At 33.5% G+C, this 225,980-nt stretch overlaps 7 protein-coding genes across 20 annotated transcripts; 2 read left to right on the plus strand and 5 right to left on the minus strand.

Moving 5' to 3' along the window:
- Positions 1-15,543: 15,543 nt before the first annotated feature.
- Positions 15,544-35,919, minus strand: LOC136417708 (uncharacterized). Of its 6 annotated transcripts, XR_010752835.1 has the most exons (8): positions 35,761-35,919; positions 35,306-35,442; positions 28,870-29,006; positions 22,550-22,683; positions 20,075-20,240; positions 19,846-20,006; positions 19,588-19,793; positions 15,544-16,380 (listed from the first exon to the last, which is right to left on the minus strand). XR_010752835.1 is itself a non-coding variant. In XM_066403526.1 (4 exons), exons 2-4 carry the CDS (start codon positions 26,143-26,145, stop codon positions 16,367-16,369), a joined length of 342 nt encoding a protein of 113 aa, XP_066259623.1. In that variant the 5' UTR covers positions 26,146-26,155; positions 26,208-26,245; the 3' UTR covers positions 15,544-16,366. The 6 variants fall into 6 exon arrangements, 1 of the variants encoding a protein (XP_066259623.1); XR_010752836.1 differs by lacking the exon at positions 28,870-29,006; XR_010752833.1 differs by lacking the exons at positions 28,870-29,006; positions 35,306-35,442; positions 35,761-35,919 and adding exons at positions 25,952-26,155; positions 26,208-26,245.
- A 6,928-nt stretch (positions 35,920-42,847) lies between these two features.
- Positions 42,848-44,075, plus strand: LOC136417711 (uncharacterized). Of its 2 annotated transcripts, XM_066403535.1 has the most exons (3): positions 42,848-43,038; positions 43,095-43,118; positions 43,176-44,075. In XM_066403535.1, exons 1-3 carry the CDS (start codon positions 42,918-42,920, stop codon positions 44,003-44,005), a joined length of 975 nt encoding a protein of 324 aa, XP_066259632.1. In that variant the 5' UTR covers positions 42,848-42,917; the 3' UTR covers positions 44,006-44,075. The 2 variants fall into 2 exon arrangements, with proteins under 2 accessions (XP_066259632.1, XP_066259631.1); XM_066403534.1 differs by having other exon boundaries at positions 43,095-44,075.
- Positions 44,076-46,695: 2,620 nt separating this feature from the next.
- Dbp73D (putative ATP-dependent RNA helicase Dbp73D) lies at positions 46,696-50,098 on the minus strand. The gene is made up of 8 exons (XM_066403483.1): positions 49,961-50,098; positions 49,485-49,905; positions 48,911-49,101; positions 48,041-48,309; positions 47,791-47,985; positions 47,265-47,739; positions 46,987-47,206; positions 46,696-46,930 (listed from the first exon to the last, which is right to left on the minus strand). Exons 1-8 carry the CDS (start codon positions 49,981-49,983, stop codon positions 46,733-46,735), a joined length of 1,992 nt encoding a protein of 663 aa, XP_066259580.1. The 5' UTR covers positions 49,984-50,098; the 3' UTR covers positions 46,696-46,732.
- Positions 50,099-50,620: 522 nt separating this feature from the next.
- On the plus strand, positions 50,621-57,552 carry Ibf2 (Insulator binding factor 2). 2 transcript variants are annotated; one of them, XM_066403486.1, is made up of 13 exons: positions 50,621-50,863; positions 50,933-51,364; positions 51,962-52,116; positions 52,346-52,478; positions 52,976-53,145; positions 53,576-53,681; positions 54,040-54,218; positions 54,396-54,540; positions 55,208-55,395; positions 56,145-56,301; positions 56,421-56,611; positions 56,832-57,015; positions 57,225-57,552. In XM_066403486.1, the coding sequence occupies exons 2-13, from the start codon at positions 50,957-50,959 to the stop codon at positions 57,309-57,311; spliced, it is 2,103 nt and encodes a 700-aa protein (XP_066259583.1). In that variant the 5' UTR covers positions 50,621-50,863; positions 50,933-50,956; the 3' UTR covers positions 57,312-57,552. The 2 variants fall into 2 exon arrangements, with proteins under 2 accessions (XP_066259583.1, XP_066259582.1); XM_066403485.1 differs by having other exon boundaries at positions 50,621-51,364.
- A 648-nt stretch (positions 57,553-58,200) lies between these two features.
- Positions 58,201-59,440, minus strand: l(2)efl (lethal (2) essential for life). Of its 2 annotated transcripts, XM_066403536.1 has the most exons (4): positions 59,246-59,440; positions 59,074-59,188; positions 58,870-58,950; positions 58,201-58,686 (listed from the first exon to the last, which is right to left on the minus strand). In XM_066403536.1, exons 1-4 carry the CDS (start codon positions 59,374-59,376, stop codon positions 58,354-58,356), a joined length of 660 nt encoding a protein of 219 aa, XP_066259633.1. In that variant the 5' UTR covers positions 59,377-59,440; the 3' UTR covers positions 58,201-58,353. The 2 variants fall into 2 exon arrangements, with proteins under 2 accessions (XP_066259633.1, XP_066259634.1); XM_066403537.1 differs by lacking the exon at positions 58,870-58,950.
- A 1,942-nt stretch (positions 59,441-61,382) lies between these two features.
- Positions 61,383-207,366, minus strand: Pde8 (phosphodiesterase 8). 6 transcript variants are annotated; one of them, XM_066403529.1, is made up of 19 exons: positions 207,173-207,366; positions 191,520-191,738; positions 186,334-186,384; positions 141,946-142,022; positions 133,150-133,209; positions 128,153-128,340; positions 92,887-92,946; positions 90,816-90,873; positions 88,708-88,875; positions 82,235-82,458; positions 73,253-73,442; positions 70,647-70,829; positions 70,500-70,589; positions 70,202-70,450; positions 63,742-63,958; positions 63,291-63,463; positions 62,950-63,232; positions 62,727-62,897; positions 61,383-62,667 (listed from the first exon to the last, which is right to left on the minus strand). In XM_066403529.1, exons 2-18 carry the CDS (start codon positions 191,686-191,688, stop codon positions 62,740-62,742), a joined length of 2,598 nt encoding a protein of 865 aa, XP_066259626.1. In that variant the 5' UTR covers positions 191,689-191,738; positions 207,173-207,366; the 3' UTR covers positions 61,383-62,667; positions 62,727-62,739. The 6 variants fall into 6 exon arrangements, with proteins under 6 accessions (XP_066259626.1, XP_066259630.1, XP_066259627.1 ...); XM_066403533.1 differs by lacking the exons at positions 186,334-186,384; positions 191,520-191,738; positions 207,173-207,366 and adding exons at positions 163,153-163,342; positions 175,820-176,089; XM_066403530.1 differs by lacking the exons at positions 186,334-186,384; positions 191,520-191,738; positions 207,173-207,366 and adding exons at positions 163,153-163,342; positions 175,654-176,089.
- Positions 207,367-211,534: 4,168 nt separating this feature from the next.
- Positions 211,535-217,374, minus strand: LOC136417594 (uncharacterized). Its single transcript, XM_066403353.1, has 7 exons — positions 217,335-217,374; positions 217,040-217,137; positions 216,755-216,964; positions 215,839-216,033; positions 215,550-215,780; positions 215,143-215,351; positions 211,535-214,489 (listed from the first exon to the last, which is right to left on the minus strand). The coding sequence occupies exons 1-7, from the start codon at positions 217,372-217,374 to the stop codon at positions 214,453-214,455; spliced, it is 1,020 nt and encodes a 339-aa protein (XP_066259450.1). The 3' UTR covers positions 211,535-214,452.
- Positions 217,375-225,980: the final 8,606 nt, after the last annotated feature.

Here is a 225,980-nt window from a genome sequence, read left to right on the forward strand (position 1 = left end):
AACTAACCTGAACTAACCTGAACTAACCTGAACTAACCTGAACTAACCTGAACTAACCTGAACTAACCTGAACTAACCTGAACTAACCTGAACTAACCTGAACTAACCTGAACTAACCTGAACTAACCTGAACTAACCTGAACTAACCTGAACTAACCTGAACTAACCTGAACTAACCTGAACTAACCTGAACTAACCTGAACTAACCTGAACTAACCTGAACTAACCTGAACTAACCTGAACTAACCTGAACTAACCTGAACTAACCTGAACTAACCTGAACTAACCTGAACTAACCTGAACTAACCTGAACTAACCTGAACTAACCTGAACTAACCTGAACTAACCTGAACTAACCTGAACTAACCTGAACTAACCTGAACTAACCTGAACTAACCTGAACTAACCTGAACTAACCTGAACTAACCTGAACTAACCTGAACTAACCTGAACTAACCTGAACTAACCTGAACTAACCTGAACTAACCTGAACTAACCTGAACTAACCTGAACTAACCTGAACTAACCTGAACTAACCTGAACTAACCTGAACTAACCTGAACTAACCTGAACTAACCTGAACTAACCTGAACTAACCTGAACTAACCTGAACTAACCTGAACTAACCTGAACTAACCTGAACTAACCTGAACTAACCTGAACTAACCTGAACTAACCTGAACTAACCTGAACTAACCTGAACTAACCTGAACTAACCTGAACTAACCTGAACTAACCTGAACTAACCTGAACTAACCTGAACTAACCTGAACTAACCTGAACTAACCTGAACTAACCTGAACTAACCTGAACTAACCTGAACTAACCTGAACTAACCTGAACTAACCTGAACTAACCTGAACTAACCTGAACTAACCTGAACTAACCTGAACTAACCTGAACTAACCTGAACTAACCTGAACTAACCTGAACTAACCTGAACTAACCTGAACTAACCTGAACTAACCTGAACTAACCTGAACTAACCTGAACTAACCTGAACTAACCTGAACTAACCTGAACTAACCTGAACTAACCTGAACTAACCTGAACTAACCTGAACTAACCTGAACTAACCTGAACTAACCTGAACTAACCTGAACTAACCTGAACTAACCTGAACTAACCTGAACTAACCTGAACTAACCTGAACTAACCTGAACTAACCTGAACTAACCTGAACTAACCTGAACTAACCTGAACTAACCTGAACTAACCTGAACTAACCTGAACTAACCTGAACTAACCTGAACTAACCTGAACTAACCTGAACTAACCTGAACTAACCTGAACTAACCTGAACTAACCTGAACTAACCTGAACTAACCTGAACTAACCTGAACTAACCTGAACTAACCTGAACTAACCTGAACTAACCTGAACTAACCTGAACTAACCTGAACTAACCTGAACTAACCTGAACTAACCTGAACTAACCTGAACTAACCTGAACTAACCTGAACTAACCTGAACTAACCTGAACTAACCTGAACTAACCTGAACTAACCTGAACTAACCTGAACTAACCTGAACTAACCTGAACTAACCTGAACTAACCTGAACTAACCTGAACTAACCTGAACTAACCTGAACTAACCTGAACTAACCTGAACTAACCTGAACTAACCTGAACTAACCTGAACTAACCTGAACTAACCTGAACTAACCTGAACTAACCTGAACTAACCTGAACTAACCTGAACTAACCTGAACTAACCTGAACTAACCTGAACTAACCTGAACTAACCTGAACTAACCTGAACTAACCTGAACTAACCTGAACTAACCTGAACTAACCTGAACTAACCTGAACTAACCTGAACTAACCTGAACTAACCTGAACTAACCTGAACTAACCTGAACTAACCTGAACTAACCTGAACTAACCTGAACTAACCTGAACTAACCTGAACTAACCTGAACTAACCTGAACTAACCTGAACTAACCTGAACTAACCTGAACTAACCTGAACTAACCTGAACTAACCTGAACTAACCTGAACTAACCTGAACTAACCTGAACTAACCTGAACTAACCTGAACTAACCTGAACTAACCTGAACTAACCTGAACTAACCTGAACTAACCTGAACTAACCTGAACTAACCTGAACTAACCTGAACTAACCTGAACTAACCTGAACTAACCTGAACTAACCTGAACTAACCTGAACTAACCTGAACTAACCTGAACTAACCTGAACTAACCTGAACTAACCTGAACTAACCTGAACTAACCTGAACTAACCTGAACTAACCTGAACTAACCTGAACTAACCTGAACTAACCTGAACTAACCTGAACTAACCTGAACTAACCTGAACTAACCTGAACTAACCTGAACTAACCTGAACTAACCTGAACTAACCTGAACTAACCTGAACTAACCTGAACTAACCTGAACTAACCTGAACTAACCTGAACTAACCTGAACTAACCTGAACTAACCTGAACTAACCTGAACTAACCTGAACTAACCTGAACTAACCTGAACTAACCTGAACTAACCTGAACTAACCTGAACTAACCTGAACTAACCTGAACTAACCTGAACTAACCTGAACTAACCTGAACTAACCTGAACTAACCTGAACTAACCTGAACTAACCTGAACTAACCTGAACTAACCTGAACTAACCTGAACTAACCTGAACTAACCTGAACTAACCTGAACTAACCTGAACTAACCTGAACTAACCTGAACTAACCTGAACTAACCTGAACTAACCTGAACTAACCTGAACTAACCTGAACTAACCTGAACTAACCTGAACTAACCTGAACTAACCTGAACTAACCTGAACTAACCTGAACTAACCTGAACTAACCTGAACTAACCTGAACTAACCTGAACTAACCTGAACTAACCTGAACTAACCTGAACTAACCTGAACTAACCTGAACTAACCTGAACTAACCTGAACTAACCTGAACTAACCTGAACTAACCTGAACTAACCTGAACTAACCTGAACTAACCTGAACTAACCTGAACTAACCTGAACTAACCTGAACTAACCTGAACTAACCTGAACTAACCTGAACTAACCTGAACTAACCTGAACTAACCTGAACTAACCTGAACTAACCTGAACTAACCTGAACTAACCTGAACTAACCTGAACTAACCTGAACTAACCTGAACTAACCTGAACTAACCTGAACTAACCTGAACTAACCTGAACTAACCTGAACTAACCTGAACTAACCTGAACTAACCTGAACTAACCTGAACTAACCTGAACTAACCTGAACTAACCTGAACTAACCTGAACTAACCTGAACTAACCTGAACTAACCTGAACTAACCTGAACTAACCTGAACTAACCTGAACTAACCTGAACTAACCTGAACTAACCTGAACTAACCTGAACTAACCTGAACTAACCTGAACTAACCTGAACTAACCTGAACTAACCTGAACTAACCTGAACTAACCTGAACTAACCTGAACTAACCTGAACTAACCTGAACTAACCTGAACTAACCTGAACTAACCTGAACTAACCTGAACTAACCTGAACTAACCTGAACTAACCTGAACTAACCTGAACTAACCTGAACTAACCTGAACTAACCTGAACTAACCTGAACTAACCTGAACTAACCTGAACTAACCTGAACTAACCTGAACTAACCTGAACTAACCTGAACTAACCTGAACTAACCTGAACTAACCTGAACTAACCTGAACTAACCTGAACTAACCTGAACTAACCTGAACTAACCTGAACTAACCTGAACTAACCTGAACTAACCTGAACTAACCTGAACTAACCTGAACTAACCTGAACTAACCTGAACTAACCTGAACTAACCTGAACTAACCTGAACTAACCTGAACTAACCTGAACTAACCTGAACTAACCTGAACTAACCTGAACTAACCTGAACTAACCTGAACTAACCTGAACTAACCTGAACTAACCTGAACTAACCTGAACTAACCTGAACTAACCTGAACTAACCTGAACTAACCTGAACTAACCTGAACTAACCTGAACTAACCTGAACTAACCTGAACTAACCTGAACTAACCTGAACTAACCTGAACTAACCTGAACTAACCTGAACTAACCTGAACTAACCTGAACTAACCTGAACTAACCTGAACTAACCTGAACTAACCTGAACTAACCTGAACTAACCTGAACTAACCTGAACTAACCTGAACTAACCTGAACTAACCTGAACTAACCTGAACTAACCTGAACTAACCTGAACTAACCTGAACTAACCTGAACTAACCTGAACTAACCTGAACTAACCTGAACTAACCTGAACTAACCTGAACTAACCTGAACTAACCTGAACTAACCTGAACTAACCTGAACTAACCTGAACTAACCTGAACTAACCTGAACTAACCTGAACTAACCTGAACTAACCTGAACTAACCTGAACTAACCTGAACTAACCTGAACTAACCTGAACTAACCTGAACTAACCTGAACTAACCTGAACTAACCTGAACTAACCTGAACTAACCTGAACTAACCTGAACTAACCTGAACTAACCTGAACTAACCTGAACTAACCTGAACTAACCTGAACTAACCTGAACTAACCTGAACTAACCTGAACTAACCTGAACTAACCTGAACTAACCTGAACTAACCTGAACTAACCTGAACTAACCTGAACTAACCTGAACTAACCTGAACTAACCTGAACTAACCTGAACTAACCTGAACTAACCTGAACTAACCTGAACTAACCTGAACTAACCTGAACTAACCTGAACTAACCTGAACTAACCTGAACTAACCTGAACTAACCTGAACTAACCTGAACTAACCTGAACTAACCTGAACTAACCTGAACTAACCTGAACTAACCTGAACTAACCTGAACTAACCTGAACTAACCTGAACTAACCTGAACTAACCTGAACTAACCTGAACTAACCTGAACTAACCTGAACTAACCTGAACTAACCTGAACTAACCTGAACTAACCTGAACTAACCTGAACTAACCTGAACTAACCTGAACTAACCTGAACTAACCTGAACTAACCTGAACTAACCTGAACTAACCTGAACTAACCTGAACTAACCTGAACTAACCTGAACTAACCTGAACTAACCTGAACTAACCTGAACTAACCTGAACTAACCTGAACTAACCTGAACTAACCTGAACTAACCTGAACTAACCTGAACTAACCTGAACTAACCTGAACTAACCTGAACTAACCTGAACTAACCTGAACTAACCTGAACTAACCTGAACTAACCTGAACTAACCTGAACTAACCTGAACTAACCTGAACTAACCTGAACTAACCTGAACTAACCTGAACTAACCTGAACTAACCTGAACTAACCTGAACTAACCTGAACTAACCTGAACTAACCTGAACTAACCTGAACTAACCTGAACTAACCTGAACTAACCTGAACTAACCTGAACTAACCTGAACTAACCTGAACTAACCTGAACTAACCTGAACTAATCCTTTATATGATACCGAAATATGTTGTTAAAAACACTAGAAAACCACTCTGAAATTCCTAGAAAACCCGAGAAGTATCTCTGAAATCAGTAACAAACCCGAGAGAATTCTACAAAATATCCTAATTCTTTATGAAATACTCTCAAGTTGTATCAAAAACACTACAAAACCACCGTGAAATTTACAGAAAACCCGAGAAATAGTCTGAAACTACTCTGAAATTACTAGAAAACTACTTTGAAAGTATGAGAAAACCCGAGAAGTATCTCTGAAATCAGTAACAAACCCGAGAGAATTCTACAAAATATCCTAATTCTTTATGAAATACTCTCAAGTTGTATCAGAAACACTAGAAAACTACTTTGAAAGTATGAGAAAACCCGAGAAGTATCTCTAGAATCAGTAACAAACCCGAGAGAATACTACAAAATATCCTAATTCTTTATAAAAATACTCTATGATGTTGTTAAAAACACTAGAAAACTACTCTGAAATTACTAGAAAACTCGAAAAGTGTCTTAAGTATCCTAACAAACCCGAGAGAATCGTATAAAGTAAAGAAACACCGAAAAGTATCTAAATTTACGAAGTTTATACTCGGTTAGTTCAGATCTCCTTTGTCCTTTTCAGAAAAAAAGAAAAGTAGGAAACCATGAAAATATAAGCAAATCCTACAAAATATCCTAATTCTTTATGAAATACTCTCAAGTTGTATCAGAAACACTAGAAAACTACTTTGAAAGTATGAGAAAACCCGAGAAGTATCTCTAGAATCAGTAACAAACCCGAGAGAATTCTACAAAAAATATCCTAATTCTTTATGAAACACTCTCAAGTTGTATCTAAAACACTAGAAAACTACTCTGAAATTACTAGAAAACTCGAAAAGTGTCTTAAGTATCCTAACAAACCCGAGAGAATCGTATAAAGTAAAGAAACACCGAAAAGTATCTAAATTTACGAAGTTTATACTAGGTTAGTTCAGATCTCCTTTGTCATTCTTTTAAAAAACAAGAAAAAGTGAAAAGTATCTCAATATCCTAACACACCCGAGAGAAGCATAGAATAGTACAAGAAATATACGAAGAAACAGAAAAGTTGTTTGTACCCGGTTAGTTCAGATCTCCTTTGTCATTTTCAGAAACAAGAAAAGTAGGAAATTATGAAAATATAAGCAAACTCGAGAAAATCTACAAAATCCTAGAAAAGTACAAAGAAACACAAAAGTGTCTAAATCCGAAATAATCTCAATATCCTAACACACCCGAGAGAAGCATAGAAAAGTACAAGAAATATACGAAGAAACAGAAAAGTTGTTTGTACTCGGTTAGTTCAGATCTCCCTTGTTCTATAAGAAACGCTAGAAAAGGGAAAAGTGAAAAGTGTGTCTTAATATCCTAGCAAACCCGAGAGAAGCATAGAAAAGTACGAAAATATCCTAATCCTTCTAAAATAATTCAAAATGTCAAAATTCTAGAAGAATACGAGAAACGTACAAAAGCATCTAAATTTACGAAGTTTGTACTCGGTTAGTTCGGATCTCCTTTGTCTTATAAGAAATAATAATCTCAAATAGTAACAAACCCGAGAAGTTAGTAGAAAATAAGAAATAAGCCCTACGAATCATACTTAAATATCCTAAGCCACTCGAAATTATCTCTCAAAATCAGTCATAGAAGAATATAAGAAACACCGAAAAGTACAAAGTTACTAAAAAAGTATATACTCGGTTAGTTCAGATCTCTCTTGTTCTATAAGAAACACTAAGAAAGAGTGAAAAGTATCTAAATTCACGAAGTTTAGTTCATAGGAAACCGTGAAAATATAAGCAAATCCTACAAAATATCCTAATCCTTTATGAAATACCTAAATATGTTGTGAAAACACTAGAAAAAATAAGAAATAGTCTCTCCTAATCTAAGCAAACCCGAGAGACTTACTAGAAAAGGGAAAAAAGTCTCCACGGATCGTAAGAATCTAAGAAACACCGTAAAGTATCTCGATTCGTCAAGAAAGTGTTATAAGAATCCTAGCTAACTTGAGAGATATACTAGAAGACGTAAAAAAAAGTACAAAGACGCATAAAAATATCCTAATTCGTAATAATCCGACACCGAAGTTCTAAGAAACACTAGAAATACCCAAATCCTACTCGAAATATATAAAATCCGAGAGACGCCAGAAAAAGTAAAAAAAAAGTCTACGAATCCTAGCTAACACAGGAAAATCATACGAAGAAAGAAAGAGTGTTTATAATCGGTTAGTACCGGTTAGTTTTGTTCTTTAAGAAAAAATGTCAAAAACAGTTAAGTATCTAATTATCCTAGCAAGTCCTAGAAAAGTACGAGGAAACACAAAAGTATCCTAATCCTTCAAGAAATACTAAATTATGTTGTTAAAAATCACTAGAAAACTCGACAAGTCTCTCAAAATCAGTACAAACCCGAGAGAAGCGAGAAGCATAGAAAAGTACAAGAAATCTACAAAAAATCAAGTGTCTATACTCGGTTAGTTTAGGTCTCCTTTGTCATTCTTTTAAGAAACTAAGAAAAAGTGAAAAGTATCTCAATATCCTAGCAAACCCGAGAAAATCACATAAAAATCTAAGAAACACCGAAAAGTATCTAAATATCCGCATTCTTTGTAAATCATAAGAATGTCTCGTGAAACGCACTAGAAATAATCAAATCCTACTCTCCATATATATATATATATATATGAGCAAACTGGAGAAGTTACTAAAAGTCATAAAAAATTGTCCCTACGAATCGTAGAATTATACAAAGAAACACCGAAAAGTACGAAGAAATACTTAAATATCCCAATCCTTCCGAATCCGACAGAAAGTTACGTCAAAAATAATCTAGAAACGGTAGAAGACTACGAATTCCATAAAAGTAAAAAAAAAAAAAAACACAAAAGTGTCTGTCTTAATCCGAAATGATCTCTAAATATCCTAGCTAACGCGAAGTCATATAAAAGCACAAAGAATGTACGAAGTATCCTAAATCCTTTTTCTAGTTTATACTCGGTTAGTTCAGATTTCTCTTTAGTCTTTAAGAAACATAAAAAAAAAAAAATCCTATAAGAATACAAGAAACATACAAAAGTGTCTAAATCTACGAAGTTACAGAAAAGTTGTTTTTACTCGATTAGTTCAGATCTCTCTTTAGTCTTTAAGAAAACACAAGAAATGTAAAAGTCTCCACGAATCGTTACAAATCCAAGAAAAGCACAAAAATGTCTAAAAGTACAGTTACTCAAAGAAATATCTCAAATTACAAAAAAGTGTTTGTACTCGGTTAGTTCGGATCTCCTTTGTCATTTTTTAAAAAACACTAGGAAAGTGAAAAGTATCTCAATATCCTAGCAAATCCGATCGAAAGTTCCGTAAAGTACACTAGAAATCCTAGAAAACTACTCTAATTATATGAGGAAACACGAAAAGTATCAGTACAATCCTGACAAGTTACTGGAAAAAGTGAATAAAGTATCCAAGTCAGTTAGTGTCGTCCTTTAAGAAAATACGAGAAATGTCGAAAATAATGTGTGATCGTGTAAAATCCACAAGATAATAATAAGTATAAGTTTCTGTAAAATAATAGAAAACACGAAAGTATCTCAAATCACACAAAAGAGTTCTTTCTTTTGTTTATAATCGGTTAGTTTAGGTCTCCTTTGTCATATTTAAGAAACACAAACAATGTCCGAGTATCTAAATATCCTAATCCTGTATAATCCGACTCTGAAGTTATAAGAAACGCTCGAAAGAGTCATAATTTACTAAAATACAAGAAAAGACAAAAAGTATCTAATCCTAGAAATTCCTAAAAGTACGAAGAAAAGCGTCTAAAATTACAAAAGTGCAAGTTTCTGGAAATTCCTAGAAATATAATTAAGTATCCAAATTTACGAAGATACCGTAAAAAGTCGTTTATACTCGGTTAGTTCAGATTTCCCTTGTTCTATAAAAAGCACAAGAAATCTAGAAATATCTAAGAATCCTAGGAAACACAAGAAATGTGAAAAAGTATGCAAATATCCCATAATACAAGAAACTTCACAGTGTCTAATTTTAAATAAAGACGAAAAAGTATGTTTTAGTCGGTTAGGTTTGCTAGTCTTATAAATGCACAAAGAATCAAAAATAGTGTTTATCGTCGGTTAGTATAGATCTCGCGTGTTCTATAAGAAATCCAAATATCCTAGCTGACACGTAAAATGCAATAAAAGCACAAAGCATCTAAATTACTAAGAATCCGAGAAATCACGTAAAAGTACAAAGTCACGAAGAAGCACAGAAAAGTGTTCTTTTGTTTACAGTTGGTTAGTTTAAATCTCTTCTAGTCTTTAAGAAACACAAGAAATGTCAAAGAGTATGCAAATATCCTATAATATCCAAGAAATATCTAATTATCCCATAAAAGTACAAATATACTAAAGTATCTTAATCCTTCTAAAATCCAAAGAAAGTCTTGTCTTGTAAAGTTACTCTAGAAATTCAAAATATTCGAAGAATCACAGCAAATCCATCAAGTCCCATAAGAGCACAAATGTAGTTACTCGAAAAAGTATCCTAAATCACGAAGAAGCACTGAAAATGTTTAAAATTACTAATCACAGAAAATATCAAAAGTACAATTACTCCAAAAGTTGTTTATTCTCGGTTAGTTCGGGTTTCTTTTGTTCTTTGAAGAATCGCAAGAAATCTCGTAAAGTGTCATAATTTACTAAAATACAAGAAAAGACAATAAGAATCCCAATTCACTAAGAAACACAGAAAAGTATAGAAGTAGTCGGAAGCTGTGAAATCCCCAAGGAATTCAAAAAGTTCTCTTTTTTATTTTAGTTCCAGTTAGTTAGGATTTCTTTTGTTCTATAAGAAATCACACGAAATGTCGAAAAGTATCTAATTCTAGAAATCCTTAAAAAATATCAAAAGTTACAAAAGTGCAAGTTCCTGTAAATTCCTAGAAATATAAGAAAGCGTCTAAATATCCTAGCAAATCCGAAAATCATCTCGATTACTAAGAATCACGAAAATATGAAATTCTCTACAAAAGACGAAAAGGATCTAAATTTACGAAGAATCGTAGAAATTCTACAAGTACCGTAAAATCCCTAAAAGTCTCAAAAATTACTAAGTTTTTAAAAGTACGAAGAATCATAGGAAATGTCTAAAGTGCTATAAAATTCCTAAATCTATAAGAAGTGTGAAGAATCCTAGAAAAGTGTTGTTTTAGTTAATTAGTTCGGGTTTCCTTTGTCTCTTCAAAATTACTCAAAAGACATAGAAAGTCTCAAAAGCATCTAAAATTGCAAAAAGTGGAAATCATAGAATATATCTGAAAAGTACCGTGAAAAGCACAGTTATCCGAAAAGTCGTTTATAATCACAAAAGTCTAAAAAGTTCAAGTTCCTATCAAAATCATACAAAATGCAAAAAGAGTCTAATTCTAGAAATCCTTAAAAAGTACAAAGTTCCCATGAATCCTACAAAATCCATATAAAGTTCAAATCTCTGTAAAATGTCCAAATCATAGTAAATTCCTAAAATCACAGAAAAGTATTCTTTTGTTACAAGTCCGGTTAGTTTCGTTTCTTTTAAAAATACGCGAAAATCGAAAAAAGTGTCTTATCCTAGCTAAATCGACAAAGTGTGAAAAATGTTAGAATCTATGAAAAGTACAAGAAATGACAAAGTTACTGTGAATTCCTAAGAAATGTCTAAAAGTGCAGTTCTCTTTAAGAATCCTAGAAAAGTGTTAAAGTTAATAAAATTATGAAGAATCGTCTAAATACTGAAAAATCCCTAAATATTCCAATACTTCCAAATTTATCAGAAGTGTGAAGAATCCTAGAAAATCATCAAGTTACTCGAAAAGTGTTGTTAGTTATGTTTCCCTTCTTTTCTTTTAAAACTTCCAAATTCGTCTCTTCTCCCTTCTTCTCAAGAATAGTCGATTCCTATGTTCTTATAAAATCACGCGGAAATAAAATAAGCAAATCCTAGCTAACCTGAGAATTCCTTCAAATTGTACAAAAAGTGTGTTCCTGTAAATTCCTAGTCGTACTGTTTCAGTCAGTTAATTCAATTTCCTTTGAGAATCCTAGAAAATCATCGAGTTACGAAGAAATAATCTAATCCTAGCTAACCCGAGAAAATATCCTTTAATCCATCCATCCCTTAAATTGTACAAAAAGTATGTTTCTGTAAATTGTTTACTTCGAGTCAATTTTGTCTCTTCTAAGAAATATCATCAATCCCTTAAAATTACAAAGAAATAAATTAAATAATCAAATCCTGTACGTATCTGTTAATTCCTAGAAAATATTCAGTTACAAGTTACTATGAAATTCCCTAAAAGTGTTGTTTTAGTCGATTAATCATATCTCGTTTCAAATCAAGTCATCACGAAGAGATACTGAAAAATAGCAAAGTTACTATAAATTCCTAAAATGCTAGAAATAGTTCGAATCTATCTTCTATTAAAATTTGTTGTTTTAGTTTGTGAGTTCAGTTTTCTATGTTTTCATTAAATTATGCAAGTTCCTATAATTACTTTGTTTTAATCAGTTGATTCACACTCTTCAAAAATAGCTGTTATCTTCTAAAGTTGTATAATCGGTTAGTTAGGGTTTATTGTGTTTCTTTTTCAGAATCCTAGAAAGCTCAAGTTTTTGTAAATTCCTTCGAAATGATATTTTAATCATCTAGTTCCAAATTATGCAGTTTCTTCAGAAGTCCTAGAAATCACACAAATGTTCAAGTATCTGTATATTCCTTCGAAGGAATGTTTTAATCAATTAGTTCCAGTTTCTCCAATAATCCTAGAAGTCACACAATTGCCCAAGTTTCTTGTTAATTCCTAAGAGCACTAAAAGTTACTGTTTTAGATAGTTAGTTCAAATCTCCTTGTTTTCTTTCTATTTCAATAAGTCCGATTCAATCATCAATACTAGTACTTATTTCCACCATCTCATATCTTCCTTATATTCCAGTAATATCACACTATCCTATATCAATCTAATCCATTCATAATATCTTCTGTACGTTTCGATACTTCCCCCCTTTCCATCAAATCCAAAGAAATACACTGATATCCATCCTTCCTTTCTAATCAATACTTCTCTCTAGCTACTTCCAAATAGTACCTACATTTCTTATAATATCCATAGTTCGTTCATCTTTCCCTATGTTCTCATAAGTTAGATTAGTTATCCCCATCGCCTAATATCTCTCTCAAATTCAATACTAGTATCTCTATTCTCCTCATTCCCCACGCTGTAATATCTACAGTCTTCTTATAATATAGTCATCGGACCTATAATCCTTCTCGATAATCATCAATATATCCTTCTAATCTAGTAAAATATCAATGTTCTCATAGTTCTCTTAATAATCCATCATCTAGCCATCAATACACACTCTTATCTCTCTCTCATTTATCTAATACTTCACCATCCTCTATAAATCTCACAGTTCTTTTAATAATCCATCCGCTTCCTATCTCCCCGAATGCCTAAATCATCCGTCTCTCAGAAGTTCCCTATCCGTCAGGAATATAATCTCATAATAATATCCCATCAGTGTCTCTTCTCTACAGTTCTTATAAATTCCTTATCTAGTTCCCTTCTTCCTAAAATATCTCTCATAGCTATCCTCTCAATGCTCAGTAAATCATCTAGTCCCATCTAAATAGTCTTCTCACAAAGTTAATCATAGTAGCTCTCCTTTAAATCCTGCATAAATAGCTCCCTTTCGATCATAATTCAGTTACTTCCTTCCTTCATCCCCATCTCCTATCCCTACAATAATAGTTCCTTCAGTATCTCTCTCTCTCACAGCTTCTAATATCTCTTAATCCATCCCTTTCCTAGTTCTCTTCACTCTCTCATCTCCCCAAATATCAGTTCTCCCCTTCTCTCTAATCCCTACAATCCCCCGCTTGCGAGTTCCCTTGGAAATATCTCCGAATCCTTCCACTACATCCCAGTTCTCTAGTAATATCAATACTTCCTTCCCTAAAAGACACATCCCTTCTTTCCAATCTCTCCCCTTCACCCTTTCCATCTCATCTTTTTCCGTGCCTTCTCTTATCCCCGCTATAGCACTATAATCCCCTTCTCACTAGTCCCCTATTCATCATCCCTTCTAATAATATCTACACACTCCTGTCCCTCATCCCTAGTCCCCCCAGCTCACTTCTTAATCCCTTCCTTTCTCAATCTCTAGTTAGCTTACTCCTATCCATCATCCTGTGCTCCCCCCGTTGGAATACTCCGCTCCCTCATCGTTCGTCCCCCATTGTATCAATACTCTCTTCCCACACCAATAATAGCAATACTTCTTTCCCCCAATGTTCTAGTACTCCTGTCCCTCATCGTTCGTCCCCCATTGTATCAATACTTTCTTCCCTCACTGTAATATCAATACTTCTTTCCCTAATGTTCAAGAATTCCTATCCTTCATCCCTTCCCCGTGAAAGTTCTAATACTCCTTTCCCACATCCCCCTTCTCCAGAGTTCACAAATTCCCATCCTTCATCCCTTTCCCTTCCCAATTCAAATACTCCTTTCCCTCATCCCTATAGTCCCCCTTTCCCCTCTCGCACCTTCTTAGCTCCCTTCCTAGTCCCCCAGTTCTCATCCCATTCCCCCATCCTTTCCTCGTTCCTTTTCCATCCCCTTCATAATCCCACCTTCCTTCCAAAAGCCTTCAATCCCCCTCTCTCTCTTATCCTCCCTTTTCCTTCTAAAATACTCACCTTCTAGCCTTCCTTCCCTTTCCTTTAAAGCCCCCCTTCCTTCATCCCTCATAAAAGCCCCCATTCCCCCTCCTCCTTAAAATCTATATCCTCTCTAGTCCCCCTTTTCTGCTGCAGCATCGTCGTCGTCTTCTCCTCCTATCCTGCCAATCCTCTCTGCTCCTTTCTAATACTCACCTTATCTCTCATCCCTTTCTAGTCCCCCCTTTATCCTCCTTCTTAATCCCTTCTTTTCATCCTCTATTCCTTCCATCCCCTCTTAGTACACTCCTATCCTTCATCCTTATTCCGTATACTCCCATCCCTCATCCCTTTTTTTATAATGTTTCCATACTCCTCTCCCTCATCCCTTTTTTTTTAATGTTCCCGTACTCCTGTCCCTCATCCTTTTTTTATAGTATCCAAATACTCCTGTCCCTTATCCCTCATCCCCCTTTATAAGTAAAACCCCCAATTTCCCTCCATAATGTCCCTTAATCCCCCATCTTCTTCTATTCCCTTTTTTTCTAAAATCCTCAGTTCCCCCTCCCAAATCTCATCTTCCCTAAGAATGTCCCTTTTTTTTTAAAATACTTTCCAAATCATCTAATCTCTTTCCCCGCAGTATCAGACAGACAAATAAGTAATACATCATCTAGGAAATAAAGAAATCTCAATAGTTCTATCTAAATAATTACAAATTAATACTAACACCCGTGAAAATCTAAAAAATTCAAAATCACACTGGAAATGTCCCCCTAAATCTACTACACACTTTAAGTCAAACAATAATCTCCCCTTTACTTCAAAATTCAAAGTTATTCAATTTCTCAAAAGACAGTCAAATCAGAAAAATACAAATTACTTTAGTTTCTCTGTCTTCCCTACATCCCCAAATTTCCACAGTGCATCCTGACCCTCACAATACAATTTAATAATCAATATATACCACCCTCTAATGTGTCACTTTTTTTTAAATATCTAAACTATCCTCTAGTTATAAATAAATAAGAGTACATGTCTTTATTCACACTTTACTCATCTCTCAATATAATGCAGACCATGTATCTCTTCTTCATTCATAGAAAAACCAATAATAATAAATCAGTAAATACTAAATATACAAAGTACAAGCTCTAAATCAGTCATAATACTGCGGGGAATGTTTCCAAAAATATAGACAATACCTATAAAAAGTTACTACATTTCCACAAAATAAGACAATCCTCTCCCCAATCCCAAAAGACCACTTTCCTATTCGTCGGATAACAGGTTTAGAAATAATCTCACACAAAATCCTTCAATTCTGCTTTTATTATTTGCAGTCAGAAGAAACACCCTTCTTTTAGTTCTAAAAGCTTCTTCAAAAATAATAATAATAATAAATAATATACAGTTACCAAATATACCACCACTCCAATGTATCACCTCGACAAGTACTCTTTCGAGTCATCAAAAGTAATACAAAAAGAGTCACAAATTTAATAAATATAATATCCAGTTAGTAGAATACAAACAGAAATGTTATCAAAAATCAGTTAAATAATACATATACCATAGAAAATTAGTTGTTTCAATTTTAAATTTCATCTTTTATCAAAAATAACACTTTTCATAATCATAAAATCGAAAACACACTCATTTCCTATCTAGGAACGAAAAGTTTCCTTGCACTTTTACTAAATTCATATGTTTCTCTCAAAAATTCATTAAGAAACTAGTACTCTTCAATGTACTTTCAAATCTTTCCATTTATTTATCCCTTAACCCCTTTTACAATTCAAAAGAATCCACCATTTCTACTTACACGAGCCATGAGCAATGCTAAAGAACCACACAATATCACAAACTGTACTGCTCGAGTACCAATTACACATCTACTCGACTCTCAAATTTAGAGGAAAAAGTACAATTCACTTTTCGTTCCTCACAAAATACTCTTCTTCTCAAATCCCTCGACCTATCACTACTTCTTACTTTTATCACTTACCTACCATTGGTCCTTCCATTTCTCCCTTTTCCTTTCTCAGTTGCTCTATGCATTTCATCTGTTTTCTCACAAAATTAATTAAGGAGCTTCAAACCTCCAATGCTTTCTTGAAGACATTGTCCCCTCGACTTCTCTTGTGGCACCCATCACAAAATGCAAGTGTTCCGAGTACTTCATCCTTCGAAATCTGAAACAATGACAATTCATTGCACCTAGTCCCATGAGACACCACATAATAATCTTTCGAATCCATCCCTCCTCAGTCATAATACCTACTTTCATAGCTCGGAATGTGCAAATTCTCAAACTATGCAAATCTAAAATACAAATAATCCTCAAATATTTCCAAAAGAACCATTACTTGTTCCACAAATACCTTCATCCCCACACCCTGACAAAGTACGATGGGGTTATGTCCCAGGTGATGGAGCCATGACTCGTATAACCTCAGTTCATCTTCGAGAATGTTATGTGGAATCCTTCGACCTATTCCAATTTACACCAGTGGGTTACTTCTTGTCCCCAGTTTTCAAAAATTACTTCCGAGACAATCGACACACGTAATCAAAGCCCCAAGGAACGAATTGGGGCAGTGTGCAATTATCACCCCACACAAGTTCTCGACAATGTCTTCAAAAGTATCAAAGTTCTGGTAAACTTCAACTTTCAAATGAGTGGACCGCGTTTTCCACAATTATTATCAATGTTTTAAACAATTACACTTCTTTTCTTAAAAAATTGCCTAAATTTTCAATCGAAATCTTCAAACTTAAAAATAGTAATAAATAAATTAATATAACCTCACTCTACTCTGTCATTCCAAATCGCATGATCGAATTGCGACTTACTTCTCATCTTCTATTTCTCTCGTGTAAATTACCACGGCTGACTGCTAATGCTAACCTAAAATTCGTCAATCGAAACCCGCCAAGAATTATACACGTACAGTAAATGTACAGTGTTGGGGAAATAACTTTGCTACTTTTCTACTTCCTATTTTAATCGTGGTTAGTTCCGGTTAGCCGTTCTAATTTTCTAATTCTAAATAATAATTCCTCAATTTACAAACGTTTCTCTTTCCTGTTCAAAAGAACTCTTCGTTCCAAATAATGTTCTCGATCGTCGGTTAAATTTGACAAAGTTATTTCCCTATACCCTGTACAATTCAAGTAGAACCTACGTCCTAATAGTCTATTTCACACAAGACTAAAGCACTAATAAATTTCTAAAATAATACAAGTTATATCTCACCCACACAGTACGTGAACTACACAAAGAATCTACTACTATAGGAAACGCAGTATAAAATACTAATCAATCATAAAATGTAGTACAAATTTGGAAAAGTAAACGAGCAAACGAGCAAACGAGCAATTCCCTACCTCTCTTTTTCTTAACTTTCCCAGTTCTAATAAATCCTTTAGAACCGTAAAAGTACCTACTAGTAGTGCCAGTTAAGTGTTACCTCAATAATTTGCACACGTGGCCCACTTGTGTGCAAATTATGTGAGGCATCCTAAAAAGGCCCCTTCAGCCTACCCTCCTCTTCCCTCTTATTCTCTATTAATATTACATTCACAAAAATTATCCTATATACATAATATCTTAATTTAAAAATCGTTCAAATTCATCTTCCTTTCAATGCTTTCTTAAGAAGACCTTATTCGCTATATCGTTTAAATTCATCCTATCACTTTGTCCGCTATATTCAAACCCTCCTCAAAATAAACCCATCCTGTTATCCACCTTTTCTCTTATCTCTTCTCTTCTCTTCTCCAATGAATACTGCACCACAGTGCTCCAATCTCTACTTCTCACTTGACTTGTCCACTGCTGGAAATGCTTTTTTCTTCCAAGTCTTTTTCCAGTTTTCCTCATCTTTCAGAATAAATCTTATCTCCGTTCACCAGTTCCGGCCCTTGCTAAGCCTCTTTCAAATTTTCCCCTTCGCTAAATCTCCCAAGTTCGTCTTCCTTAATTCCGGTTACATCCTTTCTAAGACCTCACAATTTCGGTGAATAAATTTCGTTCACCATTTTGTCCAAGGATCCCCAAGTTATCCTTAAAAACAGACTTTTTCCAAATATCCTCCGGGAAAAATTCCTCAAATGGCTTTTCTAGGCCCTAAAGTTCCTCTACAATTTTAGGAAGCTCCTAGCTGACACATATCTAATGACTACATACTAACACTAATGAAATATAATAATGCAACTTCCCTTATTCTATCCCTCCAAACGTGTTTCTCACAAGTTACCTAATACCCTTATAAATATCACTAATTTTAATATACATATTACATATTCATTTGTTCCTTCTAAAAGCTCTAATTACTTCCCTCTGAAATACATGTACTTTCTTACTCTTATCCTTAAAATTCACAAGAAATAATCTTTACTTTCTTATTAACTATAAATACATAAATGACCTACTGGCAAATTCTACTTTTGTAATATACATTCCTTCCTATTTTCTTACATATGCTCAAGTTATCTTTCCATATAATAAATAAAGTCCTATTCTTATGTTTAAATCCCTCCTCTTCTTTCGCACCCACCATTTACTTCTAATTCCTATCTTTTCCAATTTCTCTCAAGTTTTACATTCTATCTGCATGTTTCTGTTACATTTTTCCACCTACATTCCCTCCCTCAAAAGAAAAATTGCCTAAAAAGTCCTTTCCTATGTCCCTACTTACTTAAACTTACTATGAATACCCCTAATATCTTAACAGAATTACTTCACCTAGCATATGCATCGACAATTTCAAATACATAATTCCTGTACCTTCACAAAAATCATCAGTACCTTTACACTATGTTTTCCTATCTGATATAAATATTCAAATCATCTAAACAATTACAAATCATGTACCTAGTTTTTCCTATAAAAAATAATACATCCATTTACTTTCTATTCTAAAGTACTACATCTTTATCCCTAACACTTAAATAATAATCACAATGTAATTCACAATTCTTACAATATCTACTAATTTAAAAATAATATGCTTTCCCTATGTGTATCTAAATAAAATCTAATCCTCAATTATTTCAAATAATACTTATAATGGTGAATCTTTCACCTTACATTTCCAAATACCAATCAAACACCCTACCTACTGTACGAACTTATAAAATCACCCTTTACAGTAATATGGTGCCCCAATTAAATACTCTACTTTCTCAAATTACAATTCCACAAGTCAATCCATTAGTTATGGTACAATTTTTCACACATTTCCTTTTAAATTAATCAAATATCTTTCTGATACATCACTAGACACTAGAAAATTCTTAATTAACTTTCAAAATTAAACTCACAAATTACTTATTAACTACAAGCAAATTCCTATTCTTCTTAACATAAGAAAGCAATCTCGTAATAATCCACTTACTTGCAATCCTCCAAATCTCACAATCTCCTTCCTTGTGAAAAAATACTTTGGCCCTTATCTTTTTCCCTTTCCTGGGCCCCAGTCAGCTTCTTCGATCATTTTCACTTTTGCTGTTCTCGTAATTTCCTACTTCTCTCTTGCCAAAGTTCCATGTATCCATCTGGTGAGCTTCCTCTTTCCTTCCCTTATAAATCTTATTCTTTTTGCTAAGAGGAAATAAATAAACCACTGTCCTTCGATAAAACTACAAAGTACTACCTTGCTATCTTTTTGCCCTTAACTTAAGTTCTTTTGAATCCGACTACTCCGGTGAAAAATCTATCCTTCCTATCCTTGAATTTGGGCAAAAATCCAACTTTCGATACAAGTTTTTGGTAAAGTTCCTTGTCTATATCTCTGGCCCCTCCGTCATTGGTGATCTGTCGAGGAAATCCACTATGATCTTAATGGTTCCATCATTTTATGTCAAAACTGTGGGGCAACCCACCTTCTTTCTTCCTAATTTGTAGGTTAAACGTTCGATCCTTCCTGCTGGGTTTTCTGTTGAAGAACCTCACTACTAATCTGGTGCTCGTAAACCTAACCTAAAAGGTATTTGCTCCAGACCCTTTCTTTCTGTGTTCTGTTTTTCCGTGAGCCCCTCCGTTTGCTTCCTGTAAATGTTTGCTTTTAGGTCTTTAATTTACCTCTTTCTTTGTAATATTTCCCCATCCACGTTTCCATTTCGAATTCCACTGTTCCAGTAAATATTATCCAAAATTCCGGTATTTCTTTACTTTTTCTTACGCTGTAAATTTGTGGATCCCAATCTTCTCATCTCGAATCCCGTAGATCATCGATTCTTTTTTTTTTTAATAAATTAACGTCCAAAATTTTCAATCTTTATTTACTTTTTCGGAATACTCGTGACGATCCGAGAGGTTATCCCGTTCTCGTCTTTTACCGTTTTAACTTCCTTTCCGAACCCTTAAAAGATGGAGCCACGCGAAAAACCCACCGCTTCCAAAGAAACGAGCGTATAGACATTCGCGATTTTCACGATTCCCTTCGTCTTCATCTACTCGGGATTCGAGACCAGTTAACGGCAACGACGCATGTCGCCGCCATCTTATCGGAAAGTGCCGGGAACTAAGGCATCTTTCATGCTGGCCCCATGAAAGATTCCCGCGTTCCCCCGCTTTCTAGGGGATGGCTCCGATGTGTTCTCGACGGTGTCGTTCTGCCGAATCCGAAAAACGAGGGTGAAGACCCCCAAAGAGGGGTCGGTCCAAAGTGGCCGACTCCTCGCCAGGTTACCTGGAGGCCAATCGCCTCCACGTAACTTTGCGTCGCGTCTGTCACTTTGCCGGGCCCTCTTTGGGCCCGGTGTCGTACAGTGTTGCCGGCTTGTGCAAGAAATCCTAAAATTTTAAGAAATTCTAACCCGGATCAAAATCCCCAGTTCCCTCTGCCAACAGTTCCCAATTCCCCCTTTTCTCTCAAAATAAAAAATCATTTTTCAAACCTTCCCCAAATTCACGGTGAAATAGCACATTCGATCATATCTCAATTAGACAAAACCACCCCAGAGGTGTTTCGGGCAGTAAATGTGTTTAAAAACCACTAATAAATCGATCATGTATCAATTATTACCGTTCCTTCATCGGTATCCTTTACTACACGTGTTTCTGTTTCGAAATTTTCATAATAATTGTCAAAAGATCTATTTAAATCGAGTAAATACAAATATTCATGACCCAATAGTAATAATTGATACATCTTCGGTTTATTAGGTGTTTTTTTAACACGTTTACTGCCCGAAACACCTCGAGGATGGTTTTTCCTATTTAAAATATGATGATAAATAATTTCCCTGAGCAATTAATTTGTTAAATGTGCTATTTAACCGTGAAATTCAAAGATCAAATGAAAATTAAATCGTTCATTTTCGTTTTGGGAGAAAAGGGAGGAACTGGCAACGTCGCAAAAAAAACCGCGAATCCTCATCTAGGTTAGAATTCCTTCAATTTTAGAACTTGCAATAATAAAAACACATCCATGCAATACTAAGCTAAATACTGTGGCCCACTTTTTTGTAACAAAACTTTAAGCGTACTTAGGTAATTTTAATTTAAGAAGGTTATAAATAAAAATAACCTCATTGTTCTAAAATTTTCCACACCCGAAATCTTCAAAACAAAACGTTTACGAGCCTATGTTGGTTTGAAATGTTCTTCCCAGTAATTATTCTATGTACTCTTAAAGTCCTGCTACAAAAAAGCAAAAGAACAAATCCAGATAAAAGCTGTATCATAAATCACAAAAACCTTAAGCAATCTTACCTGCAAAAATTATAACTGCATGCAAGCAAATTCGAGTGAAAGCTTCGATAAATATCAAACTTTAAAAACAATTCACTTTATTCTTATTCCACAAATAATAAAGGCCCTTTGGAATAATTAACATCTTAATAAACAATTTTTCTTTGATACCTTTAATAAGGAAACATCTTTTTCCCAAAACATTTAGTAACGAAGCTTCTTTACTGTTTAGACATCATTTTTCCCAAAAACCTTTCTTAACGAAACTTCTTTACTGTTTAAACATTAATTTTCCTAAAACATTTAGTAACGAAGCTTCTTTACGGTTTAAATATCATTTCTCCCCAAAACTTTTAATAAAAAGACAAAACATTCTTTAAAAAATTAGGTATCACTTCACCTATTTAAAATCTTAGTGGTTGTTTCCACCTCTGCTAAAAAGTACTTGCAATTTAATAGAAAACCCCAAAAGAAACTCCTTTTGAAAATAAAATCCACTTATTTTTGTATATTTACACTTTTCCTATAACCCCAGAAATATCAGAGGTGGTTCGTTTTCATATTAACACCCTGTTAAAATACTCTTTCCAATTCTTATCAATATTATTTTCGTCAACTGCTTAACCCTCAAATCTGGCACCATAAGAATTTTAAATTCCTACCTTTTTCTGTCGCCTTCGGGAACACTTCCTTTACTGGACACCTTGCACTTTCCCAGATCACACCATTTTTATCGCTGCATTCGAGGTAGACACACATACACACAATTTCACATCCTTTGGCTGCAGTTCTTGTCCTGGAAGGAAAAGAGAGGCTACTATAGCACATACTTTCCTCGAAGAATTTAATATTCAATATCCTTAAACACGAGAACTTTGAAATCTTTACATTTCATCTTGGCAAATCACACTACATGACCTCAGAATATAAGACTCAAAACAATTTGATCTTTATCAAAAAGCTGCTTTACTTGTTAGACAAATTCCTTCATCCACAGCTTGAATAACCTTACTTTGTCTTCGAGAATGTAGTCATTCCTTTAATAAGTTCCTGTACCGAGCATATTTACCCACCTGACACCCCTGGGTGAGTTGCTTCTTGTTCCCAGTTTTATAAAATAACACTTTTACACCGTAAGCACACCTAATCAAAGTCTCAAAGGACGAATTTGAGCAGTGTGCAGTTATCACCCCACCGGTTCTCCGCGATGTCTTCGAAAGTATCGGAGTTCTGGTAAATTTGTACGTTCAAGTGAATGGACGACATTTTCTACAATTATTGTTCATTTGTCGAACGATTAGACTAATTTTGTTAAAAATTAGTCATACGCCTTAACTTCTTCGAAATACAAAGTAAATATGGCGACGTAACCTCTCTCCGCTCTGTCAAAAAGTTCTTTTTGACAGAAAATGGTCGAGCTACGCGATGCGTTCCTCGCGACCTACTTTTCGTCTTCCGTTTCTCTCGTGCAAACTTCGAACGTCAATTTTCGGTGCAGATGTCGGTTCTGATGGTTCCCTCGGTACGATAACTTCCGAAAATGCGCGGGAATCATCCCGTCCTCTTTCTTTTCGTTACTTCCTCGTCTCCTTGCTTATAAAAGCAATGTTGCAATTTAATATTAATTTCGTCGTCCTTCACAAGTAACTAACGATGACACCCACTTATCCTAATTGTACGGAGTGTTAGGGAAATAACTTTCCTACTTTGATTTCTCCTTTTCTAAAGAAGTATCCAAATGAAACAAACTAAAAGACACATTGCCAATTCTTCAAATGTGTCTCTCTTTTTCCAAAGAAATCAAAATAGTTACGTTTACGAATCTTCTTCCTCTTTCCTATTCCGAAGTTATTTCCCCGACACGATGTATAATTAAAATAAAATGATAGTCTCTCTAACGAAAGACTACAGCACTCGTGAAAAATTCTTCAATTTAAAGATAATGTGTAAAACGCACAAATATAAAATACTTTTCCGTGTTTCTTCAAAAGCAAATATATAAAAAAAGAATAGAAACACAAACTAGCAAATTCGCCACCTGTTTTTGTCTCTACCGTCGCAACTTTCCCAGTTCTAATAAACCCTTTAGAACCGTGAAAATACCTGCTAGTGCCAGTTTAATGTTACCCCAATAATTTGCACACTTGGCCCACTTGTGTGCAAATTATGTGGAGCATCCTATTATCTCTTTTACCTTAGTTTACAATTACAAAAGTTAAAAACTAATAAATATCCTACTTATCCCTAAATAGTTTTCTAATTTAGAAATAATTAAGACAATTTCTTTAAAAATCCTTAAAATCTCTAATGTTCTATAATCCATCTTCCTTTTAATGTCTTCTTAAGAAGACCTCTTTCCCCTTATCGTTCAAATTCATCCTATCACTTTCCCCACTCTCCTCGAAATAAACCAATCTTGTTAGTTGTCTTTTCTCTCGTGTCTTATACAATGACTACTGCACCTTCGTACTCCAATCTCTACTTCTCGCTTCACTTGCCTAATGCTTTTTTCCTCCAAGTCTTTTTCCAGTTCTCCTCTTTCAGGAAAAAATCTTATCTCCACTGACCATTTCCCTTCCTTCCTGAACTTCTTACAAATTTTTAAAAGCACCGAATCCCTAAATCCTCTAAATTAATCATCCCAAGTTCCAGTTAGACCCCTTTTAGGACTCCACAATCTCGGTTTTTTCCCATAGTCAATTTTCCTGACTCCACAATTTCAGTCAATACATCCCGTTCACCATTTTGTCCAAGACTCCCCAAGTTATCCTGAAAAAACAGTGTTTTTCCAAAGATCTTCCAGGAAAAATTGCCCAAATAGCTTTTCTAGCTCCTGCAAAAGCTCTTCTGGAATTTTAAGAAGCTCCCAGTTCACAATCACTACTTACTAATACTAATAAAATATAATAAAGTAATAACTTCCCTTATTCTATCATTCCAAATAGGTTTTCCATAAATTATCTCTAATTTTAATGTACGTGTTCATTTGTTCCTTCTAAAAGCTCCTCTTATTTACCTCTAAAATATACATAAGTTCTTCCTCACCTCTACTGTTACAATTCAAAAGTAATAATCTTTACTTTCTTATGAACTATAAATACATAAATGACCTACTGGCAAATTCTACTTTTCTAATATACATTCTTTCTCATTCATTCCCATTTTTCTTACAAATGCTCGTATTATCCTTCCATATAATAAATAAAGTCCTATTCTTATGTTTAAATCCCTACTCTTCTTTCGCATCCAGCCTACACACCTAATTGCTATCCTATCCAGTTTCTTTGAAGTTTTACGTTCTGTATGCATGTTTCTCGTACATTTTTCCACTCCCTCAAAAGAAAAATACCCTAAGAAATCCAGTACTATATCCCTACCTTTACTTACTATGAATACCTAATATTTTAATACAATTACTTCACTTAGCATATACATCTACAATTTCAAATTTACAATTCGAGTTTATACACATAATTTCTATATCCCCACTAAAATTATTAGTACCTTACCACTATCCTTTCCTATCTTATATAAATATTCAAATCATCTAAAAAATTAAATATCAACACTTACAAAAATGTACCTAGTTTTTTCCTATAAAAAATAATATATCCAGTTTACTTTCTATCCTTAACACTTAAATAATAATCATAATGTAATTCACAATTCCTACAATATTTACTAATTTAAAAATAATATACTTTCACTATGTGTATACAAATAAATTCTAATTTTCAATTTATAATAACACCTGTTATCTCACCTTTTAAACAAATTATGTCAAATAATACTTATAATGGTGAATTTTCCAAATATCCATGAAGCACCCTACCTCCTGTACTGACATACAAATTCAAAATAAAATTACCCTTTACGGTAGTACGGTGCTCTAATTAAACACTCTATTTTTCCAAATATTCAATTCCAAAATAATCCATAAGTTGTGGGACAATTTTTCACACAATTCCTTTTAAATTAATCAAATTTCCTTCTGATGCATCAAAATAACTGGGAAATTCCTATTCCTCTTAAGACAAAAAGCAATCTCCTAATAATCCACTTACTTGCAATCCTCCAAATCTCGTATTTCTCCTTCCTTGTGAAAAAATACTTTGGCTGCCTTTCTTTTTCCCTTTACTCGGCCCCAGTCAGCTTTTTCGATCATTTTCACTTTTGCTCTTCTTGTAATTTCCAATTTTTGTCTTTCAAATTTCCATGTATCCAAGTAACGACTCTCTTTCCTTCCCTTATAAATCATATCCTTTTCGCTAAGAAGAAATAAATAAAGCACTATTCTTCGATAAAGCTACAAAGTACTACCTTGGTATCTTTTTGCTCTTAATCTATATTCTTTTTGGTCCTGCACTCAAAAATGTGCCTTTCCTATCGATGAATATGGACAATAATCCAACTTTCCTTACAAATTTTGGATAAACTTAAGTGTGTCTACCTCTGGCTCCTTGGTCATTGTTGATCTGTCGAGGAAATCCTCTATAATCTTAATGGTGTATCTTATTTATATCAAATCTGTGGAGCAACCCACCTTCTTTCTTCCTAAGATCTAGGATAAACTTTCGATCTAACCTCTTAGGTTTTCCTTTGAGGACCCTCACTACTAATCTCCTGCTCGTAAACCTAACCAAAAAGGTACTTGTTCCAGACCATTTCTTTCTGTGTTCTGTTTTTAATAACTCCCTCTGTTTGCTTTCTGGAAATGTATGCTTTTAGGTCCTTAATTTACCTTTTTGTTGTAATATTTTCCCATCCACGGTACCATTTCCAATTCCGTTGTTAGAGTAAATATTATCCAAAAATCCAGTATTTCTTTACTTTTTCTCACTCTGGAAATTTCTGAATCCCAATCTTCTGATCTTGAATCCCGCAGATAATCAATTTTCTTATTATTTAATAATTAACGTCCAAAATTTTACATCTTTATTTACTTTTTCGGAATACTCGTGACGATCTGAGAGGTTATCCCATTCTCGTCTTTTACCGTTTTAACTACCTTTCCGAACCCTTAAAAGATGGCGCCACGCGAAAAACCCACCGCTTCCAAAGAAACAAGCGTATAGACATTCGCGATTTTCACGACCCCCTTCGTCTTCTTCTACTCGGGATTCGAGACCAGTTAACGGCAGCGGCGCATGTCGCCGCCATCTTTTCGGAGAGCGCCGGGAACAAAGGCCTTATTCATGCTGGCCCCATGAATAATTCCCGCGTTCCCCCGCTCTCTAAGGGGATGACTCCGATATGTCGACGTTGTCGTTCTGCCGAATCCGAAAAACGAGGTTGAAGACCCCCAAAGAGGGGTCGGCCAAACTGGCCGACTCCTCGCCAAGTTACCTGGAGGCCAATCGCCTCCACGTAACTTTGCGTCGCGTCCGTCACTTTGTCCGGGCCCTCTTTGGGCCCGGTGCCGTACAGTGTTGCCGGCTTGTGCAAGAAATCCTAAAATTTTAAGAAATTCTAACCCGGATCAAAATCCCCAGTTCTCTGCAAAAATATCCCCCATTCCCCCCTTTCTCTCAAAAATTATCATTTTCACACCTTCCCCAAATTCACGGTATAGCACATTCAACAAATTCCCTGTTCCGGAAATTCATTCATCATCATATCTCAAATAGACAAAACCACCCCAGGTGTTTCGGGCAGTAAATGTGTTAAAAAACCACTAATAAATCAATCATGTATCAATTATTACCGTTCCTTCATCGGTATCCTTTACTACACGTGTTTTTGTTTCCAAATTTTCATAATAATTATAAAAACAACCATTTAAATCGAATAAATGCAAATACTCATGACCTAATAGTAATAATTGATACATCTTCGGTTTCTTAGGTGTTTTTTAACACGTTTACTGCCCGAAACACCTCGGGGATGGTTTTTCCTATTTAAAATAGGATGATAATTAATTTCCCTGAGCAATCAATTTGTTAAATGTGTTATTTAACCGTGAAATTCAAAGATCAAATGAAAATTAAATAATCCATTTTCGTTTTCGGAGAAAAGGGAGGAACTGGCAACGTTGCAAAAAAAACCGCGAATCTTTATCTAGGTTAGAATTCCTTCAATTTTAGGACTTGCAATAATAAAACACACCATGAAATACTAAATACGGTGGCCCACTTTTTTGTAACAAAACGTTAATAGTACATAGGTAATTTTAATTTATGAACGTTATGAAAATAACCTCATTGTTCTAAAATTTTACACACTCGATATCTTCAAAACCAAACGTTTACGAGCCTATGTTGGTGTGAAATGTTCTTCCAAGTAATTATTCTATGTACTCTTAAAGCCCTACTACAAAAAAGCAAAAGAACAAATCGAGGTAAAAGCTGTATCATAAATCACAAAAACCTTAAGCAAACTTACCTGCAAAAATTATAACTGCATGCAAGAAAATTCAAGTGAAAGCTTCGATAAATATCAAAGTTTAAAAACAATTCACTTTATTCTTATTCGACAAATAATAAAGACCCTTTGGAATAATTAACTTCTTAATAAACAATTTTTCTTTGATACCTTTAATAAGGAAACATCCTTTTTCCCAAAACATTTAGTAACGAAACTTCTTTACGGCTTAAACTTCAATTTTCCCAAAACCTTTCCAGAAAACCAAAAAAATTTTAAAAAAACCTTTCAAATAAGGTATCACTCAATCTTGCTACCTATTTACAATTTCCAATTTTATTCTTACTGGTTCTTTCCCTTCGTACTAGAAAGTACTTGCAATTTAATAAAAAAAACTCCAAAAGAATGTCCCCCTTCAAAATAAAATCCCCTTATTTTTGTATATTTACACTTTTTCTATAATCCCAGAAATATCAAATGTGATTCGTTCTCAAATTAACTCACTGTTTTAATACTCTTTCGATTCGTTTTGAATATAAATTGTTTCTTTGATAACAATTATATTCTTCCTTTGCATAGTAACACCCTCAAATCTAGCACCATAAAAATTGTAAATTCCTACCTTTTTCTGTCGCCGTCAGCTATACTTCCACCAGCAAACAGCTTCCACTTTCGGAGATGGCACAATCATTTCACTGCATTTGGGACGAACACAGACACACACACACTATTTCACATCCTTTGGCTGCAGTTCTTGTCCTGAAAAAAAAGAGAGGCAGCTATAGTACATACGTTTCCCCGAAAAATATAATATTCAATATTCTTAGTTAAACACCAGAACGTTGGAATCTTTGCATCTCATCTTTGCAACTCACATTAAATAATTTCATAGTACAAGTACCGGTTGACTCAAAACAATCACATCTTTATCAAAAAGCTGCTTTACATTTTAGACAAATTACCACACGATTATGTTCAACATAATATAACCACAGCTCTTATAACCTTAGTTTACCTTCCAGAATTCAATCGATCGTTTAATAAGTTCGTGCACTAAGCATATCTACCCACCTTGGCCCCCGCACATCACACCTCTGGGTTGCTTCTTGTTCCCAGTTTTATAAAATAACACTTTTACCCCGTAAGTACACGTAATCAAAGTCTCAAAGCACGAATTTGGGCAGTGACCAATTATCACCACAAAAATTTCGACACTGTCTTCAAAAGTATCAAAGTTCTGGTAAACTTGTACGTTCAAGTGAATGGACGACATTTTCGACAATTATTGTTCATTTTTTAAACAATTCGACCTCTTTTCTTAAAAAATTGCTTAAATGTTTAATCGAAATCTTCAAAGTTAAAAGTGGTAATAAATAAAGCAATATAACCTCACTCTGCCCTGTCGTTCAAATTCGTACGATCCCGCTGCGACCTACTTTTCATCTTCTATTTCTCTCGTGTAAAATTCCACAGCTGACTCTACTAATGATTCAACTTCGAATGGCCATTTTAAATGACTCAGTTTAATAGTTCCCTTCTTTACGACGACGTCCAAAAATTAAATCTCCTCAAATATCACGGTAATTTCCCTATTTGCTTTACTTTCTCATTAAATACAAAAGCAACGTTACGTTTCTAGCTTCGTCAATCCCAACTCGCCGAGGATTACACGCACCCGCCGTAAATATACAGTGTTAGGGAAATAACTTTGCTACCTTCGTACTTCCCATTCTAATCCTGGTTAGTTCGGGTTAGCCATTCTAATTTTCTAATTCTAAATAAAAATTCGTCAATTTACAAACGTTTCTCTTTCCTGTTCAAAAAAACTTTACGTTTCAAATAATGTTCTCGATCTTCGGTTAAATTTAACAAAGTTATTTCCCTATACCCTGTACAATTAAAATAGAACCTACGTCCTAACAGTCTATTTCACACAAGACTAAAGCACTAATAAAATTCTGAAATAATACAATTCATATCCCATCCACACAGTATGTAGACTACGTAAAGAGCCTACTCCTGCAAGAAACACAGTATAAAATATTAATCAATCATAAAATGTAGTAAAAACACGAAAAAGCAGACTAGCAAATTCCCAGTTCTAATAAATCCTTTAGAACCGTGATAGTACCTGTTGGTGCCAGTTTAATGTTACTCCAATAATTTGTACACGTGGCCCACTTGTGTGTAAATTATGTGGAGCATCCTATTATCTTAAAAAGGCTACGTCAACCTACCCTCCTCTGTCCCTCTTATTATCTCTTTTGCGTTAGTTTACAATTACAAAAGTTAAAAACTAATAAATATCCTACTTATACGTAAACAACACTATAAAAAATTATCATACATAATGTTAATTTAGAAACAATTAAAATAATTTCTTTAAAAATCTTTCAAATCTATGATGTTCTATAATCCATCTTCCTTTTAATATTTTCTTAAGAAAACCTCATTTGCCATATCGTCCAAATTCATCCCTTTATTTTACACACGATTCCACTTGTTCAAACCCTTCTCAAAATAAACCAATCTTGTTTTCCACCTTCTCTCTTATATCTTCTCCAATGAATACTGTACCCCCGTGCAATCTCTACTTCTCACTTGACTTGTCCAATGCTTTTTCTTCCAAGTCTTTTTTCAGCCCTTCCTGAGCTGCTTAGAAATTTCCAAAAACACCAAATCGCTAAACCTTCCAAATTCGTCGTCCCTAATTCCACTTAGACCTCACAATTTCGGTTTTTTCCTGTAATTACTTTTCCTAACTTCACGGTTCCAGTGAATAAATCTCGTTCACCATTTTGTACAAGAATCCCCAAGTTATCCTGAAAAAACGGTGTTTTTCCAAAGATCTTCCGAGAAAAATCGCCCGAATGGCTTTTCTAAGCCCTAAAGTTCCTCTACAATTTTAGGAAGCTCCTAGTTGGCAATGACTACATACGAACACTAATAAAATGTAATAATGTAACTTTCCTTATTCTATCCTTCCAAACAAGTTTTCCATAAGTTACCTAATACCTTTATTAATATCGTTAATTTTAATATGCTTGCTCATTTGTTCCTTCTGAAAGCTCTTCTTACTTCCCTCTGAAATAATTGTTCTTTCTTAGTCTTATCCTTGAAATCCAGGAGAAATAATCTTTGCTGTTAACAAATAATCTACTAACAAATTTCTCTCTTCTTTTATGCAGCTATTTGCATTCCCTCCCGTTCTTCTTACATGTCTTTATATTATCCCTCCATATAACAAATAAAGTCCTATTTTTGTGTTTAAATCTCTCATCTTCTTTCGCATCCACCGTTTACTCCTAATTGCTATCCTACCCAGTGTTTCTTTAAAGTTTTACATTCTATATGCATGTTTCTCGTACATTTTTCCACCTACCTCCCCTCCGTATCTTTTACCTCCCTCAAAAGAAAAATACCCTGAGAAATCCTGTACTATATCCCTACCTTTACTTACTATGAATACCTAATATTTTCACAGAATTACTTCACATAACATATACATCTACAATTTTATTTTATGCACATAATTCCTATATTGTGACAAAAATCATTAGTACCTTTACACTATTTCTTCTTACCTTATATAAATATTAAAATCTTCTAAAAAATTAAATATCAATACTTACAGAAATCTATCTAATTTTTCTCCTTAAAAAATAATATACACAGTTAATTTTCTATCTTAAATTACTACATCCTCCTTACCTATAACACTTAAATAATAATCACAATTTAATTTCCTACAATATCTACTAATGTAACAATATATTTTCACCATTTCTACATAAATCAATTTTAATCTTCAATGTGTAATACCTTCTGTTGTCTCTTACCTTTTAAATAAATTATTTCCAATAAGACAAATAATACTTATAATGGTGAATTTTCCAAATATCCATAAAACACCCTACCTACTATACTCACATACAAATTCAAAATAAAATTACCCTTTCCGGTAGTACGGTGCTCCAATTAAATACTCTATTTTCTCAAATATTCAATTCCAAAATAATCCATAAGTTATGGTACAATTTTTCACACAATTCCTTTTAAATTAATCAAATGTCCTTCTGATGCATCAAAATAACTAAGAAATTCCTATTCCTCTTAAGACAAAAAGCTTTCTCCTAATAATCCACTTACTTGCAATCCTCCAAATCTCGATATCTCCTTCCTGATGAAAAAATACTTTGGCTGCCTTTCTTTTTCCCTTTACTCGGCCCCAGTCAGCTTGTTCGATCATTTTCACTTTTGCTGTTCTTGTAATTTCCAATTTTTGTCTTTCAAATTTCCATGTATCCAAGTAACCACCCTCTTTCCTTCCCTTATAAATCATATCCTTTTCGCTAAGAAGAAATAAATAAAGCACTATTCTTCGATAAAGCTACAAAGTACTACCTTGGTGTCTTTTTGCTCTTAACCTAGATTCTTTTCGGTCCTCCACTCAAAAATGTGTCTTTCCTATCGATGAATATGAGCAATAATCCAACTTTCCTTACAAATTTTGGATAAAGTTAAGTGTGTCTACCTCTGGACCCTTGGTCATTGTTGATCTGTCGAGGAAATCCTCTATAATCTTAATGGTTTAATCTTATTTATATCAAATCTGAGGAGCAACCGACCTTCTTTCTTCCTAATGTGTAGGTTAGACGTTCGGTCCATCCTTTTAGGTTTTCTCTTGAAAATCCTCACTACTAATCTCGTACTCGTAAACCTAACCAAAAAGGTACTTGTTCCAGACCCACTCTTTCTGTGTTCCCTTTTTTAATACGTCCCTCCGTTTGCTTCCTGGAAATATATGCTTTTAGATCCTTAATTTACCTCTTTGTTGTAATATTTCTCCATCCACGGTACCATTTCAAATTCCACTGTTAGAGTAAATTTTATGGAAAAATCCAGTATTTCTTTACTTTCTTCTTACTTTGTAAATTTGTGGATCGCAATCTTCTAATCTTGAATCCCGTAGATAATCAATTCTTTTATTTTTTAATAATTAACTTCCAAAATTTTCCATCTTCATTTACTTTTTCCAGACACTCTTGACGATCCGAGAGGTTATCCCATTCTCGTCTTTTACCGTTTTAACTACCTTTCCGAACCCTTAAAAGATGGAGCCACGCGAAAAACCCACCGCTTCCAAAGAAACAAGTGTATAGACATTCGCGCTTTTGCCGATTCCCACCGTCTTCATCTACTCGGGATTCGAGACCAGTTAACGGCAGCGGCGCATGTCGCCGCCATCTTTTCGGAAAGCGCCGGGAACAAAGGCCTTATTCATGCTGGCCCCATGAATAATTCCCGCGTTCCCCCGCTCTCTAAGGGGATGACTCCGATATGTCGACGTTGTCGTTCTGCCGAATCCGAAAAACGAGGTTGAAGACCCCCAAAGAGGGGTCGGCCAAACTGGCCGACTCCTCGCCAAGTTACCTGGAGGCCAATCGCCTCCACGTAACTTTGCGTCGCGTCCGTCACTTTGTCCGGGCCCTCTTTGGGCCCGGTGCCGTACAGTGTTGCCGGCTTGTGCAAAAAATCCTAAAGTTTTAAGAAATTCTAACCCGGATGAAAATCCCCAGTTTTCTCTGCAAAAATATCCCCCATTCCCCCCCTTTCTCTCAAAAATTATCATTTTCACACCTTCCCCAAACCGGGAATTCATTCATCATCATATCTCAATTAGACAAAATCACCCCCGAGTTGTTTCGGGCAGTAAATGTGTTAAAAAACCACTAATAAATCAATCATGTATCAATTATTACTATTCCTTCCTCGGTATCCTTTACTACACGTGTTTTTGTTTCCAAATTTTCATAATAATTATTAAAACAACCATTTAAATCGAGTAAATGCAAATACTCATGACCTAATAGTAATAATTGATACATCATCGGTTTCTTAGGTGTTTTTTAACACATTTACTGCCCGAAACACCTCTGGGATGGTTTTTCCTATTTAAAATATGATGATAAATAATTTCCCTGAACAATTAATTTGTTAATGTGCTATTTCACCGTGAAATTCAAAGATCAAATGAAAATTAAATCATTCATTTTCGTTTTGGGAGAAAAGGGAGGAACTGGCAACGTCGCAAAAAAAACCGCGAATCTTCATCTAGGTTAGAATTCCTTCAATTTTAGAACTTGCAATAATAAAACACAACATGAAATACTAAATACAGTGGCCCACTTTTTTGTAACAAAACGTTAATAGTACATAGGTAATTTTAATTTAAGAACGTTATGAAAATAACCTCATTGTTCTAAAATTTTCCACATCCAATATCTTCAAAACCAAACGTTTACGAGCCTATGTTGGTATGAAATGTTCTTCCAAGTAATTATTCTATGCACTCTTAAAGTCCTGCTACAAAAAAGCAAAAGAACAAATCGAGGTAAAAGCTGTATGATAAATCACAAAAACCTTAAGCAAACTTACCTGCAAAAATTACAACTACTTGCAAACAAATTCAAGTAAAAGCTTCCATAAATATCAAAGTTTAAAAACAATTCACTTTATCATTATTTAACAAATAATAAACACCCTTTGGAATAATTAACCGCTTAATAAACAATTTTTCTTCCGTACCCTTAATAACGAAACATGATTTTTCCCAAAACCTTTTATAAGAAAACTTCTTTACAGTTTAGACATCATTTTTCCCAAAAACCTTTCTTAACGAAACTTCTTTACAGCTTAAACTTCAATTTTCCCAAAACCTTTCAATAAAACGAAAAAAAATAAATAAAAAAATTAGATATCACTCAACCTATTTAAAATCTTAGTGATTGTTCCCATCCCTACTAGAAAGTATTTGCAATTTAATACCAAACCCCAAAAGAAAGTCCCCCTTGGAAATAAAATCCTCTTATTTTTGTATATTAACACTTTTTCTATAATCCCAGAAATATCAAGTGGTTCGTTTCCAAATTAATACACTGTTGTAATACTCGTTCAATTCTTTTCGATATAAATTCCTTCTTTGATAACAATTATTTTCTTTCGTTGCATAGTAACTTTCCTTCAAATCTAACACCATAAAAATTTTAAATTCCTACCTTTTTCTGTCGCCATCAGCAATACTTCCACCAGCAAACAGTTTCCACTTTCTGAGATGACACAATCATTTCACTGCATTCCGAGTGGACACACACACGCACACACAATTTCACATCCTTTTGCTGCGGTTCTTGTCCTGAAAAGAAAAGAGAGGCAACTATAGTACATACGTTTTACACGAAGAATATAATATTCAATAGCATTAGTTAAACACAAGAATATTGGGATCTCACCAATCTTGCAACTCAACACTAGACAACCTCAAATTACAAGTACAAGTTGAATCATAACAGTATGATCTTTATCAAAAAGCTGCTTTAAGGCGGTACCCAAAATAAGTTTTCCTTGCGTTAGAAAAAAGTCAAATTTATCTAATCTGCGAATACTACAATAGTTATTGAAAGTTGACAATTACTAAAAACTCCTTTGACAATTAGTTTCTTCTCTTTCTTACCTCTTAATTTCTAATTCCACGGATATTCTATGGATCGACTAAGATGACACCACTTTTATTGTTGTGCTTTTCAATTTTAAATTCCACATTTTCTTTTCAAACGCACGCTTTTAAGTTAATTTGTTAATTTCCACATTTCGATATAAATAAACAAACGAAAAACTCTTACAGTACAATTATAAAAAAATGTCATTATTGTCATGCACGATGTGCAGAAAATTACCACAAACAAGAAATCTACAAGATTACACGAAGAAGAAATCTGCAAAACCACACAAAGAAGAAACTTGCAATGCAGACTCCCAGATGGCGCCACACATAAAAATCTCTTCTCTCGCATCCACCATTTAATCCTAATTGGTTCTGCTATGAATACCCATTGTCTTAACGCAATTATTTCACATAACATATGCATTAAGCAATTCCAAATTTACAATTCTATTTTATACGCATAACTCCTGTATCGTGATAAAAATCATTAGTACCTTTGCACTATGTGTTCTTATCTTATATACATATTAAAATCATCTAAAAAATTAAATATGAATACCTACCGAATCTCCTTAAAAATAATATATAGTCTATTTTCTATCTTAAATTACTACATATTCCTGATCCATAACACTCAAATAATAATTACGATAAAACGTTAATATTTCATAGGTAAATTTATTTTAAGAAAGTATGAAAAATAATTAAAATTTCTTCTAAAGTTTTCCACACCCGATATCTTTAAAACAAAACGTTTATGAACCTATATTGGTATGAAACGTTCTTAAAAGTAATTATTCTATTCATTTTTAAAGTCTTACTACAAAAAAGTAAAAAAACAAATTAAATGTGACATCTATATAATAATTCAAAACAAGCCTTAAGTGAACTTACCTGGAAAAATTATAACTACATGTAAAGAAATTCAAGTAAAAGCTTCTATAAATATCAAACTTTAAAAACAATTCACTTTATTCTTATTTAACAATTATCATTTTTCCCAAAAAACCTTTCAAATTAGGTATCACTCAACTTTGCTACTCATTTTAAATCTTAGTGGTTTTTTTCACCCCTACTAAAAAGTACTTCCAATTTAATTAAAAAATCCCAAAGAAAAACATCCCCCTTGAAAATAAAATCCTCTTATTTTTGTATATTAACACATTTTCTATAATCCCAGAAATATCAAAAGTGGTTCGTTTCCAAATTAATACACTGTTGTAATACTCGTTCAATTCATTTTCGATATAAATTACTTCTTTGATAACAATTATTTTCTTTCGTTGCATAGTAACTCTCATTCAAATCTAGCACCATAAAAATTTTAAATTCCTACCTTTTTTTGTCCCGTCAGCAATACTTCTACTAACAGAGAGCTCCCACTTTTCAAGATGACACAATCTTTGTCGCGGAATTCAGGGTGGACACACACACAATTTCATATCCTTTGGCTGAAGTTCTTGTCCTAAAAAGAAAATACAGTCGGCTATAGTACATACATTTCCACGAACAATGTAATATTCAATATCGTTAATTAAACACAAGAACATTGGAATCTAACCAATCTTGCAACTCACTCTAGATAACCTCGAACTATAAGTACAAGTTGAGTCAAAATAATATAATCTTTATGAAAAAACTTTTTTATAAAGGTACCAAAAATAAGTTTTCATTACATTAGAAAAAAAGAGAAATTTATTTAATCTATAAATTATACAATAGTTATTGAAAGTGGAGAATTACTAAAAACTCCTTTGACAATGAGTTTGTTTCTTTCTTACCTCCTAATTTCTAATTCTACAGATATTCTGTCGATCGACTGAGATGACACCACTTTTGTATTTTGCTTTTCAATTTTAAATTCCACATTTTCATTTAACGCACGCTTTTAAGTTAATTTCTACATTTCATTTAATATAAATAAAAAAACAAAAAACTCTCAGGATACAATTACTGAAAAATGTCATTATTGTCATGCACGATGTACAGAAAATTACCACAAACAAGAAATCTACAAGTACACACGAAGAAGAAATCTGCAAAGAGACACCAAAAAGAATTCTGTAAAATCGCACAAAGAAGAAACTTGCAACCCAGGTTCCCAGATGACGCCACACATAAAAAATCTCTCTTCTTTCGCATCCACCATTTAATCCTAATTGGTCCTGCTATGAATACCCAATGTCTTGACACGATTATTTCACATAACGTACGCATCAAACAATTCCAAATTTACAATTCTATTTTATACACTTAACTCTTGTATCGTGATAAAAATCATTATTACCTTAGCACTATGTGTTCTTATCTTATATACATATTAAAATCATCTAAAAAATTAAATATTAATACCTACCGAATCTCCTTAAAAATAATATATAGTTCATTTTCTATCTTAAATTACTACATATTCCTGATCCATAACACTTAAATAATAATTACGACAAAACGTTAATAGTTCTTAGGTAAATTTATTTTAAGAAAGTTAAGAAAAATAATTAAAATTTCTTCTAACATTTTCCACACCCGATATCTTTAAAACAAAAGGTTTATGAACCTATATTAATATGAAACGTTCTTAAAAGTAATTATTCTATTCACTTTTAAAGTCTTACTACAAAAAAGTAAAAAAATAAATTAAACGTGACTTCTATATAATAATTCACGACAAGCCTTAAGTGAACTTACCTGGAAAAATTATAACTACATGTAAAGAAATTCAAGTAAAAGCTTCTATAAATATCAAACTTTAAAAACAATTCGCTTTATTCTTATTTAACAATTATCATTTTTCCCAAAAAACCTTTCAAATTAGGTATCACTCAACCTTGCTACTACTCATTTAAAATTCCCAATTTAAATCTTAGTGGTTTTTTCCACCCCTGCTAAAAAGTACTTCCAATTTAATTTAAAAAACCCAAAAAAACATCCCTCTTGAAAATAAAATCCATTTATTTTTGTATATTAACACATTTTCTATCATCCCAGAAATATCAAAAGTGGTTCTTTTCAAATTAACTCACTGTTGTAATATTCATTCCATTAATTTTGAATATAAATTATTTCTTTGATAAGGATTATTTTCATCAATTGCATGGTGACTCTCATTCACATCTAACACTATAAAAATTTTAAATTCCTACCTTTTTCTGTCGCTGTCAAGAATACTTCCACTAGCAGGCAACTTGCACTTTCCTAGATATGGTACGATCTTTTTCGCTGCATTCATGGTGGAACCACGATTTCATATCTTTGGCTGCAGTTCTTGTCCTGAAAAGAAGAGACAGGCAGCTATAGTACGTATCTTTCTACGAAGAATGTAATATTCAAAATATTATTAATGAAACACAAAAGTATTGGAATCCCACTAATCTTGCAACTCACACGAGATAACCTCCAATGACAAGTACAACTTGAGGCAAAACAATGATCTTTATGAAAAAACTTCTTTAGAACGGTACCAAAATTAAGTTTTGATTGCATTAGAAAAAAGGGATATTTATTAATAGTTTGTATGGTCTGTAAGTATTAGAATAGGTATTGAAAATGGAGAATTATTGAAAACTCCTTCGGCAATGGGTTTCTTTTCTTTCTTACCTCCTAGTTCCTAATTCCACAGATATTCTATCGATCGACTAAGATGACACCACTTTTGTTTTTTGCTTTTCAAGTTTAAATTCCACATTTTCCGTTCAAACGCACACTTTTAAGTTAATTTTCACATTTCAATTAATATGAACAAACGAAAAACTCTCACAGCATAATTACTGAAAAATGTCATTATTGTTATGCATGATGAACAGAAAATTCCTATAAACAAGAAATCTACAAATGCACACGAAACAGAAATCTGTAAAAGCACACAAAAAAGAAATCTACAAGTATACACAAAGAACAAATTAATAACCCACGCTCCCAGATGGCGCCACGCCTAAAAATTCTTTCGCATCCACCATTTAATCCAAATTGATCCCGCTATGAATACCTTATGTCTTGACACAATTATTTTACATAACATATGCTCCAACAATTCCAAATTTACAATTCTATGTTATACACATTACTCCTGTATCGTCACAAAAATCGTTAGTACCTGTACATTATGTATTCTTATATATGTCGGAATAGCGTTTGATGCGTTTTCCATTTTATAGGAAAGATATCTCTTTAAAAGTCAAAGAATGAAAAGACAGACTAGCGAATTCACTACCCCACGACCGCTCTTCTGCTCGTCAATGTATTAACTGCCTGTTCTTTGTCCCTGTTGTCTTAACTTTCCCAGTTCTGGTGAGTCCTTCAGAACCGTGGGAAAAGTACCTGCTAGTCCCTATTACAAAGGAACCAATAGTTTAGTGTCACCCAAATAATTAGCACACATGGCCACTTAAGAGCGTCGTGGTATTAATGACCTCGCTCGACAATGCTTCTTCTTAAGAAGGCTGTCAGCCTGCCCTACATCTTATTGTCTCTTCTAATATTACACTTACAGAACTAAAAAAACTAATAAATCTCCGACATATACATATTAAATCATCTAAAAACTTAAATATCAATACGTACAGAAATGTATCTAATTTTTCCCCTTAAAAAATAATATATCACCGGTATCTTTAAAACGATGCGTTTATGGGCCTATATTATTTTATAATTGTTCTATCCACTGTTAAAGTTCTACTACAAGAAAGTAAAAGAACAAATGAACGTGAAATCTGTTTAATAATTCATGTTAAACCTTAACTGAACGTACTTGGAAGAATTACAGCTGCGTGTAAGGAAATTTAAGCAAAGGTTTCTATAAATATTAAAGTTTAAAAGCGATTAACTTTATCCTTATTTAACAAATAATAAACGCTATTTAAAATAATTAAGATCTTAATAAAGAATTTTTTTCCAATACAATTGATAATAAAGCTTGTTTATACTTTGGACGTGATTTTTTTAAAATCTCTCAATGAGAAAAAAAGATATTTTTGGAAAGGTAAATAAAACACCTTTCAAGTGGGGTATAATTCAAACTCCATTAGTGGATGCATGCAATTTATTAAAGAACCCTAAAAGAATATTCCCCTTGAAAATAAAATCGACGTGTTTTGGTATATTTACGTATTTTCTGTAATCGCTAAAGGTTCGTTTTCAAATTGATATACTGTATTGTAATAGTGGTTCAATTCATTTTATATATAAATTGTTTATTCGATAACAAGTTTCTTCAATTGCATAACTTTAACGGAAGTCTAGCACTGTAAAAATTCAAATTTTTACCTTTTTACATCAGTTTCAGGAATGCCTCCACTATCGAGGCTGATAGAATCTTTTTCGCCGCGTTCTGATTGGAACGACAATTTCATATCTTTTGGCTGCAGTTTTTGTGCTAAAAAGAAGACAGGCAGCTATAGTACGTACCATTCCACGAAGAATGTAATATTTGATATCATTAATTATACACAAGAGTATTGGAATCTCACCAATCTTGCAACACACACTAGACAACCTCAAATTACAAGTACAAGTTGAATCAAAACAATATGATCTTTATGAAAAAACTTCTTTACAACGGTACCAAAAATAAGTTTTGATAGCATTAGAAAAAAGGGATATTTATTAATAGTTTGTATGGTCTGTAAGTATTAGAATAGGTATTGGAAATGGAGAATTATTGAAAACTCCTTCGGCAATGGGTTTCTTTTCCTTCTTACCTCCTAGTTCCTAATTCCACAGATATTCTATCGATCGACTAAGATGACACCAATTTTATTTTTTGCTTTTCAATTTTAAATTCCACATTTTCATTTAAAAGGCACGCTTTTAATTTAATTTGTTAATTCCCACATTTCAATATTAATAAACAAACGAAAAACTCTCACAGTCCGATTACTGAAAAATGTCATTATTGCCATTCACGATGTACAGAAAATTGACACAAAGAAGACATTTGCGAGTGCTTAGCACCCAAGTTCCCAGATGGCGCCACATGTAAAAAAAATTTAATAATACATGGAAAATTTTTATTGTTCCATTCAGTGATAGGACATACAGTGGTACAAAAAAAGCCACCAACGACCTTTTAACGTTCAAACGTTAGCTTTAAAATTGCATAAAAACAACGAATATTTTTATTCATTTCGATGGAATAAGCGAATGGACACTGTTTAAAATATTATGCGATAAATGTATTATTTAGTATTTTTATTTTTAATCGCAGTTTTCAAAAAACACCAAATCCCAAGAAATTAATTTTATTACAACAAAATCTCCGTACGATTTAAAATTGCTAGCCAATACTTAATAAAAAGAATGAATAATTTAATAAATCGTTATTTTATTTGTGCCCTCCCACAAATAAGACAAATAAAATTATTAGTAGTTTCAGACAAAACCCCTTGATATTACTTACGTGAGCAGAATGATAAGAAACTAAAGAAGAACCCAGCAAATATATTTCTTGTTTCAAAAATAAATTCATCGAAAAAGAAATCGAAAGCTTTTTTGGAATTTAGATTTTTATGTGTCATGTTCATTATTAACATACATTATGTGAGCATCCCAGTAATTTATGTTAAGGTCATTAATTAATATGTATCATTGATAAAGACCAATATCACTCTTTTCTACCTGTTTAAGTCATATTTGCATCGCAATTGTTATATTTTCCGAAATTGAAGCTCAAATTGATAGAATTGGCTGAATTAGCAAAATTTCGCCTTATTTTTATGATTCCAAGCAAATCTCCATTATCTGGTAGCTTAAGAGCGTGTTACAATTAAATTATTTGTTTTCAACCGTTAAAGCTTATTTTGGTAATCTGAATCGATTTAAGTAAATTTTGTGGTGGTCTTATTGATACTGATGAATATCACTCTCTGAAAATTTATTTAAATTGCTCCCATTCTTCTCTCATTAAAGAAACAGATTATATTTGCTTATTATTTATTTGCTACAAATCCTATAAATCTCATTAAATGATTTTACAGAGCGAAATCTTATTGCTAACAGGCACGTAAACATGTGTATGTAACTCCCCATAATTAGCCAAAACTAACAGCATTTGAACACTAAACTTAATCCCATTCACCATGCTGATAAGAAATTTCTGAATATAAAATTGCTAGAACTCGCTTAGATTAACATCTTTGTTTCTTAAAGATCGCACTAGAGCTGAATTTAAAATGAGTGAGAAAGTTTCGATTATTGTTAACGCCCACAGCAGGCCTCCTGGAATGGTACTGATGGAGGAAAAAATTAGAAAACCCGAGCAAAGGAGAAACCAGTACATTGGAGGAATTGCCGGTAAGGCCTCCCAATAATGAATTTTCATACACTTATCCCATTTTGACGTTTTACAGCGTCACTTAATGGCTTCTGTGCAGGTACAGTACTAGCCTGGACCTCCCCAGCAATGCAACACATCCTACAACCTCCTTTAGGTAACAACACCACCATCCCCAATCAATCACTACCTTCACCAAGCTTCACGATCTCTACTCTTGAAGAAGCAGCAGTGGGAGCCACTCTCATGTTCGGAGCCACCCTGGCTGCAATACCCTCAGGAAAATGCGCCGATCTTTTTGGCAGAAAAATCGCTCTTCTCCTCATTGGACTTCTATATTTGAGCAATTACATCTTAATAGCTTGCGCTACAAATCTGTTGGTGTTACTAATCGCACGATTGTTTGCCGGAGTGGCCTTAGGGAGTAGCTGTGTGGTGGCTCCCATGTATATCGCAGAGATCACTGAAGAATCTCTTAGAGGCACCCTGGGCTCTTCATTCAGCCTCATGCTAACTCTAGGCATTCTGTACACCAACGTTATAGGAGTCGTTACTGAGTGGTTAGGACTGGCCATTGCTTTGGCTCTGACAAGTGGAGCTGCAGCATTATCCATCTTGTTCCTCCCCGAGACGCCTCTGTACCTGATAGCAGAAGAACGATTCGGCAAAGCTAGAAAATCGTTGATGTTTTATCGAGGAGATGAAGATCAAGTTTCTGAAAAGCTTACTGAACTGCAGAAGCATTTGCGCGAGCATCAAATGGGATCCTCAATTTGGGATTTATTTACCAAGAAGTGTTACAGAAAACCTTTGATCGCAATCTTGGGGGTGTTTATTTATCAGCAGTTTTGCGGTATAAACGCGGTTGTTTTCAATTTAATGCCCATATTTAGTGCCGCCAACATCAGTCCATGGGTTGCAGCCGTTGTCCCCAACCTACTGACCATTTTCGTGGGAGCATCAAAATCGAAGATTTTAAAAGTTTGAACTGCTGTAGAATTTTTATTTCTACAAGTATTTTCAAAACTGTTGGTGCAAATTCTGCGTTAGGATCTTGACAAACGAATATAAATAATTTTATTTCAAAGATTGGGAGAAAACTCTCAAAAAATCTACCTTTGTACGGTTATGTCTGGTCTCACCAAAATATTACTGAATTGTGAATAACTCGAAGATTACAAATTTTCGGATAATGCATGTCGGAGATTTATTAGTCTTTAAAATTTGTAAACGTAACATTAGGATAGACAATAAGATGACGGACAGGCTGACAGGGCCATCTGAAGACAAAGCACTGTCGAACGAGGTCACTATTGCCACGGCGCGCTTAAGTGGCCATGTGTGTTAATTATTTGGGTGACACTAAACTATTGGTTCCTTTGTAATAGGGACTAGCAGGTACTTTTCCCACGGTTCTGAAGGACTCACCAGAACTGGGAAAGTTAAGACAACAGGGACAAAGAACAGGCAGTTAATAGATTGACGAGCAGAAGAGCGGTCGTGGGGTAGTGAATTCACTAGTCTGTCTTTTCATTCTTTGACTTTTAAAGAGATACCTTTCCTTCAAAATTGAAAACGCATCAAACGCTATTCCGACATATATATATATATCTATAGAATATGACAATGACCAATATATATATATGATATATATATATCCTCACAAAAAATAATCCACAACATAAACCTTTTGTTAAGCGAATAAATTTAGAATTTTACATCTTCTCCCAAGTTTGCAAGAACATTTTCAGGTTGAAAAATCTCAAATAAATTAATTCGGCTAATAATTGTATGAAAACATTATATTAACATTGAATTTTATAAATTGCAAAAATCGATATGAGCATATACAGGATGTTAGTGAAATAACTTTCGTAAATTTAACCAGTCATTAAGAACATCATTTTGAACAAAAAAGTTCCTTACAATAGAGGTCGTAAATATCATTTCTCCGGAAAATCAAAAAAACATTTTCTGAGAATTGGCAACGTCGCATCGTATTTATTTCATTTTCACACCTACTTAAGTAGCCGTAGTACCTAAGTAGCCATGAAGTGGGTTGGCTTTTTTACACGTTTTTTTTGGGTCTAATAGATTTTACAGTACATAATTAATAAAATGTACAAAATTCATGAAATTTAAAAATTATATGATTCTTATTTTATTATTTTGAAAAGCCATTTACCTTGAAGTTATTGATATCATTGTTCGGGTTAGGGGGTTCGTTCCTCGATTGGCGCGAGTACCACCCTCGTGAATATTTTACAGGATCTCGTGACTCGCGGACAATGAACTCGGGAGTACTTTACAATTCATTTATTGCACTATTGAACAATACACGAAGTAATGCACTTAACTAACTTAATAATTCACGCCCGGAGTGGATATTACAAGTCGGAAAGGGGTGCGCGAGGTAGCTGAGGATCTCACAGTCTCTTGGTCGTGATGTTGTTGCACTGAGAGGTGATAGATGAGAGAGAGATTTCTACATTTTTTGGGTCTTAAATAATAGAGCTAAGGGCCGGTACTCATAGACGTACCCCTAACTTAGAAGCAATTGTCGGCATCCCGGCTACTCATCGTGTTAACGCGCAACGTCCAGATGAATAGCCGACTGGGCCTTCGTTGGCCAGGCCGGCGGAAATTCTTTCCGGCGGAAGGTCAGCTCTAATGACATTTAGCCAATGATTACTCTGAGTAATTACCTACAAAGTTAGCTTAATTTGTAAAATAACTTTAAAAACTTTATTATACTAAGACAAATATACAAATTCACTCAAAGTCTACAAAATAGATTCTAGCATTTTAATTAAGGTCGACAATAAGTTCATTGAGAATGTGTTCAACTCTAAGTTCCTTGGAGTTTACTTGGATTGAAGCTCATCTGGTCTCACATCGTGGACTATGTCTTTTTGGAAGGTTTGCTCTAATGCATACCTGATCTGTACTGTGAAAAACAAGGTCTAAATTAAGGTTCTGAGATTGGTAGCTTTGGTCTGTTTCAGCCGGTAATGAGATACGGCATTATATACGGAGACTGCATCTGCATCGAATCGTATTGCATTGGTCCAGAAATGCGTGTCTTCATGTTTGATAGATGCAGCTTATCCTGACTATTATGCTCCCTATTTCCTAGCCTTGGACATTTTAACATTCTCTTGTTTGTATATACTTATACTCGTTGCTAGCATATGCACACAGCAACAAGAGTAAGTGACGCTGATGCACCGATTTCCACGAATACAAAGCACGTCACACAGCGATCCCAAATTAACGTACTTACGCCTTGGCATTCGATAAAAAGATTGTCAATATTTGGGACTTAAAATGTATAACGCCGCCTTACACTCTTGTAAATGGTGTAAGAAAACCGACACTATTAAAATATTGAAGAACAAGATTCGCTGATCATCGCTGATCAAAAAATGTTATTACAAGCCCGAGTACTTTTAAATAGTATATATAATTAGTGTTTTGTAAAATTTTAAACTTTATACTATTTTGTTTTGACCACTTGTTTCATGCTCAGTACTTTTTGTTAAGAATGGTCTACTAACTTGCTCATGTATTAAATATCATGTATGTAAAGTATACTGTATGCATGTCGAAAAGCAAAATATACGTTACTTATACAAACTGGGTAAAAAAATTCTCAATATTTATGTATCTGACTTCAATAACAATTTATTATTTCAAACTCATATAATCTGATCATTATGTAGAATTTATGTTGCTACCTTTGCCTTGCTTCAAACGATTTTGCCTCTTCTTCAATTTAAGTTTCAGACTTTTTGCCGACTTAACCTTCTTTAAATCTACAGTCTCCTCCTTCCCAACTGCCTCTTTTAATTTTTCCAACGATTCCTTGTACCGTTCTCCTAAAGGTTCTAAATCCTCGTCAGAAATCTTAATCTACAAACCATCCCAACCATTTTACATTAGTACAAAACTCAGATATTTAAACGTACTTCCTCTACATTGTACTTTTTAGCCTGTTTGAGCAAACTTTTAAATTTCGGTAATTGAGAACTGTGTAAAAATGTAACTGCAAGTCCCTTTTCGCCAGCACGAGCAGTTCTACCCGCTCTATGAATATAGGATTTGAGATATTTGGGAGCCGAGTAGGAAATCACGCATTGGACACCGGGTAAATCAATACCTCTAGCCAGGGAATCAGTGGAAATCAACCTGAAATTACCACAAATTCAACTTACAACCGTTTCTTTTCTCTGAAAAAGTAACATACATATCAAGTTTACCCTCTGAAAACTGATTGATCAGTTCTACTCTGTGTTTCGTCTGTAAATGAGATGATATTTCCTGGACATTAAGCTTATTTTTGAACATTGCTTTCAGCAGTATAGTTAGTCGATGTGCACTCTCTACTGAATGTGTAAACACTAACGTTTTCTTCAGCTTTTCTTGTTTGATAAACTTGTATAAAACCAAAGGTTTCAAGTCAGCAGAGGCTTCAATGTATCTCTCTGTTAATTCGTTAGGGGTCGTGTACTTTCCAATAAATTTATCTGAAGCAATATCAGTATTTGAAGGGACTGAAGAGGATTCTTCAGAAGTTTCCACTATAGAAGTGAAGAGTTTTGGTTGAAATAATGATAATTGTTGAAGCTTTTCTGGATCTTGAGACAAAGTGGCCGAGAAAAGTAGTTTTTGCGGAGGCCGGCGCTTTTGCAAATTAAACTGATTTAGTACTTTGAAGGAACCTGTAAAATTTTCTCTAATTATTTTTTCCTATACAAAAATTTATTTAATACCCTCAGGAAAAATGTGTTTTTCCAAATGATACAACCAGTCATTTTGTACAGTATCAAGCACCCTATCTGCTTCATCAATGATTAAGAACTCCAAAGACTTTAAATCAAGTCCTTGAGTTTGTTTTAAATGATCAACCAATCTACCAGCAGTACAAACCAAAATATCAACTTTTGTTAAGTACCCAAATGCTTCATCTGCAATATGACACAAAACTAATAAATTACTCTTATAAGGAAATCCTAAACTCACTCTTATATATGAGTTGCGATTGCTCAACTTCAAAACTAGTCTGCCCAGTTAAAAGGCAAACATCAATTTTTGTTCCTTCAGAATAAGTTTTAAAAGCTGCAAAAACTTGTCTAGCTAAGTCCTGGGTAGGTAAAATGACTAGGGCCCTGATTTTTTTCACATGATACTTTTTAAGTGACTGTATAACTGGTAGAACAAAAGCTAGAGTTTTGCCACTGCCTGTTGGTGCTGAGACACATATGTCTCTGGGGAATATCACATCGGAGTGCCTAAAATTTAAATTGTAATTTCAATAAAGTTGTTTAAAAAAAATTGGTATTACAACGAAAAAATTGCTCAAATCTACTTACAAAACTAAATAATTCTGAGGATTAATTGAAACTACAAAAATTACTTGAAAATCCAAACAATTCTGAGGGATCTTTGAAAAAGCCCATGGAAATAATTCTCAAGAAATCTGTAGAGTAGCTGAACTTAAGAAATCTGATAAAAGTTCCTACCCCCAAAAAAATCCTAATACACAAGAAAATTACATGGATATCCAGATAATGTAGGATACAGTTACTTCAGTGTATTAGTCCAGAAGAATCTCAAGAAATCTAATACAAATAGAAAACTCTTATCTCTGTATAACTCTAAAAGAGACATTAAGAGTTCTATCTGTTTTCTTCTATCTCTTACAGTTATCAATATTTTCTATGTATATAACATCAAAACTTGCTCATATTGTACATTTTATTTTTAATATATTTATAATTATTCTAATTTATCAATGGCTACTATTGGAGGTTTCATGAAATTTTCAATTTTTGCTAAAATTTGTCCCTTACATTACAACTCATGCATATATCATTTTTTATAATAACTTACTGATTGCTTTCTATTAGCCAAGGAATGACTTCTCTCTGCACAGGGAAAAAGTTTAGTACTCCATTTGATTGCAATAAATCCCTTAATTTTTGATCTAATATTGTCATATCTGATACTTTTGATTCTAGTTTTTGTAAGTTTACGGAAATCACAGTTGGATTTGTTAGCCATCTTGGTAACACCCGTTTTACCTAAAATATCAAAAACAAAACAATCTAAAAGAATATAAATTGAAAAAACAAAGACAGTAATATTTAGAAACATACATATATATATATATATATATATATATACCCATATTTACTTATGAGTATATATATATATATATATACCCATATTTACTTATGAGTATAAGCAGTTTCTTACAAATTTAAAACCATCTAACTGGTCCTTCAAATTTTGCAATGACAAACATTCAACTTTGCTGTTATTCTTATGATCAGTGACCTTTGGCCTCATTAATTGAGACCCATCTCTGCATTAGCATGTTAGGTACTGAGCTATTTACCTAACTTTAGTTCTCAGCTTAGTTTAATCCATTTAAACTGTGGCCTTGATTGTGGCTTAAACTTACCTTAGTTTTCTTGGCAAAATTGTCAACTCCCAATATAGTAAACCCCTTAATATCTCTTTCATCCACTTTCCTCTTTCTTGTCTTTTTACTTGGACTGACAGGTTCCCCAATATTTGAACCTTCATGTTTTAATAACTCATTGGGTAGCTCATGAGAATCAGAAACTATTTTTTCATCTAAGAATTCTTCAATATCATTAGCCGGCACAGGCACAACGCTTCCTTTCTTCTGATTCAATTCTCTTTTTAACTTTCTCGCTTTCCTTGTTCTTTCAATGGCATCTTTTATTTTTTGATCTTTATCCTTCTGTTTCTTTCGAATTTGTCGATTTTTTTCAATTCTTTTTAGTGTTTGATTTAGTTTCTCTTCCTCAAACTCGATTTGAGGTGCATTTACTGAGGAACTTTCGTCCCCGACGTGTCTAAAAGTAAAAACCGTCTCAAATTTTAACAAAATCAAATTAATGCTAAGTTTACCTATTGATAACGAATAGGTCCATGTAATTATTAAAGCAAACTGAATAATTATAGATAATTAGAGTTTAAAAGTAGCGTATTTTAGCAATTTCAGAGGAAAAAGGAAAATATCTTTAAAATTTCGAATGTTCAGTTCAAAACAAAACATATTTTGTTAGGTTAGAAACAAACAAGGAAAAGACATGTCCGTAATGAATGTGTGTAATAACCTGAATGATACAAAGATGGCAGAAGATGTCAACATGGTGCTGGATAAATCTATAAATTATTGTGGACTTTTATATTTCACTTTTACTTTTCCTTCTAAAATGAGTTTCCATTTTGACGAAATGAAAGAAGAAGGACAAATAGACTTAAAGATCAAACCAAAAACAAAAATTGTTTAAATTGAAAATAAATTAATAAGATTACCTATGTGATAAATATCATATTCTGAACAGTTTCTTGCGGAAAAACAAAATATTTCGGTTGAATTTTTATCTACCTCAAGTAATGGATTAACATATTTTAAATTCAAAATAACATTCATTATTACGTCATAAATTTAACTATTTATTGTTTATTTTTAAATATAATCTAAGTTACTGATGATGTCACGTCAATATCAGTTAACATAATCATATCCAAAATCAAAATTGAATGTCAAACTGTCAAACATAAGTCAAATGCAAAAAATCCAAACCAAACAAAAGTTTATGTTCAATTTAAATTTCTCATTTTCGGAGTAATTGAAATTAGAAATTAAACTTAGAATCGTGAAACGCTATGGTAACTACTTGTCTGATATTACTACAAATTAAAATTGGTTGACTAGAGTTACACCGCACTTGGTCCTTCTGGGGCCCCGTGATTTGTATGTTTGCACCCCAATTTTAATGTCCAATCAGATCCCAGCACCATTTGGTATGTATACTTATATTTTGCTTAATTGCCCTAATTTTATATTGACCTTAATATTGCTGTTCAAAATAGGTAAGTATTGAGTTCAGACCAAGTATGGAAATTCACCACACGGAAAAGGAATCAAATAAGATGCCACATGGCAAAGAAAGTCAAAGTGAAACTGAAGAAACTAATGACACTTTACAACAATCAACAACAGTATCGGTATGCATAAAGCAAGCACCTGCACGACCTGAAACAGGGTCTAAACGGGTTAAACAAGAAATAAAGCAGGAGCAAGACAGCGGTGATTTTTATTTAAACAAATGTTCTGAAGAATCTCTAGTAGCTAATTTTAAACCTAATGTGATGGATTGGGCCTATCCAGAATCTTACATCAATCAGTCAGTAGGTGAAGAGTCTCAGGTAGAAGAAACCCCATCTGAGACTATGATTGAATTTGATAATCTTCAGGAAGGATGTTTGGAACATAATTACACTTTCATCAAAAACATTCCTAAGGTAAGTGATAAAAAATTTATGTATAGTAGTTTTTAAGTGGTTTATAAGTGTATGTAGCAATGTTAAAATATCTTAACACGAGCAAGGAATATTTTACTCAGGTTTGGAAAAAGTCATCCACAACTTTTTAAAAAACGTCAAAATGTTTGACTTTTTATTACATAATTGTAGATTCTGGCAATTAAATAAAACAATTTTATACTGAATTAGAAGACTATGCTGTACATGATTCTTAAGAGTAAAATGTTTAGGAGAAGCCTAAACCATAAAATATCTGATGGAGATTTATGTGAAAATTAGTATGTATTCTAGATCAACCTAATTATGCCTAATCCATGGATTGATTGAATATTAAAGGGTTTATACTTTTTTTCTGAGATACTAAAGAGACCTAAATAAGATACCCAAGATATATTAACTTTTTTGTTTTTGGTTTATTTCTCTAAATGGTGCTTAGATTATCGATAGGGCAAAAGGACTGAGTTTTTAAAATTGAATCATGGGTCAAGTGACACCTTAAATTAAAGATGTTTTAATAAATTTTCAAATTAAATATTTACTTGAGGTGGATTTGGTTTCATTGTGGGTTGTTTTTAGTTGCAGCAAGGAAGACCTGTAAATCCGGCTTTCAAGGACTTGGGATTTTCATTAATTAGAAAAGTAATTGATAACAAAAGAAAATATTTTGCACAATGTTCGGAATGCTTGAAATTCTTGGCAAATACTAGTGCTCAGCGCCTGCAACAACATAGGTAAGATTAAGATATTAGAATAAAATACAAAATTAAAGCATCAGAATAAAATATTGTATAAACCTTCAATTTGTAAAGAAACTAGGAAATTCACAACAATATTTTCTTCTAAAGATTAATATCTAACAAAGGAATTATGGAAAATGAAGGGAATGCTAACTTGCTTGTCAAGTTTCTTCAATTCAGTTAATTTAAATCCTTACTATTCATTGGATAAAATAACTTTTAGAAATTCTTGTGAGGTAACAAACAAGCGCAATGTAAAACATATGATGGCAGTATTAGCAAAAACTGTTAAAACATCTGACTCAACTGTTAAATCTGATGAAGATGCTTTAGATGGAGGATCATCATCAGATGAGGTAGGTCCACTTTTATGTTTTATTTCTTGATTTTTTACTTTATAACTTATATTTGATAGTTTTATTATTAAAATATTAAGTATAATCTGCTAGAATCTCAAAATGCATAATGGAAATTTGTTGCTTATATTTTAAATTAGTAATATCTTCAAAAATAAGAAAATATTAGAATGGGGGAAACATATTTAGACAGATGTATCCTTGGCCTATCTTATAAGGGAGGAACTTTACAGAAAAAGCATGGTCATTTTGTCAACCCTGTAGCAGTTTTCTTGTCTAATATATGGAATTTTAAATACCTTTGAATGATAGTGTAGGATGTTCATGTTTCTATATTACCTAATTCAAATACATTATTTTCCGTGATAGTTAATTACAAATATAATTTGTAAATTTTCATTATGCGGTTTGAAGTTACATTAGTTTAGATGGATTTCATTGACCATTTAAATAATCCAGAATAAAACAATATAAATTTACTTGATTTTGATTTTTAGAGTGAATATAGAATTGTCACGTCCTATTACCCTCCACGTAAAGCATTAAAAAATTTGGGGTTTTCTTTGGTTCAAAAAATAGCAGGCAGTAATGTGACATATTATGCATTATGTTCAAATTGCAGAGTAGTGTTACCAGGGATTTCAACAAATCGATTAAGGCAACACAGGTATGAGACATGGAAGAATTATTATGTTGGTTTTCAATATTTTGTTGTTGTAATTTCAAAATCACTGACATATATGGTTTATTTAGTGGTGCATTCTACATATGAAATTTTCTAATTATGAACTACATCATTTCTTTTATTATTGATTTTCTGTAAAAGAGCATTTTGAATAATTTTTATTTTAAATATATGTTTGTATAATGTTTTATACAAGGTATCCAAAATTCGTGAGAGTCGCTGTATGTAATCAATGATGAGAACTGAAAACTATGAAAAAAACTGTAACTGTAAACTTTGAAAGTTTTATGAACTTAAATCAAATGTATATTTCAGGAAGACATATTTTTGAGAAAAATGATTACCTTTTCTGATAATCAAAAAATTCTCAAATAAGTAGTTTCTCTCTAGCTAAGACTATATTATATTTTAGGAGGACGTGCCAAATTAATGTTCCTCGAAAATCAAAAAATGAAATTTTAGTTGATACACCACCTCTTAAGATGGAAAGTTTAAGTTCAAACTTGGAAGTGGAGAAGGTGAGTACCTTATAACACTTTGATTTATTATTTCCAGTTTAAATAGTGTGAAGTAAATAGGTAAGTATAAGGAAATATTTATTTTCGGATAAATCTTTATCAAGTTTGTTTCCCTATGAAAAAATGAATGAATAGCGCAGTAATTTGTGAAGCATTACTGAGTATATTTTCAGTATCGGTGAAGGCTAAAATCATCGGTAAAATGTCAGTTCTTCACTATTTTTCAATTAAAATTAGGGTGTTTTGGCCTACACCTGCTGATTTAACACTTGTTGCTTTATCCACATAACGACTCCTTGTTTTTTTATTAATTTTTCATAAATGTTCTATTAATTCGAAGGATTTTATGTATTCACAGAAGAAAGGTGACAAGAGTAGTCCAAAAGTCCGAGGAAGACCGCTAAGTAAAGCATTTGAGCGTTATTCTTTTGCTTTAGTTAAAAAACAAATTGATCACAAAACCAAATATTTTGCAAAATGTTTATACTGCAAGCTGTTGTTAGCAAATACATGCGGAGATAGATTGAAGAAACACAGGTAAGGCAAAACGCTGTCAGATGGGGTAGGTTTAAAAGGTGATTGATAGAATTCATTCAATGTCAGTTTGTTTATAGTTTTTTTACCTTTTTTCCTCATTGTGCTTTTTTGTACCATATATATTTTTTATTAATTTATTCGTTTTAAAATATACTATTTATATTACTAATATTATAGATTGAGATGTAGAATAAAGAATACCCAAAATGAAAATTCAGAGAAAGAAGACAGTTCGTTAAATACTATTAGTAAAGAAAAAACTCCTGCTACTGAGATAGCATTTGAAATTGAATACCTGAAAGATGGGCCAGGACCTGGCGAAGTAAGTGTACATTTTTGTGCTGAGTTTAAAGAAAATTATTTCCATTTAGTACTTGAGAAAACTAATGTTATATTTTTTATTATCAATTCCAAAACATAAGTAAAACAGTAATTGCAACCAGGACGCAAATTTTCACGGGTTCTTTCTAAAATAGGTGAACAATCGTTTTCCTACGAGCGTAAAGTATTTTTACCGCACGTATTTACGAGGATAAAATAACATTTTACTAATATTTAATTATGCTTAAAGAAAGTAATTAAGTTAACACATATTCGTTGTAAAAAAATATTGTATATAGCAAGTGCAAAAGTATTTATTGCAGTCGATTGCTAAATAACTGCAATTAAATGCGGTAAACTATGTTTCTACACTTGTTAGGCAAATAATTATTTTCATAGCTAGTTTTTTTCTATGTAATTAGAAAATGTGTGACGCTTTTGTGAAAACATTCCAAATTTGTCCACCCCGTACTGGAAAAGAACTAGATTTTCTCTAAAAAAATGTTCAGTGCCGTAAAAAAGCTTTCCAACTTTCAATGTCAAAAATACAAATTTTGTTTCTCTCATATAATGTGTAAAAATCCCTTCTTAATAAGAAATTTAAAAGAGCATTAAACTTGAATTTTCAAGAAGATTAATAGTTTTAGTTTAATTTATTTTTTTAATAGTTTTTCTGTATATCGCAAACCGAACGCGGCTGTACGACACCCGGAAGAAAACAAAATACGATAATGAGAGAGCTGGGATTCACTCTAGTTAAAAAAGTAATAGGGGATAAGCGTAAATATTACGCCATATGTTCCAATTGTAATGTTCCATTAGCGAATACTGCAGGAGATCGCCTAAAAAAACATAGGTAAGAGTTTGAATAGGTTATCGATCAACTTAATCTAAGTAAAAATCTTATAGACGTAAAGAAAATTAGAACCCATTATTTTCTACAAATAGGTGGGACATGAAATTTTCACATTGACATTTATTGCCTATCTCTTCTTGACAGGTTCAAAAAGGAAACTATCTGGAAAAAAGTGAAGATTTTATGACCTGTCATTTTGCAAATGAAAAGTAAATCGGGCATACTTCTTTGGTTACCCCTTATTATAAAAGGTGTGCCAAAGAAAAGCATCTACTTTGTTTGTTTGTTGTTGATTGTTTTTAAGAAAACATCAAAACATAGGAATTTTGATATGATAAAATCATTTTTAAACATTATTCCCTTATTGTGAGACTTAATCCTTTTAAATTTGTAGACTGGATAGGAAGTTATTGTGTATTAAAAGAAATGAAATGAAAAACTTTTCAATAACTACTTACTCATTTTTACAACATTTTCCAAACTTTTACGACGTCCCTCAATTTAATCGGCAGCTTTAATATTTCTGTATTAAAAAATTAATTAATTAAATTTAATTTCGTAAAATTAAACAATCAACAGTCGACAGAGCGATGTGGTTAAAACTATGTTAATAAGCAATTAATAATTTCAACTTTTATTAACTATCATAAAGTTAAAATATCTCGCTTATTAATCGCGATCATTAATAATATACTTTAGCATATCATTATTAAATATCCTATATAAGAAAGAGTGCCAACAAATTTTAGAAATTCATGTTTACAAAATAACGATACAAAAACGTTAAAGTGCGAGAATGAAGGAGGTTGTCTCAAAGTAGAGTATGGACCTGGAGGTACCAAAAAAGTTGTAGGAGAATCTTCATACAAGATTGAAATTTTTCCTGAAGGAGCGATTTCTGATGAAGTAAGTAGAATATCAAATTTTTTAATAAATTAGTTTATACGTTTTTACCTCAAAAACTAAGTAATTTGTCTTTCCAAATTATGAAAAATAATATACTAATACTAATTTTTATATTCAAGATCGCTTCCATTTTGCAAAGTCAGTGTAAGATAAAAGCAGAACCAGGAAGGCCTCAAACCAAAGCATTTAGAGACTACGGGTTCACGTTATTGAGAAGGGAGTTAAATGGGACCAGGAAATATTACGCGCAGTGTTGGAATTGCAAATCTGAGCTAAAAAATACTGCGTCCGACAGATTGAAAAGGCATAGGTAGTGTAATAAATCTAAACAATTTCCAAGTAGCTATTTACTCTATGGAAATTTGAAAATTCAGTATAACTGATGAGCAATATTCGGCCTCTATTTTAAAGTTTCCATAGAAATAATATTTCTCTAAGGCCTTCCTTAATGAATAATGGAATAAAAATCTATCCCTTAATAATTTAAGAAGTCAATGTTCGACTTCTAATGAACAGAAAATAAATTTTAGGCAAATTTGTGGAACTGAAAACCTTGCCCAGTTCAGCTATGATGATGAATCTCGTGTTCAATCACTTTATAGTTCTGGACAGACATTGCAGCCATTTTTCGATCCATTGTCGATTTTCGAACAAGCCGAAAATCAAAATAAAATTGAAATTGAAAATTTGGATGAAGATCCAGTGTTAAATGAGGTAACTATATGACTTTTCTTGGAATTTAGTTAAAATTCCGAAGTAACATTTTAAAAGATTCTTGAGATGATTAACTTGAGCCAGATAAATCACGGGGAATTATATGTTAACATAATTACCAAAAATATTTACCTTCAAAGAAATAATAAATTTTACATTTACGATCCCAAAATTAAATGAATCATTCTGACCCAATTTCTATTTCGCAGAATGAACAGCTGTTACTAGCAATGGACGACAGACAAAATTCTCACAAGTTTCCAGTAATAAACGGTAAAACTGAAGATCTCAGGTAGAGTTTGCTGTGTTTGAAGATGTCATTCACTCGTTCAAAGTAAAAATAATATAACTCTGTAGGAATGGTTTTTTTGTAACTTTGGCGTACTATTAAGTACTTAATTGAAGTATGCTAGCACTTATATTAAATTAGTACTGAGTGAAAAATTACTATTTTGACTTTGCTGTTAGTTAAATTTTTAACGAAAACTTGGATTAATAGTGTTTGCATGTTTAAGTTTTAATAAATAATGAAATATTGTTGATTTTCTCTTATCTTTATCTAATTTAAACAAATAGGAAGCTATAAATACAGGGAAATAGTTTGAGATTTTTTTTAATACATCAAACATACCGTTATCCAACAAAAAGACGCAAAAGAAAATGAAAATTGACGAATACGTCAATTAATTTTTAATAGTTCTTTACCTTTAGAAATAATAAATCAATTCTGGGCCTGTTCGGCTATCTCAATCCTGAAATAGAATTCCAGTGGGAAATTTTTTTTGTTCACTCTCCCATTTTTTATTCTTTCCTTGATATGTTTTTTACCCTACACTTCCATAATATACGGCTTATTCTTTGTTGATCTTGATTTGAAAAAAATAGGAATAATAGATTTTACTTAAATGGCTCAACACGTACATGTGCGTGAGGTGTTGCCAAATTTGGAATACATTCCGTAATTAATGGAAATATTTTGTACCAGTCGTACGTTTGAATCAAGGTGACTTCTAAAAATATTGGTAATTATTTTTAACTTGTGCATGAATGGGGTGGTACGGATCCAAACAGCTTCTTACTCGAATAAGGCGAACCCGAAGACGCCAAAATACTCGATGCAATTGTATAATTATGAAAGCGCGTCCTGCTTTCTAGGCCAATACTTTGATTGTCACATGAAACAAATTTTTAAAAACAAAAAGCTTTATTAAATATTTTAAAAATCGTTAATTATAATATAGATTGTGAGAAATAGGTAACAATTGTTAATAATAAATATATTATTAATAAATAGTAAATTAATCTTAGGGTCATAAAACATAAATGGTTACAAAAACACTAATTAGTGGGATGCTCCACCTTAGGCTCAGACGAAGAAGTCACAGTAGACTTAGCGGGGCCTGTTTGTTGAATGGGAACCACCCTGTCAGTATTTTTAACAGTTTCTCCCTTTTTGGGGGCAGTAACGGTCAAGATCCCATCAGAAGACAAAGATGAAATCACTCCCTCAATGTCATGTTCGGTGGGCAACACGTACCTTCTGACAAAATGCCTAGAGATATAACCGTGTTCGTCTTGTTTCTCTTCGTGTTTTCCTTCAACGATAATGCTGTTGCCACTGGTTTTCACTGTAATTTCAGCGGGGGAGAATTGCTGGACATCCAGGATTACCTGAAATAACTTGAAATTGCAGACAAATACTCTTTGGGATAGAAAATTGCTCGTTAGTGAAAAGCGTGGATCATTACCTATAAAGGAGCTTGTACTGATTTTGATGCTACAAAGATATTTTGATTTTAAATTTTAGTACTTTTAAAAAGAAAAAACGCAAACTTTCAAAACAGGAGAGATTACCTCGAAATTATATTTTGATCGACGTATGCTTGTGTTGGCCCTAGGTCCTTGGTTAGTTTGTACTTCTGTAATTTCGGCTTTCTAGAGTTTTACAAACGAAAATATCGTTGTAGTTTCAAAATATTCTGACTACTTTAAGCAAACACAAACAAAAGCGAGTGATTGTTAATATTACATAAAACGCCTTTATAGCCGGAACTTTACCTGGAATTTGTCCTTATCTTGCTGAATGGTCGATCCAGACTCTTGCCTTTGAAGAACATTGGAAGTAGTCCAGGGTCTCACATAGTTTCTGTTCAAATAGCTTCTGGGGAATGTTCTGATGAATTTAAACTATATTAGAAAATTACATATATGTGAAGTACGATTTTCCTACCTGAACGAATTTAGCAAATCATCGCGTTTTAGTCCAACACCGAAATGCTGATCCAAAAGACGAGATGGACGAAGGCTGAACCAGTCTTCATCGTCCCACCAGTCCCGGTACGAAAGGGGTATTACGGACATCTGCGGGTTTTAGTAAAGCTTTAAGCACCTGCAACTGCTACTAGGTATGAAACTGCACTAAACACTAAACAAACGGAGTTTTACATTTTAATGTAAATATATTGCTAAGTTATTTAAAACTTTGGCAAGCATGGCTTTGTTTTCTGTTAAAAATCGTCTCTGTTTATATGTTTTTATCTAAAAATATGCCTGCATACCAACGAAAATAGTTGTATCTAAGCGAATAAAGCAAAAAATTTATCGTGGATCATGAACTTTATTATTAGATAGAAGCAAACCTGTCGAAAATTATTTTGCAAGGATGTATCAACGTTTAGAAACAATTTTAGGGGAAATATTACTTAAATGATCGTTTAAATTATTAACCAGAAAGGGATGAAACGAGTAGTGTTACTTACAGTTCAAACGAGTATGTTTTTAAATCTCTGCAGTTTTCAAGACAACTTCTGAAACTAAACTCTGCTTTCAGCCTAAACAAAAATATATACCTACCTCTGAAATTCTATGAATCAGAAGGTTTCATCATCCAAGACTCAACACACACGTTCAAAATGCTTTCGTTATTTTAAAATAGACAATTTCAGCAATCTTTGGCTTTCCTTCCAGTCTTGTAGTTAAAAACGATCAGTAAGGAAAATAAGGATGAAATCTAATATAAAAAATTTTAAATGGTGTTAGACTTCTATCGCTCTAAAAGGCATTTTGGTTGTTAATTATTATTTTTTAATGTAAAAGACGTTATTTTCCACTTGGATACAAAATCAAAGACGTTATAATGAAGCTGCTGCTAGTATCTAATACGGAGACATGAAACGCTTCTTAATGGTGTCACTCGAGTATTTCCAAAATTTGAAAATGTGCCAACAAATCGTTTAATCATCTAGATATGTTTGTTTGACCATAGTCGTATAATCTTCTAAAATAGATCGAAAAGGTGGTAAATTCTTGGAATTGAACATACTTCGTGTATAACGTAGCCATTTTCATATTTTTGATAAATTTAAAATGATGATTAGATTTAATATGACTTAATATGGACATAAGAAATTTGAATTAAAATTACTCCCGCGAAACGGCAGCTATTACTCAAGTAGTTATATCATGGATGTACCTAAATAATTAATCGTAGTGTCCATCCAAATGAAAAATTTGAAGGGAATACCTTTTCGCCAATATAAGAGTAACTGTAAAATCACTTTCTGTAGTAGTGGAGTTCTCTAAGAAAGATCAGGTAAGTAGTACCACTAATAAGTAGGAAGTCAAGACCAGAGAGAACTCAGAACATCGAAGCACACAGAACTGTTGGTTAACTTGTTCGAGGAATGAAGACTCAGCATGGCTACGAAGAAAGCAGCAATAGTTATGCGGACGGGCAGAACAGAAATTAGAAGCCTAAGTAATTGACGACCACGAGCTTGTTACGTAAGAAGAGCTAAAATTCCCCGGAGTTTGGTTTAGCAGGGACGTGAGTTTTGTGAAACATACAGGGTGGCCCAACGAAAACTTTGCACTTTGATTTTCAGTATTTAAAATGAAAATATGTAAAAACGCTGAAACCCATCGATTTTTAATTCTGGGACATTTTTTTTATCATATGTTCATCATTTAAATTTGTTGTTTCCAAATCGGTGGATTGATAAAGCAGGTCCAATAGTTTGGCCTCCACGTTCCTCAGATTGCACCCCACTAGACTTTTTTGTGGATATATCTAAAAACCTCAATTTACGATGCAGGGTGCCTTTGTCCAAGTTCCCTGTTAACGTTTCATTGATGCCTTCCACTGTGTAAGGACCCTTAAATGGTTTTCGATCAGATATAAGTAATGGAACTAATAATTAATTCAAAGTTTTATTATAAGTAAATCAAAGCATAAGATTTGCCGCTTAATATTAATAATTTTTTATAATGTTCGTTATTTTCCATGCAAACCTACCATGGGGTAATACAAATTAATTTAAATAATTTATATTTTTAACAGCCACTAAGGAAGAATGAAACACCTAAAATATAAAAACATTTTTTTAATCTCAGGAAGAATAAAACAATTAAACATCGACACTCTATACAAATAAAAAACACATCTTATACAAGGTGTATCTTAAGTAATGGCACACAGAGCAAAGATATATTCCCCGTGTTAAAATGGTGCGATTTTGTACTGTTTATTCGTGCAATGAATTTATGAGAGGTGAGGCTCGAAATTTTATTTTGGGTAACTGCCAAAAATCGGAAAAATTCGTGAAAAAATTATAACCCGTGGATTTTTAACACGAGAATTAAGCCAATCTGGTTCTTACATGGAGAGGGCATCATCTACGTTTCGCGGATTAGATTTAGACCCCTGTAATTTTTTTGTCGGTTAGTAGATTCTAGTTTTTGTTAAATATTTGTTTTTTCAAGTTTTTCACGTTAAAAATATAATTTCCTAAATTTGTGAAATATTTCCATTTAAAAATATCACTATATTACGAAATAAATTATAAAAGGTTATTTGAAAATTACCGCACTCTTCAAGGGTGTTGAAAAATGTTTTTTGATCTTCGTGCGTTTATTTATTAAATCATAAAAGCAGAAGAGAAATGAATTAATATTCGAACACTAGCTCTTTTATTAGATTATACAAAATAGAAATAGTTAGAAAAAATACCCATATTGTTATTAATTGGAAATTATTAGATGGAAATGTTGCGCAGATGGAATGTCCTGGCGGTTTTTCTAGCACTTTTCCAAATAAAAAACTTGAAATAATATAGATATTTAATAAAACTGGATTTTACGGACCGACAGAAACTTATAAAAAATAAATAAACATAATACTTGAATTTTCTGTATTAAAAAAAATCTGGGCTACCAGTTTCGTTAATTGTTGCCGGTTTATTGGAAAAGTTAAAAGGCAAAAACTGAAATAACATTTAAATATTTCTAATAAGGTAAATGTAGCCCAAACGCACTACTTTTACATGGAGCATGCCATTGCTCTGCATAGCGTTACTTAAGACTCGCCCTATACAACAGCGAAAGATTTGTAAGTAGGGTATATTCATCAAAGAATATATTATGATAAATAGACATACATAGATGCACGGCCAGCATGCACAATCCAAAATCGTATTATATTATTTTATTAAAAATAGATATATAAATAGATGTACATTCAATGTTTATACAAGAAAAAAAGAGGAAGAGGGGTTCATGTAGGAGGATATGCGCTAGCAAGTAATCAGGTATTGTAATAGTTCGAAGTCCTTTGAGTAAGAATATATCTTAAGTCACTGATGTCGACGCTGTGACCTAGAATATGTTCAATCTTCAGCACTTATTGATTAGAATGAAAAAGGAACAGAACTTACGGGAATACTTATGCTAGTCAGACTTAATACTGGTAGGAATGGAAGGTGATAACACTGTAGCCTGCAACTTCTGGATATCGTTTAAGGTAGTGTAACCTTGATCGTCGAATTCCTTCCATCTTATGTAGTTTTGGCGCATGTAAGTCAGCAGCTCCGGCATGTCTATGAAAGCTACAAGACAAAGTAAACACAATTTTTCTTACATAACGAGATATTTGCTGACCATTCCAAGCTTCAAACATGTCATTGATAATATAGTCCACAAATCCAATCTGGGATTTTGGAATGGAGCAGGATTGCCTATCGAACATTGGCATCACAACTGGAAGTCCGCGAGTTTTTTCATCATCAGTTTGCTGAAAATATTCCTCAGCTATCCTCCTCGCCCATTCCACGCACAGCCGAAGAGGCCGAGTGGGATTCGAAACGTCGGCGCATTTGATCATCATCCTCTTTACCAAAGTAGTGTTTTCTGGGTTCAAAATCGGGGCATAGTCGTCTGTTAGCTGTAGAAAAAGAAATTTGTCCATACTGATTGCAATAAAACTTGGAATATGATCATACCTCTCCACACTCAGAACTGACCGAAGACCGAGTACAAAAGACATTGACGAATTTGGCTAAATGCTCGAAATGTTTGGTCATTTCAGTGGCCAAAATCATATCTATAACGTTATGTCTGGCCAGTTTATACGTGTCTCTGTCTAAATTTTTGAAAATGTTCACTCGCTCATCACCTAAAATATGCATAGAAATTAATTATCTGACGTATATACAGGGTCATTCAACGAAAACTTGACCCCCTTTATCTTGAAAAATACGAATTTTTCGGAAAATTCTCAAAATAGGTCAAAACAGTTTTTGAGGGGAACGACTTTTATATAAAAATTCGTTCTCCTCGAAAACTGTTTTGACGTATTTGGTGAATTTTCCGAAAAGTCCTTATTTTTCAAGATTAAGGGGAGTCAAGTTTTCGTTGGATGACCCTGTACATTGCATTTAAAAAGGATTTTACCTAGAGTGAGTTTAAAAGTCATAGCAGCGTGATGCGACTCCAGAACGGTGACATCATTGTACAAAATAGCCAATGGGTTGTTCGAGTTGGACAGGAAGGCGCTTGACTTTCCTGGATGATCCAGATCATGCGCTGCAGCTGCTATTAGGCTGGTGGCTTCATCTAGGGGTTCCATGATGGATTTCATTCGTTCTTTTTCCAGGAAACCAGCTGTGGCCTAAAAAGAAATCGAAAAAATTGTTAGTGAACAACACTCACAAGTGGAAATTTTTATTGCCAAGTCATATTTTCTTTTGTAATTGACGAGGCAAAGTTGTTTTCGCTATTTAGATTGATTTCATTTCCTTCAAAACAGAAGTAATCCCATAACCAATCAGGGGGCAAGTTGTCTCGAATGTTGTATATTTCTAGATTCCCCACCTCATGAATGGCCAGAAATCATGAGACCTAAGACGAACTTGAGAAATTCCATTTGTTCTCATTGTTCTGTGTCGATGTATCGACAGACTGTTCAGGACAGGAGCACCAGCTCTTAAGATTCCACCCTGGATCCGGAGGATCACAGACATAAATCGCAACGGTTTCGACAATTAGTCTGGTTCAGATTTAACTTATTCGGGTGAATCGGAACACTGGTAGAAGGGAGGGTTCTTGTCTCTTCAATAGCCACGAAGATTACATGGACAAGCAACGACGATGCACTATTAGAGAAGTATGAGTGGCACAAGCGATTGACCACACTAGTCGTTATCGAGTAGTGCCGTGGATAAGCGACAAAGTAGAAGTATGTCTTGAGAAGGATATGGAGCATCAGAAGATAAAAAAAGGAATGTAGGACACGCAGGAGCAAAAAAGGACAGTATTAAGGGGCCCATTTCTGGCAAATTACAAGGAAGAAATGAATAGACACGATGTCTTTGTGCTTGGATACTTCACAGAAAAAAGAAATATTTTACGCTAATTGATTGACTGCGATATGAAAAACTTCTCTCTAATTGCAGAACACATAGAAGATAGACATTTTTGGATGCGCTAATTTCTTTACAAGCTTTTCCTGTTTTTTATTCTGGTCTTCTCTTTTAAATAAAAGAAAGATGAAGAGATAGACGCCAAAGATAAGACATATTTGGATAAATACTTACTTAAACATTTCAAGTACGTGTGAGTATCTTACGCAGAGAGCACTGGGTTCCAGAAAAATAAGTCTTCGACAAAAAATCAAGATGATTAAGAAAGGGTGAGGTAAAATTGACTCTTACAAAAGTGAAGGTGAAAAATAGACTGAAATCAGGAAAATGTATAAAATTTTAATTCAAGCCCGTCTTAATAAGGTTTGATTAAATTAAATTTGAAAAATAATGATGTGACCTTGAAATTACTGTACATCATTTGACCAAAAACTCCTAAACCAAAAATAAGGTGTTTTAGGCAAATTTATTTATCAAAGTAATATCGTATTTTAAAAATAATTGCTAATCACTTTTATCGATATTCACGAATTTTGAAACTAAGAGTTATTATATAAATTGAAGTGTTTTGATGTGAGCGGGATCTTTTTTTAATGTGTGGAAATATTAAAAATGGCGTGTGGTTAGTAAATAAAAGTTTGTATTTTTGTTGCTCCCTGTACAAATGAATAATTTTTTTCTGTTTCATTAGCTGAGTTCATTTTGAACCTTTTTGCCTCTTGTAAAATTTTTGCTAAGCATATAGTTTCTCTACAAAAAAGTTATTTGCGATATCTTGCAATTTATCACTGTTGTAAAAACAATGTTAGAAAAATTGTTTTTTGCTTCCTACGCAAAAATAAAACAAATATTTTGCATATCTGACATGCCAATAATATTTACTATGGTTGTTGTTGATCGGAGTTGAGTTTATTATAAATTGACTAATTTTTGGTCTTTTTAAAATGCAACATTATTCTATCGGGGAGAAGGTTAACATGCTTCTTCTATATGGCGTTTGTGAGGGAAATGAATGTATGAGTGTCAGAGTCTACCGTAACAAAAATCCATTCTCAGAAATCCGAACTATCACAAGTATTGAAAGGCACCTTAGAGAAACAGGTAATTTTAATCCAAATAATATTAATCGAAGATACCAACGCCAAAGATACCAAAAATTGAGAAGGAAAAAATATGGTGCCATCACAATTGAGTGGTAAAATGTACTAAAGAAACCCATTCCTAATCGACTTTTTAACAATTTCCAATATAAAAACAAATACTGAGAAAGCCTTCAGAAAGGTCATCGAAAAGTAGAATTATGTTTTTATATTTATTGTAAATATTGAAATAATTAATCATATAAGCTAGAAATGTGGTATTAATAAAAATTATAAATTCTGGATAATTTGGTGAAGGAAAAGTTTTCCTGCAGTATCTTCACTTAATGCTGATGGCTATTGCTTATTAGATTACAATTATTATACAACTCCCAAGAGCTTAATAAGTAACAAAAAAAGATGAGTAGATAAAAGATGTTAGGAAAAGAATGTGTCTTATTAAAATAAGAAAAACTAGAATAAATCGGGCATTTTATTTACCTTGTTTGTAAACAAGCCTATTAAACAATAAACAAAAAAAATCATATGTATTAATAATAGGATTTATCTTTAATTCACACGAGAAGAGGTATCCTTTTTATTCACTTTTTAAATTTGGAACACCAATATCTTGGAAACGCACGAGGCAATTGTCTTCAAAAAATGTATCATTTCGATGCGCTCTATAACCCTACGCAAACCATTTAACTGCCTAACTTAAACACTATATTTTGATTATATGATTTAATTGGTTTCCTACATAGGTCAGATACCAATAAAAATTACAAATGCTGGACAATTAGATGAAAGAAAAGATGCCACTGCAGATTCACGACACAATGCTTACGGCTATTGTTCATGAGATAATAAAATTAATAAGCTCGCGTATATTATTCAGCCCTGGAAGTTAAGTTTTTAACAGACCCAAACAAAATGTTCAGATTGATAATAGCTTTATCTTCATTATATACATGTGTATATTAATTATGTACATGAGGTATTTAATTTTGTATGAAATTCTAAATTAGTGTTATCCTCCAAGAACCTCAGGCTTTTTTCGATAAAGTTCTCTTTGCAATAGGAATGTATCTTTTATTTCATCGGAGTATGTTTAGTGCTGAGCATGTGTAATGAAAGTGCTGCCTTGGATGCGCAACTTTTCTTTCATTTTACTAAATCGGGAAACATCGCATGTTACTTCCTGTCGGATTTCGTTTTCAAAATCAAAAACCAAAAAAGAAATGAGCTGTGCTTTTACAAAATACAGGTGGTACCAATATCACTTCATAGATGATTGACTTGAATGTTAGCGCGGCAATGAGAGAGATATATGTAATGTGCGCTTCACTAATAATCGAAAAAATCATTTTTTTGCTTTAAAGATTTGTGAGGTACGCCGTGAGTAGATCCATGACTTAGTGAGCGAAATTGGGTGATATCTAACTGTTATTTTGTAAGTGAACGTAGTTGTTGCTGATGTGATTCTGGCTCACGCTTTTGGTACTCGGGGGTGAGTTCTGATTGTTGTTTCTTCTAGTTTACAGTTAAGTTTTGTCAGGTTAATGAGAGTAATAAGTATTTTAGTTTAAATGCGAAATTATTTGCAATTTTCGCTCTTCTGGAAAGTAGTTAGGACCATCTTTGGACGTGCCCGAAAAATGATATCGTAACTTGAGCTGTTTCGAAGATTTTTAAAACTTCTCAGAAATTAATACTGTTTTATTTGTGGTTCAGGTCTCAACTGTTTACGTCTCTGCTTCATGTCGGAATTAATTCGAAATTCTGGCCGTTTTGAAGATGTTTTTACTAATTTATATTCAATTTTTTTCAGGAATTAATATTGATTTTTTGTGTGTTTTGTTGGATTTGTTGAACCGGTTGTAGTACCAAATCGGTTAAATGGAAATAACTATTTACTCCTCTTTTAAAAAACTTTACCTGATGTAGGATCGCGCCCCTTGTAGATAGGTGTTACTGTTAAACGGGATACATATTAGATAGTAGGAATTAACTGTAAGATTGTTATACCCCTGGGGTACGACTCTGGTGGGCATTAGTTGGGGCATGGGAACTTCCCATGCCATGCCTTGTCGGTATTGGAAATCCCCGCAATAAACCGGGTCGGCATTGGAACTGCTTGTAATATACTTTGTCGGCATTTGAATTGCCCTTGATAAGTTTCGTTGGTCCTATAGTGGCAGTTCCAATTCCCAGCTTAAGATGTAACGGTTTAATGCGGCGGGTGGTATAGACGGCACCCTAGCCAGGGTACGCCCATGGTTTATCGCCATGGGTTTTAGTATTTAAGATTTTGCAGGGCATATACAAGCCCTCTTTTCTTCTGGGTTCGGTTGTCGTTGGTAACTCAGAAGTCGCGTCCGCGCTCGCTAAACTCACAAGTTACTTTATACTTTTTTTTGTTTACTTTACATTAATAAACGCATACTTATAGTCCTTTCCTATCTGTGATTTTATTATAAGATATAAATACCATCCTATATCTACAGTAGTATCAAAACCCGATACTACACTGATTTATTTGTGGGTCTTTCATTACAACTTCTTGACGAAATGTGGTTTATAAACTGCGGGACGCCACACAATTTAGTGTAAACGTTCGTAGATTTTTAAATGAATCGTATCCAATAGATGGATCGGAAAAGGCAACGATGCACCCGTAAATTGGCCAGTAAGATCACACGATTTAACGCCTCTAGACTTTTTCCTGTGGGGAATTCTTAAATCAAAAGTATACGTTTCCCCCTTCGCTTCGGAAACTGAGTTACTGCAAAGAATTTTCAACACTGCAGATTATTTTTAAAATAAGCTCCATGCTCAAAGTACAGATTAATTTTTTAAAATGAATTTATTTGTGTATTCAGGAAAAGGGTCAACATTTTGAACATTTGTTATAAGAATTAAACTAAGTTGGTAGTTATTTAGAATTAAATTTTTTCTCATGTTTTCGTTCCGACTAAATAACAGTAATGAATTGCAAGGTATCGTAAATAATGTTTTTGTAGAGAAACTTTATGCCTAGCGAAAATTTTACAAGAGACAAAAAAGTTTCAAAATAAAGTCAGCTTGCGGCAGAGAAAAAATTAAAGTCATTCGTATAGGAAGCAACAAAAATACAAAACTTTTATATACGAACTTTTGTGGTTACTTAACATAGAGACGCGTGCGGTAAAACTTTTAACTGAACGTGTGCGTGTACAGACTGTACAGTCCCCTAATATTTTATTGAATTTACAGCAGTCAATAAATTTAATATGTGTTCATGCGTTCGTAGGAAAAATATTACACCAAATATGTGGGAAAGTGTTTTACTGCATTCGATTTTTCACGACGAAAATTGCTACTCTTCATAGAAATCGCCAGTGGGTAGATGCTTGTAAAAATTAGCTCGTCGTAATAATTATTCCCGGATATAGATTTATTAAATATTTTCACTCATCAGTTTTTTTCGCAGTTTTAAGTACAGGAAGTAAAATGAGCCATTAGGAATTTTACTAAAGGTCATAATTATCAGTTTATGGCTGGGAAATTTTTAGACCCAGAATATTATAGCCCAAACTTTACCTCCCCAAATGAGGGTATTATAACCCAAAGTTTTTAAAAAGCGAATCGGTTTCAAATTGTAAAGTCACTAGAAAGGGTTTCGACGCACTTATAACATTGAACCTTTGCTTTCAATATCCGATCAACTTGCTTAGAACAAATCAATGACTAAATTGATTTTACTCAAAAACGCCGCATCAGCGAAAAATTAGCCCATTTGTCCCTTGTGCTGTCTTGATGTTATGTTTTCGAAGCAATAATCAAATTTTGAATATGGCAAAAGTTTCATATGACCCATCATCTCTTGCACCTATTCATCTCTTTAAAATTGTGCTTCCAGTGAGCATTTTGACTTGATTGTAGCCGGTAAATCGTGGAACATATTTGAATACTCCAACTCCTTCTACTAATTAAAATAAATCGTCTTCATTAAAATCCGTTACTACCGAACCAGCGTTCATCCTACCTAAATAATTTGAAAACATGAATTTTGGAGAGTAATGGGAATTATTCAATTTTCCAATTAGACATTCAAATTTGCGACTCCTAAACTACACAATAATGAGTTTAGCTCCAGCGAATCTAAGGGGTAATTTGAAATTTTAATTATGCACTATAACAGGGCGCTCGCAAGCTGAGCAAACAAAGCTTCTTTTTCGTTTAAATTCAACAAAAAGAACGAAAGCGCCTCGTTAATGCATTTCCATTACGTGATTAACTAGATACCATTTAACTGACTTCACTTGTTAACCCTTGGGTAACTCTTCTAGGCAATGAGGATTTGAATAATCCACTTTAATAAAGACAAATTCCGACAAAGAAGTTTGTTTTTTCGACTTTTTTACAGCTTACTTGCAATACATCTGCCGCATGTGTGGAGTTATGGTACCAGTTCTCTGGATGGTAATTGGCTTCTATGACAGTCAACCAATTGCTCAAAGTCTTCTCGTCACAGTTGAGGGCAGAGCACACGTCGAAATGATGGAACAAGTTCATGCCTAAATGCTGAAGAGGTCTTTTCCTAGTGAGGTCTTCCAGTTTAAATATGTCAAAGTCCCAGGTTAGGGAGGTTTCTAAAAGGTCTCTGATTGCGACTGGGGCCTAAAACTCTTCCATCAAACAAGAATTATGTGGAAACATCGTGTAAAACCTTGATTAGTCCAGCTCTACTGGGCCGGAATACTGAAGAGTCGTTGCTGCTCCTTCTTGAGGAGGCTGTTATGGTGGGTTGGGGTACTTTCTGCAAGTCCTATTCATTAGAATCATTTTGTTCAAAAGTAGTTCTACAGGGCCTCACCGAGAGTAAAGCTGTGATGAGATCCGACACAACTGGTTCGTCCACCTTAAACTTATAGTCTTCTTTCACTTGCGATACATACAATTCTGAACCCTTCAGGATGTCTTCAACTTTATCCACCAGCTGCACTAGCTGGGGATTTGATCCTACGTTTTCCCTTATTTGATCTATTAGTCCCACCACCTAAAAATTATATTTTCCAGGTAAATTAAATAGTCGGCATATATAAAAGTAATTGCTATTGTCAAAAAAAAAATTATCAGCTAAAGACCTCCTGTGTGATGGGTTGGCGGAATATGTTGCACACTTCCAGAGATCATTTATGGTACGATATTAATCGGCCTCCGAGTGTGGGAGTCCCGTTTCGAGCCTACCCACCCAACCACCCCTCTCGCTTTCACCCTGGATCTCGCCCGAAACTGCCGGAAAGCATTAGTTCGGGAGGGGGGTGAATTTCACTTCTGTCCTTCCTCAGTCGATTACTCTTCGCCCTATGTCACCCTTTCCTATGGTCTTTTCCTGATTTTCCTTTTGGTTAAGTACGTCCCTTATCTATTTATCTACCGTCTCCCAGTTGTTTCTGCTCTCCAACATCATATCTAAGACGCTTGCGAGCGTCAGGACTATTTTTATCGTATTTTAAGGGACGCAAAGGGCTGAGAAAGCGGTAGAGATACTTTAGGCTCTAACGGACAGCTCAACGACATGGTTCTCTGAGTTGATTCTAGCACTAAATGGTACTAGAAACCGACTTCTAGCCTCAAATTGCGACATTAAAACAAAATCTCTAGCATTAATAGTAGACGATCGCACAACTACATCAAAAAACTACATAAAAAGACTAAATTTTTGCGATCGTCGATATACAAGTCCGTTTGTGGACCATGTTTAGAATACGAACACATACTAAAGTAAGGAAAAAAACTAAAAAATACATAAAACTAACGGAACAGATTGTACTAAGACTGATTACAAAGATAAGGCACTTGGAAAACCTGCTACACAATCCATTCAACCAATTATTATGAAAACGCATACACATGATAAGAATAGCTGGCAAAATTAATACAAAATATTCAGGGGAAATGAAAGGACATTCATCACAACTGGTCCATCCTGAAACCTTTTTGCCTTACAAGACAAATAAGACAATCCCTCTTCCTTTTTTCCTTCAACCACTCTATTAGAACATTTCCAAATGTATTATTTTTCTTATCCTCCTCTTTATATTTTATGAGTGATTGTTTATGTATAGATGTTAAGTGTTTTCATCACAAGGGCAGAAAAAACAAACGGTTGATAGCTTTTTTCGTGGGAAACAAACATTATACAGGGCGCTTCAGATTGGACAGCAACATTTGGGATATGTATGCTCTAGTACAAAATAAGTAAAAAAAGTTCATATAGGCACGTGCTCGATCTAGATCGATACATGAGTTATAGGGTGTTAAAAGTAAAGAAAAAAAGAGGTTTTTATTTTATTGTGGTTGATCTACTGCAGAGAGAGCTTCCAAATTTTATATGCGTATTAGGTAATAGGTGCTGTTTAATGGGAGAATAAATTGCCTCCAATTACCATATAGAGTATTTTCCTAAGTCTTGATAAATAAGATTCTTTAGAAAAATTTGCTGGTACGCCACTGGTGAATTTTAAAATTTTTCTTCAGTTCTTCAATTTATTACTTAAATTTGATCTCTTTTGATTTTTAGGCGAATTTTGTTCAGTTTCTTCATAAATAAATTAATTTCTAAATTCAGTCAAATCCACGGACACTAGGGTTTTCGAAACCTCGCAATTTCATGATTCTTTTTATACCATTTTTTAGAAGCTGAATGGACTTCACAGTATTATACGGTTACTCAATCTTTCATGTTTGACAAATTACAAATTAGTTTGACCAAATACTGTAAAATCCGGTTAGCTTTTAAAAAATGGTGTAAAAAGGATCAAAGAACAATGGAACTTCCAGATTCGGAAAAAAAATCCGAAAACCCTGAGGTTAATTGATTTGATTGAATCTATAAATTAATTAATTTATGAGCAAACTGAACAGAACTCGACTAAAAATTTGGCGAGATAAAATTTAAGTAATAGATTGAAGAATTAGAAAAAATATTAAAATTTATCAGCGCCGTACGAGCAATTTTTTTAAAAAGGATTTTGTGAACCAAAATCTCAGAAAATACGCTACCATGTATAGTAATTGGAGGCAATCACCTCCTGTATTAAGCAGCACCCATGTTATTACCTAAAATGCAATTAAAATTTGGCAGTTCTATTTGCAGTAGATTAAGCATAATAAAATAAAAACTAAATTTTTTCTTAAGTTTTAACACCTCGTAACTCCGCTACCGATCGAGATTGGACTCTTGCTCATATGAACTTTTTTCTTTAAGTTGTACCAGAGAACCTCAAATAGTACCGGGCAATTCTGAAACACCCTGTGCACTAAAATACAACACTTTGCTCCAATTTAATCGACTTCGCATGTTTTATGGTGACCGAGATTCCCAAGATTGAGCCCCAGAAACATACACCTTGTTCATAGAATAGGCGGGGGGTAAAGTTAATAAAGTATTGACATGCACATAAATCGTATCTTTACCTTTGTGATGGGAGCTTCCAAAGGTAAAGCATTCAATTTGGCCAGAGACGTTCGTCTTAGGTAATCGCTGCCTATACTTCTTACATCGGTGGACCCCCTTCGGATGGAATGGATACTACCCCTTGACTGTGACAGATTATTTGGATCTATCGAGTTTGTGTCGAAAACCAAGATAAAGTGGGTGGGCATCCTGCAAAACATAGATCATTATTATTTTTGCCAAAGAAGGTAGCTTACCTATGGAGGAAGGTGTGTATACAATAGTAATGTCGATAAAACAGAAAAAGATGAAATATTCAAGGGGTATAGGGAAGCGGGAAGTAACCTAGATTTATTTATGATAGCTTAAAGTTAGAAATAGGGTCATTTGTTCTGACTTCAAAGTAAGATTGAAGACACAAAAACTCCACTGAAAATTTTCTCTCTTCATGTTATATTTTATTTTCTTCGGGAGCGCGGGGGGGAATAAGACCTAACACACCAATAGGGGTTCTTGGAGCGGTGGAATTGCACACTTTTCCGAGTTAAAACTAACTGAGAATAATACTTACCCTTTAATAAGGGCTAATTAAACCTGTCTCATTTTGTAACTTCTTTTCGGTGTAAGTGATTACTCTATGAGGAATTTGTCAGTGTCCAGTGTCTTTTTATATGTCCGAGGTTCAAACATAGGTAAACAAGTGTTATCCATGTTTACTGAATAAAAGGCCACAAATTGGTTTTTATTAAGTAAAATAAATGCACTTTCTTTGATTGTACACTTGATTGATAATGATTTCTTGGTAACGATGCATTATGTGACCTTGAATTGAAATTGAATGAAATTCTCTATTTTTAACGTAGCTTTAATGCTCCTTAATTTTCTTTTTTTGAATATTTAAATATATCGCCCATACAAAACTTTTCATATTCGCAAGAAATTTTAAATAACATTTTTTGTATTAATTTTCATTTTGTGACTTTTTCTGTGTAAGTTTTGAACGCAAAGTGTTTTTATGACAAAACTGTGTTAATTTTGAATTTATTTCCTAGTCCTTTTATTTGGTATCTACAGGCCTCTACATATAATTACTGTTTATTTATTTTTATTTATTTCATTTTTTACATTATTTATTTTTCCATGGTCAACTACGTGCGGAGTAAAAATTTACTGGAATGAATCGCTAGTTTCACATAAAACTTAATTATTTTGAAAATTGTTTGAAATAGGCGTAGATAACCCTGACGCAGTTCGATAAAAAATCATATTCTCTACTTGACATTGCTTAAAGTCATAGGGTGGGCCATTAAAAAAAATAAAATTTTACAACTTCAAAAATGTGAAAATTACGAGATTAATTTTGAACACCCTGTATAATACTAAGTCAAATAAATAGCAGAAGTGTAAACTTAAGATTGTGTATTAACTTTCTGCAAATATGGAGATTATGTTTTTAGTAACTTATTTAAATTTGAGATTGGCCATTATGGACGCATGATTTTAATTCAAGATCAAATATCTCAAAAACGGTAAGAACTAAGTATAGGACATTATACGGAAAATGCGTCTCAAATATTACGTACAATTTAAATGTTGAATAATATACTGGGGGTTCCATTTGAAATAAGCAAGTTGGCGGCTATTTCCGGTTCAACCGGAAGTGACAGGAAGTGAAATTTTTTTTTTTTTTAATTGTACTCGTCGAAATGAACTTAACTCCAAATTTTCAAATTCGTATCACTTTTAGATCCTAATGAACTTTTAATGAATGGGTCGGCTGAACAGCTCTGTATACGTACCTCTGCTATGTGTGGCATCGACAGATTTGTAGCGGGTGTATTTTTATTTTGTCTCATTATAACCTGTTCAAAATTGAGATAATAAACATGTTGACGTTGGAAATAAGTCGTTCTCTTAAATTTCCTTCTTCCTATTTACCAGCAATTAACAGCTAACTTTTGAAACACTTCTGCCACTTTCTAAACCCCTCTTTAAAGCTTAAGGGACCCGGGGAACTAATTTCGACTAAATTGCCCATAAACTTCATAATTAAATCGAACTTTCTGTGAAAAAAAGTTATTCCTTCGTTATAAATTAGACAGGCCTTCGGCTATCTGTCGGTTGAGAAAGGAATGTAACCGGGGGAAAATTGAAAAGGAAGGTAGGCCCTAATCTGAGGTAAGGATTTTAAATTGCAAACTTGCTACGCTTCGGGGAATTTTTGATTAAAACTGAGAGATATCAAATAACGCTGGGCGAAGGTGCGTGTAGCCAACACCGAAATTCAAAGTATGCGTATTTAGAGCCGTGGTATATTAAAAATGAAATTCGAGGAAATTTTATGAGCCCGATCTCTAGGGGTTTCATGAAATAGGGATTTTTGTCAACGCAGAACGAAAGGCGCGAAGTTTTATTAAGAACCGAAATGAGTGGCGTTAAGTTTATTATGTAGTAAGGCAAAAGATTGGAGTTATTTCACTTTGAGTTTGCTTGGAGGCCTTGATATTATTTTGCTTAATGGAGATAAAATTTCGAGGTCTTTATAGTAATCCATCTCAGACCCTCGAGGCATAAAAAGTAAACAAAGTAATTGTTCTTAATGGGAAAATCACGTCTCGACTCTTAAAAATTTCCCACTTGCCTCTTCAGGCCGTGATGGTGGGGATTAGTAGTAGCCGTTCGTCGTTATGGAGATGGTAATATTCTTGGAAAAAACGAATTTTGCCCGATTTTTCCAGGGGTGACTAAGGAGGCTAGAGCTACGCCGATGGACAAAATTATTATTAAATAAATTTTTGAAAATATAAATTTTTTCCCAAGTAGGCTCGTAAATGACGCATTTTCTCAAAGAATCAAGTAACCCTGTACACTTTCAATTGTTTTTACTCCATTTTGACATTTGTTGATACACTTGTTTCGCGCCATTTGCAATTTTGCGTCATTATTGTTAATAAGAGTCGTATTGTTTTGGATTTGATTTTGTGTGTACGCATTGAAATGCCTCCAACAAGAAATTTAAGTGAATATGATGCAGTCAAAATGGCCACCTTGATGGAAGAAGGGCATACCCAATGTGAGCTTGCCTGAAGGTTGGCTGTTCGTCATACCACCATTGGTCGATATCTCCAGCGGTTTAGGGAAACAAGTTGCCACACTAGACGACTAAGGCAAGGCCGACCAAGGTCCGCAAACCAAATGGACGATCGTTTTACACGCATCACGCCGCTTTAAGAAATCGATTTCTCACTGGAAATGAGATAAAAAATTAACTTCAAAATGCCCGAAATGTTACGATTTCTTCAAAAACTGTAAAAAGAAGGCTCATGAATCCGGATTGAGCGCAAAGCCCCTCGCAAGGGACCCTCTCTTAACCACAGCCCACAAGCAAGCTGGGCTTAACTTTGCTTGAGAACACGTTGATTGGAACTTGGATGACTAGAAGAGAGATTTGTTTACTAATGAAATCGGAGTGGGTCTAAAATTTTCTGATGGACGCACTTTTATTTGGAGAAAACCAGGAGGGAACCAAGCGTGCATGGTTCCTCAAGTGGCTATCCATGGTGGAGTAATAATGTTTTGAGGTGGCACTTCTTTGAAGGCCCATATGATCCTTGTAGTGATCCGAGGAAGAGCGTTATTCTCTCAAAGGTACATACAAGATATTTTAAAAGAACATGTTATAGCTTTTGCATCTCACATTCGCGACAATTTTTTGTTTATGGACGATAATGCCAGACGGCACCGAGCCCTGATCGTGCGCGACTATCTAAACGAGGTTCCCATTCAACATTTGGTATGGCCGGTGCGTAGTGCTGATTTGAACGTGATTGAACAAGTTTGGGATCATCTCAAACAAAGTATTCGACGACGAGATCCTGCTCTCGACAACTTGGCTGAGTTGTAAAACGCGGTTCTTCAAGAATGGAATAACATGCCCCAAGAATTCATCGCAAAACTTTTTAATGGCATTCCAAGACGTTTGAGAGAAGTTGTTCGAGCTAGAGGCGGGAATACGCGATATTTAAACCGTTAAAAACGAGAAATTCAATTTATTTTCGAGTTTTGTTATTCGTAAATTTTTAACAAAAAATCTGAAAAACTAAAAAAAACTGAATTAATCTGACGTTACCTAAGTTAGCATAGGGGGGGGGGGAAGTGATTTAATTCCATTATTTCGTTTTTCAATAAATAACATTAATTTTTGTTAGATAAGTTTTATTAAAATTCCTTTGAAATTTAGAGATGATGCACTAATTTTGTCCATCTCTATTTTTGCTACAGGACAACTAGTGTTAACTGATAATAAGGGTCTGGAAAAATGGTCAGAATTTTGGATTTTTTTATTGAGATAATCCTAGAAGAAGCAAACCACAGGTTATGCTATTACATAGACGTTTGCAACTTGCTAAAAGCGAACGAGGAAAATTTAGCAAAGAAAAATTGTGGGCACTGCTGAGAAAAAGGAGGGAGCTACATACTCCAACAAATATTTAGAGGCTCATTTCGTCTGTGTTAAGTTTTGTGATAAAAATCTCATACATATATTGTTTTAAAACTAATTTCTCGCTCACTTATTAAGGGTAGAAATTGCTTAATAAACCTATTACTATTAGGCGTGACTTCTTTGCACTACCTAGCCTTTTAATCTTAAAGATATGTTAAAGACATGTTAAAGATATGAATCTCATTCAGTGTGGCTCGAAATTATTCCTTAATGAGGGAACGAGAACCGTATTTAAATTGTTAATGAGTAGAGTAGTATGTGAGAAATTTTAGAATTTCTGAATTCCCAACTTGAAGAGCTTGCCGCAAATGAGTGTGAAATTTGTGAGTCAACGAAATTCAGTAAGGGAGATCCAAACTATCCCACAAGCTGTAAGCTCGATCCTCGCCCACATATTAAGGGACCTCTTTGAGCCTCACTGATTAAATTTCACCTTAGGTTTAACTAAAGCTTTATCTGAAAGCCGTTTCAAAATCTTAGTTGTTGCGGGATTTGGTTTACTTTTACTCAATGTGTCTGTTAACTTTCGATCAGCTAATGTATGGAGATAAAACAATAATAATATCATTATAGTATAATACATATGGCTTCAAAAGTTTTGCATCACCTTGATTCTTGAATATTTTATTATGTGGTGCAAAAACGTATAAAATATTTCTTTATTTATAAATTTTTATTGAAAATCAATTAGTTTGGACCATAATTGCTTCGTAATTAAATTTTAAACAAGGAAAAAATTTTTTACATTAAAAAAGAAATTCATAACGTGTCTTTCCTTCCATGGCATCAATACAAGTTTTAAAACGTCGCTGCATGCTTTGAACAAGGATAGCTATAAGATATTGAGGAATATGCTGCCATTTTTCTGCAACAGCAATAATAAGCTCGTAGATAGTTTCTTCGAAGTTCACAGCTCTGGAAAGCATATAGCAAGCATGTTCTATAGGGTTCGTGTCAGACCACAAAGCAGGCCAATGTAAACGGTTGATTCTTTCACTTTCAAGGTAGTCATTTACTGCCTTAGTACGGGCATTATCGTCCATAAAGACAAATTTCTTACCAACAGCTCCACGTCATAGTTTAATACATGAATTCAGAATGTCGCTGACGTATCTATCGCCAGTAATTGTCCCTTGAATATGAACTAGTCGATGTCCCGATCTAGCTCTATAACAGCTCAAAACATGGCACTTCCTCTCTTAAAAGGAGGCATGGGATGAGCGTAGGTAAGTTGAGTAACTCTTGTTAGCTCTCTCCAAACTCGAATTTGGACTCTATCATTGCCCAGACCAGTTTTGGTCTCATCAGAAAAAAGAACAAAATTCCAAAATCCTTCGGGTAAGAGTATATGCTGTTCATGCCAGTGCAATCGATGAATTCTGGGTTGATATTGTAGCCGAGGAACTCTTATTGGTTGACAACATGGCAAACCAGACTGAAAGATTCATCTTCTTAGCGTTGAACAAGAAATAGCAACGCCAAGTTGCTATTTTCCGAAGCTTTGATATTGCCAGAGCAGGATTTCGCCGAGTTGGCAAGCGTATATCACGGTTCTGCCTTTAGTTAGTAACATGCCTTTGGCCACTTCTGGGTCTATCTTGCACAGAGATGGTCTCTAAAAAGCGATTCTATGTACGAGACGTCACTTAGCAAATAGACGTCACTTTGAGAAACGTCTATTTGCTCTGCTGCGAACTTCTGCGAATGCCCTTCTTCCAGTAAAGCCACTATGCTTGCACGATCAATTTGAAGTATCCCTTGGCAATTTAAGGATTTCCTTTGAACCCTAAAATAACACTCGCCCATACCATCAAAATAAACCTCGAATTCTTTATTTAAGAAAAAAAAATTGTAAAAATTTGTCGATACAAAAATAATACTTTGATTAATTACAAACCATAAATGTGAAGGTAATAGAAAAATTATTGTTGAAAATTATTTTAAAATAAAAAAATAAGGCGACGCAAAACTTTCGAAACTATGTGTTTATTCTAGTTCAAGGCCATACCAAAACTAAAAATTAAAATTATGCATTTTCCATAACAAACGGTTTTTATCCGTAAAATTTATTATTGAAGTTTTAGGGTTGACTGTAACGCCAAAAAAGGTCCGTATTTGAAAAAAAGTGAGTTGGTACCGAAGCTATAAAGTTTACATCAAACTTTTTAGATCGAACCAATATACACCGACATCAATTTTATAAAATATTCTTGATTCAAAAATTTTATCCATTTTTACCACAAAAACAAAAAAAAAACATATGTAATATAAAATACTAATAAGATACCAAAAATGGTAATTTTTTTTTATTTAACCACATTCGCAGCTCCTGCTATTTCAATAATAGAATTAGGGAACTTCCTCCAAAGCTCCTACAGTTGTCAAGATATTTACATAAAATAATTCTAAATGTCTAATGGTGCGTGAGAATTCAGGAAACATCCCTAAATTTTCACTGACACTAATCTCTGGCTTTAGGGTTGGCTTTGAACCCAATCCTCACTCACTTATTAACATTTACTTACGAATCTCGCTGAATGAAATTTGCTTTTGAATTAAATTAAAACGTCTTGAGTGCGAGATGAATAGGGAATAAACGTAAAGGGTTGTTGCACACTTTTTTTTTTAGTGCCAAATTATTAAACGCCCCTTCAATGTTTATTTATAGAATAGTTTACTTAGACTTCTCAATCGAAGTTTTTGTCAGTTATTCCATAAATTTTAAATGGAAGGGCCCGTCAAATCTTTACTCAGACTATGCCCGAATGTTGTTTGTAAATTTTTCCTTCAGTATATCTTAAGTTTGTGACAAAATTATTCCAACCAAGGTGGTTGCCAGATTCGTCTCTTCTGCGTTTACTACTTTGAGACTGCTTTCGTATGTTACAAATTTGCGACAGCTTACTGACTTCACGTTGATTTTCCAGTAAAATGTTAAAAAGAAGTTAAAAAAAAAACCGAATTCAGACTTCGATTCTCTAAAGTTTGTGATAATTTTCACATTCTCCAGCGTACAGAACTAGCTTCTTCTGAGCTTGTGATAATGGTTCATCGAGATTTCACCCTGATTTTCTGTACCTTAAATTTGTGACAATTTTTTAACTTTAAAAATGATTTTTGTTTTTTTGATAATTTGTGACATTTCCAATAAAAATTAAAGGATTCAAATTTTGAATCTTCAGAGTCTGTGATAATTTTTACGCCATTCTCCCGGACACAGAAATAGTTCCTTCGCTCATGATAATGTCTCGCTTAGATCAATATTTTGACGATGATATCGTTTGCACTAAGTTAGCGACATTTTTCTATAAGACATTAAATAATTCAGGTGTCGACTGTTCAAAGTTTGTAAACATTTTTATCTCATACATTTGAATATGAATTAGTCTCTTTCAAGCTTTTAATAATGTTTCACCAAGATTAACACTTTCACGCTGATTGCGAATGCTCTAAGTTTGAACTAATTTTTAATGGACACAGCCACTTTTAGGCTTTGTCTCTGTTAAGCTTGAAATATTTTCGAGCAAAAAGTAATGAATTAGGTACCTTTATTAAGTCTATGAGCTTGTAAAGTTTGGAATAATTTTCGAGATTGAAGTGACTTCAGTTTGCCAAAGATCCACTTTGTAGTTGACTTAAGAAAGTAAGTTGAAGTGTTCGGTACAGTGCACTAATTTAGGCACTATATTGGACCTGTATAGTTATCCAGAACTGAAGCTCTGTAGCCTTTAAAATGTTGTGTGGCCGACCTTGTCGTTCAGAATATCCAAAATTGCAAATGTGACTCTGAATTTCAGGAACTAAAAAACAGATTCCCCAGATATCAGAGTTCAATATTTAAAAATGGCAAAAAGTTAGCTAATCTTTCTCTGGAAATTACTCCAGAAAAATTCGGAAAATGCTGTATTTCGGTCTAATCGAATGGTTTTGTTTTATATTAAACCAGGGTACTTCAGTAAAGGTGTTGGAACCATGGAAGTGCAATTTGAGATAGATATCTTTATTTTAAAACTGCCTTCACCACCGGCAAAATAAATATCAGTGCGACCCCATATCGCAGAAACTGCCAGAGATCTGCAGCCCTGTTTTTGCAGACTTAGTGATCTCATCGAGACAATTGATTTGAAGCACTTTTTCAAGTAATTTCTACTTAGATTTATGAAAAGTCGCCTCTTAAACTTTGAAGTGTGGCGAAAAGTAGGTGCAGGGGGTGTGTCACTTAAGGCAGGTAAATTGAGTTGTCTGCTTTATAGTTGAATATTTATAAAAAGGGAAATAATGGGTGCCTTGGCAATTTAATTTTTTTCAAAATTAATATTATACGTGAGTGGCTGATGTTGAATTTTCAAATATTTATTGATCTTAAAAAACGGTTTAAATTCCATGGACCTTAATATTTAATGGCAAAATTCAATCAGCGCAGCAGAAAGAAATATCAACTTCAAACCCTATTTCAAAAATGCGATTTCCACAAAGGAACATAAATTCATTTTCTTACCTGCCAGCACAACAGAAAGGGACAGCCCTACAGGCGCTAACTATTGTTTCCTGGGTCGACTTTCGCTTTAGTGTCATGGGACCGCTCCATTCTCGGGCCCTCAGCAGGGACGAGCCCATCGTGTTTATCTGCACAGTATCGTATACCAGCTGCTCCTGCAAAGTTTTCCCCAAAGTGTCTTCTTGCCTCAGTCCCAACTGCCTCTCGCATGCTGCGTTCATATACTGTTAAAAAAACGATATATAAATAGAATTCCTTGTATTTGCGACAGGTTGTCATCATGAAATGTCCAGAGGGACTCCAACAAAAATATTAGCTGATTTATAAGAGATGTACGAAAGAGCTAGATCTGTCGGCAAAGGGGTTGGCGAGTTGGAAGTAACTGTCTACAGGCCTGCTTTGGGGATTTACAATATCAACAAAAAAAAACCGTTGAAAACTTCGATATGCAAATTAACTAAATGCATAAAAAATATTTTCTTCATAAATTTTCGAAATCAAAAGCGTTAGTCAAAGGGTTGACTATCCACTTGTTCCTGAGGTTTTTGCTACACCTCTGAAGATCTCGATTTTAAGCAACATTTTAAGCAGTAAAAAAACTCAATTTAGCATAAATCGAGTCGTCGCTTAAGGGGTGAATAAAGTAAAGATAATACACTTTACATTTACTTCTGATGAAAACTTTAAGATTTTATAAAAAAAATCGTGCCTTGTGGATACGCCGTTAAAAATCTCGATTTTTACACTGAAAACTTGTTAAACACTATGAAAAGTTAAAATTTCGATTTTACATGAATACCTAAAACCAGAGGAATCGCTAAGCGTGTTGCTAAATGAGTAAAATAACGAACTTAAGATTTTTCTATTCAACATTTAGTTTTTATTATATCAAGATGCATCTCCGGAGAACTAAGATTCAAGCGAAAAAATTAGTAACTTCCAGAAGTTAGAAATAATTGTTATCTTTTTTAAATATCAAAAATCAAAGGTATTGTTAATAGGTTGGTAAATTAATCGACTCAGACATTGACTCAAATCTAGAACTAGTTCTGAGGTTTTCGATTTTTAAAACATTTTTCTTTTGTTGATGTATCACTGAAGAATCCAATTTTAAGTTGAACTTTGAACACTTTGTTAAGCTGAAATCTCAATTTGAATTCAAATCAAAAATCAGAGACGAGGGTGTGATATTTCAAATAACGCCCTTTAGAATTCTTGTTCCCAGGTTTTCCGATATATTTTGTATACTACTGAGTTTCGATTTTTAGTTAAGAGCTTATTAAATAGTTTGAAAAGTTAGACTTTTAATTTTGTTTGAACTCAAAAACCGGAGACGTTGCAACAGAGCTTGATAAAAACTGAAGCAAGACCCTTTAAGCTTCTTGTTCCGAATTTCACAATTTCATTTAAATTATTGACTTCATTATACGCCACTGGCAATCTTTCAATTTTAGTTTAGATCTTACATTAGCTTGATTTCAAATCAAACACCAGAGGCATCCTACCAGAGGGTTGGTAAAAAGAATGAACAACGCCTGTTACACTTCTTGTTCTTTGACTTTATGATTTTGTTGTATGTAGCCTGAAGCCTAAATAATAATAAGTTCGGAACTTATCTAAAATTGATTTAATATCAAAAAGATTAATATCACAAACCAGAGCCGTTTCAGAGCAACACCCTTTAGACCCCTTGACAACTTCATTCAGTTTAATTTCAAATTAGAAGCTAGGGAAGTAGCTACAGTGATTTGTAAATCTTAAATTAATATTTCTTAGATTTCTTTCTCAAGGCTTGAACTGAGGACACATTAAAGATTTTCATTTAAAATCACAAACCAGATACGTCGCTTTAGAGGCAAAAACTTGAAATCACACCCTCTAGATTTGTTCCAGTTTCATGATTTTTTTAAATTAGTGGTTTTACGATACACCACTGAAGATCGTAATTTTTAGTTAAGAATTTATTAATTTTTTATTGATAAATTGCAATCTCAATTTCATTTAATAAAAAGAAGTAAAATCTGAAATAGCGTCCTTATAATTACTGGTTTCTGAATTTCACATCTTTTTTAATTCCCACTTGACTGTATGATACGCTACTGAGGAGCTTCCTTTAAATGAAAAGTCGTTTAATCTCCTCAAAAAGTCAGTGACTCAATAATTGGAATTACGAATAGATCATTATCTTCATAATAAAAAATTAGAGGTGCCGTTAAAGGAATTTTAAATATTAGAAATGACGCTCTTTAAATTTGAGTCTGATTTAGCGAATTAACTAAAAATGTTTTTCCATTACTACCTTTAAAAGGCACAATTTTTGGGCGCATTTAAGGACTATGGAATACATTTTCTCGCTTTTTTTTCTGAAAGCAGTCAGTACGACGTTAATAATAACTCGCATGGCTCATTATTCACCTAGCGAGCTAATCGGCCAATGTCGTCATCATCGTCATTGATGTTTTATTTATACCTGCCAAGCAAATGAATTTCAAAGGAAACGCCACCGTTGATGTTATGAATTAAAATGCGTTGATTTTTTGTGTCTCGAATTTACTTTATACTTAATTGAGACAAGTTTGTTGTAATTTTATAAAAAGTAGCTAAATCCAGTAGTGAAAAATATGGTATATACTGCGGTTGTGATGTACTTGTAATCCTCACGTCTTCGATCCCTTATCTTCAGCTTACGCTTCGGGACTTAAACTTGATATTCGGGCTCTAACAATATACTTCACTAATAAAGCAAATTTCATCACCTTCATGTCTCTTTTAAAGCACAGATCTATCCTTAAACTATCTGCACTAATTGGCGGATGCGCACTCGCAATCTCCAATAACCGCCAGGGGCAGCTGAAAACTAGTTTTGTGCTGTGTCTATTAAATTTCGTTTTAGTAGAAATATATATTGGTCGGTTGTAAAAACGTATTATAAAGGATTTAAGTAACATACTATACATATGCAGTATATGTAACACAAGCAAAGCTTATCTCGTAAATGTTAACACCAGATACAGGTTATCGACTTTTATGAGAGTTATTAAAGTTTATCTGGGGGCCAAATTAACGGCAGCAGAAAATCGTTCAGCCCAGAAGTAAATGCTTGGAAATAACCGATAAAAGGAAATGCATTCGGTAGTAAATCGGTTAATTTGCTGATGAAGCTGTTGGGTTGGTTTTATTTCTTTTAGGGAAAGTTCGAACGATCGAACATATGCTCTACACGAACGAAACAGTTTTCTTATTCAGTCAATAAACACGAGTTTACAGATAGCTTACTCAAAGACATTTCTTAGTATAAGTATCTACATCCACATTTCATTGGTATTTCATGAACGTCATAGGGAAGTTTCCTTATAATTTATAGCAGATAAGTTGAAGAAATATTAACTTTGTTGCTCTTAAATACTTTATTGACCTATAAACTTGCAGAGTGCCCGGGCATTAATAACCGTAACTACACCTGACGCACCCTCGTCTAGGGAAAATGTCGGGAAACTTTAGATATCGGCTGAATAAAATATACAAATGGGGCATATCTTCCTAGAAACTAAAGATATTATTGCTTAGAAGGATTGTACCATACGCTATTTGTATACAGGGTGTTTCAGAACTGGGGTGGGATCAAATTTCTAGGGATTGTTGCGCTGATAAGACATCCGAGTACAAGAGCCCGAGTCTGCAAGTGTCTCCTTAACGCGCTATGGTTGATTAATGTTTTAAGACGGTTATGTGCAAAAATGTGCTTTATCGAGTTTTAGTGCGTGTTAAGGACTTTAGGTTACTGTTTTTGGTGTAGTTTGCTTAGTTAATTTTTTCGTACTTTCATCCCTTAAGTTACGCCCATGTATGTTAATAATTATTTCGAGGATTCCATCTGGGTGCCAGACAACTGTATTCATCAGGACATATCGAAGGGCTCTTTATAACTGGGAAATATGCTTCTTGTCAAAAGAAGCTTTCTAAATTGGACTATTGCCAATAAAAGTTACTTGTATAGGTATTCACCCAATGGCTGCGATTTATGACATCAGGCACGGCCATGGCCCGTAAGGGCTCTTGGTAGGGGCGCGCCCTTGGTTGGAGCTTCCCAGGTTTAATACTTAAGGGATGAGCGAAATAGTTGTGCTCTCTTTGACCAGTGGTCGCTCTAGACATGTGACCGTAAACATAGTTCGTAACTTGCCCAGCTAAGCAAACTCCCTCTTCATACTTAGATCAACATTTTTGTCATTATTAAAATAAGTGAAAATTAATACAGTCCACTTTTGCAAAGCAAATTGTTGTTTTCGTGGTTTCGTTTATCGAAGGAACCTTAACAGTACGTTTTATTTCAATTTTTTTGTGCAAAATAACATTACAGAAATTGTTGAAAATGTCGTTCTTGAACTTCGTTGCACCTGTGTAAACGATGTACATGATCGTACAACAATTAGATACAAAGAATGGAAAAATATGTTTGAAAACCCTGATCCCACATCAATCTAAGATATTGTGAATCTTATATTTAAAATAAGAAATGATTTATTTAAAATTTGCAGTGTACGCTACTGAATGATATGATTAACGAAGTTTCACGTTCACATACAAGAACGAAGAGAAAAACGTTAGAAATCTAATATCTTATGTTCATCTAAGTCAAAGTAAATATGACAACTCCTTACCCACATCAATTTAGGCCAATCTATTTCAGTTTTAAATATATTTTTATTGAAGATTTCGCTCCATGTTCTCCAAGGTCTTTCTTTCATCGGCTATCCATGGTTCGTCCTTAACTGAGTTCATTCCAGTGCTTAATCAATCACACTTCCGAAATTGGTGAATGTCACAACAAATTGGTGTGGTAACCACATTAATTCAAAATATAAAAGGGCGTTCGGTAAAGATGCTTTACCGCACATTGTGATTGTTAATTGGTTACCGCACACGTGCTGTAATGTACTATTTACCGCACAGTTGTAGTTAAACTTTCTATATAAAAGTACAGAATCGAGCGAAACTAAATAGGGGCTATGTAATGCACAATCATCTATCTGAACTATATATTTAGCATGCTACCATAAGCTCCACGCAAATATTTCAATTATAGACAGGGAAGGTACTGTCAGTTCTCATAAATTTAAAAGCATTTAAAAGAAGCAAAATCACCCATTGCGTTAATGGTCCATTAGCCTATCATTGTCTACCAGTTTAATAATTAACGCTTGGATTTCCAACTGGTCGCAAATACATTAAATCCTCATTGGAAACTTTTTCCATGTCCAATGAGGAATATTCCCAGCATTTCAATCAGCTTATGGTGTCCCATTAAACGGAAATTTTCCAAAACTGTCATATTGTCAAGGCCCATTTCACTCAGAAATAAAATGTGTGCGAGTCGGTTGCACGCTTTGTGCATTTAATTTAATAGGGAAAATTAGATCAGTCATATTCAAATATAAATTGCATTTTAATAAATTTACAATGCTGTTGTGAACTCATATAAATCGAAATTTAATTTAATTACCCACGTGAAATTTCTAACAGTTATTTAATAATTACTTTCCGGTTTTACCGTCCCGCGAAATTAAAACTTGGGATGAAGGTAATAATATAGCTTGATAAACTGTAAATTGCAACTTCGAAGAAAGGGTATTGTTAATACAACAAATATGCAAGGAAGCGGGATAAATTCCCTGTTGGGTTATTAATTCTCTAGAGCTAGATGGTTAAGGTAAATTACAAAGGCTCCATGCAGAGACTAACCGCAATGTTACCCAAGTTAAGGTATACAGTGTTAAATTGAATTTTAAATAGCACACAAATAAAGCTGATAATTCCCTTCAATTTTCCCATGTTATAGCTCACTTAGATACCTGCAAAATATGCTTCCAAATAATCGATTTAGTATAGACGATTTATAGAGGGAACAAAATTCTTGAGCAGTTTGTTTACAAGCCATAAATTACTCGCCGAATTTAACGCTTTCGTACTGTGTCGGCTCGTTGGGGGATTTGCATTCTGCGTAATATACAAGGTGTCGCTGAATAAGTGTCCGATATTTCACAGGGTAATTTCTCAAACAGTTCTAAGATGGAAAGTTCTCGTGAACATGTGCCCTAGCTCTTCCAGTTTTCAAGATACTGAGTATCAAATTTGAAAAAATGAATCACATATTTTTTTATATCTTTCGATCTCTTCCAGCTAATTTTCGCACCCGGGGGATTTTTCGGACGAGAATAACAAAATTACCAACGATTTAGTTCTGAGAGCGCCTATTAAATAGCCGCAACTTTTTTGTGCTACACTGTACGTCGCTTTCAAGTAGATACACGTTTATGAGAACTTTCCACCTTAAAACTACTTGAAAAATCACCCTATGAAATATCGATCACTCATTCCGTAACACTCTGTAAGCAATAAGCATTTGCAAGGAGACAGGAATTGATGTTAAGGAAATGAACTAAGTATGGTTAACTTTTCGGCATACAACTTACCTGAAATTTATAAGTATCATCGGTGACAATGACTAAATCACGGCATTTGTCCAGCGCTGTATACAAAGCCTGGCAAGCGGCATGCTGGGCCATAGTCCTAATTTCGCAATTTTTGATAAGAATCAGCTCATTTACGCATGCCAACACATTGGTGGTCTCTATAAGACACTAAAAAAGTATCCATAAATTTTCTTATCAAATTAAAGCCACAAAATACGAGTTACTTTATCAATAAATAAGAGCTAAGAACTTCTATGTGTGTATCACGAAAACATGAAAGTGAGAAATTTATGTGGTTTCATTCCAAATGAGATAGTTTCTTTGGAAAGTTTCCAGTCAAGGTAACAGTACGGTGAAATAATGAGTTGGCCTCTTTTTCATGGAAGAAAGTTCTTTGAAGTTATATGAAAGCACAAACTTCAAAAGAAGTTGAGCTTTGAAGGTGCATCTGATTGCAGGGTGTGTAGTTCACGTTGCAAGTTTATTATAGATTTCAGTGGGTGACCGAGATATAATGAGTTTGTTTAGCAGCAATCAGAGGTGTTTTAAGAGCTGAGGGTACTCCTAATTAACACTAAAATTGAAGTTTTGATAATGTTTAACTGAAGACTTTCAGTCTGAATTGTCAAGAAGTAATGGTGTAGATATTGGGCTCCAATTCAAAGAAAATTTACGTATGAACTCACTTTTCTAAGAATTTTTTTTATTTCCATTTTGATAGAGAAATGTTCCAGGATGTTGTAATTTTTCTCAATGTGCGATTGTCTTTTTATGTGGAAAAATCGTGAAATTGATTAGTTAAGAAGCAGTGGTGTACTTGTCTTAGACTCGAGAAAGTTATAATAATTCACAGTTTAAAACCGAATGTTTTTATTTTGAGAAACAAATTTTACGCCACTGTAATTATACTGATAATTATACTTATCTTCCTAATTTATGGACAATTTGATATATTAAGAAATATTGGTGTACTGGACCCAGCCCCAAAGAGGCTACGAACTCATGTTTCAAAACAGAAAATTTCTTCTGTAACCTGCGGTTCTGACTTATAAGCGGTCAAACATGACGTGCTCACTTTTATATAAACACTTATACCTTTTGTTATAAAAATGATATCGAGCTCTGCTTTGTATCATTCTATTGAGAAATATTTTCTCTATAAAATGGTAAAAAATTGAATGAGACAGCTGGACGCACGTAAAAACGGAACCAAAAAAACTAAAATTTTTCAAAAAAACAAACTAAAAGTAATATTTTTTCTGAATACTGACAAATCGATGGCGAATTGAAAAAAGAACATTTTGCTTTTTTTTGTTGTTCTAACTCATCTGGATCAAAAGTTATCATTAAAAAACGAAAAATTGGCTAACTTTTGAAGGCAGTTTTCACCCTTTAAACCTTGAAAATGGCACGTAAAATATACATCACTATTCTTAGATAAGTTTAAACTACTTCTCTTCAAAATTTCATTAAAACCGGGTGCGGAGGGGGGAGAGGGGTATACTTGGGTCCCTTTTCTTGTTAGTCCCAAAGAGGCTACAAACTCACATTTCAAAAAGGAACATTGTCAAAAATGTCAGAATTAGGAACGACTATACGTTATAGTATATATATTTCGTTTAATACTGAATCAGATTTTCCTAAGTTATGTGGACAAAACTGTCAAACAGTGGAGTATTGGAACCAGTCCTAAAGAGGCTTGAAGAATTGATATTTCATTAGACAAAGTTTTCTAACCTGGGAGGGAAGTACGCTACGTGACTATAATTTTATTTAACATAGTCATAATATTCCCCCTTTATGCGGAAAAATGTTTAAGCATAAAGAGAGAGAAAAAAAAGAGAGAGAAAGTAGTGTTACATATGGATGTTACATTACATTCCGCATTCTGTTACTAAAAATATTTGCGGAATGCATAAAAATCGGAATTCTGGGAATGGTAAGTGTCACACATAATTCTCGTTCGCTGGTGCAATCAATTATCTTGTCGAACCATTTCGATTGGAACATCTTGTTCGATACAAAATATTATGTGAGTTAACAATTATAACAAAATTTGGGTTTTTAGATCACATTGTGTATACAATTATTTTATTTATTATACGTACCCTATTAAATCCGGATTCCAATAGAGAAGCTATTGTGACTTCGTCCTTTTCGAATGAACTGAAAAAAAAAAAAATCACTTAGAATTATTAAATAGGCGCTTTCGAACGTTTGAATCCAAAGGAAGAGAAAATAAGGGAGATAGTTTTCAAAGCTACAACTCAGATTTCTCAATAATATGTAAATTGAATATTCATTAACAATACCATCCGGAACACTTGCCTACAAGAATATTGCATTTCATATATCGACCATAATTTCTTTTGACATTATATAGCGCTTGAAAAAAGTATTGCAACACATATTTTATAAACCTGATATTAAAAAAAATACTTAAAAACGTATAATTTTATTTGAAAAAAGATGTTTACAAAAGACATAATTTTCGATCATCAAATTTTTCACCCCTATTAACTTATTAGCTTCAAAGGGAAAGATACCCATACAGTATATCAAATGAAAGATAATTCAATAAGTGATACAACAGTATACTCAGAACTAAAATTCCATTTACAGTTAGAAAAAAAATATCTAACTTCATTTAAATTCTAAAACGTAAATAATCTAAATTTTGTGATCTATTTTTGTAAACGGAACTTTCTAAATGACCCCATAAAAAATCGAAAGGCGTAAAATCTGGAGAGCATGGTGGCCATTCTATTGCGCCTCTTCTACCTATTCATCCCCTAGGGAAAATCTCATTAAGATACTCTCTCACAGCCGTAGCACAATGTGGTGGTGCATCATCCTGTTGGAACCAAATATCATTAGCCATTTGTCGCCCATTTTGTCGAGGAAAAATTGCGGTGATTGATGGAACTATTTCGTTTTGCAATAAATACATATATGATGCATTGTTTAAGTTCCCCTCTATGAAAAATGGACCTATGAACTAGTGGTCGATTATACCCATCCATAAATTAAGTTTTTGCGGAAGTTTTATATATAGAGTCTGCATCCAACGAGGATTGTGTATATACGAGTAGTGATAATTACGTCGTTGAATAGGTCCATTTAAGCCAAACGTTACTTCATTCGAAAATAAAATTCTAGAAAAGAACTTGTTTTCCTGAACGCCTTTTTCTTGCAACAATTCACAAAATTCCATCTTGCGATCAAAATCTTCAGACGTTAACTCTTGGGAAAAGAAAAGTTTGTGTCGATAAAATTGTTCTCGTAAAATATTCCTTACTCATTTTGCAGATACATCAAATTCATCAGCAAATTTACTGGTAGACTGTATGAAATTTTCATCGATAGATAAAAGAATGTCTGGTGCTTTATCGCCACCAGTTGCTGTTCGAGGTCTTCCACATTTTGGAGCAGCTTTCAGCCTTCCAGTTTGTTGGAATTTTTCATTAAACCGACAAACTACACTTCTATCAATAGCTCGGTCTGGATATTTTTCATTGAATATGAGACACACCTCTTCGTAAGTTATTTTGCGATCTCCATACCTCACAAAGATTAAAATTTCTATTTTTTGCTTCTCAGATAAACGATCCATTATTTAAATATTATGACTGTGGTAGATGCCTAACAACTGAATTCAACTACTAATGAATTATATGAAAACCAAAATGTTTTGTATCTAAAAAAAATATTTACATGGAAGACGATTTGCAATTTCTACGTCTTAGGGTCATTTTCCCCTCTCTATCAAAATGATATAAGAAGGGATTGTCTATTTAGAAAGCATAGATTAAAACTTTTAATCTTTTTAAGATATAAATTTCGTTATATTTTTTAAAAAGAAACCGCAGATACAATTTTAGTTTTAAGTATACCGTTGTGTCCCTTATTGAGTTACCTTTCATTTGATATACTACAATAGGTACCTTTACGTTTGAAAATGAAAAGTTAGTAGGGGTAGCTGGGTAGGGGTGCACAATTTTAACATAGAAAATGCATTAAATGCCATTTTTTTAATAAAATTTTAAGTGTTTAAGCATTTTTTTTAAATATCGGGTTTATGAAAGTTATAAACGTGTTGCAATACTTTTCACACGCATTGTATAATATTCTAATTATTTTTAAGTAGTTTCTTAAATAGTCTTTTGTTAGAAACGATACCTTCTCTTTACTATGGCTATGATGACTGTATGTTGACTTCCCTTGGTATTCCTTATTGATCTGAAACAGAAAATAAGTCATTAATATGCTACCAAAATAGTTATTCTGAGTTTATCAGAACTGAAAAATATTATTAAAGGAATGCTACAAGAAGAACACGAAATTTGAAAAAGAGGCAGAGACCCTGGATAAGAATAACGCAATTATTTCCCTTGTCTTATAGAATAACTCAGATATCAGGAAAACCCAAACATTTGGACCAGCATTACAGTTCAGTAAATTCACTAAATTCATGAAAACATTAAAAAAAAAATAAAATAACGAAATGAACAGTGGCATTTAATTTAAAGTTTTCACCAAAAATTTTGATTTTATTTGTTTTAGGTGTGCATTTTATTAAGTATTTTATGTATTTCATAATGTATAAAAATAAGGATACATAACCACCTATTTATTTATATTTTCTGTTACTAATTATTATTACCTTGATTATGATACATTTATTTAACATTCCAATTTACCTTTGAAAATACAAAAGCCTGCGTTTCAGAATGAGGTAAATTGTCGGTAAGGCGTAAACGGAAAAATACGACAAAAATGGCAAATAGCTGACTTCTGTTGCAAGTTTGAAAATATTATTACGATCCGATCTATAAAGAGATGGGCAAACATTGAAATTAATCCTTGGGATATAGGACATATGCAAAACTTTCCGAACATAGAATACCGGATTTATTTAACAACAAATGAATCATTTTGCTGTAAACAGACGAGGAGTCAGAAATTAATAATACTAAGGAAACATCAATCCACACATCAAATTGTCCAAGAAAGTACCTTAATAAAGTTAGATTTATGACCGATTGATAAACAGTGATTGAACCTTTACGTTCACGCAAACAAAAGAACAAAAAAACAGAAATTTATATGTGTTAAAATTGCTTCAGCTCGTACGTTTTAAACCCAACAGAAAGTTTGCTTTCCTTACATATTTTATTAATAATAATCGTGTTTATTGCAAAACCTAAGTACGTGAAAGTTTGTTCGGATAAACAAATAAGTATCAGTGGCAAAAATATGCGCTCCATGAACCACAAGTACCACTCCATTCAGCCATTTTCCCACCATACATTTAAAGTGCCTAACCTGATAGCGATCAATCGAATAATGTTTTCGACTTAAACATTAATTAAACTTTATATATATAAACCTTATTTAGAATAATTAATTTTGGAAGTACCTACTTATGTATGTATCAATTTCTCGATTCAACACCGAAGAATCTGAGTGGTATGAGAAACGAAATCTGTAAGTCATCAGATCCAACGTACTTCTTATGTGGATTTGAATCTCCGTATTAAACACAACTATTTCCAGCCACAAAACTGGAGTTTTATTCTTGTACGACTACTATTGCTGACTGAAAATGTTTCTAGATATAAAGGACAATTTTCCAATAACAATACGGTTTTACTAGTAAGACTATAACATTAACTTTTATGGGTCCATTTGCAGGAACGACTGACCTAAAGCGAGGACCGATTAAATACGTTCGTGGATGTGTTGTTTTTGAATATTGTTATTTTATGGAACCTAATTTGAGTTTAAGTCATACCATTATATACGTACATTTCGACATAACGTTATTTTTACTTTTTTGGGCTTTTTGGCCTAGAATCGACGCATGGAGTTCTGGACAATACTGCGTCATGAGCTCTTTTGAAAAGACGAAACAGTGTATGGAATAGTGAGTTAGTTTATTATAAATATTCTGTATTTTTTCCCGAAGTTATTTTTTATGAATATCTACTTCTACTTTCAGTCTGTGCCTTGTTTTGTTCATCCTTTCGAACCATAATAATTTTTTAAAATATAATTCTCTGATCTGTGTTCTTTTCATTGTCTTATTACTCCTCTTATTTCTTTTTATTATTCCTCTTTATTATTCCTCGTGGTAAAATTTCCCAGCTTTAGTGATTGATTACGATCGTTCTATCCATTTCTTCATAGTTAGTATATTTCGGAGGAGTCCCACTTTACAATCCAATATTGCCCGGATTTGCCGTCTGAGTGATTGTGCCGCTAAGATCATTGATATCTACTTTGATTATATTGAGTTTTATTGTGTAAATACTTCAATATCTGCCAATTCTCTATTTTATCATTGTGGTATTTATAGTCTCCACTTTTCTTGATACCGACTGGTACAATGATATCCAACGTCACAAGGATAGGACACCAATATTACAGAATATTTGAAGCATTAATAAGTGTTTAAAGTACAAGTTTATTAATGACGATAATAAATAATCGCCGGAGCGTAACGAGCGCATCATTAAAGCTGAGATTATTAATCTCTCATTAATATACGTGTTAGTAACAATACTTTTTTACAGACAAAAACTAAAGAGTACTGTAAAACATTGCTACTTTAAATTTGAAAATTACTTCACTTACCCTAAGTAAACTTGCATTTTACCGCCAGATGAAAAACTCCTATGTGAGAAATTTAAATCTGCAGAAGTGACATGGTCCTGACGATGGTTTTTAATTAATATTTTCGAAACGTTTCGAAATAAATTCATTAAATTTTGTACTTTATTACAACAATTTGTGCTATTTCTGAGTTTCTATAAAGAAATTTCCGTATTTTCCGGGTAATGCAAAAGGTACATTTAAAAAGCACCTTAACTTTTTTTGTACTTAACTTTATTGATGATTTTATAGTAAAAATATTAAATTCGAAAATATTTACATAAAAAAGGTACACTTATTCAAAGTCAAACTCTCTAAAAGTTTTCGAAAAAATTCAGACTTTACAAATGGACGGATACTATGTTTCATTAAATAAATATTAGATTTGAAACCCTTTTTTTATTCATTTTATTTTATTTTCATTCATCATTATCATTTTCACCATTGAACTTTATTAATAAATACATTCATTTATTAATAATGTATATGTTATATATGGAAATGGTAACATTTTTTTTGTTTCGTTTTAATTTGGGTTTTAAATCTGATATTTATTAAATAAAACATAGTATTCACCAATTTGTTAAACCTCAATTTTCTCGAAAACTATTGAAGATTTCGACTTTCAACAAGAGTACCTTTTTTATGTAAAAATCTTCGAGTCTAATAGTTTTCCTATAAAATTGTCAATAACGCTAAGTACAAAAAAGTTTAGGTATTTTTTAAGCACTACCCCTCTGTATTGCCCTCCGTTGGAGAAATGTGACACTTTCTTCAAAGACACTCAGAAAGAAGACAAAAAGTTATACTAAAACACAAAAATTTTATTAATTTATCTCGAAATGTTTCGAAAATATTAATAAAAAACATCCTCAGGAATTTTACACCCTGTATATCGAAAACGAAGTACTTTTCAATATATGTTTATATGATGTTTTCCTCACATTTCGGGACCTAGAATATGTGGTTGAATTTATGGCACTATGTTCAGAGACACTTTGTATAGTCCCATTATTCTTCTGTGAACTGTCCTATGTCGATAGTAAATGTTTCATTAAAGTGACTTTTCAAGGTATGGCATATATAATCTATTAATGATAGCAGACAAAGGGAAATTCTTGATATTTAAAATCATATTAGAATCCGTAGGAATGGGCTGTTCTAGATTTAAAAACATGCAAATTTCTCTACATTTAAAGAACACAGCCACGGTCTTAAGAGGTTTACCATGATGATAATTAATTTCATTTGCATGACATTTTTAGACTCAAAATTGTGCCAGTTTCGAGCACCTATTTGTCTTATCTCTCTGAAGAATTTAACAATTGGAATCTCTTCTCTTTGAATGTAATTTTCTCTTCTAAAAATCTATTTAAATTCATTTCTTCGCATCTCCCTTAGATACAAGTCTGACAAATATTATAAAGTTCAAGCATGAAAAATGTACAAATTTCGTTACTCAATAAGTGGGTATTTCCCTAAACGATTTTACAATAAGATTCTCATTTCATTAACTTTTAAATTTTTAAAAAGTTTAAAGTACAATTTCTTTATTTCTGAATACCCTCAAATTCTAGTGTGATAAGGATGATAATGATTTGAAGCTTTACAACGTTGCAAACTTTCTTCTGACTGGGTTAAAAAACATGAACAAGTTGACAATTCCTGTACTTCAAATTGTTTGAAAAACTAAAAATTTGCAACTTTATTTCTACTTTCCTGAACACCTTCAAATTTAATGCTAATGCACTGGCCTATACGGAGCCTCAGCAACGTGTAACTTTTATCTAACTCCTTGGACAATTTTGCAATAAGAATATTTTCCTTTGAATAAAAATGTTTAGAAAATCTGGAAATTTTAAATCTCAATTTCATACTTTCCAGATTTTCTTAGACTCACGCCTTATGTACGTATATTTCAAGTCTGAAGAACGTGTGAATTTCCCAGTTCAGATAAGGTACTTCTGATTATCTAAATAATTTGGCTCTCAGAATCAGAAATCAGAAATACGAAAATGTTCCAAAAATTTTGAAATTTGATACCTTTGTTATTTTTTCCTCTTGAAATCTGAATTACTAATTCTGAATCTATCCAATTTGGAAAATGATTAAGTAATAAGGCAATAACTACGTCTACGTCTGCCAGGTATACCAAAAATTTCACGTGAGTGGTAAATTTCTACAAGAAATTCACTGGACTTAGAGGTTAGTTTATTAATCTACTTTGTAAAATAATTGACTCGATAACTTGCTTTTGGCTATAGATGTCAACAAGCTTATCTTAAAAGAATAGTCATGTTAAGGATTTAACTGTAAAAATAAGTAATTAAATTTTAAAGCTGCTTATCTACCATAGGAATAATGAGAAACTTTTTGATGTGATATGCTGCTGTTGGTTTAAAAATTTAGGAGCCTGAGGCAGCACAAAGAAACTTTGTGTTTCTACCAAAGTAACTAAAATTGGCAATATTCCAGTTAAATTTATCGTTAATTTGTGTGCAGAGGCAAATAGTATTTGCAAAAGAAATTCGCATGATCGCACTAAGTACGATAGACTTAAGAAACATAAACAGAGGAACAGTAGTGACGGCTCTCCATCGCAGCAACAATAAGTTGCAATTTTTATTTTTTCCTTAAATTCCAGTTTATTCTTTGATGTTTACTGCTTCGAATGGAAAGACGCAACACAAAGGAACATTTTCTTTTTGTTGCAGTAAGAACGACCATATTTAAACCTGAAGGAACGATTTATTAAACTTGGAACAGAAACATAAAAGTTCCACTAAGTCGCTTTGGTGCGTAAGTACTTTATGGCATCAGCCTCTGTTTATTATTAGAGGTTGGCATGGGTGTGGAAACCCTTGGAGAAAATTATCTGAACTGAAAGGCCAGTTTGTGGATCTAATTATTTTAAAATAATTGAGCTGTATAACGTCTCTTTCTCCTTTTTAAACTTCAGAAATTACCCAGAGGTTACCCAGGGGTAACTTTATAGATCTAATTTGGATAATAATTGAGTTGTAAGATACGTCGTATTGGCTGGGGGTGACTAATTTAGTTTTGAAGATATCTCCTTCTGTAAAGATCGTTCTTAATTTAAGATTCTATTTTGAGAGCTGTATAACAAGTTCTTAATTTTAGTCAATACACCAGATTTCTTCGGAGTTTAAAGCTACTCTGAAACCAGTAATGTAGACTAACTAAAGAGGCTGTGACGAATCTAAGGAATACTGAATGTTTTTTCTTGGTATAGCAGATTGCCTATTTTATACAGCGTGTCAATTTGAAACCAAATCACCCTTGATATTTAGGTCTTTATAGAAAATATGTAATTATGCAAAAACACGTCGATTTTATTTTCAAGGGGCGTCTTCAAGGGGGACATTCTTTAAGTCAGTTTTCTATTAAATTGCATGCACCCTCTAGTGGGGGTGGGAATAACCACTAAAATCTTAAATAGGAAGGGGGGTTGAGTTCTACCTCATTTGAAAGGTCTTTCAATTACCTTTCCAAATGGTCCCGTTTTTTTTTTCATTGGGAGGTTTCCAAAAAATTACGTCCAAATCGTAAACAAGCTTAGGTATCAATTGTAATGTAGAAAAATTGCTTATTAATGTTTTGTGTTCAAAATGCTATCCATTATTTTCTAAATAGTAATAAAATCAATTTTCCAACTCTAATAATCACAAAAACTTCTGCGCGAATTTCTCTACGCAGCTGTAATTCTTCTCTTCAATCCTTCCAAATCTTGAGGCTCAGTTTTATAAATAACAAATGATTATTTTTGTTTTTATTTGTATTTGTAAATACATTTACTTAAATATTCTACTTGTAGAAATAACAGTAAGAATAAGACTGTTTGATTAAAAAAGGACGATGAAATTCTTAAGTTTTTTGTTAAGTTATTATTTATTATTTTAAATTTTATTTAGCAGGTTAACGGCTGCTAATAGCTATTTACAAGGAGATCTATTCATTTTCAACAAGATGGAGTTCCACCATACTATTTTCTTCCCGTTACACAGTGGTTCCACGATAGTTTTTCTGTCAAATTGATTGGTCGAAGAGGACCAATTAAGTGGCCACCGCGGTTGCCCGATTTAACACCCCTGGATATTTTTCTCTGAGGGCATTTTAAACCTGTTGTTTATAAAACCCAGCTTCAACATTTGGAAGAATTAAAGAGAAGAATTACAGCTGCGTTTTGGGCAATTCAAGTAGAAGTTTTTGTGAATGTTAGAGTGGAGTTTGAAAACAGACTCAATTACTGTTTAAAAAATAATGGACAGGATATTGAACACAAAACATTAATAAACAATTCTTCTAGCATACAGTTGATACATAAGCTTGTTTACGGTTTGGATATGATTTTTTGAAAACCTCTCAATGGCAAAAAACAGATACATTTGGAAAAGCAATTGAAAGACTTTTTAAATCAGGTATAACTCAACCTTCTTTCCCATTTAAGATTTTAGTGGTTCTTTCCATTCCCCACTAGAGGGTGCATGCAATTTAATAGAAAATCGACTTAAAGAATGTCTTCCTTGAAAATAAAATCGGCGGGTTTTTGCTTATTTACATATTTTCTATAAGAATGCGTATCGTGGGTGGATTGTTTCCAAATTGACAAGCTGTATATCATGAATCTCGAAGGAACTCGAATTTGATAACCTGCGACATTTAACAGCGTTTTACATTAGTATTGTATTGAGAAATATTTCTATTCATAAATCCTTATGTTGGAAATCCAGACGGTAACTGTCTTTTTTCACTTGAAGAATAGTTTCCTTTGAGAAGTCAATTTCAGGGATAACAGAAGAAACGTTCCCGATTAAAAAATAGTCTTTCTACCAACACTTTGTGATATTGCCTTTTACTGACGGACTTTTGATGCTGACGCTGCTAAATACAATCAATCCTCGACAACACATACTACATCATCAGTAGTTGTTTGCCCTAAAACAAATTTATCTCCTTGAAGCACAAGAAGAAAAATACAAACTTTTTCACTCGTTTCGTGTCCACTCGAAACGAAATAAACCGGAAAAGCAAAAACGGATGGACAAGAAGGACGCTCTATTAGCAACAAGTGCCTCCAAAAGCAGGTCGATATACCCTCCGTTCCTATTTATCTCTTGTTCGGAGACTAAATGAATTATTTATAAAGGAATGACGTTCTTTAACCTTGTTTGGCGTCACTCAGTTCCCCTGAATTGGCCTATTCTCGGAGAGAGATTTTATTTTGATTTTCCTGGATATGATGAATTGGGGTCAGGTAGGCGTCGTAAAAATATCCAGAGAAAAGCTCATTCTTTAGTTGAGGGAGTTTAGAGCGATGTACTTTATTTTCCTAAGCTCTTCTGTCAGGTTTTAACAATTCGTCCTTTATTAGATACACAAAACAATTAAATCCGCTCATGCATCAAAGTGACGATTTTTAATTAAAATGTAAGTCCTTGGAAGAGCTCGAAACCAACTTGCATTGCAAGACTGCTAAGACAAACAAACAGACCTCAATGCAAATTTCCTGCTTTGCATTCGAGCCTTTGTTCTTTATAGTCAGCTTTAATAGCAGCAATTCACCCTTTTGATTCGACAAAAAGAAATTTTGAACACTCTTAGCTTCCAACTTTAAAACACCATTTCACGTTGATTTTAAAAGCACACATCGCACGCAAAGTAGTACTGCGAATTAGCATTTTAATCGAGTTTGTTACTTGGGTTGGCCAATATACATCGAAGTCCGGTCTAACACCGTTCTGTCCAGATTTTCCTTATCCAGAAGCGAGCTTATGAGCTGGCTTGAGTGCAGGATATGTTGCCAGGGTAAATTAAATACATGAGAGATATATAAGGATTGAAGGGGCTTTTAAGGCTGCGCGTGCTTGGGGCTATTAGTTTTCCTTAACATTGTCTTTTGAGGAGAGTTATATCTAGCTTCGTTTGGACAAGCGGCTTATTAAATTATTGTTTGTCGCTATAAATCATCGAAGTTATGACGAGTTTTATGTTGGATCTGAGAAAAGTGGTTCTCAGCAATTTCACATGATGTAAATATTAGTAGATTATGTCCACTTTGCGGGGGAAGGGGCGTGTTTCACTATTAAGATTTTGTTAGCAGTATTTTTGGACTCTGAGCTAACCTGAACTAACCAAACGTGGAAACCCTTCATCCTACACATTGAAAACTTCAGAACTTAAATTTAGAATTAATTCGTGTGGGGTAACCACCTAGTTCAATAACCTGGCGGGGCTCAAAGTTTTTTTCAATTATACTTTTACGTCACAACGGATAACAATAATTTTAATTTAGCGCAATAAAAATATCATCTAAATAGCGCCCTTAAAAATGTTGAGAATAAAGAACGGAGAATAATTTCAGACAAGCCAGACAAGCCTCCTTTCATTCATAAGGTCTCGCAAAGAGGTTACTGGGACCGTTAAATTGTAGCACTGTGTAATTGCCCAGAAACTGCCTGTAATCCAGGAGTTTCAGACCAAAGATATTCTCGCACAGTGGTTTCTGGAATAGCCAGAAGAAAACGTTTGATAACAGAAGATTTTGGAATACAGAATTATTTCCTTCTTTATCATTATTAAATCACCGAAATCGAGTTACTGGAAACGTTGAAAATAATGAGCACCCTGCGGAATTTTCTGTTGGGAGCCAGAAAATGCCCGATAACAGAGACAATTTCCCACTGATAATTAACGATTTTAGGGCTAATTTATGAGTAGAGTCGTTGGATTAAAATATAGTATACCTACTGAGTGTCGTATTATGGACACCGACAGGGCGTTCCAGCAAGAACTCGACACCCTGAATAATTTGTTTATTATGCAATTCGTGAACGTTCGGTAGGACAGGTTGATTATAGTTCAAAGGGACCCAGTTTAACGTACACGATAATCACTCACTTTCAGCCCTCCCCCCTGCAAAGCTACCCCCTTAAAAACTTAATTAAGAAGTAGGGCCAAGTGATGCATTGATTGAAAGAATATTCAATAGCCTAAATAACGATGATCATCATTATTTATTTTAATGACTCTATCTATCAAAGGGACCTTATTTATTATGTGAGGTGAAAGGTAAAAAAAAGATTTATTTGTTGTGAAACTGTGTTTGTATGCAGTCGAAAGTGTATTAGTATTTTTTTGCTAATGACTACTTCTGATATTTTATTTTCGTCACTTCCAATTTTATTCGTGCCGAATCTCATACACGAATAAATTTTTCAAAATGGTTTTTTCACTTCCAGAAAAAATTGAATTTGTTGAAATTTACTATGAAAATGTAGTATCAGGTTTGATACTGGTGTAGATATAAGACAGTGTTTATACCTTATGAAAGAAATCACAGGTCGGGATAAAGGATTAAAAATATGAGTTTATTAACACAAAGTGAAATAAAGCGGAGGACAATGAATTCGCGAGCGCGGACACAGCTTCTGAGTTACCAGCGACTGACCGAACCAAGAAGAATGGCAGAATCCTGAAGACGACGAAGGGGAAGACTCCGAAGCTGTCAATGCTGTAAGACGCAAAAATGCAGGTAATAGACACAACAACGCATGTGTCCGGAATCCTGTGATTGGCTGCCGAAGAAGTAATAACGACGAAGACGACGATGATGGAACCGATGAAGAACGTACCCGTCATACACCAATATCAAACACGGTACTACGAAAATGATGGTTCAGCAAGATTTGCAGCGCGAATATTTAATACCACCTAGAAAGAAATGTAGTATGACTCATAGTTAATAAGAAATTTATGAAATCCCGATCTGTGGGTAATAAATAATTTCAGCGTCAGAGACCAATTAGGAGCGATATGATAGAAGTGGCGGTGTTGGGGCAATTTTTGATGGATAATACTCACTCAGTAAGAAAGGTAGCAGAAAGCAATGGAATATTGAGGAGTAGTGCCCATTATATCATAGGAAGTCATAAGTTTTTTCCGTATAAAATCTAATTAATTCAGAAATTAAACGAGGATGATCTTGATCGTTGTTTTCAATTTTGTGAAAAATTTAATGAACAGTTATCTTCTTCACTTATTTTAAAATATATGTTTTTCCGATGAATAGACATTTTTCTTAAATAGATAACTCAGAGGCACAACTGCAGATATTGGAACGATAACAATCCACATTTAGTAAAGGAAGCACAGCTGTAGTGTCCGGTTAAAATAAATGTTTGGGCTGAAATCCTAGGCAATCACATTGTTGGACCGATTTTTATTAATGAAACTTTAAATGGAGAAGGTTACAACTTTTACAAGAAACTATTTATCCTGTTATAACTGAAATCCTTGAAGGAGATGAAAACATTCTGAATGGTGAATTAGTATTTCAGCAAAACGGAGCTCCGTCTTATTTGCATGTAGAACATCGCAACTTTTTATATACCACTTTTCCCAGTCGCTAGATTGGTAGAAAAGCTCCTATTGAATGGCCACTCTCCTGACCTCATTCTCCTAGATTTTTTTTCACTTGAAATTTAAGGTTTATAGGACCAAATCTGAACCTATCGAAGCTTTACGTGAACGAATTGTGTTAGAATGTCACGTTCTTGTCGTCCATGTGTTTTTAAATGTTAGGGAAGAATTTCAAAATAGACTGTATTATTGGCAAGAAGTTAATGAAGGTTATTTTGAATAATGCTTAAAATAAAATAAGTTTTGTATTTTAATTTCACCTCTTAGTATTGTAAATAGTAAAAAAGGCCGCTTTGGCAAATAGAATCATCAAAATAAAAAATTATGATTATTTAGGCTATTTGATACCCTTCCAAACAATGTATCACTTGGCCCTATTTCTCATTTAAGTTTTTAGGGGGGTGGCTCTGCAGGGAGGTGGGGTAAACATGTAACACAGTAGCTATCATGTGATACGTTAAAATGGGTCCCTCTCGAAGCTATAATCAACGCATCCTACCGAATTTTCGTAAATTTCATAATAAATAAGTTATTCGGGGTGTCTAGTTTTTGCTGGGACACCCCGTGTATATGTAATATATACTATCCCTGTATGTCAGTTAATTTAAGATTTAATATACAACTTTTCGTCGTTTAATATAACCATTCACAGCACAAATTTAAGCAAATGACAAAAGTCTCAAATCTTTTTCTCTCTAGAATTTAAGTAGATAATAAAAATTTATTTTTAAAATGATCGAAAACGTTGAAACGTGAAAATTTCCTTCCTGCCGCTAAGACCTAAAACTCAATATTTTTTAAGTCTATGACCTCCTTCTTACATTTATAAGAATTTGCCCTTACAGGAGTAAATTAAAGTTTGATGTAGAAACTTCTCAACTCAAAGGGCTTAAAGGACTACACAGTGATGTATTATGGGGCTTTAACAAGTGATAAAATCTTCAAAACGTTGAATAAAAAGACTGCAGGTGTCCTGGTTGTAATTATTTTTAAAGTCCCTGCAATTTGTTTCTAAATTCATACGCTTTAAGATGTTAAATTGAAGTATAATGTAGGAACTTTTTAACCCTCATATGGACCACTACATTTTAACTTACTATAGACCTTTTATAAGTGAGAAAACCCTCAAAATGTCGGACAATAAGTATGTAATTGTCGTTTGTAATTTTAATTATTTGTACATCCTCTTCCCTACGTTTCTGTTCTGACTTCAATGTAGAAATATTTCAAATCTTAAATTGTTCACCACTTATACAGGGTGGCGCACCGAAAACGAAATAGCCATTTTCAGGTATTCGAATATATATTTTCGAAAAATTCTCAGAGACGTAAACTTTATATTCAAGAGGGACACATTATAAACGTTTACTCTCTCCTTTCACATCAACCCCCTAACCGGGGTGAGTTAAACCCCTAAAATCATAAATGAAAAATAGGGTCGAGTAGTACCTTGTTTTAAAGGTCAATTGAAAGTCGATACTCGTCGTGGTTCTAAATTATTTTCAATTCTTGTTCCTGCATTCCTAAATTTGTATGAGTAAAGGTGTTAAATTAAAATTTAATGTCGAAAGCATTCGACCGTTAAATTCTCTCATTCACAAAGGTACACAATAGGGAAGCAGTGCTAAGGTTATAAACAATCAGGCTAAAACGGCTGTAGTTATCACGATTCTTATTACTTTCAGAATGGTCCTCTACGCTTCTTTATCTTTATCAATCAAGAATTAAAGTTAAACTTTAACATAGAAATCTTTGCCGTCTCAAATTGCAAACAACATCATTTCCTATTATAAACGTTTTTGTAGTCACTGAATGTTCAAAATTTTGAAAAAAAGGCTGTATGGAGCTATTATCGATCTGCTTACCATAGATCTGGGAACAAGATATGATTCCTGCTTTTTCATTCGGAAATTAAAAAAAAATTAAAATCCATTTACGGTGATATAATGATAACCTCAAAACATGGCCATTCGCACAACATTAAAGGTACTGAAATGTTTCAATTTACCATAATTCCTCATTCTACAGGATTCTCTTAATTCCTTTTTAAATCTCTTTAGGATTTGTAAGATTTCTGCAAGGTTTCTTTAAGTTGTTTCAAGTTAAACGACTTCCTCAAAATCCTCGAGTGTATCCGAAGCATTTCTTTTTCTTCGAGCTTCCTTAACAATATTTTTCTAAATTATTTGCCATTTTCACCAATAAAAGTCTCTGGAAAATCCTCCCCGATATTTTTTCTAATCCTCGTAGAAAAGCTGCGTATAGGAAATTGGGAAGAACGCGAATTAAAAACTACCCTGAGAATTTGATACGTAACCTGGAACTCACATTACTTTAAACGGTAATCATAGAAAGTTTCCAATGCGCATAGAGGAGTTACGAAATTCGTTACCTAACTCGTTAATAATACGCATTCTGAAGAGATTAGCTAATCTAAGTTCTGTATTTTTAACATTTTCATTAATTAAGACGTGTAATTTTATTTAAAAAAAGCATTTAATGTATTATTTTCGATGTCCAAAATTTTCACCCCTACCCAGATACCCATTGCAGTATGTTAAACGAAAGGTAATTCAATAAGGGATACAACGGTTCATTCAGAACTAAAAGCGGATCTACAGTTTCCTTGAAAAGTAAAATTGTTAGATACAAAATAAAGTAACTCACTGTTACAACAAAACAAAATTGAAATTCCCACAATAAATGCTAAAATTGGGCTCCAGTAACATTTTCAGTCGTTTCTCGAACTCGTTTATGCAATTATCCAGTGTTGCTTCTGTTATTAATTCCAATTCTATTTCAATTCTGAAACGTAAATCATCTAAATTTTGTGAACTATTTTTGTAAACGGAACCTTTTAAGTGACCCCACAAAAAATATCGAGAAGCGTATGATCTGGAGGTTGTGGAGGCCATTCTATTGTGCCTCTTCCATCCATTCACCTCCTAGGGAAAATCTCATCAAGATTCCCTTTCATAGCCATAGAGCAATGTAGCAGTGCACGATCTTGTTGAAACCAAATATTATTGGCTACTTGTTCCTCATTTTCTCCTGGAAAAATTGCGGCGCTTGACGGAACATTTCGTTTTGCAATAAGTCAAAGTATGATGTGTTTAAATTTCCCTTTATAAAAAAGGGACCGATGAACTGGTGGCCGATTATACCTATCCATAAATTGAGTTTTTGTGGATGTTGTGTATGCAGAGTCTGCATCTAATGAGGTTTATCTGTAGACGAGTAGCGATAATTATGTCGATGAATAGATCCGTTTAAGCCAAACGTTACGTCATCCAAAAATAAAATTTTAGAAAAGAAACTACTTATATATATGCCTTTTTCTTGCAACAATTCACAAAATTACATCTTGCGATCAAAATCTTCAGACGTTAACTCTTGGGTAAAGAAAATTTTGTGTCGATAAAATTGGTTTCGTAAAAGATTGCTAACTGATTTTGCAGATACATCAAATTCAACGGCAAGTTTGCTGGTAGACTGTATGAAATTTTCGTCGATAGATAAAATAATGTCTGGTGCTTTATCGCCACCAGTTGCTGTTCGAGGTCTTCCACATTTTGGAGCAGCTTTCAGCCTTCCAGTTTGTTGGAATTTTTCATTAAACCGACAAACTACACTTCTATCAATAGGTCGGTCTGGATATTTCTCATTGAATATGAGATACACCTCTTCGTAAGTTATATTGCGATTTCCATACTCCAAAAAAATTAAAATTTCAATTTTTTGCTTTTCAGATAAACGATCCATTTTTCAAAAATATTCTGAATGTGGTAGGCGCCTAACAACTGAATTCAACTACTAATAAGTTCTATAAAAGCCAAAATGATTTGTATCTAAAAAATTATTTACATTGAAGACAATTTGCAATTTCTACGTCTTAGGGTCATTTTTTCACTCTCTTTCAAAGTGAAATAAGAACGGATGTCTATCTAGAAAGCAGAGATTAAAACTTTTAATCTTTTTAGGATATAAATTTTGTTTTATTTTTTTTTTAAGAAATCGTAGATACAATTTTAGTTTTGAGTATACCGTTGTGTCCCTTATTGAGTTACCTTTCATTTGATATACTACAATGGGTACCTTTCCGTTTGAAAATAAAAAGTTAGTAGAGGTAGCTGTGTAGGGGTAAAAAATTTGAACAGGGAACTAAATGCCTTTTTCAAATAAAATTGTACGTGTTTAAGTATTTTTTTAATGTCGTGTTTATGAAAGTTATAAACGAATTGCTATACTTTTACAAGCGTTGTATAATCCTGTCCGTTTTTGCGAAAAAGCGTAATCAAGGATAGATACATATGTACATATCTCGTAAATCGACAGTTCTTGTATGTATATTTCACAGCGCACATTGGGAAAGCAGAGATATGAATAGGACATGTTCTGCTTGTTTTAGTTTTGAAATTGATGCACGACTGTAAGTTGCATTCGTGCAAACTTACCAAAAAAAAATTCATGATAATAAATAATTAAAAAAACATTTTTTTTCCTTTCCATTTATTATATTACCCTTACTGATTGCATCATCGGAAATTTCTACAGTAATTTCCCATTGACTGGTCGGTGTAACAATAAGATACCAGTGTTGCACTGTTGAAATATAAAATTCAACAGACAAATTAAACTCTCCCGAAAATAGCAAAGTTTACAAATTTAGTACGTGTCTGATAACATGTAGATTCTCAAATTTTCAAAGAAAGGATATATAATATGTCGGTAACGCGAGTTTTTTTATTTTATACGATTAATTTGAATTGAGGCAAATTGCAAGAGTGGTCAACAATGATTAAGTAAACTTTAGATAACTTTTTGAGACAAAAAGAATTTTAAAAACCACTAAAAACCCGGTGGTGATTTTCGGTTTTCCACGAATATTTCACAATTATCTTACTTTTCTTACAATTTAACAATATTTCCAACATCACGGGAATCTCGAAGATTGGCTTATGAAGCTTCAAGAATGGGACCTACTACATTACATATTCGACCTAGCTGCCAGAAAAAAAAATTAAAGTCCTACCCTGCTTTTGTATGGCTGCACTACTCGAGATAAGGGCAAAAGAATGGTGATATGTTTGAAACCCTTTCAATTTCTCTAGTTTTTTCTGAATCATTAAAAAACGATCCCATGAGTGAGAAGCCAAAATCGCGAAGTTCCGCCCAAAAGTGTGATGGATATCTCCGATCCTCTCATATTTTGTGGCATTACACGTTACATTGAAATGTAATTTTGTTCCCATATTAAAGAATAATTTCCCTACTCTTGGAAAATATTTCAACGACCAGGTCTACTGCTGCAACCACTGTGCCTCAGGAAGAATGGCAGGACCATAGATTTTCAAACCCTTCATATGCCTTTACTGTTTCTGAATTTTCATTAACGTAATAGCAAAATAGCACTTAACATCTGCTAGTGTAAATCAAATGCTTACAGCTTACAAATGCTGTAAGATCGATGCCTCTAGTCAAACCCTATCCTTAATTAGTCCCAACCCTAATTTCAGCGTCCTGGTGGAATAAATCAGCCTTGAGGAATCGTCACAGGAAGACCGAACAAGTAAACAGTATAAAACTCCTGTGGGTAAGATTTCTCTCCACATGTCTGCCGGATGATAACACAATTTGTTTCGGCATAAAAGAACACAAAGTGAACAGGAGCAACGGAATTGCACGTGGGATTTCTTTCAGCAAATCGATCTTATTGCAAGAAAATTCTCTTGTCACAGTTAAATTAAATCATTCCTTGGAGGATTCGATCGTTTTCTGTAAGTAACATATTCGGAGGTGTTTGCTTTCAACTGAAACTAAATAAAAAGAAAACAGAGACCATTAGGGCAAATTAGCTCAACAAAGGGAATCGAATTTGAGTCGAAATACTTATAACGAAATGTAATAATAATCCTCAGTTCAGAGTTGAAAATCTATGGGCATTTATTTAAACTAAGGTAGAGCTAATTAGAGTCTTTGTTAAAGTTACTAAAGGGCTTTTGTTGCGGATAAGACTCTGTTGTCTCCTCGCTTTAATAAAACGAAAATGAGCTTCGTATTGTTTGCCTCTGAAGGGATTTTACCTTTCTGAGAATTATGTCCGATGCAATTCACTTTTCAGCGAAAATGCGCGTTTTTATATTTCCGTCGTTTTGTTGAAAATTCAATTTAGAAGAACAAACACAGCTTTGGTTGATCAAACTTAGTTAGACCGCTGCTTGATGTTTGTCTTCCCAGGAGTCTGACACAGTAACCAAGTTGGCTAAAAATCTAATTGAAACTGCATTTGGCCGGAAGAGTTGAAGACAGAACAAAAGTTTGCTCTATCCTTTATTTGCTTTAAGTTACTTCTCAGTTTATCTCAAAAGCTGAGGTCTCTTTGATGCAAATTTTATTTATTTCCTGTAATTTAGTAGTCGACAAGAGTCTCTATATTAGTTGAGATTTGTCGTTAACTGATCCAAAATAAGTATTTCTGTTTTTTAAATAAATTTGCTATTCAAGGTGAAAGATAATAAAAATAGAAAGAAAAATAATTCATCTACAGGGTGTCCCAGAAAATTTGGGCAATCTCTTGGATCCAAGATGAATGCATCAAAATAATATGACAAGTTCCTATAAAATTTGTTCTACAGACCCCCGGAGATAGAAGATCCTAAAAGATGTCTCTGGAAATCAGTTTTTCTTGAATAAATTTTAAAGTACTTAGTGTAATTGAATTATTGTGGACGTTAGATGAGGTTCCTTAAAATTGTGCCATTTAAACACCTATACCATGTTTAGTTTGCCGATAACGAGCCAGCTTTAACACAAAAATGATCATTTTTCTGCACCTTTTATCAATAACGGCAGGAAAATAACTTTTTTAGATAGCTTCTGCCTTAGCCTAACAAAAAGGTATCGTTGCTCGTTATCGCAAAAATAAACAGTTTTCCAGAAAACACGATTTTTACCGAATATGGTTTGTATGCTAGCGTCAATTAATAATTTACATTACTTTAAATTTTGCAATAATTTTATTAGACAATAGGGAAAACTTGTTGGAAATAATTGTTTTTCATTGTGAGGACATAAAAAACGAATTTGGAGCATTGTAGAGAGTTCAACAACCTTCAATTCTTAGACCCAGGGAATGCATATGATTAGAAGAAGTTCAGATTGAACCAACATACAAAATTATTTAATGAAAACCATATTTGGTAAAAAAAATTTTTCTCTCAAAAACGATTCATTTTTGCAATAACAAGCAAGAATACATCTTTTTTAGTCTAAGGTAGAGACTATCTAAAAAAGTTATTTTGATGCTTTTATTAATACGAGGCGTAGAAAAATTATAATTTTTGTGTCAACTTGATTCGTTCCTGGCAAACTGAACTAGTGAAATGTGTTTGGTACAATTTTAAAGAATCTCATCTAACATCCATCATACTAGAAAATGATTTAATTACACTAAGCACTTTAAAACTTATTCAAGAAAAATTGATTTCGAGAGGCGTCCTTTAGGAGTTTTTTTTATCTCCGAAAGGGGATTTTTATTTGTGGAGTTTTATGAAAAACATGGTGTAAACCCAGGAAATGTGCATTGAAGCAGTCATGGAAACAACTAAATATATTGAAGTCAGTATAATTCCAATTTTTGAAGGAAAGTTCTAATTGTAAGGGTAACAAATAAAAAATTTGCAGATTTTTATGTTTGGATGTGAAAAGAATGGACTGTAATTTGCTCAAAAGCCACGTACAGTTTATTTATTTTCTTCTTTAAAAAGTTGATTCTCAGACTTCCATACCTGACGTTAAAGAAGAAAGCGATACTGCTGGGGGTAATTGAGAATCAACAACTGAGAGTCTGCACTGTAAGGTAGGATTATTATTGCACAAGAAGTAATAAGTGTTTCTATATCGGCTATTGTTCACCAGTTCTAACTTGAAGAAAGAAGGTCTGTGGGTTTCTCTTGTAATAACTCATTGACACACTTGTTAAGCAAGGAAAATGCAAATTCCAAAGATAACTGGGACGGAAGGATTAGGTATCCCTTCTGTGGATAAATTATAACGGTGGTAAATTAGTCATGCGATAAGGAATAGACAATATGGAACCGTTGCTTTTGAAAACTATGGAATCGAAAGAATCCAAACATGGAACCCTCATAATGACATTTTCTGGTTTTTACTGTTGTAGACGTATTGTAAAAGTGTTAATAATACAATCGGATGGGGAGATGAGCATACACGTTTACATATTCTTTAAGTTATATATATTCAAATATTGTCTGTTTTTGCCACATTTATCTACTTAGGCAAAAATTCACGATAAAATGAATAAAATTTCAAGGGAAAAGCCACTGGAAACGATTTAAGGTTAGACGATTGAACCTTTTTCCATTCATAATATTTACATTGGTGGTTAGGCTAATGTTATTGACAGTAAAATTAGATTTAACGTTTATTGTGAGTTTTTCGAAGCGAATTTATGATATAATTTACATAAGTCTTTCATTTCAAAACAAATCACGTCTAAACATCTTTTCATTATATGGAAAGTTTGATTTGAGAAACAAGTCCATTGAGATATTGGGGGGGAAGTTCCAAAAAGCTCTTAGATAATTTTATCACTCACCCTCTCTCTTTTAGCTAACTTCAGTTTGAAATATCAAATGGCTCCCCGCTTCGAGTGATATATGATTGCAAAAGGCATAAAATTCCCTATGCAGTCCAAAAGATAGGGTCAAAAAACTAGTTAAAGCTGCAGCTTTTACAAATTGCAGAGAAAATTGTATGTCAATAAAACGAATTATTTTTAATGCAATTTGTTAAAATGGTCAGATATCTTGACAAATGTTCAAATTTTTCCTGTTATTTGGGACAGTAATAAAATTAATTTTCAAATTCCTGTCAAACTTTACAAAAAGTTTCCTTGGATATGATGAATTTTCATAATACTGTAGCTTTTTGATCGTTACTGCTTTCAGGAGGTGTCTTATAAATCGTAGATCTCAAATATCCAGAAAGGAAAAGTTGAGAGGTGTCAGATCCGGCAACTTTGATGGTCATTTTATAACTTCTCATCTACCAATGTATGTACCGGGCAATAGATGATTGTTGACGATATACAGGGAAGATTATACGATTTGTATGGTCTTCTCTCTATGTATGAGCACCGTATTTTACTCCCATTTCTTTAAAAAGTATCCAAATCCAAAGATAAACTTCCGAAAAAAACCAAATCAAAATACGACATAAAAACTAATATGTACAAGGTATTTGTTATTCTTTTTTCCGACTGACTGAACTTCCAAGGTTGGTTGAATTAGAATAATATTGCCGATTGTGAAGCACCTTTAGGAAACCCTTACATTGTCGCATATCGAGTTGCTAAAAAAAGAGAGAAAATTGCTAAATATTTCAAGCTGTTTTGCTTTGTGAACTATTTTCCTAAATACCTCACAAACCACTCAAGTTTGTGAAAATTTCTTAAATGAACGCCACAACGACATATTTTTTCTAATTTAACTAACCATGTAACTTTAGCCACAACAGCAATAGTAAATGCACTTGACCAGTAGAGTGAAAAATATTGCTGTTAATATAAACAAAAACGATAGTAAACTTAATAAATATTTCCGTACGGACCTAAAAGACAGATTTTGTGATAAATATTACTTTAAAAAAAAAAAAGTCATAAACATAGGTTCCCAAATCCTTCGTAATTGAGATACATACATAACTAAGATACCTAGTGATGTGTACAGTGATAGTTTGGATATAGTATTAAAAAAATTAAATGAGTGCCTACTATACTTAAGGGAATATAATTCACTGCTCGCAAGAGAATACATGATATAACCTTTAAATGTATTGTCACATGAAGTACTGTTCAAATTCTGGGAGCTGCAGAGAAAAATTGAGATTGATTTTCAAATATTTACTCCCTGTATTTGGTTAAGAAAAGATTGGTGGACCTATGTTTACAGCGAATTTGTTATGTACTTTTAGATATAGAATTTGATTAAAAATCTCTGGAATAATATATTTCTCAATCATACATAATTCCTAATTGTTGGGCAGAACTTAACTTTTACCCTGAGCCAATCAACGAATACCTATGGGAAGCGAGTTCTTTCGGGGGAATTTCACTGGTGGAGGAATTACTTAAAACTTCAACTGTAGCTTTTATAGAATATCCCTGGAAACCAATGTATCTGCCAATATACTTTCCGATTTTTCTTAGTGCCAATAGGTCAAAGTTCTGGTCACTTTGTCGAAGAAATATTCTTCGTGGAAACGTTGAAATAAAGACAGAGGGTTGGTTAGTATCAGGGTTTGCCTAGAAATGATTTTCTATGTAAAACTGCCAGTAAATTGATCCCTTAAAAGGGTAAAACTGTTCCTGCTAGCATTATTTATAGCTCTATTGAAAGCCTGCTGATGGAAATATCCCCACTAAGGCACTAATTCTTGTAGTTGCGCCCTTCAACTATTGAGGTGTCAAAGGGAAAAGGGAGGGGAAGAGGTTTTACAGAGTGTTGTGATATATTATGGTAACTTTGCCATAACATAACAAAAGGATTGTTAATTAAATAGGGCACTTATTTTTTGTGAAAATTTAAGTTTAAGTATGGAATATTTAGTGTTTATGCATAAATAAGTGCAATAAAAGTGAAGTAAGTAATAAAATTGCAAAATGGAAATTTGCAAGTAAGTTTGTTTTGCAGTCATTCTTCTGGTTGGAATTGACTATGAGAAAGAATATAGAATTGAGCATAAGCAGGCATAAAATAATGCAAATAATTGGAAACATTAATAAAAAGTTAGATTTCACTTTGAAATGTGAGTCAATAAACATTAAATAACTTAAAACATGAAGGTAATACAAGAAGCTAATATTTTCTTCCTGAACCAATCAATAAAGATTCGTGAGACCTGTTTTCCTAAGAGGGTCCTCAGATACAATTTTCTGGGAAAGCTATAACACATAATCTCATTTTGTGCTTTTTTACACAAAAAATAGTGCCTTTTTTACACAAAAATAGTGCCATTTTTACACAAAAAATAGTGCCCTTTTTAGGCCAATTGGAGAGATTTGCAAATTTTCTAATACTTGTGTGTGTGATAAAAAATTTATACAGGGCGGTCCTCAAGGGTGTTCCGATATTTAAGGAGCTGATTCTCTAGATTGTTCTAAGACAAAAATGTTATATAAACGTATGTTTTAAATTGAGTCATTTCCAAGACATAGAGTGTTAAGTATTAAGGATTTTTTTTTCGTATTTTAAAAATATAATAATCATGAAAGCAACACGAAATTGTAAGAATGACAATCGAATACGTCATAGTTCATTTATTTTGCATGGGCAACTTTATCTCTTTAACAAATTATCTCTTATTTTCAGCATAGATTTTCAACGGGGCATATTTTTTTCCCTAAAACAACTTATCGTATCAAAAAAACAAAAGAGTCGGTTTTGGTGTACTTTGAATCGGTTATTTAAAAAAATATATCCAATTTGAAAAATGCCAATGGCGTACCCCCTATTTCTCTATAAGAATTAACATGATAACCCCTATGCACGTCTATAGGTACAGCATTTTTCTTTAAATACAAGAGAAATGTTCTGTTTGGGCTATTGTGTAAGTACACCGAGTTTCCATAAAATATCTTCCGCCATTTTTAAAATACGAAAAAAAATATTTTATTTTTGTTAACATTTAACACCCTGTATCTCGATAACGACTCTTTTTAGGACATACATGTAACATTTTCATCTTCGAACAATCCAGAGAATCAGCTCCTTAGATATCGGAACACTTTTAGGAACCACCCTGTATAATTCAGAGAAAAAATTTCATGGTGCTTTTGTTATACATATACATAATATGTCAAATATAAAGAAAAATATTGGTTTCTGAATACTGAAAATGACACTTTCTTCTGATATATGAATTTTACATTTTTTTTCCTTTAAACCGTAGCTTCACATCTCACCATTTAAACTCTATGGCCAATACTACAATAATCACACACTCACCAGGTTGCACAGCTAGATCTTTTGAAAAAATTGTACAGACGTGAAATAAATTTACTTCCAGAGAATTGACTTATCAACATCCTTATTTGGCAGTTATTAATACCCACCCGAACGCATCTTGACACCTTTGTCGATTTCTTTTCCAAACTCCATTAACTATTCAAACAATACTTGTACCATGAAGAAATATCACCCCATTTTCGATGCAAACGGATCATAAAGCCTACCTGGCGCATATCCAGATTCATTGTCAGCTCTGCACATAGCTATACAAATTTGCTCAATAGCTGAAGCTTATACCCAGGCGCCTGTTGACAATTTAACAATGGGGGCTCTGCCAGTTTCATGGAGTATGTTATTCCAGGGAATTTCGCACCGCTTTAGGATGGAACAAAGTGGATTTCAACCCTAATGAATTTATTATTATTTGGGTTTGCAGGGTTGTTTAAAGTTTCAATCCCTACGAATTAGTGTAGGTCTGTTTAAAGTTCTTGATTTGTTATTGTTTGCAAGTGTGGCAGTTATCTCGAAACTGAAATAGAGAGATGGATTTTTTAGACGATCTGTTTGGGCTCAATTCGAAAGAGAACTTTCAAGATAATCAAGATTTAGGGAATTTCTTTATTGTCTTCGTTAGAGCTACGGAAAAGTCAGCAGTCGGAAAAAAAGGGATCTCATTATTATCATGACGGTATTTACTGTTAATGCCTTCTGTAGAAGGTCATGTAAAAACCACTTTCAAGGAATATACATTTAATGATATAGGAGGATGGATACCTCTTTATTAGGTAGGAGAAACACTCTCACATAGTCCATTAATAATGCATGGGTTAAAAAACTATTGAATACAATTGAGAGATATATCCTGAGTAAACTTGGAAAGTTAGCTGAAGCCAAATTCTATGCAACATTTAAAACCCTTTTTTACACAATGTAAATAGTTAATACTCACAAAAACCAAAAGCGACATTTTCATCCTCTAGAGCCCTTCCATTATAATGCACTTTCCTCCGTTCGGTATACGTCAGTATCAGATATTTACAAAAGGGTTTCCAGGCGATAGCAAGAAGATGTACTTTTCACCACAGAGCAGGACTACAATAATAGCTATAAATTTAAGCTCAATATTACCCAACGTTTTAGTATTAGCATGAATTTCTCTTTAAGCTGGCTTATTGTGAAATATGCTCGATGAGCTCAACTCTGCATATAAAGATTAAATTTTCGGCGCTAACGTATTTTTTACGTTATATTGTTGTGGTTTTTTGTTGAAAGTTTTTAGTGAATCTTGGATAAAACCTCAGATTAACTAAATTAGGACTAAAAAGCATTAACGCAGTTAAGAAGTTTTAACATTATTACTCAATACCTTTCTGGTTCGAATAGTTGCTTTTGTAACCTTTATTACTCTCCAATCTTTTACACTTTCCATATCATAGTAGTATTGGTTAGATTTCTACTCTTCAGAATATTAATCTCTTCTGCTATTTTGTGGTCAAACATGCTAGTTAACGTGATATGTGAAAGTGTTTACCTGCATAGACTTATACTTTCTAATTACTCAAATTACTCATTTCACTTCAGCTTCATTTTTTCTCCTCCATTTTTTGCATTATGCGATTTGCTATTCTTTTGATTTAATGTACCTTTGTCGTTCATGGGTCATTTTGTGTGTGTAATATTAACTAATTTGTTTGAGATTTAGTTTATTATTTCCTCATCATCGATCACATCATGTTATCACGTTATCAGGTTTCCAAAGTTATTACTCAAATTACAAATACATGACAAAGTAATCAATCAGAACAAAGTAATGAGAAATGGGTCGGAACGTTTCACTAATTTATTTTTCGTCCTCTGGGCGCTACCAAAACCTACAAAAGTTAATAGCAAGAGGTCCCACAACAGGGAATTTTGCATAACGTAACGGCGGTTATACAAAATGAAATTCCGGCATTGTTTTGATCCATTTTCCATTCTAAACCTTACCAAATTTAACTAAATTATCGCTAACATATAACAATTTTAATAAGGTAGTACACACACGTAATACCAAAACTTTGCCAAACGATAGAATAATGCTAAAGCAGTTTTTCATAATACTTTTATCAGCAACGTTATTACTTTTTTAAATGTGAAACCTTCTATCTTTAATTTTTTTTCGTTTTTTCTTGCTAGCTGCTCCAGTTTTTGAGATATTTAGTTCAAAGTTCAAAAGCTTTTTCATTTTTGATATATTTTATAGGCTATTTTACATTGTAAATAACTTTTTAATTACACGGCGCTTTCCGCCGAATTACTTTAAGTTGGTAACACCCTGTATTTCAAAAACAAAGTTTATAAGAAAATAATATGGTGTGAAAAACTGGCATTATTTTAACAAAATCTTTCGTTTGGTGAAGTCTTTGGTATTGTACAGTGAACCACTTTGTATAGTATAAGTTGGTTCGAAAAATGCTTTTTTCTTATACAGGGTGTCATATACATACATTCATAGAGTTCGATGTCGCACGGGTATAATACTTTTACCGCACTCTGGAACACATGTGATCAGATTACATAGGACTAGATACGCGACCCAAAATAACCTGAACTAACCTAAAGCCGTGCAAGAAGGAAGTGTTTACGCAGACGATTAAACGTCCAATAAAAGTATTGTTGGCTATTCAAGTGGGTTATACCTCTTATTAGGGTCGGCAAAATTAATTATTCAAAATTTACGAAATGGCCGCCTTAATCGTTCTATTCGCCCCGAATTGGAATGGGAGTGCCCTCAAGGCCAAAAAATGAGAAAACGGTCTAACAGTAACTCTAAAAAAGGTAATTCTACGTGCCTTCGGGACCCAAGCAGTCGTAGAGATAAAAAAATGGCACTAGACCCATAAAATTGGTCTTTTTAACTGTTACGTTGGAAACATTTTATAAATGGATAAAAAAGTACTTAGCATGAAATATATTCTTAAAACTTTTCTACAAAAAATATTCTAAAAGAAAAACAAATTATTAGCTGCACAAAGAAATTACTTTAAACCCTAAACGCCATTTTGGCAAAATTTGAAGAGCATTCGAGGTGAAAGGAAAGAAAAAGTTGTGCCACCCAACGACTGGTATTTCTGCTTATTGGTTTCACTAGGCATTTGTGTATACAAAGTAGGTACACACATATAACGAAAAATATATATATATTCAAAAAAAACACCTTTGCCATTTTATGGGTCGACCTAAATGTCTTCATTTGCTGGATATGTTTGGTCCAAATTAGGCGCGTGTACGTGGTTGGGTCGATTTAACCCTTTCGATACGATAACCGTGAATTACGTAGATCGTGGACTGGATTGATCGATTATGAAGGACCACCCTGAGTTCGCAGTCTCAGAGACACTGTTTTCGCGTATAAGAGAAACTAAACCTTCTTAACTTAACAAAGGTTTATTGGTAACATTAACAACTATACAATATCGAGAGATACGTTATTTAAAGAATGTTGACGAGAAGAATCTAGCGCGCACGAGTCCGTGAGTAGCGAGAAAAGAGAGCCTCTTCAGTTTCGCACCCTCCTTAAGTACTGATACGAAGGTGTAACACCCATAGACGTACTCCCGATAAGGCCCCATTAGCGGCTTTTAGGCTACCTTGTCGCGTTAAAGCGTAGCACTTAGAGGCATGGTCGCTGGGCTTTTATTGGAGCCCAGCCATTGCATTCGTTTGGCGGTACATTTAATTTAGATTCGCAATTTTAGTCCGACAAAGAATAGCTGGAAATCCCAATCATAAAATAACTTCCCTCAGCCGAAGATGGGTGTTAAGCGCTGGGAATTCCAACAGTATTACCCAATGGCTGGGGTTGTCCATGGGCGTAACATCAGTTTCTTAAACTCACTTTGAACATTTAAACTAATAAATAACATAACTATAATCCATGATATAACAATACGTCGCAAGTCCTAACAGGATATGCACTCAGAAATTCCACGGTAGAGTTGACGCGGACAGCTGCTCTAGTTAACCAGCCATGGAAAGTTTCAAACGAGGAGCTGTTTACGCTGATAATGGACAATGAATAGGTAATGTTAGAACATCGCAACACGTCACTTCTACAATATTCCACTATCGTTCAAGTATCACAAGAAAGAGGATGTTGAGCAACCCCTCACGGAACCTAAGTCCTTACCATTTAACGGACCTTGATTGCACATCATGAAATATACACACATTACCTTTTACTTAATTCATAATTTATTTCCATGGTGCAGTAGCTGGCGATGATGTTTTTTGGGCAGAGTGGTACCATCGAAATAGAAATTCCCACTTTCCAACTTGTTATTGTCAATTTGGATTTGAATGTTGGGGTGACATTGTCAATCTTTGCAATATTGAATCAAGGCCAATTAAATTTAACATTTAAAGTAGCCACTCCGGAGGGAATGAGCATTTTAGAATGTTAATTGATGAAATGTGATAAAAAGATAGGATTCAACAGGAACTGACACATATAGTTTCAGTACCACTTTTTGTGAAAATTTTCATATATTAAATTTATGTTCTGTATTTCCAGATAATTGTTGTTGCCCGTCCAGTTTGTTAACTGAGTTAGGAAGTAATGGGATTCGCTTTCACTAAGTAACTGTATAGTTGTGAAATGAAACCGGTTTAGTCATTTATTAAAAAGTAAAACAAATAATTTGTCGCAACATTAAAGACATTTTTGGATTCGCTCTTCAATTTCCTACAAATTACTCTATCTAAGAAATTTGTTCAAGCCTCTTGTCTATGTCTTCTTGGACATCCTGTATACACCATAATCGTTACATAAACAAGACTTTTACGACCTCTTCCATCTAACCGTAATTCCATTTACATATCACGTTGAAGGTTCCAGTTTTCTGCTCGGCTGGATAAACTGTGGCATTACGCCTATGGACCGATGACCTATCCAGAATCCATTAAATGGGTACATTATGTGGTGTTTTAGTGAGTGGGTTTAGTGCACAGAGCAGCTTATGTTAAAGACTGGGGGTGAAGGAGTGCGGGACGTTTCGTAATGGAGTATGTGTTGTAGCGGAATAGTAATTACAGGAACGCCTAAAACAGTCCATTTTAATGTTTCAGTTTCTAGATTACCTTCATGTAATTTTCAGAATATTTTATAAGCAAATGGAATTAACAGTAATTGAAATCAGATGACTAATGGCCGAAAGAATAAAAAGACATTTTTTTAAAAGTTGGCTGAAAACGAAAAAGACGGCCACGAGAAAAAAATCTGTTTACCTTTTGTGTTTCTGTGAATGGAACGAAGTATTTTGATTATTCAGTAAAAATAAGAACTGCAAAAAATAGCCAGAATTGTAAACACATTTCGAAGAAGTATCTTGTTGACCTCCAAATTGGTCAACTTTCCCCTAATTCAATCTCCCGAGCATATTTTCCATTTGCGAAATCTCCATGCTGCAAGTTACTATCTTGGACACATTGCATGTTATTTAGATCATTAAAAAAATGTTTAAATCGCACTCAAGCTTCTGGCAGTCGAAAAAATCGACATATTTTTTCAATAACGCTTTTAATGGACGAGTTTAAAAAAGTCAAATAAGCGCCTTCAACCAATATCAGAAATCACTGTGAGTGTTCTTAGTGTATTAGAATCATTCGGTTGAATTTCATTCGTTAAATTTCTGCTCCTAAGTTTCCTACTTTATCGATTTACAGTTTTTGCATTTTCTTAAGTACATGGCCTTGAGTGGGTTTCCACGTCTGCCACTATTACTTAACATTCAAATCGTGCAATACCTTATCTTCTATCTCACCAATCTGTCAGAAATCCTGAACGGCTTAGTAAAATTTTTTCTATTCTTAGTAAGATTTTTGGAATTTGAGGATTACTACAGGTCATCGTCACTACCACCCATAAAATCAGATACCTTCACCAATTGTTCTGCTAAGCTCCCGATAAGGTTACAAGTGAGATTTATCCTTCAAACCGTATCTCGAGCACATTTCTATTTATTCAGTATTAATTTATAATCCTTTATACAGCCACTTAAATAGATAGTAATTTTAACTAATGCTAATATGGTATTGGGACGATAAGGTTTCTATTTCCATTTCGTCATATCAGCATGATCAGACGATGCTTTATTTAAGCACTTAAAAGGTTTTCTGAATAATGCGTGAAAAGACGAATTCTCCAATGTTCCTCAATCAGTCATTCAGGTTAATTAAACAAATAATTCAGTCATCTCTGTGTAATTAAATTCCGATTGCTTCCGCAGAAACTGTTAATTGGCAGTTTCTTTCACCACACGGAGGTAATTGAATCCAAAACTGTCTGCAATTAGTGATTGTGTCTTAAATTCCAGTATTTCCATTTCGGTTAAGTTTAGCAACAGGTCACTAAATGCGTTAATTATCGACAATGTTGCCGTTAAGCTTACTTGGTAAACCGACAACGTTGTATCAACGAAATGATCTTATGGATGAAAGAAATAACGTGATTTGAAAACTCGAAGAGCAATCTCTTGATTAGACGTTGCTAGCTGGAAAGTTTTTACGACCCAAAGGGAAATTGCGGTGAGAACTAATCAAATAATTCCACTTAAGATAATTCAAAAAATTTACTACAGGATAGGGTGGTAGAGATGTTAAACAATTGCAACAAATTAAAAGAATCTTAAGAATGCTAAAGTTTCTATCTAAAATGCATCGACAAATGTGTTTCAAAATACTGAATACACAGGGTACTTCAAATTCGACCCTCTCCATTAGGATCTCGGAAACTAGAGGAGATACGAAGAAGTTTAAACAGGGGCAAAATTGTGTAATTTAGGGCTTGGCCAAAAGGCATTTTCAAAATTTGAATTGTCCGAGCACTTCCGAAGATATTCGAAAAAAACTAAAAATTGGAGATTTCGTTTTTATTTATTTTTAGCGTTGTTTGACAAGGAAGTCCAAAGGCACAAGCACATTTCCATTGCCACTTTTTCTCAGCTACACGATGACGCTTTCAGATTTGCCATCCGAGGTAACATTTATTTTTATTTAAATATTAGGGCATTTAAAATAGCAAATTATAGGAAGTTATATATCGATGAAATCAGAATGAAACGCACTATTTTTCTGTTGAAAAATCCAGCAGCATGGCGCCCATAAAAAAAGTTGATGTTGGTAGACCAAAGACGAAACGTCGAATGGCAAATCAGAAAACGTCTCGATTTTTATTGGTATTAATAAGTGTACTCAAGACGTATTCTCGTGGTAAACGTGGATCTCAAAATGCAGATTTATTCTGAATGAGTCTATTGGATCATTTATAATTAAATCCGGCCTGTGCTCCATGGAATCACGATACGCCAATACCTTGACATAAACATACATAAGCAGCACGACTTGGCATATAACCTACGGCATAACTTATCGCAAAAGTCGATGAATCTGAACAGCTCCTTTGAAGAAATACGTCTTTGGAATTGCGTATGTCAGAAAAATGAAATATTACAACAATCCAGTTTGTGTAAGCTTATTGAATTTTTATTCAAAAGAATAACGTAAGCTATTTTTCAATGCATTTGTTCTACGGATTCTCGAGGTATCGGTGCTCAAAGTATGAAAAGTTGTAACAAGAACTTCCCATTTTGGTAAAGTTCAGCAATATTTTGAAATATTTGAGTTCATCATTGATATCAACTTAGTTGACTTCTAGACTATTAGCCTCGGATAACTTATTCGAGATCATTGATCCAGCTTGGAAATGAATTTTTGTAAGGAACCTTTATTTTAAAGAACTTTTCAAATCAACAACATAGGTAAGGAATAGCATCTCAGAAACTACAAGAGATATGAAAATCCATCAGTTCGCGGGTCCTCATAATTATATTGTTCTAGGAATATATTTCTTAATTTAGAATTACTAGTTAATTTGAATTATTCGTTTTTAAGCTCACAAAATTGGTTGTGTGCATTGACATGGTGTTAATATCAGTGTAATTGCAGTATCAGCGAATCAAAAAAATTGAAAAAGTCCACGTCCTAACTCGACCAAACTCACAATAACTTACTTCTTTTACCTCTTTCAGCGCCTAAATTAATTTATAACAGGGTTGGAAAAAGATTTTTTTATAAATATTTAAACAAAACATCTGTTTAATTTTTAATATATTTTCTTTTATTTTAAACACGTTTAAAACATGTCGTAAAAACATATTTTAAACGTTAAAGAAAATTTTTAAACATAAAACCTGCATTTGTAGCGATATACGCAACACATGTAACGCACGTATCCTGGCGTGATTGTTGTGGTTATATGCTAATCTATCGGCGTGTCCCAGCTGCACACAGTTAATTTGCTGGTATAGGCGTAGAGAAATTAAATTAATAAATGCCAATATGTCAATTTAAGGACCTATAAATTGGCATATGGTTATGGGCGACCCATCAACGCAGTCTGGCAACCGTGACAAAAGAACGAATCGGGTACTCCCCGATCTCGGGCTCCGGAATATGCCGCAAGCTTCAAAACACCTACGAAGTACACCACTCATCGTCATCGTTTTACCATGAACAGTTAATTAAATGAAAATATTATGACCTTGTGCTATTAAACGTTTAGACGACTCCCGTATTTTTCATCAGCTACTGCAATTCTATTTTCGGAGAAAAGTCGAGAAATGTCAGGTCAGGAAAATATATTTATTTTACTTATCTGAATACTTGACAAGTACATTACCGGGCAATTTTAAACAGTGAAATAATATTTTACTTGTCCACGCATTCGTCTGATAAGTTACTGGTCAATTTCACTCTATATGTTAAAAGTGTCAACTGTCATTATGATTTCTGTCACATGTGTTGCTTACTCTGTCATTATTGAAGTTGACGGCCAAAATCAAAACTTTTCAGACAAATTCAATATGACTTGGTCAAATATTTGTACGGTAATTTACTAATCGGGCAATCGTCGTCTTACTCCTGTTCTTGTTAATATTGGAATAAATCTTTCTTGAAAAGCAAAGCGTTTTTTAATATTCAGTTTTAAACTACGTTTAAAACCATTTTAAATCACCTTAAAAATTACTATGAAGACCTGTTTAAAATCAAATAGTTTAAAACACAACCCCGATTTCTACCATATTTCAGATAAAGCTTGAAATATCAAAGATAGAGATTTAGTTTATGACATCATTATCGATTTTCTGATGAAAAAATTGTTGGAAATTACCATAAACCTCATAGATATATCCTTTTCTCTTGAAATACACGACTGAAAATGTGTTTAGCGAGGTTCCCCAAGCTGCCAGGCCTCACCTACAACTCTCCGTGAAATCTATGAGTGTTTGGCTCGTCCTGCAAAACACTACTTTCCGGTATTCGAACGTACATATGTATATGTATGTACATACAAGGTGTCAATTTAAAAAATTCCCATCCTTATTACCTCGAAACAGGATAGATTTTTTAAAAATCGCCAGAACTCATTAATTTTGTTATAAAGGGGAACAATTTTTATGTAGAATTAATTACGCGTCTCTCAACCCTCTACCCCCCAGAGCCACCCTCTCAAATATCTTAAACGGTAAAGGGGGTTAAGTGATATATCATTTTAAAGGATTTTTCATTCTCTACATTTTGACATCTTATTTGTTACATATGACTGTTGAATTATGTTACTTAACCCCCTTTAGAGTTTAAGATATTTAAGAGGGTGTCTCTTTGAGGGGGGAGTAGAAGGTTGAAACAGGCGCAATGAGTTCTACATAAAAATTGTTTCCTCTAGATAAAAAAAACCGACGTCTTCCGACGATTTTTTAAAAATGTATCCCTTTTCGATATAATAGGAGTGGAAAGTTTTCAAATTGACACCCTGTATATGAGTGCCAAGCGCTACCTTTTATGTTGATATTCTGAGGTAACTAAATCATAAGTAGTGTCGGTTGTCCATGAATATCAATAAAAAGTGTCAAATAGATACTGGCAAATCTATTAAATAAATGCTAAATTTACTCCAAAGCCATGAATTCCACAATTGAAGATGCTGCAGAAGAAACCACCGCAGCATTTTTAACGAAAAAGCAAAAATTAATATACAAGAAACGATATACGGACATCAAAAAATGGTGCGAAGACTAAAAAGTAAGCGAAAATAAGACAAATAGCGTGTTCCTGGCATATTTTCTTAAAGAATCGAAGTAACTGCAGGCTGGTTTAATTCGGAAAGATGCGAAAGGATTTTTGTTTTTCTAACTTTTTATTTGATTATACGAGTGAATGATTACGCCAGAAAGAGTAAAAAAATTACTCTCATTGGAGTAAATGATCCACTTTAAACCCACCTTAGAAGGGGAATGGTGCTACTTTAGTGTTCTAAATGTAAAAAATGTATTTAATTTGCTGTTTGCAAAGCGTTCTAGTTTCGAGTGAGCAGATCCGATTTCTAAGCTTAAAAAAATATTTATGAAAAACCAGAATATCCATTAATTCTACATATTTTTTACCGTCGAAACTTATCATGATCTTTAGAAAATCTTTAAAGCTAAGAAAAAGCGAATAACGACGAGTTTAAGGCTTTTTTTAAACAAAATGTTATATTTTTTATTTTACATTCGAAAAGAACTCTTTTTTGTACAGTCTGACGATATAAATTCTGACTTTCCTTATTATTTGCTTGATTGTTACCACTGGTTGAATAAAATTGCAATTGAAATTGCTCGTTTGAAGCATCACGATCATATTCCGCCTAAACATCACAGACTTGAAAAGGCATTATCAGTGCTGCTTCCAGAAGAATAGTAGTTACATCGAACATTTTAATTTCTGGTAGTTAAATTTCATTTAGTTGTTATACATCCTTGTTGAATAAGATTACATAATTAAAAACTGGCTTTAACAAAGGTGCTTGAAGCATGAAACAAAGAGGGTTTTCATTGCGAAATTTATGTAAAAAGATTCGCCTTTTCCAAATATTAAAAAAAAATGACATTTCATTAAACAAACAAATTGTTATCGATATTTTAACTTTGGCCGTTAATACAAAGGATGGCTTTTCGTAAAATGTTTATTCAGCCTTCGAAATGGGCTCTGTTCATTCGCAAGTGAAATTGCTTTGTGCCTACACATTTTTTAAAGTCGATAAATGTTCGTTTTTTGACATATAAAGTATGACTTTTTAATTGAATGTCTTCATCCAAAGGAACATATCCAAACAAACCTTTATCTTTCTTTCTAATATAACATCCTTTCTTGTTCTATCGCTGAGGTTAGCAGTCATTGGTCTTTAATTTTTGATATTGGATATTATCCTTTTGATAACTATAACTATTACATATTCGACCTAGCTCCTCAACTTTATTTTGGTTTTTGTATCGCAACGCAGTCTTCAAGCCACAAGCAGATATTTGATTTACCAATTTTGCCTTCTCCCAAATGATCAATTTTCTTTTAATTCTCGTATACTTCAATTTTATGCAAGTTGACTCCAGAGCCGACCAATTCCTTCAGGTTTAGATGTGCAAGATGAAGTTCAGAATGTTCTTCTTGCAGATCTGCGTTCTCAATCTTCCTTTTCATCATACGCCGCAATAGACAGCGTTTCTCATTGCATATTACACATCCGAAATCTGTAGCCTTCTTCGTTTGATGCCATAGAATACTTTAACCTCCTTATTCGTCCCACTAAGCGCTTTGTTGTTGCTAGATGGAGCATGCAACGGCATTACAGCCCCATCTCAATCTGATTCTTATTTTATTTTCATTGGGATCCAAAAGTTCTTGCACTATAATTTCTCGTTTAGTATGGGAATCGTATCAAACATTATCCTGCAGGGAAACCAGAAGAGAAAAGGAAGGAGGAGGAAGCCATGGAGAGAAACACTTAATGATAAAAAAGGCGAAGACCTTTAATTTTCTCAGTATGGCAACACTCAGTAGAAGAGCACTTTACACCTGACGGTTTTCTGCCAATTTACAATACAGAGGAATTTCATGCACAAGGAAAAAATCAAACAGGTTATGAATGCGTTTTACGTAGACTTCTGCACTGTCCTATCATCTGGTCAGTATCCCTTGACAAACCGAAATAAGCGGTAGAAAAACGTGTCTTTGACCACTCACTACTATCACAGCTCTACTTAAATCCCCTCGACTGCTTAACAGAGAAAACGTCATCAAGAGACTAGACTAAAATATCTGATGAAGCCAAATCGTTCAAACTTTTGCGTCACGTTCTCATATCACACTTAAATACCCTTTAAATTTTTTTAATATGTATTTTCTCATAGATATCTACACGGAATTACCGGTTCTTGACTTTGGAATAACTTGTTTGACAAATTACTTACCGACAAAGCAGATCGTTATCGAAGCATTTTACTCTTGCATCCACGAGGACTAAATCGTGGGACTTTGCCTGATACTCATCCAGGGCTCCTATATCATTATTGCTGGATGTTATTTCGAAACCGAGCTTGTCCGCTGCCTTTGAGATTGTATCACATACGGGGTCTGGATGAGCAAATACTAATAATAACTGCAAAGAAACGGAATTCTATTAATCTGAATACATAGTAGTACATAGTGAGTACAATGAATATCGAAGCGATTTCTCTTTAGCCATGATGAGATAAAATGCCTTTGCTTCGAAAAATGAAGGTATTTTTCATTTAACTCGGTTTAATTGAAAGCATTATTTGAAACAAGAATTTCTAATCGACGTTCTGGTGTTGAAGTGTAAATTAACAACAAAGTGTGCTTTTAATTCCCAAATACATGTCTTCCATTTTTCAGCAATTTGAAATATTTTGGATCTGATGTAGGTAAGTAGTAAAAAATTGTACGGTTTGAAATACCTTCGAAGACGAGATAAAGTATAACAACGGGAAGGTAGCAAACTGTGTATACTTCAGAATTTAATAAAAAGTTAAGTTTAATTTTATTTCATTAAGGGATAATGGTAAAAACCACATACAGAGTGGTCATTATCTACCTTGTTGTGTGGGCTAAGGTTTTTTTAAAATAATTATATGTAAAAGTTTATTAAATCACAAGATGCTTTGCAATTTTGACATCTAAAAAAAGTTTTAAATTACTGAAGTATCCCAAACAAAGTGAAAATAGTCAATTATCTCAACGCTAAATATCTCGTAAACTATTTACTCTAGAAAAGCACTATACATTTTTATTGATAGATTTTTTCCATAAAATACCTACGATGCAGTTCTTAAAACATTTTTTTCGTTTTTCTTTTCGGATATACATACAGGGCGATTCTGAGTTTAATGAGGGAAATTTACTAGGCTATAGAAGTGGAAAAAAGAAAAAGAAAAATCAATTTTAATACGTCACACTTCCAAAATTAGTTTTTTTTTGTCAATAGCTCCTACAATTTTTAAATATACAGGGTATTTCAAATTCGACCCTCACCATTGGGATCTCGGAAACTAGAGGAGATACGAAAAAGTTTAAATGGGGGCAAAGTTGCGCAATCTAGTGCTTGATCGAATACCGTTTTCAAAATTTTAATTTTCCGAGTACTTCCGAAGATATCCGAGAAAAACTAAAAATTGGAGAATCCATTTTTATTTTTTTTTAGCGTTACTTGACAAGAAAGGTTAAATCCGTAAGCACATTTTCATTGTCACTTTTTCTCAGCTACACAATGACATATTCAAATTTGCGATCCGACGTTTCGTCTTTCGGCTACCATCATCAACTTTATTTTTTCTTATGGGCCCCATATTGGATTTTTCGACAAAAAAATAGTGCGTTTCATTCTGAATTCATTGTTATAGAATTTCTTATAATTTACTTTTTTAAAAGCCGAAATATTTAAATAAAAAGAAATATTACATAGTTGGCCTTGACTCCATCGAAAGACTTTCTTTTGTTCGCGTTATATGACAGAACTTCTCAAACGAATTTAGAGCGTGTGCAGATTTCCAATGAAAATGAGTTTCCGAAGTGAAGAAAAACGAGATATGTTAAGACTTTATTACAAATTTGATAGGAACAGTACGAAAACAGCTCAAATGTATTTTGAGTTATATCCGGAAAGACAACAGCCGCATAGAACATTATTTAAAACTTTGGACGAACATTTAGCTGAGTTTGGTGCTTTTGAAAAATCTAGGATGAAGTATGGAAGCAGAATGAAAGAAGATACTAGAAATAACCTACTGGCAGAGACAAAACTAAATTATTATTAAATGATACAACAAGTGTTCAGATTGACGACCTTCCTCCTGCATACATAAACGAACACGTCTATTTAAATTAGTGACAGCCCTAATAATATTTCTCCTTCTGATTACTCTACATTGTGTAATGATGTTTTCTCTAAGTTCTTCTATTGCGTTATAATCTCGATTCTCATATATTCTATTTTTCAAAGTGCCCCACAAAAAAGTCGTCAATTTGAGCACTTGTTGTAACATTTAATAATAATTTAGTTTTGTCTCTGCCAGTAGGTTATTTCTAGTATCTTCTTTCATTCTGCTTCCATACTTCATCTTAGGTTTTTCAAAAGCACCAAACTCAGCTAAATGTTCGTCCAAAGTTTTAAATAATGTTCTATGCGGCTGTTGTTTTTCCGGATATAACTCAAAATACATTTGAGCTGTTTTCGTACTGTTCCTATCAAATTTGTAATAAAGTCTTAACATATCTCGTTTTTCTTCACTTCGGAAACTCATTTTCATTGGAAATCTGCACACGCTCTAAATTCGTTTGAGAAGTTCTGTCATATAACGCGAACAAAAGAAAGTCTTTCGATGGAGTCAAGGCCAACTATGTAATACTTCTTTTTATTTAAATATTTCGGCTTTTAAAAAAGTAAATTATAAGAAGTTCTATATCAATGAATTCAGAATGAAACGCACTATTTTTTTGTCGAAAAATCCAATATGGCGCCCATAAGAAAAAATAAAGTTGATGATGGTAGCCGAAAGACGAAACGTCGGATCGCAAATTTGAATATGTCATTGTGTAGCTGAGAAAAAGTGACAATGAAAATGTGCTTACGGATTTAACCTTTCTTGTCAAATAACGCTAAAAAAAAAAAATGGATTCTCCAATTTTTAGTTTTTCTCGGATATCTCCGGAAGTACTCGGAAAATTAAAATTTTGAAAACGGTATTCGATCAAGCACTAGATTGCGCAACTTTGCCCCCATTTAAACTTTTTCGTATCTCCTCTAGTTTCCGAGATCCCAATGGTGAGGGTCGAATTTCAAATACCCTGTATAGGTGAAATTTTAAAAGTATGCATCATTAGACTGTAAATCGTTTTTCTTACAATCTTCAGGAGGATCATTATTTTATGTTCAGGCACTACTTTTACTTCCTAAATTTCTTCGAGATAAGCTCCTAATCCAAGATAACCTTAAATCTAAAATTCTTGTTCAACTTGTTTGGCAGCTGCATTTTTTCCACGTAAATGACAAAGCTGGCAATTTTTTAATTGATGAGACTTTTTTAAATTAGTGCAAAATTGTTCTTTCAGTCTTATTTGCTCAAATAGCTCAAAATCGATTGCACATATGGAAAAAACGCCTGTGACAGTAAATTTTCTAAATTGAAAAAAGAATTCCAATTTTATAACGTGAAATGAATGTTTAGGCTAATAAAAAGGATGTCTGATTCAAATTTCCCAATTTCAAAAACTCTAATAATGCAAATTAGTTGGAGTTAGTTTAGGTTATTCAAACGTTAATATTTCAGCAAAATATTTAACGAACTGTAGGATCTACAAATGCAAAAAAGAGAAAATGAATTGAATACAAAATTTAACACTTTATATTCGATAACGAAGCTTTAATGAAAAAATTAGGTTAAAACTGTGTTCCCTATTTAGTTTTCCCAATTTTACTGGCAATGAAGTTTTACCGATTGAAATCTGAATTATCATACACATATACCACAAAGTTACCATTTTTTTATACTTGCTGAAAAATTGCTTTCTTCCTCTCATATGATGTGCAACTTTGTATGTTTGATAAATAATTTTTCTCCCATAAATTTAATAAAAAGACGAATTTTTTTACTATAGCGAATGTGATTCACTCAAGACGGGTGTAGAAACACATGCGAATTTAATTCAATGTGTTTACAAACAACGTATTATTGTTGAACAACCATAGTAATATCATTTAAGTAACCATTAGGAAATGCATAGCTTTGTGTAACGAGTGAGATCCTACAATATCACAGGAGTTTTACAAAATAGCATTTCCTGAAGAGTTTCATATATGATTTTTTCTCATTTTGGGATAGCATGAAAAGATAACAAGAAAGTGGTATAAAATTCTCCTATTCATTAACTGAAATTGCGGAATGAAGGCTCTCATTATGTAACTAATTACGAAATGAAATTAAGGGTGCTAACTTTCATAAAGAAGTCCTTCGCAATCTGGGCAAAAATACCTATCAATTTCTGTAGTAATAAAAAGTATATTGTGGAACACTTTCGAAAATCACTTTGAAAAGTGTTGTTTTCGACATAGTTGTTGAATATTGAGATTCAGGTTTTTTCCACATCTGGTCAGGTGCTTTTCTTGACATGATATTTGGCGTCCCTAAGGTGTTAGGAGAAAAGAGACCCCACAGACCGTTTCTGGTCGTAAATGTAGTAATTTTAAAATATTTTAAAATCTCCCAATACCAAAAACTAACGCTTTGGAGTTTTAAAAACAGGATACCCCGGATACCAAATGATGCGTTCGTTTAGCCCAAAAATGTACATTTTCTATAACTTTAATCATTGGCTGTTGTGCCATTGAAAATTCAAATATTATAATAAGAAAATAAACATATGTCTAAAGCTTAAACCAAATTCTAAGCTTGGTACTGCTGTATATGTTCACATCTACATGGTGTTACAAAATTTCTTGACAAAAAACAGTAAATTATGAAAATAAAAGTAGGGAAATATTGAAATTTAGTAATTGTTACCCCTAGTATTCATAAAAATACCTTCTTTATGAAAAAGCATTAACAAGTGCATTTAAAGGACTAATAATACCACGGGTTGGGTCACGGTCCGATCACGGTCTGGTCAAGATCAGGTCAACTCTTCAAAACATTCACTTCTTATGGTTTATTCACATTAACAGGACGATCAAGTGACGGTCCCAACAATAGGATATTTGACCTGACCTTGATCGACCAGTGACCTGATTTGATAATACGAACCGCCCTTAACTTTTTGAGGGATCATTATCGGTGCAAAAATTAATTTAAACGAACAAAGCAATTTAGAAAGAAATTCATAAAATATTAGAATATTTCTTGGTGGTGCATTAATTCTTTGGAATATGAAGAAAGGAGTATGCAGAAATTCTCACCTTTAAATGATGCTTAGGTGTAGGTGATATCAGTCCATATTTCGCTTCATTTGGCCCTCGCTGAAATAACAAAAAAAAAAAACGTTTTAAGCAAATTTCATCTACATCTCGTCTTCTAGATATTATTAAATTCTCTTGCCGTTGGAATTTTAACTTGTATCTTCCCCTTTCGCTTGGTTCTATCGTAAAATTTATTCGAATCAGGAACGATGTTTGTACTTTTTTTCTGAGATATGTTCATGAAAACCGGATTTATTCATTTTTAGGAATTGTCACGATCCGCTCTAGGAGTTAGAACGTCATTAAAAATATAAAATATTACAAAAATAATTAGGAAAAGTTTCTTGCGACTTACTGCTTTGTCGTGTGGTACTTTAAATTGACCTTGACAAGAGGATATTTCCAGTAGATGCCAGTAATGAGTATTTTCAGGAATTTGAAATATACAGTTTCGAATTAACGAAATCCAATTTATTGACGATAAATTATTATAGATTGGAATTAAATGCCTTGGAAATTCCTCCTGTTCACAATAAACTTTAATCCTGAAACCGGAACAAAGATGAGTATACGAGTTACATCCTCTCTGATTAAAGATATCGATAGTTTTAAATTAAAGTCGATATTGAGCGGAAGCAAAGCCATTACACATTAGAAACTCATCGTTGTAGCACAATAAAAGTTACCTACTTAATATCTAAGAAATTTTATTTTACCCTAATGGATAACCTTAGTGCGAAATGAATAGGTCACCGCCCATGCAAAAACCGATAGCGATTTTGCTTATCTGATATTTTTTAAAACGAATTGACTTCTCAGAAAATGTAAGTAGAGTAGGACAGTGGTTCAGAATTAACATCCACAATGACAAATTTATTCTACTCAGTACCTATTATGGCTCTAAAAACTATGTCCCACTCTATATCCATAGATAAACCACGCTTCATACGGTTTTCAGCAGTCACCAATGGAAGCCTGTAAATGCTTCAATAATGTAACTATTCGATCCGCAATGGGAAATACAGAGAAAAACACAAGTAATGGGATTCTGTGTTATCCTGAATCAATCAAGTCCAAAAAGCTATGCATATCAATACTGGTGTTATTGGCAATATTCCTCCTGCCCCTTGCGGACAGATTATGACTGGCAATAATCTGGCACCACGTTCTCATATTGATTTCTACAGAGATGAATTAATGAGCCTCAGCGAACAATTCTCATTAAGAGAAACTTTTACCTTCGCCGCTTTCAATATGGAAGAAGAAACTGATGATTGAAGTCTGCGCGAGGACACTGAACTACTGGGATCAGTCTCAAATTGTATAGTACGTCTCTGATACCGCGCTTCGCGGGCCTCCCCAATAACATCCCCATTTTTGGCCCGTTTCCTCTCGTCACTTTTCTTCGAACACGACCCCCAGAAACACAACCAACTCCCCCCTGTATGCTCGTCCTGCTCATACAGGGGTGTAGAAACGCCGAAGTTATCATTAGCAACCGTTACCGGATAGCCGCAATTGTCGCAAATAATCGACATTTTACCGAATGCTAGACATTCTAAGTGAATGTTTCAACGCAAACTACATATTTTATTGTCCAATAAAAAAAATATAGATTTTCCCGCTTATCGGGATTGATAACAAGAGAGGTAATGATTAAATACGTAGCGGGTTTCGATAAAATTTTGTAAACATCTGATACTACACACTTTTCAGGTTACAGGATGTGTGTGAAATTGGGAGATAATTCTACAGCGTAACAAGCCGGGGATTAGGTCTTGTTGATGAATAATAAAGTGGTTTGAGATGACAGTGTCTTCGTTGTTAACCGAAGGCGAAACAGCGTTTGGCAATGGCCCCCCCCGTTGTTCGACCGTGAACCGAAAATGGGATTAAAAATTGACATGTTTTTTACTCAATTATCAAAAGCCGCGGGGAGTCATTCGGAAGAGAAATGTTGGGCTTTCTCATGACTTTCGCATGAAGTCGATCCGACGAGGGGGGCCGGAGCAACGGCGTAGAAAAGTCGAACGTATAAAATTTGCTCCGTTGGCCTCCAAGAGAGGTTGCAATTATCCATTATTGTATCCATGCCTCGGGGGCCCACACAAACCTGTTGTCGAGGATTAAAATCGGTCCAACAAGGAAATTGCGAGAAGTTCCCGAAGCTTGGGCAATTTTTGCGCTTGCACGGCTCGCTTCTGGTCAGAAAAGGCCCTGTATTTGAGACCTTTCGACCGTGTTGCATATGGCATGGGAAAGGATACATCCCGGGATCTTGTCTTGTGCTAGAAGCGACCCCGCAGGTGGTGGCTCAAAATGGTGAATAATGAAAATCTACAAGGTGAGAAAATCTCTGAACTTTGAATATGAGGCCGCATCGTGGCTTTCCCCTTGGAGATGCTGCAATGCGTCCGGCTCCACGAAAATATTTGGAATTTTCTCTATCGATTACCTATTTCATCTAAAATTTTATTACCGCAGTTCGTCTAAAATGCATAGAAAATACTTTAAATTCCAATCGAATAATCCAACTCTACATTTATCCAAATAGCGTAGAGATTTATAGCGCTAATGTCAATTCACTGCAATGCCTAGAATGATCACTTTAAGTAGTCCATGAAATATTGAAATTTGCCCGTTTTCTAAGGCCCATGCACGACACTTCGTGGACATTTCAAAAAGATCGAAGAAGAAAAAGGAAGTCAAAATTGTGACACCGACAAATTTGACTTGATAGAAAAAATATTAATTTTTGAAGGTATTTTTCATAGTGTTTGAATTAAAATTAATTCTAGAAAAAGTCTAACGCATAATTTCAAATTTTATGGATTATACTAAAATTAGCTGTCTTGTGGGACGTGAATTGTTGCGAGTGGCAGCTGGAAATATTTTCCAGTTGAAAAGCTCACCAGAAAGGTATTATATTAAAAAACGTTCAATTTAGAGTTCCGCCTGCTGTTTAATATATGTACATCAATCAATTATAGCTATTTGCTTTACAAAGCGAAAACGTAGCTAATTTACTGCCGTAGCGAGATGCATACGAGTACAAGCTACAGCAGGAATTTTCCCGAAGTAAAACACATAATTTTTTTCCTATCGACAAAGAAAGTGAATTAGTGAAACACTACTGCGTCAAGCTTAAAAATGTTAAATTTAATGCCTAGGCAGAAAAGCGTTATTTTACCGCCTAGGCAGTAAAAATGACACTCTACAGCCTGTTTTGTGTCCAGAAAAGGTTATTTTTTTCTTATGAATCTGAAAAAAAATATATTTTTTAATGAGTGTTCAAAGTAGCAATATCTGCAACTGAGACACAAGTTGATAATGTTCTCGAATACGAAAATAATTTCCGACGACTAGATCATTATACTTTTCCTGCGGCCAAGCATGATGCAAACAGTGGAAAAAATATTAAATTACAATATTATTGTTATTATATTACCAACCTCAGTCTCATACGTTGTGTTTTTGAATTAAAAAGTTACGTAACAAGCAAAATTTGCTGCACGTCTCATGTTGCATTTTTTATGCCTCATACCGTAACCTACGTTAAGGCAGTTTGTGAGTCTAAAACGAAGGGTGCGATTGTCGGTATAAGAATATTTAATTAGTAAAAAATCTAGTTAAATCATTACAATAAGTCCCTTCTAAATCAAAATTTTCAAATTCAGATACCTCCCACTCCCTTTTGGAAAACTTAACGAAAATTTAGAAATTTTAGAAGAACTCATCGCAAACTCATCTGGACGTTAAATTTTTGGCTCGTAATTTAAGGATAAAATTATTATTGCACACTGTCCCAAAGTACCTATACTTTCAAGATGGTAAATTTTCATTAGAAAGTTAATTTAAAATTTCAGAGAGTCTTTTAAGAAATGAAATATTCCGATCTTGTGAATAGTGTGTCAGGGTTAAGGACTTACCATCCTTGTAAAATCTTTATTTCTTGTCCGATTTTGACATTTTTTTTTTGTTAATTGTATATTCAAAATGCACATTTGTCTAATAGGTACGATGACTCTTCATCCATAATCATGGCTAACTGTGTGCATTTTTATGCGATTGAATTTCAAAAAGTACTATTAGGGCTTTTTTAAGATAAAAATGAAGACAGATTCTCAATTAGAAGGACCTTAAACCCGCCTGTATTGATTTTCATTTTTCTGCTCTACAGAGTTTTGGAGAAAATGAATAAAACATGTTTTTTACCTAAACAAGTTTTAAAATCTGTAAAAAATTTATTTTAACAATAAAACTGATTTGCGATTGTTCAAGGAAAAATGTATTACTAGTATTAAAGAACTTTGAACAGTTTAAATACTAAAAACTCACCTTTTTGCAATATATTAATATTACAATTTAATATAGAATTAACAAAATACTAACTGAGACAAAATAGTTTTTTGGGTTAAATATTAGTATTTTCAACTAACACACCCCCAAATTCTCACACATTTTTCAATACGTCGACGATTATTTGTTAATACGTCATTTAGTTGATGTCGAGTTATGCTCCAACAAGCTTCTCTAACACGTACACAAAGCTGTTCGCGGGTTTGGGGTCCTGTGGCATAAACTTTATTTTTTACTGCTCCCTAATGGAAAAAGTCCATGGGCCTAATATCTGCAGATCGCGGCGGCCAAGAGGACTATTTCATCCGGTTCACCGTTTGGGCAAATAGTAAAATTTCAAGATATATCTATTTTGAGATTATACTATGCCTTTACGTAAATTTTGGTTGATGGCTTTAAGTCTTAAGTATTCTAAACTGCCTGTCCCATATCCGCCACTGCTCGTGATTGCCATACCGGCAATAAGAGATACTTGTATGCCTGCAACTTTTGCACCTCGCAGCAGAACACTGCAACTATCCAATAACAAAAATATTTCTAACAATTCAAACGAAGCACATTACTGTTGTACCAACTAATACTTTTAACCCTCAATGGAAACTTCTGCTCGGCATCAACCCTTCCTAGCCAAGAAAGTTTCATTAAATTAAACTCGAAGAAAACTAGGAATTAAATCCTCTATACGTCTTAACTCGCAATCACTTATAAACTTATCGAGTATTTTCTAACAACTGAACCTCCTTGAGATTAACCAAAATCTTCCGGAAATATTGAGTGTAGTTAGCTTCCAAATCTGTCTGTTACGTTATTAATTATTGTGACACTTTCAATCGCACTCAATCGTTAAATGAAAATTGTTGCGAAGTTGCTTTGTTCTGCACGAATCGGTTCAAAATGGAATGTAAGTTCTTGGCTACTACCTTGAAGTTCATAACGTGTGCAGTTAATCAATAAGGAACATTTTAGTTGTTATTACCTCAGGTCAAGCAATTTCCTACATTGATTCAATAATTTGAATTGCTGAGAGTTAATAATTCGTTAGTTCGTTAGTAATTCGTCATAAATTCGCGTTGGGAATTCAATTTAATTTCTAATTCTAAACCAAATATGATCAGATATGATTATAAAGTGGAAATCTGAATATTCTCAGTATTTGAATAATATTATCATAAACGTAAATAACCTCTGGGGGGGTTGAGAACTCAAAGTGAGACGAATAAGCCGTGCTTGTTGGTTAAAGTTCTGAAATTGCTCCTTTAACTTCATGATAATTTAGTCGGTGGACTGATTTTCCGAAGAAGCATTTTGATGTCTTCCACTTGTGAAAGAATAAATTAGGGTTGTATTGCTCATGCCTGATTTGGATCAAACTCTAATTACATTTGCAGCTGGAAATATAGAATCCAGTGGATTTATTTCGTCCTTTTAAAGCGAATATTGTTCATATGCTCTCCGGAAAGCTTTTCCTAAACGGGGACATTATTTCATTTAAAATTATTAACTTGCGAGAGTACTTCTGCTTCCTACCTACATTTCCAGTTTATTCAATAGATGTTCGTTGGCAATGTAATTTAATCAAAATTGAAAACATTTCGTGTTCAAAATGTGTATTTGCAGTGGGTATAATCCAAAAAACATCAATTCGAGCTCGCATTAACCAGTGCAACAAATATTAACGTTATTTAGCTATAATTAATTAGCAAATAATTCAAACGTATCAATTTTTCTAATCAAAACTATAGCAAATGTTGATTTTCGCCACAACTAATATTCTCTCGCCATAGATTTGTATGTAGAGCGTTTCCGCTGAAGGTTCTCTAAAATCTTGACCCACCTTGTGATGGGGTATTGGATCTAAAAATTATCGTTATGGTCCCTGCTTTCCCTATTCCTTGATATTTTTCCAATATACAGGATGAGTCGTAGCGGGACCAACACAGAGCAAGTCTGTGTAGGGGACCTCAAGATATGAAGATTTATTGATTTTTTTTCTATACCTACTTCATATCATTAAAAATCTTTTCGTAAACAGACAACTACACACATCGTCAAAAGTCTTGGACCCCCTGTAGAAACAAGGTTTATAATTTATTTGGTTGTATTTTATAATGGACAAAGATTTGTTATTTTGCAAGCAAAAAATAATAATAAACATGAAGATAAAGATGTTGTTGGGCATTTGGATTTTTATTTGCAAATATAGTTAGCACGTAGTTGTGTAATAATTAGGGGACCTAAGACTTTTGACGATGTGTGCATTGACACCACCCTCTCCTTCCCCCTTTCCATCAAATAAGGGCTTCCTCGAGGATCGCCACTTTCACCGCTGTTTTACAATATATACTGTCACGACATATACAACCACGATCTACAAGAAAAGGATGAAATAGACAAAAAAGCATACTTATTATAATTCCTTGAAGATATAGTACTAATTGGACACGACAAAAATAGAGAAAAAGCAGTAGAAAAACTCCAGACGCTAACAGGCGATGGCATAGTTCTACAGATGGAGGTTTACACATAATGCAACCAAAAATCAACTCTTACTATCAAACCACCAGATTAGAACTAACTCGCCAACAATAACTGTAGATGGATACGTAACTAAGCCTAAAGACTACATCAAATACCTGGGAGTAACAATAGACAAAAAACTTTAATTCTACAAATAGCTACAAAACACCAAGATAGAAGCTACGAAAAGGGCAAAACATTTTAGATCACTAACGTACAAAACCAAAGGCATCAGCATCAAAACAGCAACAGGAATTTACAAATCCATTCGTAGAGCATTGCTAGACCATGGATATCTACTGAGGATAAATTGAAAAACTAAGGAACATATACAGACAACGGAATAGATCATTTTAAGACTGATTACAAAGGTAAAATACCCGGGAAACTCACTGTACAACCTTTCCAACGAACTTTTATACGAATGCACAAAAATGACACGAATAATTGAAAGACTGCTACAAATGGAGACAAAGTGGAAAAATAACCATCATAACTGGAACATAGTAAACCCACTTTGCCTGACAAGGCAAACAAGGCAATCCCACTTCTTCATCCCCCCATCCAACCTACGGGAGCATTTTGAGCAAACTTAGAGTTATTTCAACCTACGTTTCAATTACTTTTATGTAACCTTTGAGTAAAACAACATACCATTAAATAAACTATTGTAACAATGGCAGAAAGACCAAACGGTCGATAGCTTGTTCCTTAGGGAACAAAGATTGTTTATATATATACAGGGTATTTCCTAACTACATATAGAAAATTTGAGCACGCAATCTTAGATGCATTTCAAGTGGAAAATTTCTAATAAACAAATATCCGCAAATATTTCGTTTTCAAAATACAGGATATTAAAATGCAGTAAAAAAAAACATTTTTCTTGAATATTTCCATTATGGCTGAAATTGGATTTTTTTTCTTAATATAAATATTATTTTTTACTGATGTTGTGTGTGTGTGTAGCAACTAATTTATAATCAGTACAAGGTCTACTTAAGATGATGTATTATAAGTAATGATGCTCATTTTCAACAGTTCTTATAACATGCAATTAAGTTTTTTTTATTTTGAAATAAATGAACCTTCCACTGATCGATTATTAATAAAGCGTTCTTGCATTTTTTTTTTTCGGTTCTGTTTGGAACAAAGAACATAAAAATCGGTCTTAACTAACGGCAAACACAGCGTCGCACATTTCGCGTGTAAGTAAAATAATAAAGATGTCCCAAGTGTACGGCACTGTCGCGTGAAAAAAATCTGAGAAAATGTAAATATGGGGCTGTAAACATGCTAAAATTAAAAAATTTAAACCATATTGGAAATATAAAAAAAAAAACATTTTTTTGGAATATTTTAACTTTCTGTATTTTGAAAACGAAGCATTTGCGAATATTTGTTTATTATACATTTTCCACTAGAAACTCATCCAGGATTACGCCATTAAATCTTCTACATGTAATTAGGAAACATCCTGTATACTATATTTTCCTTATTTTCATAGAAAAAATATTTTCGCAAATATCTTGAAAAGGACTAGGGATGAGAGTTACATGCTGAATTACCTGAAATTTTTTTCATTTTTAACTCGTATCTCGTGAATGAAGTATTTGAGCACATATATACGTTAATATGAACTAGTTATACTTGTAGACGTAGAATGTCCTGTTAAAAAATGGTCATCTTAATTTTGAGTGAACCTCGTATAAACAATCAACAATTTAACAAATTATTCCTTCGTAAGTACTTTTGAACACAATCGAGAAGAACAATGAATACATTATTTGATAATATTCACTATATATTTTCAAATTTTTGAACTTTATTTCATGAAATTGAACTATTCAAGATCATTGAATTACGATTACCTACTGAGTTAAACAGTCATATATCTCAATAAATCACTGTAATACTTACGTTTATATCCAAAGGTTCTTCCTCAGGAGTCAGAGCCAATGAACTTTTTCTATGATGCAACACCCCTCGGCCGACTTCTAAAAAGAAGAATAAAACTCATTGAACTCGGCATACTTCTAACAATTTTAACGTTATGTTATAGTCCATAAAATAAAAATAAATGTCCAGAATCACAAAACCTCAATGGATTACAAATATCGACATAGAGCCTTGATGCCAATTTTAAGAAAATATGGCTTTTATTGGCAGTAAAAATTTATGACACTTTCACGTGAAGTTGGCTATTATTATTAATGTTATCTACATGAAAAGCTCTACTGGTATAGATGGGCATTTTTAACTCCTTAAGGTAAAATTATTTACGCTCTGATAAATTTTCCAGGAACGGATTTTTCATAGAAACGATGAGATTGATGAGGAAACGCATTGGTCAGTTTATTATTTTTCATATAACTTACGTTCCTGATAAAATCTATGACATCACGCTTTTACATCTCTACATAACATGATATACAGAATGACAAAGAGAGGTAAACACCCAGTGTTTGTATTTTTATTTCAATAACATTTTACATGTAAATGTGTTTTGTGTCCAACAATTGATAATATTTTCAGCCTTATCTGCACAGTAATCTGTCCTTAAGTTTTTTGCGTATTGTTCCGTGTTGTAAAGATTTTGTCTCTACATTCGTAGCTTGACCCTTGATTGTTGAAAAACTTGTTGCTACGCGTTCTTTAAAGGCGACTGCTATGCCTCGAATACGTAAATTTTGGTACATCACTCAGCTTAGGGACTTTGAGAGAGGGCGGATTGTAGGATCACGAAAAGCAGGTCCTTCCATTAGAGAAATTGCCAGAAGAACCAACAGATCCATACGTGCCATTTTGAGATGTTATCAGGCATGGACGGAAGAAGGTCGTCAACACAGAGCTAGGAGCACAAGACGTCCTAGGGGAACAACCGAGCGCCAAGACCGCCGCCTTAGACTTTTGGCTCTTATCGACCGTTTTAGTACCACTCGAAGGATTGCCCATCAATGGTTTGAAGAACACGGATTCGTACAATATATGGTCGGATACAGAGTTTTGGGCTGTTTTCTTTTCGCCCCCATTGGGTGTTGCCTTTCACTCCCGAGCATCGACGAAACCGCCTGCAGTGATGCAAAGAGAGACAATAATGGAATCAGGAATGGAACAGCGTTGCTTTTAGTGATTAATCCCGTTTTTGCTTATGGATGCATAATGGTCGTGCAAAGGTAAGAAGGCGACGTGACGAAAGGCTTGATCCACAATTCGACATGGAGAGGCGTGTTCATCATACCGTAGAAGTAATGGTATAGAGTGCCATTGCATATGGAAGTAGATCACCTCCAGTCTTCATTAGAGGTAACATGACAGCCCTTCGTTATATTCAGGAAATAGTGGAACCATATGTCTTACCATACGTTGCAACCATTCAAAACGGTATTTTCCAACAAGACAATGTCAGACCACATGTGGCTAGAGTGGCGCGAAACTTCATGAACCAACACCATGTTACCATTTTACCATGGCCATCAAGATCACCTGATTTATCTCCTATCGAACAAGTGCGAGACATGGTAGATCGCAGTTTGTTGAATTTAGAGCATCCTCAGTCATTAGGCATGAAGTAGAAGTAGTCTGGAATAAGATTCCGCAAGGTGTTATAGACCACCTCGTAAGAACAATGCCCAGGCATCTAAGCGAGTGAATAACAGAGGGTCTTCGACACATTATTGAATAGTTTCTTGTGGTGGTCAACCAATTTGTTATCAATTGTAGGATTCAAAACACATTAGCATGCAAAATATTATTGAAATAAAAATACAAACACTGGGTGTTTACCTTTCTTTGCCATTCGGTATATAAAACAACTTCCTGTTTAAGTAAAAGGGTTTCTGATTTGAGGATTAATAGAAGCAAAGTTACGCAATCTGGGTCGTTAGGAGGATTTTAAGCTGGTATATTTTCCGGATTCAAATTAACTTTCCGAGCAAGCAGATTAAAAGTACATAACAAAAAATTCTGACGAGTCTGCTCCAACATGTTTTCAAAACTCTATAAAATTCCCATTTATTTCAGAAATTTCAATCATATTATCAATAGCCCTCCGAGATACGATATTTAAAGTTCACATAGTCCGTTTTCAATTTCCCAGAATTTAATAAAGCCCTTAATCGAGACGTATTCTCGATACACCTAGAGGACCGAAAATGCGGCTTACAGATTAATGCACCGACTTCCAGATTGATTTCTGATGCATATTTCTACTTCGTTCCAATATTTACAAATAACAATTTTGAATATAAAAACAGAAATGGACGCGGCTATAGTCAAGCAAAACCAGCAGAAGCCAACTCGAGTTTCTCCCCGCAATCGGATATTGCGCCTCCGAAAAAAATTCCAAACTTGAACTCAATTATCACCTTGTGTCCCTTAATCCGTCCGCCCGCTTTTAGAAAATAAGGGTCTGAAAGGAAATTAAGGGCAAAGGGTCCCGGAAAACATACTTTATAGAAGCAGAACTCTAAACAGTGTTTGAAATGCCTAGAATCGACTTAATACACTCACAAATGGACTTTGGGAAAATGGGAACAGGAAGACGTCTCTTTGATGTCGTAGAGGTGGATTTGAGGGATTTGTTGGGTTATGATTAATTGAGTTGTAAAAGTTTATACTGAGAAGGAAACGTGTGATTTACAGTTAAAATGTTTTATAAATAAATATAGGAAATAAATACAGGAAATAAGAGCAGTCCTCATTAAGCCTGTTATTTGTGATGTTCTCTTCGTTATTTGTGTTTCATATTTCTGGTAATACACTATCGAAAGCAAATTGGTATAAAAACCTGAACAGAGATCCTTTTTCCCTCTCCTATTTTTTCATAAATGTTCATTTCGAGTTCATAAATTTAATTCCTATTTGAATAAATAATAATAATAATTGCTATATATACTCCGAGTATTAAATGTAAATAGGCGGATAAAATTGCTAAAACGCTAAATAAACATGTTATATACAAAATATGTAGGTCATTCACTCATTTGAGTTCCCCAATGATAATTTTATGATTAATCTATTTTCTCCATTCTGGCGAACGAGTTTAAACACAAGTGAAAATGGAAATTGTGAAGGAGCATTTGCCATGCTAAAAATTAATTAAAATCTCTGAGGAGATTAGATCAGTAGCCGAATTCTTAAAATCCCGATTCGATTTCAATTGTCGTTTTATCACAAAGTTGATGAAACGACATTATTAAGTGCCTTATTAATTAAGTTTTAGCGACGTTCGGCAAAGACACTTCAAGGTCTTTGCAGATAAAAAAGATATTTCCAAAGATTTCTAAACCTATTTTCGAATTTTTATTTAAAAATATAATCAAGATTTCAAAAGTCAGGTGCAGATTTGGTAAATCAAACTCGAGTAATAACTAACTCGAAAATTGAGATACTCTGAAATACCAGATTTCTCTTCATTTGAGGATTAAATATCATTAAACCAAATTTTAACGATGTCTGAACATATTTTCGATCAAAAACGGATGGACACAGATTTAAAAACATGGAGAGCGTCTTTTTGGGAGCTGCAACGCGAATTCCAGCAACTATTTAGACACCAAGGATCAGAAAATTACAAGTAGTTGCTATAAAAGCTGCTCTGAAAAAGTCCATTTATCATCATATCACTATAAAAGAGGCTTCATTAGGTACACTAATGTGCTTAATTAAGTCGGATGTTACCACAATTATTCGAATTTGCAGATAGTGACACGACAGACACTGCAAGAGAGGAATTGAGAACGGCAGGACCTAAAATAAAATGTTGAGCGAATAGATATTGGAATTCCTTGTTCGGATTTGACCTCAAAGAAGTGAGACTTACGCTAAAATCGGTGATTGCAATCCGAGCGAGAAGGACTTTCCTGTGATTAACTTTGAAGCACGGAAAAGTGACTTTTGGAGAAGTCGAAGAAATGGTGGAATGCTGTTAAAAATGAAATTTCGATTAAATACATCGACGACATCTAAATCTCATTTAAAAAATAACAATTCTAAATGAAAATCTCCTAAGTGCTAATAAAGAAATGACAAGGTCGGCACTAAATATTTCATACTTAAAAGGGATTTGAACGAGACCTCAACGAGCCTGTGACTACTATTCCGCCGGGCTCTGTAAGCGGAAATACTCAGTATAGTATGAACATTGTACATATGGCTGACTCTTGATTATAGCATACTATACGTAGTGTCCACTTTCAGAAAGTGTCAATTTGTGACACTATCGAGTTTTATATTTTTGGAATGGGGAAAATTAGGGGAATCAGAGTAGTTAAAAATATACAGGGCGCCCCATTAAAAAAAACATAAGTTTGGTCTATGTCTCGAAAACTGTGAATTGTAAATAAAATCTGAGTACGCCACTGGATTCTACGTAAAAATCTTTATCTGACACCGTTTTTGCGTTTTCAATAACTTAAGGTATAGTCAAACTATAGAGGGGGTCCCAAAATACAATATTTTCAAAAACGCCCTGTAGTGTAAAAAGTAAAATAGTTGGATCTGTTCTGTCAACGTTACCATTAGTTTCACTAAAAAGTGATACAGGTTCGCGAAAACTGCATCTCTCTATCTTTGCTAATAACCCAGACATTCCACGATTACCACGAAAATGGGACACCCTGTACAGTGCCAGTGCCTTTACATGCCCGAATCAAAGGATGTATGTATATACATACAGTGTCAATTTGAAAACAATCCACCCTCGATATTTCGGTCCTTATAGAAAATATGTAAATATGCAAAAATACGTCGATTTTATTTTCAAAGAGCGTCTTCAAGGGGGACATTCTTTAAGTCGGTTTTCTATTAAATTGCATGCACCCTCTAGCAGGGATGGAAATAACCACTAAAATCTTAAATAGGAAGGGCGGTTGAGTTCTACTTCATTTGAAAAGTCTTTCAATTACCTATCCAAATATGTCTTTTTTTATTGAGAGATCTTCGAAAAATCATGTCCAAACCGTAAACAATGTTAGGTATTAACTGCATTGTAGAAAAATTGTTTATTAAAATTTCAAATGTTCACAACGCTGTCTAGTATTTTCTAAAGAATAATAAAGTATGTTTTCAAGCTCCACTCTAACATTCCCAAAAACTTCTATTTGAATTTCCCTGCACGCAATTGTAATTCTCTTCAATTCTCCCAAATCTTGCGGCTGGATTTTCTAAACAACAAATGATTATTTTGGATTTAATTTGTTTATTTGTAAACGCATTTATTTAAATATCCAACTTGTAGAAAAAACAGTAAGAACCTTGATTGAAAAAGGACGATGCAATTTTTAAGTTTTTTATTAAATTATTATTTATTATTGTAAATTTTATATCGCAAGTTAAAGGCTGGTAATAGTATTTTATTAGAAGAACTTCACTTTCAACAAGATGGAGCTCCACCACACTATTTTCTTCCTGTTAGACAGTGGTTACATAATAGGTTTCCTGGCAAATGTATTGATTAAAGAGGACTAATTGGATGGACACCGCAATCACCTGATTTACCCCCTTTGGATTTATTTCTCAGGCGGAATCTTCTATCTGTTGTTTATAAAAACTAGCCGCAAGATTTTGAAGGATTGGAGAGAAAAATTACAGCTGCGTGTAGCGAAATTAAAATAAAAGTTTTTGTGAATATTAGAATGGAGTTTGAAAACAGACTTTATTACTAGTTAGAAAATAAGGGAAAGCATTTCAAACACTTAAAACAGTAATAAACAATTTTTCTACAATACCGTTGATGCTTAAGCTTGTTTACAGTAAAGACATAATTTTTCGAAGACCTTTTGATGAAAAAAAAGGTACATTTGGAAAGATAATTGAAAGACCTTTCAAATGAGGTAGAACTCTACCCTCCTTCCCATTGAAGATTTTAACGGTTGTTTCTACCCCTACTAAGGGATGCATGCAGTTTAAAAATGTCCCCCTTGAAAATAAAATCGACGTGTTTTAGTGTATTTACATATTTTCTATAAGGACCGAAATATCGAAGGCGGTTCATTTTCAAATTGACACGCTGTACCTAATTTGCGGTTGTGATGGAAAACATTCAATTTTTGTCTTTATCGAATGTGTTTATTAGTAAACACCGAACTGACATAGAACCAAAACAAAAATATTTTTAGTCCATTGTCCTAGAAAGCGCCTTTGTCGAGTCCTAAATTAGTTTTTTTAGTCTGCCTGTCCCTATTAGTGACGTTGCGTAGAAAAGAAAGGAAAAAATAAACAATATAGTTTTGCCATCGTTAAATATCTCATTTAACCCTGTGTCTACTTCAACTACATTTCTTTAAGAGGAATACTCTACATTCGCGTACTGAAAAAACGTTTAGCATAATTAACTTCACAATTTCCGAAACAGGCACAATTAGGCCTTTACAACCTGAAATGAAATTGACAATGAAATTAACGAAAGCCAGATCCCTTTAATTAAGCACAATACCCCCCCCCCCCCCCCCCCCACACACACTGGAGAAAAATTTGCATGAAATTAAGAGCTTTCCCTATTCCCTTAAGAGCATAAAAGAATTTTCACGAATGCACGAGTGAATAGATATGCCAGTACATAAATCATTGGCATCAACATATTTGCCAAAACCAGGCACGTATCACTCCAAGGCTCCATAATTTTATTTACGCTCTTTCCGCAAAATGCTCTTTGTTGATATAACCTAATTTTATTTAGTGGGAATATCCATAAGATTCGTCAAATTTCCAGCCCCTTCTGGAGCAGAACATAAAGTCTATATGCGAGTTGTATCGATCTGGCACGCACCGTCACATGGAATGAAGATGTGCAACAGATTACGTTACCTGTGTTTTATGCATTGTATGTGAAGTTCATTGTATTTAATCCAGGTAATTGAATTCATGAAGGCATTGAAATGGCTTGGACGCAACCAATTCTAAGCATTTCTCATCTAATACATTTTTTATTAAAAATTAGTGTTGGAATTGCATCAAAGAGATGAACCAGAAATACGTTACCTACTTTCCCTTCCTTTTACTAGACTAAAAATTCTTCTTCTTTTATATCCCTATGAGCGTTAGTTAATGAATAAAATGCAATTACTCCAAAATCCTGGAGGATTTTTTGATATCCTCTTTGAGTGCTGTTTAACGAGATATGAAAGTGTTAATTAACCCCAAAGCTGGCAGCATTTAAGCAACATTATAGAAAAGTCTAGAGTACAGGAATTTCTAATCTCTAATATTAGCTTAAAGCCCACTAAATCACATCAGATTTACTACAATCTCAGGTGTTCTTCTCTTAACTTCATAATAAATCCCCAGTTTACATAGATTTGTATGGAACAATATAGAATGTCGAGATAAGGGCACGAGTTAATCCGTTGTAGCCGTATGTTACCACGACAAATAGGATCCTCTTGAGGACAGTAAGACATTGATAGATGTAGAATTGCTTGCGGAAATTGTTTTATGAAACGTTCTGCGATTTTTACGCGATGTGGGGAATTTCAGAGGAAGTTTTAATCACGGTAACTTACTCTCACGGACGTTTACCCATTATTGTCTTGATGAATTCCTTCACCGCCAGCTGATTGCCCATACTGGACCTCGACAAACACTAAGAACGTCATTGGGTATGCAAGACCCAACATTGGATTTTTTTAGCCCAGTGGTGCTTGAATAATTGAAGTCACCCTTAATTTTTATGAAATACCCATCATATCGATAACAGTTATGAAGCTGTGAAAAAATCACATAAGTCGAATATGTCACATAAAATACATAATTGAATAACTGAATAAGAGACCCAAAAGTAATTCAAACGAAGATGATTTATTTAGAGAAAGAACAAAAATCATTTTTTGTTTTGTATTTTTTTTGGAAATATAGAGGGAGAGGGGAATTGAGTTGGATTACTAAGACCCTTGTTAAAATTGCGCTAACAATCAGGTTCACAAGCAAAAAAAATTGCTATAAAAACGAAAATTCACACCAAACTAACCTGAACGAAAGTGTGTGAAATGTTAGTATGTAAAATATGTAAAAGTCTCCGAAAATTCCTCGCCTCAATCGCTGAGAAAAGACAATTTTGGGAGAACATGAGTCACGTCATCAATTTACAAATTCATTTGAGTCAAATGATTACTGTTTGATTATTGTGCCTAATTTAACCTTTGACCTCCTGTTCAAGCATCAGCAAGCAATTATAGATGTAACCAAGTGTACGAGGCATCGGTTACCACAAATCAGTTTTCATTAAGTAACTTTTTTAATTTGTTTTTTCTCAATCGTAAATTTTACACTACGTTCATTCGAATTCGAGAAAGTTATTCAAACGATTATTATTATGCTTGTTTACTGTAAAAAAAATTTCATGAATATATCTCGACCAAATCGAAGCTTTAAAATTATGATTACAAACGTGATTAGATTCAAAATTTTCCATGAAAAAATAATTACGTATGGGAGACAATTGGGATCCCATTACCGTCCCAGACTTTTGCTGATAATAATCCTTTTGATATTGAAAACAAGTCGTTCTCACACAAACCGTTAGTAACTCTATGAGAGTGTTTATGTTTAATTTAGAACATTCTAAAAGATTGACGTCATTTTCAAGTTTATTTTTGACGATTCAAAGTGTTTTATGAACTGGATCATTTGGGAATAAACTAGACACGTCAAAAGTTTTCAATGTGTGATTTGGATCTAAATTTATATTATACAATTATTATCGGTTGAAATAAATATTTAGCTTTATGGAAATATATTGATGATGTTTTTTCAATATACGAGCCTGATAACTATCATTTGGATAACTTTCTTAATAATTTAAACTCTAAAGAACCGAATGTAACATTTAGGATTGAAAAACAACAAAATAAAAACTTCATTTCTTAGATTTTTTAGTCAACAAAGATTTACAAAAATTCGGAACAAGTGTTTACCGGAAATCAACCCCCATAGACCCTTACTTGAATTATAACTCCAATCATCCAATCATGGTAAAAAGAGAGATTGTAAAATGTCTATGCGATCGGGCAAAACTAAACAAAAACTTAAAAGAACAAAATTTGAATGTCGAAAAAATAGATATAAAATTGTTTTTGTGTGAAAACAGTTATTGTAATAATTTTATGGACAAATATTTTCACACTTTCTTACAAATTATAACGAGGAAAAATCAAAATTGGCCTGTTACAAGCCTTTTTATACCGTAAATAGTAGATAAATCAAACCAAATCAAACAATTAGGAAATAAACTAAATGTTAGAATAACATTTAAGAACGATATCACAATACGTTCAAAATTTACAAAAACAAAACAAGAAAATGGAAATGAACACACAAAAAAGTTATATATAACTTTTTTTTGCAAATGTGACAAATTTTGTATTGGTGAAACATTTAAACCATTAAAAACGAGAATTAAAAAACACAAAAACTACATTATATGTGGAAAATTTCATAGGTCAAACATATGCTAGCATGCCTTTGATAATGGTCACAGAATTAAATGAAGCGTCGTTACCAAGAAACCATTATTAAGGCAGCATAAAATGAAAAAAGGCATATACTTTATTTCATCGAACTTATGGACACTTGTTTATCTATCCTTATATAAGAGGTCAATTTCAGATGCGTGAAAAAGACCACTAAAAAAATTTTAATACAACACTAATAAATATCGCATAGAGTAACTATTAACACAAGTTAAGAAAAGTGTTGGTTCAAGCCCCTAGGAAACGGTGAATATTATACTTAATAAGTTTTAACTGAAAATAGTGACAAATAATCTATTCGAACAACTATTGTTTTGTTAGAGATTGTTTCCTAAAAGTAAAATAAAAAAAATTATTAGCCTTAAACGTATAAAACACTTTTACAAGAATAATTACGCTAATGAAAAATTTCTCAGTAATAACTTTAATAAATAAACTTTAATTTTCATTTATTACATATTTATTCACAAAATTCTCTGCTTCCATTGTAACCGTGAATATTTCTGCATTTTCTGTTTATCCCTAAATATCCACCCAGCAACGCTTAATGCTGGACAAACTTTCTGCATAAATTGGACTATTTTCCCGTTTTCCACTTACAAAATTATGTTTATTTAGAACCACATACTGAGCATAGTACTACTGTAATAAAAAATAAGGTGAATTTTTTATTTAAACTTCGCAGGTACTATAAAATCATAAAATTCATTTTTTTGTAGATTGGTAGCACTGTCTGTGACATCTACGAAGTGTCATGTCAATATATTTAATTGCTGCAGAGCTATACGTGTTTTTGTAGACATACAGAACTAAGTTTTTCGATTTTTACTATACCTGATTTTGTTGAGCAGAGAATTTGCATTATCTTTTTTTGCAGAATGACTATTCTATCGCGGAAACTTTAGGAGGATATTACGAAAGGCCTTTGGTGATACGACTACGTCGCAAAAAATGTTTGTAAGTGGTATGAAGCTTTTAAAGAAGGCTGAGAAGGAGTTCAAGACAAACAGCACCCCCAGACGACCACCAACATCTACTAAAGCCACGTCAAGAAAATCAAAGATTTGGTACTCCAAAGTTGTCAATTGACAATTAGAGACCTTGCTGATGTTACGAACATTTCATTTAAATCAATCCCTTCCATTTTAAAAGGTTTTGTGCCTCAAACGCAGCTAATGTCAATGAGCCAAATCGTTAACATGGAATTTTATTTGAGCGTTATGCTTCGTTTACGTGAAGCTATTCGCCTCAAAAGGTCAAAATTATAGGCAGACAATTCCTTGTTTTTGCACCATGATAATATACCGTCTCACATTGCATTGGTTTTTCGAGAACATTTTGCCAAAAACTCAACCCATATCGTTCCGTGACCACCGTATTGGCCCGATTTAGCACTGTTAGACTAACCTGAACTAGCCTGTCTGTTCAAGAAACTCAAAAGACCGCTCCAGGAACATCTTTTCGACTCGACTGAGGAGATAAAAGCCGAAACGAAGAAAGTATTGACAGTTATCCCGGAAAAAGACTCTTTGACTATTTCGAGGATTGGAAAAACGATGGCATAAGTGTATTGTGTCGGATGAGGAGCATTTGAAGGCGATGAAATTTATTTGAAAACATAAAGAAAGATTTTACATTTTATAAATAAATTCACCCTAATTTTTTTATCGCAGTAATGTGTTCAGTCCGGCTCATTTATTGGAATAAAGTTAATAAATACAATTTGTTGATTATTGTTTACTGTTGAGACCAATCGATGTAATTTCTTTAATGGACTTCGAAACACGGTAATCGATCTGAAAGTATCTATAAATAATGGACTTTTTTAACTTAAAGAAATAAACGTTTTTCTCTTTAAAATTCCTTCAATCACTATTATTTAATTTTAATCATACCGAAATAACCACTGTATTTCCAGAAGGATAACGTTCTTAATAATATTTAAACAACAGGCATATGCTCGCTGTTGTTCCATTAGTTGAGACACTTTAAATACCAATCAATTTTTGCGATGTTTTCATAACATTTAATAATTCAACCTTTATACTTTTAAGCCTCTAAAGCGGCAAGAATTTAGTGAAATTCTTTCCCATCCATAACTTTTAAATCAATAAAAACTTGTTTGTGTGAAGTTAAAGCGATTTTTCTCATACATACGTATATTGTATAAATCCACTTTAACCAGATCTTTAACAGTAAGTAATGCTGTTCAGAAATTTCCTAAGCATTGGAATCTGTAGTATCTAGAGATATCTGCAGCTTCGTTACGCATTCGTCAGACCCGGTGAGTCTGACATGGGATTCTGTAAGAACAAACGTCACCATCCAGTACGATTTATCACGATAATGCTAATTTTGGAGAACATTAATTTCTTGCTCGGCAAGCAGATGCCTCCTCATCAATATGTGGATCGCTCAAACTTTCCCCAATTTCGGAGATGAGTTCTGGATATCCACGACAGCTAGAGTCCTCGTGGTGAATTGGCATTGAGAACAAGATTTTTATCGTATTTAGCTACTGGCGATTTTTGCAGGATTTTTTTTTAACGAGGAAACGAGGTCGGATGTTCTGGTAACTGGACAGTCTGGAATCCACCGAAATGTCTACCCATTAAAAATCTCGGGATTCCTGTTGACTCAACCTGCAACGGCCCGGGACTGTCCCTGAGGGATACAAGCGAAGAGGCGTGTGTGATTTTGATTAGCTGGTAGCCCTCTTGTGCCTAATTGTTAGTTTCCTTTCTGTTTTGCTCCTATGAATTCTTTTTTTCCTGAAACTTCCATTTGGATTGTTTTATTTCTCTCCTTGTGTTTTGTGCCGTTATGTCATGAAAAATCAGATCTTTCATCTTTTTGGGCGGTTCGTTTCATCCGCCCTTTTGCCTTGACCATTGCGAAGATGGCTTCACTGCGGCGGTTTTGACTTGCTCTCTAGCATTCCGTTAATTAGAGATTCCAGAGTCAAGGCCTCTACGTAAGCGATCAGCTCGCCTTGTTGTTCCTGAAAAATCGAGCACTGAAAAGCGTCATGTTCTGCGGTGTCGGAGGCTCCGCAGTCAATGCAATTCGGGCCTGAGGCGTTTTTCCTATCCGGTACGAGAAGTTTCTAAAACTTTCATAACTGCTGAGAGCCTGTGTTAGGGCGTACTTTTTTGCAGGATCATAAATAATCCTCTGTCAGTATTCAAAGTGATACAATATGAGTTTGAAACTATGAAAAATGTAATTAACTTAAAATCATCTAACATGAATATTATTGAGGTTCTCTGTTAAATTGGAAAATTTCGCGTTTTGGGAAACATTCAAAATAGTAAATTAAATTCGTTAGAACTCAACCAAATTCTGAATCTCAAGATTCAGCTTATTACCTTTTTTCATGAGTTTTCTGAAATAGTAGAACCATTTCCGGATATTTCACCGCACAACTTTAACTGATATTTTCAGGATTTTCGTTCAGGAATATCAAATTTTCAAATGGAGAGGAATTCATTTATAATTTTAAAGTATTAATTCAGGTTATTTCTTAACTATTTTCCTTGATTTTCCTTCCCTCCTTCTCGACTTACTTCCATGAATTTTGTCTAATCTCTAATACGGCGAAATACCGTTCTATTAACATTGAGGAATATTTAAATTTGATATAAATGATCTGAAATAAACGAAAATGATAAATTTTGTAATATTAGCCCTCACTGTGCACCTGTGTTGAGTTGAGAAATTACGAGGTTTCCGTTCCACACTGGGGTTATATAGGGTGGGATGGGGTGGCATACATATATCTCTCCCGGGTAGCTGTAAGTGCATGTACAATTGCCACATAAATTTAAATTTTCTTCTTAACTTCTGGAAATCAATTAATTATTTAATCGCTACATGCTATAGATGAATGGCATTAGGTTTTGTTGAGTTTTACCTTCAACTTCCTTTCTGAATAGTTTCAAAGTTGACTCCTTCGACATCTTCCTCCGAGAAAGACGTCTATAAGAGCGTCATTCTTTGGATGATTTAAAAATTTCCGTAATTCAATCAAAAGGAATTTGTACAGGGTGTTTCCTAAGTATGGTACATAACTTCAGGAGCGTATTCTGCAGCTAAAATAAAGGTAATTTTGTTATATAAACTATATCCCAAAAATGCTTCGTTGCGGAAATACAGGGTGTGAAAGTTTCTTTAAAAAATTACAATTTTTTAAATATTTCCGAAACTACTTGAGACATTTTAATGAAATTTTGCAGGGTTTGAGAGTTAGCAACGGTGCGTATTTTACGCTAAAAACAGTAGCTGTTGTGTAACCAGTGGCGTGCGGGCAGAATAATTGCTGAATATTTTAAAGAAAAAATCTGGTACGCCACTGTTCTTTTCCAATATTTTGTTCCTTTTTTTAATTATATGTTTGATTTGGAAGAAAAAAGGTTTCTTGACTTTTTTTCGTAGGACGCACCGTTTTCGAGTAAATAAATAAAAAACATTGTAGCTAAATTTTTTCATTCTTTTTTATTATTCTTAAGAGAAGAAATACTTGTATGAAGATATGAATTTTTTTGTTGTGTACTCGCTTGTTTGGTAGCGAAATTGTCGACATTTTACTAGTCACCAACACCGTTTATTTATCTGTGCGTGAGACATTAAAATTTGAAAATGAACAATTTTCACACCCTGTATTTCCGCAACGAAGCATTTTTGGGATATAGTTTATATAACAAAATTACCTATATTTTAGCCCCCGAAGTTATATACCGTACTTAGGAAACACCCTGTATATACTACAAGTTTAAAGTCTAAATAAATATAAATAAAGGTAGGGTCAAATTGGCGAGAGGAATTGAATGTTCAAGTAGAAATAAAAAGAGGGTGTTGGACAACTCGGCAACGCGTGTTTCTACTTATTGGCTTCATCCGGTATAGGCGCGTATAAAATAAATACAGTAGACTCGCGATAGTGCGAACCAGAGAAAACCGTGCTTGTTCACGTTAACGATTTATTTACGTTATCGAAAGTTGTATGTAAAAGGTAATAATCATTTGTAAATATTAACATAAACATAAAGAACTTATTAAACCAAACAATACAGTGAAACACAACAGTGAAAATAAAAATACTAACACAAGAAAATTTACTTTTTGTTAAAAAAATCAGTAATTTTTTCTTGTTTCTGAGGATTTTTTATTTTTTGGACGATGGCGTTGTGCCTCAATTTTTTTTATAACAAGTAGATCGATAAAGTCAACGTCACTCTTTTCTGCCCACTGAGTGACTACATTTAAAGCCCTTATGCACTATCCAATTAAATTTTATTGCCCAGCACAGGGTTTTGTTCCGCCTCTCCATTACTTGGACATTTTTCAATATCGTCATGTGTAAATTCATTATCGCATTCATTCCACTCCAACACATTACATTCTTCAAATTCTCCCTTTATATAAAAATCAATTTTAGAACCAGGAGGAGCTATCTGTGGTGCCACTGTCCGTAAAAGTTCAAAAGCTTTGGATACTGAATTTTCGTTATCCCATTGGCGTTCTAATATTGCGAGTGGGATATTTTCGACTTTATCATCAGATAAGTTTGAAAGAACTCCATTTAAAATATTCTTCTAACACGTTTTAACAGTTTCTGGATTAACGTGATTCCAAGCTGCCATTAAGTTGAGAACTGCGTTTTTAACAGTCAACTTCTTTAAAGCGTCGTCAACATTCATGTGTTTTTCTGTTACAGTAGAGTGAAGACTGTTCCTGTAGTATAATTTCGTTGATCCAATAACGTTTTGGTCCATTGGTTCCATAAAAGATGTGACGTTAAGGGGAAGATACAATGCTTGAATGAACCCATCGTGGTTTTTTAATTCATTTTTGAGTGGATGAAATGACACGTTACTCAGTAAAAGTAGAGCTTTTCTAGGGAGAACTTTATCCCTTAGAAACAGCTTAATCTATAAGTACATATGTGAGTAATTTTATGTAATCAAAATGAATTGGAAATGGTATCTAAAACGGAAATAGTTAAACTACATCTGAGATAAAAACGAACAGTTAAACCAATATTTGAAAGTGGTAGCAGTCATCCAAGCCCATATTGAATGCTCATAATCGACAGAACAATTGGAATTTTTAATTGATCTAGGTTTGCCAGCTTTACCAATAACCAATGGTTTGGTTGGACCAATTTCATAGGTCCGAATAACATTACAGCATGCCAAAAACATTATTCGCTGCTTTTCGGTTTTTCTTCCAGCAGCAGTTTTTTCTGCCCCCCAAGACAAATGTGTTGTCCGGTAACAACTTCCAATGGAGCCCTGTTTCATCAACATTGTAAAGCTGCCCTACTAAAATGTCAAGCTCTTCTATTTTACTCTTTATTTTACTTTTAAATGGATCTACGTCTGTCTAAGTTCTCATCGAGAAAATAATTTTTCCAACGAAATTTCTAAAAAATGAATTCCAAAACGCTTTTTAAAACGATGTAACCATCCATCACTAGCTATAAATAATTCGTTATTCTCCCTGATTTGGGAATGAATTAACTTTGCTTTTTGCTTAATCATTTCACGACTCATAATAAAATGTTTCTTTCGCCGGCCAAGAAGCCACTTATACGATTTTTTTCCATTCTTGGGAAATCAGAACTTCTTAATGTTCTCCTTTTACCGGGTCCGAAATAGGTGTCTCTTGCTGATATAAAAATCATCTCTTTTTTCTGTTTCATCTTAGAACTTGTAGATTTAGCAGCACCATATTTTTTTGCCAAATATGTAATCGTTTGCCTGTAATTTAATTCTTGAATTACAAGGAATTTCTCATGAGGAGTAAGACACTTTGGTTTTTTAGACGACATTTTTACGTACAAATAACAAATAACTTTCACTGATAACGAACCGCCCTCAGAGGCTCAATGAACGAAATAAAGAGAAAACGTTTCTTTTTACACAGAAAATCCATATTTCTCTGTCGAGTATTTCCCCGACATTTTATCGGGAATATACTCAACGGCAAAATATTGATTTTCTAAGGTAAGGGCAGTTGTTTCCATAACTGAACATGCATTTATTCATATTATACGGCGGTCTATACAAGTTTTTACGTTACTCACGTTACGCGGATTTTCTGCTACGCATAGTTGACACTATCGCGAGCTACTGTACAGGGTGTCCCACCGGGAATCGCTATTAGACGTTTTGCAAAGGCTATGAATGGCAAAGTTACCAAAGTTTAGTGAGTTGGTAAGAGTCCTCATCTAAAATATTTTCAATGACGTCACACTTCCGGTTGTCCCGGAAGTCGACACTTGCTTATTTAAAATGGAACACTATATATACAGGGTGTAATATAAGTAGGGGTTTTCTTTTTAACACGACATGGACCTCAAAAAACTAAGCAATATTTTTATATAACGTTTTTTCGAAATCTCAAAATCAACCGAAATATGCGCCTATGAAAGTTTTAATAAGTACTATATCTTTAGCTACTACTCACTTCGGGACTGGCTGCAAAAGTTGTTCGAAATTGTTTCCATTGATTTCATTTGCACAAATTGTCGCTCGTCTGATTCACGATACTGTGCATGCTGTTAGAAGAGATGATTTTCTTCTAATTATTTCTCCAACAATTCTCAATTTTTCTAGTACTGGTAGCTGGATCGTTTTGAAAGATATCCAAAACACTCTCCTCAATGGGTACCATTTTAGGTAGCCTAGGTCTTCCAGCATGTCCACCATACATTGCCGTTAGGTTTCCTGCTTCACGAGCTCTTCCGACAAAATAAACACTCCCCATATATCAACAACATATCCACCAATTCATGATGCGAGTAATTATGGGCCATTGTCAATTTAATAGTATCAACAGTGATAGTTTATTAAAATAACACCTGGAGCTAAACTTCACGACTAATTTTTAAGCGGCATGGGTAAATTGCATAAAAACAGTAAACATTCAATGTTTTTTGCGTTTTTACAATAGCTGATAATTTGTTGTGAGACATTTTATTTCCTTTACATTAAATTTACTATTTTATGCAGGAATGGATTTAGATTTTATACAAAAATTTATTAAAACTCATCTGCGCATATTTCGTTTTTTTTGTTGAAATGTCGAAAAAACGTTATATAAAAATATTGCTTAGTTTTTTGAGGTCTATGTCGTGTTAAAAGGAAAACCCCTACTTATGTTACACCCTCTATTATTACATTTTTGGATTTTACACAATTTTAATACAAATTTATTAAAACGTTGGCTTTCTTAGAATGAATAGTTTTCAAGTATATGTAATTGAATGTTGAAACTGACAAATGCAGATATCTGCAGAACTGCAAGTTGGTGACAAACAAAAAGATATTTTGTAACCCTTTCTTGTCACAATACTCTAGAAGGTCCAGATTTTAATATGCTGCCAAGCTTTGTCTGCTATTTTCTATAGGGTGTCCACAAAAATAGAGCCAACCTGGACTTCAACAAATGATCAAAACGTAAAAAAAGAACGTTGAAAATGAAATTACGTCGAAAAACAAAAAATAACCTATATTCACATTTAATTATCTATAGCAAAGTTGTATAGTTTTTGCGTAATTTCGTTTTATAAATCGATGCAGGAATAATACATCCCTAAATCTAAACTGTGAATATGAATGCGAATACTTTTTAATAAATTTGAATACCTTTTTTTTAAGTGTGCTCGACTTATGTCACGTAACAATAGCATTTTGCTGGTATTTCTCTTTTCTATAGATGTCTATCATATTCGCATTATACCTATTTTTTCACTCAGTTTTAACAATTAAAATTGAACATAACATCAAAAAATGCAATAATATATAAGGTGTTCCGTTTTAAATAAACAAGTATCGACGTCCGGTACAACCGGAAGTGTGACATCATTAAAAGCATTTTAAATGAGGTCGCCCTAAGACTCTTACCAAACCACTAAATTTTCGTAACTTCGCTATTCATAATCTTCCTCAAATGTCTAATGGCGGTTGCCGATGGGACACCCTGTACACACATAAAAAAAAACTATGCATTTCCTAACTGATTATAGTGATCATTAAAAAGAAAACGTCAAGTACGCGTTGAAAAATCTGGGACTTGTCTTGGATAAATTCATCTGTTAAGCTATTGTCAATCACATGTTCGATGGTAAATCGCAAATGGCTTAATCAACGTCCTGCATTTACGACGCACCGCATGCTGCTAATTTTTTGTGATGATTTTTAATTATTATTATTCTCTCTCTATTAACTCTATTGTCTCTGGTGATTATCTCTCTGAAATAACAATGTAATGTTATACGCAGTGCATTTTCAAGTTTCTCAATTACCACCATAAACCCAAATGTATACACGATGCAAAAAGAACGAAATGCTAATATCTATTGCGTGATTTTTAAAGCATGCCTGAAGGGGTTTGTGCACGGCTAGATCCATTAATTTCCATTAACGCTGTGTATTCGCTCTTTAATTCTGTCCCCTCATTTGAGGCGATGTTTTTCCATTAGAGAGCCTTGCGCGAGCTTGACTCGATTTACCTTCTAAAATAGGATTTCAAGGCAAAAATGTTCTCCACTATGCTTTATTGAGAATATGCAAAAGGTCAAAGGATGATGTTCCTTATTCTATGCAAAGATCTCTTGTGCCTCTTACGAATACGGGACGGATTGATGTGTTTAACAGAGCGATAAAATAAGTCGTTCCTTATTTGGATGCAAGGCCGACACTGCATAGAAGAACTGTAACAACATAAATGGTATCGAGAGATTGCTTCAAGTGCCTACCTGATTTAATTACAAAATTTATTTATTTTTTTCTCATTGCTTATACAAACACCACATACTTCTTGCCGATAGCTTTCGTTTTCCGATCGCCTTGAATCGTGACGTGTAAACGTTCTCGAAAACTTCATTACAGACCATGTTCATTAATTCTTCAAATTTTCTTTACTTTTTTTTTCCTTTCCTACATTTTCGATAAATTTTCTGGATTTTCCATATATGTCATCCATTTGTATAACATTTTCGTTTTTTCCGATCTTAACATATTTTTTTAATTCCACAGTAGCACAGATTGCTCGATATTATCTCTTATTTTTCAACACTTTCTGGTATTCTCTTCCACTTCCACTCTTCTTCCCAAAAATGCAGTTTTGTAGTAAACTGCATTTTTCGGCTTACTTACACAAACATTTTTAACACACAAAATATTACAATACACAAACACAGGATTAAATTAACATGTATTAGGTTGTTCGGAAAGTAATTTCGTTTTTTCCCGACAGAGGATTTAATGGTATTTTTTTGCACTTAACCTCACACTTAAGCCATATAATTTTTATATGCTTTGAGAGCTCATATAACAAGGCTTGTGTGTGAAACATTTCAATTAATTCTACGCAGTAGTTTTTGGTTGGTGCCCTTTTAAATATGGAGAGCGATAAGCAGCATTTTCGACATATCCTACTGTTTTACTACAGAAAGGGTAAAAATGCTGTTCAAGCCAGAAAGAAATTGACCGATGTGTATGGAGAAGGTGTGTTGACAGTACGCCAGTGTCAGAACTGGTTCTCTAAATTTCGATCTGGCAATTTTGATGTCGAAGATGCACCACGTTCGGGAAGGCCGGTTGAAGCTGATAAAGACGCCATAAAGGCATTAGTTGATGCGAACCGTCGAATAACAACACGTGAGATCGGATTGAAGTTAAATTTATCGAATTCAACAGTTTATGACCACTTGAAAGGCCTGGGATTATCCTCGAAGCTCGATATATGGGTTCCCCATGTTCTCACAGAGAGAAATCTGTGTCGCCGCATTGACGTCTGCGATTCGCTTCTCAAACGTGACAAAAATGATCCGTTTTTGAAGCGCATCATTACTGGGGACGAAAAATGGGTTGTATACAACAACGTCAAACGCAAGAGGTCATGGAGCAAAAAAGATGAATCGACTCAAACCATTTCCAAAGCCGATATTCACCAAAAAAAGGTGATGCTGTCTGTTTGGTGGGATTTTAAAGGAATCGTTTTTTTTGAGCTTTTACCGGATAACACAACGATTAATTCGGAAGTCTACTGCCAGCAGCTGGACAAACTGAAGGATGCACTTCAACAGAAAAGACCCGAACTAATCAACAGAAAAGGTGTAGTGTTTCACCAAGACAACGCGAGACCTCACACAAGTTTGGTCACTCGCCAAAAGCTTTTACAGCTTGAATGGGACACAATGCCACACCCACCATATTCTCCAGACCTGGCACCATCGGATTATTATTTGTTCCGGTCACTCCAAAATTTTTTAGACGGTAAAACTTTCATCTCAAATGATGAGGTCAAAAACCACCTCGATCAGTTTTTTGCCAGCAAAGACAAAAAATTTTATGAGCGTGGAATTATGCTACTACCAGAAAGATGGCAAAAGGTGTTGGACCAGAACGGCCAATATATAATTTAATAAAGCATTTGTTTATTATACGAAAACTGTCATTCATTTTCACATAAAAAAACGAAATTACTTTCCGAACAACCTGATAGGATGATAATCAGTATGAGACAACCCCCCTTCTTTTCTACCCCCAATTTCTCTGCGGGGTAGTCCTCCCGTCCATTGTCTTGTCGAGATATTTATTTTCACATTTCCATTTTTTTGACCCCCTGATTACTACACTACATAACTTACCATTATATACAGCCTCCACTGCAGCTACCTCTAACTCCCCCAACTCTTCCTCCTCCTCAACAATCTCGTTGTCAATCAAGGAGTCCATCATCATTTCATCTCTGTTTTCGCACCTCTTCCCGTTTTCAATAATCATTATTCATTTAGTCTTTCATGTCTGAAGGTATGATAATGTTCACCACCTACGCACCTATTTAACAACTTGTTGACAAAATAACTATAAACACTACGCCTGGTTCGTTAAGTTTAAACCGCTTAACTAGAGCTTGCAATCATAACATCTATTTTGCAGGTTGTAATTTGAATGATTGAATGAATTAATGTACCGCAGTGAATTAAGACTGGTTTGATTTCAATTTAGTTTAGCTATTTTGGCTTTTGATTCTTGATCGAGGAAAAATATGTTTTTTTGCTAGTGACGTGGATGGTTTACTGAGAAATGCATTTTGAGCACGATTGAATCAGCTGGTATTCAAAGAAATACACATCGAACGTTGTATCAACTGATTAACTAAATATTTGAGTAAACGCAAATCGCACCTTACCTAGAGAACGACTTCTATCAGCGTCAGGAATTCTAAGAGTATTTTAAACGTAATTATTTGAGAATTTGTTTTTGAGATTTGTAATTTTTTCTTAATTTATTTTCTTGTAGGTCTATTATTGACCGTTCTCTTTCTTTTACGATAAAACATTGACATTAAACTTAATTGGAAAACACTTTCTCACACTTCCAATAGCGGTAATCTCTTATTCCTTGAACTGTCACGTAAGTGTCGAAATTGTTTTGTATTGAGTTAACATATTGAATGACAATTAAATGAATAAATAATAGGAATTCTTTGTCACTTACTTGCATAAGATCTGTGATATAATGCTTTGACGTTCATTTCGAACTACGCAAATTAATTAAAATAATACAGTCACGGACAAAACTCAGACAAAAATCAATTCAATATTTCCGACTATTTTTGCTTCGTGATATTTTAAAGCGACATTTGCGCCATTAGCAGTCGTAGATTATCAGATAACATTGAAAATGCCCATTAAACACCAACTTTTTTTGTTTAAGATCAAAGAATCGTACATAAAGCAAAAAAGCCAAAAATCGCAAAATCACAGTTTCGTAACAAAAAACGTTTAAAAATTAGTAGCTCCGCTACCTTTGATGTCAGCTTCCATTCCCCAACGCGTTCCTGTTATTAAATTTTTAAATCCTTCATAAGGAATGCTTCCCCACTCTTCCAGTAAACAGCATCGCAATTCCTTTAATAAATGTGATTGCCGTACTCTCAACCGTCTTCCAACCACATATAGTCTATTGGATTCATGTCAGGACTTCTTGCGGGCCTATCTATAGTTTCAATTTGATCTTCATGCAGATACTCTTGAAGAACTCCAGCGACATGAGGTCATAAATGAGGCGAAAGGAATCATAAGAGGTTCCAGGATGTACCTAGTAATATACCTGGCAGCAATTAGAGAACATCGATCACCGGTAGTTTCGTAGGGGCATTTAGATTGATGCCACCTTAAATCATCACGGAACCTCCACCAAAATTTATTCTTGATGAAAAATTGCAGACTGCAAAACCGTTCGCCTGGTTTCCTCCATACCATTTTACGTGCATCTAGAAATCTTAAGTAAAACCTAGATTAATCCGAGAATAATACGCGCGTCCAATCGGCATTAGTCTGATTTAGATGTTCTTGAGTAAATCTTAATCTCTGAACACGGTGTTCTCAGGGCAGCAGTAGTCCAGCAGCTGGGGGGTGAAATGCCAATCCATACTCATTAAGCGTTCTTCTTACTGCATGCTCAGAAACTTGAACGTTTCTGAAGTTTTGTAAAAAAAATGAAATTAGGACTAGTAGAGTGCCAATCTGGAAAAGCTTGTAACCATAAAAACGGTCATCTCTTGAAAAAATTGAGCTCGGACGTTCTTGTCCTGTCTTACGGGCATAACTGCCAGTCTCTTGGTAGCGATCCACCACTCTTGACACCACTGATTGCGAACGCTGTAGTCTATTTGCACTTCCTCTTTGGTTAAACCCTTCTTCTATCAAAGCTGTCTCTTTAATTGCTTCCTCATCACTTAACTGTCTTCTCTGCCCCATGATACAGTAATAAAATGTTTGTGAAAACTGCCACAATACCCGGCTACTAGGAGAAGTAAAGCCCATATTTTTTTAAATAAAAGAATTCGTTATTACTCGAAATGCAAATAAACAGCAATATGTTTTCGTGTTAAAATATTTTTTTTATTTCATTTTAAAAACGAAAACAATGTTTAACAATTATTTTTAATTTTCTCGATCATTGTTGCAAACAACAATATGACTTTTTTCGGTTTCCAATATCGCAGAGGAAAAAATGGAAGTATCAAAGTGATCCTTTAAATTTGTCCACGAGTGTACATTAGGACCAAATTTAGAAGTAGACTCTTTATTGTACTCTAAATATAGACCTCCATGTCGAGTTACCGCAATTTATCGTCTTGGTATTGATTGTTTAATGAATTAGAATTATTTTTTAAAATCCATATAATTATATTAATGTGAAAGAGAGTGGATCACTTTAATAACTCAAATTAATAAGGCTGGTTCAATTTATTAATGAAATGCTAAATTTATAAATTTAACCGTTTACACTGTTGCTAGTAGATATACGCGGTTCGGTATAATACGAAGTATGGTTGGTTGTAACTTAAAAAAAAAAAACTTTAAAGATACGTGCTTACAAATTTTCGTCTTGGTATTACTGTCAGTATTAAGAACCTACAAGGATTACTGACAAAATAAAATAATCCTAAAAATTATATGGAAAATTATGAGGCTCAAGTGGTATGATGCGTCCCAAACGGTCATTTAAATTTAAAGAAAATGAAAAAAAAGACAAAGCTTTTTATATAAAAATTATACCGTAGGAATACTAGAAATGGATCAGAAGATATATTATATGATCCCAAAGAAAATCAGTAAAACTTAACATTTAAGAACTAATTTGCAGGCTGCTCTGCGAGAATTCCAATTTTGCAGAAACCGTTGAGACGAATACGCCCTTCTAGACAATGAGCCCTTCTAGGCAATGAGTCAGAAATTATATGATAACGAAAGAAAAAAAGGAAAATTGGACATCTCCAAGTTGAACATTTGCAGATTGCTTTGTAGGGACGTTAAAGGAGTGTATAGGAGAAGTAGAAAGAGAAGATGTCACAACACATTTCTATATGAACAACCTGAAAGACACTGAGGTATAAAGCGCACCCATTTGAACGATTGCTTACTTTACCACCTTTTCGGCATGTGAAGGTTGCCAAATTATCATTTTCAGCACAGCGATATCCACTTCAATTACATTGAGGATTGATCGAATTTTAGCTGCCTCACCGGTTAAAAATACATAATTTATTATACCAGGTATATTATAACATCCGCAGACATATTTGGTAAAATATACACATAACAGCGATTACGTCACAATAAAATTGATTGATGAGAAATATCGGGGGCCGGTTTTGAACAGGTGTCCGATGATGCCGGTCCATATATCATGATTTATTTAATAAAGGTTGTCTTTGGCAATATTATGAAGTAGAGCCCCTAGACCATCACGTGACACTATTATACCAAGAAAATTTAATTCTCTACATCCCTTTCATTCCGTTGCCATAGATGGTATTGGTAAAGAAAGTATTTAAAAAAACTGAATGCTCGGGTAAAGGTAGTGAAGAATGCATTAGACATACTCGAAGGCATTTTTCCCATAGCAGGTGTTGTTCATTTAAGGCAGATTCACATATAAATCACTAAAGGTTTTTCCGATTGAAAAAAGACGACAAATATGGACAGCTACAGGTCAGCAAACAGCTTTTTCCACCGAACTTTTCCCATCGATCTTTCAACGTTTTTGTGACTGCCAAAGAAAGACATTCTATTTTTCTGTCCTGAGTTTCCATCATAAGAATGATGAGTATGCAGCCTACGCATTTATCTACGATTACGGTTTATTTACAGTGATAAGCTCATGTTTATTGCAGAATAATCGTTTTGTTGTTTCGTTTTGCATTTTCAAGTCGTTTGGTGCGGGATAAATGGTATTAGAGATTTTTTTACTATCACACATGAACATTGTGGAGTCTTGGATCTTAAATACGAGCAAATGCACTAAGATTAATTACAAATCCGCCACATAATCCATCCAACCGTTTATTATACGAACGCACACACATGACAAGAATAACTCAAACATTGCCACAAATTCAGGTAAAATACAACGGCAATTCTAACAACTGGACCATTCCAAACCCTTTATCTTACAAGACCAACAAGACAATCCCGCTTCCTTTTTTCTTAAATCCCTTAACTAACCCAAATCTTTTTTCTTTTTATTCTATGAATAATACATAACATATAAACCTAACTGCTTTTCGAAAATTTCAGAAAAAATAGTTCCAGCTTTTACGCAGAATATTTTTCCACGCGTGTAGTTTTTGAGGCAAAGTATTGAATTTCAACTTGAGATTGAGGGGCTCTAAGGAATCCTGAAGGATTTCGTTAGATTCATTCAGATTCTTAAATTATGGAAATTTTAGAGCTTCTTTTATCTACAGATTTTCGACAAGCTTACGAGAATCCTTGGAATGTTGTCGGTTCATTTGGAAAAAAATTGAGAATTCCCAAAGGTTTTTAGATATTCTTTTTCGTATCAATTTATTGTAGATCAAAATTTGAAGAATTATTATAATTTTCAGGAAATCGTTAAAATTTTTAAGGCGCATGTAGAGATATTTTAGCCCTTTTTAAAAAAAGTTCGGAATTTTTTAGATACCTGAGTGGGCTTAATAGATGGTTAATATAGATTTCTTTTAGCTCGGGATACGTTGGAAACTGCGATTCAAGGGACACTCATTTTAGAATCAACATACATATAAGGTTTATCTTAATTTACTTATGTCCAAAAGTTTAATAACCAAAATACAATCTTAAAGTTTAAAATTATTTTTATAGTTTTAATATAATTCTTAGAAAAAAACTATGATCCAATTTTAGTTCTGAGGATATCGTCGTATCCCTTATTGAATTACTTTTCATTTAATATGCTACAATAGACACCTTTCCATTTGGAAATAAAAAGTTAGCAAGGGTAGCTGGATAGGAATGAAAAATTTGAACATTTAAAATGATGCATTAAATGCCTTTTAAAAAATAAAATTATGCATGTTCAAACATTTTAAAAAAATATCAGATTTATAAAAGTTATAAACGTGTTGCAATTCTTTTTACAAGCGCTATATATAAATAATTTAAATGAAAGAATTTGTCCTTGTTATTTTCGAAATATGTATATGTATTTGCTATTTATTTATTCGGAGCAATGTTCAATTTGTCATTTTTAAAATGCAGACAAGAGACCCTTAACAAAATGTAATGCTTTTAAACGCCATTCTTAATAAGAAGGTGCATTTAAGAATGATGAATTGAAGGTACACTGAATAATTAAAATGTAAATAAGCACGTATCTCGAAAATGTATTGTCGGAGTAACAATGATGAACTATGAGGTACTCTCCTACCTAGAACGGTTGGGAGAGCAATTTTTTTTCCTCACTATATTCATACCGTTTAGCCTAAGAAAATTATAAGCTTCAAAACTAAAGAAAAATCCCGCCCACTAACTACTTTTGTTGTTAATCTACGTGGTTTGAATAATATTCGAATTCCTTAACCGAAAAACTCAACTAAGTCTGAAGTACTATATTTCGGTTATTATCGATTTTTGGACATAGGCAAATTAGACTAGTTCTTAATATTTCACAACTATTTTATTTATATTCTCTAAGGAATTCTCAGAATCTAAAACGAATTTCTTTCTTTGATAATTTTTTCGCTTTTTCAAATTTCAAATTATCCAAATCCATTGTTCTATATCTCTAATTTTGTCAAATAAAGTGTGAAATAAGTTTTTTAATGGAGACTGGCGACTAAATTGGTTTAGTTTCATAATTAGTTACATAACTGAAGCATGTGCCGTCATTTAACGAATGAAACCATCTTCAACATTAGTCTAGAACTACTAGGACCCAGATTGAATATGCTCAAGTTTATGTCAAGTTCTTGTTATTTCCTAATCTTTCAGCAAAATTAGAAAAAATAATTTTCTTAGGAAATGTATTTTTATGTAGCTCATCTCATATTGTGGAACCTTGTTTCGCTCCTCCTACAAAATCTCACTCGCTACATAAAATTATGCATTTAAAAGTTAAATTGAAACGTACAATAATGTTATCAACATATTCAACCAATAAATGTTATGAAAACCTTCAAAATCAATTACTCGAAAAAAATATAACCAATGGATGTTTTAAGACAAGGATTTTTTACGAATTTTCGCGGATCGTGAAAACTAAAATAGAAATTACCAACCACAAAAATTCTTCACAACCTACAAAAGTGGTCTCCGAACACCCTGTAAGTTTCATTTAACGATACTCGTAAAGCTACTTTTATATTATCTATTTTCTTATATAAGATATTAAACAATTTGCACAACTCGTCAAATTTTCTGTATTTTACTGTAAATTTTTCCGCAATTTGACGAAAAACTTAAACAAAAATTTCACAAGAAGTAGACAAGAAAGAAACAAATAGAAGGTACCCTATTTGGAAAATTTTTACAATTCATATATTCGTTTTAAAAAAATATCGCTATGGATTTCTAATTCCTTCAAAATTCAGTAAACTTACTCAAAACATCTGTGAAAAAACCTAAACTCGGATTCTTAATGTTAACCTGGCACGACCAAAATTGTTACTTCATAATTGCACCAAAATTATTTAACTCTTCTTGCGCATGGATCTGGGCAGAAAGAACACTAAAAGATTATATAAATTAATATTTTAGTCATTAAGCTATTGAAATATTAATTTTATACTATTTATTTACATCAGCGCACAGGGTCAAGTCATGGACAAACAACAAAAAATTAATGTTATGTTATTTGACCAGAGCATGACTTGAGCGATAATATGAATTGTCATTAATAGGGGAGGTTTAGTTTCAATCAATCAAGAGATCAATGATTATCTTGTCAATAGAAAATAGAAAAGATGAGTTTGCTTTAAGGCAACATGTGGCAGATCCAGAAAAAAGGAGATGCTCCGAATAACCGATGACGAATCTCGAACATTTCGTCCTCAATTATGGGGAAGATAGGAGAAATTTAGAGCTTTTGAACTGATATAAAATCAATGGCATTTTCTTTCAAGAACAGTCAACCAAATAACAATTTTACAGTTTAACACTTCTTGATATAGAGGAATAAAGCTCCTACAATTATTTGGGACTATAGTCTGCAAGATTCAAGACGCAATGATCTCTAGGATTCAGAATATTCCAGTCTGCCATTCCTTAATGCTGGAGGAATTATCTGATTGGACCTTAATAGCCTGGGGAATCAAAGAACAAAAGCCGAAACTTCTTGCCAACTTTGAAGTTAATTCCGGTCCAAAACTTCAGGTTGCTTTTTGCTTTATTGGGCATCAAATTTGGCCAAATGTGTTCCTTTCTCTTTTACGACAGCACGAGCAAATTGTATTAAAACGTCTTAAGAATTTTCACACTTTCTGCTTTTCTTTCTATGTCTTTCTAACTTATTGATCCGTATAATGTTTTATTGTTTATGATTGGACTAAATGTTTAATTTCCTAAAATGTACAATGATTAGGGGTGAAACTAGCATTGTTTTTACAGTTCTGCCCTCCCTTTCTAGAAAAAGAGACCTAATCCATGGAGGAAATTGCATCACCATGACACATGACATACTTTTGACGACAAAGTGACGTCATAGAAGTACTAACGTATCCATTCCGTTCGAAAAATGGGACCAATTTTAATTGAATAGATCATTTCATTGCTACGTGCCTTTCTTTCACGTCATTGATCCAGATTGATCTTTTTTGCATTATACGCTTTTTTATTCATTTCAGTGCTTTCAAGATCTATATGTCCTGATGTGAATTTCACCTTTCGAGTTCTCAATTTGTTTAATTTTAAGTCGGTACCATTTCTCTTCAGCTGTTGCATATTGGTGCCTATCTTCATCATTTGGACCCGAGCAGAGTGTTCTCACCAAAGCTATTGAAGATTTCAATTAAGCACTTGGTTTTATAATACAATATAAACACTTTTATGTATGGGAATGAAAATCTGTTATAAAATTCTCCACATTAGTTAAAATAGATAAAATAAAGCGGCAAATGATCTTTCTGATGAGAGCCACATTGAATTTGAAAATGTTTCAACCAATTTCGTTTTTAAGTTTTCAACAATGAATAGTGCGATTTTAAGCATTATTCGTTCTTTCATGAAAAAGTAAAGCATCTTTGAAGTTTGCTATGAAGACTATGCAAAAAAACTAGGAAGTTGAAATGTGATGTATGGATTGCTTTAGACATCTCTATCCTGGATTCCCTGTATATTTTCAAGGTTATACGTCGCTCACATAAATGACAATTTAAATAACATTTCTGCATATTCAGAAAGGATTTAATGAAATATTTGGAGCATCAACCTTAGACAATAACGGGAATTTAGGTCGTAAACGTTTATCTGAATAATGATCATAGCACGACGTACACAATACGTAATCAGCAGCCATTGTTTGTTGTTACTGCTGCCACTGATAGGTAAAGCTTAGTTTGATTAATTATATTTTTCCAAACACCGCAAGTTTAGTTGTAAGAATTTGCATATGAATATTCCAAAACGTCTTTTGTTTAATCGTGGCACAATATGCGGTTAAAGCGGGAATCAAAATTGGTTCGATTAGTGAGGAAGAAGATGAGTTGAAACACTGAAAATCAAAAGAAATTCTTGCTGGGCAGATGACCCAGCAAGAATTTTTGCCCATTTTTAACGTAAGCACACGTCACTTTTTTATAGTGTCATCGAAATGTTTAGCGCACACGCGCCGTAAAACGTTATTTTCAACTCGCAAATGCACGCGGTAAAACCAATTTACCGCACGCCCGTAGGAAAAATAAATGGGGGCCTCACCAAAAAACATCTATCACCCTGGAGATTATCAGCATCAGCTGGGTCCCTTGCTGGAACGTAATACCGGTGCACGTACTTTATATTAAGGATAAAGGAAATTCTGTTATTTCTAAATCGTGCAATATGCATTTCGACCATTGGCGTTAGGTTGCGTCTCAGCCTAATCAATAGATCTTGGTTTCCTATATTATGAATTCTCACGCATAACTTAATTGTTACCAAAAATTGGTATTAGTTTCTGAAATCTGATTCATTCCCAATTCGACTTAAAATTTTCTTCGAACAACTTAATCATCAACAATTAAATTGAAAATATTAATTTAGATCATAAAAATTTAATAAAACAGAGCCAAAACACAAAATTGCAGAGATATTAAGAGTTATTGCAATAAGAACATTCAAAGCTGCTTGCAAGATGAATTCTACCTTTTCTTCTTTGAATTTCCACAGACGACGGAAAGTTCACGTTTCACCTCGTTGTAAGAGCATTATATTCGAATCCCCAAATTTGCATCTCTTGAAATACTCATTACATAGCAGAGAATAGAAGATTTCTCGACTCAAACACGTCCGTTCCTTGTCAGCCCCGGACTCACTTTACATTTTTAATGAAAATTGCAAGCTTCCTGATTCATGTTTCAGGACAATTTATTATCCCAACTTTAAATGTATAGTAAGTATTTTCCTTTCGTGTAATGCAGCAACTAATGAAATTTCGTTGCAACATGCACGAGATTTCACAGTTTGCCAAATTGAGGTGGGCTTGCTTTAAGATTTATATTCGTAGGAAATTGCGAAAATTGTTCGTAATTTATAGTTTATTATAAGTTTAGCTCCTAATAGATTTGACGGATAGAACTCACATTTGCCAAACTTTTGTATATGTTTACTGCAAATTTACACTTCTTCCACCTTCAATTATAAACGTGAAACACCGCTAGTATACACACTACTGTAATATCTAGAAGCAAATTTCAAAAAAGACTAGAAATTAAAAAAATGTATCTGCTATGGAAATGGTATGGTTTTTACCGAGCTTTACAAGTGTAAAGTACATACAAGGACAGGCGATTTAAATTCATGGCATTTTAATATCCTCTTCGACGTTCTTATCTTTGTCGCTTTCTGTGCCTTGTTTGGACCATTGCGCCTTTTCTCACATAAGTTTAAGACAAATTAGCATTTTCCAATTAGAGTTTACACTTTTTAACACTTCTCGGTTATTTTTTGTTGGGACCAAACAATATTAATTAGCACACTCTTTTTGAAAATGAGTAAATAATTATCTGTATGTTTGAGAAAACTGCCGTAATTGAAGTGACAAAAAACTAAATCATAAACATTGACTTTGAAATTGCATTAAATTAAATTTCTCAGGATTGGCCTTGGAAGAAAATAAGTTGACCTAAATCAGAGTTCCGGTAAAACGTTCCTGTAAATACCTCTGATGTGTCTTTTTTTAGAAAAGGTATAAATAATTTGTAGGCAAACCCTTTAGATAGTACTTATTATTTAATACATATTTCATAATTCAAGATAAAAACACGCAACTACTACTTTATTATGACAGATCAATAAGGATCAACTTTATCAGTGTTATTGATGTCACTTTAAGCACCATACTAGCAGTAAAATAGTGCGTTAATCTCTGCTTTATAATCTAACTCCACTGATCTTCTAGGTACATAAATAATGTATGAAATCATTGAATTTTCAACGGCAAAGCAATTAACTAGTAATTACAAAAGAATTAAAATTCCTACCTCAAAAAATGGCGGGACTTACTACGTAATTATTCTTCTCTTTACTTTAGAATTCTAAGCGAGAAAGCTAATTAATCAAATTCAGAATATTTTCAATTAATTATCTAAGTTTATCAACTGTACTCCGTATTACTCGGAAGTTTAGGGATTTCAGACATAATTATCTTCATGATTAGTACGTACTCATTGGGGTGTTGTAGCTAAAATAAAAACTCCTGTGCCTGCTTGGTTTCTGAGAAAAATTTTCTAAAGAACACCGAAAATTAGTAAGTTGGAGATCGATTGAAAACGTTTTTCGCCGAGGTCAAATTTTTGAATAAAGGATTGACAACGACTTAATTTCATGATTTGGGACAAGCCACCAAATTTAATAGATCCAATACACCAACCTTATGAACTCTCAATTCCCCTTTTTTCTAATGTATTCAAAACAGAGTTATTATTATTATTATCATAACAACAATATTATGGTCTTAAAAATCATCTAAACCCAGTTACAACCGAAAAAAGTGGTGAAAATCACATTTAAAAAATATTCTTAGATATTAATGGAGACTGAAATGGAAGGACATGAAACTCCTCAAAATACAGTGTTAAGCAAAATAAAATCCCAATTATTCCGCACAATTAATAGGAACAATATAAGTGCAATGAAAATTTCGATAATTATTGTTAGGAAGTTTGCACGAATGCAAGTTAAATTAAAGAAAACCACGAGTGCATTTTTCAGTTTAAGTTGTAAATTTGTCAAAAATTATGAATTTATTTTCGATGTTCTTTTGAAAATAACATTTAATGAATCACATCCTGGAGTACGGCCGCAAGATTGAAATATTTCATTTTTTGCAGCATTGTTAGGACGACAAGGAAAATAATCGCGATAATTACACTATCGCAAATCTCCTCTGTAATTTGCCAGTGATTGATTCAACGTAATAGCCACCCAGTATTGCACCGAATCGTTATCATTCATAAAGTATCACTCAAACTGCTCAGTGTCATTCAATTTTATCAAGCTTTAAATTCACTTCGTTCAAAACATGCCAACACTGATATTCCATCATTCTATAGTTTAATACATATTACATTTGCACTTCATGTATGTGGGTAACTAGTTCGGACCAACTGGCCAGCATTACCTGAAACCTAAGTATGACCAAATAGAGCAATTATTTATATTGAGATCAAAGTTCATAATATGGAGCAACTGCGAAATCGACATGAATATCTATATCATTTATTTTCAGTATTTTTATCTAATAGTCGATCTATCTGATGATGTCAAAGTTAACGCGGGATTTATCCAGTTCTCGTTATTGCAATTCAAATTCTAGGGTCAGCTATTAATAATATTGCTGCCGGAGATACTGAAAATTACTAATAATCAATTATGATGTGGATGGCTGGATAAAAGTTTTTTGCAATAATAATGATAGTTGGCAATTATTAGAAACTCATATGCATGACGTGTACTTTATTATCTAAGCAAATTGTGGCTGTTGGAGACTATACTGTTACAAATTGACGTCATTGGGTAGTAACGATGACCGTTGGTCAGTTAGAACTCAATGTGCATGGCGTAAATCCATGAAGCGCATCATTGAAACATTAAACAGGCTGAACGTAACAAACCAGGACTGAAGTGTAAATATTTATCCTAATCGATGCTAGTGGTCAATACCCCCAGGAAACACTCCTTAGCTCTAATTCCTCGGGCAATTGGTGAACTTTACTGGGTACCACTTAAAAACTGAACATGTGTATGTACCGAATTCCAAACCGAAATATAACAATTCGAATAATATTCAAACCAAATTCCCGAAACACGACCACATACACACTCGTACCTTACTCGACGATATAGGATAAACAAAAGTTGGCATTCTGGGCTGCATTGTCTGTTGAGATAGTAAATAAATCGTTATTAAGGCTTGACGTGCGAACGTGTGTGTGTTTAGTCAAAACAAATACTTTAGGTATATATTATAACTAGATTAGATACAGTTTCTGAACTGACACAGACAGCTGTGTGACGTCAGTCCTGCGCGATTCTTTTAACACCGCCAGCAGTGATACCGTCAGAACTAGTGATTTTCTGCAGGCAGTACCGAGTACTGACTGATGAAGATCTTGATTGGATCGCAGGCCGGTGTTAAGGTATAGCGTGCAGGAGTGGTGTTTATGGAGCAGTTGGGCAATACAGTGTTGTTATTGACGAGGCATTGTTTTTATATTGGGAGTAATTGTAGATTTAAACCGGTTATCAGATTGGGCAAAGAATATTATCTGACAAACATATGAGCAATTCAATATAAAAGCGATTTGAAATTACCCTTCGTTATCTTTGAATCTATTTGAATATTAAATTGTTTGCCTTTTTAGAAACAAAATGGACAATCTGCCTCACACGTGTAGAATACATTTATTAAATTTCAGGGTGCGGTTTAACAAAAACCATTTTGCGATTTCGCCAACTCCGAAATTTTAGTAGGAGAGGGGTGAATTGATATTTCTTCTCGAAGATCTCATCGATGTTCATAATATCCGTGAATATTTGACTGCAGTAAGTCTTCACGAATAAACACAACATCGCTAGAAAATTCAATCAGAAACGGAAAACGTCGGTGGGAAATATTTATTTAAAAAGGAAGAGAGGTAATACCACCAAAAAAAGTCTTATCCTTTTACGGTTTCTGGTAACCAGAGCGTAATATTGTAGTTTAGGAGATGGTTTTAGAGTTACCGCTTTTGTATTTTGAGTTTAAGAGCACACTCCATAAACCTAATAAATAATAGATAAAAGTAGGTACAGTATATGAAATAACCGTTATATTTATAAACCCATAGATTAAAAATTAAAGGAAAGTCTATTTCGCATGCTCGTATATGCCAACTTTATTATAAATTACGGATGGTAGTTACCATGATACTACATTTAGTCTTTGCATTTCGAAAATAACGACCATCACTATTTTTTCTGCTACAGAAAATTAGGTCAAAAGCAAAGTCACGTCAAGAAAGACGCACCGCGTGACGTTTTAAAATTAATATTCCTTGTAATGTGATTGTAATACCGCTTCAAGAAACCCTATTCGTGTGTGATGCAGTAGTTTCAAAAAAAGGTTAAAGAAAAATGAAAAGTATAGACTATGTTTGTACGCTGAATTCCATCCTCCAGCTAACACAACTAAAATATTTAATGGCACTATCCATGTTGAGGTATATATAGAAACAATGATACACCTGAGTATTGAGGCCTAAAAGGTGAAAAAAGAAAGTGATTCAGCTAAACTTGCCTTATACAAAAATTACTTATTTGCATTCTACAGGGTGTTGAAACATTTGTTTTTATTTTGTGAACGGAGATTAAATATCAGTTTTGACAATCACATCAACATTTTTACGAATTCTGATACTTTAAACTCGTTTACATAAAAAAAGAATTCTGTATAAAAATTCTTTTTCCTAATGGTTTTTTAAATATCTATCTTATTATGTGTATTTTCAACCTTTTGTTAATATTACTTTCATGCTGCGCCCCGCCCGCCAGATAATATTAGGTATATTTAAGCTTTCTTAGGCGAGATACATTTAGTTGAATCACTATGGTCTTTTATCTTTTAGCACGCAATACTTCCTCCTGCCGACGTCTCCATGTTCTTCAGCAACCAGAAAGATTTGCTGAATTTAATGAGATAAAACATTTTCAAAAATGTGAACAGATATGTTTCAACTTCTTAAACATCATCTAAGGCTTATAGACAATAAAATGTCACATACACTAGAGATCTGTGATCTCGTCTCTCGAATCGTAATTCTGCTGCAATCTTTGAAGGCCCTAGTTCATATGCAATATGTCGTACTACAGGGTGTGCCCTATAGTACAACAATATTCAAATCTCATAAATATGTGAATCACTTAAATAAACACGAACCAATGAATTGAAGCCAAAAAGATTGAAAACCGAATTACTTTTGTTACGATGATATGTTGGGTGAACTAAATTTTAAATGTATCACCGCCATTTACAACATTCAGAGTAGAATTCCATTGATATTCCCTACCCTTTATTCTTCCCTTAATCATCTTAAGAAAATGTAAAGCACCACCTCTTTTGTTATGAATATTTCATTTAAACTTTTGAATACAATCTACTCATCACAGAGTCAAGAAGACGTTTGCAATTTTAATTATTATAATAAAACCTCAAGATTCCACAGAAGTATGCAATTAAATCTCGAAAATATAAAGAAAATTAAATATTAAACTATTTCTAGAAAAGGTTTCAACGGTTATTTAAAATTTGTAGCAACTTTTGGAAAAAAACTTTAAATCAAATATATCGATATTTCACTATACACGGTATTTGAGAAACACTAGTACAAATCAGTATAGCGTGGTAACGGATAAAAAAATAGTGATTCAGCTACGTATACCTTATAAAAAAGTTGTTTCTTTTTATTCTAGACGGTCATAAAGCTATTACCCAAAAAACTCGTATCACTTACAGTTTTCGAGATATTTTCATTTAAGTGCATTTTCAATCTTCAGCTAATAGTTCTTTCTTAATGCATTTCGCCTGCCAGGTAAAATGTGAAAACAATAAAACTTTAATTTAATTAAATACAAAATTTAAACTCACTATTACTTGACGCAATCAAGTTCATAACATATTAGTAAACAATCCAGATATCCGCAGTTAACGCGCACTTCATTAACGATATCAATAAAATCTTTAGTTGGACTAAGAGGTTTATCTACATTTTAAAAATAAATAAAATAAATTTTCAAAACACTGACCATCTACACCAATACATTTTGAAAGTCTTAAATTATAAAAAAATACATTTTGCCGCCCCTTATACAGAATTTGATTATGGTTTCTGATTGTATTTTCACCTTCTTGAATATTATCCAATAACGCCTCTCTGTTATTAGGTACTGATTTGTATGTACGTCAATGACTTAAACATTTTCCAAAAAAGAAACCTAATGAGTTTAAGCCCGGACTACGCGATACACCTGTGGGTTCACTACCCCGACGAACCCATGAATGTGGAAAGTTCATATTCAAGAATTCCTTTATAAGTATACATCCTGCATAAGTCAAAAATATTGTCGTAAGGCCAGAGGAACATCCTCCAAAACTGGAGATCACCCATTTTTCAAAAAGCTTTTTACTTGCTTTCTAACAGTTCGCTAAACAGTTTTGCCGGAAGTTCAACTAGTTTCAAAATCATATCTCTTAAAACCTCACATTACACATTAATTGAAGATTCGTGTTGAAAGTGATGCTCTCGCATTAAATGAGGATTTTCTGTGTTATAAGAATGGCATTTTTCACACCCTACTCGCAACACTAATCGAAAATGCAACAACAGGTTCAGTTACCACTACTTCTTGGGTTTTGTAACCTCTTCCCCAGCATATAATGGGGCGGTTATCCACTCCCTTAAAGTAACTTACTTTGTTTCTTAACATTAAACTGTATTGATTAATATGATGTAAAGCAATATTGATTTCTACAATGGTAAAAAATAAATCTTTACTTACATTTCACACATTTAAGTTGTAAATAAGGTAATATTAACGGTCTTCCAGCTAAACTAAAATCAAATCAAATGTTTGAGGTTATGATAGCATGAATGAGAGAGACATCTAGGAGAAAGACCCCAATATTGTCATCCTATCTCTCTCTATAAGTCGTACAACCTGGAAAACCTAGAGAAGGATAGATATATGGTTAAGATTGTTCTCCTCTGACAGTCGGAGTCAAACAACCAATCGTCGGATCGTTGTTATACATATGCCATCCTTGTCTGGCATTCGTCTCAACGTTTTGGTACTCTGTCCTACCTACGGTGGCACATTCACCTACTTTCTTCAGAGCTATCTCGCTATTAAATAGACCATCCCCTTTAATTTCCGCTAAACACTTCGCAGTGGAATGTGTGGAATGTGGATATAACCGGTTCTTAGAATCGTCATCTTTTTTTGCCTTTTAACTGGCAATCTGTATTCACCTTGAACTGACCTTCGCGGCAGAATATGGAAAGAACGCGGGACATTTTAATATTAATGGGGTTTGATTTAAAATGTTTTTAATTTTGTTCGCTTCTTTTTATTGATTTACAACTCGTGTCACATAGATTTAATAAAATTGGAATTTGTTCTTAAAGGATGTAGAGGGTGTTTCTCAAATCAAACACACCTCTCCTTGTAAATTTTGTCTCATCGGTGAACAATATTTTATTAAAGAACAAAGGGTCATGATGTTTCTGGAATACCAAACTGAAGAAATCGATTCTGGATTAAAAATCTCTGGGCAAAAAATTTTGAACAGACGTAAAATAGTATGGAAACTTTCTCTTCTCCTTCCGTAGGAACCATAAATTGCTGATCTCGGCTGCTTTAGAGATACGACTGGTACATGGATCCTTTCATATTCAGACGAAGATTTCCTTTTGATCCACAGTGATAATTGTTGGATTTCCATTATCACGTTTTAAATGAAATTCCAGTCTCACTCAATTTGTCGTAAAGTTGTTTGAAAGTTCGATGATGTGGTTGTTTATTAGTAGAATAAAATTCCAGATAGCTTTCAATAGAATGATCACTTTTAAAATTTGTTTACGTGGAAACACAAACCATATTTTTCGCATTTGTAAAGGTAAAACACAATTTGACCATAAAACATGAAAATATTAACACAAGCTATTCATTAGAATATTTATGACTAATTATTGATATTTCAAACGTTAATAAAACGTTAAGTAAAAGATATCAAAAATGACACCTATGTGATGTTTTGCTGTTTTCATCGCTTATGTTGGAAAGCAAGCAATTAACGAATTGATATTTTAGCTTCATAAAATATTGGCATTACATCGAAAAACTTAATTTTAATTATGTCGAAAACCGTTAGAGGTACGAGTTGTTTTACAAAATTCCTTTTGATATAAAATAATTAAAAGTATCAGAATTTATAAAATTATTGAAGTTATCGGCAAACCAAGTACCTACTTTTCTGAAATTATTAGATACTCGTTACCTTAGGTTGCTAATTAATTTTATTATAGATGGATTCCGTTCCTTCAAATTTTTTAACTAGTTTTATCACACGCTGCTCTTTCATAGTTTTATCAGATAAAATTTTATTAAAAACCTGTGCTACATTACTAGCAAACCTATTTTCAATACCATAAATGAAAATAATCTCAAATCTTCCTCATCAGTTATACATAGTTGACTTTTACTGCCATCAGGGCATTTGACATACCTGAGGAGAAACCTGAAGTCAACGGTGAACCGATGATTAAGACTTCACTCTTAATTTTTCAGTTTTGCTTCTAATTAAAAAATGATTTCCATTTTCTTTACATTATTATTCACACGACGTAACGAAGACTTTACAACATATCCTTTCCAATATCGAGTGCAAAACTTGTACAGAAATAGTTTTAAAAATAGAAAACCTTATTAGATTGACTAGAGCCAGTTGAACAATCGACAATTTACTTTGGTGGCCCCTTTTCATATTTTAAAATATATTACCGTGCAAACCCCGAAAATCACTTTCAAAATTTAAAAGAATTCGAGTGGTTCAAAATTGTTGCAGGTTCTACTTAAAACTCGTTTAGCACAAAAATTCTCGCAAAATTTCTGATCTGGCTTTATTCAAAAATACTGAAAAATATTGTATTGGCAAAATATTCATTTGGAAGGCGTAAAAAACTAAAAATTATACCATATTCAGCCATAGTATTGATGTTTTCTCTAGTTCTCCGAAAAATCCATCATGGCAGTGAGCAAACACGAGTCCTGCCGAGTTAGTATCAGTCTCGTCCAAATGTTTATTTAACATCACTGATTAATTCTAAAATAAACGATAAAGGACGGTAAAAAATTGGAAAAATAAAACATTTGCTTTATCTCACAACCAGTTGAACTGCAAAGGGTAGACAATAGTAATTATATAATAGTAAAATAACTTTCTTTTATTTTTCGCTTATTTTCATGACAAGTCAAGAATATTCCATAAAGTATCGGAGGGAATAAACTGACATTTTATGGCACAGTAGACGCGCGCATGGTACAATATATCTAGGCAAACAGAATTTCCAAAAAATTGCCCTGGGATTCATAGATTATTAAGAAAGATGAAAAAGGTGACATCTACTTGGAGTGCGAGCTTTTCCGTAATGTAGAGAAATCACTCTAGACATAAAAACATAGCCATGAAAGCGAGGACAGCCAAAACTTTCGTCGCATTCACTCTATTCTTTTCTAACAAATTGTTAAGAAACACGTGTTGAACTCCAATATCTGATTTTTCTGAGTAGGCCTCCAACAATTTTCTCCATATTTAGAGAGAAAATCAAACTAAAACTTACTCAAAGGGAACTACTTCACTTCAAACAAACTTTCCGTTCGACTTTGAAAAGTTGTTCTATAATGTTGACCAGTCCAATTTCACCATAAGTAAATAGCGCAACCACCAATCCTAAATTCGGGATCATTTGCTTTTCCATTAAAATAAGTAATTTTTTACGAAAATAGGAGAAACCTAGAAAGGTGAAAATTAGCAAAGTGAAAAAGTTTGCGGACTGTTTGATTGATGATTCCGTGATGTAATTAGAACTGAGTTTTAACAAGTGTAAAGCGGTGAAATTAACTCTCAAAAAGAGAGAAATTTTAGAACAAGATTTCCGATGGCAATAACTTCATAAAAATATGTTTACTTGTCAGAATATTAGCATTTAAATATTAAATTTATCGCATCCGATTACGTCTTGTATTACCAAGTGGATTGCGTTCTTTGGCTGAAGGTGAAATTTACATCTGTTCTGCTTGTAAGATATGTATTCGTGTTAACTGTCATTGAAGTTAATATCAGTTTTCTTTGGTTACTGAAATTATGTCTCGAAATTTTAGTTGAATATATACAGTTAGGACGTAAAAGTTGGTGGCCGGATTTTTTAAACTTTTTCTGATCCAACATCTGATACGAGTTTGCTTGGATATCTGAATGAAGGCTCCACAATTTGTTAAAAGGGGAATTTCATTTTTACTTCTTCTCCATTTATTTTATTGCTTACAAAAACCCTCTGTTGTGCGGTGGACCTCAATAAAGGCAAAATATCTGAGAATCTAGAGCTTAGGATCTGAAAGACAAACGAACTGGGTTTAAAAAAAGATAGCAGAATTCCAGTGATATTGTTGAAATTTAATAAGATTGAAAACTCAGATAACGATCGAACAGTGATGAATCAATAGAACAAAGTTGTGGCTACTAAAAAGAAAAAACAATAATAAAAACATTAGCTCGCTTCAAAGTCCGAATCACATAAAACGTTAAAACCAAACTCAAAGGCAGAATTGAAGTAAAAACCATATTCCTCTTCTTAGCTGGCTTTGAGTGAGACTAATTAATCTAATTAAGTGAAAAAAAAGTCTGAAGCATAATAAAAAAAACGATTTTTTTATTAAAACAAAAAGTTATTTAAACACTAAATAGAGACCATTTAAATTAAATCGTTACAATTTATTGTGAGAACAATTAAAAAAAGTTTAGAAACTTGAATACACACATTTTCTCGGTCTCGTCCAGCGAATGTTCAAACTTTCATTGATGTTGAGTTTTTAGAATCCCAACAGGGTTGGAAAGTTTAAAGCAAATTAAATTTGAAAATTAAATTTTTCCATCCAGCTTAAAATGAATTTGTGTGGATAGATGATCACTCAGTATCAGTTATTTTAATTTTTTAATTAAAAAAAACGAGATGATGTACCTAGAATTTACAAAATATTAAAACACCGCATAATGCACGGTAAGTATATATACAGGGTGATTCACGTAACTGTTTCATTAGAAACTTTTGTACTTGTAACAAATCTAAATTTTTCATATTTGGGGGTTAAACTAATATAGATACCCTCTACGTTTTTAAAATATTTTGAAGGTCATATCACTTCCGGTTATACTGGAAGTTGAGGTCAACTTCCTTATTTCAAATAGAACACCCAGTATATTTTTGCATTTTTGGAATTTAGTGATTAAGCTAATTAAATTCTTATTAGGTACTCCTATACCTAAACCTAACCGTTTTAAAGATATTTTAGTTTAAAAGAAAAATCTTTTCAAAACACCATTTATATAAAATTTTAAATTCTCAGCTATTATTGAAGCTGGCTTTACGAAAATTTGCTGACATGTTAACTAGGTATGGTAGATTAGGCTAATGTGAAAAGTTTTTATAAATATCATACAGGGTATCCAAAAAAACACGTCATATTTAAAGAACTTTGGTGGCAAAAAAGTCGCTTATTTCAAATGGAACACCCCATATATTTTCATATGTCTAGAATCTAAATTTAATTCTGAATCGATTATTATTAAGCATCCCTATAACTAAAATTAACGCTTTTGCTCTAATTTGCGATTTTTTAATATTGTACAATAATAATTCTAAGTATCTTAGTTGGCTTTGAAAAGAACATGGCTGCTTCCTGTAAAATGCGTTAATATAATTATCAATTTAATAAGTTCGCTCAGCAGTTTAACGCATGTTACAGGAAGCAGCCCTGTATGTACAATTAATATTGTACAATTATTATCGTACAATGTTAAAAAATTGCAAATTAGAGCAAAAGCGTTAATTTTAGGTATAGGGATGCTTAATAGTAATCAATTCAGAATTAAATTTAGATTCTAGACATATAAAAATATATGGGGTGTTCCATTTAAAATAAGCGACTTTTTTGCCATCAAAGTTCTTTAAATATGACGTGTTTTTTGGATACCCTGTATGATATTTATAAAAACTTTTCACATTAACCTAATCTACCATATCTAGTTAACATGTCAGCAAATTTTCGTAAAGCCAACTTCAATAATAGCTGAGAATTTGAAATTTTATAGAAATGGTGTTTTAAATAGATTTTTTTTTTAAAACCAAAATATCTTTAAAACGGTTAGGTTTAGGTATAGGAATATCTAATAAGAATTTAATCAGCTTAATCACTAGATTCTAAAAATGCAAAAATATACTGGGTGTTCTATTTGAAATAAGGAAGTTGACCTCAACTTCCGGTATAACCGGAAGTGATATGACCTTCAAAATATTTTTAAAAAGGAGAGTGTATCTATATTAGTTTAACTCCCAAATATGAAAAATTTAGATTTGTTACAAGTACAAAAGTTTCTAATGAAACAGTTACGTGAATCACCCTGTATACATACATATAAGAAAATACAAAATAAGGCCTTTTCTGAGAACTGAAAGAAACCGGAATTAAAACCTAAATACACACTAAAATAAAGGACATTTTTTCATCTTTATGAATATCACTCAAGATTCCTAAAACCAAGTTTGATAAATGGCCTCCCATAAATTTATCCTGTTGGATAAATATCCCAAACTAATTCAAAATTCCACAGGACGGACCTTCAACCTCTAAATCCAGGTGTTCAAGCAAAAGCTCGTTATTAGTCACATTAACGAACAACATTTACGGGCAACAATGGCAGGAATTTATGGTATTAAGTTCACGTAATTTTCCCCCTTTGACCTGGCTGTTTGCGACTTGAGACCTACGTCCGGTGCAAATTTCCTCAATTTAAATGGTATTAATCAGGTCTTTTGTCTAACCAGAATGATCGTGATTGGGATACAAATATGTATTACGTACGATAACATAATATTTCAATTTTATAAGAATAAGAGGAGAGTCAACAACGTTGTTTTTATCCAAAAAATACCATTTTTGTCTTCATTGTAATAAAAATACAATAGAGAATATCTCAGAAGGATAAAAAATGTTTTCCTTCATAAATGTTCTAAGTGGGAGGCTCGGAGTTGTGTCAACACAATTAAATGTGCCTTAGCATGCAAAAGAATCTTTATGGAAATTTTCCGTTTAACAACAATAATAATTACAAAACGTCTCTTGCCTTAATAATCAGTTTAAAATATTAAAAAGCTTTAGACACGAATTTTAATTCATTTTTATGACGTGTAATTTATGGTACGAAGCCCAAAATTTTGACAATTTTTATAAATTAGGTTCATTGGTAACAAAACGTGATTCTTCATGGTTCATTTCATCCTATTTGATTGCAAATTTGTACACAGCCAGGAAATATTTAACTCACAATGAAGGCAACGCTCGGAATTTTTTACCGAAAATTGCCTGTTCTAGTGCACTTTGGATCGCAGGCAATTTCCGTTTAAATTAAAAATCGTTGACGTGTTTGTTTTTAGTAGGTTCAATTCAAAGGGAAAACGGTATAAAACAGCTGAAAAAACTACAGATGTTGAAATTTTATTATAAAATCACAAACTTATTGGTAAGATTTACCTCCTCTGAAGGGGTTGAAGGGCATGCTGAGAAGTTTTCCTCGTTTAGTTCCTGAAACAAATACATCAAGTCATGATAAGAATTTACAAGAAAGTTGCAACGCTGAAAAATTAAATTATAATGGGGTTGATAAATAAAATAATATAAAAAGTTTTCTAAATTTGATACATGTAAGGTGACAATTTGTATTCGATCAAGTAATACTAACATATACATTAAATATGTCCACAAGTTTGTGGAAAGCACGTATTATATTAAATCCAGAGTTGCATTTTCGATTTTATGAGTCTTTGTGGGCTGGTTAATGAAATATGATGATGAATCAAATCTAATTTTCAATATGAAATGTATACCCTGCCTCCATTGTCTGAAAATTGTGTTGAATTAGACTGAAACGCTGCTCTAAAATACCAGTTTAAGTTTCGGATTTTTAGCGTTTTTTTACGGCGCTTACAAAATGTAAATTTGCAAACGAATTTCCTTTACAACTATTTCATCGATTGTATTTGATTATTACAAATAGATAGAAAATAAAAATGTGCATAAATTTACAAAGTACACGATAACAATATAAAAAATTAATTAAGCAAGAAGTGAGATTTGGTTTTCAAATGTAAATCATAGTCAACATATGGAATAAATAGATTTAAAAAAAACTAACCTATTTCTTGATATAGAGACTGTAAATTTTTTTTTGTTGTTGTTTGTAAATCATCACAGACTGTAAGTATTTAAAATTAAAAAAAAAAAACACTATATGGGTGCATATGGCATTTTAATACAAATAGGTTCAAAATAAAATGCAATTTTTCAAAATTTAGAATTATATAGTAGGTAAATAGAAATATTGTAATTGTTGAAATTTGTTAATACACAGGAAGCAATTTTTGTTTTTTTAGCATTCAATTTTTATGTAAATGATCACTGTGCGAGTTAAAGAAGGCATCTTGTCTTATAACTCTATTCTTTCTAACTATATCGGAACCCCTCTAACTGATTTTGGTTAGGTCAATACTGACGTTAGGTGCTGGTATAGGTAAATAAAAAGCCCCAGTTTTCTAACAATGGATAAGTCAGGGATTATGACAGATTAGTTGAGTATTTGAATTAAATGCTCAAACTAATTTTAAGAAAAATAATAAAGAGGAAAAGAATAGAGGCGAAATGAGCTACTGCTCCATCTTCCTATCATGAAGTGTTTTTTAAAGGCAATTTAAATTTGACATCATGCCTCTCAACTTTTTCCCACTCTGCTCCAGGTGAACAAACAATACAAAAAGGCGTTTTCATGGGCAAAGCTAATTAAGTTACAACTCCAAACTTCCTTGTCATTTTTAAAATGTTTTTTTTAATTCGATACACCGGAATGGGGTGTTAGTAAAGTTTGAAAAGTTTTAAAAATCCATATAAAAAGGTGATATGCGGCGAAGGGGCAGAAACGTGTTTTTTTTGAAAGGCTCATATTTCTATACCTCGCTTTTCAATAATAAATGAATTTATGTTCAAATAAAAAAAACGGCTCTTGACAAACGAAAAAAATTCTTGACTTAAAATATCATTTTCTTTGGTTCTCTAAACTTAGTTAAAGACTAATTTTCAATATAATATCAGTTTTAGAGCATCTAGTACCTAAAGAAAATTTTCAAAAAACGTACATATCTGTAAAGTATATTTCATATGCTAAACATGCAAATTGTGTGAAATATAAGAGAAATGTATTATTATCCTAATGTGTGTCATAGTGCTCCACACCTGGCAAAATAATTTGTAACTGCCTTTGCATTCGCACGAGTCAAATCTATGGAAATAAGACAACAAAAATCATCATCTAACAAAACTTGAATGTGTAATTTAATTCTTGGCAAAGTCATCCACTTATCTCGGATCATTTAGTTCAACATACGACTTATTAAACTAATCTGCAGCAAACACTGCACCTACTGCAAATATTTAATTACATAACAGGAACATGAATGGAATTTGCAGTCACCAAAGATTTTAATGCTAACGCTGACATGAAATTTATAACAGAAATTTGCAGAATGTAAGTCATAAATTAGTGCTGATGAAACAGTTAACGAACCTTTATTTAAAATGAATAAATCTCCTAAAAAAACTATTTACCAATAAATTATTAATGAAGGGATTTCACGTGTTCATTTTAGAAGATCCGAAATTCAAAATTGGATTCAAATTTGCTTTCCAATTTCAACATACTCACTGTGCGACATGCAGTGTTCTATTATGCATTTTCCCACTGAAATCCTGTTACTGTAGAACACACCCAAATTCCCCTAAGGACCGTATTTCGAAATAGGCTATATCCAGCCGATTTTCTTGCAAGCACCTGGATTGGAAAATTTAATATCACTTCCACGCACCTCTAAAAACAACGCGGAAGATACGAAATACGCACATTTCCAGGCAATTCCAAAAACAACTCTAAATTTCCGGTTCCTTAACATAACGAAATTTTAAATTCCACTTTGGGCTTTTAACCCTGCACCAAGTCGATATTCGGCTTGGATTATTAAAGCCATCATTCAAAAAAAAGAAGATGGAATTTGGTTTGGTGGGTATCAGCTAAAAGCATCAGAAGATAAATAATACAGAAGTTTCTCTGACGCTTGAAACTTTGCTTTTAAATGTTTTTATATGAGAATTTTGTTGTCGATAGTGTCAAGGGAGAATCTTATTTTCCGGAGATGTGTATAGGCTTCAAAATACTGTTGCGTGGGATGAAATTTTCGTGATTGGCACTATGACACATTCCCCACAGACATGAAAGAGCGCAAATATTTCATACCACCATATATTGCTTAGAAGCCTAATTAATACACGCCCAATTTGAGCGCAAATCCTCTCAACATTTTGCAGCCGAAGCCTAAATAAGCTCGGAGTTGAGTTTTAACGAAGTCAGCAATCGAGTTAGAGGCAAATTAGTTTAACAATAGCTGTAGTTAGTGCCAACAACACAGCGACTTTATGCCACGTTTTCCTCCACAACGCTTTTTCATTTCAATCCTATTCAACACATAAAATTACCCCGTTTTCATGCGCTTCAGTGTCATGGTAATACATATTCATCAGTTGCACTTACAGGTGAAATTTGGAATTCACAAGCAGTAAAAACACCGATATTTTGAAGTCAATTTACAAAATTGTCCGAGCCCAATCGCATTCAAGTTAGACCGAGCATAAAAAACAAAGTTTTTTTTTAATTCAAATATTGAACAAACTATAATAAATAGAGAAATAAAATGCAGCATAAATTATTTTGTTATTATTTGTTAACGCATTAAGGCTAATTTTGAAAAATTATACAATTATTTTGAGATATACAAAATAAAAACATAAAATTTATTCTTATTAGAAACAGCAAAATTGATGTTATTTTGACAGATTTATTAAGCTCATTTGGTCAACTTGACAGCGCTAAAAATTTGTGAACAAACATGAAACTTTGTGAATTTAACCTTTTTTTCCATTACTGATACCTTAATGCAAAACTTGTACATCGATGAACAATTATATAAACAAGGCTTTTGTTGGCAAAAATGGTTCAAATAGCTCATTCAAACTCAGTAGTGTACCTTTATTCATGGCTGTATAAGAATATAGTAATGATACATCTGTTTGTAAACGCAAACATAATAAAGCCATAATATCCACAATGAATTCTATCGAGCGCTCTTGATGAGTTGATGACTTCCATTATTCACGTTCGATGGCATTTGTTTCTTAGAAGATATTCTATTAGTAACGAAATATGCCAAGTTTCCGCAAATAGATCTCCCTCCGGAATAGACCTTATAAAATTCTCATATACATAACGGTCACCGGAGTATTTGGTAAGCAAGCTTCAAGTTTCAAGTGTCAGTAGATCTTAAATATGAAGTTTGCACGTGGCGACAACACAGGCACCAACTGAGTAATATCGAAATATTACATATTTTATTCGTAACTTTTTACCCTTCTATTCTCCGTAAGCGCACTGGCTTAAACGGTGCTTGAAATAACAATTTTCTATATAAAAGTGCCAAATTAAACCACGTTTTGACATAGGCTAGATTTGTGGATATGCGGCGAACACTGGGGTAAGTAACTTATAGCCTAATCCGGTAAAAATAGTACTCAAAATAAATTTTGTGTAAAGCAGTAAAACCCTAGAAGGAAATCAGCAGACTAGAAATTTCTTGAAAGAGCAAGAAAATTAATTTAATTGTACCCTGTTTTTGCATTGCGATTTCGCGCAATAAATAAACATCAATGACTTTTTAAGACGAAATTATTTAAAGGGAATTTTAGTTAATTTGCAGAGAGCGCGAATGTTTAGTCGTGTGCAAAGTATAGTATTATGTTCGCATATAATGATGGAGATTTGCGCCGATTGCTTTGCTCATAATGCAAATTTCTCCATCAGGGATGATAGCCTTCATTATATCCTCATCCAATAATAGGTACATATACTGTTGTGGGGGGTCGATTTTCCAGAATTTGATTCTTGCCAAATTGAGGATTTTGTTCCTATGAGCTGTTAAATTAATACGCTTTATGATTAATCGATATAATTTTATAAATATTCAAATCGGATCGAACAAAAACAGTTACGTAACAATTCCAAATCTAGAACAAACGTATTAAGAAACCTACTGTTTAGAGAAAACTTTATAGAATTTAATACTGTCAAATTGTTTTTATGCATATAAATTTCCATAATTTCATAAATATTCCAATCAGGCGAAAAAGTGACTTAACAATTCTTAATATCAAGGTATGTATAGTATTTAAGAAAATTACTCCTTAAAAACAAGTTTCAAGAATTTAATACCTTTTTGTTCTGTAGAAAAACAAGATTCTAAAGTATCTACTCAATGATATTCAACAAAAGCAAGCTCCTAGACTCATTTGTAATTGAAAAAAAACATACTGATGAAATTAAAACAAGAGGTACTGATCATCTAGGCAATATTGGTGATATATACGGTGTGTTGTGGCAAAAATGTATTCATATTTTTTAATATCTTGATACATTCCTCGATATTCTTTATATTTTCACTTATTTGCTATATTTTCCTGCATATCTAGACATTGTTCACATTTGTATACAGTTTTGAATATTATTTTAATTTTTACATCACATTTCTGTCAGTGGTTTGGGGTTTACTCATCGATTTGTATCTTACCTCTGGCCATGTTGTTAACCTGTACAATAGTGGTGGTGGGCGATGTAGAAGTAGTCACACTGTTGGTCAGCGAAGTCTTCTTGAAATTTGCACATTTCTCAACTTTGTCAAGGCTGGCAGAACTGCCCTTGTGGATCTGCTCCAGCAGAGCGCTGGGGGAGCAGCCCATGCCAGCCCCTTTACACTATTACCCTCACTCTCGCCAGGTTATTGTATACACTGAAAGCAAAAAAAAATTGTTTGGATTTTTTTTAACATAATAACGGTATTTACCATGTTTTGTAAAATCGTTGCATTTACTGCAAAAATAACATTACCAAAGTAAATGCTTACATAATTTTCCAAACTAATTTACTTTTAACAGATACCTAAGTGGATGTAAATTATGTAGTAGATAACAGAGAAATAAAAAATAAATTATTCAGGTATTTAATTTTTACTTTTATTTTATACTAGTTGCAAAAGTTCAAATAAATGGATATACTAGAATTGCCCTTGCAGTGGTGATTTTTGTTCTTTAAATTGGCATATTTTAGGCTGAAAATGACGACTTTAATACAAATTAATATATAAGAAATTTCATAAAAATTAAATTTTAAGTAATGATGCCTAATCTAAACTTGAAACAACTCTTGACAATATGGTGAATGCGTAATTGCTATAATACAGCGAGCCATGACTACGGTTTTATGGTACTTTTTGGTACTAAAATAATGATCATCATATTAGCGAAATAAGAGAAATCAATTTCTGATTCATTTGCTATATTATTAGCCTAAGGACACAGTAACATGAGAAGTTATAATTGCACAGTGATCAAGGTCTGCAGAACCAAAAAAAAGATCTAATAAAAGCAGAAGATGTGCCAATTGTATTCGTCTAAGAACCGAATTTTCAATGTCCATTTAGGGAACGACAGATATCAGTTAACAACTAACTGCTAGATAAAGTGATTTGCAAACTGATGCTAGAGCTTAAGCTTAATAGTTGAAATGAGTGTAACTAACCACTTAAAATACTTCCAAAATAACAGAGATACTTTGACTAATGGTTCTACCCTTGTCTTCACAAGTTACTTCACATGTAGTTTTAACAGACCATTGAAGAATCGGCTCTAAACACATTCAGCGTCTAAAAATCCCAATTGTATGTATGTCAAGAAGTAAATGCGTATAATCCAATGTGCTTTTAGGTGTTGAATAAGTTGGACGAATTTGTTTAAAAATAATTCTTACTATGAATTTAGGTAAACTTTTAAAATTTGTGAATATTTATTTTCCAATATTTTTTTTTCGTAATTTAAGTCATGTTTTATTTTGAATGTGCCATTTGAATTTTTATTGACATCTGGAAAACGAGGAGTTTTAACAAAAGTTTTATAGTAAAAAATGTTTTAAGCTCTTTACAAAGTTACCAAAAAATGGGTGTTACATTAAAAAAAAACAAAGTTGACCTTGAAATGTCCTTAAAATGACCTTGAGTAAAAAATTTGCTTATGTGCGTTGGATGTCTCCTTTTAATATTCGTTTCTAACGATTTTTGATTTTAAATTTGGCTTCGGAGATAATTGCTTGTGTCACTTTAAGTGAAATCCCCTGTATAATTACAATGCAGTGCATGGCATTTAAAGTTTTGTGATTTTATTATTAAGGAGTGATTAATTACTTCAAAAATAATTAATATACTTAAAACATCGTAATAAAAGTTATATATAAAGAGAGATATGATTTTTCAAACAACTTTTCAATGATCAATTTTTAATCATTTATTTTTAAGTAAATGATGATTAAATGTTCGTTAATAATGGTAGCAGCCTACCTGTTCAATGATTCGTAGATGGAGAGGAAAAATTAAATACATTAATTTATAATTTGTTTGGAAAACCATATCTGAATTATGGCATAACTCTTAAGGTGAAGTTTTAGGTTTAGTTAGTTTCTTTTCAGATACGCAGCCTCTCTTACAAATAAAATCCCAAGATTTCGAATACGCTATATGTTACATTAACATCATTTAGTGAAAACGTTCTATTCCCAGGATTCAGGAACCGGGCCCCTGATAAAATGAAGTTAAATCTATGTAAATTTGAAATGTTTCGAGGAAAAGCATTTTTATGTATTCAGAGTAGGTATATGGATGAATGTTTTGGATGCTTAACATGGCTCAATCTCACTGCATATAAACTCAAACCCACAGTTTCTCTTGAAACATGTTCATGACGCATTTTTGATATCCACAAAACTCCTCACAAACATAATATCAAATTCTAACTTCCAAGATATATCTATGGAATTTACAAGCTCAAACTCAAAACTGCATAAATGTGGGATATGCGATACGTCGCTTTCATTAAGTAATAGTAATTTTAATGATATGCATGGGAGCTCAAAACCATATATACGGACGGTACGTTTAATATGGGATCGATCATGAGAATTTCTTCTTTTCGTCTTGTTATTAAATTACCACACCCAGCCTCAATGGGGTTTAAGAGGATAAGAGAAGAATTTAGAAATTGAGGGTTAACGGTTCTTATTAAATTCCGTTAAGGGATGCTAACGGCATTGCGTAGAATAGGGTTAATATCTTGATACTTACCGAGTTCATGGCATTTTGGCTTAAGGACAAATATGCTATTAACTTCAACATTAACTTTCACAAGCTAGTTTACTCAGTCTCCATTTCAACGAGTCTCTCGATATTAACCGAATTTAAAAGTTAAATCCACGTTAATAATTTTATCTTTCCACACCTACATAGGAGATTTAATAATCTATGGACCTGGTAACAACATAAAAATTACAAATCTTTCCAAGTAGGACTTAGATACTTAAATTTTTCTACACAATTTCTTATTTACTTAAATAACTTAGTCAGAATAATCGTTTCAACTATGGTACAAAAGCTAGTTCCATTATTTTCTTATCATGGTGTCGAAATCTGTTTTTTATTCAAGAAATCAATTTGTTCTTTTTTAGTACCCATTTTTATCTAAATTTCCCAAATTTAATGTTTCGAAAAAAAAATTATTTTGGGTTTTTAAAGTAAGTGAAAATTCTTGCTCTAATTTCTATCCAGAGCCAGCCTTCATAAAAGCAAATAGTACTCATAACATAAGGTTTTCGTTAATCAACATAGGTAATGGTGTATTTTGGAAATACTCCTACTCTGGTGAAATGTTTTTGTTTATATTATATTTAGAACGTTTTCTGATGAAAATCATGAAATTGTCTTTCTTTGGCGTTGGAATCTAAGAGATTTAGAAGTTACCTAAATTTAAAAAAAATTACTTTTAGCTTCTTTCAAATTAGATTCCTAAGAAAAAGCAAACATTAAAGAAAGTGTGTCTTCATAACAATGGCGCAAAAATGTAAATCTTGGAAATTCGCATGATTGACACAAGAAGCATAGAAATCATATTGGAGATTCAGGAGAAATTTGATTTTGAATTCGACCTAGATTTTCGTTATTTCAGTTCAGAGTCCCACACGAAAATGCAGTTGTGAACAATAGAAACAGAACCGGTTAAAGTTTAGGTAAAATTCAAAATCGAATATCTCGGGAAAAGTGGACAGATTTGGAGTGAGCAGGTTGTTAAGCAAAACCTTGCAGTATTTTGAAATTTATATTTTTACGCTATTGTTAAACAAATATATTTCCTTTATTATGTATCAAATGGATAGGTTGGGAGTATATTTAGGCCATTTCGGAATTTTTTTTCGCGTTCCTAATAGCAGAAGAGTTAGTAGTCATTTTCTGAATTTTTGTACCACCTCAAATGATATCAGGTTAAAGATAATATATTCGAGGTAAGTTAAAATTAAGGCCCTAAAGAATGAGTCTTACCTATATTATGTCTAAAGCAAGATTCTTTAAAGCACCTAATAGTGTTTTCAATTTTCATTTACTACAATAACAAAAGTGCTAAATATAGCACTAATTGAAAAGTTTAAAAGAGGTATGAAATTATAGAAATGCATTAATCTGAAACGAAATATCCTTTTCAGGCTGATGTTCAGGGATAGTATAAGCGTCATACAATTTTAAAATAGATAAGTTGCTATACAATCAAATATCTGGTGTGGTCTTACAAATGTGCGTAATAGTTTCGATGCAATTTTTTCATGTGACGATTTCGATGTCCAGCTAATAAATCTCTATTGAAATACATAATTACTAGGTCTCCTCAGCACAAGTTCGGCCAAATATCGATATTAAACGAGTCCATCTATTGTGAAAAATTGGCCTTGGTTTGGACCATCTCAACGCTCAGATCAGCTCAAGCTTGAAGATATTGCTCTAAAGAGATTTAATTCCGTATTATATGTATTTTCAAGCAACACCATCAGTCAACAAAGCTTCGAAAAGCACGAAAAGAAAAATAGAGGTTCACGGGATATTTCATTTTGAATTTTGCCTAAAGTTTCGTCGCTTCCATTCCAATCGTTGACTACATTTATTGTAAAATCTTTATTATTTATGTACCTTATGATGTGGCTCAAGCACCTAGCAACACCGCCAAGATCGCCGCCTATTTGAGATAGTTGTTTTATCCTTAATTACCAAATATTATTCAGATTGCTCCACTATTTTCAGAGATAATAACTCATGATATCCGTTCTGTTTGTACATCATTGTTTAACTGAACACTCAGAGAACTGTAGTCCAAACGCTTCTGGAGTGGGACACTTCGATGTGCTCTAACCTAAACCAACCTAAGCACGTAGACCATTCGATTTTAAAATGTATTCCCGAACTCTCGAAAAAAGTTCTGAATATTCACGTAAAAGATCAGAAACTTAAGTTTTGGGAATTTTAACTTACGCCAAAGGCAACGAGAGGTTTTAAAACCTGAACTACCTGATTGGATGAAATTCGAGCGATAAATTCGTAATAGATATTTAAGATGCGAAAATCCTGTTTTGGCTTAAAAATAAGAAACTGAAGAGAATTTTCGATAGATACCTATATTTTTAATACATTGGGATTTTCAGTCAACTCTGTCTTTCTCTTCTGTATAAACTTAATAAATCTGGAAAATAAAGTGCATCAAATAAGCGAGGACATTCAGATCGATACATTTCCTAGACCCCCAGATTCGGAGAAGCTCCCACCTGAAGTTTATTAGTTTTTTTTCTTTGAGCTATAAAACAAACTGTAAAGCCTGAAATGGCGTCAGCTTATAGAGCTTTTCCGCGGTAGTTTTTTATGATATCATTAGAGCTATATAAAACTTCAAGTGCTATCGCCAACGAAGCTATCGCTGGTATCGGATTTACGATAGTCTTAGCGATACGATACAGTTCCAAAAGAAAACGATTTTACAATTTAATTACGGCGATTTTGATATTCTGATTTTATTTTCGGATCAAGTGACGCATATAAATCCAGTAAAATTATATTCGAGGCCTGTTTTATGAGTTAATAAAATTTGTGACAACTAGTGCCAAACTAAAAATAGTGTTGGGAAATTGCAGAAAACGTCTAATAAGCTAAAGGCTCGATTTCATCAACCACGACGGGTCCTAAATTAACAGTTTGCCAGAAAATTCATTTCCAGAGTCCTCAGACAGGCCTCATTGAATATATGAATCCGTATCTGATTTAGAGCAGCGCGCATGTGAGATTGATGGAGCCTCTTTCGATTTTCCCTTGTCACAAAACCTAAAACCAGGGTGAGTTCGGTTAATTTATGATGTAATTAGGTTTAGTGAGAAGTCTCAGGGAGGTAAGATGAGTCGCACAAGATTTTTGCCAATTAACATAAGATGAAACTTAAATCATTGACACCTCCTCAAAGACTTAAGATCGAGTTTGCTTACTAAATGTTTTGATTCAAATGGTCTTAGCTATATACGAACTCGATGGCAAGTTGTAAGGTAAGTATGCCAAACAATCTTCGAAGTAGATGAAATTATCGGCTATGCGGGAGCACTGCTGCTCTTGAAACTATGTGCAGTGGTGTTAAAACCCCCATCAGGAGCACTAATGCAACGCAAAGCACTTGTACAATAAGAGCGGTTTAGTTTGAGGTGGTTCTTGAGATGCATCCTTATTGGCAGTTTATGAATCCAAATTGGGAAACTACGAGTTAATGCAAATTTTGAGTGTTAATATAGCAGTTAATGATTTTCTGGTTGAAGCATGCATGCGAGGAAATTCATGAAAATTTAGTTTGTTAGAGGATTGGTAGTTAGTTCCTCTCATAAAGCGACAGTTCTAAGCATGCTCCCTTTCCATAATAAAGAACGTGAAATTTCCTTATTGTAGCATTGTCTGAATTTCTATTGATTTTGTCCAATCTGTTGTAATCATCATGTTCTTTTGGTCAATCCTACGTTGTTTGTCGACGGTTTTCCAAGATTAATCTTTTGAAGTTCATAACAATCTCAACAGTAAAATGCGCTAAACAGAAATTATTCATATCTTATGGATTTCACAAGTTTAAATCAATAAAAGCAGCGTATGATGCAATGATTTCTCTATTAAGAGGATGCTTTATTTAGATGTAATTTCGCATTTTAATATAAATGACAACATCCTTGGGAAACATTACCTGTGAATATTAAATCTACATTTTAAAAGCAACATGTAACCGTGTCGCCTAGATAAGAAAATTACAGACCCGTAGGCAAGCTTGCAGGTAATCCTATAGAAACCCATATGATAGGTATGAATGTATGTACGTATAATGGGCATCATCCCCTCATGATAATTGTGCCACTTACTTCCCTTTTGTATCGTAGCCTTCACTATTTGTTGATCCAGTAATATGCATAAACATTATATGCTATTATATATATATATATATATATATATATATATATATATATATACTATCTACTATATATACATACTTATCGGATTATTTTTCCGGACAAAACAACGTTTGGACTTTTAATAAGTTAATTCAAACCTATTTGAATTACTGTAAATATTAACGTTATATATGTTTTATCATATTCATGTTAAGTATGAGTTCTAAATGCACAAAATTGCTTCTATTTTATGATATAAAGCACCTGATTATACATATTACTTACGATCTACGATTTAGTCAATTAAACATTTTCACTACACCTATGCAATAAAAATAATGTAATATGTGGAAAATTTCTATTATACTTTTAGTAATAGTCGATTAGAGGACGCCACGATCTTATCTACTTGATTCCATCAAAAGTTGTCCCTTTACCCCCTTTTTAGTTATTACTGACCAATATATCGCAACGGGGGCAACACTAATTTTAGTTTAAGAGCAATCCCATTGTAATCTATCATCAGTATCAATAAAGCCATTAAAACTCAATGTTGTACCGGTAGTTAGACGATCTCATCGTCGTTTGTGCCATACATAAAGACGTCCATTTATTATTGCATCCATTATTAGGATTAACAAAACAGGTACTTTGCAAAATAATCTATCGCAAATCATAAAGACTCAAAAGTTTTGTCTCTATCGACTTTACTTACTAAATTTTAAAATATTCAATTTTGTTTGAATTGCGAGTTACGTATAGGTCATATAATGATGCGCTGATGTATCTGTTATCTGCGCAACATAAAGTAGTTTATAGTTTTTTTCGATTTACTCAAAAAGTATTGATTTTTATTACTTATGATGTATGTCGTATTTGCTCGTTTTTTTCCTATCACTCGAATGATGCAAACATAAATGTAACGTGTTATTTGAAAAAAAATACTTTTTTGAATTTAAAAATTCTAAATTTCAATACTTTTTTTCAAAAACTTTTCCAAATATTTTCCTTAATTCTTTAATTATTCGTACAAACGTATTAATTTTTCAGTAATTTAAAACTTACTCCATCAATTTATGTCAAACAGTTTGGTACATAATTGAGCTTTAGTGAAACTCTACAAGTTTCGAAAAAATAAAAATCGAAATAAATCAAGAACAGTTAAGAATCGGCACTATGTTATATGAAACTTATGTTTTTTTTCGACACAAAACCCATTTTCACTAGAAATACTGCTATGTTCCATTTTTAAACAAGAAGTAAGAGTCAGTTTCCGATTTAACCGGAAGCCATATCAGGTTGAAAATATTTGACAATATCAGATTTTTTCCACAAAACAAAAATACAAACTTTATAAATACATTAAACTTGTAATTTCCCATATACGGATTATGTCAGCTCCCAGAGCCGGACCTCGTATAAAATTGTTCATATTAAAGAAAACATATACATATATTTTTTTAAGTACCTGAAGGCCATAGCTAATTATCGTTGATTACAATACATCATTAATAATAAAACATTACCAATGTTGTTGTCATGACTCAATTCCCGGTCCATTTTATTTGTCCCAATGCCCTTTGAGCATCCATTTTTGTGTATTTTAATTATGGCCTATTTCGGAAATTATAATAACAAACTATAAATCATACAATTAAAATTTTCACGTAAATAGTCATGGTTGAATCTTGTTACAGTGCACATTTTTTAATTTCTATGCACACACATTAATATCGAATCGTCAAAGATAGCATGTGATCTAAATATTAATTAAATGCAGACCATTATATTTTCTAATTAGTTATTATTATGGATTATAAAAAGATAATCGTCAATTAAATGAATATCTTCTGTGATTGGCATTCGTGCAGGTGTGTAACTTATTGCTTGAATCACGCAATAATACAGTTGTAATAAACTTTAAGTCAGAAAGCGTATGCTTAAAGAATTATAGGTTTTCTTCTCCACGTAGTTTTATGAAAAATGCATGTTGAATAAATCAGAAAACCTCACACACATTACCTATAAAATTATTCGGTAGACAAATAAATTTGAATACATCTGCTTAATGTAAATCAAAACCTGCGAATTTTTGGCATTTTCTACGACATAAATTAATCATAAAATTGTAGGTGTATAAAAACAAAAATATTTGATGATACGTTTTACTCGTGAGAAAGATTATATTTAGACCGAGGTTAGGGGAAGTCATGCTAAATCGAGCTTTTTGATAAATTGGTGTAAAGCATGTCATATTCGCTTTGTTAAGTACAGCGTGCACTTCTTGTACGTGAACAGGGCCAACAAGGAAACAACGTGATAAGAACCTTAGCAAATAACCGAAACAAAGAAGTTTATAAATCCGACAAATTTTGAAGGAAAAGCAGGGGAATATACAGGGTCCTGCATTAGTGCGTCAGGCTTCCTTAGCTTCTACAATAATAAAGTTAACAATTTTTTTCTTCTCCAGGATTACACAATATACAAAGGCGTACTTAAATAAATTATTTTGTAATGTACAGGGTGGCCCCAAAAGGTGCCACGATATACAAGTTCGTTATTTTAAATGGAACCCCTCAATTTTTTGCCATTTTCGGATTTCTCATTACATTTTAAGGTTAGTTTATGTAAGGTGTTCTATCTTTAAAATTTACCTTTTCCGGATTATTTAGAAAAATTTGAAAAATTTGACAGCTGCTTCCGTAGAAATCAGTATTGTGCGCTAACCAGTGTAAATTTCGAAATTTATTTTCTGGAGCTTAAAGAGGACCTAAGAAGCTACGTTTTGACGTGTTTTAATTTAAAAAAAAATCCTCCACGATCACCGGAATAGGCCTTCGAAGTTGCATGACTTCAAACCTCAATAACTTTATTTTTTCAAATTGACTGCCTCAGTTTTCTCAACGGCATTGTGTTCAGAATGCAAAAATCTACAACTTTTGTTAGCATTGCCCTATCCTTAAACCCAACCATTTCTGAGTTCCCGAAAATTGACCCTTTTTGGCTTGTAAATGTTTTGATAGTCATAACTTCTAAGATCTTGTCTAGCTGATAAAGTACGCTTATAACAATTTGCAGTTTACGGTTGTCATAGAGATAAGACAATAAATAGTTTCGAAATTTTCAGATTTTTATTTGTATTTGCTTTCAAAATTTGCGGATATTCTTGTTCAGATTAATGAATTTTTCAAAGGAAGAGTTGATTGATATGATTTTTATTTTGGGAGAGTGAGAAAAATTGTTTTCTGGTCAGTAGAACTTATGCTGCTAGGTTTCCTGAGAGACGCCATCCGGAAGCCATCAGCTTTAGTAGATTACCTGAGCGATTTCTGCAAACTGGAAGTGTCAACTATGAAAAACAGGAAATAATAAAAACTGTCAGCAGTGAGACGAATGAATTAGCAGTGTTACTGAATGTGACTGAACATTCAAATATTAGCCAGGCACAGGTAACAGAAGTTGGAATAAGTGAGAGGTCAGTACAGAGAATATTAAAAAAACGTTATTTCCATGCATATCACATTCAGTTACATCAGGCTCTGAATGAAAATGGCTTTCTGCGCAGGATCGATTTTTGTACCTGGGCACAATTGCGTTTACGGGAAAATCCTGGATTTTTTATGAACGTTTTATTTTCGGATGAAGCTACGTTTCACAATAATGGTTATATCAATAAGCATAACTTCCATTTTTATTCTGTGGAGAATCCGAGAGTAATGCGGCAAGTTGATTACCAACATCGTTGGTCAATAAATGTTTGGGGAGGAATTCTTTGACATTATGTGGTAGGCCCTTATTTTCTTGACGGTCATCTTAACAGCCAAAAGTACTTGGAATTTTTAACAGATATTTTGCCCATGTTGCTTGGAAATTTACCCTTAAATACTCAGGCACAGAATATTTGGCTTCAACACGATGGCTCTCTTCCACATTTTTCAACACAAGTTAGAACCTTGTAAGATAATACGTTCGAAAATCGATGAATTGATAGGGGTGGGCCAGTTGCATGGCCTCCAAGATCCCCCGATTTGACAAAACTTGATTATTTCTTATGGGGGTATATTAAAGAACGTGTTTACATGGAACCTACGACAACACAAGACAACATGCGTCAAAGAATTATCCATGCCTTTGCCACAATTACACCTGCAATACTCCAAAACTTGAAGAGATCCTTCCATGCTAGAATCAACAAATGTCAAGCAAGGCAGAAGACATTTTGAATATCTTTTAAGCTAAAATTGTTAAGTTAAATTAATGTAATGTGAATTTAAAATTAGTTAGCAGTAGTCATTAGTAATAGTAATTATTTTTTGATTTTTTAATTTAAAAAGTTGATAGAATCAAGTAGAGCAAATGTTGTTTCTGTGTAAAAATAATTTTTTTATTGTTTCCAAATGTTGCATCCTGTTGGAATTTTTATATTTTTCATGACTATAAAAACATTTAGAAGCCAAAAAGAAGAAATTTTCGGGAATTCAGAAATGGTTGGGTTTAAGGATAGGACAATGCTAACAAAAGTTGTAGATTTTTGGATTCTGAACACAATGTCGTTGAAAAAACTGAGGCATTCCATTTGAAACAATCAAGTTATTGAGGTTTGAAGTCATGCAACTTTGAAGGCCTATTTCAGTGGTTGTGGAGGATTTCTTTTTTTTTATTATTAAAATACGTCAAAACGTAGCTTATCAGGTCCTCTTTAAATCCCAGAAAATAAATTCCGAAATTCGCACCGGTTAGCGCACAATACTGATTTCCACGGAAACAGCTGTCAAATTTTTCAAATGTTTCTAAATAATTCGGAAAAGGTAAATTTTAAAGATAGAACACCTTACATAAACTAACCTTAAAATGTAATGAGAAATCCAAAAAGGACAAAAAATTGGGGGGTTCCATTTAAAATAACGAACTTGTATATCGTGGCACTTTTTGGGGTCACCCTGTACATTATAAAATAATTTATGTAAATACGCCTTTATATGTTGTATAATCCTGCAGAAGAAAAAAATTGTTAACTTTATTGTTGTAGAAGCTAAGGAAGCCTGACGCACTATTGCAAGACCCTGTAGAGTTTGAAGTACTTAGCCCAATCTAGGATCCACCAAAGCGAATTCTTCTTAAAAGGGAAAAATCCAACAACCATTAGCTTCAAACAAGTTTCAAGCTGATACAATTAAAAATATAAAGTAAAATGGAATAAGAGCATAAACAAATTACATAATTTCTTCTCTATTATTCTTTATAGATGGCACTAATCCTCGTACTAACCTCATCAGATAAGTACAGAGTGTTCCCAAATGATTTTTAAAGAGTTGTATAGAGAAAATTTTACGTACAAGAATGCGAACCAACGTTCCTAGAAATGTAGGTCCGGAAATGTTTAGTTGTTGGTGAAAAACACAATGCTAGAGTTTGAAAACGGTCGCAACCCTTATCTTTATACACCTCCTAAAGTTTATAAGATATTTAATGTCCATTTAGGGTGAATACTACTCAAAGAGCCAATAAATCAACATACTGGCAAATTGACCGGGGATAAAAAACCATCTAGATGAAGCTGCCAGTACACTAATCAGGTAGTCCTTAGGCCGGATTTTTCAAACTTCTGGCAACTTTGTTAGCAAGATAATATTCGCGGACATAGAGAAATTAAGCAATACTCTGCTCTGACTTCCCCGTTTCTATGGAAATTATGTTGCTACTAAAGTTACCAGAAGTGTGTCAAACAACGCCTAGAGCTAAAGGGTTACGACATTTCAAAACTCAATAACTAATATTTTTTTCTGAAAATTAACTCAAAATTTTATATAATAACTAAGCTGGTTCTATTTCTATAGCTGAACAAATGGGTCTACCTATTTTATATATAAAGATATGCTCTGCAAAAACACGGCATGTGCATTATTTTTTCAGTTTTCCATATTAGAACATAGCATTTTCCTCAGAATGTGAATAATAACACATGTTATGTTTTAAAACATGGCATTCGTGGTCTTTTCGGATAGTAAATGGAAATTTGTTTAAAAACATTGATCAATTGCTGTCCACTGAAAAATAGTTGCCTATTCCATGGCTAATAGCTAAAACACAAAATTTCGAAGCAAAATCCATAGTTAAAACGAAGAAATGGACATCTTGCACACATAAAATATTTCATAGAAAACTGTAGCATTTCAGGGAAGTCTTCTGTAAAAATCCATGGTATTTATTAATATTTTGTAGAATTTCATGGAATACCAGCTACTCCTAATTTGCTGACCCATAAGAAATGCATACATTACATAGAATTTTACTAACACATTATGAATTCCGGCTGGCCAGTAAGCAAGATGATAGCAAGGAATATTCCACATGTTTTGTATAAATGTGGTAAACCCTTGAAGATGTACTGGGCCCTAATTAACTAATTTTATTTACTTTGGCCCATCCTGGAAATGTCGAAATATATGCACATATAGCATTAGCACTGGAACCCGATAAAAAACTGTTCATAGCGCTGCTGTCTTCAGCATAATAGTTCAAGTTAATACTATAGCGATGGATCGGGGTGTCAAAGAACTCTAGTGACGAATCTGAGAAGAGAGAAGATTTAAACCAATGAGGGGCAGATTTGATTCAGGTTATCAAGCTTTATCGGTCCTGGTCAAAAAATAGAGATTTCGTTTAATAACAAAGAGTTGTCATCTCTATTTTTCACTCATAGATTTCTTTTCAAATGCACTGTTAAACTTGAACGTAACACGAATCCTCCTGTGTTTCCGGCACTTAGGTGCATTGACGTTTAATGTGCTACTTTATTATTGTCAATTTGTTAATATTTATTGATTAAAAAGGTAAATATTTTGTCAGACTTTTTGGAAAGTGTTAAATGTTTATAATTTTTAGAACGAAACGGTAATTTTTTTGCGACATAGATTCTTATTTAGCAATTTTTAAGAATTTCAGGAATGTTAGTTCTATTTCAGTAATATAGGTCACATCAAAATGGAAATTGATAAGCATTTTTCAGGAATTTGGTGGTGCCTCACGTGCCAAAAGTAGAACTTCGGACATAAACTGCTACCACCTGGCAGCCAAGGGAAGAATGCTATTCCGTTCTGTTAGCTTCTTGCCAATACGGTGGAATTTTGTGATGAAAACTCTCGTTTTTTCAATTGGCACCTTAGAGAAGACGTTTTGGATCCCCAGTGATTTCCACTAAGATTTCTATGGTAATTTCCCGACATCTTCCCTTGGCTTAAACTGCTATTTTCCCTGCTAGTTCACAGACATGTCTCTTCGACTCGTTATTAAGTTAATTAAAACCTCATAGCGTGAAGCATTCTTCAACGGTTAAGTGCCTGACTTCATGTTAAAAAAGCGTCAGTTTCTAGAAACTTTAGTTATTCTCGCAGTCTTTTTACCTGCAAATAATGATGTTCAGAAGCACTGGCTAGCATTCCACCCTAATGCCCCGTATTATCGTTACTTTTACAGATGCAAGAAATGTGCTAATTTAAGTTATAAAATGTTATAAATTCAGTGCGACGTTCGTTTCGCCAAAGGAAGGGAGTTGCGCCATTTCTAGTGATTAGTAAGAGCAGGTATAAAAGGACGAAACATTTAAAAGTTCGCGAAAACATCGAAATAAAATAAATAAGTGTACACAGAAATTTTAGAATATAGCGAAATTTATTCGTGCATTGTTGTTACATCATTGACGCTTTACATATGTGTAATGAACTATTAAGTGGCAACAATTTAATATCGCGATAGCAGTTAATTAACAGTTTCTATTTATCCAATTATCTAACATTTGCTTGGATTTGACATCACTCTATCGCCAGTGAGGACGAAATCAATTTTTCTCGTCACAGCACACGATAGTACCGAATTCGCCAGTACAGAAAACGAAGGACGTTTTACCTATTTTCTATAGAGCATCAAGTCCAAGAATAACATTAAGCTCAATACTTCCCGTAAAATTCTCATACGTCTTATTATTTTAAGTTAAAATACCGTGTAGATTATGTGCTTAACTACAAACAATCCAACATAAATACAAAAACTGGGACGTTTTTCGTATTTTTGAAATCGTCGCAGAAAAATAGCAGCCACAATACTAATTTAAATTGTTCAGCTCTGACAAACAGATCGTAAGTTTAGATATTTCATTAAATAACTGACCTAGAAAAACAATACGTGGTGGTATCGCTAATCGGGCTTAGAATAGCCACATTTTCTAACATTGCATAGACTTAGAAGCTCTGATAAGAGGAAATAATTTGTCAATCATAATTGGTCTATGGGAGACAATATGGTATGATAGATGATCAACATTAGCGGATAATGATAATCCAAACAATGTTTTCAAAACTTACCCAATCATAGTGAAGATTTCAATGTCGAACAGGTGCAAATTAGCTTGATGAAGGAATAAAGCACTTTCATTATCATGGGCTCATTTAACATGAAATCTTAATCTGACTTGATGACAAAATGAGTCTCTGCTTCACCACTCGATTTAGCACATACCCAAAGTATGTGCTTAGTATGTAAGCTGAATGGAATTGGTTTATCACTTAATCACCGAGGTTTCCAGAGTTGTTTTTCACGTCGCTAATTTCAGCCTAAGGTAGCTGATTATTCCTTTATTGATCAACTTATTAGTCAATTAGCGCTAGGAAAAATTGTTATTCACAATACAAAAGCCGGTTCCGTTCGCTAATATTCTTGGCAATTTGTTCGGGGCCTAAAACTTTGCGGCGCTAATATATTTGTGCGAAACTGTAAATTACAATATTGCTTGCTTTGGACTTAGCGCCTCATGGACTAGAAAGGGACTTTGCCGATTGTAGCGCTTCAAGTACAAAAACCGATACTTTGGACAGTAAATTAGGGCCCTTTGGTACTCACCTTCGCCGTTAACGATGGCTTAAAATATCCTGGGGTGGCGCGGATACACATTATAAAAATCGAGTTAATTGTTGTTTAACATTAATATAACATGTTGTCGTTCGGGCTAATTTAAATAATCAGCGCATGTGACACTACGTGCGATACCGAGCAGTTGACGGGCGTCCCGAACCGAACCACCATCCGCATATGAAACAACACTGATTGCGAAATTCGGACGGAAAGTTTGAATTGCGGTTGCCGCGCTGAGAGATTCCAGGGCGCACCGCGAGTTGCGCCGTTGCCCTGCAATTGCTTTTGGTTGGGGCATTGGCCGGTAGATGGCAGCTGCTGTTCAAGCTAGGAGAATTTCGACGGACGTTCTCTCGAGTCAGTCGATGCGTTAATGTTTAAGTGATAGGTTTTGACCCCTGCCTCTTTTAGTCCGTTCATGATCTCTTCTGTTTCGGTCGATTCCTCTAGATCTTTAATTAGGAATGCATTGACTATCCTGAACTAACCATTTTCGTCTCCTCTGTCCCTTTGGTAAGCTTTTCCACCTCTTCCATGAGTTTCTTTTGCTCCCCGTTGTCTCCATTAATCTTTATTTTGACATAGCCCTCTTTTGTTTGCTTGATGCCACCTACCCCCACCATCACCCTCATGTCGTTTTCAGTTGATGTTATCTTTTAGTTTTCTCATGATGTTTGAATACCGTGTCATTTTTTGGTTTTATTAGTAAAAAGTTCGGTTTTCTTTTATTCCTTTTGTCTGACCTTTCCGCTCCGTTGACTGCCGCGTTGCTTCTCCAAAAAGCTTCATCGCCTTGCTCGTTTTCTTGTGTCTTCGCGCTTTTGCTGCGATCGTTTGCCTTCAGTCCGTATGTATTTATTTTTATTCGGTGTTCTTTGAAGACGAACTTCCCGATTTTCCGTGTCATTTGCCATATGGCCATCGCCATAGTCTCCCAGTTTAACTCCTTTAATCCCTTGTCTTTTGCGTAATTTCTTACCTTTTTCATGGCTTTTATTAAATCATCTACTGCTTTCCTTCCTTCATTTTTCCCGTTTACTCCAATCAAGAACAGCTCCCTGCTATTTACAGACTCGTGCATTCTTTCATCGTTGAAAAGCGTCTCGCTAGTAACGATAATCGAGAGCCTTCCTGGACAAAAGGCCTTTCCCGCTATCACTGGCTCCGCTCGAGTCCTTTTCATAAACAGTTCTGTCATTAGTTTACTGTTTGCTTCATTTTTACATCTATGCAGATTACGGTGTTCTTTATGTCTTGCTCGCTCAATATATCTCCCTGTACCGCGTAGCTTTTCTTGTAGTCGACTTTTCCCCACTTCATACCTCCGACCTGGTCAATTTTCTTTGAGCGTAGGTCATCCACTGTGGCAATGAATTTTTGAAACTCAATTCCTTTTCCTATATTCCATTTGTCCCTCTTCCTGTATATCGCTACTTGCTGAACACTTACGTACAGATCCTAAATTCCCCAGCATCTGCTACATTTCATCTGTATATAGCAGACTTAGCGTGCTCGCGATTTTTTACGGCACATCCTTTATTTTCTTTTTTATGATTCTGCTTTTCGCCATATACTCAGAGATCGTTCTTACATCTCTGCTTACAGTTTGAAGAAGCATCTTAAATTTGTTCCTGTATCCAGTAGATCATCCTCTCTTACCATGTTTCCCAATTTCTTATCAATTTCCGCCCGTTTCCTCTTTTTAACTGACCTGCCCTGGCTTCTGTTCCACATCAGGTCTTGCATTTACCCCACCCGTACTTTGTATTTGCTTTACTCTACGTTTGAAGGCGGACTTTCCGATGTCCAGGTCTGAGACTTAATCAGCGCCTTTGTCTTCTGCATTCTTGTTTTCTCGTTCGATGTAGCCAGTATTTTCCAGTAAGCGTCCACCTGGTCCAGACCTAATTGTTTAGTACTAAGCAAAAAAGTCAACAGGCTTTTTTTATTGTAAAATGCTAGAAGAGTCAAAAAATAATAAAAATGTTTAAAACATCTATTGGCGTTCTGCATTGTACCACGAAAACTCGACTGACTCACGCCTAACTACTCCACTGGCGGCAGATAAAAATTGACTTTATACTAGAAATACAGCTCTTTACCAACGTACAATAATTGCAAAACTTTAAGAACGTAGCATTGACTAATCAAAATAATAATGTATTTTTCAAAATTTCAGTATCCTATATCTGGGAATCTAAGCGTTTTTGGCCACGTGTTTATAGGAACCGTTTTTATTTAAATATCATAAGAAACTGTGTCCTGAAGTTACGGACCGTATTTAGGAAACACCCTGTATACACCATCGAATGTAAAGTTGCCGTTGAACCGCTGCCGAACACAAACCAACTTCTTCTTTAAAAGCTGACGCTCGTAGCAAAACCATAGCATGGTGTCGTTCAATAAAATATAGATCGTTGACTTCACAGGATATTTTGTATTTTAACGAAATATCAAACATGAAATGATAGGTTATATTTTTGTGGCTACGTTTGGTTATTCATCTGCGAAGCTTCAGAGTCCTAAGAGCAGTACAGATTTTTTTAGCAAAAAAAGACAGATTTACTCTTCGGGGTAATCCCCGAGGATTTCAACGCCTCGCGCTTGAATAGCCAAACACAACACCAAAATCAACTTCAAGAACAAAATTGGGCTGGCAAACTGTGCCATGAATATGGCGCTGATGTTTGAAGGTGGTACCCCCGACAAATCCAACGTCCAGTTTTTAAATCCGGTTTAAGAATCGATTTTGCAATAGAGGAGAACAATTGTCGGTTAACAACTAACTGACAGATGAAGAAATGGAAATTTCGAAACTTTTAAAATTTTGTTAAAAGTAAAGTTAAAACTTAATCAACAGTTGAAGTAAGAACATCCATCTGAAATATTACACTTAACAAACACTTTGAGTGATGAGTAAAATAGACTTGACTGTTATAGTCTCTTTAACCTTTAACTACTAATCTGAACTAACCTTTAATTATATCGTTATTTTTTTAACGATTTGCGTCACTTTAATCCATACATCAGTTTCATGCAGTAGCGTTATGTGAAGATTTTTTTTAATAATTAATGAGACAAAGGCCCATTGATTTTTTTCTGTAGAGGATTACAGTATTTGCTAACAGAAATACGGGCTTGGCACCGGGAGATCTAAATTGCCCGCATAGCGTGGGGTTAGTTATTTCTACAATATAACCGATTGGCTAAACTCCTTTCTTCTCTTCCCCCTTTCCAATCCTTCTCGGAGCCTCCGAAGCATTGTTTCGAGAGAAGGCTGTATAGTCCATTTTTCAAGCTATTTGTTCTTCTTATGAATCTACTTTCCTGTGTACATTTTTGGAGTGGAATGTGTCCCTCCCAGTGTCGATGCTCCAAGTTGATGGTCTGTCTTCCTCATTTGCATCAGTGGCATTAGCGCTACTCACTGACTATCAACTGGTACGCTTCCTCTTCTGCTTTCCTCGTCTGCTTTGACTCTTATGATATCTTCTAGCATTGCCGCCACCGATGTCCAGCAGCCTTCGTTTTTCAACAGGATCTTCGTAATATCGTGTTTTGTCAGTTAGATTCTGCACGTTAATTCCACTCGTTTTCTCTCACGTCTCAAATCTCGAGCATACAAAAATGGTGTGTTCGGGGCTGTTCACGCTGTCGCAAAACCAACACAGATCGTCTCTCGCCCTTTCAATCCTGCAAAGGTACGTTCCGAAGATTGCGTGTCCACTAATCGCCTGCGTGACGTAGTAGTTCATCACTCCATAAAGCCCCTACAGGTCCACCTCCCAACGTCCCCTATGAGGTAACTTGCGAAGCCCTTGTATGCTTCCCACCTCTTTCGCCATTTCTGGAATAACGATTCCCTTGCTATCTTCTTTGCCTCTGTACCGTTGCTGTGCATCTCCATTCTTTCCTCTATTGGTAAGTCTGTCGGTGGACATCTGAAGGAATACCTAACGGTGGATATCAGACGGACGCATAGCAAAGAGAGGAGGTTTTAGTGGGTAGACATTGCCTACAGGGACGAATTCCACATTACTCGGTCGCTTAAACAACAGACCGGGTGCCTATGAAGGTTTCCTCCTCTACAAAAAAAAAGTCTATCGGTGGCATTACCGTTATAATCTGAGCAGCCTCCAGGAAAATAGTCCTGTAAAGAGAAGCCATTATGAGACCATATTATGGGACAATGATCCAGAATTACCATTCTGAAATTCGCCCAACAAATTTATTTACATTGCAACTGTATTTAATTGCATATTAAGGGATTATGTACAAAAACACATTATTTATGAATATACATATATAATTAAAAGATTTACTAATGATATTACATAAGTATGTATTAAATGTAAAGAATTACCATGTGACTCTAAATTGTAATCCTCTTCCCCTTTTAACTTTTTAACAAATTATTATTTTTTCAAAATTTAAAAGCAGCATTAAATAAGACTAAAAATATTATCTTTTGACATTTGTTTTTTTTTTATGTTGCTTACGTCATGGCTAACACAAAATGGCCGATTTTTTAAAATTGAAGCATGGGTCAAGTGACACCTCAAATTAAAAGTTTTTCAAAACCATATTCAATGGTGTATTATTGATATTGTGATTGGTATTATGGTAATTTAAAACTTATCGAGTAATTTTTTAGAAAAACAACTATAAATTTCGTGAAAAATTCAATAAAAGCTCATTTAAATAGAATGTAAACAACGAAAACCCTAGTTTCTTGTGAGAAAATTAGTTCATTTTCTATTTCGCAGTTTTTCTAGTTTTTGAGACATCTGGTTTTGAACCTTTTTATACATGAAAAGGATTCGCAATATACATATTATTAAAATCAACAGTGTGGTAACTTTTTGTTCAGTCAAAACCAATTTTACCACCTCTTACTTTTTTATCGCATTCTACTAGCTAACGGGTTTTTAAAGTTTTAGGACCCTGTTCAATTTCGAAAATTTTTTACCATTTTGTATTGTTTCCGTAATTGTCACCTTTTTTCAATTATTAGTAAATGTATCTAGGAATGCAAATAATTTTCCTGTAATTAACTTTGTTCACCCAACTTCCCGCATTCCAATAATATGTCCCAATAATATAATGTATATAGATATAATATATAGATATATAGATATATATATATATATATATAGATATATAGAATATATATAATAGAATAAATATTTGACACATGCAAGATTTCTATAGAATAGTATAAGAATTACTAAGAATTGAGAATAGAACAAGAAAATTTAGAGGAATTGTAAAAATATGTCAATATTGTTGATGATGAAAACTTTTTGGACATAAATATTGCATGCATATAAAATATATAATAATTATAACAATAAATATAATAATAATAAATGCGGTTAAACAAATAACGATAAATAAGTATATATATTATATAACCACCATTACGAGATATTGGATGAATATGGATAAATATTAATTATAATACTTTATAGTTAAATATGATATAAGTTTTTATTTCATAGTGCGGAGAGTCAAAGTGAATTCAGTTTTAAAGATGGAACAAACGTTTTGAATTTGAAAGGGGAAAGGGTGCTTCATCGAGTTACTCCGAATGGATGTTATACGTGTGTAATTTCACTAGCCCTGTTACTACGCCTCTGTCTAAAACTAAGATTTTCTAAAATGAGGGCTCGTTGCCACAATAATGATTTTTCCTCACTAATAATCTCTTTCCACTACTAGTTACACCATTAGTGAATGTGTTAAACGATTGGAAATGAAATTTGTTATTTCGTCTTTTGTGTGTTTTGGATTTAATTTATGTATAATTTAGATAAATTTATAAAATGTACCTGTTTAGTAGTGGAAAAATCATCTATACACCGCGGTAGTGAAATCACCCTTTACGTTTCAGATCCCTCAATACTGCATGTTTCATAAATTAGACTTCACGATAGAGTCATAATAATAATCTAGTTTACAACCATGGTGATATACAGGATGTTCCGGAATGATGGTCAAATCTTTTAACATGGTATTCTACCAGCCATTTTAGAGGGGGATCTTCGTATGAAATTTTTCAATTTGAGTCCTTCCTGTCGAGATATTCGAGTTTCAAAATGGCGGATAATAATCGTTTTTCTCTTTTTTCTTAAAAATGGTAACACTTAGAAATTTCAATTTTGGTACACATTATCAGCTAGTTCAACTCTATTTTTTGGTAGTGTTTGTTTTGTGATTCACGTTTCTATAGGGCTGGAATCAGCAACTCCTAATTTTATTTCTTTCAGAATTTTTTCTGCAATAGCCGATTTCGATAACACTTTTTTTTTTAATATTACACATAATTTTAAAACTTTTTTTACTCTTATCATTTTTGCATATAACCAACAGTTGGTGTAAAAAAAATAAAAATCGTTTTTCTTACCCTATTAGGCATCTTCTCTACTTATGCCAAAAATGTGCCGGTGACTATTTTGAACATTTGATGTAAATTTCATTATTATCTGGGGGATTAGATACAGTGATTTCAATTTGTTCATATTGCTAATAATCGATTAAATTATTTATTTCTCAATTTTTGCTCTTAATTCCTGGTTAGTTAAATATCGGTTTCATCTCTTAGACCCAAACTTCAGAAAAATAAGAGAGGCGCAATTTGGACGATTTTGTTGACAACACCAACAATCTCTACATAACAATCGTCTGCTGCATTCATCAGTAGTCAGTGTCGAAAATCAGTGACGAAAAAATGCCTAATAGGGTAAGAAAAACGATTTTTATTTTTTTTACGCCAACTGTTAATTTGATGCAAAAATGATAAGAGTAAAAAAAGTTTTAAAATTATGTGTACTATTTAAAAAAAAGTTTGATCGAAATCGGCTATTGCAGAAAAAAGTTCTGAAAGAAATAAAATTAGGAGTTGCTGATTCCAACCCTATAGAAACGTGAATCACAGAACAAACACTACCAAAAAATAGAGTTGAAGTAGCTGATAATGTGTACCAAAATTGAAATTTATAAGTGTTACCATTTTTAAGAAAAAAGAGAAAAACGATTATTTTCCGCCATTTTGAAACTCGAATATCTTTACAAGAAGGACCCAAATTGAAAAATTTCATACAAAGATCCCCCCTTAAAATGGCTGATAGAATACCATGTTAAAAGATTTGACCATCATTCCGGAACACCCTGTATAGTAATATGTCTTTAGGAAATTACTATTTTAAAGGGTAAAATTATGTAAAACAAATTTATAACCTAAATTCCTTAAGAATAGTCCGTACCATCTAAACCGATTCACAGTCGGAACGATTGTCTATATCTCTGAAATAAGAAAAGATAATTGCTTATTTTCATTGAAATATGTAGTTAATATTTAATATTAAGTACTTATAAAACATACTTAATTATGTTTCATACATTTTTAAATGTATGTTATAGGTAGGTCAAGCAACATTAATGGGCAATTTTTATTAACAGTTTGCGTAGTTATATTAAGTTCGAATTTTTTTCCGAAACTCTTATGGATGTCTCTTGAACACCCATAAGAATTTCTCAAGTAAGATTTATGAATGCTACTTGAAAACGCGGTTAAATCATTATTTGTAATATGCTTAGCGTTTTAGCGATTTTCAAAGATACGAATTACCGAATACTTAATAGAATATGGTTTAGCTGATATTAATAAAATGGTAAAAAATATTAACAAAGGCGCAAGACACAGAGGGTATTATTCAGGAATTTTGTTCACAATTTATTGAACAATTTTTATCTATACGTTTCTGATTGGTTTAAAAAATTGTTGCGAAATTTTCATTATTGTGACAACTTGAACTATACCTGGATATCGTGTGAAAATTGGAGATGAAGTGAGAATGTTTTAAAATTCCCTAGCTAACAACGTTGTATTTATTAAATAAAAATTATAAAACATAAAAAAGATAAATAATATTAAAAAAATAATTAAAGATACTTACTCGTTCCATGTCTGTCTGTTTGCCAGTAACTTCTTTATGTGAAGACACACTGTAGGTGTGTAAATAAACACGATCAGCACGATTGAAAGGCAAAGTAGAGTAATTGTTTCATTACTCCATCCTTTTAAAAACATTTTATTTGCTACTTCTAATAGTAGAAATACAATGCAACAGGTGGACAGAACCGCATTCATGCATATGATTTTTTTCTGAAATTAGAATACAATTTAGTTTGTGAATCTTCAAAAATTTAGTTTAGTGTAAGTAAATGGCAATAAATGGCATTTGGTTAAAAAAAGTGTACTGAAAAGAAGACAATACTAAAGTACACATTATACTCGTATCAATAAAAATTCAAGTAAATCGAGATATTAGGTAGAGCAAACTTTCTTGCATAATATTCTTACCTTCCTTAGATCATTGGTGTCGCACTGGGTAACTAATCCAAGAGGTACCACGTATAAGAATACACTTAGTAGCCCTCGGTGCCCCTCTTCATCATAAGGTTCGCAGAAGACCAGTGTTGTTTGAAATATAATTAGCACCGTAATAACTCCTACAGAGAGCCCTTTAATTAATCGTATGAATGTGGTTATCCACTTGGCACATCTACATTTAAGCAGCTTCTCAGTAAATTCCTAAATTTAATTACTTATATTAATTCGAGGAAGCTTACACATTGAGACAGATACTTACATTTTTAAAACAATTTTCAATATAACGTCCACACAGAGTTAACAGTGCACACATCAATGTGACACTTAACAGCACTAATAGTGAAACAGGAATAAATGTCCATTTACTCATGTAAATTTCAATTCCTGCATATCCCATGTTTAAGATGAAAACACCGGCGAGGAAGAAATAGATTTCACTCCAGCTAGAAGGGTTCTAAATATTATAAGAAATTTTAATTACAAAAAATATTATCGTAACTCTTAAAATTTGTTGCAAATTTTAATTAAAAGAGGAAACATATTTCAATTTTTTTTGTCTTACTGCAGACATAATAATTAATATCAAATTATTTTATTATGTGTAAAGGCAATGGCACCATTCGGAGAATTTAGTCACGTAATTGTTAAGGGCGCCACATACGATACGACTTACCGTGAAAGAACATCCTCTGTTTTACAAACCGGAAAGTTAAACATACACTAAACTTTTTATCGCGAGGTTTTATTGAGTTTTTTTTATGTAAAGTTGAAGTAACAAAGTTGTGTACATGATTTTGGCAGAGAATTTTTTTGGCGAATTTTAATTCTAGAACGCTATCCATATTTTCTAGTACACAAAGAGTACTCTGGGGAACAAGTGTACCCCAAAAGAAAATTACAATTACTTTAAACAGCGAACCAACGAAGCTCGCATCAAGATGGGATACCGGTGATATGAAACTACTGTGAAGAACTAATCGGTGTTATCAGCTAGCAAAAAATAATAAAAAGAAAAATATAAAAAATATAATAAAAAGAATTTTTTTTCTTTGTGGAGTACAAGCGTGCCCCGGGTAGCATTCTAGAGTTAAACAATGGCGCAACAGTTACATAACGGTTACCTCGCCCGAATTCGGTCATTTTTTGTTATTTGCTTTATTATAAATCATACATACCACTTTATAGATTGCTAGCAGCCATGTTAGGTCCATATGGACTGTTATAATAAATAGATTGGCCCAAAGAGATGTTCTTAGGCTTTCTAAATCAGAAACAAGTGATCTATTCATGCTAAAGGACCAAGTTATTGTCAGAATCATGAGAATTCCGATAATTTCACCATATAGAAACCATTTTCTATATTTTTTGAAGTCTTTTTTGAAAAACTGAAAAAAAATTATTCAAATTTGATTAGGTTAATATAATAATATTCATAAAAAAAGGATTGAGTGTATACATACAGACTTCTGTATTGCGCCTAAGAAAGGCTTTGTAACGTTTTCCATGTTCTGGTTGATAGATGGCAATATCTTTTCTCTTATAATATATAATATTATATCTGAAAAAGAAAATCTAAAATTAATATTTTCTTTGTTTTTTACTTTCATCGAGCTATACGGAAATCGAAATAGTTAAAAACATATTTTATTAAAGGTCCATGATGCCAATAGAACGTTGTGACATACGAGTACATATCTGTGATGATGTCTAAAAAGTGTACGTTTTGAGGAGAAGACATGTATGAATGTTACTTACTTTTGCAGATTCTTAGAAGAAGATTCGTACTAATGTACATAAACAACAAAGGAAATTGCAGCGCAAATAATGACATTTATTTTCCAACAATTCGCGTAATTATCTTATCTTTAATAATTCAAGATATCACCAGAAAGAGCAGGTAAAATTTTAGATTACCCGATCGAATGTTACTAATCTAAATATGTTATCAAATCAGGTGATGTATTATTTTTGCTACCAGGCAAGTCTGTTGACATAAGAATTTCGGAATCTGCTTATTCAATTTGAAGAGAAACACTACCAAAGAGAATTCGATAATAAATAATAAAATAACGCGATTTTACGAGCAAATTCGAAATTTCTTGATTTTTTGCTCCTTCGAGTGATGGCCATGGCAATACGTAGATTGACTTGGATAAGAAGGGAATAAACACACAGTAGCGTTACACAAAATATCGTGTAAAATAGTTCGAAATGAGGATATATGGTGCAATTCCAGATAAAATATTGCTAAAATTATATTGATATTCAACCTTTCTCAGCAATAAAAAAGTTATTCGGCTCGTTTAAACCGCTTATTCAATGAAGATCGAATAGCAGGAACCATTTTCGTGACGAAGCACTTATAACTTTTAAACCTTAAGTACGTATCAGCTACTGCTAAAATATCAGCTTTTCTTAATTAGTTCCACGATTGTACGTTTAGACCAATTTTTGAAAGTTTTCTAAGAAGGTTGATCGGACATATCGGGATTTATCTGCTGAGAAGGTAACCGAAGCTGCCATTTTGAAATCTTCGTATTAGGGTCTGAACTAACCTGAACTAACCTAAATTCAAGCACTGCGGCTATGAATCTACGAAGACGAATTCCGTTCAAAATTTACTTTTGAGAACAGCTACATTTATAGGAGATAAATTTGATATTTTTGGTAATTTTGTTTTACTTTTAAAATCTAATTTTTATTCATTTTCACGAAAATTGAATGCTAACTCATGGACTTTGATTCAAATTTAGCTATCAATAATATTATCTAAGCTAATAAAAAAAATTAAATACATTTAACGTTTAAGTTTACCTTGGATTCAGAAAATTGTAGATCTAATTTTGTTGATTTATATATTGGAGTGATAGTATTGTTCTATGTTATTATGTATTAAGGTTTTTTTAAGCTTAATAAAATTTGAATAATGTTACTTAAATTGAGGAAAAGGAGGCACATGACAATATTGAAAAAATAATAACAGAAGGAAGAGCACGATAAAACAAATGTTAACCGAATTAATTTGAATAAACTGCCAGTGCAAATAGGCAATTAAAAATTATAGCAAAAAAAATGTGAAACCCAACATTAAAACTTTATCAAAGAAGTTAAATGGAAGCAGTTTAAAATTTTAAAAATTGTGCTAAAACATAACAAATTTTACTATTACATAGTTTCATTTTATTTGATATACGAATTATTGTTCTACTAATCTTTTGTCTTCAATTATACAAAGAAATCTCTGACACGACTTATTAGTAAATATTTTGTCTTAATTCGTATTCGTATTTATATTTAAAAATTGCTTACCTTCAACTCTTGGTTGTTAAAAAGTCACTTTTCAGAAATTATAAACTACAAAACAACAAACCTGGTTTTCGTAGTTCTACATATAGAGCATGTCTGTTAAACACGACCAAATCTCAATGCTCAAACTAATTCTTGGATTTTCTTAAAAAATAAAAAAACACTTTTCCTGTAGGTAGGTAAACTATTAAAGCTATACTTACAATAGATTAGGTCTATTAAATAGTATCTACATGTGTTTAAGTAAAGAAAATCACACGTTCGATAAGATATTGTTAATAGAAATTTTATCAGAAGCTTATTTTGTATATCCATCGCTATCGTAAGTTGATGGGAAGTACAGACCAAGTACTTATTGCAGAGAAGACAGTTTATAACATAGAATATATCATTTTTGGAAAATCATTGTAACTTCCAAAGATTTAAAGGCAAAGTACTCTGGAAAAAGTTGTTAACCAGCAAAAAACCGTGAGACAACACTATATCGGGTGTACCAGAAACAATGGGACAAATGATATTGAATACTGGACAGTAGAAAAATAGAGCGACTCTTAAAAGATTATATTATTTTCATTCTACAAGGAGTCAAAATAATGTTTTTCCTGTAAATTAGGAATAACTTTTTGAGTTTTTGTCTATGGTAAATTCAACAAAAATATCTATGTTAAGTTAGCTGATAGGTAACGACACCTGCACCTTACCGAGGGTAAAAAATCTTTAATTTTTAATGCGTTACGATATCATACATACATCGCTGTTTTTTTCCAATGGCATAAATAAATTATCAATATCACTTATAAAGGTACATTTAATAAAAGCTTCATTGCACAGTTCATTTTACACATAACCAACTTGCATGGCTTCACTCAATCCTGAACAATAAAAACAACTCAAATTCGCTTCAATATTCCTTTCACAACATGGAATTTAACTTCAAAAATTCACCTTCATCTACAATTACGAAAAAAATCTCCTGTATCAACGACTATTTAATTTTTAATTGGAATGAAATTGAATATGAAATTTGGAAAAAAAATAGCTGAATATACTGTTAAAAAATAGATGTTAAAAACCATCCGGTGCGTTTCGGTCAAGGACACACAAATTTTGATTAATCCAGTAAAAATCCACTTTTGAATTGCATTTCTATGCTATACAGTTTCAATAACAAAACTCAGTCACATTCGCATCCTCTTCATTTTTATCTCAACTAATAATATAATAATAAAATAACCGCTCTAAAAGTCCTACTGAAGTGTGAGACATTATTCTCAAAAAAATAAAAGAAAAAATTATTAGTTGGTCGGTCATATCAACGCCTAACTTGACTCACACCTATTGGAACAATATGGAACAAATGGGCCTAAGTACACAAATTTAGTGTCACATTTCATTTGTACCAAATAACGCCATAGGGGTATGCAAACAAATTCGGCAAGGTAACAAAGAAAATAAAGAAAACGCAACCAATAAAAAGCATTGCTTTTTAGGTATAATGGTTCTTTACTATAACAGTAATGGAGGAGGCGGAGTTTAAGGCATGAGGGTTCTTCGTGCGCTGTTTAAGGGTCGGTTGGGCATAACCAGTTAACTGGGGTTAAAAGAGTGGGCGTGGCATGATTTATTTATGAGATAAAGATGAATAAGGTCAGGAGTGAATAAATACCACATTGTGCACGATGGTGATGACTTTTATAAGAAGTATGAAATAAAATATCAAACTGAGATATTTAAGTCTAATCTTTAGCTGAAATGAATAATCATCTTTTGTTTATTAAACCAATGTAAATAAAGCAATAAATGGCGAGCAACGAATAGAATAATGTACAATTACTAAATTTTTACATAATCATGATTCCTATTGAAATAGAGACAAAGAGTATGTTCCACGCATATTAATACTAAATTAGCCTTGTTATAAAATCACTAAGAGGCTATACACAACGTGTGAAAATCAGGTGATTTTAAAATAATAAAGTGTTTTGGTCCTGAATAACAAATCAAGAGAGAACGTCTCGGATTTTCAATAAATTATCATCAAGAACTTCGTGCAACAAAGTTGTACGTGATTATTAAATCGCTAAGAGCGTTGTCACACTAGTGTAATAAAAACGGATGTTATAACGGACGTTGCAACGTCCTTCGCAGCTTAACATTAGCATAAACGGAATCTGTCACGTGAATACGTCCGCTGAATTTACAACGTTGATCATCGGACGGCACTTGTTAGAACGTCCGTTAGATTTAAAAACGCACGTTGTAAAGTAGTATTATTTCTAAAGAAACAGGCAGACGAATGTGAAATTAACGTGCGATTGTGTCAAATATTGTTATACTTTTGTTACAATGGATATCAAATATAATGAATATAAAAGCCGAAATAAGAAAAACGAAGGGTGGATGTTTGTCGCACAAATCTTAACACATAAATTTGACATGAAAAGTGAAATAGAAAAAAAAAGCTATCCTGATTTGTTATTTTATCTCTTATTAAATGCATTAATTCATCGAAAGATCTTCTAGACATGCGAAAATATAAGGGGTGGAAATAAGTTTCCGCCGTTTGGTATCAAAAATTAGAAATTTATTGTGAAAGAACGGTGCATTATGTTTTATTCAAAGTATTGTCCATCGCTAACCACTATTTTTTTTCATCTTTGGTATCTTCATATGCTGTAAAGCGCTGCTCAGACAGAGCATGTGCCATCGACTGGAATAAGTGATAGTCGGATGGAGCAAGATCTGGTGAATATGGCGGGTGGAGTAGGACTTCCAAATTAAGTGTGTCCAAATAGGTTTTGACTGGCACCGCAATATGCGGATGAGCATTATCATGTAGGAGAATAATTTTGTCGTGTCTGGAGTGGTAATGGGCGCATTTTTCCTTGAGTACTCGGCTCAATCTCATTAATTGTGTTCGGTTTGAGCAACTCATAATATAAGACACCAAGCTAGTTCCACCAAATACATAACATGAGTTTTTTTCCATGAATATTTGGTTTGGCCATCGATGTTGAAGCATGGCCAGGTGGTTCCCGTGATTTGCTCTTCTTTGGGTTATCGTAATGGATCTATTTTTCATCGCCAGTGACTACTCGATGCAAAAAAACTTTTTTTACGCCTGGCAAGCAGCATTTCACTCATGCAAAATCGGCGTTCGACGTCTCTCGACTTCAATTCATCAGAAACCCAATTCCTAACACTTTTAAATGATGCGAAGTTGCTTATTGAGTCGCTTCTAATGTAAGTGCAAGTTCTTTTTGCGTTTAGTATGAATCTTCCTCCAATAATACTTCCAATTCCGTATCTTCATACACTTTAGATTAGTTCAGGTTAGCTTCCACTGTGTTCTTTGTCTTCCACGTCAGATTGACCGTTTTTAAATTTGTGAAACCACTCGCGACAGCTTCTCTCACTTAAAGCAGCCTCACCATATGTTTCTACAAGCAATCGATGCGCCTTAGCTGCAGATTTCTTCAAATTAATTAAGTAAATTAAAAGTTCTCGCAAATGACGCTTATTCGGCGCAAAACTTGACATTATTGAACTAAACGAATTATGTAATGTTGATAAGAAGTCACTAATATTTCAAGGTTAGTTCAGGTTAGTTACTAGATGACCAAATTTGTGATAGTACGTTTAACATCTGACAATTTCAAGATAATCTTCTGGTGGGGCCATGTTTTGTCAAACAGCGGAAACTTGTTTGTACACCTTATATTATTACCCAGTTATTATGGCCCAGTAATTCAAGTGGGGCCCTACCGAGTGCAGCATCTTTATGTTGAGGTTTTTCCAACACATAAACAATGCACAATTTGCAAATTATCATTAATCTATGTTTCATATTGTATTATGTACAGTGTGTCCTGGTTAAGGATTTAACACTTTCGTAAAACCTTTATTTCTTAATCGATTTTTACGTTTTTTTTTGTTAATTAGATATTCAAAATGCGCATTCGTCTAGTGGATACGATCCCTCTTTATCCATAATCATAACCAATTACGTGCATTTTTATGGGATCAAATTTCGGAAAATACTATTAGGGCTTTTTTTGGGATAAAAACGAAAACAGATTCTTAATTAGAATGACCTAAAACTTACCTGTTCCGATTTTCATTTTTCTACTGTACAGGATTTTCGAGAAAATCAATAAAACATGTTTTTTACGTAAACAAATTTTAAAATTGGCAAAAAAATTTATTTTAACAATAATTAACTAAATTTTGATATTTTCAATCAACCCCCCAAATTCTCGTATACATTTTTCAATACGTCGACGATTATTTCTCAGTACTTTACTTAGTTGTTGTGGAGTTATGCTCTGACAAGCTTCTCTACTAGTAATACGAGCACAAAACGTAAGATTTTTTTAATTCCAGAATACAAATGTTTTGGCAAAATGTTGGGCAAAATGTTTTACTTTGAAATAACCGTTGAGGAGTAAATCGATTATTTCTATATAAACGCGATTATGATACATAAAGCTCAAAAAATTTAAATTAATTGTTCAAAATGCTGTCGGTTGACTTCCTGACAGTGAAACAAGTATTTAAGGGCATTCGTTCACAATGCCTTCTCACAATACTTCTTCCAAAGTATCTGGGCAAGGGGCAATTGGACTTAAAACAACAACAGTTTAATGTTTTTTGCTTCAATATTGGTATCAAATCACTATCGTCACGTTTTTATCTGTAAGTATTTCGAAGAAAAAAATTATTTGGTACCTTGGCGTGCTAATTTATCCTTAAAAATGGTTTATTAGATTGCAGAAAGGATTGAGATGATTGAATTATTTTTCGTAAATGGAAAATGTGGAAACCAAGCAGCTAATGTCTTCAACCAACATTATGTGTTATGGAGATAATCGTATGAAAGTATACGTTGAAATTAGTAGCGAAATTTAGAGAAAATGGTTCGGTTGTTAATCTAAAAAGAAACACATATACACTTGGTCAGAAATGAAGAGATGAAGATGGAGGAGGTTTTGGAGCGAATTTGAAACTAATAACTAGTACCAGAAAATCGTCGCTTTCCACTGGGATAAGCGCAACCAGCATTCAGAGAACCTTAAAAGCACACAAATTTCACCCCTACAAAATTAAACTCGTACAAGAATTAGACGAAGACGATTTTGACCGCCCTTTACAGTTTTGCGAACTCATGAACCAAAGAGCAACTGAAAATGAAAATTTGATTTTCAATACCTATTTTTCGGAAAAAGCAAGCTTTGCTTTAAATGGTATTATTAATCGCCACAACTGCAGATATTAATCGGATGTTAACCCAAACATCTTCCATGAAACGCATCTAACATCCTCAAAAACTAAACATTTACGCGAATATTTTTGGAGATCATATTATCGGATCCTATTTTATTCCTGGAAATCTAACTGGCCAAACGTTTCTACAGTTGTTGGAAGACTTCGCTTATTCTCAATTAGTAGATCTTATGGAAAACAATCGGAATTATTCAGGCAATCTTTTAACATTCCATTAAGACGGTGCACCACCGCACTATTCATTGGCAGTTCGGTAATTTTTGAATGAAAATTCCCCTGACTATTGGATCGATAAAAGTGGAAAAATTCAAATCTGTGTTCCTTTAATGGCGAAAATATCGGGGAGTCATCACCTTAAATGCGACACACATAATAAAATTATTAGTTATTAAATTACGGAATGGATCAGAATTGCATAGTATTATCACGATTTTAATTGTAAATGATATAAGGCTGTAAAATAAATAATGCAAAAGAGATAAGACAAATTCCTTTCAGGCTACTCAAATGCGTTTAACCAAAAATGGCGAAAAGCAAAATGTTCAATCAAAAAGGGAGGTAGTATACGGCTGTTACTAATAAGTGAAAAGTGTTTTACAATTTCTGAAATCCTAAAACTCTGTTACATATCTGCATACAACTCGCAATTGAAAACTGTTCATTAAAAATAAACTTTTTATGAAAATTGAAAGCGAATAAATTAATAAAAATGAAAGCAAAAAGTTAAATAAGTTTAGAATCCAGAAAAACCAGATCAAAATTGCCACACCTTCTCTTGAAGGTCAAATCATGTTAATGAAAAAACGCAATTTTATTAAGTACCCTAGCCCCCAAATGTGACAAAATGGCCACGTTTTTCCGAGCAGTATTTCTATTTTATGAAAACATGTTCTAACCTGTCAGTTTCACATTAGATTAGACAAATAAATAGATAGATAGATAGATTTATTATGTACATGGATATAAATTTGATATATTTAATAATAAATTACTACTCCGTTTAAAAGTGGCAAAATTGTATATAAACCGCGAAATACAGTAAATATAGAAACTAATAATAGGTATCACTTAGTTAAAACAGGATAATGAAAAAGTTTTTCAAATATCTCATCAAAATAACACTTTAATTATCGAATTAAAAATCTATATACTTACTGAATATGGCGTGATGAACTGTTGATCTAAATCTGGAATGTTAATATCTGGAAGGTTTTTCTATAACCATGAAAAATTAGAAAAACCGCGCAAGCGCAAATACATGCGCAATTCGCTCTACTTTGCGTTCCCACTTTATGATTGGTCGAAATCATCTATCACCATTAGATTGGTAGTATACGTCAATACTGTTATTGCAAAGTGGTCAAAATTACAAACCACAGTGGCCAAAATGCTCTGACTAATTTCCTACGTCATTTTATGTACTTGTTTCTTCTTATTTGCCATCCATCTATAATTTTCCCAATGAGCTTTTTGCAAATGGCTTGAGGTACATAGAATGTTATTAGTGTTAATTCCTCGTACGAGTTCCAATTAAAGTAATGTCAAGATTTATACGAGTGTAGACTATATTAATCAAAATGTGGAAAATCACTAATGTGTACCATCATAGCAAAACTTTTTTAATTAATTTCAGGAAAGAAACAATTTTAAACGAAACAAGATTTTTCGGTTAAGCTTTTTAGGGTTAGCGACAGTTTATATATGGCATACTCAATATTTTCCAATTTTTCCAACACTACACCAATCACTTTTTTAGAGTTCTTCGGCACTGGCACTGTGCACAGTTATGTTTTTCACCTTACAAACTCCCAG

The sequence above is a fragment of the Euwallacea similis genome, chromosome 29, assembly GCF_039881205.1.
Source record: "Euwallacea similis isolate ESF13 chromosome 29, ESF131.1, whole genome shotgun sequence".
Lineage (NCBI taxonomy): Eukaryota > Metazoa > Arthropoda > Insecta > Coleoptera > Curculionidae > Euwallacea > Euwallacea similis.

Excerpts from the sequence above, each read along its gene's own strand:
- LOC136417708 (XM_066403526.1), bottom strand. The coding sequence starts at position 26,145 with ATGATTTATAAGGGAAGGAAAGAGAGTCGTTACTTGGATACATGGAAA. Across the intron at positions 22,684-25,951 it reads CGAGATTTGGAGGATTGCAA|GACAAGAACTGCAGCCAAAG; the intron begins GTAAGTGGATTA and ends TTTTCCTTCCAG.
- LOC136417711 (XM_066403534.1), top strand. The coding sequence starts at position 42,918 with ATGAGTGAGAAAGTTTCGATTATTGTTAACGCCCACAGCAGGCCTCCT. Across the intron at positions 43,039-43,094 it reads GTACATTGGAGGAATTGCCG|CGTCACTTAATGGCTTCTGT; the intron begins GTAAGGCCTCCC and ends GACGTTTTACAG.
- Dbp73D (XM_066403483.1), bottom strand. The coding sequence starts at position 49,983 with ATGGACCTATTCGTTATCAATAG. Across the intron at positions 48,310-48,910 it reads TGGCTAATAGAAAGCAATCA|GCACTCCGATGTGATATTCC; the intron begins GTAAGTTATTAT and ends TTTAAATTTTAG. Across the intron at positions 46,931-46,986 it reads AAAAGTACAATGTAGAGGAA|ATTAAGATTTCTGACGAGGA; the intron begins GTACGTTTAAAT and ends GATGGTTTGTAG.
- Ibf2 (XM_066403485.1), top strand. The coding sequence starts at position 50,957 with ATGGAAATTCACCACACGGAAAAGGAATCAAATAAGATGCCACATGGC. Across the intron at positions 55,396-56,144 it reads GATCGCCTAAAAAAACATAG|AAATTCATGTTTACAAAATA; the intron begins GTAAGAGTTTGA and ends AACAAATTTTAG. Across the intron at positions 56,612-56,831 it reads GACAGATTGAAAAGGCATAG|GCAAATTTGTGGAACTGAAA; the intron begins GTAGTGTAATAA and ends AATAAATTTTAG.
- Pde8 (XM_066403528.1), bottom strand. The coding sequence starts at position 134,687 with ATGTCGATTATTTGCGACAATTGCGGCTATCCGGTAACGGTTGCTAAT. Across the intron at positions 82,459-88,707 it reads ATGATACTTATAAATTTCAG|TATATGAACGCAGCATGCGA; the intron begins GTAAGTTGTATG and ends TTTTTTTAACAG. Across the intron at positions 62,898-62,949 it reads CATGTTTGAAGCTTGGAATG|CTTTCATAGACATGCCGGAG; the intron begins GTCAGCAAATAT and ends TTTGTCTTGTAG.
- LOC136417594 (XM_066403353.1), bottom strand. The coding sequence starts at position 217,374 with ATGTACATTAGTACGAATCTTCTTCTAAGAATCTGCAAAA. Across the intron at positions 215,781-215,838 it reads TTGAAAATTGTTTTAAAAAT|GAATTTACTGAGAAGCTGCT; the intron begins GTAAGTATCTGT and ends AATTAAATTTAG. Across the intron at positions 214,490-215,142 it reads AACAGACAGACATGGAACGA|AGATATAGACAATCGTTCCG; the intron begins GTAAGTATCTTT and ends TTCTTATTTCAG.